The sequence below is a fragment of the Canis lupus genome, chromosome 5 (assembly GCF_048164855.1).
Source record: "Canis lupus baileyi chromosome 5, mCanLup2.hap1, whole genome shotgun sequence".
In the NCBI taxonomy this organism is placed as follows: Eukaryota; Metazoa; Chordata; class Mammalia; order Carnivora; family Canidae; genus Canis; species Canis lupus.
In genome coordinates, this window is record NC_132842.1 from 22,174,506 (window position 1) to 22,399,601 (window position 225,096).

Consider the following 225,096-nt stretch of genomic DNA (forward strand, 5'->3'; position numbering starts at 1 on the left):
GACACACATATCTAGTTGAAATGCTAGAGGAATGGGAAGGAACCGTGCCTAAGTTTTCGTCCCCCTAAGGTTCCAGAGTGCCGAGTTAGAGGTAGAGCATCCCCTCGGCTTACAGTCGCTCTATGATGACTGCTACATCCCACAGGCTGTGGAGCCAGTTTGCCTACTTGAAATCCTCACTTCAGCTCTGACTAGGGTGAACCCCTAAAGCAAGCTGTGTAGTGAAGTGATAAAAATAGTACCTGTTGTGCTTCTTAGGAGAGATCATCTATGTAAGAAGATTAGTGCAGTCCCTGGCATGCAGAAAGCACTTAGTAACTCCATCCTGAATTAGAGTTAATAAAAATTAGGGGCACTTGGGTGGCTTAGTGATTGAGCATCTGCCTTCGGCTCAGGTCGTGACCCTGAGGTCCTGGGATCAAGTCCTGCCACCAGCTCCCTGCAGGAAGCCTGCTTCTCCCTCTGCCTGTGTCTCTGCCTCTCTCTCTGTGTCTCTCATAAATAAATAAATAAAATCATTTTTAAAAAATAATAAAAATTAACAGCCTCTGTGATTTTAGTGCTTGTGTTTTATTTTGAGAATACTAATACAATTTCCGCAAGAATTTTGCTAAAATGAGTAACTACATTGTCAAAGGTGATTTCTCCCATTTAGATCACACAGACATTATAAGAAAAATGTGAAGACTCTTCCCACGACCCAGTGACTCAAAAATATTCTCTTTCAGCATTCCCTTCTAATTTGTTTCACATTTACTCATGTGTTTATATTGTGAAATAATACCACCAGTTAAATTTTGTGTTCTGATTTCCTTCTCATATAGCATTTTTGTATTTTTCTCATATAGTCTTCAAGTTATCAGATTAACTCTTATATATGTGGTGTATGTACATATGTGCATATAAATATAATGTTTAATGACAGCTGTTATTTTACTGTAAACCTCACTTTGGGTTTTGAATAATAAAGCTTTCTTTTTATATTAATTCTAGAATTGGACTGCTGTTAGATTTATATGCCTGTCATGATGTAAGAGTGGTTTAAAGGACTTGGTGATAAGTCATGTCATTAGAGGCAATGTATGTGTGAGGCTTTTCAAGCAGTGAAGCGACCTCTAAGCAAACAGCATGGTGGCAGTGCCACGCGTCTGTAGATAAAACCTGTAAGGAGAAAAAGAATCTAATTGGATTTAGACCACTTATCATACTTATAAGACAGTAAAAGCAAGACCAGCAGGATGTCAGTCCCCTGCATCCCTAGGCCCATAGGATAACATCCCTACTCCCAGAGATCAATAGCCATAGGTGTCATGAGTGATGGGTCACTCTGCATTGACAAACCAACTTTATACTTCAGCTGAGTAGTTTCATAGACTTACACAGAAGCCTGCAGCTGTAGCCTAAGGTGGTGAGGGATGGGGCAGGAAGGGGAGGAAAAGATGGAAATCATAAGTCCCGCTAAAACTAGAGAAATGGAAGAGAAACACCTTTGGGGGGGGTGTCTTCCACAAGATAGGGACCTAGGGGCGCCTAGGTGGCTCAGTTGGTTAAGTACCCAACTCTTGATTTCAGCTCAGGTCATGATCTCAGGATTGTGAGATTGAGCCCGGCTGCTTAAGATTCTCAGATTCTCTCTCTCCCACCAAAGGAAGGAAGGAAGGAAAGGAAGGAAGGAGAAAAGAAAAAATGATAGAGACCTTGCTCCAGGAAGAATCCCAGGCATTCCGCCAAGACTCAGACTGCAGTCAAGCCTTCCGTACATGGCTAGGTAGAGACAAGCAAGGCTGTCAGGGGCCTTGACAGAGAGCTGTTCTTCTATTAAAAAAGATTTGAAACTCCTGACATCAAATGCTCTCAAAGCTGTCTGAGATGTTTTCTTTTTTTTAAGTAGACTATTAGAGTTTTGTTTTATTTTTACAGACAGAAGCCTAGTGTGATGCTAGGCTTTAGATTTTCCATAGGTCCTAAAGAGCAACAGTAATTTTGGAAATGAAGTGTCTGGATATAAAATCAGCTGCAGGTAACTATTCAAAACATGCCATAGATAAACATAAACCTACAATTTTAGAATTATTTCAAGTACAGAAATTTACATCAACTAAATTATCACAGAATTCTTTCTGAAGCAATATGAGAACAAGTGATTGAGAAGCACTTGTAGAAAGTGCTTCTACACTTGTAGATAGTGTAGAAATGTGTACATATGTCTAAGTATGTATTAGGTGAAAAATATAAATAGCGTTTTACTTTGTTTACCAGTTTGTTTACTTTGCTTACTAGTTCTTATTGAGCATCTTGTATGTGTCAAGCAATATGCCAGATGCTGAATACGTAAGAATGTTTCCTTCCTTCCTTTTTTCAACAAATAACAGTATTTATTGAATTCTAAGTGTTAGGGATAAAGCAATGAACCAAAGTTCTAATAGAGGAGACAGACAATAAAAGAAAGTAAAATATATATTAGTTGATAAAAAGCATTGTGGGGAAAAAAAAAGATTCAGTGCAATCCCTATCAAAATCTCAATGGGTGTTTTTGTTGAGTTAGAAAAACCTATCCTAAAATTCATATTGGATTTCAAGGAACCCCTGAATAGCTAAAACAACCTGGGAAATGAACAAAATTGGAGGACTCACACATTTTTTTTTTGGACTCCTACTTTCTGATATTCAAAACATACTACAAAGCTACAGTAATCAAAACAGTGTGATATTGGCATGAAGACAGACCATGGAATAGACAGTCCAGAATTAAACTCTCAAATATATAACAATTAATTTTTGACAAGGGGGCCAAGACAATTTAATGGAGAAGGAGCTGTTTTCTCAACAAATGGTGCAGGGAAAACTGGATATCCACATGCATATGAGTGAAGTTGGATGCTTACCTATGCCCCATACAAAAATTAACACAAAGTAGGGCACCCGGGTGGCAGTCAGTGAAGCATCCAACTCTTAGTTTCAGCTCAAGTCATGATCTCAGGGTTGTGAGATTGAGCCCCACATTGGGCTCCATGCTCAGTGCAGAATCTGCTTGAGAGTCTCTCTCCCTCTCCCTCTGCCCCTCCCATTTATGCTCTCTCTCTCCAAAATAAATAAATAAATCTTTACAAAATTAACTCAAAGTGGATCAAAGATCTAAACTTAAGAGGTAAAACTACGAAACTCTTAAAACAGGGGAAAATCTTCATCACGTTGTATTTGGCAATGATAACCTGAATATGACAACAAAAGCATAGGTAGCAAAAGAAAAAAATAGATAAATAGGATCTTCACCAGAATTAAAACTTTTAGGGGTGCCTGGATGGCTCAGTCAGTTAAGCATCTGGCTCTTGATCTCAGCCCAAATCTTGATCCATTTCAGGGTGGTGAGTTCAAGCCTCATGTTGGGGCTCCATGTTGGGCATGGAGCCTACTTTAAAAAATTAATAAAATAAAATTCTTTGTCCATCGAAGGACACTATCAAGAGGGTGAGATGAAAAGCCACTGAATGGGAGAAGATTGCAAATCATATCTGATAAGAGATTCAGAATGTGTAAAAACTACAACTCAACAACAAAAAGCAAAAACTGAAAAATACAAAAATAAAAAAACAACCATGGGGCGCCTAGCTGGATCAGTCCATAGAGCATGCAACTCTTGATCTCAGGATTGTGAGTTTGAGTCCTCCAAAAAACCAATTCAAAAATGGGCAAAGGACTCAAAAAGACATTTTTCCAAGGAAGATACACAAATGTCCAATAAGCACATGAAAAGATGCTCCACATCCTTAATCATTAGGGAAACGCAAATCAAAACCATGATGAGATACCACTTCACATCCATGAGGATTGTTGTTTCGAAAGCAACAGATGGTTCAGTTGATTGAGTGTCCGACTCTTGATTCTGGCTCATGTGGTGATCCTAGGTGGTGTGAGATTGAGCCCCAGGTCAGGCTGTCTGCTCAGCAGGGAGTTTGCTTCTCTCCCACTTCCTTTCCCACAGCCCCCATGCTCGTGGGCATGCTCTCTCTCTCTCTCAAAATTTTTAAATCTTTAAAAAAAAAAATAAAACAATAACAAGTATCAGTGAGAGATACTGAGAAATCAGAACCCTCCTACGTTGCTGGTTAGAATGTGGAATGGTGCAGCTGCTGTGGAAAACAGTTTATCAATTCTTCTAAAAGTTAAAACAGAATTATGTTTGATATAACCCAGCAATTCCACTCCTACCCAAAAGAATTGAATGCAAGGACTCAACAGATACTCATATGCTAATATTCTTAGCTGCATTATCCACAACAGCCAAAAAGTAGAAACAATTTAGATGTCCATAATAAATAAGTAGATGTCATATTTACATACAATGGAATATTATTCAGCCATATAAAGGAATAAAGTACTGACATCTGCTACAACATAGGTGAACTTGAAAAACATTATGCTAAGTGAAACAAGCCAATCACAAAAGTACAAATATTATGCAATTACATTTTATTAAGTACATAGACTAGGTAAATTCATAGAGGCAGAAGGTAGAAGAGAAGTTAACAAGGCTGAAGGGAGAAGAGAAGATCTTTAATAGGTACCAGGTTTCTATTTAGGAGGATGAAAAAATTTTGGAAATAGTGGTGATGGTTACACAGCATTATGAATGTACTTAATGCCACTCAAAATACTATTTTTCGCTCATTTTTCTTTACTATTCCTTTTTTTCTTCTCATTTCCATTTTTTTCTCATTTCCCTTTCTAAACTTCTCACTTTTTAAATTTAGTTTGTTAGTCTTTGTTTTTATTAGTATGCTTGTCTGGCCTTGTGTTTAAAAAAAATTTTTTTTTAAATAAGTTCATAGGTGAACTCTGGAATTGATTTTTCTCTTGAGGTGATATGAGCCAACCTTCTCATCAGCTCTTCCCAATTTTAAGTTGATCCTGGGTTACCTTGACTCTAAGGTCAGCAGTAAGTCCAACATACTGCTGGGCCTCTCAGCCATCTCTGCTAAGGAGATCTGTATGGGAAGCCACCAGCATTCAAGACTGTCACCAAGGGTAAGTTGACCAAGCTTAGTAGATAGAACTCCTCCAAACTCCAGAGACTGTCCTGTGAAGTAAGAATCAGGAAGGCCTCGATCATCCCAAAACAATCACTTGAAGTGATCCAGACTGAGCAAACACTCTGCCTTTTCATGGAGTACTCTAGTGAAAGAGAGGTGTTTGCATTCCTAGTGGCTCATGGAGCTCTGCAAGAAAAAAGGCCGCAGACAAATTCTGTCACAGAAAATCTGTGGGTACAGTCCCTAGAAGTGCATTGTTCATAGAGTTAAAGGCAGGACACCTGCTCTCAGATACTGACATGATAATCAAGTTTAAGACTTGGCTCCAGTAACATTCACCTTTGGCAACAGCTGGGTACCTCCTTTGGCAGCCCCCTCCCCTTCCCTCAACTTATGCTGCCCTGAAACTCCTCCAAGGCCAAGATGGACCCAAAGTGGAGATGTGGAATCTGAGGGTCATCCTGGAGTCACTGGTCAGTGGACCCCTGCCTTCAAGGAGCTGCAGGGGTGGGTACTCCGTGAAATACACCATGTCCTCTCTTACATGTCCAGGGAGTGTGAAAAACTGCTCAAGACATTTCTCCTTCTCAGTCCCTACAAGAGAGCACTTCATAGCTCACCCATGGGTGCATACAGGTCATGGAGAAGAACTAACGCCTTATGTGGAACCACTCCTTGACTACAAGGAAGGCTGGCTGAGTTGACGGTGTCTGTGTGTCACACAGGGAAGAGATCCAGAACTCGCCGATGGGGCATAGGTGCAGAGTGGTGGCCACCTACCTGCTCCTGAGTTACAAGAGGGCCATCGTGGCCCTGAAACCCCAGGCTTCAGCTGATGTAGCCAACAGCAGCACGCTGTCCTCACCTTATCAGGTACTGTGTGGAGTCTCTGCTAACACAGCAGGGAGTATCAGGGAGCTGGCTGTTCCCACCTCTAATTCCTATTGGAAGAGCACTCTACGAAGCAACACAGAACAGAAGCCACCTGAGGATGACCAGCTGTCAGGGTAGAAGGTCCCCCAGTCCCCGACCTGGAGAGGAAGAGACCACCTCACCTTCAGAAGCAGTGGCCCCTCCACCAGCACAAATCAACTCATGAATTCCCTGCTCTTGGAGTAACCCAGGCTTGGCCAGGCCTCCACGCAGAAGGGCAAAGACAGCCTAACCCTGCCAGGGTCCGGTGCTGTCTTCCACACCCCCCACCGCACCCCAATACCCTAACAAGGCCTCACCTGCACAAGGGATCTGAGTGCCACTGCCCAACCAGGCCTCAGGGCTGCGCCCCCTAGAGGGGGCCTGTGAGGTGCCCCAGCCCAGCACAGACTCCTATGTACTGTGTCCCTCTGGCTGCTTCTTCCACCCACACATGAGGAGCAGTGACAAAGCCACAGAAGGAACCAAATCTCCCTCCACCACCTTGGCTTGTGCCCAAAGGAAACTCCCATCTTCCTGGGCAACGTCCCACAGATAAGCCACCCCAGCTCCTCCCTCTGACAAGCAGCCAGGGCCTCCAGGGGTCCACTGGGAACTTCCTCAGCAGGTTCAGGTTCAAGTTTATACTGAAACATCTGTGTTTCAGGTTCACCACAGGAACCCCAGAGCAGATGCAGATAGGACACACTCAAACCTCACAGAGGGGAGCAGGAACAGCTATAAAGAAAAAATGTGGGGAGGCCAACCCTGCTCCTTACACTTGATAAGGAGTATTAAAAGCATGAACTTCAGGGAGCCCAGTGAGAAGATGCAGGAGACCTGCCGGGGGCTGCAAGGAACCAGTGGCCAGTACGGGCTGAGCAAGGAATTTGCACTGCTGTGTGTGCAAGGGCATGTGAGCCAAGAGGATTTTGCGCCTCAGATGGAGGGGTCCAAATGGTCACAGCCGTCTCTCAACCGAGTTCCATTTAAGTGGAAAGCAGCACCTCTGCATCATTCAAAAACATTGCCGCCAAAATCACGGCAGCTTAACCTCTGAAAGGCTGCCAGGAGCCTCCAGGGAGACAAGAGGACGAGAGGCCACCATCCCCCTAACCTGGGCAAGACTGCAGAAGCTCCACAGCCCGGTGTGTGCTGCGGCCACCAAGGTTCTGCAGCACCTGGCCCAGGTTCTGGCATGTTCGTGCAGGAGGGTGGATGATGTTTCCAGAGGCAGTTTCGCAGCGTATCAGAGCCCTTAACAGGTTTTGGGGGGAAATCTCATGAGTGACTTTCACTGAGGGCTTCACTAGCATTGGAGCTACCTCTAATGCCAAAGATAGTTTGGAGTTTATGGTAAGAAAGCAGGGTGCCACTGACGTGTGCACGCTCAATGTGGCCCGTGTTGTAGGACACTCATCCTGACTATTGGATAATGGGTGGGGTAAGCAGTCAGGCTTCCCTTGGAAGCCTCAGGAGTTGGAAGTGAAGGAGGCAGCAAGAGGAAGATCAGCTTGAGTGTCACTGGCTGCTGTGCAGGGCCTCCTCTCATTTGTGATTTTCTCCATTCTACACAACTTATTCTGGAATACAGACACAGCAGGATGCTTTCCCAGCTTGTTTTATGTACTGCCATGATGCTGATACAGAAAAAAAAAAAAAAAAAAAAAGTCTGAGGAAGGAAAGTAAGTTACAAAATAAACAGGGATTAAAAAAAAAAAAAGCCTCTCAAAATATAGCCCACAGTCCAGTCATACATTTAAAAAGAGAGAAACATTTTATCAAGGTCAGGTTGAGCTTAATAAGGAATGCAAGGTTGGGGCATCCCTGGGTGGCTCAGCGGCTTAGCGCCTGCCTTTGGCCCAGGGCGGGATCCTGGAGTCCCAGGATCGAGTCCCACATCAGGCTCCCGGCATGGAGCCTGCTTCTCCTTCTGCCTGTGTCTCTGCCTCTCTCTCTCTCTCTCTCTCTCTCTGTCTATCATAAATAAATAAATAAATCTTAAAAAAAGAAAAAAGGAATGCAAGGTTGGCTTAACTATTGAAAATCAATAAATGTAAGCCATTTCTTTAAAAGATTACAGGAGAGGGGCCTCTGGGTGGCTCAGTCAGTTAAGCATCTGGCTTTGGCTCAGGTTATGATCCCAGCGTCCTGAGATCAAGTCCCACCTCAGGCTCCCTGCTCAGTGGGGAGTCTGCTTCTCCCAATCCTCCCTGCTTATGTTCTCTCTCACTATCTCTGTCTCTCTCTCAAATGTATAAAACCTTTTAAAAAAAAATGATCAAAGGAGAAACATACAATCATCCCAATAAATATGTTTTTAAAAAAGCTTTTTTAAAAAAAGATTTTATTTGTTCTTGAGAGACAGAGAGAGAATGAGAGAGAGAGAGAGAGAGAGGCAGAGACACAGGCAGAGGGAGAAGCAGGCTCCATGCAGGGATCCTGGGATGCCAGGATCATGCCCTGGGCTGACAGCAGGTGCTAAACCACTGAGCCACCCAGGCGTCCCTAAAAAAAATGTTTTTGATGAAATTCTACATCCATTCATGAAAACAGATTTTGCCATGCTACAAATAGGAAGAAACCTCCTTAACATACTAAACATCATATATATCCACTGAAATAAGCCAGCTGCAGTGAACATGTCACATTTTATGGGGAAACTCTGAAAGTAAATACTTTTAAGGAATCCTATGTTACTACTCCTATTCATTATTATACTCAGGTCCCTGATAGTGCAGAAAGGCAAGAAAAAGAAAGATCTGAGGGTTGGAAAGGACAAAATGAAACTATCGTTATTCATAGACTATTGTTTGCTAAATAGGGAACCCAAAATAATCTACTGAAAAATAATTAAAACTTAAAAAGGTTTATCAAAAAAAAAATGTTTATCAAAGCTGCTGGATAGAGTCAATGTACAAAAATCAATTCCCTTTCTCTGTACCAGTTACAAAAGGATCAACAATGAAATTTTTAAAAACATTTCATCTATAACATAATCAAAACTTATATATTTACTTAGAAATAAATCCACATAGGTGGTTCATAGGTGGCTCAGCCAGTTAAGCATCCAACTCTTGATTTCAGTTCAGGTCATGATCTCAAGCTCATGAGATGGAACCCCATGTTGGCTCCATGCTCAGCGGGGTGTCTGCTCAAGATTCTCTCTCCTGAACCCCCACCACAGGCACACACTCTCTCAGATAAGTAAATCTTAAAAAAAAAAAAAAAAAGGAAAGAAATCCACATAAGATGCGCAAGATCTTCAATGGAGAAAATTAGAAAACTATCTGAAAACACTAAATAAGGAAACTAATTGGAAAAGAATGAGTTATGAATAGTGAAACTGCGTTACAAAGATATCACCCTCAAAAAAAAAAAAAAAAGAAAAACAAAGATATCGCCCTCTCCACCCTCACTTGACTGATAGAGCTTTTCCATGCAATTCCAAGAAAAATTCAAGAATTTTCTTTTGTGTGGAACTTGACTCATGGATGTTAAAATTTATAGGGAAGAGCATAGTGCCAAAACAACCCTTAATGAGGATGAACAAAATATATAGGATTTAATGATTAAGACAATGTGACATAGGTGCAAGGATAAACAAAGGGAGATCCCAAAAAAACTTATATAATTGCACCTCGTGTTTTCTGAAACCCATTCTAATCAGCAGCCCCCCTCCCCAACACACCCATTGCACATAAACTTCTCCCAAGGTCATTGGTGATCTTGAGGATGACCAAGATCCAGTCGGTAATTCTTAGCCTTCATTTAACCTGACCTGTTTTCTCACTTGGTATGCTTTCTGGACCCCACATTCTCTTGGTTTTTCTCTTACTCAATGACTTCTTTCTTCCCTGTCTTCACTCATTCTTCCTCTTCTTATCAAGCTCTTTAACATTGCAATTTCCCATGGCTTAGTCTTCAGCCCTCTTCTCTTTCTTCTTCTTTATACATTAAGTTTCCAGGGTTCTGTGTGCCTTTCATGAATAAATAAATAAAACCTTTAAAAAAAAGATTTATTTATTTGAGAGATAGCAAGCAAACAAGTGAGCGAGCATGTGGCAGAGCAAGACAAGGAGAAAGTTTTAAACAGACTCTACACTGAGCACAGGTGTGGGCTCAATCCCACGACCTGAGCTGAAACCAAGAGTTGGACACTTAACTGAATATGCCACCCAGGGCCCCCAAGAGTGATCTTTTTAAAAAGTAAGCCCTATCAAGTCAGATCTCGCTCAAAACTCTTCAATGGTTCTGTTTCACTCCCACTTAACCCCAAATGTCTTTGTGTAAGACTCTATACAATCTGATATCCACCTTCTATTCTCTGACCTCTTCTTCCTATTCTGCTTTGGTCATGCTGGCTCCTTGATGTTCCTCACTTCTGCTGGGGAAGTTCATTCCTTAGGGCCTTTGTAGAGGATGCTGCCTGTGGAAGGGAATCTCTTAAGGGTCTTCCTCATTAGCTCTTTCACAATCCTTCAAGCTTTTACTCAAATGTCATCTTCTCAGAGACCTACCCTGATTACCCTGTTTACCACTGCCAGTCACCTCTTCCATCTCACATACCCAAGACTTCCCATCTCTTTTGCTTTGCTCCTTTCTAAAAATAGTACTTATTACCTAACACCTTTATAAAAAGATTTTATTTATTTATTCATGAGAGACACGGAGAGAGGCAAAGACATAGGCAGAGGGAGACGCAGGCTCCCTTTGGGGAGCCAGATGCGGGACTTGATCCCAGGATCCCGGGATCATGCCCTGAGCCAAAGGCAGACGTTCAACCACTGAGCCACCCAGGTGCCCCTATGTAACACTTTTTTAAAAACTACATAATTTGGTTATTATATGTGTTATTGTCCATAATCTTCTACCAGAATGTGATGCAAGGATGGGAATCTTGTTTGTTCTGTTGAATAATGTTTTTCAAGAACCTAGAACAGTGCCTTGTTCATATTAGGCACTCAATAACTGTTTGAATGAATGAAAGAATCAGTGAGGAAGATAGGATGGAATGGAATCAGGAGTGTCATAAAGGCAAAGATAATTTTCTGTTCCTTAAACTGGAGGTAAGTTAATAAATGTGCCCTTTATTTTTAAATTTTTACATAAAAATGGATATATGTATGTTGGTTTGCAGTCAGTATTTAATAAAATAGTAAAAGGAAAACAAAGGAACTTGATTGTCCAAATTGTCTCACTCCCTAAGCGCTCCAGAAAGCTGAGTTTTCACTACACCTAGTATATTATGATCACTGGACAGAAGACATCAGTATTTCCATTGTCTTTTCTTTCTTTTTGTTTCGTGGAACAAGACACCATGGCTTTAGCCTCTGTTCAGGGGAGGGCAACTCAAGAGGAGAATGTGCTTTGGAAAGAGTTCTTAGAAGAACATTCTAGACTTTGAGAATACGACAGAGCACAGTGAATCTTCCTTCTCCCCATTTCCTGATTTCTTACAATGACTATAATGCCCAAATGTCCCAGCTCCAGATACACACCGATCCTGGAGCTCATCCCCAGTGTTCCCCGACTGAAGCACTGTTAGGGCTTCCTAAGCGGAGAAAGCACTCACCATTCTGAAGCTGCGATTTGCCTTGACAACGGACAATGTATTTGCTGTCGCCTGCAAACTTAAAAACTAAAAAAAAAAAAAATTCTGGCCAATACGTTTTGCTAACGTTTACTTTTTATCTTTTACTTGGAAATTCATTGATTGCACCATGAAAATATTTGCGAGGAGAAAACTTAAAAACTTGAAAAGGTAAAGCAAAAATATTTTTAAATGTAATTTTATGCCAAAACAATCCAAAAAAAAGTTTGAGGCCTTTCTTCTCCATCAGTTGCATGGTTATAGGCTGTTGAATTGTTAGACGTTTCGGAGGAGTAACTTTCTAAACCCTAATTTGTCCCTTCTTGCCAGTCACTTCACTCCACCAAAGTTTCTTCTTAAGAGTCAGACATGAACTCCTCATATGACCAGGAACTGCTGTTCTAGTTCTTTGGAAACTTAATTAAATCTGAATCAGAACCCCATTGTGTGTGTCTGCAGACTTGCAGTGACATTGGGTTGGTTTCCCCTGGAGAATGGGGTCAACTTGAATAGGCGCCGGCTTCTGTGCCTTTACAATTACAACCGGTTAGGGTGGTTGCAGCACGTGTTCAGAATGTTTTTGCTTTTTAAAGAGAAGACGCCTGTCTCATTGCTAGTGAACTGTCTGTCCTAGAGATGGGAGAGGCGACGTGAGAGGTCTCGAAAAACTGCCATCCAGGTTTCTAGGAATCAGGAGAGGGCAGAGGGATGTAATATATACAAAAAGGAATCCCCATTGACGTCCGTGCCCTAAGGAGACCTCTCAGGATTTCCTGCAAACAACCCCCTGAGAAAGAATTTGGGGAGCGAGCCAAGAGCGGAGAGGAACTCATTTAAATTCTCTGCTCCTCGCCTTTCCAGTTGCAGCGGCGCGGGTTGCTAACCTGGCGCGCTGCAGGGGACGCGGGCGGGCGCGGGGGGGCGGGGCGGGTCAGGGCAGGTGCCGCTCACCGCTGGCCACGCCCCCTAGCGCCGGCGGCCAATGGGAGCCGGCCGGGCCCACAGCGCGGCCAATGGGAGCCGGCGGGCGGAGGCGCGCCGCCTCTTAAGAAGCCCCGGGGCGCGGGCGCCGGAGGAGGGCGCGTCCGGGGAGCGGCGGCGGCTGGTCTCGTCGCCATGTCCCTGCAGGTGAGTCGGAGGCCGCGGAGGCCGCGCGGGAGCCGGACGTGCGGCCTGCGCGAGGCCCCCGGGGGCGGGCGACTGGGACCTGGAGCTTGGGACGGCTGCTGCCCGCAGTCCTCGCGCCCCCGGCCCCCCGCGAGTTCCCCGGGGGACCCCGCCGCCCCCGGTCGCGAGCGCCCGCGCCGCCGTGGGGACCGCCGGGGGCCGCCTGCCGGCCGCGAGCCCGGGGATCGCTTGCACGGGGAGCAGGCGCCGGCCCCCGAGGGCGCACACCCGGCGGCCCCCGGAGGACCAGGCAGGTGGGAAACGACCAGCAAAGATAAGGGCGTCCTTGAACATGTAGCGGTTTTCCCCTTGTGTATGACTCCTAATTCCTATCAGGCTTCCCTCAAAGTAATCACATCTTTCAGTCTCAAAACTCGAGGTTTTGAGGATGCTCATCAAAATGATGCTCGAGGGCAGACTGCTTCTTCAAGAAGATGCACCTTTTTGAGTCTTGGGGATTCGTGATTTTTCCAACGTGCAAGTAACTAACCCCTTTCCCTCCATACATGTTTGTAGGAACCACGCGGTGTGAGAATTTATGATCTTCCTAATTCAGTCCCTCAGTGGGAGATGATTGCTCAGAAAGGCTTTGTTGGGGCCCCTGGGTGGCCCTGTCGGTTGAACGCCTGACTCTTGGTGTGGCTCCAGCCATGATCTCATGCTCACCACGGAATCTGCTTGAGATAGATTCCCTCTCCTCCACCCCACTCATGCTCTCTGTCTCAAATGAATAAATCTAAAAAAAAAAAAAAAAAAGGAGAGACTTTGTCAACCTTGTGTCGTGGGATGACCGTGTCCTTGGGCTTCAGAAACTAAAGCTAGATTAGGTGAGAGTCACCCTAACAGGCTATTTTCAGCTGTGGTGATTGGAAGGGAAGTTTACACAGAGGCTGGGGTGGTCAGTACTGCTAGGTGGTGAGAGGGTTCCAGCCCCAGGAAAGCAGGATGCACCCCCTCACCCCCTCCACCCCACTTCCCAGTGAGTCTTGGTAGTGACACTGGGGTCATTGCTGCACCACCGGGGTGTGGCCAGAGAGCCGTGTGAAAACATGAACAGGAGAGAGTCTGGGAAGAGGCCTCCAGGCAGGTTGTGTGGAAGACTCCAGCACAGTTAGAGGGGAGTGATGGACACATGCATTCAAGCAGGACACCGAGGACCCTGCGCTAGGACGATGAGCTCAACAGACGCTGAAACTCTTCACCAAAAGCAGTGAGCCCTTTGGCCCAGAATGCTTTGGAATTAAATGTAAACAACTGTACATTTAAAGCCATTTCTCATCTGTGATAGTTTTCAGACCCTCCTTCATTTATTCCCCAAGGGCTCAGCGGGGCTGGGACTGCCAACCCGTGCGCTCTGCAAGGCGCAGCTCTTGCTGCCACCACGAATCCTTCTGCCTGGCCTCCGTTAGGCACATGTGGGGAACAAATCCAGTCGCAGGCTGCTTTCCTGCTGAGCCCTGATACATGCTGTCCAGGCCACCTGGAACAGCCTTATGTGCCCCTGTCCATCCAGCAGGTGCCAGCGGATCCCTCAGGCTTAGCCAGGCACCGTCTCCTCCCATCTCCTCCCGAGGGCTTCCTCCACACCTGCTGACACTCCCTCCTCTGCATCCCCAGAGCACCCACAGCTCCTCCACTGGAGTGAGTGTCACATGATCATTGTTGACCTGCTCAGCTCCCACTGGAGCCTGAGCTCCCCGAGCGCCAGCTGCCCTGTACCTCCCTGTCGGCCTAGCAAAGGCCTGGTGCATTGTGGGGGTTCAGTACATCTGTTCGGTAGTATGATGCAAGCGATGAGCTCTGGGTGGGCAGAGTCAACAGAATGAAGTGGAGAATATACCCATTCTTACTGGTATTTCATCTTTTTTTTTAAGATTTTATTTTTTATTTATTCATGAGAGAGGCAGAGAGAGGGGCAGAGATGTAGGCAGAAGAAGAAGCAGGCTCCCTGTGGGGAACCTGATGTGGGACTCGATCCCAGGACCCCGAGATCATGACCCAAGCCAAAGGCAAACACTCAACCACTGGCCCACCCAGGTGCCCTGGTGTTTAATCTTAACACCTTCCCACTGAGATTGATAGTATCTTTTTTTTTTTTTTGGCTGAAACTGAGTCTCAGAGGAGCTTTGTTGTTTGCGTAAAATCCCATGGCATTTTTGTCTCAAGGCTAGAATTATTATTTTTTTAAGATTTTATTTATCCATGAGAGAGAGGCAGAGACACAGGCAGAGGGAGAAGTAGGCTCCATGCAGGGAGCCCGACGTGGGACTTGATCTCAGGTCTCCAGGATCACGCCCTGGACTGAAGGCGGCACTAAACCGCGGAGCCACCCGGGCTGCCCTCAAAACTAGAATTAAAATCCAAGATCCTGGGGATCCCTGGGTGGCTCCGTGGTTTAGCGCTGCCTTCGGCCCAGGGTGTGATCCTGGAGTCCTAGGATCAAGTCCCACATCGGGCTCCCTGCATGGAGCCTGCTTCTCCCTCTGCCTGTGTCTCTGCCTCTCTCTCTCTCTCTCTTTCTCTGACTCTCATGAATAAATAAATAAAATCTTAAAAAAAAATCCAAGATCCTGATGTGAGGCCTATGTTCTTTTACCTAAAGCTCATCGTGCTTGAACTGGGAGAAGCCACGAAGAGGAGGGTGTGTTGGAACCACGTTGTGAAGGCCTGACCTCTTGTGGAGAGGGTACACGACTTCCCTTAGGTTGTCATGTGGTTCTATGTTCCCCTGTATATGAGGATCAATTTGCCAGAAGTTCGTTCTGGAAGGCAAGGACCTGGTATGGTCGTTGAGAAGTCTTACAATTCTCCTCAAGGCATGGCTTGCCAAGAGGAATGGAGTTGCTGTCACTGGAAAAGGCCCCAAGACCTCACAGCAAGTGGAACACCCCAGACGCTAGTAAATCTGAAGGGGGAGATCCCTACGCCTCTCTGAACAGCCCTGCCCTGAGCAAGCCCTGGGCACTTACCAAGCATTTTCATTTTGTCCTTTTTATTAGGAGTACCTTTTTTTTTCCAGTTTTTTCTAGAATTATTTTTTTTTTCCCAAAGAGACTTAAAATAATAATGGTAACCTTATTAAACACTGTGTCCCAGGCACTATTTTAAATATTTTACATGTGTTTACCTATTTAATCTTCCTAACAACCTTGCAGATAGGTGGTATTCTTGTCCCATATTCTGGCCCAGAAAACAGTACAAGTTAAATAACTTGCCTGAGGATACACAGTTCTTAAGTGATGCAGTTTGGCTCTAGAGCCTGTGTACTTACATACTTATTTAGAAAAAATGTGCGTAGAGATCCCTGGGTGGCACAGCGGTTTAGCGCCTGCCTTTGGCCCAGGGCGGGATCCTGGAGACCCGGGATTGAATCCCATGTCGGGCTCCCGGTGCATGGAGCCTGCTTCTCCCCCTGCCTGTGTCTCTGCCTCTGTCTCTCTGTGTGACTATCATAAATTAAAAAAAAAAAAAATTTTTTTTAGAAAGAATGTGCGTGCAGAGAGAGGGGAGGGGCAGAGAGAGAGAGAATCTCAAGCTGACTTGGAGCCCAGTGCAGGCCTTGATCTCATGGCCCCTGGATCGTGACCTGAGCCAAAATTAATAATGGGATGCTTAACTGACTGAGCACACCCCCCCCCCCCAGAGTCTATGTTTTTAACCCTGACATTGTTTAAAGCAGTTGACAACTTCCTAGAAAGACACTCAGAAAGATGAGGCACACCTGGATGGCTCAGTAGTTGAGCTTCTACCCTCGGCTCAGGTATGATCCTGAGGTCCCAGGTCAAGTCCCACCTTGGGCTCCCCGCAGGGAGCCTGCTTCTCCCTCTGCCTATGTCTCTGCCTCTCTCTCTCTGTGTCTCTCGTGAATAAATAATAAAATCTTTAAAAAAAAAAAACTCAGAAAAAAGTCTCCATTAAAAAAAAAAAAAAAAATGAGGCAAAGTGACCCTTGCCACATGTACCCGTGCTTCTAAGACTCCTGCAGAGATTGATGAGGAGGCTGGACCATTTTCAAGATTATTTACATTGCAGAACCCAGTCTCTGATTTACAAGTGCTTTTTGTTCATCACAAAACAACTGGTCTCGTTGTGCTGTCTTGCCTTCATCTTGCCTTTGGCGCTGGATGGAAACTTGATCCAGCAACTCTGCTGAGGTCACTGGGGTTCTGACATTACAGTGGGGCTATCCACTTTCTCTACTAGGACTTGGGATCTTTGGATCAAAGGGAGCTATGCACTGGAGAGAGAAAATGGGGCTGAGGGTGGAATGCCTCCTTGAGCCTCTCTTACTTGATACCCAGGCTGGTGACATTGCCTGCTTATCCTTGATTTAAATAACACAAGGTAAAATACAGTGGATTTTTTTTAAAAAAAGAAAAATCCTATTAAGGATAATAATCACCAAAACCCTTTTTAGATGAACAAAGAGGTTAAAAGGGGACAGAGAAAGCTGGGAGAACATAGGGGGCACCTGGCTGGCTCAGTCAGTGGAGCATACAACTCTTGATCTCAGGGTCCTGAGTTCAAACCCCACATTGGAGGGAGAGATAATGAAAGAAATAAAAAATAAAACAAAATAAAATACTAATTTGTGGAATTTATGTGCTTTTAACTTATACAAAGAAATGTGTAGAGGTGCTGAGGGGGCTCAGTCATTTGAGTGTCTGACTCTTAGTTTCTGCTCAGGTCATGATCTCTGGGTATTTTCAAGACACAGGAACTTATTTACAGTAGTTCTGTGGTTCTGGGACCATATAAAGAATTCTGTCCAAAGCCTTTCTCTGTTTATTGCCTCGAATCTCTCAGATTTTGAGCTTCTAGCCTTGGAGCCAAGTGGCTTCTATTCTGACCCATAGACTGCACTTTCTGTACTTCTTTTTCAGCTTTCTTGGAATCACTTCCTTTTTCACATTCTTCGGTTTTTTTCTGCAAATCAGTTTCTTTCAACTTTTCTGATGATGTCTTTATGTTATAGTCTGTCCAGCTGTAGTTAACTTCTCCAGAATGTAATCTGGAAGGAGTTTTCTTTTTTTGGATGAACAGCTCATCTTCTTCAGTAGCACTTTATCCCCAGCCTACTGTTCCCCTTTGTGCTTCTCCTTGGGTGCTGGCCAGTCAGCTCCTTCCTGCCAGGCATTGCTGGGCTGCTTGACCAACGGGTGGTGTTCCAGCTTCTGCATACAAACCTCTGCCCCCACAACCCCACATGCCCCCCACCAGGCAAGGCCTCCTCCCCACCCCACCCCCCTACTCCACTCCCCTCTTCCTCCCCTGGCTTCCTGCACCTCCTGCCACCACAGGTGGTGCACCTCCTCCCTTCCCTAGGCCAAGCTCTGCACCCTCCTCCTCCTCCTCCTCCTCCCCCTCCTCCTCCTCCTCCTCCTCCTCCCCTTCACCCTCACAGGCATGCTGGCCCTCTTCCACCATCACTGATGCAGGAGTATGGGAGGTACAAGGCTGGAGCTGCACATGGCCCATGCAGCATCAGACCATCTCCATTTGTATGTCGTTGGAAAATGACGTTCATTTGCCCATTTTTTAATTGATTTTTTGCTATTGAGTGGTATAAGTTCTTTATATATTTTGGATATTATTCATTTTTTAAAGATACATGATTTGCAAATATTTTCTCCCATTCCATAGGTTGCCTTTTCATTTTGTTGTTGGTTTTCTTTACAGTGCAGAAGATTTCTGGTTTCATGGAGTCCCACATTTTTATTTTTGTTTTTGTTGCCTTTATTCTTTTGCAAGATTTTATTTATTTATTTGAGAGAAAGAGAGAGAGCAAGGACAAGCAGAGGAAGAAAGAGAGGGAGAAGCAGGCTCTCCATCTGAGCAAGGGGCTCAGTCCTCGGATCCCAGGATCATGACCTGAGCTGAAGGCAGAGGCTTAAGGGACTGAGCCACTCAGGCACCCCATTGTTGCCTTTGCTCTTGGTGTCAGATCCAAACAATCATTGCCAAGACCAGTGTCCAAGGAACTTACCCCCTCTGTTTTCTATAGAGGAGCTTTGTGGTCTTAGGTCTTGCATTCATGTAAGATCTAAACAAAAAATCTTACTTGACCTTACATTAAATCCATTTTGAGTTGATTTTTGTGCATAGTGTAAGATAGGGTCCAGTTTCAGCCTTTTGTATATGGCTGTCAGGTTGTCCCAGCGCACCATTTGTTGAAGAGACTCACCTTTCCCCATTCTACGTTCTCGGCTCCTTTGTAATAAGGAAATAAAAAGCATGCATATATGTAAAATACTAATTTTTAGAATTTATATGCTTTTAACTTATACATGCAAGACCAGTGTCCAAGGAGTTTACCCCCTCTGTTTATATGCATGCTTTTATTTTTGGGCTCTCTATTCTATTTCATTAATGTGTTTGTTTTTAGGCCAGTACCATACTGTTTTGATTACTATAGCTTTATTTGTAATACAGTTGGAAATCAGGCTGCGTGATGACTCCAGCTTTGTTATTCTTTCCCAAGATCACTTTGGCTGTAGGGTCTTTTGTGGTTCTATACAAACTTTAAGGTTGTTTCTTCTATTTCTGTAAAATATGCCATTGGAATGTTGTTAGGGATTGATTGCAATGAATCTGTAGATTGCTTTAGGTAGTATGGACATTTAAACAATATTACTTCTTTCAATTAGCATAGACTACCTTTCCATTTATTTGTTTCTTCAGTTTTTAAAATTTTTCAGTATTAAGAATCTTCAGTATTGGGGCACCTGGGTGGCTCAGTTGTTTAATCATCCAACTCTTGATCTTCAACTTCAGGTCTTGATCTTAGAGTTGTAGGTTCAAGCCCTATACCGGGTTCCATGCTGGGCATGGAGCCTACTATAAAAAAAGGAATTGTCACTAATAACAATTGTATGTGGTTCTCCATATCTTGTCTGAATATCAGGTAAATACCAGGACAAGTATCCATAAATTAAATAAATTAGGATAATTATGGTGGAACCAGACCAATAATAGTTCTGTGTGAAACCTTATTATTATTATTATTATTATTATTATTTGAGTTCCCACTGTTTGGTGGTAAATACCCTCAAAATAGATGGCCTGCTGAAAGTTAGTGAATGCACTATGTGCCTTTTTGCCCTTTTGTTGTAGGCTGATTTTAACAAAATTGCAGAAGATGTGAGGAAGCTGAAAGCAAGACCAGATGATGAAGAACTGAAAGAACTCTATGGGCTCTACAAACAATCCGTGGTTGGAGACATTAATATTGGTATTTTATATAATATATGTTAATAATATGTTTAAAATCATATATTTAAAAAATAATACATTTCATCTGAACATTTATAGAAGCATTGAGTAAAAAGTAAACTTGAAAATATATCTGTCCTTCTTTTGGCAGAGTGTCCAGGAATGTTAGATTTAAAAGGCAAAGCTAAATGGGAAGCATGGAACCTCCAAAAAGGTTGTTAATTCTTAAATAAGTGAAATAAACTTTCTTAATTTCCCAGGACATCAGTCAGTGAGATCATCTGTTTGTGTCCTTCTAGGGCTGTCGAAGGAAGATGCCATGAGTGCCTATATTCCTAAAGCAAAAGAGCTGATAGAAAAATATGGAATTTAAAATTCAGCTATGAGAAAGTTTTCCTTTTGAAGCCTTCATAATGGTATCATGACCTACCTAGGGAAGAAATGCACCGTTAACTCTTTACACATCATGAATATGTTTGCTGTTAACATGAATTGTAGTCCTTAATTAGAGGTATGCTGAAACTATAAATTTAATGGAATTTTACTTGCTAAAATCAGGTAATTTTAAAAGTTCTTTAAAAAAAAAACATTGATAGAGCACCTGGGTGGCTCAGTCAGTTAAGTGTCTGCCTTTGGCTCAGGTCGTGAACCCAGGGTCCTGGGATTAAGTCCTGCATGGGGCACCCTGCTCAGCGGGGAGTCTGCTTCTCCCTTTCCATCTGCTCCTCACCCTTGCTCATATTCTCTCTCTCTCTGTCTCAAATAAATAAATAAAATATTTTTAAAAAATTAAAAATAAAACAATTTAAAAAGTATTCTTCTGGTAGAATGCCACAAAAACATTAACAATTTTGGGGGGCTTATCTGTTTTTCTACAGTGAGTTAGTATTATTGGTATGTAATCAAAACAGTTTATTAAGAACCAATAACAAGGCTCTTCCTTTGTTGCACGGTGTAGCTTTGGGATTCTCACTGATGTGGGGCCTTGGTAATCATCATCATACTGGTTCTATAATTCTTTACTAGGTGACCTCAGACAAATTATTTAACCTTGCTAAGCCCCATCTAGAGTTGGGGGAAAAATCAGTCTCACAGGGTTGTAAGAATTGAATGATTCTTGAGATAATTGAGAATTGATCGTTGAGGTAACTCTACTTATCCTACCTTCAATTTAAAGCACACATTATATAAAACCTAACAATGAATAAGCTTCATTTAAAAAAAATAAACTTACAAGTCAGTGACTATTCAGAGAGAGGAAAAAGCCATCTATCAATTATTTTTCTTTGGATTTTTCCATTTAAGACCTCAAAATTAAATATAGTGTCCAGTGATAATAAAATGTACAACTACTGTGCCTCTTTTTTTTTTTTTTTTTTTTTTTTTTTTTTTTTTTTTTAATTTTTTTTTTTATTTATTTATGATAGTCACAGAGAGAGAGAGAGAGAGGCAGAGACACAGGCAGAGGGAGAAGCAGGCTCCATGCACCGGGAGCCTGATGTGGGATTCGATCCTGGGTCTCCAGGATCGCGCCCTGGGCCAAAGGCAGGCGCCAAACCGCTGCGCCACCCAGGGATCCCTACTGTGCCTCTTATATTGAGTTTTATCAGAGTGAAAATGCAGAGTCTGGAATATCACATTGGCCTCTTTCTTGCTACACACAGGTTCCCTGAAAGAAGATAGTCTTGTTTTAGTGCTTCTAAAATCTGTCTGAGATTACATAGGATAAATATCCCCCCCAAAAATACCTCTATTCCCTGGATAAAGGTTTGGGTTTGGTACACTATGACCAATGAGGGATAAGTTGATTTCATGTGACTTTATTTTTCTTAAAGATTATATTTATTTGTTACAGAGAGAGAGAGAGCACAAGGAGGGGGAGCATCAGAGGGAGTGGGAGAAGCAAGCTCCACCCTGAGCAAGGAGCTTGATGCAAGGCTCGATCCCAGGACTCTGGGATCATGACCTGAGCCAAAAGCAGATGCTTAACTGCCTAAGCCACCCAGGTGTCCCTTCATGTGACTTAAAAAAAAAAAGTCTAGACTGACTAGATGAATTTCCAGGGAATTATGCTGAGTGAAAAAAGCCAGTCCAAAATGTTATACAGTGTGTGATTCCATTTATGTAACTTTCTTGAAATGGCAAAATTACAGACATAGAGAACAGAATAATGATTACTATAGAGGACAGAATAGGGAGGTAGGTGTGGCTTTAAAAAGCAGCAGGAGGGACCCCGTTGGATGGAATGTTCTGTTCCTTGACTGTATCACTGTGAACATCTGGCTGTAACATTATACTGGGGTTTTGCACGTTTCCATTTGGGGAAACTGGGTAGCTCTGTATTATTCTCACAATAAAATGTGTATCTACTGTTATCTCAAAATAAAAAGTTTAATGAGAAATGAATCTAGCTTGATTCCTATTCTGGAAATTTTTGGAAAGAAAGATGGTTCGCATCTCTACTAAGTCTTCCTGAAGATTGTCAGGGGTCTACCGTCATGAAGTCAACGTCCAAATGAAAGAAGACGAAGCCATCGGCAATGATGGGGCTGCTCCTTCCAGTCAAAGCTTGGAAACTCTCAGAGCTATTCCCATGTGGGCTTCACAGCTGCCAGGTGGGGCGGCAGGTGAGAAGGCCCGTCCCCAAAGCCTGGGGTTGGCTACATCATGAGATTCCCATTATGGACCATAGTAACTAAAAACTATTGAAACAAATAATCACAAATCAAATTACTTTTGTGCCACTCCTTCCATAAGGGAGCCTTGGAAAAAATGTCACACCAAAGGGTAAAGCACAACAGGTACCAAATGTGTCATCATTTGCTTCAGCCTATTTTTAACCCAAGTTGGTTGCATGAATTCTAACTCCTCCCACAATGAATTTTTTTATATGATTTGCCCTTTGTTAGGAATGAAAACCTCTGAAAAACATGTTTTGTAGGCATTTTGCTCAATCTTCTTAAGATGTATGTAATTTAAAAAAATTTTTTAAAGATTTTATTTATTTATGACAGAGACAGAGGCAGATGGAGAAGCAGGCTCCCTGTGGGAAACCCCATTTGGGACTCAATCCCAGAACCCTGGGATCACAACCTGATCACCACTGAGCCACACAGGCACCCCGTGATTATGTGATCATAAACAAATGAATGCTTTAAAATTTAACATTAATATATATTGCTTTGTTAAGTACATTAAGCCTTAAGATAGAGACATCAGTGACACCAAGGAGTGGAGTTTATTGGGAAGATCCCCAGGACAGGAAATCAGCGTATCCAACTGAACAGCCAGGATTCCAAGAAACAAACACACTCTAGGACTTGCCAGAGATTGCAGGGCCCGTTCAGCTCCAAGGGTACCATGCCCCTTCATTACTGTCAGCCGGCAATTCTGAGCCCCGTTTGTAGTGCTTTGCATCATACAAACTTACCTTATTTTCCTTATTTCTGCTTTTTTCCCCCTTAGCACCTGTTTTCTCTAACTATTCTGCTTTCTCCTTACATCAACCTCAAACTGTCACCAAGCAAGGCTGAGGCATCCTGTCAGGCGTGGCATTTGTGTTTGGCCACTCTACACACCAGGGGCCAGATACCAGACTGGTTGTCCATGGAGGACCCACGTCGGCCCGAGGCAGTCACTGCCAGGCGCCAGCAGGACCCACAGAGCCAGCAGCCGCTCAGTGTAGAAAGGGCCGGGTAGGAGGGGGCCTGGGCTTGCTACTCAGTAGAGACAGCAGTGATGGCTCAGAAGTGTCGTATTTTAATAAAGCAATTAGGTTACATTTTCTTATTAAATGGATGACCCTACATTTCAAAAAGATTGGATCAAGCTTTAGACATCAACAGTGTGTTGATGGATAAATTTATTTCCGAGCACTTTCCCTATCATTTCCACTGTTAAAATAATGGAAGGGGAAGAAATGGATAATTAACCGAGCAGAAGTGTTGCTGACAAGCTTCCAACAGAGAAGACTGCAATGAGATTCTGATAGGAAGATACTCCCTGCAGAAGGAATCCGTACCCCTTTGCCTTCTGTCTCCAGATCATAAGCACTCTGTGAAGAAATACATTTATGGGTAACACATCTCCCCAGTAGTAGTTGGGTTGGGTAAGTTCCCAACCTCTGAATAAAACTAATGACCTACTTGAGAAAAACTAAGAAGAGTATCATATAATCACTTCAGACTCTTCAGACTCTTCAGAAAAATATCTAAAAATAGGCAAGTATCAATAGTTCTAGACACTTGGTTATGTAGTTCTTGATGAAAGTCTCACTGGGCCTTTCCATAAGATAAAAGTAATTTCCTGAAAGTGCGTGAATAACCAAACTCCCACCAGTTACACCTTTCCAGGCTAAAAATAAACAAAATTGTATTTAACAACGAACAATGCTTACCAACAACAGCAAGATTTACTTCCAGGTACAGCTTTTCTAAAAGCTGACACCGGTGGTAGGGTTACTTGTAAGGTCTCATGTTCTGGACACCCTGTATTTTTAATTTCTCTGAGACCCATCAGTGCACGGTGCTATTGCTGCACTCTCACTTCACACACCACGGGCACACATCTCACACACATCTCTCTCCATTTACGCTGAAGAAAAACCCAGGCCAAATTTCCACTTGCTGCAGTCAGTGTGCTAGTAAGTGCTAGTCGATGTTAGCTGAAAATCACCGGACAAATCTCTCAAAATACCCCAAGCCATCCAAACAATTTCACCTTCCATATCCTCCGCTATATTTTCGGATCCAACAAAATGTGTTAACTCGAACAGCAGTCCCAGGTGGTGTTACCAAAGCAGTAAACCTCAAAGAGCCTGGAGTGACTCCCCACGCCCCCCATCTCCGAGCCTCTCCCTGCTAAGCACTTGGCTTACATGAAACGTAGTACGTCCTCGCTGCCTTCCCTTTTGCTATTTCCAGCAATGCAAACATTTTGTACCTGTGGCACCTCCACCTGTCAGCACCTGAGACTCTTTGGGGGCCAGGCCCTTTGCTGAACAATGCAGGTGGCAGCACAGTGGGCTGCAGGGTGGCTCCAGGGCCAGGTCCTGCCAGTGTCAGGGGGGTCAGTGAGCCTGACAGGTAGAGGGTGGGGGGCACCAAGCACCATCTCCCTGGGGACCTGGAGCTGGCTCTGAGATCTGAAGGCCGAGGCAGCAGAGGAGGAGGGAACAGAGTCAGCACAGGTGCTGCCGCTCCAAGGGCAAAGGGGGAGCAAAGGGGGAGTGGGGACAAGCTGCAGTGGAGGGGAAGGCAGGGCCCAAGCCTCGGCATCCTAAGGGATACTGGCCGTCCCAAGAGCAACAGGAAGCCACCAACGGGATGGACGATGACAAGCTGTGTCCTGAGCAGACTTGACCTGTGACCTGGGTGGTGCGGGGACTGGGTGGAGGAGGCCAGAGCATCTCCCAGGGAATCCCTGGGTGGAGGAATGCTGCTCCATCCCGAACAGGGAGGGTAAAAGCCCGACAAACCCAACAGCTGGCTCCAGTGGGGAGCCTGGGGCCTGCTCTCCTAGGCACTAGAAAGACTGAGAAATTGAGAGAATTCTCCAGCAGCCTGGACTCCGTGCAAGGTGCACAGCAACACCAGGGGGCTTGGAAGCTGGTGTGGCCCCAAAAGACTCTTAGTAGCAGCCACCCCCAGTCTAGAGGGACCCAGCTCCCCACAGGGCCCTCAGGAGAGATGCATGCAAATCCAGATGTAGGGATCCCTGGGTGGCACAGCGGTTTGGAGCCTGCCTTTGGCCCAGGGCGCGATCCTGGAGACCCGGGATCGAGTCCCACGTCGGGCTCCCGGTGCATGGAGCCTGCTTCTCCCTCTGCCTGTGTCTCTGCCTCTGCCTCTCTCTCTCTCTCTCTGTGTGTGACTATCATAAATAAATAAAAAATTAAAAAAAAAAACAACAACAAATCCAGATGTAAAACTATTTGCTTCAATCTCTGGCTTATACAGGATACCTGCCTTTCAGATTTAAAAATTACCAGACCTACAAGAAAGCAGGAAGTAACTCCATGGTCGAGAGGCAAGGCAGTAAGCAGCATCGGACTCAGATGAGAGCCAAGTGCTGGAACTATCAGAGAGCAACTTTAAAATATCTCCGATTGGGGCACCTGGGTGGCTCAGCGGGTTAAGCTCTGCCTTCAGCTCAGGTCATGATCTTAGGGTCCTGGGATCTAGCCCTGCATTGGGCTCCCTGCTCAGCAGAGTCTGCTTCTCCCTCTCCCTCTGCTACTCCTTCTGCTTGTGCACCTGTCAAATAAATAAATAAAATCTTTACATACAATATCTCTGATTGAGGTGTCAAAGGGCTTAATGGAAACATGAGTGAATAAGCAGGGCAGATTTCTAGAGAGGGAAGACACCAAGGGCCAGATGGAAATTCTAGAAATAAGCGGCCCTAACAATGAGGAATCCCCTGAAGAGCAGTAGACCCAGGACAGCTGAAGACATATTCCATGAACCTGAAGATGCTCAATAGAAATGATCCAAACTGAAACCCAAAGAAGAAAAAAAAAGAATTAAAAAAAAAAAAAAAAAACATCCAAGAGCCAGGGGATACTGTCACAGGGCCTGATGTATGTGAACGGAGGGTCCGGGACAGGTGGGCCTGGCACCCGGACCAGCGGGCGGGAGAGGAGGCAGCTAGTGAGGGGGCGGGGGGCAGGCGGTGGCCTTTCCCAGCTGTAACCCATTTCTTTCTTTTTTTTTTTTTTTGTGACCCATTTCCATTCCTAGGTGGCCGGAGGGGAGGTTGGGAGGGGCTTTATCACCCTGATTGTATGCACCCTGAGACACACAGCTGAGAGCCTGCAGGGAGCCCCGAGGGGAAGGAGCCGGAGTGGAGGGAAGATCAGAACCCGAGGGGTTGGTGATTCTTGGTGATTTGCAGAGAGGTGAGCTAGAGTGACCTGATTCCCTGTGGAGACTGTTAAGAAGGTTGTTTATACTCTGTGGGTGGAACATCCCCGAGACTGATTTATCTTTTGTTTTTGGCTTCCAGGAGGTTTCTTTTGAGAAGTGTGGAGAGGTCAGCAAGCCTTGGCTTCCACTCTGTGGGGTCCGCAGCCTGCAGGCCCTGAGCACCTGCCCTGGACGAACAGGTGAAGGGAAGTCCCCCAAGACTCCCCCCAGCGGCCCTCGAGGCTCTCCGGCATCCCAGAGCCTTCCCCTTGGGCACCCCTCATGTGACCCCCACCCCACCCCACCCCGTGAAACTTACCAAAATCCCGCATTTTTGTTTGGATTGACCAACCAGGCCTTAGCCTGGGGCCACCAAAGGCACCCCGCACCCCTGAACATGGGCAAGTGCTATGGGTCCTGCCACTCATGGGAGGGTGGCCACCTGGCCTGGCCCCCCCCCCCCCCCGCATCCCCCCCCTGCCGGGCATGCTGTGGGCCTCCTCCTCCAGGACCCTAATAACCCTCTCCGGTGGGTCATCTGTTGTGGAACCGAGGCTCACCGCCCCCAGCTGGGGCTCTGCTTGAGAAAGGTTCATTTAGCAAACTCACAAGAGCCTTTGGTTATATATTTTTTAAAATTTGGTTGTGTGTGTGTGTGTTTTTTAAACTTGCTTGTGGTTTTGTGCCAAACTGTCAACTAAGCGTGACCTCATTTACTCCTCCCCATGACACCTGGGGTTACTCTTCTCCCTTCCCCGGTAGGTGAGACCCAGCTCCCAGCCTCACAGCTTGGAAAGCCCTGGGCAGAGGGTCTCCATCCTGCGAGGTGGAGTCTGCAGGTGGCGCGATCGAAGTTTGCAGCCAGGCTTAAGTATTACAGTCCTGCTCTGCATACAGTATTACATGACTGTGCACAGTCATTTGGTTTATTTTTCCATTTTTAGTGGGCGAGGTCAGACTGGGGTTTCCTTTGTTCTGACTCTGTGCTAAGCCAGCCATGTACACCGCCTACCGTGTGGGAGGAGGCGGCAGTGGGGTGGAAATGGAGGGAGAAGGGTGCTCCCAGGATCACCCAGGAGGTGGGTGGTGGGCTCTTCGGCAGATCGGAGGTGGGCAGTGAATGGAGGGACGTGAGGATGGGCGAGATTGGCTCTGTTCTCAAGGTACGGCAAGTCTGGGCCACTTTCTGTAGCTACTTGCTTAAACCTCTAGTCCCTAGCACTAGCCACGGTGGCCCTACACCCAGTTCCAGGCTTTGTGGAGAAAATAAAAGGAGCATCTGCCAAGCATTTGCCTTCTAGAAACTTACATGGAAGGAACGAAATGCAGGCAAAATAGGAGAAAAGCATGACAGCGTCCAGTGGTGACAACAGTCCAGATGCTGGTCCCTCAGTCACTGCCCTAGACAAGTTAGAACAGGAAAGGCATTGGTAGGGTTGGAATTGGGGGAGGCTTTGCAGAATGTTTGGACTCCGTCCTCTTGGAGGAATGAAGTGTCCCTATACACACGTCCTGAGGCAAAGGCATAGACCTGGCTGTGGAGCTGAATGATCTCTGGAACAAAATTCACAAGAAGCCAAACCACTTTTCTCTGTCTCCTGGTTCACCTCCACACTTAGTAAGTAGGGAGCTGCTTCTGCTGACCCCTCTAAGGAAGCTGAGAATGCTTGGCATGAATTTATTGAACAGATATTTGTTGGATGATGAAAAATGTATGTTGAACCACACGGATATATATTTTCCTGGCTTACAGTGGATCCTGGGCACAGACACTGTATCTATAAAGCTTGAATAGAGCATATTTTTATTTAAATATTTTGTAGATACAATTTTTGTGCCCAGGCTCCAATGCAAGCCAATAAAAATATCACAGATGGCCCCAAAGGAGGTGAAATCAAACTCTTCGAATGTCGTCTTCCTGTAGCAGCAGCCTCAGAGAACTGCCAATCTACATTTTTTTCTATACATAATTATATTTTTAAAAACCCCACTTGTCTCACATGTAATTACTAACAGTGGGTTTATGTGCCATCAATTTGGGACTATGTTGTTGAGAAAGTTGTCTTTGTCAGCAAAACCCTTTAGCAAAAACCTAAGGAGCCAGCCCTTTTGTTCTTGTCCAGAAATTGAAAATCTGGGGCACCCTGGTGGCTCAGTGGTTGAGCATCGGCCTTCGGCTCAGGTCGTAATCCTGGGGTCCTGGGATCAAGTCCAGCATCATGTTCCCCACAGGGAGCCTGCTTCTCCCTCTGCCTGTGTCTCTGCCTCTCTCTCTGTGTCTCTCATGAATAAATAAATAAAATCTTAAAAAAAAAAAACAACCTGAAAACCTGGCTATGGGAGGGAAAGAAAGTCTTTAAATCAAGGTTTGGCAGTGAATTTCTTTATGTACAAGTTTCATGGAGACCTACCTCATTGTAAAAGTGGGGAGGAAAAAGCTGACTAGTAACTCCAGTGTCATCAAGCCACCAAAGTGACACTCTGGGCTTGGATCTCCAGGCAGAGAGAGCCTCCGTCCTGGCCGGGAAGGAAGGAAGAGCAGAAGGCCAGGAACAGAAGAGGCTGCGCTTCTGAAGTGTTGATGTCATCGTCTCCTGCGGAGCCAGAGAAGAATCCTGCGGAGGCAGGATTCTTCTCTGGCTCTGATCCAGTTACTTTGCTGAAAGTTGATGGAGTTCCCAGCTGCCTCAGAATGAAAGTAAAAAGTGCTCATGGGCCATATGAGCTCGGAGACACTGGGGACATGGCAGGCACTGGCCAAGAGATGGTTGGAGCACATTTCAGAGTAAAGGAGAGATTCTATTGGCAGAGATTTGAAGGCCTTTTCATTGGCCAGTCCTCTCCCTGCTGTTGTCCTCACACTTGGCCAAAATTCACTGGCTAGGAAAGTAAGGACCTGATTCTTCCTTCCCTGGCTCGCCTCTCCACTGTCCTCCCTGCAAAGGAAACAAAATTACTCCCACAAGGAGTTGTCCCTGAGTTGAAGGAACACATTGGTTCTAGCTTACATTTTTCTCTTAGGGATCGTGCCATCAAAGAAGCAAGATGGGCTCCATGCCACATTTGGGGAAGAAAAACATGATTGCAACTGTTCAACAAAACCCGTGATAATCCTTTGAAAGTGGATAGAACAAATATCACATAGCAGTGACCGTGAAATAGTCAAAAGAGGGGCGCCTGGGTAGCTCAGGTGCTTAAGCATCTGCCTTTGGCTTAGGTCATGATCTGGGGTCCTGGGATGGAGCCCCACGTTGGGCTCCCTGCTCAGCGAACAGCCTGCTTCTCTACCCCCCTCCCTTTCTGCTGCTCCCCCTGCTTGTGCTCTCTCTCTCTCTCTCTGTCAAATAAATAAAATCTTAAAAAAAAAAGAAATAGTCAAAAGACATTATCAGTTGAATAATAACTAATTTATTTGTAAAGGTGTCTTTTTAATGACTTATATCACCATTAAAAAGTATTTTAAAACCTCCTAAATAATTCTGATGAAGATTTGATACTGACTTCCATAATATCTCAAAACTAATTCTTGTTTCTCCCTTAAAGATATAACATCTTTGATAGTACACTTATTAACAGTTCTCAAAGTATGGTCTGGGGAACCCCCAGGAATTCCTGAGACCTTTTCAGGTGGTTGAAGCTATTTTCAAGAAAAGACTAAAATGTTTGCCTTTTTAACTCATTCACCCACCTGGGCACAGTTGAGCTTTCCTTGAGGCTCCGTGGCCTGGAGCATTGTGACAGTTTGAATGCAGAAGCAGGAATGAGAACCCAGCTGCCTTCTGTTAAGACAGGCATTAGGCAGATTTGTAAAACTGTAAAACAATGCCATTCTTCTCACTACTTATTTTTTTGGGGGGAAATATAGTCTTTTTTTTAAAAAAAAAAGATTTTATTTATTCATCAGAGTCAGAAAATATAGTCTTTATTATTATTTTTTTATTTATGATAGGCACACAGTGAGAGAGAGAGAGGCAGAGACACAGGCAGAGGGAGAAGCAGGCTCCATGCACCGGGAGCCTGATGTGGGATTCGATCCCGGGTCTCCAGAACCACGCCCTGACTGTGAAGGCAGATACTCAACTGCTGAGCCACCCAGGTGTCCACAGTTAAGTATCTTTAAAATGTCTTAGTTTTAATATCTGTATTGGCAATATATCACATATGAACAGAAGCTCTTGGGCAGCCCGGGTGGCTCAGTGGTTTAGCGCCGCCTTCAGCCCAGGGCCTAATCCTAGGGACCCAGGATCGAGTCCCACGTCCGGCTCCCTGCATGGAGCCTGCTTTTCTCTCTGCCTCTCTCTGTGTCTCATGAATAAATAAAAAGAATTAAAAAAAAAAAAAAAGCTCTTGAGGTACTCAGTGCTTTTCAAAAGTATTAAACACTATTGGGGCACCTGAGTGGCTCAGTCGGTGAAGCATCTGCCTTCAGTTCAGGTCATGATCCCGGGGTCCTTGGATGGAGCCCCGCATCCGGCTCCCTGCTCAGTGGGGAGCCTGCTTTTCCCTCTCTCACTGCTGCTTCCTATCTCATGCTTGCTCTCTCTCTCTCAAATAAATAAATAAATAAATAAATAAATAAATAAATAAATAAAGTTTAAAAAAAGAAAAATATACTATTTATGTAATTTTTAATTTAAAAAATAGAATACAAATTGCTGTTAAGAGTCTTGGTTTCAAAAGTCTTGATTTTTTTTTTTTTTTTTTTTTTTTAGCCTAAAAGGAAAAAAGTTATAATTGCTGTACAATTGAAACAGTTGAAAGAGTTCTGAGGGTCATAGTTGCCCAACACGCTGGGACTGTTTTCTAAAAGAAAATGCCCAGAGGAGGCCTGGATTGATACACTCCTTAAAGAAAGAATCCAGTTAACCCCACCACCTGGCATTTCCGTCGTTATGGTCCCTCTCTGCACCATTTCTTGGGTCTGACTTGCTTGTCTGAGGACATGGTCACTCACCCCCTCCTGCAAGCACTGAGAAGTGGTGTAAGCAATAAAAAAAAAGGTAAGCACTCGACAGGACATGAAGAACAGCATTCTGCTTGGACTTGTGATTGAAGTCACTTCCCTAAATGTCTTTTCCAAGAGATTTTAAATACCTGTGGCCAAAAATAGAAATGGTTCATCCTGGAGCACCTGCAGCAGAGCATGAGCTATTTCTCCAACCAGGTGGTGGAAGGCAGGTGCAGGGGCTCGGGGAGTGGACCTCCTGTCTCAGCAAGCCCTTACGGAGTGCTGGGGGCGCGGAGAAACCCAGTTAAATCCTGCAGGCACTGCGTGAGACCCGGTGATGCTGGGGAAGGGCTTATACTGACACGATGTGGATGATCTCAAAGAAATGAGTAAGAATGGTGAAATCCAGTCAGATAAGATACTTAGAATTTGCTGATTAAAAAAAGCAAGGGCCTAGGGGCACCCGGGTGGCTCAGTGGGTTAAGCATCTGCTTTCAGCTCAGGTCATGATCTCAGGGTCCTGGGATCGAGTCCTGCATGGGGCTCCTTGCTTAGTAGGGAGCTTGCTTCTCCCTCTGCCTCTCTCTCCCGCCCCCACTCATGCTTTTTCTCTCTCTTAAATAAATAAAATCTTTTTTTAAAAAAGCAGTAGCATAAAATATAGCAGACTGAATATCTGAGGATGATAGAGGCATTGCTTCTTGCTGCTGGTCACAAAAAGCCAATACACTTCATCATAAACAGAAATAAACATAAGAAGAGGGACACAAAGAATATAAATCTAGCTTTTTCAGCTGGCAAAAATGCTTTTTAAAAAACACCAAGCATGATTGGGTGTTGTACTTTGTCAAATGCTTTTTCTGTATCTACTGAAAGGATCACATGGTTCTTAACCTTTCTTTTATTAATGTGGTGTAGTATCATGTTAATCGATTTGTGAATATTGAACCACACTTTCAGCCCAGGAATAAATCCCACTTGATTGTGGTGAATGATTATTTTAATATACTGTTGGATTCAGTTTGCTAGTATTTTATTTTATTATTATTTTAAAAAATATTTTATTTATTTATTCATGAGAGACACAGAAAGGCAGAGACACAGGCAGAGGAGGAAGCAGACTCCATGCAGGGAGCCCAATGCAGGACTCCATCCTGGGACTCCAGGATCACACCCTGGGCTGAAGGCGGCGCTAAACCGCTGAGCCACCCAGGCATCCCTATTTTATTTTATTTTAAAGATTTTATTTATTTATTCATGAGAGACACAGAGAGAGAGAGAGAGGCAGAGACATAGACAGAGAGAGAAGCAGGCTCCATGCAGGGAGCCCAATGTGGGACTGGATCCCGGGTCTCCAGGATCACGCCCTGAGCTGAAGGCAGGCGCTAAACTGCTGAGCCACCCAAGGATCACCGCTAGTATTTAATGAGAATTTTTCCATTCAGGTTCATCAGAGATACTGGCCTGAAGTTCTCTTTTTCAGTGGAGACTTTGGGTTAAAGGGAACATATCTCAACATAATAAAGGTCATATATGAAAAACCCACAGCTAATATCATCCTTAATGGGGAAGAACTGAGAGCTTTTCCCCTAAGGTCAGGAGCAAGACAGGAATGTCCACTCTCACCACTTTTATTCAACACAGCACTGGCAGCCTAGCCTCAGCAGTCAGACAAGAAGAAGAAATGGCATCCAAATCTGCAAGGAAGAAGTCAAACTTTCACTATTTGCAGATGACATTCTATATAGAAAACCAAAAAGACTCCACCCAAAAACTGCTAGAACTGATAAATGAATTCAGTAGGGTCACAGGGTACAAAACCAACGTACAGAAATCTTTTGCATTTCTACACACCAATAATGAAGTAGCAGAAGGAGAATTAAGAAAACATTCCTTTTTACAATTGCAAAAATAAAATACCTAGGAATGAACTTAACCAAGGAGGTGAAAGGCTTGTGGTCAGAAAACTATAGAACACTTAAGAAAGAAATTCAAGATGACACTTAAGAAATGGAAAAATATCCCATACTAAAGGAATGGAAGAACAAATGTTATTAGAGTGTCTAAACTACCCAAGGCAATCTACACATTTAGTGTAATCCCTATCAAAATAGCACCAGCATTTTTCACAGAGCTAGAACAAAAAGTTCTAAAATTTGTATGGAATCACGAAAGACCCTCAATAGCCAAAGCAATCTTGAAAAGAGAAAAACAAAGATGGAAGCATCACGATTCCAGACCTTAAGTTATATTACAAAGCTGTAGTCATCAAGACAGTATGGTATTGGCACCAAAACAGACATCTGGATCAATAGAATAGAAAACCCAGAAATGAACCCACAGCTATATAGTCAATCTTCAACAAAGAAGCTAAGAATATCTAAATGGAAAAAAGTCTCTTCAATAAATGGTGTTGGAAAGACTGGACCACTTTCTTATACCATACCGTAAAAATAAATTCGAAATGTATTAAAGACCTAAATGTGAGACCTGAAACCATTAAAATCCTAGAGGCAGTAACTTCTGACATCAGCCATAACAACTTCTCACTAGGTATGTCTCCTGAGGTGGCAGAAGGAAAAGCAAAAATAAACTTTTAGGACTTCATCAAAATAAAAAACTTCTGCACAGCCAAGGGAACAATCAACAAAACTAAAAGGCAGCCTATGGAATGCGAAAAGATATTTGCAAATGACATATCAGATAAAGGATTAGTATCCACAATCTAGAAAGAACTTATAAAACTCAACACCCAAAAAACAATCCAGTTAAAAAAATGGCTAGAAGGGGTGCCTGGGTGAAGGCAGACACACTTAAGTGTCTGCCTTCAGTCGAGGTCACGATCCTGGAGCCCCAGGGGTAAAAAATAAAATGTAAAAAAAAAAAAATCCCACAAAGCAGAGGAAACTTAATACAACACTCAAACATGAATTAAGTTTAATCAAATCATAGAAATACAAGAACACTGTAACTCACAAATTTAAAATTCTGAATAAAAATAGATTAAGCGGTTAGTTGAAAAAAGAAAAGCCAAGAGAATTCTGGAAAGAGATTGAATAAAAAGGGTCCCCTTTTCTCCACATCTTCACCAACACTTGTTATTTCTTTTCTTTTAGTAATAACCACTCTGACCTATGTAAGGTGATATCTTACTGTGGTTCTGATTTGCATTTCCTTGATGAGTGATGCTGAGCATCTTTTCATGTGTCTTTGGAAAAATGTCAGAGTTAAGAATACTTTATGTATATTTGAAAGTTGCTAAGAGAATAGATCTTAAAAATTGTCCCAGAAAAAAGTATAACTATGTGAGGTGATGGATAACTAAACTCACGTGGTAATCATTTTGCAACATATACATAAACCATTATGTTGTTCACTTTAAACTTACAATGTTACATGTCAATTACATCTCGGTAAAACTAGAAAATAATAAAATCAGAATAACTTCATGCACAGATTGGCAAAAAAAACATAAAAATTTGATAATATTGTCAAGAATATAGAGCAGTAAGATTTTTCATATATTGCTTTGGCAGTATAAATCTTTCCATTCCTTTGGAGAACAACTGGCAATAGTCTATATAGTTGAAGACATTCACACCCTACCATCCAGAAGTTTCACTCCTAGATATAGACTTTCTTGCACAAGTATATAAGAAGACATATATATATTGCTCATAGATGCATTAATTATAGCAAAACAACAAAAGAGACCTAAATGCCTATAAAAAGACAAATAGACACAAAAATTGTATGATAGTCACACAATGGAATACTCTATCATAGTTAAAAATCAATGAAGTAGAGACATGTATATCCACATGATGAATCTCAGAAAAGTAAATTGAGAAAAACAAGTTTTAGAGAAATGTTTACAATATGATACACATTTATAAAATTAGAAATATGTTAAATGATACTGCATCTTGCTTAGGTCAGTATTTGAAGAGGTCAAAAGAGTAGATACTGTTGAAGAAGGAGTGCCTGCAGACCTCACTTATAATGTCTTATTCCTCAAGGGAAGCAGTGGGCATGGTTAAGTTTGTGGTATTATTCTTTACACATTTGTATATATTAAATATTTTTCTTAAGATTTTATTTATTTATTTATTCATAGAGACACAGCTAGAGAGAGAGAGGCAGAGACACAGGCAGAGGGAGAAGCAGGCACCATGCAGGGAGCCTGATGTGGGACTCGATCCCGGGTCTCCAGGATCACACCCTGGGCTGCAGGCAGCGCTAAACCGCTGTGCCACCGGGGCTGCCCTAAATATTTTAAAATGTGTTTCAAAGGAGCAGCTTTTAATTATACTGAACCATCAGCTGTTGATGAAAAACCCCATATGAGAGTACTTCCAATAATTAAAAAATATTTATACATTAATGACAGGGCTCTCTTCCAATAAATGGATTTTGTTGTTGTTCTGGTGTCAGAGTCTCAGAGTCATAGCTGGTGAATAGAAAGAAGTGGTCTCAGAAAACGTGAGGGAGCAGAGTGGTGTAGTGTTGGGGAGGCAGCGTTTCCAGTGGAGGGAAAGGCCTCTTAGAAAGGGAACGTGTCTCTTGGAAGTCTGATGGCAAAAATAAAGAAGGAAGGGGCTGCAGATAAGCAACACGGTAAGAGCAAAGAGGCAGAAGAATACAGACTCCCCAACCATTCAAACAAGATGCCAGTTAATTATTAAAACTGCCCAGAAGAGGGCATTCTTGAACCAAGAAACAGAGGAAGCAACTACGCGTTAGTTGTGATAGGACAATCTGTCATCGCTGGTCAGGAAAAGTCAACACGCTGTCTCATAAACAGGAATAAACATAACAAACAGAACAAAGAGAGCATAAATCAAACTTTTCAGCAAATGTTATTTAAACTCACAAAGCAGGGGCGCTCGGGTGGCTCAAATCATGATCCCAGGGTCCAGGGATGGAATCCATCATTGGGCTCAACTGGGAGTACTCCCTCTGCCATTCCTACTTGTGCTCATACTCATTCTCTCTCTTTCTCTGTCAAATAAATGAATAAAATCTTTTAAAGAAATAGATAAGCTCACAGAGCAGAACTCACAAAACTCACAATAGTCCAACATGAATTAAGTTTAATCCAGCAGATTATAGAAATGCAAGAACACAGTACCCCACCAATGTAAAATTCTGAATAGGAATAGACAGTTGCAAAAAGAGCTAGAGGAATACTGGAAAGAAATTGGATCAAAAGGCAAAATTATTTCAAAAACGACTAAAAGAAAGTTGTCTATGAGGGACCCTGGATGGCTCAGCGGTTGAACCTCTGCCTTCAGCTTGGGGCCTGATCAGGGATCTGGGATAGATTCTTGCATCAGGCTCCCTGCAGGGAGCCTGCTTCTCCCCCTGCCTGTGTCTCTGCCTCTCTCTTTGTGTGTCTCATGAATAAATAAATAAAATCTTTAAAAAAAAAAAAAAGAAAGTTGTCTATGAGATAATAAATGCAAAGTAGTTAATGGGTACAAAGGATAGAAATGCAAGAGCTAAGAAAAAGAAAAGATTCCTAAAGAAAGATCCCTTTCAAGAAAGCTAAACAAAATAAAACACTCCAAAAGAACTACTATTTGAATTTATTATCTTTGTAAATTTCATTGAGATAAAACAAGAAACTATTGAAAGAATCTATCATATGGCACATAATATTAGAATTTGAAGATTGAAAACAATTTAAAACCCTCTGGGTCTGCAGACAAATTAACAAATCATTTATATGGGAAAGTAAATCAGGATGGTATTAGACTTACTGATAGCAAAATACAAAGCAAGAAAACAGTGAAGTAAAATTTTCAAGCAACTGGAATATAGATACAATAATTTATTTCCTGTATCAAAGCAGTCATACAGATGCAAGAAGTGACAAAATACTGTGATCATGAGCCTTGCCTAAGGAATATATTAATCAGGAGCAACAAACTATAGCCCACTGGTCAAACAGCTTCCACCTGTTTTTGTAAATAAAGTTTTTTGGAACACAGCCACCCTCAGCTTGCATGTATTGTCCGCCACAGCTTGTGTACAACTGCAGCAAAGTTGACTTGTTACAGCAAGGACTGTATGGCCCATAAAGCTGCAGGTGTTTACTTTCTGACCCTTCCAGAAGTTTGCCAGTTCCTGTACTAGAAGCTGAATTTCATCCAATCAAGAGACAATTGGGGAACACTTGGCAAAAAGCCTGATAGGGAGCTTAGAATGCTTGCAATTGGGGTGCCTGGGTGGCTCAGTGGTGGAGTGTCTGCTTTTGGCCCAGGGTGTGATCCCAGGGTCCTGGGATGGAGTCCCACATCGGGCTCCCCAAAGGGAGCCTGCTTCTCCCTCGGCCTATATCTCTGCCTCTCTCAGTGTGTCTCTCAAGAATAAATAAAATCTTTTTTAAAAAAAGAATATTTGTAATTGTAGTTCTAAGACTATAAAAAGGCAGGGAGGGGATGAGGGTGGAAGATCAATATCTAAATGAACGTTCTGGTAAAGTAGAAATAATACAATTTATTTTTAAATGGGAGAAGGAAGAAAAGGGAAAATAGAATAAGTTTACTGATTTTATACATATAATAGGTGTGTGCCTAAGGATATTAAACCTGACAAAGCGGGATCCCTGGGTGGCGCAGCGGTTTGGCGCCTGCCTTTGGCCCAGGGCACGATCCTGGAGACCCGGGATCGAATCCCATGTCGGGCTCCCGGTGCATGGAGCCTGCTTCTCCCTCGGCCTATGTCTCTGCCCCTCTCTCTCTCTCTCTCTGTGTGACTATCATAAATAAATAAAAATTAAAAAAAAAAAATAAACCTGACAAAGCAAAGAGTAGAAGCCTAATTAAGGAATACGAAGGCCAAGGAAATATATAAAGTATGAAGGTAACTGCAAAGTTATAAATATTATTACAAAATAAAATTACAAATATTCTTTAAAAATATAAAAAAGGTAAAGATAAAACAATTCTATCACAAAGTGAAAGACACAAGATAAATATGACAGAATGATGTGAATAATATGAACAATGAGCAGAGATAAAACATATTGTCTTAACAATAAATGTAAATGGGCTTAATTCACCCATTCAAAGAAAAAGATTTTTAGATTGCCATGCAAAGTGAAATGAAACTCCATAGGCTATATACAAGAGACAATAGCAAAAATTGGAAGGAGGAAATGGCAGCATGCATCCAGAGAATGTTTTTATCTAAACAATTTATGAGAGGACCTGGTTGGCTCAATCAGTTGAGTGACTGACTCTTGATTTTGGCTTGGGTTATGATCTCAGGTTGTGGGATCAAGCCCCATGTTGGGCTCTGTGCTCAGTGCAGTCTGCTTGTCCCTCTCCCTCTGCTCCTCCCCCCAACTCATGCGTGCTCTCTTTCTCTCTCTTAAACAAAAAACAAACAAACAAATAAATAAAATCTTAAAGAAATCGTTAAAATAGTTTATGGGCAGCTTCCATTTCAGTGTCTTTATGATCACTAGAGCCACTCACTATGCATGTCATCTGCAAGTTTTCTAGAGCACAGTTTTCACTCATTCTGACTGTTAGATAAATACAACTTTTCATCTGTACATATTGTTGTCATTGGAAAATTTCCCCCAACATCCAAGTATCCATTGTAGGAGTGCAGACAATACTGGCTCCAACTTTGGCCCTCCATCTTGCTCATGTTTGCTCAGTGACCTCTCTTAGGGCTATGTATTCCAGGCCCCTTAGAGATGAATACATACTTTAGAAATGCTCACCAAGGCTGGGGCTGGGGGAGGCTTGTTTTGGCTTTCCATGAGTCTTTCTCCTTCCTGATGCACAGGTGATGCCCAAGATCTAATTAAAGTTTACTGGCAATTAGGGGCAGGCAAGTCCTTGGAGGTGTGTGTGAACCCTTTGATCTCATGACAGTGCTCTTCTGCATGTCTCCTTGCTCTATAAAAATCTCTGGACTAAGGTCTGGATTTTGCAAAAAATAGCTGTGCAGCCGCCATGGATTATTACTGGATTCCCTGTCAGTAAATTACCCTGAATAAAATTCTGTGTAACCTGTATGGAGAGGATCTACTTCATTCTTTGGTCCTAAAGTGCCTTCTCAGTTTGGGACATACTTTATGGTCCCTCCTCCACTTCATCCATTCACCTAGTATTAGGATCCTTTATTTTTAAAAAACTCAACCTATATATTTAGATTTGTATTCTCCACAATTTAAACACTTCCTATGAGGTTTTCAAATTGATCATGAAGCTGTTTACAAAGATCTACAGTCTTTGCAAATGTGAGGCCATCAACCCGAGAGTAATGACTGTTTTTGCCTCTTTTTTTGCTTTCTTCTGTATTAGTTTTGTTGATTGCTCTTTATAAACAACCCAAACTATCACTAATTGAGAGCATTTTAGGGTAATATGTGTTCTCTAGAGAAGATTTTGTTTATTGTGATAAAATAATTGAGAGGACACTAATAAGATGCGAGACTTGAAATGACTGTAAGCACAAGTTAAAATCTTTTTCAGGGAAAGATAATTTTTGAAGAAAAGCTCCTTGCCTTATATTTGGGTACTATGTCAATAATTGCTCATTTAAAGAGTAAAAACAAAACGACTAATTTGTCTGTTGAAGAATGTTTGTACTGAGGCTTATTCCCACTAAGGAACCTCATTGTCAACAAATTCATTGACAATGGATCAGCCTTCCATGAGAGTTTCATGAGGATCAACCTTTTTCTTGGTAGAAAAACACTACTCTCATCTTTTAAGGAGTGCAAGAAACTTCAGTAGAGTGTACCACAGCTATGTATATATGCATAATAGAACTCTGAAACTTTAGAGTTGAGATTGATCAGAGAAATTATTTAATGCACTCTAACAACCTAGTAAGGCTAGCAATAAAAACAAAGGACAAATATTAAGAGCAACCAGGAAGGTGAAGAAGTGGGTGTGTACTATTGTCTTGGAAGGAACAGCACTCAGACCTAAGAAAGCTAGACCTCCTCAAGTGCCAGAAAAAAACCTGCCAGGTTAGAAACCTCAAGGCAGCTTTTTTTTTTTTTTTTAGTTTTGTGTTGTTTTTTAGATTTTTTAATATGTATTTAATTTTTTATTTTTTAAGTAAGTTCTCGATCCAGCATGGGGGCTTGAGCTCACGAACCCAAGATGACCAAGAAGGGGTCCTGCAGTACCTGCCAAGAGGGTCTTGGCTTCCTGCAGGATGGAAATCAAACATGAACCGAGAAGAAGTGAGAGCAGAGGTTATTGAGGATACAGACAAAGCGTCTAGGAGATGCCGAAAGGAAAGGAGAGAGAAACCGATCTTTGCTCCGGGTCTGGGGTTTTTATTGACGGTTGTGGTGTGGTGCATGTGTCCCCTCAGGCATCCAGCAACTGGTCAGAATAAAGACAGGGGCCTGGTGTCCATCGTAAGTCACTTATTCCTTGGCACCCGGGGTCTTGGCATCAAGACCTCTAGCGCCAGTGTCCTGGAACATGCCTGTGATGGCTTCACTTGGACATTCCTTAGCTGTTGTCTGTTGTGCTGGAAGAATCCACAGAAATCATTAACCCCTTGTCCCTTACAAGGAGGACATGCATTGCATGCATAAGATGGGGGCATGGGTCCCAGCAAGAATAAAAGCAGGAAAAAGAGAATAAAAAAACCCAACAGCAACAACAACAAAAATACCCAAGCAACTTTTTCCCCACAGGGTCCCTTCAGCTTCCCTGTCTCAGCCAGGGGCAGGTCAAGCAAAGAAGATCATGAGAATGCAGTGGCCGGAGGACAGGCAGAGAGGACAGCAGGCCCAGCGGTGGTCAAGGAGAAGAGGACGATTATGGCTGGAGGGCAGAGCATGGCCAGCAGGTGTAGAGGGAAGAAGCAAGGATGTAAGTCGGAGGCAGGTCATGAGTGGCTTGTCAGCCAGCATTTTTGGACTTGATCTTAAGAATGACAAGAGTTGGGGCACCCGGGTGGCTCAGCGGTTGAACATCTGCCTTCGGCCCAGGGCGTGATCCCGGGGTCCCGGGATCGAGTCCCATGTCGGCTCCCTGCATGGAGCCTGCTTCTCCCTCTGCCTGTGTCTCTGCCTCTCTTTGTGTGCCTCTCTTTTATTTATAAATAATTATATTATATATATTTATTTATAAATAAATAAAATCTTTAAAAAAAAAAAAAAAAGGAATGACGAGAGTCCACTGAGAGATGTGATGACCAGAACTGCCTTTCGGAATGAGGGCCCAGCCTACAGGGTTGGGGCAGAGGAAGCTAGGAGGCTGATCTAGGAGAGACAGAGGATGGGGACCCGGCTTAATCATCACATTAGCAAACACAGAGCCCCAGCTGCTCTGAGCAGTAATGTATCTGCTCTGAGCAGATTGCTCAGTATTGCTCTGAGCTTGTGATGTATCAAGTCTTCAAATTTTTAGTTATGTGGGCACGATTCACAAAAATGAGGAAAATATTACTATTACCTGCATTTTGGAGATGGAAAACATAAGGTACAGGGAAGTTAAATGTGTCTGCCAAGAAGACACATGTAGGTAGGGAGCAGACACACACAGTGTGGCTCCAGAAGCTGAGCTCTCAAGCTCTCTACTGGATCTGGAAAGGGGGGTCGGGGAGGAGGAAGCAGGATGACTCCCAGCTTTCTGGCTTGGGCAGCTGGGGATGAGGTGGTGTCTTTACTGAAATAGAAAACACAAGAGGAGGAGTGGATTTGGCGAATGGTGATGTGTTGAATTTTGGATTGTTAAGTTTAGGGGTACCTGCGAGGCCTCCCAGACAAGATTTCCAGCAAGTCTTTGGCCATCAGGATCTGGGTTTCAGGCGGGTGTCTGGGAGTAGTTGGGGGTGGTCTGAGTGGTGGGGTGGATGAAGCCAAGGGTGGAGTGAGGAGGGATTGCAGAGCAGAGAGCAGTGTTCTTCCCTGGGATGGTGGCAGAGTACAGGCCCAGAGGCTCCACCAGAATCATATGTGTATTGCGGCCCTTCTTTCTAGAAGGAATGCCCAGGCCCATTTGTTATATTGGCACTCAATGCTGTTTTATTTATTTATTTATTTATTTATTTATTTATTTATTTATTTATTTTTTTTTATTTGAGAGAGAGTGAGAGCACAAACCAGGCAGAGAGGCAGAGAGAGGGGAAGAAGCAGACTCCCTGCTGAGCAGAGAGCCCGTGGGGCTCAATCCCAGGACCCCGGGATCATGACCAGAGCCAACGACAGATGCTTCACCAACTGAGCCACCCAGGTGCTCCCCCCCCTGTGCTGTTTTAATGGGGTTATGGACCATCTCCCCTAAGCCTACCCAGGGACTCACTGAGAGTCAGTGGATCTCAGGTTCAAGGGCAGAAGGAAGTGGGCTTGGACCCAGCCCCGAGATCACTAGTATTTAAAGGGCAGGCTGGGATCCCCGGGTGGTGCAGCGGCTTATCGCCTGCCTTTGGCCCAGGGCACGATTCTAGAGACCCGGGATCGAATCCCGCGTCGGGCTCCCGGTGCATGGAGCCTGCTTCTCCCTCTGCCTGTGTCTCTGCCTCTCTCTCTCTCTGTGTGTGTGTGACTATCATAAAAAAATAAAGGGCAGGCAGGCAAAGAGAAGCTGCAGAGGGGACTTGGATGTGGAGGTCAGGAAAGTAGGAGGGTGAGCAAGTGGGCCCCAAAGGAGGGGGTCCCCTCCCAGCAGCATGCACCCCACATCCTGATGTCGAGAACAAGAATTCCTGTCCCCTCAAAGGTCCTTCCAGCCTGGCTAAGAATCAAATTGACATGAGACAGATTAACAGGAGAAGATGGAAGTTAATAGGGGTACATATGGGGAGTCCACACAGCCACGGGGGTTCCAGGCAGTCAGGCAAAACAAGGTCTACATGTCATTCCGAATAAGAAGGGGCACGGGGTCTGGCCTTCAGACGGAGGGAATCACTTCCAGGGAGGTAGGAGGAGCCGGTGTTTGGTAGATGTTTGCTCTACCGTGCAGACGGGGCACTCAGGTGTAATTTCTGTTGCTAATCCTTATTCTGGGAAAGACTCCCAGTTTCGATTCTTCTGTGTAATTAAGGGAGGAACAAAGTTCCTTGTGGGCCCACAGGGTCTCAAGTGCCTTTGGCTCAAAAGACTCCACATATCAAAGCAGCACGTGCTGTCCCAAAAGCCTTCACTGGATCCCAAATGTAAACATAAGCACAGTAGGTAGGAGGGTGTTGAATGGGTGTCTCACAAGCACCTCCAAATGCACCTTGCTAGGGAGACTTTATAAACTCCAGCTTTTCTGAGATTCCTTAATCAAGGTGCTGACTACGTTTGCCAGAGCTGAGTGGTGATGCCACGGACGCCAACGCTCTCAGCACCTGCACTGCCTCACTCCCTCTGCCCACCCTCCCCGAGACTTCTCTCACCCACCCCCCTTCTCCTGGCATCTCCCTAACACCGCTCAAATTGCCATGACTCCTATGTGCCTGCCACTGGCCCCGAGGGCTGGGGCGCAGCCTCTCCTGATCATCCTGGCTGCGCTCCTGGCTCCTGGCTTGTTGCTTGGGGGTACAGAAGGCAGCCCTCGGAAGTCTTGCTCTTGCCCCAAGTTGCTGCCAAGCACACAGAGCAGAGAACAGTGCTTATAACGACGAGGCCACCTAAGCTGAATGCCCCTCAGAGGCAGAGCATCTGGGCCAAGGGGTAAGTAGGATGTAGGATTCCCCATACGGTCCCTTTGCCCTGCTCAGGCACACCGTGGCCTGTGGACGGCTCAGAGGGGGTGGGTTGTGTGTTGTCTAAGGGGCTCTCAGGCTATCAGTTCGGGCCCAAATGGTTACACTGACAGCTAGTAATGTGTAGCTCTCACTGTCAGATATTCCTATAGTGGCTTTGACAGGAAGTAGCGATAGCCATAATTAAGCATGAGGACAGGAACATGACTTGAGTGTACAGTTCCCAGCCTCTGGACCAGGGCCTCTTGAGAGGTTCCTCTGCCCCTGTTCCTCAGTGGGCTTGTTACAGGTAGACAGCATGGTGGTGTGCAGAAGGAGTCTGGGCTAAGCCTAGGATCTCAGCCACGGTGAAGCCTCCAGCACCCCTCACACCTTTGTGGGCCTGGATTTCTGAAAACTGTTGGGCCACACGTCCTCTGAGGCGTGTTTTAGTTCTAACACCCTTTGATTTTGTGACTTTCCAAGTTGGAAAATGGTATACTCTGTGCCTTTCTCCCCATGCCCACCACAGGGTCAGTTCTACTCTGCACTTTCTCCTGGGGTCCCCATGCAGTATGGCAAAAAGAAAGTATGAAGTGCTTTTGATGGGAAGATGAGGTGGGACAAGGAAGGTGGTGGCGTTCTCATCATTCCCAGGATTTGGAATGTCACCATGCCAGCAGGTCATCCTCTCCCTGGTCTGTGGCTTCCTTTTCTGGTTTTGCTTCTCCGTGTTTCTGGAAGAATCCTCCCCCACTGAATTCTCTCCTAGCTCCCACTCGACTCTAGAGGTTCAGTGAATGACCCCAGCCTGTCAACTCTCAGTGCTTCACTTTGGAAAACTGACCGCACAAACTGAGACACCCTATGATTTCAGCAACGGCCACAGTGGTGCCCAGCATGGGTTCCCAAGATGGTAGCACATTAGTCCTTCATAGAACACACCTGCAGGACCAAGATGGTGGGGCCACAGTCTCCTTCCTGCCCCTGCACACTCCACCACCACTAATCTTGCTTTGCCACCATTCAACAGACTCCTCCTTCCCTCATCACTGTATTTCCTTTTGAGGTTTCTTGGTGTCCTTTCTAGCCCATCAGAGAAGTTCTAATAGTGTTGAACTTCAGAAAGGTTGGAGTCTTCCGTTTCCTCCTAGCAGGTTCCTTGGATCCTATTGAACTTTCTCTACCTCTTTCTCTACTAGTAGTTTTACATGCTAAGATTATTGGGAGAGGCAGCCTTCCTTGGATTATGAAAGGTCTATATTCTCCTTAAGGCCAAGGGTGTCTATCTGCCTCTGATCGACTTACCTGAGCGGGAGAGGCCATTATTCATGTGTTTCTTCAACAGCCAGCAGACTCTCATCCCCAGCAGCTTTTCCTAGAGCCCCATCACCCCTGTGTCTCTGTCTCTCCTTTCCTATCTATCCCTTCCCCGTCCCTTTCCCGCATCCTTCTCTCCCCGACTTTTCTCTTTTCTTCCTCCTCCTCCTCTTCTTTCCCCTCCCTCCCTCATTCTTTCTTTTCTTTTCTTTTAAATATTTCTTTTTTTAAGATTTTATTTATTTATTCATGAGAGACACACAGAGAGGCAGAGTCACAGGCAGAGGGAGAAGCAGGCTCCATGCAGGGATCCTGATTCAGGACTCGATTCTGGGACTCTGGGATCACGCCCTGAGCCAAAGGCGGACGCTCAACCGCTGAGCCACCCAGGGTCCCTTTATTCTTTTATTTTAGAGAGAGAGCACACAGGGGAGTAGGGGCAGAGGGAGAGGGAGAGAGAGAATCTCAAGCAGACTCCCTGCTGAGTATAGAGCCTGATTTGGGGCTCGATCTCAGGACCCTGAGATCATGACCTGAGCTGAAGTCAAGAGTCGTATGCTTAGCTGACAGAAGCACCCAGACCTCCCCTTCTTTCTTACTATATGCACCCTAATAACGGTAAAGAAAGGAGCAGTCATGCTAAGATGCTTAGATTTTAAATCATAAAAGGTTTTGATCTTCTCTGTCACCCATTATCTTGATGACATATGTTCAGAAATCTGAAATTGTGGACCAGAAAAGTTAGAGAACCAGTGATTTTTAGACATGATTCCTGATAAATATAAAATCCACAGTCAGTGAAATTGCTAAATGAGTTCAGTATGTTCCTGCCTTGATAAGCATCAGAATGAAGGAAGCTGTTTCTCATGAGAGAGAGGAATGTAGGGCTAGATTTGGTTCCCACTTCCCTGAATTTAAGAACATGTTGACTTTGATGTCTTCTGAAAAGAATTTCAGAAACCACTTCCTGTGCCAGAAATAACAAGAGTGAGAAGTCCAATACTTTGGGCAGGTTAAAAAATTCTCTGTGGGATAGTTTTCGATTTGCATAGTTCTGGTCAAGAGGTCTCACATGAAGACACTTTCAAACTGCCCGTTACCTGTAGGTCAATAAGGCCGTAGCTCAGACAAGCTAGGCAGTAGCCTACCCCGGAAATGGGTATCCAGATGGCCCTGTTGGTGCCTTTCATTAGCATAAACAGTTTTCATCATTGTTTTATAGATCACATGCAAAAGTGAGAGGCACTTGGGTCAACCACTGAAAATCATTCTGTAAAAGACCTACAATAGGAAAATAAATTGAGCATAACTGAAGTACGTTTTCTTCCAAAGCAGTGAGTCTAGGTAGCTATAGTTTAGGATGAACAAGAAAGGTGTGAGTGAGGGCTTTGAACCAAGATGCCTGGATCCAGATCCTGGCTCTCCTATTTAACCAGCTCTGTGACCTGGAGCCTGTTCCTGAATCTCTGTGCCATCCTGGGCTACTGTGAGGATTTGTGAGTCTGAGATATTAGCTATAGTCCTTTTGATCGAAAGAACACACCAAGATTGTAATATATTTTGTGTGTAAACGTGGATCCATAGGTGACTTTTGATTTTCCTACAGAAGGTAATTTCCTCAATGTTCTTTAATGAACATGCATTGCTTCCAAATGCAAAAAAGAAATGTATCCAGTGTTTCCCAGTTCATTCTGGTAACAAACGACTCCTTCCTTTATATCACAGGGCTCTCCTGAAGATTCAATAGTTGAATTCTATTTTGTTAGTCGTTAGTAGAACGTATTATTCATTCATTCGTCCCTCCACCCATCCCTTCTAGAACTACAGTGCTAAGAAATGCTGAGAGAGAGAGAGAGAAAGACATTGTAGGTTTCTTCCTCTGTGAGTTCACAGTCTTGCCCCAGAAGGGAGTGGGCAGGTAGGATCAGAAAACAGATTCTATAAGAGTGAGGGAAGTGCCTACACCGGAGGGCTGTGAGAACATGCCAGGGAAGGACAACTAACCCGGATTTGAGGGAGTTACAGAGGTGAGGAAGAGCTTCCTCTGAAGAGAGGCCATGGGCAGCAGAGCACGGAGAGAGCGAGCGAGCTAACCAGGACAAGCTTTGGGGTGGTTTGTGGGGGAAGTGGCGGCCAGCCGAGGAGAAAGCTGGCTGGCGAGAGGAAGGCTGGCTGCTGTAAGAATCTGAAAGAAAAGGTTAGTCTGGTGTGGAGGTTGGCGCTTCTCAGAGAAGAGGCCCAAGGAGTAAACAGTGACAAGGTCACGAAGGGCCCTGCGGGACATCGGGTGGCATTGAAACTTCATCTTTAGAATGATAGGGAACGTCAGAAGAGTTTTGTAAGCGGGTCAGAGTCCAGTCTGGCACTTCAGGGGGCTCTCTGGGGCTGCCGAGGAGTGGAGGCTGGCAGTGGCGTGAGGACTGTAGTGTCTGGAAGGGAGGAGAAGCAGCCTGGCCCGGGGTAGCAGCCGGGGGTGGAGACCGTGCAAGGCTGGGAGAGGGCTGAATCCAGATGGACCCTCAGACCCTCGGCTGAACGCTCCGCACAGGAAAGAGGAAACACACTCGAGGTAACACCCAAGTGATGTATCCACTGGTCTCTGAGGAGCCGCTCGGCCTAGAGCCAAAGAACGCAGCCTTGCTTTTGCTTCCTTGGCAAGTACGGCAACACGAGGAGGCTTTTCTGTGACTAAACTATAGGAAGACTCTCTGGGCTGCCCAAAGATCCTTCCAGTTTGTTTTTAAGATTGTTCTTGTGCCCTTGAGAGAGCTATGAGGTGATTTCATACCAGTGGCCCTGAGGGCTCCTTAGCAGGACACGGAAAGAGGCCGTAGGAGGAAGGGAGTGTGGTCTCCACACTGTGTTCAGCAGTGGCCTTGGGCGGGGCTGAGCTGCGTGGAAGTGCAAGACTCGGGGATGACACACGTACAGGTGGCCCGGGTGAGATGGTTGCCAGCACCATCTAAAAGCTATGGACAGGGATCCCTGGGTGGCTCAGCGGTTTAGCGCCTGCCTTTGGCCCAGGGCGCGATCCTGGAGCTCCAGGATCGAGTCCCACATCGGGCTCCCTGCACGGAGCCTGCTTCTCCCTCTTCCTGTGTCTCTGCCTCTCTCTCTCTCTATGTCTATCATGAATAAATAAATAAATAAATAAATCTTTAAAAAATAAAAATAAAAAAAAATAAAAGCTATGGACAGAGCTCCCGAACACTCAGGCTGGGGACAGAAGGAGGCAATAACACTTTCAGAAATTCGGTGGTGATCCTCTGCTCTCAAGTGTTACTATCCACAGCTGGGAGCCCACTGGAGCCGCCTTTCACCCAGAGAGCTGTCTCTCCATCAGTCTTAGATAATATCTCTGACACCAAGATGGTAGGGAAAGTACCATCTTTGAATTACCTACACAGTCCTTTGTCACTCTAAATTTATCCGTGGCATTTCTCAATATGGCAACTATGTCAATATCTTCATCCCTTAATTCATTCAACACACATTTCTTTTTTTTTTAAAGATTTTAAAAATTTATTTATTTATGAGAAACAGAGAGAAAGAGAGAGAGAGAGAGAGACAGGCAGAGACACAGGCAGAGACACAGGCAGGCTCCATGGAGGGAGCCCCACATGGGACTCGATCCCGGATCTCCAGGATCACACCCCAGGCTGAAGATGGCACTAAACTGCTTAGCCACTGGGGCTGCCCTCAACATACATTTTCTGAGCCATGTGTCAGGCACTGTCCTAGGCACTGGACGCAAACATGAATTAGATGTTATTGTTGCTCTGCAAGGGGCCACCCAACCCAATTGGAGATTTACTTGGTGAGACCCAGGAAGTTCAATGCCTGTGACTAGTTTCTGTTCTGCTCAGATTTGTCATTTATCCAAACTTTCCAAAAACCATTTGAAATGGTAGATTGAGTAAAACAGATTGTTCTCCCTAATGTGGGTGGTCCTAATTTCTCCAGTCTATAGAATTCATGTTTTTTAGATCCATGTTTTGATATCAAAGAACGGGCTGCTGGGCTATTATTACTCACTTCGTTGTGAGTTTGTTACCTTCTTAACTGCATTGTGGGTTCTGGGTGGGAAGGTTGTATTAGGCAGCATTCCCAGAGAAACAATCAGTGGGAGATAGGAGGAATTTGCTGTAAGGCATTGGCTCAGGTGTTTATGGAGGTTGACAGATCCCAAGATCTGCGGTCGGGCAAGCTATATACCCAAGAGAACCGACCGTGTAGTTCCAGCTCAAAGATAAGAAGAGGCCCAGGTGCCTGATGGAGCAGTCAAGCAGGAGGACTTTCCCCTTACTCACAGGGCAACGGGAGGCAGTGTCTTTTTGTCCTTTTCAGACCTTCAACTGATTGGATGAGGACCACCCACATTAGGGAGAGCAATCTGCTTTACTCAATCTACCATTTCAAATGTTTGGGTTTTTAAAAATTTTTTAAACATCTATTTTTGTTAAGGAATGAATTCAAGCCCAACATGGGGCTTGAACTCATGACCCCAGGATAAAGAGTTGCGTGCTCTCCTGACTGAGCCAGCCAAGCACCATACCATTTCATCCAAAACCATCATCACAGACACACCCAAAACAATGTTTGATCAACTAACTATCTGGGCACCTCATGGCCCAGGCAAGTTGACACATGAAATTAGCCATCACAAGGGTTTACCAGTGTTTCCTGTTGCTTTAGCAGCATCACCACCTCACATGCCAGTATCCAGTGTTGCTCTCATAAGCAGGCCTGTGCTCAGTCGTGGTGTCTTGGCAGCTGGAAATGTTCAGGAATTGGGCCAATCCCAGTCCTCAGAATGCAGTGCACGGAGCCGTGGGGCAATTAGAGAAGCAGTATCTTTTTTTTTTTTTAATTTTTATTTATTTATGATAGTCACAGAGAGAGAGAGAGAGAGGCAGAGACACAGGCAGAGGGGGAAGCAGGCTCCACGCACCGGGAGCCCGACGTGGAATTCGATCCCGGGTCTCCAGGATCGCGCCCTGGGCCAAAGGCAGGCGCCAAACCGCTGCGCCACCCAGGGATCCCGAGAAGCAGTATCTTGGGAGGAAAGGATGCTTCAAATTAAAGAACCAGACGCACAGTCCAAAAAAGTCATCGGTGCAGAGAGGAAGAATCTGTGTTCAAACCAGTAGCACAAAACTCAGACAAGAGGGAGACAATTCAAAGCAAAAAGTGGGAGCTGGGGGATCCCTGGGTGGCGCAGTGGTTTAGCGCCACCTTCAGCCCAGGGTGTGATCCTGGGAGACCCAGGATCGAGTCCCACATTGGTCTCTCCGCGTGGAGCCTGCTTCTCCCTCTGCCTATGTCTCTGCCTCTGTGTGTGTGTGTGTGTCTCTCATGAATAAATAAGTAAAATCTTAAAAAAAAAAAAGTGGGAGCTGGAATCAGGAGAAGCTCTCTGATCTGGGGAGTGTAGGAGATATTTCACCACCTGGCCTGAGTCAGGGTGGGAGGCCCTGAGAATGAGAAGCCTGAACCCAAGGCCTTCCTCCCCTGGCTTCAAACTCTTCCCTGTGACAAAGGGGCCTGAGGATCCCCAGGGCCTGTGGGGAGGTGGCACCGATAGTTTCTGACACACTTCGGGAGGAAGGAAGAGGTTTCTCACAACAACTCTTCTTGCTGAGAGTGTTTTGTGGGGACCGGGTTATGAAGAGGCCACAGCCCCTTTTCTGCCCTGTAGTCAGGCACTCCAGCGCAGGCTGATGGGGCTGTCTGGGGGCGCCAGACAGGGCATTGGGGGGCCTGAAGTAGAGAGGAGGACGTGTGTGGAGTGGGCCGTCAGTCCCCTCACTCGAGAAAAGTCTGTCGGGATCCTGACCATGTTCATCTACCTAATTTTTTGATTCCAGCAGTGTGCGAAACAAACGCCTTCTCAGAGACCTTACATTCCGGTGGGCAGTGGGATCAGATGGTAAGCCAAAAGTAGGGTGAGGGAGCGAGAAGATGGGGCTCGTATCGTGGTCAGAGGTGTCTCTGGAAAGCTGGCATTCACACAGCGAGGCACGTGAGCATCTGGAGGGGACACTGTAAGCCAGGAGGGAAGGCCTGGCGGGTTGGGAGACCAGCCAGAGGAGGCCCGTGTGTCCGGAGCAGAGGGAGCCGGGAAGGACAGCCCGCCAGGTCATGGAGAGCCCATTGCTTCCCCCTTAAATCTTTTCTCCTCTCTGCTGGCCTGTGAGCTCTCTGCAGCCAGCTGCTCAGGACACTGGGGACTTGTCAGGGATGGGGAGGGAGGGGTAGAGAGGGGCAGTAGGGAGAGGGTCTGGAGGTGGTGGTGTTGACGGGGCCCAGCATTCCCTCCGATTGGCCTGGGGTGGGATGTATGAGAATCTGGGCAGAAAGAGGCAGCAACACCCTGCTCCCAGGCCCCAAATGAAAGCAGAGTGCAGACGGATGCCCTCAAGCAATGGCTTTCAACATTTTTTTACTTGACACGTAGGTCAGGAAAACATTTCACATCAAGACTCGGTCCATGCACGCATTCTTTAATACCTAAATAGTTTTTTTTTCCTAAATAGTTTTTAAAAGCTTTTTATTTATTTAAGAGAGAGAGCACAGAGGGAGAGGGAGAAGCAGACTCTCCACTGAGCAGAGAACCTGACATGAGACTCGATCCCAGGACCGTGGAATCATGACCTGAGCCAAAGGCAGATGCTTAACCAGCTGACCATTCAGGCACCCATCTACCTAATTTTTTGAAAAAATGACAGTTGTGACTCAGCACATTGAGCCTATGAGCCACTGGCCGATGAACCATATGCCCTGGCCGCTGGTAAGAAGCACCTGCCGTGCCCTGCAGAATGCGGTGCCAGCATCACACCTGTAGGGGTTCTCAGCTGGAAAGTCTGGAGCAAGGCCTAGCATCCACATTTTAAAAAGCTACCAGATGATTCTCACGTGAAGCCAGGGATGAGACCCCTGGTGCTGATGGATGGTGACCCATGCTGTGAAAAACACTGCTGTGATGTGTCGAGATAATCTGCAACCATCAGGAGGGGAGGTTTTCCTATTCTCTGGCCCAGCATCCTACCCGGTGTGCAAGACATGGGGTGGGACGAAAAGTCAGGCAGTTGTCCCAGCATCTGCCAGGGTCATTGGACAGAGAAATGCTGCCGAGTGTTGTATAAACAGTTTCGGTGAGGTAAACCACTCTTATCAGGAGTTGTGGGCATTCCAACTGCCCTTGCAGGCAGGCTTTTCTAAGAATTGTAGGCCCAGCCCCATGACACTAAGTCTTCTCTGCATACTCTTCCTTATCTTTGTCCTGTCACCTTTGACCACCTACATCTGCTTCTGCCCCTTAGGGAGAAATACAACTTGGAGCCATATGACATCAAAATATATTCAAGTTTCCTTAGAACAGGCTTCCTGGGGAAACTCCCCAGAGAAGATGGTAGGGGGCCTCATTCATAAAGCCTTGTACCCCTGCCCCTGTATGTCTAGGTATTGCTGGAAGTAGTAGAGGTTTCCAATAATAAATTTGTTGATCCTTTGGTGATCTTCATAAAAGAAGAGCTTGACATTTTGCTTTGCAGAGACTGGCCAGAGAGCCGAGTGAGTCCTGTCTGCCTTAGCCAGAGGCACTAGAAGCACACAACTGGGGCAGTGTGATATTCTTCAAGATGAATTACACAACCACACAGGTGAGCAAAGCTTCTCCACAGCCATGCCTGAAAATATCTCTGTGTATGATAACAAGTATTGACTGGGATCCAGGCTCTATAATGGCAGTCAGGAGATGCTTGGACTTGGGGTCTGAATCTTAAAGCAAGAGCCAAGGGCAATGGTTTTTAACCTTGACTGCACAATAAAATCACCAGTGCAGTTTTTGGTTTTGCTTTAAAAAAAAAAACAAAAAACAAAAAAAACGATGCCTGTGTCCTATCCCTAGAGACACAGTTTAACTAGAAGAGGGTGGGGCTCAGGCATCAGTATTATTTAAAAAGTGCCTCGTGATATTATAAAATGCAACCTGGTTGGAGAGTCACTGTCCAGGACAAGTACACAGCTTGTGAAAATTTGCCACCTTCTTGACAAGTGTCACCATATGCATGCAATTCAATGGGAGCAATCTTATGGGTTTCAGAAACCCAGGCAATAGGGGTCCTTCTGCAGTGTGCACTGATAGTAGGATGCTGTGACAAAGCTTGACAGCCTGGCCATATTGCTGCTTTGGTCTGTAGTCTGACTGGCCACTGTGTGCTCCTGTTAGAACACCTTTTCCTGAAGCTGAGCATCAGCGTTAAGCATGGAAGAGGATGGGCAGTCCTCTTGAAGGGGAGGCTGTTGCTATCATGGACAGAGGCCTGTTGGCCAAGTCTCACCAGAAAAGCTGACACCGTACAAAGAGCAGCTGGCAATGGCTGCAGACGCCTCTTAGCGGCGTCACAGTGGTCAGCAGACACAAGCATCTTACACAAGTGGCAAAAAGAGGAGCCATCAAAAAAGGGGCTGATCCATTTTCTAAGAAAGATTTGCACAGTGGGAAAGCACAAGCTATTCTCACTGTAAGAGCCATTGTGAAAACCCTAGTCACATGGACTCAAGGAACCAAATTTGCATCTGATTGTTGGTTCCAAGGGCCATATGTCTGAAGAGAGTCTTGCTGCAGAAAGATGAAGCGACATTTAGAACATTTGAACTAATTAATGAGAATGTTCCAGGCAAAGTGTGCCTGGCCAACTTCCTTGGAATGGATATTATCTGTAACAAAATGTGTTCTCCGGTAAAAAATGGCACCATGATTGAAGTTCAGGTTGACTCCAAGGCTATGGATGGGTATTTGCTTCATCTCTTCTATGTAGGGCTGTGTTTCCTCTTGCTGATGTAAAAATTATCACAAACCAAGGGGTATAAAGTTTATTTTCTTATAGTTCTGGAGGCCAGAAGTCTGCAATAGGTCTTATTTGGTAAAACCAAGACATTGGTTGTATTCCTTCTGGAGACTCTAGAGAAGAAAATCCATTTCCTGTTTTTTTCCAGCTGCTAGAGACTTTATGCATTCATTGGCTTTTGACTCCTTCCTTGCATCCCTTAGACCTTCCATCACACCTCTTTCTCTAACTTTGACCAGCCTGCTGCCTTCTTTAAGGACCCTAGAAATTACATTGGGCCCACCCAGATATTCCAGGATAATTCCTGTCTCAAGATCTTTAATCACATCTGCAAAGTATCTTTTGCCATGTAAGGTATGGTATGTACAGTTTTTAGGGATAGGGGTGTATTTAGAGGCAATGTGGATGTCAGTGGATGTCTTTTATCAGAGTAGGTAAAAAAAAAAAAAAAAAAAAAAAAAAAAGGATTCTGAAAACCTCGTATGCTCAGCACTGAGGGATTGGCCAAATCTGGAAGACAATGATAAAAAGCATGAGCAGAGAGGTACAGATAAATGGCTTCAAAGCAGTAAGATGCCCCCAAGCAATGCCAGGAAAGGCATAAAAGAGGTTTGCCAATCTATTTATCCTTCCTGTGATGTGTTTGCTCAAAAAGAAAAAGAGCCGAAGAAGCACAACATTGATTTGGGGAAACTAATGGGGCTTCACAGTGCAGATAGTTCTGGAAAACGGGAGCTAGCTGAAGTTCAATGAATTGATGGCTATGAGCCTCACATCCAAAAATCTATTAAAGGTCAGGGCTTACAAATGGTGACAAATAAAATAACCTTAGTGAAACCACAGTTAAAATAGAAAGGGTGTCTTTCATTTATTTAATCTCAAAGCAACCAACTCAGGAATTTGGGGGGTTTTCTACATCTCACAGGTTATTATTTTTTAAGATTTTATTTATTCATGAGAGACAGAAAGAGAGAGGCCGAGTCATAGACAGAGGGAGAAGCAGGCTCCATGCAGGAAGCCCTATGTGGGACTCGATCCCAGGACTCCAGGATCACGCACTGAGCCAACGGCAGATGCTCAACCACTGAGCCACCCAGGCACCCCCATCTTACAGGTTAATTATTGCCTTGCTCTTTAGCACTCGGGCTGTTTCTGCAGTGATTCCAGTCAGCACTGGATCAGGAGTTGTGTAGATTGGGAACCCAGAAACCAACCCTGGGACAAGGCTCCATGTACAAAGAGCTGATTCAGGAGGAAAGGAACCCCTGGAGAGAGTGAGGGGGTGGCCAGGAAGGGAGACAGCCAATAGACTATGGGATCCGGTCAGACATGGCTGCAGGTGACTGAAGCTTCATCCTGCTGGGAAACTGGGCGCCAGTGTAAAGCACACACCTCAGATGGATCTCTCAGAACCAGGCAGCTGGGTCTTTTATACACCCCCCTCCCCATCAGTCACTGGGTCAGGGCTGCTCCCAGGGGCCAGCATTCCTTGGCATTTCCAGTCCACTCAGTAAAAGACAAGGGACTCCAGGGGCAAGAGGCAGCCCTCAGGCCATAAGAGACAGATCCAACAGTTCAAAACAATCGTCCTGGAAAGTGGTAAAGGCTGAGGGCTGGCGTAGGGGCTGTGGGTGCTAACCTAACATACCTAGCCTAACCACCGGAGTGTTTCAAACGGGGCTGTCTTGTTCTGTGCATAATGGTCACTCTACCCCAATTAAAATAGTCAGAAGAACAGGACCAAGATGGGTACGATTTTAATGCTTCTGCAATTATTTTTTTTGAACAGAACAGGATGATTGATACCAGGTTTCAAGGCTTTCATGTTTCATAACACTCAGTTGAGGTCTGCATTTTGAATTAGTTTGTAAAATGACATTTACATGATGTAGAATGAAGCAATTGAATTCTTAAAAAGTAATGATAAGTAACACAAAGAACAAAGGCTAGTAAGCATAAATTTTTACTTTGTGGACTTCCTTGTCGTCACACTCTCTCTGTTTGTTGTAGTAATAGAAAGTATTGTCCCTTCTCTGGAGTTTCTTCACGTATCCTGTCTCTGGCCAACGATCTACCTGCATATCAGAAACCAGAATACAAATGCTGTGATGCTGATTTTATTTTTACATAATAATTGACTACCAAAGAGTTAACAGGATAACTCACATCCAAAAATCAAAGCATAAAATTCAATCTAAAAATGCTTGAGCTCTCAAGAGAGTATTATACACCCCTCGAATGCATCCCAAGTTGTATCCATATACTGCAAAACAGTTCATTTGGTGCTTCTCTCTAGATCCCAATTTCTAGATTTAAATTTTTACTCAGTTGCCGAGATAGAGGAAACATTCAAAACACTCTAAACTTTATTTTTTCTCACATTTACAAACCATTTCAAACATTACTACTTCCTAACTTCTGAAAGTAATGCCTTAGATGGAAGTTAGGCTCAGGCCTCACTCTGAAAGCACTTGGGTGCTGAGCATTGACACCACAGCAGTAACAAATGGAAGCACCTAGATTCAAGATACCTAAAGGTGCATATGCAAGTCCATATCACAAGTTCATTTTGAAACCAAATTTTACAAAAGATTTTTATTTTTTAATAAATTGCTACACTCAACATGGGGGCCAAACTTACCAAGATCAAGAGTTGCATGATCCACCAACTGAGCCAGCCAGGCACCCCTTGAAATTGACTTTTTAATAGAAATTCGAGGTCATGAATTTTTAAAAAATATTTTATTTATTCATTCATGACAGAGAGAGGGAGAGAGGCAGAGACACAGGCAGAGGGAGAAGCAGGCTCCATGCAGGGAGCCCAATGTGGGACTCAATCCCCGGTCCCCAGGATCATGCCCTGGGCCAAAGGCGGCGCTAAACCGCTGAGCCACCTGGCTGCCCTGCTATTCTTTCTCATACGTTATATTGCTTACTTTAAATTTGGCTTGACCTAGTTTGAACATTTTTCTTTCCTTCCTCTCCAAATTCATGTTCTGTTTTCTTGTTCAGTTCAATATGTTTCTTCTGGATTCTGTGAGATCTACTCTATCATTGTCAAAACCTGATTATTCAGGTATCATGGTCTAGATAATTGAATGCTCTTCACCACTATCTCTATGGGCAGCTTGTCATTTCTCATATGCACCACCCATAAATCACAACTTTCCACTGGAATAGGAATACATCATGAATACAAAGGAATGCATGTTTTTTTTTTTTCTTACAGCACATTTTCATTTTCTTATGTTCTCTTGTTTATTTAAGAATTAGTGAATGGGCAGCCCGGGTGGCTCAGTGGTTTAGCACTGCCTTCAGCCCAGGGTGTGATCCTGGAGACCCCGGATAGAGTCCCACGTTGGGCTCCCTGCATGGAGCCTGCTTCTTCCTCTGCCAGTGTCCTGCCTCTCTCTCTCTCTCTCTGTGTCTCTCATGAATAAATAAATAAAATCTTAAAAAATAAATAATTAGTGAAAATAGGTAGCAGCATATCTGATAAACCTTGGAGGGCTGACATATACAGTGTAGAAAACAATCAATGCTTCCTATCATATAGGTCAAGCTTGCCTTTCATAGCTTCCATTGCCCGCAGTAGAGAAAGAAGGGTGTTCTTAAGACACCATTATAACTCTCTTCCTCTTGGGGCCAAGAGCAGGCTCTCATTTAGTAGAGTCCTAAAAAAGCATCTCATTCAGTGAAGAAATAGATACTGTATATGTGATGAGTCTCCAAGCATCTGTATTGGTTCTGTGCTCATCAACCCCTATTCATTTTATTTTATTTTATTTTTTAAAGGTTTTATGTATGTATTCATGAGAGACACACACAGAGAGAGGCAGAGACATAGGCAGAGGGAGAAGCAGGCTCCATGAAGGGAGCCCAATGTGGGACTCAATCTCAGGACTCCAGGATCATGCCCTGAGCCAAAAGCAGATGCTCAACCACTGAGCCACCCAGGCATCCCAACCCCTACTCATTTTAAATAACCTTTGTATTTTATAATTTTTCTTCTTGTCCTCTCACTTGATGACTCCCATTAAAATGAGGAAAGCTCCATTCCTTTAACTAGAACAGAGTGGAGTGGTAAAGTCCTCAAGACCAGTTAGGGAGGACAAGCTTACATGTCCCAAAAGGAAAGAGAACTTAGCTCTAACCCTTCATACCTCTGTACACTGGTAGACCCACTGATCAAGGTAAGCCTTCAGTTACTATCCTGGCCAATCTTTAAGGACCTCTGCAAATGTCTCCGGGGGCATGAAGCCACTCTGGAGGATTGTCCCTCAAAGAAAGCAATTTTGTCTTCTTCTAAATTCCTGGGCTTCCTTTTTAAAGGCACACATATTTTGACTTGTATAAGGTTTTACTGTTTGTGTCATTAATCTTCTACTTCAAGATATTAAGAATAATAAAAGCTATCATTCATTAAACACTTATCCTTCATTCACTCAATAAATTATTAAGCGCTGCAATGTTAGGCACTTGAAATACATGATTTCGTTTAATTCCTGTAACTGTTTTCTAAAACAGATATTGCCATCACCATTCTACTGTTGAGCTCAGCCACGTTAAGAACCTTGTCGAGGATTGCTCAACTAATGCAGATCCTGGCTAGATTCCAAATCTGGTTCTCTTCTTGCTGGCCCACTCAATTTCTTGAGGCCAGGTCCTCACTTATATTTTTATCTCCTAATGCACTTGGCACAGAAATTTGCACATGGTAGTGACGGAGTTGAGGGCATGCTGCCCCAGAATATGCCACTTTGCATACTGATGGTTTAAAGTTACTTGAGAAACCAGTGCATGAAGGACTCTGATCCTTCCTCTGAAAGCAGAAAATAAATCTCCCATGTGAAAGGCACCTTTTCATATCTGTAGGTAGACAGACATCTGTATCACCAGGGACAGAGAATTCAGGACCAAGAGGGGTGTGTAAATAAATTCTACTTATCTCCCTACTAATTAATACTCAAGCCTAAATTACTTTGTTAGTTCTTCACACATTTATCATTTCTTTTCTAAAAGGTATATAAATGGCTTACTTTGGTCACTTCTTGGGTCTTATATCTTTGGGGGCCCCATATTCATGAAATTAGGTGAAAATTGTTATCTGTCTTGGGTCAATTTAATTATTAGACTAGCCAAAAGAACAGAGAGAATCCAGGGGGAAATTTTCTCCTTCCTGACAATTTATACCCAATTAGTATAAACTGAAGTGAAATGCAAGACCTTTTCAAAATTGCCAAGTCATACAGTGAATAGGCTTGCTCTTCCCTACATCACACACCCCTCCCACTTTGTGAGGCTTCCCCTTCAAGGACGTTCTTTGTGTTCTCTTAAATCTAATTTTATCTCAATCACATTATTGGGCCTGGGGTGTAATGCATAACCAAAGTCAGGAGTTGCTCTCTAATAGTTTTCTGTCACTTACAATCTCCATAATAAACAGAATATAACCCCTTTATAATGTTATTTTTTAAAAAAGAAGAAACTGGGGATCCCTGGGTGGCGCAGCGGTTTGGCGCCTGCCTTTGGCCCAGGGCGCGATCCTGGAGACCCCGGATCGAATCCCACATCGGGCTCCCGGTGCATGGAGCCTGCTTCTCCCTCTGCCTATGTCTCTGCCTCTCTTTCTCTCTCTGTGACTATCATAAATAAATAAAAATTAAAAAAAATTTAAAAAAGAAGAAACTGGAAAGACATAGTAGTTATACAACAAACTGAATATCTGTTAATAGAATTACCTAAGGGAAAAAGACTCTGCTTTTGTGGTTACCATCAAAGATTTATCTGGCAGAGCATGGTTGTTCAGTAAAAGCTAGAAAGTTCTTAATGTTTCCATGCTAAAGGACCACCTCTCCCTCCATTCTACCTGAAAACCACTCCTGTGGGCCTGTCTCCTCATCAATAAAGGGAGAGAATTGGAGTAGAGCTTCCTTTTAGTTATTTTCTGGCTCTTTGTTTGAGTTTGGTACTTTTGACTGAATATTTTGAGTTCAGGTTTTTAGAGATATCTTACCATAGAAACTTGTTTCACTTGTTTATATTCAATTTCATCCCGATATCCTGCTTGCTGAAATCTGTACAGATTTTCTATCTCTTCTGACCATTTTTTGGCACGACTTATTGATTTTGGTTTCACGTCAGAACTAGCCATGGCTACAGAAGTCTTATTGCCAATTATTTCTGAAAGATGTTAAAACAACATTAAAAATAGCATAGTAGTGACAATTTTGAAAGTCCCTTTAAAAATGAACACAAGTGGATTTTTTAAAAATGAGAGTTGATAATCCCATTAGGTATATTAAAATTTAAACATTCAATTCCAAGATTGAGAAGGATTCAAGCTCTATGTTGAAAATAAAATAAACCCTGAAAGATGCATAGGGAACTGTTTATTTCTTAATCAAATAAAATTGCATTCAAAGCGTGATCTCCTAATTCTGGTGTTCTAGGCAATAGTTTACACATTTTTGAAGTCACACGCTTATTTTTAACTACTCAGTAGACTGTCAAAATATCTCACCACCATTCCATTTGATTATATTCAAAACTGCATCCCCCACTTATTTTTTTTCCTAAAAAGGGAATGTAAGATCAGTCTTCTCACTGTCTTCTTATTCTTCTTGTTGAGGAGCAATGGTTTCCTCTTTTTCCATATCTGAACTACTTGGAGGTATCCAATCACTGTGGTCCATTCACTCAGGTGGTCACTGTGACCCTGCTCCTGTGACAGCCCAATGTGAAAAGATAGACGAACACAAAGTCCATGAAAGCTGTATGACTGTCTGATACTGGGATCATTTTATTTATTTATTTATTTATTTATTTATTTATTTATTTATTTATTTTTAAGATTTTATTTATTTATTAATGATAGGCACAGAGAGAGAGAGAGAGACAGAGAGAGAGAGGCAGAGACACAGGTAGAGGGAGAAGCAGGCTCCATGCAGGGAGCCCGATGTGGGACTCGATCCCAGGACCCCGGGATCACAACCTGAGCCAAAGGCAGGCACTAAACTGCTGAGCCACCCAGGGATCCCCAGGATCATTGATTTTAAAACAATGTAAGCAGTCACCAGTAGCTTTTGAAGTTCAAAGATTCAACTCTTTGTACATGTACATGTAATTTGTCTGTTCACCAAACTTCTAGAGTCAGTTTTTCAAAGACCTATCTTGCAGTTGTTTTCTCAGTCATCTTATTTTGTTACTGAAATGTATCAGTTAACTGAAATAAAGTGCCCAGAATTTTTACCATGATTCCTTGAATCTATTCTTCTCTTAAAGTATGTTTCTATTGGCTGAAATACATTAGATTAGACCTCATAAAGTAGGTCCTATAAATGAATTCTTATTTATTGAATTTTTTTTTATCACAACCACAAATTCTTATTATAGTAGTCTCTCCTTACTTGTGGTCTCACTTTCTGTGGTCAACCACAGTCTGGAAGCAGATGGATCCTCATTCTGACCTAGTGTCAGAAAGTCCGTGGTGGCCTAACGCTACATCCTAATGCCTATGTCATTCACCTCACTTCATCTCATCAGACAAGCATTTTATCTTACATTATCACAGAAAGGTGAGTACAGGAATACATATTTTGACAGGCCACATTCGCATAAATTTTTCAAACATGTTGTTATAATTGTTCTATTTTATTATTGTTTACCTCTTACTGTGCCTAATTTATAAGTTAAACTTTATCATAGACATGTATGTTTAGGAAAAAACATAGGATATATAGGGTCTGTTACTATCCGCAGTTTCAGGCATCAACTGGGGAGTCTTGGAATGTATCTTCCATGGATAAGGGGAGGACTAGTATGTATTGAAAAGACCAGGAAATACATTAAAGTACAAAAAAAGGAAAAGTTGAAATAATCCTCACATCAATTAGAAGTATCTGTCCTTAACATTGGGTGAACATCATCTTGAACGTAAGATGAGTTAGAAGGACAGACTTTAAAAGTTTTATAAAATGGAGTCTTATAATAAATGCTTTCACAAGTATAACAAATTTAGCTCAGCCTGGATTTAACAGGGTAGGGAGTGGAGGGGGAGAGTAGGAAATGGAAATAAAATTGATGGAATTGCTGAATTTCAGATAAATATTTCTTTAGTGTGAAAGATGTGGCCTAAAATTTCCCTCATGGTTAATAAAAATAGATTGATGGAGACTGTTAGGAGGTTAAGAGCCATTTGTTTGAACTTTATGTATCTATCAGTCACACACAAGTACCAACTGGCTCTTCTATGAAAAATAAGGGAACTGGTCCTGTGCTTCCTCCTACCTCCTGTAGATTTTTGTCACATTCTGACTTAACATTCAATATTGCATTTACATTCCCTCCTGAAACCAAAATTCTCACAGTTGTTTGGGCTTAGCTCCAGATTTAAATGAAATAAAATGAAGTCATTTGAGTTACACAGTTCACTCTGATAAAAGTAGCAACTATCCAAATGGATGTATCATTAGTATTGTTTGCATTTTTTCCATCCTGCATAACAATATATATATTGACTAGACCAAAGAAAATTAAGCTATTGTTAATAGTTGACTTTTAAAAACTTTTGATCCTTATTAATTTAGGTTTAGGCTCATGTTGTATTTTACTTTATTACTTTTTAAGATTTTATTTATTTGAGAGAGACAGACAGAGATAGTGAGAGAGCATGAGCAGGGAAGAGAAAGAGAAGCAGGCTCCCCGCGGAACAGGGAGCCCAACTCAGGGATGGATTCTAGAACCCTGGGATCACAACCTGAGCTGAAGGCAGATGCTCAACTGACAGAGCCACCCAGGCAGGCACTCCCCTCATGTTGTAGTTTAAGGCAACATGTTGTCATGTTATTGTGTGAATGTGTGTAAATTTTGGAATACCCGACAAAACAATAAGTGAGTCATAATTCACCAAAACCCTTACCCTTCGTTTCCATTCATTTTAATGCTTTGTTGCTACACACTAAATAGAACCACCAGGGAGTTGGACACACATAGTACAGCCTGACAGGCCATTAACATCCATAACTATATATAAAACCTATTTTTTCGCAGAAAAATGACACTAAGAAACATGAAAGGAAAAAAAGGTGGGAATTCACTGTATAAAGGTACTTTCAGAATCATAGCCATGTTTGCTATGAGAATTTAGTGGCTGTATTATATTGCTTTTACAGATGAAGCACATTTCCTCAAAGCAGTGGCACAGTCATACTTTTTGTTTTACCCAAACCATTTTTGCTTTAGGCTTGGCTTTTTTATACATAAAATACTTTTATATACTCATATTCATTCAAAAAATATTTTCCTGAATGTCATCCGTGTTACCTCTTGCCAGTTTCAAACAAAACAATCATGTCAACTATAAATTAAAAATGCTTTCATGGTGCCTGGGTGGCTCAGTCATTTAAGCATCTGCCTTAGGCTCAGGTCATGATGTGGGGTGGGGGGGGGTCCTGGGATTGAGCAGCCCCTTCTACTGGATTCTTTGCTCAGCAAGGAGCCTGCTCCTCCTCCTTCCTCTGCCTGCCTCTCCCCTTGTTTGGGCTCTTTCTCTCTCAAATAAATAAAATCTTTTTTAAAATTAAAAACAAAACAAAAGAAACAAACAAAAAACCCGGCTTCAACAAGGGCACCTGGGTGGCTCAGTTGGTTGTGTCTGCCTTCTGCTCAGATCATGATCTCCTGGGTCCTGGGATCCTGCCCTATACGGGGGGTCCCTGCTTAGTTAGCAAGAAGTCTGCTTCGCCCTCTCCCTTTGCCCCTTCCCCTGCTTTTGCTCTGTCTCTCTCAAATAAATAAATAACATCTTAAATTTTTTTTTCTAAATGCTTTCAACAGAAAAGTTCTACAGAAGAGTAGAACTACTGGAGGAAAAAAAAACATTTTTTTCTTAGTAGAAATACATATCTCCTATACATATTAGGCATTTCAAAACTTTGTTGTTCCACAATAGCTAAAGGGAACATAAATGGGAATACCATAAATGGGAACACCATAATAGGAGCCCCTGTGGTTACTGTAACTATTCTATGTAGTGGTGATGTAAATCCCACCACCCTTTATGTCTCTCTTACTGATTTACTTTTTACTTCCTGAAAATAAAATGAAACTAAAATTGAGAAAGATCAACTTAATTTCTTGATTAAATATTTCAGTAATTCTGGGAGATTCAGGGCCAATATTAATTGCGCTGGTAACATTCAGCACTTTGAAATTTAGTGCTTTACTTAGAGTAGTGGCAAAAGATAATTACTCTAAAAATATGTCTTTGTGGTCCATGGTTGAGGTGTGCAAATCCGCATCTGTGCAGTGTAAAGCCACTCCACGCTCTCTCCAGTCTCTCAAACCTTTCTTCTCCAGAAATCCCCGATTTTGCACGTGAGGTAAAAGCTGCCATAGAAGGCTGAGAAAAGCAAAATGCTGGAGGAAGCATTTTGAAAACTGGGGGTCATAGGACTAGTCTCCAGGAGAACTCTGAAAGGAGACCCTCGGAATACCTCAAGCCGCAGGGCGCACGGCTCGGCCTGGAAGCTACCAGAAAATCGGAGTCTGAAACTCAAGGAGTAGCAAACACAGGCCACGGCTAAGCCACACACACACAAAAAAACATAGGCAAGTAACACCAATCTCAGAAATCATAAAGGCTCACCGGAGCGGAAGGGGCGGAGCCGAGGCTTCCGGGGCGGGGCCCGGGCGGGCGCAGGGGAGGGGGGCGGGCCGCTCGCGCCCCTCGGGGAGTGCCCACCCCCCCTCCCCCGCTCTCCCTGGGTCCTGCTCTCCGTTGTTACCCTCGTTGGCCGACCTGGAGAGGCCGAGGCACCCCGCCCGGGAGCTCGCAGAAGAGCGCGGCGGTGCTCGGGCAGCGAGAGGCCAACTGCCGCGCCGCGGCGACTCTCGCGTCTCCTAGCAACGCGTGACGCCCGGCCCCGGCCCCGGCCCCGCCCCCTGCGAGCGGGCCCTTGTGCGCAGGTGCGAGGGTGGGCGGGGCGGCGAGCCCAGTGTGGAGCCTCGCGGGGCGCTGAGCCCTAGGCTGGGGTAGCGAGCAGAGTGTGTGATTTGGTTCCCCGGGACCAAGCGGAATTCCGTTGGTGATTTTGGTTCCTGATAGATACCTCCTGTCTGTCCCACCTCACTTCTCATTTTGTTGAAATGAAATGGACAAACCATGGGGCGGAGTTTAGAGCCTGACAATTAGTAAACCTACAGTAAACAACATCCCTAGCTTACAGGATTTTTCTCTATCATTACGTTTACGCGTGTATTTAAAATACTTACATTTAGGGGATCCCTGGGTGGCTCAGCGGTTTAGCGTTGCCTTCAGCCCGGGGCGCGATCCTGGAGCCCCGGGATCGAGTCCCACGTCGGGCTCCCTGTATGGGGCCTGCTTCTCCCTCTGCCTGTGTCTCTGCCTCTCTCTCTCATGAATAAATAAATAAATAAAGTCTTTAAAAATATGTAATTCAGATTGTGTCACTTCTCTGCTCACAGTCTTGCAAGGGCTCCCTATCTTACAGAATAAAAACTAACAAAACCCTCCCTGAGTTGCATACAATCCCGCTTCCCTTGCTCTGGAGCCCTGGATCACGCCACTCCTGGTTATTCCTGGCCCAGCTTCCACATTGAGGCCTGGGTTAGAGATTGTTCCCTCTGCCTGCCACGGTCTTGCTCCCTCCATTCCCATGACCCCCGGGGCTGACTTCCTCATCTTGGTCTTTGTTAATGTCTCAATTGCCCGGCTCCATCCCACTAGCTCACTCCTCCCACCATGCTCTCTATCCCCCTTCTTACCTTCTAGTGTTTCTTTTGTCCCACAGCACTTATCACCACCTATTATACTGTTTAAATCGCTTATTTCTTAATTTTATTATTTATCTTCTGCGAGAATGTAATTTCCGTAAAGACAGTGATCTTGTTAACCAAATTTCTAGAATAGTACCTTGCGCACAGTAGGCACGAAAGCAATATGTTTCGATGACTATCTTTCGCCACCAAGGCCACTACGATGCTGGGGCCATCATGTCTAAAACATGACCTTGGATTTGGATCTGTTTTCTATCTAGTTGTCACATGACTTTGTACAAGCTACTGAACCTCAGTTTCCTTAACTGTAAAGTGAAGACAAAAAGTGTACCTATCTGATGGGGGTAGTTGTGAGGATGAAATAACAAATATAAAGCATTTAGGGCAGTACCTAGCACTATATAAATGAGACATGATTTCCACTAGAATGTACACTCCATTGCCACATAGGTTTTTCTCTGCTTACTTGTTGCTGTATCATTAATGTCTAGAATTGTGTGTGGCACATAGTAGATGGTCAGGGACTGTTGAGTGAATAAAGGAACACGCATTATCACATTTTGGGGAATATTGGGGCAGCTTCCTATCTAGATGTGCTGCCCCAGGCTACCTGAGTGCTCTTTCAAACTTAAATCCAGTGGCTTGCAAACTTAAGCATCAATCAGAGTGTCCTGGAGAGTGTGTTAAAACAGGGGACTGCTGGACAGTTCTGATTCAGTAGGTCTGGGCTGCGGTAGGGATTTTGCATTTATAACAGGGTCCCAAATACTGTTGGTGATGCTTTTCCAGGGCCCACACTTTGAGAAACACTGTTCTGATCTCACCTGTCACTGTCTTATTTCAAACCACCCAGCTTCTTGCTGTCACTCTGGTTAAAGTGTAAACTATTGGGTTGGTGAATAAGCCATCATGGTCTGGTCCCTTAGCTGGGTTAGCCTTGACTTCCCCTATTAAGTCCCTATTATTTCATCCCTTTTGACTTTGGCTAAAAGGAGCTCTTTGCAGGGTGCAGACTGAAAAAAGAGCTCATTCCAGGGACTTCAGCCGTTCCTGGGCCTGGAAGTTGAACTCAAATTCACCTTCTCTGCTATGTTTTGCCAATGGCCCCTTTCTCCTTGCAGAAGTGAGCTCTTCTGTTTGGTCTCTGCAATGCATTCTGAGCCCTGTGAAACTTCCTGCATTTATTTATTTCCCTGAGCTCCTACTTCTGCCAGATTGTAAGGTCTTGTGCCAAGGCTGATTCCTTTATGTACTTCATGGTTCTAGCACGATGCCTGGCACTTAGTGGATGCCCAGGAACTAATAATAAAAGCTAATATTTATTGAACACTTGCCATTTTCCAGGACTTTGGGTTGGCTTTAGTTTTCTTAGTTGTATAATACCATTTTTTCATCAGTCAGAGGGTTGAGGGTAGGAGGTATGAAGAAGAGATATTGGTGTTGGAGAGGTGTATGAAACTAATTGCAAAATAAACACTATGATTTTTCAAAGCCACCTTCTGTTATGGGAGTTAGCCATACAGTGTCTTCTTCACTCTTCCAGAGAAGGGATATCCTTGCCAATCTTGTTCACTTTGTCCACACTCTCCCATACACTCTCCAAGCATTTTGAAAACAAACCCATTGAGCTATAATTGAAATATAATAACTAGCACATATTTAACAGCCTATAATTTGATAAGTTTTGACATGTGCATACACCTGTGAAATCATCACCACAATCAAGATAATGAACTTGTTTCCTGGGTCCCCAACCAACTACTGATTTGCTTTTGTCACCTTAGACCAGTTCACACCTTCCATAATTTTATATAAGCGGAATCATACAATATGATCTCAGACTTCCAGCTTCCAGAACTATGAGACAACTAAATTTCTGTTGTATAAGTCACCCAGTCTTGTTACAGCAGCCCTAGCACACAGATACATACTTCAGAAAACATATATTATCTCATCATATACTTTCTAGTAGATACTTTATGTCCTTTATTCTAAAGGAATATAATACAGTAAATTTGTAACACATGTTTATTTAGATTGACAACAGTTTATGAGTGAAGAAAAAAATATATAGTTATTTCCCAACAGACTTATACCTACCTCAAGAACGAATTTTTTGGTATTTAGCATACACTTGGTAGTGGTTTGCAGTCCTGTGAGACAGAATATATCAGGGACTTAGAAGTCTGAAGAGCTTGGGGTTGCGGAAAGATTCCCAAATGCAGGATGAGGAAACAGCATAGTTGCTGTTGTTGGTTATATTTCAGTTTTCTTTACTAGCAGCCACAGGAGGAATTCTCTTGGGATTCAGTATCCAGAAAATTTGACTTCTGAAAAACCTGTTTTATTTGTGTCTTGAGGATGCATAAGGCTAGTAAGTCAATGTGGCTTCCTCTAGAAGAGCCAAATAATTGGCTCATGTGTTCCAACAATGTGTGTCTGTCTGTGGGCTATGCCTACCCAGCTTCACTATTTCCTGACCTATCTTTCCCCCTTTATCTTATTTCCCTTTACTCTTTCATACTGTATCCATTGTGGAAGGAAGAGAGGATAAATAAGTGGGTAGATAAGCATATGAATATTACCTTTATCTGCCTTGTCAGGAGTTCAAAATCCTGTCAGAGGTTGACTCACCAGATTCTCCAGATCCCAGGGGATCTGCAGAATTTGTTGTTGATATAGACAGCTTAGCCCTCCTTTATTCTAAGACAAACCATCTTATACCAAATCAAAGGTGTTGGCAATCTGTTGTCTTCAAACGGATTGAAAATATACCTGAAGGTACATCTTGGTCATGTATGTAACCACTGCAGGGCTTATTACAGTGTTATGCACAATGCAAGAACTCAAGAGTGTTTGAGTTATTTCTGATTATTAATATTGTGGTGTTTAAGGAGAATTATTGGGAAGAGGTCCAATAAATACCACTTGGTGAATCTTAATACTTTAACAAACCTTTTCATAAAGTTACTTTGGTGGTTAAAAAACCCCAGCCCTTGGGCCAGGTGGCTGGCTGAGTCAGTGGAGCATGTGATGCTTGATCTCTGGGTTGTGAGTTCAATACCAATGTTGGGCGTGGAGTCTGCTTAAGAGAAAAAAAAAAAAAATCCTCCACCTTTCCCCTAAAACGCTTTTTGCTTTTCACTTACCACTTTCTTTTTCTTTTATCCATCCTTCCAAACTTCCACAAATATAGTTCAAATATAGTTCCACAAATATAGTTCCCCTCATACAATCCTCTTGGTTACCCCCTAAGGTAGAAACCGGGAAGAGGAGGGGAGAAGGGAAACTGAGCTCGGCTTTCAGGCTCTCAGTTGACAAGCAGGAGGTGCAAGCGAAGGTTCGCATCGCCCTTCCTGGCGTCCTGGGGTGGAGCACCTGCTGCAGGTGTTCCGTGTCCCTTCGCCACGCGGCTCCTGCACAGAAACGGGCACTGCGCACCGGACGCCCCCCGCGGTTTCCAGGCGAGGCGTCGGGCAGGAGTCACGCCCGCCGCCCCCGAGGCCCCGCAGCCCCAGAGGCCCCGCAGCCCGCCGCTCGCACCGCCGAGCCACGCGGGTCTCCAGCCGCGGAGTCGCCCGCCCGCCCCTCGGCCCCGCCCTCGGCCCCGCCCTCGGCCCCGCCCTCGGCCCCGCCCCTCGGCCCCGCCCCTCCGCCGCACGGCTCTTCTGATTGGACGTGGCTGCGCCCGGTCGGCCAATGGCGCGGCGGCGGCAGGTTCCCGGAAGTGGCGGCGCGGCGCGGCGCGGCGCGGCGCGGGGCAGACCCGAGCTTCCGCAGGCGGGTGGGGAGCGGGCCGCGGCGGTCGGCCGGCGCTATGAGTTCCTTCAAGGGGCAGATGGCCGAGTACCCGGCCATCTCCATAGACCGCTTCGACAGGGAGAACCTGAAGGCCCGCGCCTACTTCCTGTCCCACTGCCACAAGGGTGAGTGGCCGCGGGGAAGCTGCGGGGGGCGGGGGGGCCGGGGCCCACACTAGCAGGTGCGCGTGTCCCGGCCTGGCTCTGCAGCCTCTTCGTCTGCGCGACGGCGCAGGACTGAACACTTAGGTTCTTCTGGTCGCTCTCCTAGCAGCGCAGCGTCGGGGGGCAGCGGGGAGCGCTCCGCCTCCACGTCTTCGCTTCCCTGTTTCGGGGGCACCTGGGTGGCCCAGTGGTTGGGCGTCTGCCTTTGGCTCAGGCCGTGATCCTGGGGTCCTGGGCGCCTGCTTCTCCCCCTGCCTACGTCTCTGCCCCTCTCTCAGTGCCTCTCATGAAAAAATAAAATGCCTTTAAAACAGGAGAAGAGGGCAGCCCAGGTGGCTCAGTGGTTTAGCGCCGCGGTCGGCCCAGGGCGTGACCCCAGGGTCCCGGGATCGAGTCCCGCGTCCGGCTCCCTGCGTGGAGCCTGCTTCTCCCTCTGCTTGTGTCTCTGCCTCTCTGTCTCCGTCTCTGTCTCTGTCTCTCTCTCTCTCTGTCTCATGAATAAATAAATAAAAATTTAAAAAAAGAAGAAAAAGGGGATCCCTGGGTGGCGCAGCGGTTTGGCGCCTGCCTTTGGCCCAGGGCGCGATCCTGGAGACCGGGGATCGAATCCCACGTCGGGCTCCCGGTGCATGGAGCCTGCTTCTCCCTCTGCCTGTCTCTGCCTCTCTCTCTCTCTCTGTGAATATCATAAATAAATAAAAATTTAAAAAAATAAAAAAAAGAAGAAAAAGACAAGTTTCAGATGCAATTATGCCCTTACCTACCCCCCCCCCCAATATTTATTATCAAGCAAGTGCATGGACACCAATTCAAGCATCCTCTCTGAAAGTTCTATGAAGCGCAAGCTCCCCCTCCTTGTTGATGTTCTGCCCACATCCAGTGTAAAAGTTTTGTTTAAGGCAGGGCAACCAGAAGACTAAGATTTAGCAGCTGCACACAGTTAGGGCTTAAGCCTGAGTGGCTCCCCCTGATGATAAGGGCTGGAGGGTCTCTTAGGACATAGTTTGGGCAGCCCGGGTGGCTCAGCGGTTTAGCGCCACCTTCAGCCCAGGGTATGATCCTGGGGACCCAGGCCTGCTTCTCCCTCTGCCTGCGTCTCCACCTCTCTCTCTCTCTCTCTCTCTCTCTCTCTCTCTCTGTGTGTGTGTCTCGTGAATAAAATCTTTAAAACAAAAAACATTGGGGATCCCTGGTGGCTCAGCGGTTTAGCACCTGCGTGGAGCCTGCTTCTCCCTCTGCCTGTGTCCCTGCCTCTCTCTGTCTCTCTCATGAATAAATAAATAAATAAAATCTTAAAAAAAAAAATTCTAGCCCATCTCCAGAGCCAGAGGAGCCTCATGTTGCAACTCTTGTCCGTGTTTAACCTCTAGGATGCTGAAGTTACTGCTTTTAGGAAGTGCCTCTGCTTTTTTGCTCTGAGCTACAAATTCTCTCTCATTAATGAACAAAGTCTGTACTTCCTCTCGATGTGCTAACTAGCACCGTGAGCCTCTTTGAGAGTCCGTTTTATTCTTCAGAATGTGGTTTTTGTTTTTGTTTTGTTTTTCATTGTGAGTCGAGTCTCCAGCTGGGCAAGGATACCTTTGTTTGACCTTTTGTCTTGAGCCTCAACTCGAAATGTGCTAGCCATCACTGAAGTGTGGCTTAGGGGCTTGCCCTTCGTGTTTAGGAGTAGGGAGTTTGGAGAAAGAATCCGCCTGCAGGAATCTGAAATCATGATCATGAATTTATGCTTAAGCAAGAAACTGACTCCCTATCATTGAGCAATTTGTAACTCTTCCTCTTCTTTCATTACATGTGTGTTCACTCAAGGAAGATGTAAACTTATCAAGGCAAGAACTCAACTGCTTTCAGAAATTTCCCACATTGCTTACTGGGAGTGTTTAACCCTTTTGAGAAACAGATTTCTTTGGATGTGCTGTGGGCTGAATTGTGACCCCCCACCCCCAATCACACTGAAGCTCTAAACTCCCTATGTGACTCTTTTTGGTGATGGGGCTCTTAGGAAGTAATTACACGAGCTTATAAGGGCAAGGTCCTAATTTGTTAGAATTGGTGGCCTTGTAAAAAGAGGAATAGAGATTCCTCTCCACACACACAACCTGAAGAAGGACTGTGTGAGCATGCAGTAAGTGGCTGTCCGCAGGCCAGGAGGAGTCCCACCAGAAGCCAACCCTGGCACCTTGATCTTGGAAGTTAGCTTCCAGAACTGTGAGAAATTTCTGTGGTTTAAGCCGCTCTGTCTACGATATTTTGTTACGTCAGGCTGAACAGACTAATACAGAATATCTGACAAAATCTGTGGACTCTTTTGGTAGAAAAAAAAATTACATAAATGAGATAGAACATCTCATCCCATGGCCCACTCAGTCCTGTTTAGGAACCATCTGGAACCCAGTGCTATGCTCAGGGCAGGCTTTGCTAAGCATCACAGCAAGGCCTGGGAGACAAGAGGGGACCTATGGCTTGAGGTAGCAGCCCAGGGGTGGAGAAGACCCCCTTAGAGGACAATTTACAGTGACTTAATCTGGTCTAGGAAAAGGAAAAAGCCCCTATAAAGGAGATGCTGTGTACAGTCCTCGCAGCACCAGGTAAATTGGCCCAAGTTCTCTTGGCTGGCAGTCAGGGGAGGGGGCTGGGGTGGTCCTGGGCCATCTTGATTACAGCAGCTACAGAGTGCTATCTGCTGATTTAGTTTGGGACTTGAGGCCAAGTCCTGATTGAGCCTCTTTTTGCCATGGCACAAATTCTTTGGAAAGTCCTGCCCTGGGATGCCCCCCATGGGCCCTGAAAGCCTGGACCAGGGGTGGTCTGAGGAGATTGACCCTCTGAGGGGACAGGTGCAGGTCTGGTCAAGGTCTGTGGTGGGGGGTGTGCCTTGTTTTCTCTGGAGTTAAGGATCACCAGAGGGAAGTTGAGGCTGTGTGTGTCCCTGTGTGTCTGTGTGTGTGTGTGTGTGCACGCGCGCGCGCACATGCACGTGTGTGGTGGTGGTGGTGGTAATTAGAATAATTAGGATTGGTTTAATTCAACTCAACTGAGGAGGTGTGGCCATTGCTGTCTAGTCCTTCCCATGCTGGAGATTCAGAATGTATTAGAATTTACTGTGTTTTTAAAGGCCATCTCTGTACCTGTTCATTTAGAGGGCTGTGAAGTGGGCCTGTGTGGATGGAAATATCATACCTTCTCATGCTGGCCTAGGCCTGAACAAATTCTTAGAGTCTGTGGAAGCTAGCTCGAGTCTCCAGATGGACTGACTTAAGTGACTGGAACTGAATGGGTCACATGGAGCGGGGCATGACAGAGGGTTGGATAGAAATGAAAGAAGAACATAAAGGAAAGTGCTGGAAGTAGTTCTGAAATGAGGGTCTAGTCACTCATTCTTCTGTGGCTCCTCAGAGTGATTTAGACTCTCCTAAGATGGAGGGGATCATTGTCCTTCTATTTTATTTTATTTTATTTTATTTTATTTTATTTTATTTTATTTTATTTTATTATTTTATTTTATTTCATTTTATTTCATTTTATTTCTTTTCTTTTCTTTATTTTATTATTTTATTTTTTGATCATTGTCCTTTTAAATGATGGCCAGAGATGGCCAGCTTTCAGTGGTTCCTGACCTGTTTTCAGATGCATCGTCACCTGCAGAAGAAAGAGCCAATAGTCCATAAGAATCTGTTCTCTTATAAAAGAGAACCTCTTGGGGCACCTGGGGTGCTCAGTTGGTTCAGTGTCCGACTCTTGGTTTCAGCTCAGATTTTGATCTCAGGGTCATGGGATCGAGCCCTGTGTTGGGCTCCCTGCTCAGTGGGGAGTCTGCTTCTCTCCTCCTCACCACCCTTGCACATGTGTGCACACACTCTCCTTCTCTCTAAAATAAATGAATTTTTAAAAAAGATTTTATTTATTTATTCATGAGAGACACAGAGAGGCAGAGACACAGGCAGAGGGAGAAGCAGGCTCCATGCAGGGAGCTGGATGTGGGACTTGATCCTGGGACTTTAGGACCACGCCATGGGCCAAAGTCAGGCTCCCAACCACTGAGCCACCCAGGTGTCCCTAAAATAAATAAATCTTTAAAAAAAATGAACCTCTCATCTGTTTTCTCGTAAAAGAACAGACAATTGTTTGCTTGGCCTAACGAATCCTCTCAAAAAAAAAAAAAGTGCTTATGAATTTTTATTCTTTTGTTTTTAGATCACATGAAAGGATTAAGAGCTCCTGCCTTGAAAAGAAGGCTGGAATGCAGGTAATTTATTTTGCTACTTATTTGTGTGGGTGTGTTTTTAAGTAAACATTTCTATTGGGGTATAACTTCTACGCAGGAAAGTACATACAATGTATAAGGGTACAGTTGGATGAGCTTTTATAGGTGAGCACATCTATAGAGCTTCCACGCAAATCAATAAATAGAATAGGACCAGTGTCCCAGAGCAGAGCCCCGTCCCTCCCCACAGTCAGTCCTCGTCTCCCAGAGGCAACCTGTACTTTAACTTGTTGTTGTTGTGGTTTAGCTTTGGCTATTTGTGAACTTTGTGTACGTAGAATCATACAGTCTATTCAGTATGATTCTACTTCTCTTTCACTTAACATTATAATTGTGGGATTCCTCATGCTGTTGGGTGTAGCAATAGTGTGTTCATTTTCAAGTGTATGTGTGGTTCTGTTGTGAAGAAAATCATGTTTTTGGATCTTAAAGCTAAACTACAGTATTCTTTTTTTTTTTAATTTTTATTTATTTATGATAGTCACACAGAGAGAGAGAGAGAGGCAGAGACATAGGCAGAGGGAGAAGCAGGCTCCATGCACCGGAGCCTGACGTGGGATTCGATCCCAGGTCTCCAGGATCGCGCCCTGGGCCAAAGGCAGGCGCTAAACCACTGCGCCACCCAGGGATCCCTAAACTACAGTATTCTTTTCCTACAGCCGTCCTTTGCCTCAGTGTCAATTCCAAATTCTCAAGATATATGTTGAATAGGACCCTGCTGACTCCTTCCCTTCCTTTCCCTTCCATTCCCTTCCCTTCCCTTCCCTTCCCTTCCCTTCCCTTTCTTTTCTTTTTTTTAAGATTTTATTTATTTGAGAGAGAAAAAGAGAATGAGCAGGGGGAGGGGCAGAGGGAGAGGGAGAAGCAGGCTCCCCACTGAGCAGGGAGTCTGATATGGGGCTCCATCCCAGGACCCTGTGATCATGACTTGAGCTGAAGACAGATGCTTAACCGACTGTGCCACCTAGGCGCCCCAACTTTTTTTTTCTTTTTAAAGATTTTATTTATTTGAGAGAGAGAGAGAGTTCACAGGTGGGGGTTGACTTTTTAACTTCTGAACCAATGGATGTCAGTGTTCTCTGCAAAGTGGTATCAGTAGTCCGTGTATCCTGGTAATGCTAGCTGTGGTTAATCGAGTACTTCTATATATATGCCAGGCACTATGTATTTATCAGTTCTGCAGTTTTTCTGAGTGCCTGTGATGAGTCAGGCACTGTCTTGGATGTTGAGGATATAATAGTAACAACACAGATGAAAATCCCTGTCTTCTTGGAGCCAACATCCTCATCAGAGCCTCTTGATAATTTTTTGAAAAGATACCATTATTATTTCTATTTTGCAGATGAGGAAACTGAGGAACCAGAGAGATTAAATTAGTTGCCCAAGGTCATGCAGCCAGTAAGTGGCAGGACCAGGATTTCAACCAGGTCTGTCTGATTTTCGAGCTGGGTATTAGTTATCTGTTGCTGCGTAACAAATTACGCCAAAACTTAGTGACTTAAATCAACTAATCTTATGTTCTCTTTCTCAGTTTCTGTGGGTCAGGAACTCTGACAGGGCGCAGTGGGAGTGGCTGGTTTCTGCCGGGCCCCATGGCATGCTGGGGCTGCCATTATCTGGAGGCTCATTCACTCAGTGTTTGACACTGAGGCTGAGAAGAATCAGGCAGTTGGGGCTTTCGAGCATCTCTGTTGCTGGAAAACTCTTCAGCATGGTGATTTCAAGGTAGCTGAACTTTTTAAATGGAGACTCAGGGTTTATAAAGTGTACGTCCCAAGGGAGAGCTAGCAGATAGCCATGTTGCCAGGAGACCTGGCCTCCAAAGTCCTGTGACCTTCCTTCATCACATTCTGTTGGTGGAGGCAGTTACAAAGACAGGCTGAAGGGGAGGTTAAAACAAACCCCGAGGGATTTCCATATCCATTTTGTAAACAGAGCATGTATGGTCAGGATATATATGAGTGTGGCCATCTTTGGAAGATATGGTCCACCACAGACTATATTCTTAACCTCTGAGCTTTGCTTTTGAATTTTTAAAGTTTATCATTAAATAAATTTTTGCTCACTAAAAAATAGAATAGGTGTAGATGAAGTAAAACACAGAAGTCTTCTGTTCCCCGCCCCTTTCTGTTCTGGAGAGGCAGCTTCGTACCTAATCATGTGCAAACATTTATGTATAAAAACTAAGAGTGATGGGGGACACTCTTTTGAGGAGGTCAGAGGGCCCAGTAGTTTCTCTCATCTGTTTCTTCCCCATTGTCCCTTTGCAGTCTTTTTTTTTTTTTTTTTTAAGATTTTAAAGTAATCTCCCCACTAAATGTGGGGCTTGAACTTACAACCCCGAGATCCAGAGTTGCACACTCCACTGACTGAGCTGGCCAGGCACCCCCCCCTCTTTGCGGTCTTGATGGGACCTAGATAGTCACAGGTGGTGGCATGTTGGGAACTGCTCTAACACTTTTTGGGCCAGCTGAGTGTCTGGATGACTTGAGATAACTGATAAATGATGAAACGTATTTTCTGGTCACCCAGATGGCTCCCTGTGGATTGTACTGACATAGTTTTTCTAAATTTCTTCCTTTCAGCTTGAAGGTTCGCTTATACTGTTCACCTGTTACTAAAGAGTTGTTGTTAACCAGCCCGAGGTACAGATTTTGGGAGAAACGAATCGTAAGTTTTATTTTTTGAATGACACTAACTCTTCTTCTCAAGGGGAAATATTTTTCGAGGTCGATTAAACAAAGCTTTCGAATTATTCAAAGCCCAGTTCCTCCTACACTACATTTATCCACATTAATTACAATATTGATGTTTAGTCTTTAGAATTCATCAGTTTAGAGGAGGCAGACATTTTATTGTTGCCGATTTGTTTTTCTTGTTCCTTAACAGTTTGATCTCAGGTCTTAGTTTTGCTGGTTTAATCTCATTCACTCTTGCTAAGTTGCATTTTAATGCTTTATAGTGTAAAATATTTAACACCGTTGATAAATCCTTTTATTTAGGTCACAATGTAGCCTGGGAAGAATGAACACATCTTATGGGTTATGATAAAGGGATAATAACCAGAATAAAAATAGAGTGGACAACTTTGAATCTGACAGATTCAAAATTGTCCAATGGAAAGTAGATAGCAAAGGGGAGAAACAAAAGAATGGTGTATGGAAAATGTAAAGATGCCAGGAAAGGTTCTGTTATAGCAGTAATTACTATAAAATGGCTTTAATTTAACTTTTGCTCAAACTGTAATTTTTTCAGTTTAGGTTAAAAAAAAAAGAAGAAAAGAAAGCTCCATCAGTCTTAGTCTACAAGAGGCTTAGATAAAACAGAAGGAGAAATGCAGGTTGAAATGGAAAGAATAATCCAAAAAGGGAAAAGATGTACTAAACAGTTAGAAGCCAGAAATGCCAGAGTGGCAATTTTTGTATCATACAAAATAGAATCGAAGGCAAAAAGAGATCTTTGTTTCAAAGAGGATGTTATTTACTGTCAGAAGGAACAGTGGATGGGGAAGATAAGAATTTTAACGTCCAATTGACATGGCCTCAAACTGGATAAAACAGTAACTGATACCCGGTGCTTGATCAGAGAGAGAGGACGGCTGTGGGGGAAATACAGTTAGGGTTCACTATACAGATTAAACTTTAAGTAATTGTGGGAGCTGCCAGAGAAGTCTGAACAAGTGTCAGAGTCTGATGTTTGTCTACTGACAGCTTTCAGCTCTCACATCCTCTTTCCACTAGTACCCCACATTTGGGCGGGCTAATAATAAAAAGCCTACCCCTCCCTTGGCACTGACATGAAGTTCAAACCTCAAGTCCAGACATACCCCCTAACCACAATAAAAACCCAGGGCTACTTGCTCCTACTGTCTTCTGGCCATGAGAGCCACTTCCTCCCAGCTGGAGCACTGCTCTCCTGTCTCTGTAAAGTCCCACAGCATGAGAAATACGGGGTTTTCATAGCCTGTCAGTGTACGTGTGCCATGTTCAGCCTCGACCTCTGACAGTAACTTGGTAGGATCCATCCCCACTCCGCACAGTGACCGTACACGCCAAGGCTGGAACCTCGGCCCAGTGTTACGCCTGACATTGGCTGTGGATCAGCCCAGCCTGCAGTCGGGAAGTGGAGCTGAGAAATGAAGAGCAGAGAAGAGCTGGGCTGGAGTCTACAAGGACAGACTGGAGCCCCTGTCTGTCTCTCACTCCTTCCAGCCTTGGTAGGTTCTGTGCTCCTTGCCCAGGCCTTCAAGAAGCCGAAGGAGGATATGCAGCCACAGGTGGGATTGCTGCAGTCCTGCCCTGTGTGTCTGTGAGCTGAGCCAGCAGATCCACATCCATGAACTGGTGGAGTTTCTGGAGCTCTTCAGAGCATTAAGAAATGGCTGCTGGTTCACTTTGGCCTTCCGCATCTCACACAGATGTTTCTAGCGGCTAGCTCCAACCTGGAGGTGTATGCCGAAGGGACCTGTAGGACAGTTCCAGCTCGAGGAGTGGTGCAGTCCAAGGCCCCCTCACAGTCTCAGGGAGACTAGGCTGCTTGACAGGAGTAGCTGGAGGACTTCCCACACTGCTCAGAAGCTGAAAGAGGAAGGAGGCAGGAAGTAAGCACAGAGACTTGAAGGGCATGACTAATAAAGGCGAACTCATGGCAGTCTGAGGCACCCAAAGAGAAAACCAGATCTTTGGTATACACAGAACATTTACAACAATTGACCACATACTGTGTCGCAGAAGAAGCAGGAAATCCTAGTGATCTGTCCTCTGCAGTGCAGTGATGCTGGAAGTCACAAATAAAAGGAGAGCTCAGATCATCCCACACCTATTGGAACTGAGTGCATCTAATAAGCGACCATTAGGTCAAAGAGGAAATTATAAAGAAAACCATGTAATACTTAGGACTGACGGACAGTGAGGACACACCATGTCAAAATGTGTGTAACATGGCTAAATTAGCACTTGAAGGGAAGTTGCCAGCATTAAGTACGTCTCTTAGGAAACAAAGACTAGAATTACATGGAATGAGTCTTTGACTCAATAAGAAGGAGAAGGAGCAACAAATGTGAAAGAAGGAGATAATAAAGGTAAAAGGACAAGTTAGCGATGCAGAGACCAATAGCTACCGCAGAAAATAAAAGGGAAGGTTGACAAAAGTCAAAGCTCATCTTTAGAGGAGTAGAACTAGATTTCTGCCAAGGTTTTTTTGTTTTTTTTTTTTTTCTGCCAAGGTTTAAAAAAGAAGATGCATATAAAAATACAGAATTATAAAAAGGAAAAGAACTATTAATAGCAGCAGTACATTTTTTTGAAAATGAATGATAGTAAAAAAAAAAAAGAAAATGAATGATAGTATATTTGATAATTTAGGCAAAGTGGATAAATCTCTGGATAAGTAGGAAAATACCAGACTGAGGCAAGAAAAGTGGAAACCTTGAATAAGTAAACATTGAGGAAATGAAAACAATGTGCAAAGATCTCTTCTTCAGTAAAGTCCCAGGTCCAGATGGTTTTATAGGTGCATTTTGCCAGATGTTCCAAGGACAAATACTCCCCACACTAGGTGTGCTTTTGTGGGATATAGTAAAGAGGTAAGTTGCTCATTCTTCTGGCAGATTTGATATTGACGGTTTCACATATGGCCGTGTGAACATCCTGATTAAGGTAGTAGCTCACTGAATCTCACAGTCGTGAGATCGCATTTATTTATCTGCAGATTAGGCCACCACCTCTTGCACTGATCCAGGCTGTTTTCTGCAACACAGAACCTAAGCTTGGAGAACACAGAGCCACGTGTGTTACAGAGACTCAGGTTCAGAGGGAGAGGGCAGTGGGAAGATGGGGATGGGGAGGTTAAGGGGAAAAGTTGAAACAGAATGGCCGTGTCAAAGGATATGTAGGTTTAGAAGGCATTTAACCCACGTTGCCACGGCCCCTCAAGAAAGGTACTACTTTAGCTCTATCATGTTTTCAGACTGGAAACGTTTTGTACCGTGAATCAGAAATTGTTACGCAGAGAGTTTTATAACTACATCTTAGTCCTTTTTTTGTGTGTTTGAGATGGCAAAGACCTATAAATCTATGAAAAACTGTAGAAACACTCAGTATGGTATACATATGATCTCTTATTTTAATAGATATCCATTGAAATTGAAACTCCTACCCAGATACCTTTAGTCGATGAAGCGTCAGGGGAGGTAAGTAAATGTTAAATTTAATTTTAAGAAAGTATTATTTAATAAGATGATTGACTTTCTCTGTGATTTTATTTTTTTTTCTTTTTTCTTTTTTTTTTCTCTGTGATTTTAAATGTGCATTTTACCATAAAAAAATTATAGTAATTGGGTGAGTTTGTAGGGGAAAAATATTTGTGTTCCATTTCTTTTCTACATGCAAAAGTTTGGACATAACTCCTGTCTTGAATTGATCCTTTTTGTATTACCTTCTAATGTTGAGAACTCCAGTTGTTATTACTCTGATGTCATTGTCAAATTTATTAAGCTTATTATAATATTCAGGATATAATACGGTGTTTAGTGCTTTTGTAGCAAATTTATGTATTTGTGATTTTCTTTTTTTCCTGAATCATTTCTTAAGAAAATCCACTTAAGTGTCCAAATGGATCCAATATATTTTTTGTCCTTAAATTTAGAAGCAGATACTTTTGTGTTGTGAATATATTTTTTTAATAATACGCAGGATTACGGACCTGCCTTTTATTTATTGTTTTAACTCAAATTCTTCCTAGGGCCAGGAAGTATTTTCCTATTTTATGGTAAATCTAGGTAAGATTAATTCCATGGCCTGGTTATAACCTGCTCTGTTGACATGTTGAACTCTGATGGGTGTCCACTCTCTGTGACCAGGCGGGGGCTGAATTTTCACATTTCCTCTCTGGGGACGATTAGGCGTGTGAAGCAGTCCTCTTCGATTTGTTATCCAAGTGAGGACTGCAGGGCCAGTTGAGGGTGGGTTAAAAAGGAGGTAAAAGGGGTGGCCTGAAGGTTGCTCAATGCTGTCCTGGACTCAGTTAGCTAACACTAGACTCCTCTGATCACCTCACTGCCTTGCCACTTATGTTGGTGACAGGCTTTGTCAAATCTGGGCACCAGACAGCAGGCAGCTCCCATTGACCAGAGTCTTGCTGTTCCACTCTGGTCCTTTGTTCTCATGTGCTGTGGCTTTGTGTGTTGTGTCGCCAGCACTTACCCTGGGACCTTGCTCTAAAGGGGCTGTTGGAACGAATGATGTTAGACTTCAGAAGGAATTGCCACTATCAGGGAGCGAGCCAGGGTGTCCAGAGCTCTGCCTATTAGCTCTGCCCAGGACAGAATGGTGACTTGGGGCCAGGCTATGTCAGGCTTTTTATTTTTATTTTTTTTTTAGTTTAATAATAGCTTTATTGACTTATAATTCATATATCATACGGCTCACCCCATTTGAAATGTACAGTTAGTGGCTTTTAGTATATTCACAGAGTTGTGTATTCATCATTACAGTCGTTTTTCAAGTATGTTCATCACCGAAAAAAGAAACCCTGTACCCATTAGCAGTAATTCCCTGTCTCTCCTTCCCTCAGCCCATGGCAACCACTACTCTAAGTCTATAGGATTCACCTATTCTGGACATTTCATATAAATGGAATTGAAAAAAAAAATAAATGGAATCGAACAGTATGTGGTCTTTTGTGACTTACTACTTTTATTTTGCATCATGGTTTCAAGATTTATCCATGTTGTGATATGTCAGTATTTTGTCTCTTTTTTGTGGCCCAAATAATATTCCATTGTATGGATGTACCACATTTTGTGAAATTGCTCATCAGCTGATCGACATTCAGGGTCTTTCTACTCATTAGCTAGTGTGAATGCTGCTGCTGTGAACATTCGTGCACCGGTTTTCATGCATGAATGGATGTAAGTTTTCATTTCTCTCGCGTGTATCTAAGAGCGGAATTGCTGGGTTATACTAGTCACTATGCTTAACCATCGTTTTGTGGGCAAGGATTCTACTTGTTTCCAGGATATGTTGCATGAGGAAATGAGAAAAGGCGTACCGTATTCTTGAGAAGTACTTGAATCTATTCTACCAAGGAGCACTTTTTTAGGCAAGGTCCTAACGATAATTTATATCATTGTTATTTTTTCTTTATTTTCTTTTTAGAAGGAAGATATTGTTGTGACTCTCTTACCAGCTGGTCACTGTCCAGGATCAGTTATGTAAGGGAGCCCATCTATTTTGCTATTTTATTATACATGTATTTGTAGAAATAAATCTTCAGGGTCTAGAAAATAATAACGTGTACGGAGATTACTTCTCTAATATGTAGGTGGCAATTTCTTTAATCTTTGTTTTAAAATTGAACTTGGGGGATTGAGGTGAAATCAAGTTTGACCTGTGTGGCTGTCTTTTAACAGAAGTGTTCCATGACCATTTCTCTGTTGGCTTTGCATTTTCCCATCCCATGGATTTTTCTCTCCATGAGTAGGAGTGATCTCACATAGTTGGGAGAGCCAACACATTTCAGGGGATGTCTGTTGCAAATGCGGAAGTATATTCTATTGTGTTATTCCCCCCAGGAAAGGTGGCAGCTGAGTGGCTGGTATAGTTTAGAGCTTATATTAAAATCCCATTAATACTATATCGTAGGTGGCTCTGTTCGCCAGGAAACATTTGCTGTGGATTTAGTGTATATTTGCTTCGTTAGGATGTTGTATGAGACTTAAAAGTCACCAAGACAAATTTCCTTCTCAGGTTTTTATTTCAGGGCAATAACGGAACAGTCTTGTACACAGGAGACTTCAGAATGGCAAAGGGAGAAGCTGCTAGAATGGAGCTTCTGCACTCCGGGGGCAGGTATTAGACTTTGTCTGGTTTTTGTTTTGTTTTGTTTTGTTTTGTTTTTTTGAGAGCTTGCAGAAGCAGGGGGAGGGTTAGGGACAGAGGGAGAGAGAATCCCAAGCCGACTCCACAGGCAGCACGGAGCCTGACGCGGGCTCCATCTCTAGACCCTGAGATCATGATCTGAGCTGAAATCAAGTCAGCTGCTTAACTGACTGAGCCACCCAGGTACCCCCAGACTTCATGTAATTCTTGACTGGAGGGCTGAATCATCTAAGAAGTTTTACTGCTCCCTTCCCCCCAAGTACAAGCCTATGTTTCAGTTAGAAAATGAAGTTTATTATACTATTTGTGATAGTAAAACAAATTTTTCTCCTTGCAATGGGGTGATGGTAACATTCTTTCTGTAAATTGATTGGGGCAGTAGTTACGTGAATTGTCAAAATTCACCGAGCTGCATTTACAAAATCTTTGTATTTTATTGTGTGGAAATCATTTCCTAACAAAGTTGATTTCACAAAAAAATTCCAAATGGAATGGAGCACCTTCTAAAATCACTGAGAATTTGGGGATCCCTGGGTGGCTCAGCAGTTTAGAGCCTGCCTTCGGCCCGGGGGGATTGAGTCCCAAGTCGGGCTCCCTACATGGAGCCTGCTTCTCCCTCTGCCTGTGTCTCTGCTTCTCTCTCTCTCTGTCTCTTGTGAATAAATAAATAAAATCATAAAAAAAAAATTCTTAAGGGGATTCCTAGTTGGCTTAGCAGTTTAGCGCCTGCCTTCGGCCCAGGGTGTGATCCCGGGGTCCTGGGATCGAGTCCCACATTGGGCTCCCTGCATGGAGCCTGCTTCTCTCTCTGCCTGTGTCTGTGCCTCTCTCTCTCTCTGTCTCTCATGAATAAGTAAATAAAATCTTTAAAAAAAAAAATAAAATCACTGAGAATTTAAATTTCACATTTATTTTATTTCATGGTAGGTGGTTAACACTAATTGTTTTTTTTTTAAACCCTAATTGTTGTTGTTCTTGTGTTGTTTTTTTTCCAGAGTGAAAGACATCCAAAGTGTGTACTTAGATACTACTTTCTGTGATCCGAAATTTTATCAAATTCCTAGTCGAGTAAGTCTCCCCAGAGAGGCAGGGTAGTAACTGGGGTGTGGCTGTATTTCTAGTGGGGGGTTTCTAGAATAACAGGTCAGATCATAATCGTCCCATTATTAATTGGCATTAATACCTGTGACTGTTGGGAGTAGAAGGGGTGAGTGATGTTCTTAAAAGCATTAAATGCCTTTTAAACCTCTTGACCAGGAGGAGTGTCTGAGGGGAATATCGGAGCTGGTTCGAAGCTGGATCACTCGCAGTCCCTACCATGTCGTGTGGCTGAACTGCAAAGCAGCTTACGGGTATGAGTATCTATTCACCAACCTTAGTGAAGAGTTTGGAGTCCAGGTACGGTGATGGCTTTCTTTTCTGTTGCTCCTTCCATCCTTCCAGGTTCTCCTTTCCTCCCCCTCCCAACCCCTCAACAACCAGCCGCAGTAGCAGAGGGAAGCAGCCTATCAAAGACAGCGTGTTGGGGGCCCGGGTGGCTCAGTCAAACAAACCTCTGCCTTCTGCTCAGGTCATGATCTCCCGGTCCTGGGATCGAGCCCCAGGTCAGGCTCCCTGGTCAGTGGGGAGCCTGCTTCTCCCTTTGCTTCTCCCTCCGCTGCTCCCCCTGCTTGTGTGTGTGCATGCAGGTGCTCTCTCTCTCTTTTTCTGTCAAATAAAATCTTAAACCAAAACAAAGGCATGTGTGGCGCAGGTTGGCAGCCCTGTGGAGTGAGAGGTCATCTCTGTTTATTCGTGTCCTCACAGGAAGAGCCCACTGCAGCCCCGGTGGCTGGGAAGAGCCCTTTGGTGAAATGTCCTGTAGAGCAAATATTTTTTTCAAAACTGTGGGTGGTGAAATAAACGTAGCCATCTGAGTGTATTGCTTACAGTCAGAGTAATTGTCATTTTGTGACAGTTTACTTAGGGAATCAGACACATGCATGTACGCGTGTGTGCAGTGGTGCCCTGGGAAACCCATTTCTTACTGTGGGTCCTGGTCAAGGTGTGTGAAAACCACTGTCCTCGAGCACCGAACCCTTTGGATGGATCCATCTGCCCCCGATCAGGCTGGGAGGGTGTTCTGTTGCACCTTCCCTTCCATGTGCTTTGGTGCTGGGCTCTCAGGCTGACCGCGGAGCCTGGGGCGTGAGTGTGGCTGCGAGCATGTGGCTTCTGCTTGTCCCTGAGAGAAATGACCCTGAATAAAACAAAGTGCTGGAGCTAGTTGGACATTCAAGTTCCATTCCATTTTGTGCCTTGTAACATAGATCTCCGCCCCCCCACCCCTCCCTGCCCTCCAGCCAACAGATTTGTGCCAAAAATTCAGTCATACACAGTGTCGTTCAGTAAAATAAAAAAGATCTAGTTTTTCTGCATTGGACATTTTATAAATTCCTCCCTCCTTTCCTTCGTAAGTTGTGACTCCTTTGGTCCTTCTTTCCTTCTGTCAAAATATATTGGTATAAAGTTGTAAATTCTCCGTTTTGAGGGTTTGCTTTCATTCTGAGATTGTTGTTCCTGTAATTTGGGTGTTAAAATGGCCTTTTAAATTAAAATCAGGGGATCCCTGGGTGGCTCAGTGGTTTAGCGCCTGCCTTTGGCCCAGGGTGTGATCCTGGAGTCCTGGGATCGAGTCCTGCGTCAGGCTCCCGGCATGGGGCCTGCTTCTCCCTCTGCCTGTGTCTCTGCCTCTCTCTCTCTCTCCCTATGTCTATCATGAATGAATGAATGAATCAATCAATCTTAAAAAAATTAGTTAAAATCGCAGTGAGGATAGGTTGTGTGCACGCACGCATACATACACACACGCTGATCTCTGTTCTCCATTGTTTTTTCCCTCCTGGCCTCTCTTAGTGAAATAGGAAGGTGACAGCCACTTAGCAGGTGCCAAATTTGGGTTGTAAATTTTTGCGTGTGTGAAGTCCGGAAAGGGTTGAAGCTCCTGCTCTTGCAGGCTCTGAAGGAAGAAACCATGGGCTGAGGAGCCTGCGGATAGGGGAGAGCAGCCTTGGGGGTGGCCCGGTGACCTTGGGGGTGGCCTGGTGACCTCTGGAGGGAGCCCTCTCTTCTGCCCCTTAATCCCTCTGCAGGGGTTAGAAACAGTTTCAGATCAGGAATTTCAAAAGGGACCACAGGGAGGTGTTTGACTAAGGAACCTCAGAGATGGTCTGTGGCAACTTTTTCAGGCTTCTTTATTTTTGTTGAGGACAAAAGTTTCTGTATCTCTGTACACTTCAGAACTCACCCCTTTTCATCTCTGTACAGAGTCCAGAAAAGCAAATTTGTTGCTGCTTCTTGTTAGTCGTTAGTAAACAGGGAGTGAGTGGAATAGGCCGCAGGCTAAGTAAGCAATGACACTTGGATCCTTTTCACGCGTGTCTGGTATTAATTACCACAGCGTTTGACTGTATTCCAATCTGTTGTCAGTCAGATTTCAAAATGAGACTAGTTCTTTTTTTTTTTTTTTTTTTTTTTTTTTGAGACTAGTTCTTACTGTGCCACTTCATAGTCCTACCACCCGCTTAGGTACACGTCATTTAAAGAAGAGAATCCTTTAAAACTGACACATTGTGACGCCGGGGTGGCTCAGCAGTTTAGCGCCTGCCTTCGGCCCAGGGCGTGATCCTGGAGTCCTGGGATCGAGTCCCACGTCGGGCTCCCTGCATGGAGCCTGCTTCTCTCTCTGTCAGTGTCTCTGCCTCTCTCTGTGTCTCTCTCATGAATAAATAAATAAAATATTTTTTAAAAAACTGACACATTGGCTTAACAATTTAAAATGTATTCACCTTAAAATTCCACAGGTGGCTAAGGTTGTTTGGTTTTTTTCCCCCTCCATCTGCCTTCCTCCTCCTTTTACTCCTGCAAAGGGATGTGTGTTAAGGGGGGATCTGGGCCTCTGCTTCCTGCTCCAGTGGTGTTCCCTCTAAAACTGCCCTTACTTACGCGGCACGTTGGAGATGTGTCTTCCCAAGTCAGTGATTGTTGGGTGTTTGTGTGTCTGTGTGTTCACAGTATTTAGTGAACAGTATTTAGAATAAGACTTGGCAGGTAGTAGGTGCACAGTAAATAGGCATTGAATGACTCTTGATGAAGGACAGCAGAATTGACCCTCCAACAGTGCGGGTTTGAACTGCATGGGTCCACGTATACGTGGATCTTCTTTGACAGATGTGCTATCATATCCTATGTGGTAACGTATGGTGGCTGCACTGGCGGTGAGCACAGCATGACAGAGAGTTCTAGTGTCCTTCTCCTCCTTCAATCGCTGTGCCTCCCCCTGAAACTAATGTAACACTGCGTAAGCTGTACTTCAACCCATAAAAGTACAGTGCAGTACTCAGTGCATTTTCTCTTCCTTATGATTTTCTGAATAACATTTTGTTAGCTTACTTTATTGTAATACAGTATGTGATCCATCTACGAAATCTGTGTTAATTGGCTGTTTATGTTATTGGCAAGGCTTCTGGTCAACAGTAGGCTACTAGAGTAGTTAAGTTTTGGGGGAGTAGAAAGTGATGGGGATTTTTTTTTTTTTTTTGACTATGGGGCATTGGGGCACCACAGTCGTTCGAGGCCAGCGGTATTAGCATGGTTCAGTGAAAGCCACCAGCCGAATCCCCAGCATGTTTTATTACCACCGATAGGCACTAATGCTGACCGGTGGGGATATGATCTTTGTCCTTCGCTGTTGACTGCCAGCAGATTACTGGTGTGGACGGAAATAGCCAAAAACTAGGGGTGTATTTTGTTTTAAAGGTGTTATTTATTTGGAGAGGGACAAGCAGACTCGCTGCTAAGCAGGGAGCCCAACACGGGGCTTGATCCCAGGTGCCGCTGCCAAAAACTTAAGTTTTAAGAAAGAAGAAAGAGTTCACTAACTGGATGATTTGCCCTGCATAATTACCCTTGAACAATTTCTTTATAGGAAATACAATTCAAATAATACGCTTATATGTGCTATTTTACTCAGATTCACGTGGACAAACTAGACATGTTTAGAAACATGCCGGACATTCTCCATCATCTCACAACAGACCGTAACACTCAGATCCATGCCTGTCGTCATCCAAAGGTACGGAGTCCATTGTTTTTCTCACTGTTGGCGTGATGAATGGGAAAACAGAATTGTTGGTCCAGAAAGAAGCTGTGAAATCCCATTTTCTAGGCCCCTCAGTTTACAAATGTGAAGATAGGCTGAGATACCCCAGGCCATGCAGCTAGACGTTACTATGTTCCATAAACTGCATGGTAGTCAACAGACACAGACCCTCTTGGTTGTTTAATGAAATAAATCCATACACATTTGATACATGTTTATTTGTAATGAATTAGGTAATGAGTAATGTATTTATAATGGAAATAGTAATATGTTAGAGCTTCTAACTTAAAACATTTATAAACTATTTTTCTTCTACTTATTTGAGATAAATACTTAGGTATAACCTTGCTTCGGACTTAGAAATGGTGTTACGGATTGCTGGGCCAGTTTCAAATGACCATTTTTAGTGTCTTTGCCCCTCATTTGTAATTCATTTTCGAATGCCACCATAGAACTCTCATCACTTATTAAATGTCCTGTTGTTAAATGTCAGGTATTAAATTTTGCATTTGCCCTTAACATTTTTTTCCCTTTCAATTTATATAGCCATAATCATGATCTTCAGAAGTGGGATTGCATGATCATCATATCCCTCTAAATTTTAAAATATCTGAGCATTCAATTGCTGAGTAATTTTCATTTTAGTAAATGCTGCATTTATATATTTAGATACTCACTGTGGTAATAATATTGGCTCCATTGCCAAAAACCTAAAGTAAACTTGCTCAGCCCTAAAGTAAAGCATAGTTTAAAAAAAAAAAAGAATTCTTATCTACAGCCTGGCCTATTCTACTTGAGACCACTCTAGGGTAACTACAAGGTGAGAAATTATTTTGATGATTGGTAAGCTGCATATTAAAACTCAAATACGAATTTATTTCATCTTTTTGTTTTCGTGCACAGAGACACACACCTACTCACTGAATTCACGGATGGAGCAAAGTCCGATAGATACAGAATAGCAACTGTTTTGTCCCTTTTCTTTCTATTTAAAAAAAAAAATGTCTTTGAGAGAGAGTGAGAGAGCACAAGCAGGAGGAGCAGCAGGCAGAGGGAGAAGCAGACTCCCTGCTGACCAGGGCACCCGATTCAGGGACTTGATCCTAGGACCCCAGGATCATTCCCGGAGCCAAAGGCAAAACACTCAACCGGCTGAGCCCCCAGTCCCTGACTTGTAGCCTTTGTCCTCACAAGCCCAGTAAATCTCTTAATTGGCAGATTTGTCTCTGCTCTGAGTTTTCTTACGTCCCACAAGTAGCTGAATTTGTAACTGTCACTTCTGTCACTTCCCACAAGGCTGCCTGCCTCGAAACCCTCCTCTAACTGCTTGGTCTTGGTCCCCCGGCCTCAGGGGTACAGCTCGCAGAGCCCTGGCATACCCCTCCGCCTCATCAGGCTCCAGAGGCCTCCCGAGACATCGGATTTGGATGGAGCGCTAATGGTTTTGCAGGACCCCTCTCCAAACGTGATGTCCTTGGGAAAACAGTTTCATTGCTTTTTAGCCCTTTAAAAGCATTTTTGTTACTTTTCCCTCGAACTGTATTTTGAAAAAGTTGGACGTGTAGCCCGTATCCATGCTTCCCTGTTGTGTAGTGGTGTCCTTTTTAGCATGTGGCGCGGGGGAGCAGGGCGCCCCGAGCTACGATCAGGTGTGTGTTGCGGCCCCTGTGCCCTCTTCTATCTCTCGATGGAGATCAGGTCTCCAGCTTTTGGCTTTTCTTTCAGGACACTGATATTTTCAGAGTCCAGGCCAGTCGTTTTGCAGAATGTTCCTAAATTTGGGATTATCTGATTGTCTCCTTACATCTACTTTTTTGTCATGTCTGTAAACTTAGAAACATTTGTTTTTGAGACCTTGCCTACAGACAGATTTGTTGAAAATGTTGAACTGCTTTTCCTTCTTCGCAATCTTTTTTAGGCAGAGGAATATTTTCACTGGAATAAGTTACCTTGTGGAGCTATTTCCAAAAACAGAATCCCGCTCCACACAATCAGCATTAAGCCATCCACTATGTGGTTTGGAGAAAGAACCAGAAAAACAAATGTAATTGTGAGGTAAGAAAGCAACCTCTCTTTTGAGAGAAACCTTGCTTTTGAGGTAACTTCTCTGATTTAGTTTAAATGCAATTGAGCCTAACCCAGGGAGGAGGATGCACTATAATTATGGAGAATAACTTCTGAAATTTAAACACTATTTAAAAAGGTTCTGCTTCCCAACCTGTCTGATGGCCAGTGTCTTTAGCCAGTATTTGCTGAGGGCTACTCTGGTTGGGTGGCTGGAGACTGAGGGCATCCTGCTTGTCAGGGAGTGGGGGGGTGACGCTGCAGGGGATAGAAGCCCTCAGTGGAGCAGAGGAGAACCATAGCGATCATCCCATTTTGGCAACACTTCTTTAATATTGGGTATTCAGAATGTCTACAAATACTTATATTTCTGGAAAGAGTTCCCTCTTGTCCAAGGAGAAACCTTTGATTGTAGGGTGATTGCATATTGGAGTAGACTAAATGAGAAGGCAGGAAATGTAGAACTTAGCTTGGTTTTGTCAAAAGAACTTTTAATTTTTGTGTTTTCATTTCCCTTTAGGACTGGAGAGAGTTCATACAGAGCTTGTTTTTCTTTTCATTCTTCCTACAGTGAGGTAAGAGGATCCCACGGACCCAGACCCCTGTTGCCACCTGCTTCGGCAGCCATCGTGGTTGACAGTAGTGCCTCTGACTACCAGAGGCATCTCTCTTCTTACTGCTTAAGATTTGTTTTGGCTTTTCCTAAAGAAGTTTAGGGAAAACATATCAGTAGATGAGCCATGTTTGCTGAGTACAGAGGAAATTGGCTATTATCACCTACTTTCAGCCTAAACATTGAAAAATGTGGATGATTAAGGTTTTCTTCCCATCTTACTTCCTGCATATATTTTAACTTCCCCACTTTGGTTGTTCTGTCCAGCTGTCATTAGCTGCTTGTAACTTACATGAAGGAGTACTACAGATAAATCTCCTATGGGCGGCCCGAAGGTGCCATCCAGATTTTTGCCCCCTTCCAAAATTTGATTGTGCTGAAAAACTATTTAAAAAATAGTCCTGAATATTCAGCAGTGGGGAAGAACAAAGGCTACTGAGGTAAAGACCTTGTTTCTTTTCTTTTTTCTTTTTTAAAAATATTTTTATTTATTCATTCATGACAGAGAGAGGGAGAGAGGCAGAGACACAGGCAGAGGGAGAAGCAGGCTCCATGCAGGGAGCCCGACGTGGGACTCGATCCCGGGTCTCCAGGAACACGCCCTGGGCTGAAGGTGGCGCCAAACCACTGAGCCATCCAGGCTGCCCAAGACCTTTTTCCTTAAGAAGGATGTAGCATATTGGGATTACTCAGTTTAAGGCTTATTAAATAGTTTTGTTAGGATTCTTTTTACTTTTCTTTTTTTTTTTTTAATTAGTCAACATATAGATAAAACATTATTAGCTTCGTTATTAGCTTCAGATGTAGAGCTCAGTAGTTATCAGTTTTGCATTGTCAGGATCCTTTTCATGTAGGAAATTGACCTGCTAGAGTGGGAACTTGGTATGTGTACTTTATTTGCAAACTCCTCATGCATTTCCAGAGTAAATGCCAGCATCTCATAAGTGCTGAGTTTTAGTAATCTCATGTACATATTAGGAGAAAAAGGTGCATAAAATCAGACTTTGTATGACACTTTTAGTTTGACCATTTCTGCACTTAAACATTGATTTCCCGGGTAACTATCATTTTTGTATTTGGGATACACGGATGCGGCACTGCAGCAGTGAGCCGTGAGCCGTGGGCGTGTTAATGATTCGAACAATTGGATTCTTCAGAGCGCAAGTCAGCCGTAGTGTTGTAAATGACTCTTCATCATATTATCGAAATACCACAGTGTATTTAAATACTATTTAAATACTATTAAATAACTGACCTTAACTTTCAGGTACAAATCGGTTATCTGAGAGCAGCTTGGAAGGGATTCATTGTGATGGCATAATTGAGCTAATGTGTTTTCCTCATTTTATCCTGAAATCTCAGATTGTTGTCAAAGCCCCCTCCTGGGGATTTGTCTTCTGTTTGGTATCTGGCTCAGGATCAAGGCCCCTTCCTTTGATCCCTTAGGGCTGGGGATTCTTTCTGTCTCAGCCACTGGGAAGGCATCTAATGAGGGAATGGGTTTGGCCTTACTTTTTCATTTAGGACTACATCTGGCCTGTTTCCCTCCTTCAGTGTAGTTAGCAGCCGGGTTGGAAAGCATAAGCCTTCCTGGGATTTTATGCAGTTACCCCTTAGGAGGTCTTTTTGGTGCTTGAGCAGAGAGATGAAACAGATGACCCCCCTGCCCTGCCATCATCCCCCACACTCCCTCTGGATTAGCACTATTGATCGCACACATGGAGAGTCACCATGAGCTCCACTTGGTCATCTCTCAGGGTGGTGAGGAGACAGGCTTTCCTGAAAACTCTAATAGGCCTATCCTAAGTATAGATCACGTTGAAATATATTTAAAAACATAAGTAGTAGATTTTTCAAAAATTATTTTAGAGCATATACTCGAATGGGAGGGAGAGGCAGAGAGAATCTCGAGTGTAGAGCTCAACTTCATGACCCTGAGACCATGACCTGAGCTGAAACCAAGTGAGCCGCTCAACCAACTGAGCCACCCAGGTGCCTCCCATAAATAGGAGGCTTAAATATCATTTCCTGTCAGTTTTTCTGACTACAGCTGATCCTCCTTACTCATGGATTCCTTATTTACAAAAGTCTGCTTGCTCATCAAAATTTATGACCCCCCAAATTAATAGTTGCAGCGCTGCAAGGTTGTTTGCAGTCAGGCCCAGGGAGTCAGCAGACACGCATATTCCCGGCTGAGGCTGAACAGGGTGGTGCTCTGCCCTCGCCACTGAGCTCCAGGGTAAACAGGTGTCCTTTTGCAGGCAGGTCAGTGCTGCATTTACACATTTCTGTGCTTTTTGTTGGGGGTTTCACTGTTTAAAACGGCCCCCAGGTGCAGTGCTGGGGAGCTGTGCATGTTCCTAAGCACAGAGGCTGGGCTGTGCCCTCATGGAAGAAATACATGTGTTTGATAAGCTTTGTTCAGGCAGGAGTTATGGTGCTGTTGGCCGTGAATTCAGTGGTAATGAGTCAACAGTGCACGTGGAATAGGTGTCAGAAGCGCATAGAAAACAAGGTGATAAAAAAAAAAAAAAAAAAAAAGAAAACAAGGTGATGCGTTGGTAGGCTGACAGAAACAGTGACCAGAGGTTCACAGGAACCTGGTCTTCCTGGTAGGAGCCCTGGTTCATTGTTTGCCGACTCACCGTGCCCAGTGACTTCAATGAACATAACGAGGATAAGAATAGACGGTCTTCGTGAATGGTCTTAAGGCAGACATCTGATGCAAGGACATCAGCTTGTACAAGGGACAGAGGGTGCCTCTCTAGTGGGTGTCTCTTGCCTCCTGTGGCCACTTCATTTCTAAGTAAAAGTGAATGATTTCTGGTATAGGTAAACCTTACTTTCTTTATCCCTCTTCCCTTGAAAAGCCTCAGAACAAATTATGCAAATCATATAGGTTGTGGCCAGGTAAGTAATAGTTTCTGCTCTGAAAGTAAAAAAAAAAAGAGTTTATGGAAAATACCTGAAGAATGAATGGGTCGTCTTGCTTTTTCTCCTGTTTTAAATAAGGTAGCCACTTTATTTTAATATGGAGTTATTGATAATTCCTGGGTTCCTACTTTTTTTGATTTGGTAAAGTTGGGTTCTAATAATTACTCAGATCTCAGTTTCCCCACTTGCAGAAGGGAATAAAAACCTTTGTGTGTTGTCATTATCATGTGTGTGATGGATAATTTCACTGAATGTTAAACATATGCCAGGCCAAACTCTTCACATGCATTATCTCATTAAGACTTTTAGCTGAAGAATCGAATGCAGACTCCAGGTAACCTGACCAAGATCACATGTTCACCAAGATCTAACAAGTGACAAAACTGAAACTTGTCTGGATTGTAGAGATGTTTTGAGGAATATTGACAGAGTTCCTCTTTTATAGCATTCAGAACTTTGCAGAAAATCAAGGTATTCATGAAATTTTTGCCTTCAGTTTTCCTCTAGGTTAGAATAAACTGTTAGAACAAATCAAGCATCCTGGAAGAAGTCCATGAATCCGTGATTCCTAGTCCTTACTGTGGAACAGAATCACCTGAAGAACACTTAAATATTCAGATTTCCAGGCCCCACTGTAACTCAGTAACAAAAGGATTTTGGGGGTGGGCCTGAATGTTGATTCATTTTTCCTGGGAGGCCCCCAGGTGGTCCCCATGTGCAGCTAGCATTGAGGACCACACAAGAAATTCCTGCTGCTCTTTCTCCTGGCCTCATTTGTTGCTTCTCTGACACCCAGATTTTTCAGCATAGAGATAATTGACCTATTTTATTTTCCTTCTAGATTAAAGATTTCTTGAACTACATCTGTCCTGTGAATGTGTATCCAAATGTCATTCCAATAGGCACAACTTTGGATAAGGTTGTAGAAATGTGAGTAGTTGCTACTTGTGAAACTTCTATTGTTGAACAGATGGATGCAGAGACTAGTTTTGGGCCTAAGAATTGGAGGCAAGGGTGTAAGATGGAATGGCTATAAATACGTTTCTTGCTGGGAACACGATGGCTTTATACATAACACGATATGTTATGTATAATCCTAAAGGCTGCTGGGAATCTGGCCCAAGGAACCATTTGGCAGTGAGGCCCTCCTCAAGTCTTTTTCTGTGCCCTTTTGTATTTTATCATCACCGTGCCTTAGCTTTCAGCCTGTAGAGAGATAAGATTCGTGAGATTCTTCGAAGAGATCAGGAAGCCTCATTAAACAGGGACCAGTAAGCAGCCAGCTAGATGTATTCTCTGAAAGCCAGAAGGTGTCACTGTCTTACTTAATAGTCTTGTAGAATAGGACCTGCTTTTCTGCAGTGCAAGAGCAAATACAGGAGTTTTGCCTTCCTCCATCCTACGACTAGATAGCTGTATAACAGGTTGTATTCTGTTTACCACTTTATTACAGTGAAGTGGTTTTTTAATTATTAGACATGGCTTTTCAGTTTTTAAAAGTAGTTATTTATGATTTTTCCCATGGCTAAGTTTTTATAATCTCTGTAAATGATGATTATATTCCAGTAGCTTTCCCCACAGGAAAAATATAATTATCATATTCGTTTCAGCTTAAAGCCTTTATGCCGATCTTCCCAAAGTACTGAGCCAAAGTATAAACCACTTGGAAAATTGAAGAGAACTAGAAAAACTCACCTAGACTCAGGTAAGAAAATGACCCTGGGCTCAGGGTTTCCACAAGCAAGGCTGTTTTCCAGGCTACTCTGGTCCGGTGAAAGCTGCATTGGGCAGAGGTGGGCCTGGAACGGACTGTCACTCAGACCTGTCATCATTCTCTCAAAGTGCTTTGCCTTCCTTTCTTCAGCCTGTAGAATCAGGAGTCCGATTTCCTTCACAAGCTTAGAACAAGCGACTGGGAGAACTGTGCCTCTATTGAATGGTAGGGCCTGTAAGGAGAGGCTGTGCTGTTAGTCTTGGCCATTTCCTTCAAGATACTAGTAAATGCTGATAATGGGAACTTTTGTCACTTTTTCATTATTCTTTTAGTTTTTCAGCAAAGAGCAGCAGTAACCTCTGAGGAAGAAATCAGAGCTTCAGACTCCAAACAAAGCTCTGCTCCTTTATAGCAGCCACATTTTGTGGTTAGGATTCTGAATTTCAGTTGCTTTATAGTGGGGAGCCAGTTACTGTACCAGGTAGCTAATACATGACCAAAAGAGAGTAAATAATGATAGTATTTCTTGAACACCTGCTGTATATGGCAGGTATTGTGCAAGGTCCTTTACGTATGTTACAGTTAAACCTCAAACCTCCAAGGGGTAGGATCCCAATTTCACTAACAAGAAAAATGAAGTTTAGAGAGTGAAGTAAATCCCCCCAGGTCCAGCCAGAAGTGAGTGATGGGGTTGGGATTCTAATCCAGGCCTGTCCTTCTCTTCTCCATTTCTGCATTTCCTCTCATTTAAAATCAAATAGAAAACCATTAAGATGCAAATTCCAGGACTGATTCTAGAAAAACAGTTGCATTTTCAGATGTTACCGCTATCATGTACTGCATCTTCTAATCCTTTATATATACAAACTTAGTTGTAAGTTTAAAAAAAAAAAAACTTTATTTTTTTTTAAAAGATTTTATTTATTTATTCATGAAAGACACAGAGAAAGAGAAAGAGAGAGAGAAGCAGAGACACAGGGAGAGGGAGCAGCAGTCTCCATGCAGGGAGCCCGATGTGGGACTTGGTCCCTTATCCTGGGATCACGAACTAAGCCGAAGGCAGCTGCCTGCTGAGCCAGCCAGGTGTCCCTAGTGTCCAGTTGATGCATGTTTACATATTCACGTACTGGAGAAGCTATCACCCTAATTAAGATAATGAAAATATCCATTACCTCCAAGTCCCCCTGTGCCACTTTGTAATTCCTCCCAACTACCCTTCTTGCTCCCCGCTGTCCTGATCCATGCCAAGGCAGCCACTGATCTGCTATCACTGTAGATTAGTTACCATTTTCTAAAGTAATCACATACAAGTATATGTCTGGCTTGTTTCACTCAGCATATTTTGAAACTTACTGATATTGTTGCATGTATCAAAGTTCATTCTTTTTTATTGATGAATAGTATTTATTGCATGGATGTACCACAATTTACTAATCCATTCACCTGTTGTACATTTGGGTTCCCAGTTTTTGGTTAGTACAAATAGAGCTGTAAACATTCATATACACATCTTTGTATGAATGTATGCTTTCATACTCGGAGTGGGTCGTATGGTATCTGTGTCCTTAAAAAACTGCCATATTGTTTTAGAGTGGTTGGACCACTTTGTATTCTCGCCAGTTCTCTTGCTCTACTTTGTTGTCATTATTTGGTCTGGGTAGACTTTGTACTTTTAGGTATCCTAATGTGTATGAAATGGTATCTCATGGTTTTATTTTGCATTTTTCTAAGATCTAGTGAGGTTGAGCATCTTTGGTTATAGGCTATCCATGTATTTTCATTGGGGAAGTGTCTGTTAAATCTTTACCCATTTTATTTTTTTATAATTATTTTCTTTCTTTTAAAGATTTTATCCAATTATTCATGAGACACACACACACACACACACACAGAGAGAGAGAGAGGCAGAGACACAGGCAGAGGGAAAAGCAGGCTCCATGGCTTCATGCAGGGAGCCCGACGTGGGACTCAATCCCGGGTCTCCAGGATCAGGCCCTGGGCTGAAGGCAGGCGCTAAACCGCTGAGCCACCCGGGCTGCCCCTCTTTACCCATTTTAAAAATTACTTTTTCACTTTATTATTGTTCTGAGTGTTTCTGGATATAAATTTATCAGTTACATGCTTTGCAAAACCTTCCTCCTGGTTTGTGGCTCATCTTTGCAGTCTCTTGAAGAGCAGAAATTTTAAATTTTGATGCTCAATTTATTAGTGTTTATTTGTAGCATAGCTAAGAATTCTGCCTGACTGAAGGTCACAAAGGTTTCTTCTTGTTTTCTGATAGTTTTAGGTTTTACATTTAGGTCTATGATCCATTTTTCTAGTTATTTCTAGTTTGTATGGTACAAACTAGAGGTCCAAGGTCTTTGTTTTTTTTTTTTTTTTCCTCCTGCATATGAACATCTAGACACTGGAACCATTTCCTGAAAAGTTGTCTTTTTCCTACTGAATCGTCTTTGCACTTTTGTTGAAAATCAGTTGACAATATATGTGGGAGTCTGCTTCTGGACTTTTTATGTTCCATGATCTCTGTCTTAACATCAGTACTGCCCTGTCTTGATTATTGTACCTTTATGAATTTTGAAATGATACAAGTTCTTGAACTTTTTTGTTACTTTTCAAAGTTGTTTTGGCTATTCCAGGTCTTTTGCATTTCCATCTGAATTTTAGAATCATCTTGCCATTTGTACAAATGTCCATGGGAGGGAGTCTGGGATTTGTTAGTAAATTTGTTGATCTGGGAAGAATTGAGAGATTACATTTAATCTTTATTTGGTTTATTGGCTGTAACTTTTTATTATTTTTTAAAGATTTTATTCATTTATTCATGGGAGACACAGAGAGAGAGAAGCAGGCTTCATGCAGGGAACCTGACGTGGGACTCGATCCAGGGTGTCCAGGAACAGGCCCTGGGCTGAAGGAGCGACCACCTGGGCTGCCCCTGTAACTTTTTATTTTAGTGGCTTAAGTATACATCTTTAACTTAGCAGAGTGAAAAGATATGTATTATTGTAGTAATAGCATAGTATGGTATAAGAAACTTAATGGCAGTTATTTCCCCCCTCACAGTCTGCAATTTTACTCATACGTTTTACTTGTTATAAACCCCACAATATTTGCTTTATGCTGTCAGGTTTTTAAAGCTTTATTGCAGTGTAATTTAGATACCATAAATTTCACCCTTTTTAGGCACACACTACCAGACATGCAGACGTTTGCACCTAATTTTAGAACATTTCTGTTCTTCCAAACTATGCCCATTTCAAGTCCCTCCCCACTAGCACCTCCAGTTTTAGGTAACCACTAAATCTACAGGTTTGTCTCTTCTGGACATTTCATGTAAGTGGAACTGTACAACATTTGGTCTTGTGTGCCTGGCTTCCTAAGCATACTCTTTTTTAGTGCCACATTTTATTTATCCATTCACTAGTTGAGGGACATTTGAGTTGTTTCTACCTTTTATTTTTTTATTTATTTTTTTGTTTCTACCTTTTAGTTATAAGTTATGCTGCTTTGCATATTCGCATACTGGTCTTTGTGTGGACACAGGATTTATTTATTTGGGATAAGTAACATAGGAGTAGCATTTCTAGATGATGGTGGGGGTGGTGATGCGATCTTAGCCTGAGCTGCTATAACAAAATACCAGACTGGGTGGCTTAATAACAGACGGGTCTCATAACTCAGGAGGCTGGAAGTCCACAAGGTGCTGGCCGTTTCATTCTGAGGCTTCTTCTCTTGGCTTGTAGGCAGCTGTCATATTGTGGTGCTGAAAGGCCCCTTCCCGGGGCATGTGCTGGGGCTCTCTGATGTCTAAGGACACCAATCCTATTTCATCAGGGTGCTGTCCTAACTTAAATTATTTCCTTTGAGGCTCCATTTCCAAATACAGCCACACTGGGGGTTAGATGGCTTCAACATGTCAATTTAGGGGGAGGTACATTTATTCCATAATATACACACAGTAAACCTATGTTTTAACATTTTAACAAACTGAGAAGCTATCTTTCAAACTGAACACAATTTTATTCCCACTAGCTAAGGATTCCAATTTCCCCACATTGCAGCTCACACTTTGTCTTTTTGATTATAGCTCTTCTAGTGGGTATAAAGAGGTGTCTCATTATAGTTTTGATTTGCATTTCACTATTTGAGCTTAAGTATTTATGTTCTTTGCTGAAATGTCTACTTCAATCTCTTGCCCATTTTATTTTTTAAATATTTTATTTATTCACGAGAGACACACACACACAGAGAGAGAGGCAGAGACACAGGCAGAGGGAGAAGCAGGCTCCATGCACCGGGAGCCCGATGTGGGACTCAATCCCGGGACTCCAGGACCACGCCCTGGGCCAAAGGCAGGCGCTAAACCGCTGAGCCACCAAGGGATCCTCTCTTGCCCATTTTATTTTTTTCTTGCCCATTTAAAATTTGGATTATCTTCTTGCATTATAAGAGGGGTTTAAATATATATATATATATATATATATATATATATATATATATAAAATTTTATCTGAGAGTGTGCAGATGAGCAGGAAGGGCAGAGGGAGGAGCAAACTCACCACTGAACAGGGAGCCCCAGTCGGGACTCCATCCCAGAACCCTGGGATCATGACCTGAGCCAAAAGCAGCAGCTTCACCAACTGAGCCACCCAGGAGCCCCTGTAAGAATTTTTAAAGGACTTCTACCCAGTGTCCATAATTAGGATTTGCAAATATTTTCTTCCAGTCTATACAGCTTGTCTTTTTACCTTACTGATGGTGTCTTTTGAAGTTTAAAATTTAAGTCCAATTTATCTGATTTTTGTTTTACTGCTTGTGCTTTTGGGGTCCTAATCAACTATGGCTTAATCCAAGATCATGAAGATATTCTCCCATGTATTTTTGATCATTTCAGTTTACCTGAAGTTTACTGTGTTAGGTTCTGCAATAATTTTGGATTTCTAAGAGTATTCATGCATTTTGTTCAGGCATATGGTTAAATGGCTCGGATAGTGTGATTCTTTTGTGTCTAGAGCTCACTCTCCCCACTACTAACACAAGGCCCCTTTTAGTACCCCTACAGATGCCCTGTGAATTATAAGGGGTTCCACACTGACTGTTGGGAACAGGCACTGTTCCTAGCACTGTGTGCATTCTGGTCACTTTTAGTTTTTTGGAGTAAGTGTTCCCTGGCCTCAGGTAGTTATCTCACACACAAGTGTGCACTGGCCAGGGTGCTGAACACCAGAGGGGGCCCTCGCTCTAAGCCTCTGCTCTATAGATCCAGCCACACCTCAACTACTGGATGCCCAGGGGCTCTTCCTGCTTGGAAAGGTCACAAAGTGAACTGGGGCAGTCTTAGGGCTCGGAGCCCCTTCATTTGCTTCTCCTGTCTCAGGTGTCTTTGTCCTTCAGTGCCTGATAACGAAGGCTCTCAAGAAATTTGAATTTTATCTGGTTTTAGTGGTTTCATGTGGGAAGTTCAATTTAGTCCCTGTTACTCTTGGCTGGAAGCAGAAATCTTTAACATTTTGTCCTTTTATATATCTATTTTTTATATCTATATTTTATATATATCTATATCTACCCAGAGGACTCTGGTTTTTTTTGGTTTGTGGGCCACTAGTTCTAAGTTTTCAAATTGGTGTTTCTTTTTCCCTCATTTTTGCTTTTTTTTTTTTGTTAGCTTTGATTTTGTTCCTTGACTCCCTAGTGTTATTATTATTATAGTGATTTTTATAGCTTTTATTTGTATAGGTATAGATCTTTAGCAATCTCTGGTGTCAGTCTGATGTTTTTAGATGTATTTTGTAAGCCATAGGGATGTTTGCTTTAATTCATATCGTTGACCTTAGTCCTGTGCGTGTGCTGCAAGGTCTATGGTAATTTTGGAGTAGTTTTTAGTTTCTTTAGTCTGTTAAATGTTCTGTTGATGCAAGTCAATGGTTAACAAATGTTAACCATGCAGTGTTTAACAAATCTTAGAGCAACGGATTTTTTTGTGTGTCAGCATTTGAAGGGCAAGTTGAGCATTCTTTTCTCAGTCAGTAAAGCTCTTTGTGCTCTGATTTTTTGTTATTATAGCTTATTGAGAATATAGGATTCCACCACTCTATTTTGAATAGCATTTTAATGTATTTCCTTCTCCCCATTTATGTAAATACCTAGAACTCACAGGACATTAAAAATGTTTACTGTGTAGGCACCAGTAAGAACAGAACAGGGTCCTAAGGTTCTGTAGTTGTGTGAGGCTCGTTGGGACTGTGGAGAGGTGGACAACAGGACATAAGCAGGGACCAGGGCAGTGAAAAGGAAGGAAAAACACTTGGGGACTTAGCTGTACAGTGTGTAGAGGCTGAAAAGCAGTTAACCTTTCTGTGGGGAAATTAAACTTCACTTTTACAAATAATTTTGTGATGAACAACACTGTACCTAAGTCTGTTTCACACTTCTCATTATTGGGTTAAATTGTAGAAATTATTTTGTCCAGTATGGCTTACCAAGTTACAAAGTATCTATGAATTATGATGTTTGTCCTTTTTAAAGTTGGGTTTAGATGTGCTTATCAGCCTGGGTAAATGCTATTAAGGATTTTAAAACTTATTTTCTTAGTGTTATATGCCTTTCCATTTTCATGGAGAAATTAGAATCATCTTGGTTTAGTAAAGAAACTTTCTTAGATACAGATTAATATGAAAAATGTTTTGATAGGTTTTACAGTTGAAACATACTGTGATTCTAGTATAGTCACTAATCTAGAAGAATATGAAACTGCTTAACCTTAAATACAAACAATAGAAATATTTCGTAAAATGTAACTGTGGCAAAAACAAATTTATACTCCGTGTTTTGAAAGAAAAGCCGTATCTTGGAGATGAGGAGGATTCCAAATATAGTCGCTAGACATCTTAGTCGCCTTAAGTCCTTAAGAATTAGGCAGAGCAAGGAATCAAACTGATCTGGTTTTGACCTAGAGTCTCGTCACACCACTTCTCTCGACTGGTCTCCTCACTGGTAAAATGCAAGGATGATGATCTCTGGCCCATTTTTTTTTAAAAGCAGCTTTTATATATGTAAGTGTTTAGCTACATCCATGTTACCTTTTTAAGTTGCCAGGACAGCAGTCTCACGAGCATTTAATTTTCCTCTTATGTAATGTTTCATTAGAGGGCAGGAAAGAATGTTTTCCCTCCAATTACATGCTTACTCAATTTATGATAATTTCATTCTCCAAGTAGGGTTTCCTCCTTTTAAGAATTTAAGGGGACTGGCTCATTATATTGCTAGTGCAACATGCTTTAAAAAGAAGATCACACACACAAAAAAAACAAAAACAACAAAGAAAAATCATACACACAAAAGAAAAAAGAAAATCAGTAAATTAAATTCGTGGTTTTCATTTTGGGCCACTAAATGTGGCTTATTCAAAGTAAGCCCCATCTGGCACATTTGTTCCCCCCCAGTGTCTATCACAGCCTTGTGCACTTAGCTGGCTCAGGTTGCTATCACAAATACTAGAGACTGGGTTACTTAGCAATAGACATTTATTTCTCACAGTTCTAGAGGCTGGGCTGTCCAAGGTCCAGGTACCAACAGATTTGGTTCTTGGAGAGGGTCCATTTCCTGGTTGTAGACAACCTCCTCCTCAGCACGTGCTCACCTGCCTTTCTACACACTGTCCGTGCATAAAGAAGGAAAGTGAGTCTTCCTACAAAGACACTAATCCCGTCTTAGGGCTCCCACGTCCAAATACCATGACACTAGGGCTTCAAATTTAGGAACTTTTGAGGACACAGACATTTTGGCCCATAACATCTGCAAAGTAGGTATCAAAATGTTCAAAGAAATAATAGAAAAGTGTTTTATTTAGCCAATTCACTGAGTATCCACTATTTGCCAGGCACGTACAGTTTGCAAACCTGGCTGTTGAACAAGTCACTACTAAACTATAAATCAAATTATTGGGTCCTACCTTCAGCATTTCAGTAGTCTGGAATGAGATACAGAAAGCTGTTTTTTAAAAAGGGTTTCCAGGGGTGCCTGGCTGGCTCAGTCAGAAGAATATGCAACTCTTGATCTCAGGGTCACGAGTCTGAGCCCCATGTTGGGTGTAGAGATTACTTAAATGAGTGAATAAATGGGGGGGAAAAAAGTAAAAAGCTTTGCAGAAAAGGCTAATGAACAGCCAGGTTTAAGAACCACTGACTGTGGCCTATTTGGAGAACACAGATCTGTATTAAATGGGTTAAATTGTTCAAAATATCTAAGGGACCTTTTTTTTTTAAATAATAAATTTATTTTTTATTGGTGTTCAATTTGCCAACATACAGAATAACACCCGTCAAGTGCCCCCCTCAGTGCCCGTCACCCATTCACCCCCCACCCCCTGCCCTCTTCCCCTTCCACCACCCCTAGTTTGTTTCCCAGAGTTAGGAGTCTTCTTGTTCTGTCTCCCTTTCTGATATTTCCTACCCATTTCTTCTCCCTTCCCTTCTATTCCCTTTCACTATTAAGGGGCCTTTTTCTTAGAAGAAAAGTGAACTATTACTTGCAGTTCCACCAACTGAAATCATAGTTAAATGCTACAAATTGGATTTTAAGTTAAAAGCACCAATTAGCCTCTTTGCGTTCTGTTTCCCATGTATCTCTTGTGTTTTTCCACAGAGGAGGAAGATGACCTCTTTGATGATCCTGTGCCATTACCGTTAAGGCACAAGGCTCCATACCAGCTAACTCTCCACCCTGAGGTATTTGTAATGACTGCAACATCACAAAACCAGCCTGAACAATGGAGACAAAGCACAGGGTACCTCAAAGCAGAGAGCATGCAAACCGTTCCTTGGGCAAACTTTGTAGATTGTGAAGAATCTAACAGTGAAAGTGAAGAAGAATTACAAACCCCAGCTTCATCTCAAGAAGACTTGGGTGCTGTCACACAGCAGCAGCAAAAGGCTGATGTAGAAGTACCACAGTGGGAAATATTCTTTAAAAGAAATGATGAAATCACAGATGACAGTTTGGAAAACCTCCCTTCTTCTACAGAGGCAGGAGGTTCTCAATCACCTAAGCTCTTAAGTGACTCTGATGGGGAATCAACTCATATTTCTTCCCAGAATTCTTCTCAGTCAACACACATATCTGAACAGGGGAGTCAAGGCTGGGACAGCCAATCTGATACTGTTTTGTTATCATCCCAAGAGAGAAACAGTGGGGATATTACCTCCTTAAACAAAAGTAGCTACAGACCAAAAATCAAGGAGAATATCCCTGCTTCTCAGATGGAACAAAATGTACTTTGTCCAAGGAATACTTCCTCTGACTTGAAACACAGAGATCAAAATGTAAAGGTAGTTCCCAGTGTTGGAGAACCGACTGCCCTAAGCAGTGGGAAACACATACCTCAGGAGAAAAGGATGCTAAATCTTAGCACCAATGCAGATTCCCCAAGCTCCTCAGATTTCGAAATTCCCTCAACACCAGAGGCTGAGCTACCTAAAGGAGAGCATTTGCAGTATTTGTATGAGAAGCTGGCAACAGGTGAGAATATAGTCCTTGAAAAGAGAAAAAGCTCATTCTTGGATACTTAAAAATTTTAAAGCTTGCATTCTCAAGCAACCACTAAAAAAACCTACACTAAAGAGGTAATAGTCCAAATCATACCAGACATATCAGAGTGGAGTAAAAACGCTCCTGTAACCTAAAACAGGGCAGTAAAGGGGAAGCAGAGAACAAAAAATGGGACAGATACGGTAGAACTAAATCCATACCTCAATAATTACATTAAGTGAAAATGGTCAAAACGCACCATGAAAACATAGGGGAAAAACAGTCCTCCTATATATAGTGAATGATGCAGGTAGGTTAACAGCAAAGAATGGAAAAAGATCCCTAAATACTACTTAAAAGAAAGCCGGAATGACCATATTAGCATCAGGCAAATTTCTAATGATAAAAGATCTACACACAACGCTGTATGTATATGTACCTAAAAACAGCTTCCAAATACAAAGAGCTAAAACCAAGGAGAAAGACAAACTAATGCACAATTCTAGCTAGGGACTTGCCCATTCCTCTGTCAATAACAGAATCAGCATACAGGAAGTGAGGAAAGATACAGAATGAATAGCACCACTGACCAACTGGATCTAACTGACGTAGAACACTCCACCCAACAACGTAAGTGCCCATGGCACACTGACCACGATAGACAACCGTATCCTGCAGGTCATAAAATGCTTCAAAAATCAGCCCCTTATTTATCTCAAAAGCTGTATCACTTACAAATGCTGGTATGAATACAATGACAAAATTTAAAGCAGAAAAATTAGAACCTAAAATAATTAAATGGCAAAAGCATTAATGTGTTCTGAGTTGTTTTCCTTCAAGTCCATCAATGGGTTATGTCATCAACACTTTGGGGTATGCTGACATTTTATACATTACGGAAGCAAAAAGATTTCACTTACAATGATTTAAGTAGAGAATCTAAAACAATCTGCAGATTAAATGGAATGATATGCATTATCATGCGTATCACTGACCCCTTTTTTCTACCTCAGCAGCTACTCCTCAGCTTTTGATGAAATATATTCCACAGACTCCATATGACTCGGGTAGAAATACATTCACCCCATTTTACCCCTCTCTCCTATGAGTACTATTACTAAATGCAAAGTGAATATAAAATTATTAAGGAAACCAGCAGAAATTGCAGATCATTGGTTGAGTATCAAGTCATAACTACAACAGGCCTAATAAAACCCAGAGACTTGACTTTTTATTTACAGCTCTAAAAATTAGTTACACTTAATTATTACAAATCATGTAATCAGGGCAGCCCTGGTGGCACAGCGGGTTGGCGCCGCCTGCAGCCCAGGGCATGATCCTGGAGATCCTGGATCAAGTCCCACGTCAGGCTCTCTGCATGGAGCCTGCTTCTCCCTCTGCCTGTGTCTCTGCTACTCTCTCTCTCTGCATCTCTATGAATGAATAAATAAATAAAATCTTAAAAAAAAATCAGGTTATCAAATGTAACTATATATTCACTGACACTGAAGACCTCACCTTTAACAGTCTAGCTTATAACCCAAAACATGCCTGTAAACATTCTGAATTTTTTAGCACTTTATAATCACACTATCAATTTAATATTACATACTGCCATGTTCTTATTGTTCTATAGGTGAATCTGGCATAATAAATGCCAGCTGAATGAATATAAGGGCTAGGAGCACTAGAACAAACTTAAGAAGAAAAAAAAAAACTTGTAGCCATCACTGAAGATTACAGTACAGAAGAACTGTAGCAAATACTTACATATGGTGCTTACTCTATGATGATGATTCATTCTTTTACACACTGGATATCAACTCCATTAATTCTTACCACCACCCTTTGAGGTAGAGAAATTATTCTCCCCATTCAAAAATGAGGCTAAGGCACAGAGAGGTTAGTTCACACAGCCGGGAGGGGGTAAAGCCAGGAATGAAAATGCTGGCAACTCAAGCTCCAGAGTCCATGCTCTTAGCCACCATGCAATAATGCCTCTCAAAAAGAGCACAGGAGGAAGCAGGATTAATTATAGTGACTACTTGATTTTTACTTTAAGAACTGTAAAGTATAAAAGAATAAGTGAAAAAAAGTTTCAAAATGCCAAGATACAGCCCAGATGCTAGCCACATTTGCCTTAGGAATCCAAGAGTTACATGTTTGTTGAAACTAAAAGTATAAAATTGAGTGCATTATAGTCAGGTGTTACTGGCCCCAAGCTGGGTGATCTATGGGTGTGTTAATCTTATCTACCCGTCTAGACCCTTTCCTTTGCTGTGCTATAGGGCCAAGAGCACCAGACTCACAGGCTTAGGAGAAGCACAAGAGCACATATAAAGAGCCTAAGACTTGCTCAAAGAATGGAAGCTTTATGTTAAATTTCCTGGTGACTAATAATACTCAAAAAATTTTACAAGTATCTATCCATATCCATTTTATGCTATGTAAAATTCTACTCTAATATTTAAATGGATCAACCATGACTGACAAACTTCTTAAAAGGCAAATAACATTTAAGGGAATAGTATAAAAACCTCTGGTTAATTTCAAAAGAAGTAGGCAGGAATATACTGGTGTTTTTGGCCCTTTTGTAGCCTTACTGGAAAAGACAGTAAAATATTCAGAAACAAAGCTAACCTACAATAAATAGAAAATCAAATGCCAAACTAAATTTATTTGGCTAAAGAAAAGTGAACTGTAAGAAAAATAAGTGCAGTCTAGATTTTGCACATAGAGGGAAAAGACCCTGAGATTACCAATTGTGTATCGCGATCCTTATATAGATACTGAAAACAACGGTATTAGTAAAACTCAGACTGGATTAATTTACAGTTTAAACTTGATCTAAATATTACCCTTGAATTTTGGCTATACTTATACTGAAGGGACAAATTCTGACAAGAAACTAAAGAAGCTAAATGTTGACAAAATAGTTAAAAGCTTCTAACAGTTTCATGTAGAGGGTTTCTAGTTTACTAAGTCCAACTTTTTAATAAAGTAAGGGTAACAGGTCATTAAAATCTCAAAGATCCATTAAATTTCTAGTAATAAAGACAAAATGAAACAAATTTACTGAAAATAGCCATTTTCCCTTTGCCCTCCTGTTTTACATTTTTTTTAACCACAAAAAGTAGACAAGATTAACTGGATAGTACAACTGACTTTTTAAGAAGAATATTAAAATTATATCTTTAAACCTGTTGAAGAATTATAATTCAAAGTAAGCTTGGCCATTGGAGCATTATAAATCTGTGATGTTCTCACCACTGAAACCATGTGACTAATTTCTCATTAAAAAAACACTAAGAAATGGCACTAAAAAAAAAAATGTATTTTTCCTTGACACCTTCTGCAGATTTTGGTTAACACACTGAGACTCCAAACATGTAAAAAAAATTTACCGTATATTATAAAAGAGCAAAATCATGTGGTAGCTATAAAAATATAATGCATAAAGAAACACAGCTTCTCCCAAAAAAGAGGTTAAGAATTTAGAAGATATTGGAAGTGCTGCATTTGAGGTCCATTCAATTTTACCCACTTATTTTAGGGTCATTAAAGCAACAGGGCAATGAGCTTAGGTATAATTTAATTAGGAATACTGAAAGCCAGATTTACTTGCTGCGTTTACCTTCATGCTGGACACCATGATTACAAATCCCACAATCACAGAAATGAAAACACATTTTTTCCTGATTGATGTTTTACTATGCAGGAAAACAAAACAAAAACCAAACAAGGAATATATTCCATTTCAGTCTTCATGGTTCAAGTAAAAAAAGTTCTCATAACTCAGGTACACACTTTGTCCAACCCAAGTTTTAGCTTTATCATATTTTAAAAATTCATGTATAAAAAATAAGTATCAGTTCAAAATATAGATTATTTTAAGAGACTGCAGAAAATATAAAAATAATTAAGTTTGGTGGAAATGTTAAAACTGCCTGAAATTCAGAAGATGTATCATATGAAACATTATTGTTAGGTACAACTGCACTCAGGGCTATCTTGTTTTATTATTTATGTTTAGACCAGAAGTACTCAACATGGATCTCTTAATTTACGTTACTAAGAGGGGCCCTTAAAGTGCTCCATTTCCTCTGCCTGGCACTCCCCAAAACTCTCCTGGTCCCACTGCCCCCATCCTTCAAAGCAGCATAATGGGCAGCCATTCTAGAATTTTAGAGCTTTTTTTGGAAATTATTCCTTTAAGGGATTAAAAATCTTTAAGAATTACTGGTTCAGATATACATGCCTCAGAACAGTCTAGATTGTTTCAAAATATGAAATCAAACTGTATTTAAACTTTTATATTTAATTTAGACCTTAAATTTATCATTAAAATCCAGTATTTTGATGAAAGTAGGAAAATAGAATAATTCAGTATCACCTGTTTGTCTCAAATACAAGTACAGTGAGTAATAATGGGAATGACAACATAACAGAAATAGCACTTGTATATATTTGCCCAAATTGAATTAACTCTCTAAATTCAAGGTGTATGGCAGGTTGAATATTTGATCTTAGTGACTTACACTACTAGTTTGCTTAAACACTGAAGGAGGCATTTTTCTCTAGTCTTTTTATGTATGCATATGCTCATCTATAAATAGTTTTCCCTTCATGTTTAGTATCTAATCACTAAATATGTATATCTCAAATTAGTCTATGTGACCCTGTGTTCTTCTCTTCAGAAGCATCACTAATACATTTGGCCAATAGTTTGAAACATGAACTGTAATTAACATAGCATATAATCTTGACAATCTGAAAAGAGTCCCAAATACTTTTTTGAAATGTTAACATTAAAAAAAAACAAAACTACAATTGTCAGCTCTATTTCCTGAAAATTCAGTTGAGGTAACCTCTGCAAGTCACAGCTCCACACTTGCACACAGTTCTGACCCTCTTTTTGGCTGGGCTGTGGTCAACAGAATCTGAAGATATATCTCCAGAACCTGATCACATAGAAAAAGAAATACAGAAGAGTTAAGACAATTCAGAAGGAAGTTCAAATTTTCTATCAGTTTTAAGTAAATGTGAATATTCAGAGACAAATCATTATGAATTATCTTTTGAAAGGATGGTGTGAGCTAGTAAGAGATAAACACATATGCTATTAGCCCATATTAATAAGACTAGCTTGGAAATGATGGAACTTACTGGGAAAAATCCAATACATAATCACTCAATTTCACACTCTATTAAAGGCCATAAAGCTAGGCTAAATAGTAACAAGCTGTACTTAACACTTAGAAAAAACAGAAAAAAAACAGTCACAATGAAGCAAATAAAAGTACCATTAAAAAAAAAAAAAGCCAAATCCGAGTAGGATTGAACTAAGTTAACATATGATTTAAATCAGATTTTCAGCCTTTTGAATATACATCTCTTGGTAAATATTCAGGAATGTATGCCTTACAATTTAAAAATACAAGTAATACTGAGAAAAGATGTATAATAAGCTTTCATAATGGGAATTAAGAAAAAAGCAGGTGGCAATGTGGTATAGAGAAAAGAACATTACTCAGCTCAAGGTCATACAGACCTGGATTCTAGTTTTACCTGTGTCAGATTAGCTTATGACCTTGAGTAAAATGACAAATTTAGCCTCATTTTTTTCTCCTTTTTAATATCTGCTTGGTTCAGATCTTTTGGTTCAGGTTTTTTTTTTGATTAGATTCTTTGTACCGAAACAACTGAACACCAATCAAACTACTTGAAAACCATACCTTTCATTTGATAATCAAAAGTGAGCTCTTCTCCAGCATTTATAGTTCTTGTGGAAAATAATGCTATTCGGGGAAGACGGGTATCAAGGTTGTCAATGAAAACATTGAACACCTGAAGATTTGGGTCACACTAAAAAGGAACATTAGAACCCATTTAAGTAAAAAAGACATGAACCTTCTCTTCTACATGCCATATAAAATACTTAATTTCCCAGACTTGTATTTTTTAAAGTTCTATTAGGAATTACATTGTTTATTGTTTAGAGGTCTTTGAGGCATGCAAATTAAAAAATACTGTTTTCACTTACAGAAAATCTTAAACACACTAGCAAAAATGATAAATCCACATATATTCACCTGCAGCTACAACAATTACTAACATTTTTACCAATCCTGTTTCATTTAGTCTCAACCTTTTAACTTTTCTGTCATGATAACATTATCATTTAGCCTGTATGTAGTTCAGTAAGGCATAAAGAAATAGAAATAGAATAAGTCAGCACTATACAACTCAGATTCCATACTGTATGGGGTTTCATTGCTTTAACTTCTGTTTGGAATTCTACATGAAGTTCTGGACAATGCAGGAAGAAACATCTAGTGAATCATACTAAGAAATCAAAATAAGTGTTTACTTGTCCTTGAATAGACTATTTCCAGAGTATCTCAAACTTCCCATTAAGAAAAAAAATTAAAGCAAAATAAGTAAATAAAAAAACTAACAATGAAGGAATCAGAAGGTCTGACATTTCACTACTAAACATAAACTAGTTTCTTGGTATAAAAATCCATCAAAAGTTTAGCATGGTCTACCTTCCTTATATGGCAGCTACATAACTTACATTTATCTGCTGGCACTTAGTAGGTACCCAGTAACTATTCACCTCTTATTTTTAGAAATAGTTTATAGAAGTTAAAATTCTACAGTTAAGGTTCTAGCTGTAGTCTAAGATCTTTTCAAACATGAATTGAAAATACTAACTTGTAATTTAGAAAAATGGCCCTAAAAACTTATTCTACAAATTCTGAAATTTTATTTTTTATTTTTTTTATTTATTTATGATAGTCACACAGAGAGAGAGAGAGAGAGAGGCAGAGACACAGGCAGAGAGAGAAGCAGGCTCCATGCACCAGGAGCCCGACGTGGGATTCGATCCCGAGTCTCCAGGATCGCGCCCTGGGCCAAAGGCAGGCGCCAAACCGCTGTGCCACCCAGGGATCCCCAAATTCTGAAATTTTATAAACAGCTTAACATGTTTACATTTTAAGAAAATACAGCTATCTTTAGTTGCAATCCTAAAATTCAGCTGTTAACTTCTGTAAGAAACTTCTACAGTTGCATGTGATTCTTCACCTTTCCACCTCTTAATTCCTCCACTCCCTTCTTCCTCTATATGAAGAGAAAACCTTACAAAGTTTTGAAAAGATTAGATGAAATACATAAAATCTCTTGCAAAATGCCTGGTATTTGGTAGTCACATCAATGAATTTTCCAAATACAGCAATAATACCACAACCTAACTGAAGAGTTCTTTGTATTAAAATGCTTTGGAGGGACGCCTGGGTGCTCAGCGGTTGAGCATCTTGCCTTCCGCTCAGGGCATGATCCCAGAGTTCCAGGATCGAATCCCACATCAGGCTCCCTGCATGGAGCCTGCTTTTCCCTCTGTCTGTGTCACTGCACCGCCCCCCCCCCCCCCATCTCTCATGAATAAACAAAATCTTAAAAAAAATGCTTTGGAAATATTAAAAGGGTAAGTAACTTAAATACTCCTCAACTATGGACAAATCGTTAAAAACAGTACTAAGTTGATTAGTCCTGTCTATTCTTTAAGTATCACTTACACTGTGATTAACAAAATGAGAGACATTTCCATATCGGGCTGCATCCACTGTGAATTCATCAGATTCATAATCCAGATCAAAGAGATATGTGATTCCCTTGTTGTCATATAATTGTCCCCGTCTTTCAGCTTCTTCGCTTGTGATTACCTAAAAAGAAGAAACTATAGTATATTATATAGCTATTGTTGAATTGAACACTCACCCATAAATCTATTATTAATTTATTAATGCCTTAACAACAAAGGTTTAGAAAGTAAGAAATTGAGGTGTCTTTAAAACAAATATTCAGGGATGCCTGGGTGGTTCAGATGGTTGGGCATCCACCTTTGGCTCAAGTCATGATCTCTAGATCCTGGGATAGAGCCCCATGTTGGGGTCCCAGCTCAGTTGGGAGTCTGCTTCTCCCTCTGTCTCTCTTCCTGCTTGTGCGCGCTCTCTCTCTCTCTTGCTTTCAAATGAATAAAAAAAATGTTAAAAAAAATAAAACATATTTACACAAGAGCTACAAGAGCTCTCTACAAGAGCTGAATGGAAAGATGTGGCAAACTAAGGGCAGAAATGACTGCAAAAGAATCAAGGCTGTTTAGACAGGCATTGGGACAACCCACAATTAACAAATTAAGACAGTATTACTTTCATTCTTATTTATTCAGATGTTCAAAAAGCTACCCAAGTATAGCTTTCTGTAGGATATAATGGAATATAAAGGGATAAATTTACAAGTAAAGATAGTCTTAAAAACCTTATTTTTCCTGTAATTAATCTGTGCAGTTATAAATGGAAATTTGTTACAAATACAGAATTTGCAGCCAACTGTATGGGAAGTTTAGTTTCGTAAAGTAGGCTCTTTTCATGTAATTCTGTAGCTCAAAACTCTCGTGTACAGTTCTGTTCTAAGAACATAGCTTTACCAGATGCCTGAGTTAAACCAAAAACATCTAAAGTGATTGTCGGTGTCAACCAGATTTACAAATCTGATTATACAAGATCTAGTATCCCTAATAGAGATTTACAATAATCTGCCCTTGTCTCAATACTGAAGGCTTGAAATACTTCCAATCTCAGAATTCTAGATGAATACAGATAATTATATGTGACCTAATTCCACATAACTTTAAAATGTCATATGTGACAAACTGAGATACACAGTCACACTTTTATTTTCCAGTCAGCGTAATCCTTCACTCAGTTTGAGGAAGTGTAGCATAGGGGAAAAGTGCACTCATTTTGGAGCCTTGGTTTTGAATCCTGGCTCCTCTTCACTTCAACGTGACCTTGCTCAAGTTAAATTCTCTATGCCTGTTTCCTCATCTATAGTAATGGAGATAATACTACTACCCCAGAGTTATTGAGACGATTAATGAGTTAAAACAAAAGGTACTTAGAATAGTATGTGGTACATGCTAAATACTACTTTTTCATATATTCAAATTATATGTATAAAAATAAATTAGCTCAGTCTTTGGTAATTTAGAGAATAGTCTCTGAGCTACAAAGAATTTGGATTTTCTTGTGGATGCAATAAATGCTCTTAGGTATATTTTACATTTGTACGGAAAACATTTGTCTACAGTATCTCTCATGTTGATACAATACTGAATTTGGCCAACTACACTTAACCATATTTAGTCAAATGGATGGATTATAATCTAAACGTTTCTAAAGTTAGCATGTGTGTAGATCTGATTTTTTTCTTAGGACTTTTGTGTAAAATAGTTGCCATATTTTACAATTTCAATGACTATGTGTGGGTTTTTTGGTTTTGTTTTTTTTTTGGAATGGGTGCTTTTGAAAGAGGACTGTTTGTCATTATATCTATTTTTGTTCATATACAAGTCTGTATTTCTAATTATGCCAGTGAACCCTTCTCTCAAACCCGAGATTTTTACACACTTGCAAATAGTAATATAAAATTGTACCAATATTTGTTACTAAGGTAAAAAAAAAAAAGCATAAACCTCCCACACCCATTATTTAAGTTGAACATACCTCTCCAACATATTCCATGACAAAACTCATTCTTTTAATCTTCACAAGGGTTTTTACACCCCAGCCACAGCCATTACTAGTTCGAAAGATGCAAAGTGAATACTGGGTGCCTTTTTGTACAATCCTATTGGGACAATCGGGTCCACATTGACACCTCGAGTTGCATTCATAAATGGGGGTACCAGGTGGGATTTTAATTTGCTGGTTTTTATTATAAGCCAAAAGAACTCCAGCTTCAGCAGGACAACATTTCTCAAAGAAGCAATCTGTACATGAACAACCAAAGGTAGCTTCATTGACTAAGCTGATTCCAGGAGCTGGTTTGTATTCATTAATATAGTAGAAGTCTGAAGGTGGGCCCTCTAAGTCAACAGTATTTTCAACAAAAATCATTCCTTTATGATTCTTTCTTCTGTTGAGTTCATCTTGCCATCTCTGCAGAGCTATCCTCTGTTTAGCCTTCTTTACAATGTATTCAGCAATGGCAGGTTTCAGAGCTTTGTTATTGTCTTTTAGAGATATTGCTTTGCCTTTCTTTACCTGAGATAAATAATTATGCTTGTCATTAGAGAACTGCTGAAGTAGTAATGGGCACTTGAGATTTTGCAAAGGTTCCCAAGTATTTGTAGAATCTGGCCATCCTTTCCATTTTACAAGATAATATTCCATATCCTTAAAATATAAAAGAAAATTGCAATCAGATTATGACAGTCCTAATTACTTAAAATAATATCTTGAAGGGTAAGGTAGCCATTATCATTCTCCTTAATAAAGTTCAGAATACACTGAGTCAGAGGTTTTCTTTATACTACATAAAATATGTACAGAATTTAGTTTAGTATGTTTGAACACAGGTAAAGAATTGCACCTCGGAGATAAGAGTACTGAAATTCAATGGTATTTATCTTGATCATGGAAACAGGTAGTCTCAAAACTAACAATTTATGACCTACGTTAGTACTTGACATGACCAGCACAGATGTAGGCATCCTCTAAGTAGGGAATTTTAATATTTTACATTGGATATAAGGCAAGTTCTACTTCTCTATATCATGGGGCACACAGCCCTTAGATGTTCTAGAAACACAATGTTCAATACAAACATTCCTAGCTGCCATGTAGCTACTGAGCACCTTAAATCTGGCTAGTCGAAATTGAGATGTGCTTTAAGTACAATATACATTGAGTTCAAACAATAAACAAAAAAATAACATATTCAACATTTGAAAAGTACTGATTACTGAAATATTTTGCTTTTATTGGGTGAAATATCTTTTTTTTTTTTAATTTAAAATCATCTCTATGAGCAATGTGGGGCTCAAACTCACAATCCCAAGATTAAGAGTCACATACTCTACCGACTGAGCCAGCCAGGTGCCCCTGATTAAAAATATTACTGAAAGCAATCTCACTGGTTTCATTTCACTTGTTTAATGTGATTACTAGAAAATTTAAAATTACATATATGTAGCTTATATTGTTTCTATTGGACATAACTATTCCAGAGAATTCTTACTTTAGACTCACGCATGAATGGATTAGGTAGCAGCTACCAAAGAGCAAACATTTTGATTTATCCCTCTGACTGCTGTTGTGGCCACCATGGTAACTAGAATTTTGCCTTCCTACCCCAGTGAGTCACTGAGGTTCTCCTCCCTTAAAATCAGGGAATTCCATGTTAAGTAAGTTTCTCTTTAAAAATGTAGTCAAGTGTGTAATAAAATAAAAAAATTCTAAAGCCCTTCAATTTTTTCTTTGTCGTCTGGAATAACATATATCCACATTCTAAAATATAAAAGTGATTAAACTGTATTCTACAGTTTTTAGTTATTTTAAATCAGATATAGATTAAAACCTTAACTGGGATACATTTGCTTTTCCCTAAAATTTTTAACAAAGTTTTTATTATAAAGTAAGGATGAGCATCACACTTGTTCTACTATTCATAATTTATTAATGCCAAATAACCTGGAAGACTTGAGAAATGTTGCTGAGGCACAAATTAGGGGGAGGTACCCTGAGGCAGCTTTGCTGAAGTCACTTAGCCAGTAAGTTTTATTTTCTCTCCACCGATGAATCTCAATGTTTCAGTATAGTCTACTCAATAAGCAATACTGCTTGTGAATTAAAAGAACTATTCTTTATCAAAAACAGTCAAAATATGCATTACCTATTAAAAAATATGGTTAAATTAAGGTGTGAAGATATGCACAAAAATTGTACTTTTGTGGAAATACATATTGTGATTTCAGTGGAAAAAAAGGAAAAGCTTAGTCACATATTTAAGTGTTAAACTGGCTGACTAAAGTAACACAGATTTCTTCCTCCTGTCCGGTTACTACAATTTAGGATTTACATTAGTAGATATCTGGCTCAACAATAATGTGATCCAAGTGGCAGTATCTAACATATCTATTCTACTTCTTAGCTAAGGAAGTTTTTAATTTTTCTGACTTGGGAATAAAGCAATTCAACTCTAGTCCTCTTTTTTGTCTACAACAGTTTTTCCTATCATAACCCTGGATTATGCCAAAAGTTGTCAGCAAATAATGAAAGAAACAATAACACTGGCTTCAAATCAAATGATTAAGCTAAATTATCATTCAGCAGAACTAGTAACACCAGGCCTCTGAAGTCAGCTTCCAAAGTAGTATGTATTGTTTAATTATGAGCCAGCTGCATTATTAGTGACTAAATTTTGTATGTTAATCCCATTGGTATCTACTTAATTTATGGCTAGTAAAGATGTTTATAAAACATGAGTGCCTTTGGCAAGATAGTATAGAAATACTAGTAATATCTCTACTTGATAGACTTATTTTAGTAAATGTATTTTACTTTTAAATCCAAAACTATTCCCATTTTGAAAAGTTGATAATTTTACACAGAAAAATTAGTTTGGCTTAACAGACTTAGTTAATTCATTATGTTAAAAATCTCAAATAAAAGCCCAAAAGTTCCTAAGCCTCATAGATGTCAGTATCTTCTGATATGCAATCAACTCTTGATTACCCATAGAAATGGAGTATGATTGTAAAAATAATCCATCAATCACTCCTGTATAATTTAGAATGCATCATAAGATTTTTTTCTTAAAGACATTTTCCCCCACTATGCATGGCTTAGGTTAAAATTCATTCAAATATTTTAGTATTTAAAATAAGTACATGTAAGTTCAGCCACTAGGGGGTGTGAAGAGATATAAGGTAGGGCTAACCTTTAGGAGTTAAAAAAAATCTCACTGGGAAAAGAGGCAATAATATGTACAGTAAGCAGCAATGCAAAGCGGTACAATTTTAAATGGCAAAACAAGACAATAAATACCTAGAATATAAAGAGGGAAATTAATATAGTCAGAAAGGAGTACAGAGAAAGCAGAACAAACTAAACTGTGAAAAGCCGATAGGGTTTGTTGGGTAGGGAACAAACAGGGCAGGCAGGATGAAAAACACCAGCAAAAGCTTGGAGCTAAGATTTGTATGAAGTATCCAGAAAACAGTGAAGAGATGGATCTGGCTAGCTTTAAAGTTCAGAATATTGAAGCAAGAAATTCAACTGTAATGGCAAGGCAAGAGCAAATTTCAGCTTTGAACACTCAACAGAGGCATTTGAACTTTTTTGTAGGCCAATGGTTCTTACAATTCTCAGAAACCATGGTGTTTCTGCAGGAAGCTTCATTACATACACATACATTTAATTCCACCTTGTTCATTAGGAACAATTTACCAGTCTTCTAATTGCCAAGCCAACGACTCTTCTTCAGTCCTCCTGCTACTTCACTTAGGCTTTGATACCACCTTTTTCTCTTCACTATTGTTCCTTTTCTGCCTTCTTTGGTGAGACTACTTATACTATATCGCTGCCCATCACTTAATGCAGATACTCGGGGCTCTGTTCTTGCCCCTTTTCACAACAAATGTTTATCCCTTTTGAGAATCTAAAGAAAACTATGGACCTTCCCCTAACAAAAGTCACATATGTCGTGTTTTGGATAATGGAGACTGTTTGGATTCCAGAAGTTAATTCTTGCTCTCTGGGCAATCTTATCACTCTAGTGGTGTTAACATATGCTAATGACTTCCAAAACTTCATCCCTATATAACTTCAATGCCCCACCCCATATATCCAATAGCTTACTGGATGTCCAATAGGTTCTTAAATCCACCTATCTCCATGGAACTTCCTAGATGGATTTTTGTTTCCCATGGTAATCTTACCATCTACCCAGTCACAGAGTCACAAACTAGGAGCTCAATCTAGATTCTTCTCAACCCATCAGGTTTCTTCAGATACTTGTTCCTGTCCATCTCTATTACCATAGCCCTAGTTACTTCAGGCCTTCAATTCTTCCTGGGATTATTACATTAACCTCCTAACTGGTTTCCCTGCCTCTAGTCTGACAATACCCCACTTTATCTTTACTAAAGTTTTCTTATAAAAATAAGAAATCCACAATACCAATCATTCTATTACTTTCTTGCTTAAAAATTTTAATGGCTCCCCCATAACCTAAAGAATGAAGTTCAAACTTCCTATTATAAAAAGATCATTCTTGGGACGCCTGGGTGGCTCAGTGGTTGAGCGTCTGCCTTTGGCTCAGGGCCTAATCCCGGATTCTCAGGATGGACTCGTCTCACATCGGACTCCTTGCATGGAGCCTGCTTCTCCTCCCTCTGCCTGTGTCTGGCCTCTCTTTCTGTGTCTCTCATGAATAAATACATAAAAGCTTTAAAAAATAATAAAAAGATCATTCTTGATTGGGTCCCTGATGCCTCTCTGGCACAGTCTTCCATTATGGCCCCATTCATACACCACCCTCTAGCAATACTGAACTGTGGCTGCTAGTACTTGAACATGCCAGGCCTTTTCACTCCTTTCTGCTTTGTTCACAAAGTTCTAATTACAATGACCTCTTCCATTTCCATAATGAACTTATTTTGGTCTCATCTTTTATTTGTGAAAAAAAAGCTACTCATCTTTATAAGTCAGCTCAAATGTCACCTACCCTGTGAAGTCTTTCTTGCTTCTCTTATCCAAGGAGAGCTGATCACTGCCAACCCCTGTGTTCCCACTTCCAAACTTAACCAGAGACCGAGGGGGATGAAATCTTATTCTTCATAGCCCCCAAACCAAGCACAATGGGCTACTTTATCTTTGGCTTTGACTACATGTTTCTGAATGCCAAAACAAAAAATAGGACTATCAACATGCATGCAATATAAAAAAAAAAAAAAAAAATCACAAATAATAGTAACTTTATGGATCTTTAAAAGAAACACAAGCTGTTAAATTTAATCTGGATAGTAATTCATGTTTTTTTCAATATTTGTTCTGTCATCTGCTGTCTACAGCCACTAAGTGGTAGCAAGCACAAAAACTTAAAGAAATATATATAGTTAATTTTTCCTCCAAGTTTTAAAAACATATTTAGTACTGGTGGTAAAACAGCCTGCATTTAATTATGAAAACACTAGTGTCTGTGGAAGGTCACTGGATTTTCAGGCCAGTAACTGACCAAGTAGCAATTCTCAGACCTGGGCTAGTGGTCCAAGATAGACACAACTGAGCAACATGACCCTGGAAAAGCCCTTTCTTGGAGTTCTGTTTCCTTCATCTCTAAAATACAGATTTTAGTCAAGTGATTTCCATGTTACCCCAGTTCTTAACAAATCATTCTAAGTGCAATCAGTCTTTTAGGAATAGTAATCTACTGTTTGATGTGGATGATTCTATCAGATGTGCCATGCACTGCAGTGGCAGTTCTAGAGACACAGAACTACCTGGAAACTTTATGAAGCCAAACTGTGGTAAGATTTCTTTCTTAATATTTGCTTACTAAGGGAGAAGCCTTACCATGTGCATGGGGGGTTCTGGTTCTTTTCAGTTTTGTCACAAGTTTTCCTGTATGAAAGTTCAACATGACAAGAACGTGGTGCAGAAGAATCCTACAGCACTGACACTATTACAGTTTGTTCAAATGGACCCGAACGTGAACTCAGGACAGTAAGAGTCTTGTTGTTCTTCCAGTGAGCATTTGTTCCACTTCCCACGCTGGCTGTTTCAGAACTCTCCCACTTTGTTCAAGGGCACTATCCCGCTACCTCCCCCATTGTTTTCAGTAGCACTAGACCTCTGTTCCTAATACAGAGAGAAAAAAGAAGCTCCCTTAATTTTTACCCTTCCGTGAACATATAACTAGAGAAAAAGTGGAGCAGATACAAGAGATGTACTTCCTCCATCAATTGTCCCACCTCTCCTATCTCTCAGGTTCTCCCTATTTGTTCTCACTAGCATTTAAACGTCCTTCATTTTTTTAAACGCAAAATCAGACCAAACCTTCTTTGAGATATAAATGCTGGACTATGTAAGGAATTTCAAAAAGATATGATAAATTACTAAAAGTTGAGAGATGGGAGACTAAGGTCATGGCGGGGGTGGGGTAAGATTTCTTTTCAGTATAAGAACATTCAACTTTTCTAACCTTCAATTTTTAAAATAACAGGCATATACTACCTATTCAGATTTGTTAATAAAGTATAAAATTATAAACGCCTTTTAAACCTACATAGCCATTTCTCCCTTTCTTCAAACATAGAATTCTTCAAAGCATTGTCCACACTACTTGACTCTACCTTCTCACTTCTAATTTGTTCAATTTATTCTACTTTGGCTTCTTCTACCCATGCACAGACACTGCATCAATGACCCTTCCATTGTTCAATCCAATGGGTCCTTTCTGGTTCTTCTCTGATCTATTGGCCTCTTCTTTATTTTGCTGACATTATTTCTCCCTCAGGCTTCATGACTCATTTTTCCAGGGTTTCATCCCACCTTTGGCCAGTTTGTCTGTTTCTTTGATAGTTCTTCGCGTGAGAACTCCCTACCCCATTTCCCATACCACTCATCAGTCCTTGTTCTCTTCTTACATTTCTTTTGCTTGAATTACTGCAATAACCTTTATCACTTTCGAACCATTCATGGCACAATAGCCAGAATACCATCTTCAAGACATTCACCTCATTATGTCATTCCTCTGCTCAAAACTACTAGGTGTTTCCCTACTGCCCTTAAGATAAAGTCCAAATTCTTTTCCTGTACTGTAGGGAACTGTACTTTCTGGTCCTCTACATCCTTCTAGTCTCCTTTCAATCCCTCTTGCTATGTTCCACTCACATTTTCTATTCTTTGAAGAAGTCAGGCTCTCTTCTGCCTCAGGACCCTTCCCTACTTCTCTTCCCATCCTTTAGGACTGAGTTTAAACACCATTTCTCACAAACGGCTGCCTAGTTTCTCCAGAAGTTACATCGTTCTGTTACATTAGTCCTTACCTAAACTGTAAGGTTTTCTACCCTCACTGAAGGATCCACTCTATGTATCAGTGGATAAAATGACCTCTGTGTCATTCAATGCTGAGATCCCTAGTGTTTAGGATATAATCCTAGAGATGGGAGATGGCAATAAAAGCTGCTGAGTTCATTAAGGGGTGACCGTATTCACTCCCAGAACTTTAATTGCTATATTTTCTGTGTTTCCAGTTTTCAACTGTCTCCTGGTCATCTTACAGTTAAATGTTCTCAACCTTCTGCAAACCCAACCTGGTCCTCCTATCCTAATCCTCCTATATTGCTGGATCTTGGGGAGCAGTATTATCTTTACTGCTGCAAGTCAGAAACCCATGTTTTCAAAGATGTGGATCCCTCACTGCTGGATCCCTCCCCAATCCCAACCACTAAACCATACACTTGTACATTTAATAACCATGATAATTAAAAAAAAATCACCTATTTCTTTTCACCTCCTTTGCTACTTTAGTTTAAGCACTATCATTTCTTGCCCAGATTACTGCAACAGTCTTTCAGAATGTTTAAATTGTGTATCACTCCCCTCCCCGTCAATCCACCTTCCTCACTGCAGAAAGAAAATTCTGAACTAAATATCTGATTGTATCATTTTCTGAAACCTTTTAAATGATCCCCGTTTGCTGTAGAATGATGTGGAAGTTTCTTCATTCCTCTCTCATTCTTTCCCACTCCCATATTCTAGCACTCCATTCTCTTAAAACCATGAGTTACAGTGTACCTGTCTTTTTCAGGCCTCAGTGGGACCTCCCCTCCTCTGAGCAGCTTTCTGCGACTTGGCCCAGTGCACCTCCCACAGATATATAATCAAGTCTGCCAGTGCACTTATTATACTATACAATGAATGGTTTATCTGTCAATCTTTCCAGCAGGCTGATTAATCTTTATTTTTCCCAGAGCATAACACAATACCTGACACACAGAAGAAACTCATATGTTCACTGAGACTAGAGAAACATGACACGGGAGCTATTAGTCAACAGATTGCTGCTGTACCCTAAGTATGAAGCTAAAAAGGTCTAGTCTACTGGTGACTGTGTGAGGATTAGAAAAAATCACTGATGCAAAAGCCAATTAAATTAATTAACCACTAACTAAATACCCATTATGTACTAGATAGAGACTACAGTAATACATAGTCTGGCCCTAAATGGCTGACAATTTAGCAGAGGAGGTATGAAACCAAGCTATAAAAGATGTCAAAGTTCTAGAATAACAACAAAAACAGTGCTTTTTAAGTCCTGACTATAAATTAATTTTAGGGACATGGGGGAGGGGAAGAAGGCTCAAAAATAGTGGTAGCCTTTCAGCTAACTTTCCAGACCAAAGAGAATTCTGTCAAGGAGAGAAGGGAAACAACAGTATTCCAAAGAAGGAACTGGATGAGAACAGCAAAAGGGCACAGAGGTGCATAATATGTTTAAGGAATTAGAATATAAGCTTTATCTGTATTTAAACTATGTTCTCAATGCTTAGAAGACTGCCCAGCTCATAGCAGGTGCTCATTAAATCTTAGCTAAATGAAAGAATTTACAAGTATTTCCGTGTGCATAAAAAATAGGATATGTGACCAGTGATAAAGCTGGGAAGGTAGTTGGTTCCCAGATAATAAAGAACCTCAGCACAAAGGATCTCAGCTTAGATTGGTAGACAAGCCATTGAGAGGTCTAGAGCAAGGCCCTAATGCAACCAGAAGTGTGTTTTAGAAACTTCTATCATGGCTTTGAAGAATATGGTATTGCAACAGTCTCTTATGAGCTAAGTGGAGGGGTACACACGAGAAAAGGACACAGATCTCTATCCTGCCCTGAACATGAGAGGGCAGAGAGAGAAAAGATAGAGATACGTTGGAATAATACTGGGCTATAGATTAAATAACCTGCGCTAGAAATGAGAAGAAAGGAGGGATACAAGTGGTATATTGAGGATCTAAGTGCGCAAGTAGGGGTGCTTATTCCAAAACAAGAAACCAAAAGGATTGATGAGAAGGACCAAGGGGAAACCAAGGAGCAAAAGCTATCTAAAACCTAACTACAATACTCAGAATCCTGCATAAGAATAATGGTAGCTCCTTCAATGTAAGCACAGATCCCGAGGTAACTAACTCTGTGAGAGTACAGCAAGAATGAACAGGAAAACACAATAGAGAGAGATAATATAATCTGACAACCTATTAGAGGATAGGTAGGAAGGAAGAATTAAAAATGTATGAACTTGGGATGCCTGGGTGGCTCAGTGGTTGAGCGTCTACCTTTGGCTCAGGGTGTGATCCCCGTCTAGGGATCGAGTCCTACATCAGGCTCCCTGTGAGGAACCTGCTTCTCCCTCTGCCTATGTCTCTGCCTCTCTCTCTCTCTCTCCCTCTGCCTATGTCTCTGCCTCTCTCTCTCTCTCTCTCTCTCTGCGTGTCTCTCATGAGTAAATAAAATCTTAAAAAAAAAAAAAAGTATGAACTTATAAGGTTAGGTATCTGGAGGTATTATGTTTAGCTTAGATAGGGAACACCAGACCAGGAAGCAGATTTGAGGGAGGAAAGCAGGTACAGTTTTGAATATGGTGAATTTGGGAACCTGTAGTGTTCAGTTCAAAATGAATCCATAAAGAGATCAATGCCTCACAAAGACTTGGCAGTCATGAGTCAAACAGACAGAAGTAGAAACCACTGGGAAAGAGGTCATCTACAGAGCCACTTTAAATGAGTAGAGGGTCAAGGATAGAGTTGTGAAGGTTACCTACATTTCAGAGGAAGGACAGATAAGAGACAACAAAGGCGATTCAGAAAGAGTGGTAGGAAAAGCGGAAAAAGGAAGGGATATAGAGATGAATAACAATGTCAGAAAACACTTCTACAATATCAGAGATCAGTTTCTGTTGTAAGCATTTATCTTTATCAATGCATTTAATGTTAATCATAACCCTATGAGATGGGTACTATGACTATCCTCATTCTATATTTGAATAAATGGGAAGACTGAGAGGCTAAGTAATTTGCTAAAAGTCACTCAACTAATAAAGAGTAGAGACGGAGTATGAACATAGGCACTCTTCATAGACAAGAATATTTCAAAGAAGAGAGAGAGGCCAACAGTATCAGATATTGCTAAGAAGGGAATGGAAGGGCAGCCTGGGTGGCTCAGCAGTTTAGCACCTGCCTTCAGCCCTGGGCGTGATCCTGGAATCCTGGGATTGAGTCCCACATTGGGCTCCCTGCATGGAGCCTGCTGCTCCTCCCTCTGCCTCTGCCTCTCTCTCTCTCTCTAAAGAATAAATAAATAAAATCTTAAAAAAAAAAAAGAAGGGGATAGAAGTAGGTCACTGATAGGGGCATGGATCAGAATAAAGTGGGTTAAAAAGTTAATGAGAAATGAAGAGACAACCCCCAGGAGAAAATTTTTACAAATGTAAAATAATACAAATGTATCTCATGAGGGACTATCTAGCATATATAAAGAACTATTACAATTCAATAATTAAAAAACAATCTAAAAAATGGGCAAAGCCTCAGAATGAACAGTTCTCCAAAGATACACAAAAAGCACATGAAAAGATGCTCAGCATCATTAGCCATCAGAGAAATGCAAATCAAAACCTTAAGGAGGTACTACTCCATAGCCACTAGGACAGCGGTAATCAGAGTCAGGTAGCAACATGTGTTGGTAAGGAGGTAAAAAAAAAAAACAGAAACACTAGTAACACTGCTAGTGGGAATGTCCCTTTGGAAAAATCTGGCAGTTCCTCCAATGGTTAAACAAAGAGAAATTATATGACTCAGCAATTCAACTCCTAGGTATACATCCAAACATGTCCACACAAAAACCTCTGATGAACGTTCATAACATTTATAATATCCCCCAAACAGAAAAACCCAAATGTCCAAGTGACAAATAAATTAAGTAAATGTGCTAAATGTCCCTATAATGGAATAGTTGTCAATAAAAAGGAATGATGCAACACTGACAAACCTTGGAAACACCATGCTAAGTGAAAGAAACCAATCACAAAGAACCACATACATATTATACGGTTCTATTTATGAATCCAAATAGGCAATCTACAGAGACAAAGAGTAGATTAGTGGTTAGCTAGCGCTAGTGGGGGAAGGAGATTGGGGAGGTTTGGGGAGTGATGGCTGGGTGGTAAGGACTTTCTTCCTGGCATAATGAAAACATGCAATCATCACCACAGTCAACTTTAGAATAATTCTGAGAACATGCTAAGAGCTCTGAATTGTACACTTTAAATTAGTGAACTGTACGGTATGTGAATTACATCGTGACAAAGCTGTTTTAAAAACTTAATGGGAATGAAGTAGAAGACCGGAAATGCTTGAGTGGGGAGGCAAGGTCAAAGAAAGACTGGGGAAGCTGTGAGTAGGTTTTACTGCCTGAGACAAGTCAGTGGAAAAAGAAAGCTAAAAAATAAATAAGTAAATAAATAAATAAAGTACCACAGATTAAACAAAGTCCTACCAGGGATGGACAGGAAGAAAAAGGAAAAACAGTAACAGCAAAGATACATAACTGGTGTAAAGGTAAGTTGAAAGTTCATACTTGAAAGATCCTATCTGCCACTGAAGAGATCTGTGGCTGAATATGAAGGTGAAGGATAGCGTGAGAAGTCCAGAAAAGTAGTAAGTCGGAAAAACTGCTGACAAGAAAGGGAAAAGTAACAGATAAAAACCTCATGTAGAACTGAACGGAACGAGACTAGAAATAAGCTTCAATGGTGTCAATACGTGTGATTATAGGATATTATTGGCTAGTTTGGTGAGGCCACAGTTTATACACTGAGATGGCAGATGACTGGGCTGTTTTGTGGTTGAAGGCTGTTGAAGAGTGCAGGTGAAATGCCTGATCATAAAATCCCATTGAGTGAGGAAGGCAGTTATATGAAAAGATGATGGATGTTTCAAAGGAAGAGTTGGATTTAATGACTGAATCGATATGGAAGATGAAGGAGGAGGATTCCTAATTCATTTGTCTGGAAGAACTGACAAATAAATGACCAAAAAAGAATTCTTGGAGAGGTTTGGAGAGGCAGCAGGCTACAGAAAGATGAATCACTCAAAAATATATCATAAGGTTTAGAATGAAGAAGGTTCTTAGGAAAACAACCCTGTCATTTTAAAGAGAAATAGGAATCAAGTGAGGCTCAGAGAAGTTACAGGACTTTGATGAAAGCTACAAAGTATCAATCGAAGATTAGAAATGACTCTGAACTCCAGGCCATTCTATTACACCACTGAACCTCACTAATATTGGAGTTTGACATGATGCAGGACATACAAATGTTGATGCTTCCTGAGGAGATCCAATAGCACTAAAACTGGGTTTGAATTTCTAGGTTTATTTCAGGTGATAGTGGGGAAATATGATACAGGAACAAAATGAATGACAGGAGAAGCCAATATGAGATAAAACATTTGCTCTGGTAATCCACATGGAGATAATCAAGAGTTGGATGTAGAATGATGTAAGCACCTTAAAATAATATAAGAACATTTAATGCTTCAAAATCCTCTCAATGTTACTTGGCAATATAGATGATAGGACATATAAATTTATTATGGCTTAGAATTTTTAACATTAAGAAGAACTTTGCTTACTTTTAAGGTTCTTTTAATGTTACAGAAATATGAAATACTGAGTTGAAGTCTGATTAGGTCTCTTTTAAGGAGCTAGATATTTGCCTTACCTTTACTACCTTGTAGTCACACAAGTATTCCACCTCATAATTGTTTAGATTCCTTTTGGTGATTCCAATCGATTTACATGTGAGTTTTTCTTTTCTACATAATTCCTGAAGAGTATCAAGTGAAACTAGGCAAGGCACACACCAAGCTACAATAAGAAAATAGAATTCTTTACTAATGAAGTAGCTACTCAATTAAAACAAAAAAGGAAAAACTTAAGACCTCTATATCCCCACCCTTCAACTGGCAAATTTACAGGACTGAAAATTCATATGACAAGAAACCATTTATGTGTCTTCAAGAAAAAATTAAGCATTAAAGAACCATTTTGGTAAATCGGTCTTCTTGGATTTTCTCATGGGTCTCTATCCTACTACGCTTAACTAGTATCAATTAATTTCTACTGAGCCACCTGAATGAAAAGTTTCATGTTTGTAAGCTTTCTTAAAATTACATATAGATGCAAAGGTCAACAAAGATAATGTTTTTACCTTTTCCATTATATCCTACATAGAATATAACTGCTGTTTTAATAAAATGTAGAGCTCTAAGAGAAACTTATACATCAATTACACACACCCTACTTTTCCCATTCTGGAATCCTGCATGAAATTTTAACTCCATTTATTATGTTGCCTATGCTGTACTGTATTGTTAAAGATAAATAAGCCCAGGAGTTATAATAAATAATGGAGAATTTATTTTCATAACTCATTTCCTATATTGTTTTTAAAGCCAAGATTTACAAAACAGAGTACTTAATTTACATAATCCACATACCACACTTAAAACCAGACACACTCGTAATTAACCTTACAGGCGCCACTAACTAAATGTGCTGCCAAAGATTTTATTCTCAAAATTCTGGAAACAGTATGCTACCATATGGCACGTAAAATATGTTAACACAAACTGGTGTTTAGCGATATGTAATAAACTTGGTTTTATGGCTAGTGTTATGGTAATAAGCACTCCAGAGAATCAAGGGTCCTCTGCCTCAGCCTTTGCTAGGGTACCCAGCGACATGACTTCAGGGAGATTTCAATCTACGGATTTCAGGTTCAGTGGGGGGGGAAAAAAAAAAAGTGAGGGTGGATGCAGAGTGCAATTAAACAAACAAAATCTATCGGTAAACTCCAGCTTTGCTTGGTAGCTCTCCCAGGTAATTGTGGTAACCTTTTGTTTTGCGGTGATTTCCAAGGAAGAGAGAACACAGCTGCTCTTACCACATCCTTCCCTCACTCTCCCCAGCTCTCACAGGGGCTTCATTGTCAGAAACCTTGAGGCACGATTTCCATCACCCCCGCTTCCCACAAAAGACTCATAATGCCAGACCAAGAAAATGAAAGGTATTTTCTCCCACCCACCCCCAAAAAATCTTGAGAGACTGCTTACTCTGAAGTGGTGGTTTGAGGATAGGAAAGCGCTAGAACAGAGATGACCACTTCAGTGTCTTCCACTTAAAAACAAAAACAAGAACTTCAGGATGTTTTGTGTAGAGTGACCCTCCTCATGGCGATCGCGTGCAAGGGAGCTTCCTCTTGGGTATCGACCCAAGGTGTGCAAGTCTGTCGTCCCTACCGTTCTGATCTAGTTTATGTAACTTGACGTTCAAGACAACCCTCGACGGAAATGCCATTTTTTTTTTTTTTCTTGAGAAGAAAAGGGGGGGAAAAAAAAAAAAGGAACACAAAATTCCGCAGACCCTTTGGTAACCATTCCAGTGATCTACTGGAATGTAGAAAAATACTTCATTTGCAAGATTAAACATTTCATTACCAATGCAAAAAAAAAAAAAAAAAAAACCACAAAAAACACCACCTTACGCTAGGTTCACACAAAGCCCTCGTGGAAGGTAAGTTTGGGGATAAGTGAGTTCCTAATCTAGGGAGTGGTGCCAGCAAACGCCTTTGAATTCTAGAACGCCTTGAAAATTCCAGTTTTCCCGAGAGTGCGCGCGACGGACACACACCCCCCCACACCCCCCCACCTAATTCTCCGGCGTCCACAGAGATACCACGCGGGGTCCCGGGGGTACGGAAATGACCGTAAGCCCGAGGCTACGTCTTCCAACACCCGCGAACTGGGCTCTACTCTGCGACGGGGACGCGACCGTCGCTCGCAGCGCGTCGGAACCGGGGAGCGCGCCCGCTCGTCTGTTTAGCGTCCGAGCTTCAGCCTCCGTCCCGGCCTCCCCTCAGGCCCCGAGGTCACACTCACACACCACCGGGTACTTCCTGCTTCCCAGTCCAAAAGGCAGCCCCGACACGGCACGGCCCGCCCAAACCACCACAAAGGAGCAAACCGCGCGCGCGCCCGCAGCCCCCCCCCCACTTCCGGGGATTACCGGGAGCCGCGGCGGCCGCCCGAATACCTCCACACCGCGGCGGCCAGGCGCGGGGCGGCCCCGGGCCCAACGGGCAGCGGGGGCCGGGCCACGGGGTCCACGGAGCCCGCGGGATCTCCGCCGAGCGGGAGGCAGCCGACCTCGGGGCAGGGCGCGAGGGCCGTGCCCGGCGGGAGCGGGGCGCAGGAGGAAACTGCGGGGAGCGGGCGGGCCGGGCCTCGAGAAGGGTCAGGGGCCGGGGGACGGGGGACGCCCGCGGGGCGCCTCTGGGGCCCGAGGTGTCAGCGGGGCAGGAGGCGGCGTCTCGCCGTGTCGCGCTCTGGCGGGCCTGCGGGTCCCGGCCCCGCTTCCCGGGCCTCGGGAGTTTGCCTGGAGAACGAGGGACAGTGAGGGGAGCCCCTCTCCAGCCCTCACCTCGTCGCGCCTCGGCCCCGGCCGCCGCCATCTTAAGGAGCTTGCATTCAAACTGGCGCGGTCACACGGGATAGCTCAGCTGGCCCGACGCCCCGCCCCCGCCCCCGCCCGGCCGGCCGGCGCGGGAGTCTGGGGGCCCGGGCTGGGGGGCTGGAACCCGCGACGCGCTCTGACGTCACTGGAGGCCGGCCCCGGCCGCGGCCGCGGCGGCCAGCGCGCAGGCGCCGCACGTCCCATCCCGACGCGCGGGAGGGCGCGGGAGGGCGCGGGAGCCGCGAGGCGTGGAGGCGGGAGGGGCCCCGGCCGGCATCCCTGATTGGCGCGCGCACCAGGCCTTCCCACGCTTTTGCGTTGCTCCACGTCAGCGCTGCTTGTATGTTGTGCAAAATCCACGACGCAGAGCGGAGCCATATGGTGCGGAGTAGTTCTACCTCCCTGTTCCCGGGCCTGGGCCTCAGCTACCGGAGCCCAGCTAACCATGGTTTTCCTTCCACGCTACACCCTTAGATCAAAGGTTCTCAAAATGGGCTGCAAGCTGGGATCACGTGGAAAGCTTTTGCGTTGTGGTCCCGCTCCCTGAGATGCATTGCATTGGTAAGGGGCGTGACCTGAGCGTTGGAATTTTTTTTTTTAATTTTTATTTATTTATGATAGTCATCACAGAGAGAGAGAGAGAGGCAGAGACACAGGCAGAGGGAGAAGCAGGCTCCATGCACCGGGAGCCCGACGTGGGACTCGATCCCGGGTCTCCAGGATCGCGCCCTGGGCCAAAGGCAGGCGATAAACCGCTGCACCACCCAGGGATCCCGAATTTTTTAAGAGCTCCCCCAGGTGATTGCAGTGTGCCGCCTGCCGCCGCTTGAAACCACCAGTCTCCATCGGTGCTGCTCGCGCTTGAGTGGCTATGGGAATCATCTGGGGGATCTCGTTACAGTAAATGCAGATTCAAATTAGGTAGGTCTGGGCTGGGACCTGAGGTTCTGCCTGTTTTTTTGTTTAAGATTTATTTATTCATGAGAGAGGGAGAAGCAGGCTCCTTGCGGGGAGACTGACGCGGGACTGGATCACCAGGACCTGGGATGACGGCCCGCCCTGGGCCGGAGGCAGACGCTCAGCCACTGAGCCACCCAGGTGCCCAGGTTCTCCACCTGATGCTTCTGGGCGGCGTCGAGGGGAAGGGTGCGCACAGAACACTAAAGAAATCAGTGTGTTAGGTCTCATTATTAAATACTGTCTAGCCACTTAGGAAGACGTTTATGAGACCTTTATTATCATGGAGGAAGTGTTTAATAGAAACAAAACAACAAAAAACTAAAAGGTTTCTTTTTTTTTTCGAATTTCTTTCTTTTTTTTTTTTAGGATTTATTTATTTATTTATTTATTTATTTATTTATTTATTTATTTATTTATTTATTTATTTATTTATTAGAGACACACAGAGAGAGATAGAGAGAGGCAGAGACACAGGCAGAGGGAGAAGCAGGCTCCATGCAGGGAGCCCGACGTGGGACTCGATCAAGGGACTCCAGGATCACACCCCGGACTGCAGGCAGCGCTAAACCGCTGCGCTACCGGGGCTGCCCTAAAAGGTTTCAACTACATAAAAATGTAGAGGAAGATAAATGTAAAATCTCCGGGGAGTGGTTTCCTTTTTGACTTCTCCTTTTTACATATTTAACCATGTTCTATAATGAACATCTTATTACCTTGATAGTAAGGAATTAAAGGTCCTATCCAACCCTGTCGTATAGAAGCCCCTTTGTAACCTGGTGTTTCCTGTCCACTTGTCAAGCCTTACTGCTCATCCATCACTTTGTTTTTGAAAAATAAAGGATTCATCCATCATTCTCTCCTATTCTAGTTTATGACTTCCTTGAATATTCCTGCTCCCTGTCCCCAGGGACTTCTTCAGTTCTGCCCTTGCTGATAGAAAATGCCTACTTTCCCCCATCTTTGCTAGGATTACTAGAGATTTTTTTTTTTTTTTAAGATTTTATATTTATTCGTGAGAGACAGAGACTCCGACACAGACAGAAGGAGAAGCAGGCTCCATGCAGGGAGCCTGACCAAGTCTCCAGGATCCTGCCCTGGGCTAAAGGCGGCGCTAAACCGCTGAGCCACCTGGGCTGCCCTAGAGATCCTTTAAGACTTCGATACAGCCTCGCCCGCCTTCCCTCCCCAAGTGTATTTTTTGTCTGTCCTCTATGTTCTTAGAACACCCCAGGAGCATCTGTCTTAATTCAATGTCTTTCTTGGTTTTTCTTCTACCTCACTTACCTCTACCTTACTGACCTCTCTTAACTACCCTTTTGGGCTCCCTTTATCGAGCCTAAATGCTAGGGTTCCTCAGGGCTTGTCTCCAAGACATCTCTCTTAGGCTCCCTCCCTAAGTGACTGCCTCCATTCCCATGGGTTTATAGACTGTCTTTATACTTAAGATTTCCAACTTTTTGTCTCCAGCCTTAATCTTTCCCCTGAATTCCAGATTTGAATATTCATAGCACCTAGCTGACATATCCTCTTAGGTGTGCACAAACATCTCAAATCAAACACACTCCTAAGAGTGCCCTTGATTTTTGCCTCCAAGCCTGGGCCTCTCCACTGCCATACCCCCAGACTTTCTCATCTTAATACACTGGCACTACCATCTATTCAGGGGCCCAAGAAGGAAATCTAGGTGTCATCTTGATTTACTCTCCTCATTCTGTAATTTCGTTAGCAAGTTGTGTCAATGCTATGTCTAAAATACACCTTGATTCTATCTCTTTTCTCCATTGCTGCTGCTATGACCTTAGTACAGGCCATTTCTCACCCTCAGTCCTGTAAAAGCCTACCTGGTTTCACTTCCACTATTGCTTCCCCTCCAATCCCTTTTCCATCCAACTGAAAAAGTGACCTTAAACATAAAGTGGGACATGTCCTTCTGCTTTAAATACTTCCTGGAGTACCTACAATAAAATTCAAATCTTTTTTAAAAGGTATGTGTTTGAGAGAGAGCAAGAGCAATGAGAGGTCACAGAAAGAGAAAGAGAGAAGCAGACTCCCCGCTGATCAGGGAGCCTGATGGGGGCTCCATCCCAGGACCCTGGATCATGACCTGAGCTGGAGGATGCTTAACCGACTCAGCCATGCAGGGGCCCCAAATCTAAACCTTTGGATAGTTGCTAGGCCTTAAGTGATTGGAACCCTGTCACCCTGACCTTACTTTGCCACTCTCCCCTTGTGCTCACTGTTCTCTAGGATGTTTTCCATCCATTCAGAAATCTTTTATGGTACATCTCCTATGTGTCAGGCACTGTATGAGGTGCTAAAACAGGAAAGAAAAAGACTGTTTCTGCCTAGACCTTATATCCTAGTGGGAGGAGCAGATAATAAACAAATAAATACCTTAAGGCAACTCTATAATTACTTCCTAATTGTAGGAAGTAATTGTAGGAAGAATTGTCTTCCTAGAAGACAAGCTCCTCTCCACCTGGCTACCTTCTTATTGTTTGGGTCTCAGCTGCTTCCATTTCCTCAGAGGCGTCTCCTGGTCACTCTAACTAAAAGTAGGTACCTACCCTCTTCCATTCTCTCTTCTTTGCACCAAATGCACTTCCCAACATTTGTAGTCATCTTGTCTGTTTCTTTAGGTCTTGTTCAGTATCAGTAAAAATTTACAGAATGGATTAGACTCTTTTGTAAATTAGTTGTTTTTCATGTCCAACCCCACTAATTCCAGGAGACAGATGAGACCTGGTCTCTTCAACAGGCACCACTGTGTCTACTATCTAAAACTGCAACTCCCAAACTATGGGACAGGGACCATGAAGCCCTTCAGGGGGCTCATAAGTTCAAAACTTTTCATAATAATACCAAGATATTATCTGCCTTTTTTCCTCTCACAAGTATAGAGTGAGGTTTTTCAGAGAAAAACAACTTGGACATTGCAACAGAGTTAATGAAGAAACAGAACAGAGCTATCTTCTCAAGGCAGACATTAAAGAGATTTGAAAAAGCATAAATGATATACTTACCCACTAAATCTTTTTTGAAAAGTTACTTTTCATAAAAATGTTACTTAACATCTAATTTTTAAATTTAAAAGTGAAGGATTAAAAAAAATCTCTTGGTTTTAACACCTATGGTAAATAACTATTACCATAAAGTCAATATAAATAAAAGCTCTTTAGGTTCTCAATAACTTTTTTTTTTTTTTTAAAGATTTTATTTACTTGAGAGAACATAAGCAGGGGGAGGCTCAGAGGGAGCAGACTCCCTGCTGAGCAGGGAGCCCAGTGCAGGGCTCAATCCCAGGACCTGGAGACCATGACTTGAGTTGAAGGCAGACGCTTAACCAATGGAGCCACCCAGGCACCCCTGTTCTCGATAATTGTTAAGAGTGTAAATGAGTCCTAAGACTAAAACTTTTGAGGATCTTGGTAAATCCTGGCTATAAATAGAAAGGGAAATCAAACTTGAGAGGAATATATCAATGTCCTCAAGGGAAACAAAGAATTATGCCTCTACTCCCCAGTTTTTTTCATAAAAACCATTGCAAACATGATTTCTGGAGACCCATGGAATGTCTCCTCTTTCATGTGAATGTTCTTGAAAGGCAGGGAACAGTAGAATGGACAGTGTAAATTTAAATGAAATGCACATAAAGTGCTTATAATAGTAAGCAAGAAAAACTTCACAAAAAAAGCATGAGTATTAGTTCAAATTTTCACATTTACTGTCAGTTCTTGAATAAATTAATTCCTCTGAATCTATTTCTACATGTAGAACACAAAAGAGGCTAGATTACACTCTATTGCAACTACTCAGGCAGTTAGAGTGAGGTCATAATTAAAAAATGAGATAAAGAATTAAAGCAAACTGGTATTGTTATAAATGTTACATGGTCACTCAGTTATTTTAGAAATCTCAACATTTTCCCACAGAATTTGTTTTGTGCTGATACATTTCTTTTAATCTTTAAAAGTTCTTATACATATAAAAAGCTTTGTTTGTGATGCCAGATATGTTGTCCTCCCAGGATTTTCACACTATTATATGTAGGCATTTATTTCTAGCTGCATATTTGGCTCTGTCCTTTAGACAGTATCAGATATGTAGATAGGCAAAATTATAGTTTGACGTAACCTCTTGCTTTACTAGCAAAAGTGCTCATGTTTTTAAATGTATGTGATGCTGCAAAGATAATTGGTAAGTGCATGAAAAGATTATCAAGATGTTCATCAAAAACGTCTTAACAGGGATCCCTGGGTGGCGCAGCGGTTTAGTGCCTGCCTTTGGCCCAGGGCGCGATCCTGGAGAACTGGGATCGAATCCCATGTCGGGCTCCCGGTGCATGGAGCCTGCTTCTACCTCTGCCTATGTCTCTGCCTCTCTCTCTCTCTCACTCTCTGTGACTATCATAAATAAATAAAAATTAAAAAAAAAAAAAAAACAAAAAAAAAAAACGTCTTAACAGTTGTTACTCAACACGGTAGGAATACGTTTTAGATTTTCTTCCTTTGCAATTTTACTTCTTTTAACATTTAAAAAAAGATTTATTTACTACAGAGAGAATTTGCATGTGCATGTGTGAACAGAAGAGGAGCAGAGGAAGAGGAAGAAAGAGAATCTCAAGCAGACTCCTGCTGAGCTTGGAGCCTGACACTGGACCTCACAACTCTTTTGAGATTATGACCTGCGCTGAAATCAAGAGTCAAGAGCTTAACCTACTGAGCCACCCAGGTGCCCCTTTCTTGTGAAATTTTAATTTTAATGAACATGTATCATTTTATAATTAGAAGAATGTTAAAGCTATTTTTATCTTGAAAAAGTAAAACACAAGAAAGAAAAGTTAGTTTAAGGCAAAACTTCCCCAAGAAAAATAACTTGTCATATGAGGATGCAAAAAAAATTGGATTACATTTTACTAGGCAATAGAGCACCTTCGGTGACAATTTCAAATTTGGTATGTCTGAGGAAAAAATCATGCAAAGCTGACTAATGAAGCCAGAAGTAGTGGTATTCCTTTCCTTCTTTATTATTTCTAAAGAAATCATAAGATATGCAAAAGATGTACTTACTGGTGACCATTGTCCTGTAGAATAAAAAGAGGACTTATTTTTTTCTTCCATGTAATGCACTTACTTGATAGACACTGACTGAACACCTATGTTCAGGTATTATTCTAGGGCCTGGGACATAATGGTGACTAAGAGTGTCTCTGTTCTCACAATACTTACTGCTCTAGTGGAGAAAGCAGTCAAATAAATAAATAATTAATGGACATGGAAGGAAAGAAAACTTTTGGATAAATCCTTATGATATTTTATTCTATAAATTTCATTAATCTACTTTAGGGGTTGACAAACATTTTCTATAAAGAGCCAGACAGTAAGTATTTTAAAGTTTGTGGGCCACAGTCTCTGTTGCAACTACTCACTGCCATTACAGTGTGAGAACAGCCACAAACAATACATATACCATTGAGCCTGGCTATGTTCTAGTAAGATTTTATTTACAAATATAGGAATGGTGAAGAACTGACACACTGGCTATAGTTGGCCAGGGCCTGAAATGTTTAAAGAGCTATCAATAACTACAAAATAAAATCCTAAAGCACTTTCCAAAGCATAACGGAAAGGAGTTCAACTAGTTTGGATGCTATTTTCCTATTTTTTGAAAACATTTAATTTACATTTATTTACTTGATTCCAAAGTTTTTATAACTTTGGAAAAGATCCTAAAAAATAGCTAAGTATTTAGCCTTAATCCAAAAGATATATCTTTGAGTCTGCTTCTTTGTGGAGTCAAAATCTTATCTGAATTCTTCTTGATTCTGTCAATAATTTGACACAGAATAATCAGGAAAAAATGTTTGGTTTCTGTATCTTTAGAAACAGAATATTACTGCAACCTAGCTCCAAAAAAATAAACTATAATGAATAAAGCACATCCACAAGGCCTGAACAAGATAAAAACAGCACTGTTTTTTAATTTTACCACTGGGTAAAGGTATTTCCTCTTCTCAAGTCTTCTGGGAACCAAGGAGAGAAATGAATGGAAAATCCTCTCTTGATAATAGAGTCTGATGTACACTGCTTACCTTCCAGCTCTTTTTTCAATATACACAGATTAGTTGTCTTGTTTTAGTTAGTGAATAAGCTTTTCATTAGTAATCCACTGAGTATCTCAGTGTACTAGTTACTGTTCTCTGATAAATGGAATGTGGCTAGCCCTCTCTTCAAAATAGAAAAATCTTTTAATTTCAAGAGATAAATATGTTAGAAAAATCACACTAAATAAAACTGTAAAAAGGAAAGGTGAAAGTGGCACCCTATAATATTTCTGTCCACAAAAAGGCCACTGTTATGAGTTTGGTGGGCAGCCTTCTAGATTTTTGTTTCCTATGCTTGTTGCATACATATGTGTATACAACAGTTGGGTTATGAATTTACTTTTTTCTTTTAAGCAAAAATGGTATTTTACTTTGCACATGGCTCTCCAATTTCTTCATTTAATATCAAAGATATTCAAATTGTTTTTAGTTTATTGTCTAATAAGAATTAGTAAGAATTCTTCAAATTTGAAGTTATAGAAACAAAATTTTTTTAAAAAGACACTGTTAAATTTCTTGTAAAATTTCCTTCCATCCAATTAAATAATTCTAAATAGCTTCATGATAGAAAAAGCTCCTTATGTCTCCCACTACTAAAGGACTTTATATTTCCCATCATGGAAAACAAAAAAAGGTTGCAACACTTACCAATATATTGTATTTTAATAGAAACATATACAATTCATTCAAAAAGTATTTTAATATAAACATCACTTGTAAACAAAACCAAATAATATTCTAGTTCTAAAAAATTTCTGGTTTCTTTAGAACATTAGGATGCCACTTCAATAGTGATGGCTTCACATTTTCCAGTCTCTTGATCTGTGCACGTCACATGTAAAGATCCATCCCTAAACAAACAAAAAATAACATTTTATAAGCTCATGTCATAAGAGCAGAAAGTTCTAAAGAAATTATTTGAGGACTTTGAGTAAACAGATAATTTTAATTTCTGAAAGAAGAGTATTAAGATTAAGAAGAAACACAATATCAGTGTCTAAATGTCTAAAATTAATGTCATATGCTATAATTAGGTAGCTGTTCTTAAAAATCTCTTCCTAGACCCGTGATACAGAAGTTGGTATTCCTTGAAAACCATGATACAATGATAAAAATCTCAACTTTAAGACTTCATACACATTGAAGATGCACCCTGCCATTTTTATTATTATTACTATTGTTGTTATTATTCGTGAGAGACACAGAGAAAGAGAGGCAGAGACACAGGCAGAGGAAGAAGCAGGCTCCATGCAGGGAGCCCGACGTGGGACTGATCCCAGGTCTCTAGGATCATGCCCTGGGCTGAAGGCGGTGCTAAACCGCTAAGCCACCGGGGTTGCCCCAACCTGCCATTTTTAAGCCCAGGCAGGCCAAGGTAAACCTACTCTAATGAATTTGACATTCTTGCTAAGTATGGTTATGGGATGAATTGTCCTCAGGGTTAATTTGGAAATGATTTACTTGCCAGACATAGTCTTATGCATGGCTGGTTGTTAGTGGAGTGGTTAATATCTGGATTTATCTAAGAATTTACTTCCTAGAGATCTTCTGTAGCAATATTGAAATAAACTTATCCTTTCATAGGACAAATAATATTAATTATGTAAACCTTAGAGAACTATATTTAAAATTGATAAAAATTATACTTCAAACTTCATGGACCAGTTTTTTAGGCTGACCACACCAAAATAAGAGTTCATAAAAAAATTCAGAATGCAAATGATTTGAGATACAGTTTTCTTTGTAAGAGACAGCAATTTTGCATGGCAGAAAATATAATTTGTTGGTAAAATCTTTGTCAGATTTAAAATATGATTTTCCTAGAATGGCAATGTGTGAAGAACCAACAAACTAAGAAAAAAAGGTCAAGCCTCACAGTGAATTTTCTCAACATCAGAAGTAGTTTAATTTTGTACCTTTTCATAGTAAGAACAGCTAATATATCACGTAATCCATTTTCTTTTTTATCTAGATCCTGGAGTACAACCTGTTTGTGCAAAAATAATACAAAGATCATTTAGTACACCGAAGTATTATTATATCAAGTCAAAATATTAATGCATCAGTTATTCCAATGGATCAAATCTTACTTATTACTGAAACAAACCTTTAAAAATAGGGCAGTTTTCGGTTTTCCTACCATTTACCAAAATCAGAATAGGACTAAGCTTTCTTAAGTGGAAATGTCTCCTCTGTAAGGAGAGCATATAACTAATAGATTTGTTCCTCTTAAATGTGATGTCCTAGATTAAAATGATTGCTTCTGTATGAAGTATTCTGTGTCTCAGAAAATAAACACTTCTTTGCTTTTTGGTTATTAAGTCAGTACCAGTAACATGTAAATTATATTTTGACATATACTTCCATATAAACTTTTAAAATTTCCAATATTTTAAATACACTTGGAAAACCAATTTATTCTTTTTTTTTTTTAAGATTTTATTTATTTATTCATGAGAGACACAGGCAGAGGGAGAAGCAGGCTCCCTGCAGGGAGCCCAATGTGGGACTCAATCCCAGGACCCTGGGATCACAACCTGAGCCAAAGGCAAACGCTCAACCACTGAGCCACACAGGTACCCCTAATAAACCAATTTAAAGAAATACTTGACAAATTCTTTTGTACAACTATGATTGCATTTGTATGTAAGAGATACTAATGAAGTTATCAAAAAATTCTTTAGCTTCCTAACGAAAGGTATACCAATAAACTAAGTTTGGAAGTGACTTTGCCAATAGCAAGTCTTATGACCTTAGGCAAGCACTAAGTACCTTGATTTACTCTTTTGTAAAACACAGAGGCTAGAACTGATGGGATTTTTAAACGAGTATCTTCCAAATTCAGTATTAGGTGACTAACCATTCTCCTTCTGGCATCTGTAAGTTAGGATATGGTGACAGTAGCTGCAGTCTTAGAGTAGTGTGTGAGGAAAAAAGGTAATGTACAATAGAGAGAAGCTAAGGGGTTACTAAGACAGCCAACTGAGTTTAGAAATATAGTACACAGGAAAGGGCTTATATTATAGTAATCTACAACAGAAACATCTGGAGGAGTTTTTGAAGAAGCCCTAGATTTTAAGATGTCTGAGGTGGAGCCCAGATATGTTTTGTATGTGTGTTTTCATTATTCTTTTGTTGAAATTAGAAAATAGATATAAAGCTTAAAGTACTATACATTCTCTTTGGTTACCATATTTGTTTTATTTTCATTATAAAAATATTTCATGCTCATGTCCTGTGCTGTTGATTAAAAATTCAGGACAAAGTGTTACAAAGTAAAAAAACAAAACAAAACAAAAAACCCCTCTTGATACCTTCAAATCTACCCACTGTTAAGTTTCCTAAATATAGTTCAAATACCTATAGATATTTTCTGTATCTATGCATGGATATTTATATACACACACCTACCCAAACACCATTTCCCTCACCCACACTCATGCTCTCAAACTTTTTATTTAGACACAAATGACATCAGACTATAAATATGGCTCTGCAGTCCTTGTATATGTGTTTTAGTGTAATTATATTTCTTGGCCATGTTTCTAAGCAAATAATGTGGCTCCACTTCATTCCTTTTAAAGGACGCAGAAGACTCGACAGTGTGAAATATGAATGTGGTATTTTGGAAAAGCAAAGGTATCCCATATCAGAGGCAGTACGGTATATTGGCAAGAGGAAGGGGCCAGGAGCCAAACAAACTAAGGATAAATCTTAGCCCAATCAGGAAAATAACAAGGTATTTACTGCCATGAACCTGTTTCTCAATCATCTATGAAATGAACAAAGTTATTATCTCATGGCATTTTGAGATTATATATGTAAGTTGCCTGGTATAGCACCTGGCATATGGCAAACCAAAAAATGTCATTTTCCCCTGCCACTTACATTTTACCAAGGAGGGCTGAGAACACAAAGGCAAACAGAAAAAATACATATTGTATGTTGTTCTTATTTTCCTGTAACTCTTTCAGATTAAAATTGCTTCTTTCTTTTAAAAGAAGTAATCCATTCATAAAAATGTGTTAGATGTCTTATATACATTTTATATTGATATTAAACGGAGTCTAATGAAGAAGGAAAAGCTAAACAGTTTCACATGACTAATTCATTGTTCAAATTTGTCTTCACCTGTGCGAACTTGTCTTCCTCTTTTGCAGAGTTTTTCCCCTCAGACTCATAGAGTTCAAGGCATACTGAAGATATACTTCCTGGGGCTTGTAATGTGTGTTGTCTTCGAGCTGGCAAAGGAGTCCCCGATGGGAAGAGTACTGTGAAGCTATTGGCTCCTGATTCATCGACTCCCTAATAAACAGAAAAATAATATGTATATCCTTTGATATTTATCATTACAATAGTAAAGTCACTCCCATTATAAATATACTACTTATTCCTTGTTGATAATTTGGAAACTACAGATAGGCAAAGAAAAGAAATTAGAAATGATCCTTAATCTCAACCTACTTTATTTAAAAATAAATTGAAACAGGTTCTGGATTTGAAGCTTATGATTAAAAATATAAGAAATTAACATGTTAGGGGCATCTGGATGGCTCAGTCAGTTAAGCATCTATCTGCCTTCAGCTTAGGTCATGATCTTGGGGTCCTTGGATGGAGCCCCACATGGGATTCACTGCTCAGTGGGGAGTCTGTTTCTCTCTCTCCCTCTTCTCCTCCACCTGCTCTTATTTTTTCTCTCTCTCTCAAATAAATAAAATCTTAAAAAAAATTAATATGTTAAACACCACCTGAAAGAACATGAGAAACTCATTAAATGTAAAATTATAAATCTAAATTTAAACTTTTTAACAATATACAAAGTTCCACTTAAAACCATGATATGTATAAAAACTTATGGCAATAAGTTGATACTACTTTTATGGAAAAGTAAAGAAAAGTTAAACATACCTTAACTAAAATATCTTTCGCTGAACACTCTATCTTAAGGGAGTCTTCCACTAAAAGGTTTTCTTTCCCAATAAGAATCCCTGCTTCTATAGCTGCACCAATAGGGATGACCTCATCAGGAGGGATAGAATTCAGAAGTTCAACAGATGGGAAAAGATCTTTAATCAGTTGCTGTAGCCTTGGAATTCGAGAAGAGCCTCCACAAAGGACAACCTGGAAAATAAAAATAATTTTCAGTTTTTTACTTTTAAACAATAGCTATTTCTCAAAATTAAGCGTTTAAGTTCAGCCATCTTTTTTTTTCTTTTAAAGATTTTATTTATTTATTCATGAGAGACACAGGGAGAGAGGCAGAGACACAGGCTCCATGCAGGGAGCCTGACGCGGAACTCAATCCCGGGTCTCCAGGATCACACCCTGGGCTGAAGGCAGCACTAAACCACTGAGCCACCTGGGCTGCCCAGGTTCAGCCATCTTTACTACATGTAATAATAAAATATAAGAAGCCCTATTTTAACATTATTTTATGTTGTACTTACCATATGTATATAAATATATATCTAACACATTTAAATATTTAATATATTTTTTACTCATAAAAGCAAAATTTAAAATGAGATCTCACAAAGGTTTGAGAAGCAACCAGGAGCCTGGGCTGGGCTGACTGACAAAGTTCATTTGCTATGTGTTAAGACTAGAACGTGGCAGTTACATGTAATGCACAGAAACCAACATGGATAGTCAATACATGTATTCCAAATGAAATAACAAAATAAATCTTCAAAAAATAATCTTAATGAAACAAAGATAAGAGATTTTCCCAATACAGTTCCAAGTAATAGTAATAAAGCTGCTTGCTGAAGTCAGGAGAGTAATGACACGCAAAGCAAAGGCAACGAAACTAAAAATAAGTAACTTCAAACTAAAAAGCTTCTGAACAACAAAGGAAACCAACAACAAAATGAAAAGACAACCTATAAAAATGGGAAAAATTTTTGCAAACCACATATCTGAAAAGGGGTTAATATGCAAAATATAAAAGAAAGTCATAAACTCAAAAGCAAAAAACCAAACCACCCAATTAAAAAATGGGTAAAGGATTTGAACAGACATTTTTCTGAAGATATACAGGTGGCTAACAGACACATGAAAAGATGGTTAACATCACTAATCATAAGGCAAATACAAATCAAAACCACAATGAGATATCACCTCACAAATGTTAGGGTGGTTCTCATCAAAAACATGAGAGATAACATGTATTGGCAAAAATACAGACAAAAGGGAACCCTTGTACACTGTTGGGAATGTAAAATGATAAAGCCACTATGGAAAGCAGTATGGAAATTCCTCAAGAAACTAAAAACAGAATTATCGTATGACCCAGCAATCCCACTTCTGAGTATATATTGAAAGGAAATGAAGTCACTATCTCAGAGGTATTTGTACTCTCATGTTCATTATAGCATTATTCACAATTGCTAATATATGGAAGTATCCTAAGCGTCTGTTGATAGGTAAACGGATAAAGATGTGGCATATATACAAACACAGTGAGGTATTCAGTTTTTAAAAAGGAAGAGACTCTGTCATTTGCAACAATATGAATGAATCTGAAGGCATTATGAGAGGTCAAATAAGCTAAACAGAGAAAGACAAATACTGTGTGGTGTTGCTTATATGTGGAATCTAAAAAAAGAAAAAAAATGTCAAGCTCATAGAAACAGAAGATGGAAAAGTGGTTGGAGCTAAGTGATGGGGGAAATAGGAAGAGGCTAGTAAAGGGTACAAAATTTCAGTTGTAAGTGAGTAAGGTCTGAGAATCTGATGTATAACATGGTGATTATGGTTGATAACATAGTACCGTGTGATTGAGGTTTACTAAGAAAGCAAACTTATGTGTTTTCACCCCTGACCTAAAAAAAGTAAAAATATGAGGTGACTAATGTGCTAATGGACTCTGTGGTGGGAATCCTATCACAATGTATACATATTATCAAATCTCACCTGTATGCTATAAATAGCTTACAATTATTTGTCAATTACACCTCATTAAAGCTGAATAAAATTGCTCCTTTATAAAGACCTTAATTTCCTCAGTTATTCATACACTTAACACTTACATCTCCATAGGCACACAGGATATTAAATAGCCTAAGAAGGGAAATCATCAATAATTACTTCTTGGGAGGAGGGGCAAGATGGCTGAAGAGTAGGGTCCCCAAATCACGGGTCCCCACCAAATTACCTAGATAACCTTCAAATCATCCTGAAAATCTACGAATTCGGCCTGAGATTTAAAGAGCGAACAGCTGGAATGCTACAGTGAGAAGAGTTCGTGCTTCTATCAAGGTAGGACGATGGGGAAAAAGAAATGAAACAAAAGGCATCCAAGGGGGAGGGGGCCCCACGAGGAGCCGGGCTGAGGCCGGGGCGAGTGTCCCCAGGACAGGAGAGCCCGGTCCGGGAGAAGCAGGAACTGCACCACCTTCCCGGGAGGAAAGGCGCCCGCAGGGAGTTAGAGCAGGACCCCCGGAGGGCGGGGATGCCCTCAGGCTCCCTGGGACACTAACAGACACCTGCGCGCCCAGGAGAGTGCGCCATACCCCGCAGCCGAGCTCCCTAAGGGCCGCAGCGCTCACGGCTGGACCCGGAGCAGCTCAGAGGGGCTCAGGCGGCGGCTCTGCGTGGAGGGGGCTGCGCGGCTGGGAGCGCGAATCCAACAGCGCAGGCCCCGGAGCACAGGGCGCTGGGGAGACAGCCCAGGATCCGGCCTCCCCCCTGGAGAGGCAGAGGCCGGGAGGGCCCAGGACAGCAAGGACGCTCCTGCCCCAGCTGAGCAGATCAGCGGCCCCGCCCCGGAGCCTCCAGGCCCTGCAGAGAGCTCCGTAGTTCCTGCCGTAGCTGAATCCAGGGCTCGAGAGCTGGCTCCGCCACTGCAGTTGTTCCTCCTGGGGCCTCACGGGGTAAACAACCCCCCACTGAGCCCTGCACCAGGCAGGGGGCAGAGCAGCTCCCCCAAGTGCTAACACCTGAAATTCAGCACAACAGGCCCCTCCCCCAGAAGACCAGCTAGACGGACAAGTTCCAGGGGAAGTCAAGGGACTTAAAGTATACAGAATCAGAAGATACTCCCCGTGGTTTCTTTTTTTTTCTTTTTTTTTTTGCTTTTTGATTTGTTTGCTTCCACCACCCTTTTTTTCCTTTCTTTTTCTTTCTTTCTCTTTTTTTCTTCCTTTTTTCTTTTTCTCTTTTCTTTCCTTCTTCCTCTCCTCTCTTTTTCTCCTTTTCCCAATACAACTTGCTTTTGGCCACTCTGCACTGAGCAAAATGACTAGAAGGAAAACCTCACCTCAAAAGAAAGAATCAGAAACAGTCCTCTCTCCCACAGAGTTACAAAATCTGGATTACAATTCAATGTCAGAAAGCCAATTCAGAAGCACTATTATACAGCAGCTACTGGTGGCTCTAGAAAAAAGTATAAAGGACTCAAGAGACTTCATGACTGCAGAATTTAGATCCAATCAGGCAGAAATCAAAAATCAATTGAATGAGATGCAATCCAAACTAGGAGTCCTAACGACGAGGGTTAACGAGGTGGAAGAACGAGTGAGTGACATAGAAGACAAGTTGATAGCAAAGAGGGAAACTGAGGAAAAAAGAGACAAACAATTAAAAGACCATGAAGATAGATTAAGGGAAATAAACGACAGCCTGAGAAAGAAAAACCTACGTTTAATTGGGGTTCCCGAGGGCGCCGAAAGGGACAGAGGGCCAGAATATGTATTTGAACAAATTCTAGCTGAAAACCTTCCTAATCTGGGAAGGGAAACAGGCATTCAGATCCAGGAAATAGAGAGATCCCCCCCTAAAATCAATAAAAACCGTTCAACACCTCGACATTTAATAGTGAAGCTTGCAAATTCCAAAGATAAAGAGAAGATCCTTAAAGCAGCAAGAGACAAGAAATCCCTGACTTTTATGGGGAGGAGACCTGCACCCTGATGTTTATAGCAGCAATGTCCACAATAGCCAAACTGTGGAAGGAGCCTCGGTGTCCATCGAAAGATGAATGGATAAAGAAGATGTGGTTTATGTATACAGTGGAATACTACTCAGCTGTTAGAAACGACAAATACCCACCATTTGCTTCAACGTGGATGGAAGTGGAGGGTATTATGCTGAGTGAAGTAAGTCAATCAGAGAAGGACAAACAGTGTATGTTCTCATTCATTTGGGGAATATAAATAATAGTGAAAGGGAATTTAAGGGGAGGGAGAAGAAATGTGTGGGAAATATCAGAAAGGGAGACAGAACATAAAGACTCCTAACTCTGGGAAACGAACTAGGTGTGATGGAAGGGGAGGAAGGCGGGGGGTGGGGGTGAATGGGTGACGGGCACTGAGGGGGGCACTTGACGGGGATGAGCACTGGGTGTTATTCTGTATGTTGGTAAATTGAACACCAATAAAAAATAAATTTATTATTAAAAAAATAATAATTACTTATTTTGGAGTCTTTTCATGGATGTTCTCAAAGCTCAATGTGTCAGAGGAAAGGATCAACTGATGAAAACTAGGCCTCTTTAACATTAGGTGTGAAATGAGGAGTAATACCATACTGATCTTCAGGGGAGGGCATGAGGAGTATCAGTTGAGTGAAACAAAGAAAAAAAGAAAAGCCTTGTAGTTGAGCAAAGTTCCCTAAGACTTCCTTAAAAAGTCTGTTTTGGAGGCAAGAAAAATAAGTCTTCTCTAAAATTTTATGATCACAGGCAAATACCATGAGAATAAAAATGTAGAATATGTATGCTCTTTTGAATTTCTCATATTCATCATCAAAAAGCTTTATTAAGAAGCAATTCGGGTGGATCCCTGGGTGGCGCAGCGGTTTAGCGCCTGCCTTTGGCCCAGGGCGCGATCCTGGAGTCCCAGGATTGAATCCCATGTCGGGCTTCCGGTGCATGGAGCCTGCTTCTCCCTCTGCCTGTGTCTCTGCCTCTCTCTCTCTCTCTCTGTGACTATCATAAATAAATAAAAAAATTAAAAAAAAAAAAAAAGAAGCAATTCGGGCTCCTGCGTCGGGCTCCCTGTGTGGAGCCTGCTTCTCCCTCTGCCTGTGTCCCTGCCCCGCCCTCTCTGTTTTTCATCAATAAATAAATAAATAAAATCTTGAAGAAAAAAAAAAAAAGGAATCAATTTGGGGATATTCGGGTGACTCGGCGGTTTGGTGCCTGCCTTCGGCCCAGGGCGTGATCCTGGAATCCCGGGATCCAGTCCCACGTCCCTGCATGGAGCCTGCTTCTCCCTCTGCCTGTGTCTCTGCCTCTTTCTCTCTCTGTCTCTCATGAATAAGTAAATAAATAATCTTAAAAAAAAAAAAAAAAAAGAGAAGCAAATAAGTGATGCTATGCAAAAAAAAACAAACTAGAAAATCTTAGCTTTTGGAATTTTCATTGAAAAAGTAAAAAATATTAAGAATGTGTTACCATTAATGCTGACAGTAACCAGCAAATTCTAATTTAAATAACTTGTTTAAACATCTAGTTTGTAGCATGAGATTTCTTTTGCGACTTAAATTTTATTTTTTAAAGATTTTACTTATTTATTCATGAGAGACTGAGAAAGGCAGAGACATAGGCAGACGGAGAAGCAGGCTCCCTGTGGAGAGCCCGATGTGGGACCTGATCCCAGGACCCTGGGATCATGACCTGAGCCAAATGCAAACGCTCAACCACTGAGTCACCTTGGTGTTCCTGACACTTAAATTTTAATAGAATATACATATTTTGAACATAAATAACTTCTCTTACTAAAGGCTTTTCAAATAAGACTGTTAAAAAATCAAAGCTATTAAAAAAATCAAACCATCTTAATTACTTGGGTATTAAAAACATGAATCTTGGGATGCCTGGGTGGCTCAGCAGTTGAGCGTCTGTTTGCCTTCGGCTCAGGGCGTGATCCCAGAGTCCCAGGATCAAGTCCCACATTAGGCTCCCTGCATGGAGCTTGCTTTTCCCTCTACCTGTGTCTCTGCCTCTCTCTCCTCTCTCTCTCTGTGTGTCTCTCATGAATAAATAAAATCTTAAAAAAAAAAACAAACATGAATCTAAACAACAAAAATTTTTTAAAAAGTCAGATTATCCTAAAAATAAAGAAAATAAAATCTGTCAAAACTTGTGGAATAAAACCAAAATTATTAAGAAGTGAGATTGTGGGGATCCCTGGGTGGCGCAGCGGTTTGGCGCCTGCCTTTGGCCCAGGGTGCGATCCTGGAGACCCGGGATCGAGTCCCACATCGGGCTTCCGGTGCATGGAGCCTGCTTCTCCCTCTGCCTGTGTCTCTGCCTCTCTCTCTCTCTGTGACTATCATAAATAAATAAAAATTAAAAAAAAAAAAAAAGAAGTGAGATTGTAGGGCAGCCCCGGTGGCGCAGCGGTTTAGCACCGCCTGCAGCCCAGGGCATGATCCTGGAGTCCCGGGATCGAGTCCCACGTCAGGCTCTCTACATGGAGCCTGCTTCTCCCTCTGCCTGTGTCTCTGCCTCTCTCTCTCTCTCTCTCTGAATAAATAAATAAAATCTTAAAAAATAAAAAAAAATAATAAAAATGTTCTATTACTTTAAAAAAAAAAGAAGTGAGATTGTAGTTAAATTTTTTATTAGGGGAAAAAACAACGGAAGGAATAAATTGCAGTGTAAGAATAATGAAAGTGTATGGAAAGACTGAAAGAAATAAAGAGAAAATCAGACATAAACCAACCTAGAAAAGAAAAAAACATGACCTAAAGTTTTTTTTGGGGTAGTAGTGGCAGGAGTTGGAGAAAAAATAAATATGTCAAATCTAGGAAAGCAAAAAACAGAAAAACTCAAGGAAAAAATAGAGAAATTGTCCAGATTTCAAAAATTTCTCTGTACTTTAAAATCTTGGTATCAAAAGATACACAAAAATTAAAAATTATGATTATACAAAGTCAAATGTTAAAAATTTAAGAAATCATCCTGAAATAGGTCTACAAAATTCTTCAATTCAAAATTAAAGAAGTAAAGAGAAATGATGAAAGTTTCTTTGGAATGTGTGAGGAACAGAGAATATCCATGGAATACTTCAGAAGATGAAAAGATATAAAATTCATCTTATGAGCATCTGATAACCCAAGAACAAAACCATAAAAACAAATACCAATAAAACAAAACTCTCTGAAATGGAGGGTGCAATGTAGCAACTTGCACCTTTTATCATACAAGATGTTTTACCTCTTTACAGAGTATTTTTAAAAGTTCTGAATTAGTTACTAATATTTAAGCAGATTTAAAAAAAAAAAAGAAAAAAATCAAAACACTACTTGTAAAAATATCTCCAGAAGGGCTCACAAAAAATCAGTAATATTAGTTACCTCCAGGGAGGGAAAGAGACTGAGTGGTTGGGGAGACGGGGGGAAGCCTCTGCACTTTGAATTGTGCAAATATAAAACCAATTCAAAATAAACAGTAAAATTTATTTAAAATCCCTATTTCAGAGTCTCTCAGAAAGTCAAAGGCTTTAGTAGCACTAGCCTGCATCCCTGAAAGGCAGTAATCAGTAGGTGGCCAGGAACTTTTGGACTAGGACAGCTCTGTCTTATGTAGCAGGCCAACCACTACCTCCTGTGGCCCTCACACCAGCTTAGTGGTCACTTGCCATTTATAATCACATTTTTGCTCTTGTGTCTGTGACAATAAAGAGTTTAGTATATATGTGCTGCCAAAGCGAGCACTATGACAATAAAGAGTTTAATGTGAAACTCCTCAAACTCTTTAAACCCATCTCTTAATCCAGTAGGAAAAGAGAGACCAAGAGGATTGTTGTGTGTTTGAAGAAAAATGGTGGGGAATATATTTCTTTTTTGAAGAATGGTATGGTACATTCAACCCGCTGTCCTACCTGGCTGCTACACAGCTTAACTGTGGTGGAGTACTTAAAGATATTCATATAGTTTATGTGCAGAAAGAAATCGATCTTTTTTTCATATCTGTGGGGAAAATCTTAGCCCTGGTGCATCAGGTATGAGGGACCAAACGTTATCTTTCTGACTGACATTACATTTTGCATAAGAACTACCAATACTTCTGTCCCTGTAAAAGATATGATTTCCTCACTCCTAGAGAAATGAAATGAATACTGTGGAAACCTACTTGGCAAGGGATCTGCATACTTTCTTATGTTGAACTTAGCTTACAGATATGAAAGTGACAACCTAAAATCATATTCCCACATTATGTGGTTAAAGATTCATTTTAGAATCCTACATGTATCTTTAGTTATGTTAAATATATATTTTAAAAAACCAGTGTACAAACATTCTGTCCTTGTTTAGAGAAACCTATTATTTTAAGATTTAGAGAGAGAGCGCACGCACAAGTGGGGGGTGGGGCAAAGAGAGATGGACAGAGATAAACAGCCTCCCTGATGAGCATGGAGGCAACGCAGGCCTTACTCCCAGGACCTTGAGGTCATGATCTGAGCCCAAGTCAGACACTTAATGGACTGAGCCACCCAGGTATCCCGAAAGAAATCTATTTTGTGAACAGGTATTTCTTATGATAAAAATGAAAAAAATGAAATATTACTTCTAGTTAAAGGATTTAAGGCTGAATTTTATGCCAAACATAACAAAAATGTAAGATCTGACACTGACATTGTGGAACAGAAGCAAAAGGGTGTCAGGTTCCAAATCTAGAGAAATTAGGTAAAAGAACATTAATTATTAAATATTTCTATTTGTCGATCTATTTTTTTTTTCAAGGTGGAATTTAAAATGTTACCTCTACTATAGGATATTTGTATTTTTATACTGAGTTCAGATTGATATTTTCTGGCAGTTGTGTTTTTCTATACCTGACAACTTTACTCATGTTCATGACTGGCCCCTACAACTCCTAGAGCGTGTAACCTCTCCCACACAGTGCTTAAGGCTATGAAGAAAAGGAAGGTAATATTAGCCTCTTTCCTGAAGAACACTGTGTATGATTATATTATCTGGAATAAAGTAAAGTACTGGAAGTTTTGGTTTAGAAGGTATTATTCTGAGTAAATGAATCAGATATATTGTGGTATTTTGTCAAAGTTCAAGCAATTGAGCCAAAAAGGGTTAATGCCCTTATTTCTTTGAACATGTCTCAGGATGTTTTGTTGTTGTTTTTAAAGAGAGAGAGAGAAAACTTAATTTCCTCTGCTTATAAAGTTACAACTTGGACATGGTAGACCATTAAAAGGAAGGAGCAGAAAAAAAAAAATAAAAAATAAAAAAAAAAATAAAAGGAAGGAGCAGGTCATATTGTGTAGATAGAAGAAGGGAAGTAAGGGCAGGAAAAGATGAGAGAAGGATGAGAGAAGGACCAAGCTGTGCCTCCAGCTTACAATATGCTTCTTATTTGAACAATGCTTGAGACTCACCCATATGCCTCTCACTGTCCCTAAATAGAAACCCTGGGGCCTTACTGAGAAGCAATAGTTCAGGAGAAACCATGGAAAACTCATCATGCAGGGATGAGAGTATGAGTTGGAGGCCAGTAGCTAAGGCACTTCTTAGACCAATGACATAAAAAAGCAGGACCATTCCTCTTTTAAGTATCTGATGTTAAAAGGGGTTACTTTGTTCAGACAATATGGTTAAGGTAGGGAAACCTGAAATACACCATCTGTTCCTTCCTGCTAACCCACATAAAATAAGGTGAAAATAATAAATAAATAATCACAGAAAATTAAGCAACATATAAAAGAACATTTCTTCATAACCACATGAGGTCTATCTCAGGAATACAGTTCCACATTAGGAAATTATCAATATATTATCATCTAACTCTAAGACAAATATAAAGAAAACCATAAGATTGCCTTGCAGGTATCCAGAAAATATATTTGTGAAGACTCACCACCTATTTCATAATAAAACCCCTTTAAAAATAGGAAAAAAGAAATGCTTAATATGAGAATCTATTTCAACCCAAGTACCAGTAATCACATTTTTTGTTAAAAGACTAATAATAATATTCTCCTAAAAAAGAGAATAAAAGAAGGAAGTTCTGACCAAGGCAACCAAGTATATATAAAAAAGCGAGAGATACATATTTGAGAAAATATCACCACTAATGTATAACCCTCTTCCAGAACTCACAGCCCACCTCAACTACCATGGCATTTTCCTGCTGCCCTTATAGAAAAACTTCTCAAGAGAGTTCTCTTTACTCGTGGTATCCATGATCCTACCATCTATTCTTTATTTAACTCACTCCAGTAACATGTTTCTCTTTATAACTCCACTAAAACTGCTATTACCAGGCACTTGCACATTGTCAAGCCCAGTGGTCAATTCTCGAGCTTCACCTATTGGACTTCCAATAGCACAGGACAAGTGACCTTTCCTTCCCTAACCCAGACAGTGTTACTTGTCTCTTGGTTCTCGTGTTTCCTCACCGGCTAGTCCTAAATCCTCTGTGCTATTTCCCCTTTTGGCTTGTAAATGTCCAGAGCCTTGGTCCCCATCCTGAGGTCTCATCGTTGTTGTGGCTCTATTTCATCCAGTTATGGCTCTAAGTGGCACACAGGCACTGATGAATGTGATGAATGTAGATCTCCAGCTCAAAACTCTCCTAAAACCCAGACTCACATGTCTAACCACACTGTACTCCTGTTCCTACAGCTAGAGACATCCATGCTGTTCTGATCTGGTCCTTAGCTCCCTTACTACCATCTCTCCCTGGTCCACTCAGCTACACCTACTACCCTCACTGCTCCTCTTTAAACACAGCAAGCTCCTCTCACGTCACTGTTCCCAAGGCCTAGGAACTGGCAGATATGCACATAGCTAGTTCCTCCACTTCATTCAGGTCTCTGATCAAAAGCCACTCCTTATATGGAACTCTTAAATGAAAAATCACCCTTTGTCACTAGCTATGCCCTTATCTTGCTTTATTTTTCTTCCTAACAGTTATCATAACTGGGCATTATTTTCCTTATATGTTTTATACATTATCTGAATATTCCTACTAGAAGTTCTATGAAGGCAAAGACTTCATTACACTTAGTGCTATATCCAAAGTGCCTAGAACCTGCTTGCACAGAATAGGTGTGCTCAATAATTAGTTGTGGATTAATCAGTAAATTAATTTAAATGCATGCCTAGGAATTTCTAGAAAACTTAATACCAAGGGTTCATGAATTGGCAAAATATAGGGGTGCCTGAGTGGTTCAGACAGTTAAGTGTCTGCCTTTGGCTCAGGTCATGATCCCAGAGTCCTGGGATGGAGCCCCACATTGGGAGTCTGGTTTTCCTTCTCTCTCTGCCCCTCACCCTGCTCTGGCTTGTTCTCTCTCATATAAATAAAATCTTTAAAAAAAAGAATGGCAAAATGTAAGATACAAATAAGCAAAATCCAGTAAATATTCCACTTATCAGTGAAAACAAATTAGAAAACAAAAGTATAAATGACAACTCATTCACAATAACCAGAAATCTGACAGCACATATAGCACTCCACTAAAACTGCTATTAAATTGCATTAATTTAATGCAAATGCTAAGAAAACACAAAACTTAAAGTATTAAAGATCTAAACAGAGACATATCAACTTCATAGTTAGGAAAACGAAATACTGTAAAGTTACTACACCATCCCAAATTTTTCATTTTTTTAAAGATTTAATTAATTAATTCATTGGAGAGAGACATACACAAAGCAAACGGGAGAGAGAGCACAAGTGACTCTCACAGTCTTAATGAAACTAACAAAATTACAATGGGATTTTATGTAGGAAGTTGAAAAAATAATTCTAATGTCCTCTAGAAAAAGAAGTATGAATAAAGAGAATTTTTAAAAATTGCTATGTTAATAATGAAGGTTTACAACTGCTTGGAAAGTAAATTGCTTTCAGGTGAGCAATTTGGTGGTAAATACTAAAAGCTTTAAAATTTGGGATTTACTCCTAGATTTTATCCTAAGGAAATTAAGGATGTTCACAAAGCCACAAGACTGCTGTTTATAAAACCAAAATCACCTATCCAACCAAAACAAAGAATTGGTTTTATAAATTGTGGTATGTCAATACCATAATACCAATCAAATACCATGCAGCTAAAGTTGCAGCTGTAGAGTATGGGAGCTAGATTAAAATGGAGGGATTAAAATCACATCAATTTATTTATGTGTTCTTCCAAAAAGCCCATTAAACTGACAGTAAATAAATTTAAGATATAAGTGCACAATGCTAAAACAAATGGGAATAAGATCTTGAGTTTGAAATTTCAACAAATTCTGGAAGCTGGAAAACAGAGGGATTTGTCTTAAAGTAGATTAAGTTTAAGGGGACCAAGGAGACGACAAGGTGGTTTCACGTGCACAGAATCCCAGTGTGGCTTAGGTCTTGGAAGCACCAAGCACCACAGGAAGGGAGGGTGAAGCACAGATGTGAAAGCAGGATGACTGGCAGAGAGGATACACACAGAGTGACTGGACTCTCCAAAGCCCTCCCCTAATTCAGACAGGGGGCCGAGAGCACCTTCTCCCACATGCAGGGATGGAGGTTTGGACAAGGTATGGGATGTGGGTACAAGCATACAGCATGGGGCAGGAGTGGGCATGGTGCTGAAAACAGGCAGAACATGCGAAGTGTGCAGATTAAGGAACAGGAACCCTGAGGCTCCTGTTTTCAGCAGGCCAGAAACCAGACATGTCCTTCTCAAGCAAGAGATCAGAGGATTTCTTCTGAAAAAAAAAACAAAAAAACAAAAAAAAAACAAATCCTGCTAAGATGAGACTTTCTGACCCTAAGATGAGAAAGGCAATGGGCATAGCCATGAGTGAAGAAAGATCTTCGATTATGGAGGCAGACTGCCTGGGCTCCAGTCCCACCTCCACCACTTATGTGCTTCACCTGTTTGGAAACCTCTTGGTTTTCTCACCTGAAAATGGAGATCACGGTGCCTACCTCATGTTGCTGTTCTGTGGATTAAATGTTTTAGGGCAAGTAGAAGTCCAATTATTCCCTCCTCCTTCCCACTAAGAGGATTACATATCCCCACCCATTACCACTGCCCCAACTCTGCCTCTCTGCAGGCGGAGCAGATTCCCCTGCCCCATTGTCAGGCCCAGCCCTGTGTCTAGTTTTGGCCGACCGCAGGTGAAGCATACTGTATCTAAGTAGAAGTTTTTTTAAAGCCATGCATCTTTTTGCAAACTCTATCCTTCCTTCCCTTGTGCCATGAAAAATGTATGTCCCAGAGAGCCAGCTGCCCCCTTTAGCCCGGGTCACAGAATGGGAAGCACACAGAAGAGAGCCATAGCAACAGACCTATAGCCACCTTCAGCAGCTCACATGAGAAGTGAGAAAAAATTGTTTACTGTAGAAAACCACTGAGATTTGGGGCTTGTTACTGTAAGAAGGTCAACAAACTAAAAAGAAAACTCTGTTTTTAAGTTCTTAAAAGTCTTTATTTTAGAAATATCTGGGAGTGATCTTTAACAACACTCTTAATCCTAAGAATATATTCGACCTGAATTCCAGCAATTGAGAACTATACCATTTGTGATATTTAAATGTCAGAGCTGTATGAATGAATGAAGAGAACTTACATTAATTACTTACTTACAATATATTACACATGATATTTTTCTTAACTCTCTTGTAACAACCCTGTAGAATAAGTTATAATACTAATCACTTGTAAGTATTATCACCCCCTCATAAGAAGAGAGAAAGCTCAGGAAATTAAGTGATTTGGAAATTAAGCCCACTCCGGAACTATTAGAACCATGAAACTTCCAGTTCAGGCGGGTCTGTCTCCAAACCTACTCATTTCCATTGCTGCCTTGCTATCAATATACCATGTCTTATTCTCCATGATCCAGCCCAAGGCCCCAAGCACTAGCACAATGTCTGGCATATTATAAGTGTTCAAAACAAAACAAAACAAAACAAAACAAAACAAAACAAAACAAAACAAAACCTTCTTGAACTAAATTGCAAAGAAAACCACCCAAAGAACAACAACAAAAAAAATCCAATCTGCACTATACAATGTATACCACAATAGTTACAATATAAAAACTTTCAAACTATAGACAAATTAAAGGAAAACAATATTAAATGTTTGTCATACATCTGAACAGAGATGGAATTTATAAACCTGGAAGCACCTGAAAAAACGAGACCAACAGATTTAAATAAATAAATGAGGGTGCCTGGATGGTTCAATGGTTAAGTGTCTGGCTCAGGCCATGATCCCGGGGTCCTGGGATCGAGTTCCACAGGGGGCCCACTTCTCCCCCTGCCTATGTCTCTGCCTCTCTCTCTCTCTCATGAATAAATATGTAAAGTATTTGACAAAATAAAAATAAAATAAATGAAACTTTTATATGTCAAATATCCACTTTCCTTCAGTTGGCCAAAATTAAGCAGTAAAGTACATGGTTCAAAAGAAGACTGCAGTAAATTAGTTAATATTTTGATATGTAAAGCATTTGTGCAAATACATTTTTTAAAACCCTAAGATTTAAATCATTAAGTAGGTAAAAAATATGAAGTACACAGAAGGAAATATAAAATTAAACATTTAAGAGTCCTCTAAATGTCAATAAAATAAGAAGACCTATCTTTTTTCAACAATTCAATGGAAAATTTATCTTTAAATAATAAGACTCAGGGACACCTGGGTGGCTCAGCAGTTGAGCATCTGCTTTTGGCTCAGGGCGTGATCCTGGAGTCCTGGGATCAAGTCCCACATTGGGCTCCCTGCATGAAGCCTGCTTCTCCCTCTGCCTGTGTCTGTCTCTCTCTCTTTGGTCTCTCATGAATAAATAAATAAAATCTTAAAAAAAAAAAAAAAAAGACTCAGAGTTGGCAAGGTAAAATGCACATCTTTAGGTATTGCTGACATGAGTATTAATTAGTGCAACTCTTAGAAATTAATTGAAGGTAAAAATAGTCTTATGCTATTTATGCTCAACTCAGTAATTTTACAATGGGAATCCACCCCAATTATGGTAAAAGCTGATGTTCAAAGATGGGCATCACTGCTTAGAAGACAGGGAGACCCAACCTAGTGTCCACAATAGAACACAATAGAATGGAATAATCTATTATATCTTTCCTTTCCTAGAATGGTACGAATCTATTTAAAATTGTGTTTATGCATGAGAGACTCTTAACTATAGGAAATGAACTGAGGGTTGTTGGAAGGGAGGTGGGTGATGGGGTAACTGGGTGATGGGCATTAAGGAGCATGTGATGTGATGAGCACTGAGTGTTATACGCAACTAATGAATTACTGAACTCTACATCCGAAACTAATGATGTACACTATGTGTTGGCTAATTGAATTTAAATTAAAAATGTGTTTATGAACTTATACAGTAATATGGGGAAAGGAACTGGTCATAATATATTAAAAAAATAAAATCCAAATTGTACATAAAGATTGGATTAGTTAGAAATGTTCCAAAATACAACAGTGGTAGTTGCCTTTTGGTACTTCTAGAATTTTTTTTATGAATACTTACTATTTTAATACTGAAAATGAAAAAAAAACTTATATACACTTTAAAGGAGCAGAAATAATCTTGGGGTGAAAAAAGAAAACACTAACAATTTGAATATCTTTGAAAGTACCAAAATATTTTCAAGCAAGCAGAGAGAAGCGGTACAGTTGTACTGGTTAAGAACAGACACAGGGGATGCCTGGGTGGCCCAGTGGTGGAGCATCTGCCTTTGGCTCAGGCCATGATCCTGGAGTCCCGGGATCGAGTTCCGCATCAGGCTTCCTGCATGGAACCCGCTTCTCCCTCTGCCTATGTCTCTGCCGCTCTCTGTGTGTATCTCATGAATAAATAAATAAAATCTTTTAAAAAACTAAAAAACCAAAAAATACAGACTCAGGAACTACAGGGAGTTAAATCCTGGCTCTACCGCTAACCACAGGATTGCCAGGAAATTATTCATTTTTCTGTACCTTGGGGTGTTCACTCATACAATGGGGATAAATAAAAGCACCTGCCTTGTAAAGCTGGTAAGTATTCAAGGAGTTAATCCATGTAAAATACTTAGAGCGTTTTGCACATAGTAAACATGCAAATATCCATCAGCTTTTGCTTACATATTAAAAGATATACTGGAAAGGAATTATTCTTTTTTTGCTAGGAAATTCATAAATACATATCATTGGAGCCAGTAATAAAAAATTCAATTTTCCTTATTCATTAACACAAGCTCAGAAAATATTTAAATTAATAAAAATATTATTTCAGTACCAAGGGGCTATTCCCTAAATTTTAAGTCTGATACTACTCCAAAAATAAATAAGAAAAATATAAAAGTATTACCTTATTGATATCATCGGCTGTAAATCCACTTTGTTCTAAGAGTCCTCTGATTGCTTCTATACATTTATTAAAAAGTGGAGAACAGAGAAGTTCAAATCTTGCTCTGCACACACACACACACACCACACATAGGAAAAGACACAGAGAAAAGGCTTAATACAATTAAACATGACAATTTTTCTTATGATGAGTAAAGCCAAAACCAAATGTGATGATTTTCTTAAAAATAGGTTTATGAGGAGATCCTTGGGTGACTCAGCACTGTAGTGCCTGCCTTCAGCCCAGGGACTGATCCTGGAGTCCCGGGATCGAGGCCTGCATCGGGCTCTCTGCGTGGAGCCTGGTTCTCCTTCTGCCTGTGTCTCTGCCTCTCTCTCTCATGAATAACTAAATAAAACCTTAAAAAAAAAAAAAAGGTTTATGACCAGAACAAGATATTTAACATCCAACAGTGTAATACCATGGTGTGTGTGTTGGGGGGGAGACATCGAAATTATTCACCTACAAATGTATGAAGACATTCAATGTCAAATTGACAAGATTCTTACCTATGGCTGCTTTAAAAAAACCTACAAGTAAATGTTCAGTGTATGGCATTCCTAAGAAAGCCACAGATGCAAACCAAATCATCATTTGGAAGCTTTTGCTATTTTTATGTTAAAAGTTTAAAAAACTATTTCTCATTATTTTTTCTTTGTAACCTGAGACTATGCTTATGCTGTACATAAGTTGAAATTTTTGTGATAAAGGCAAAATTTCCTTGATGAAAAATTACAAATTCTATTTCATTCCTAGTAACTAAGCCATAATTAGCAAGCATATACTGAGTACTTGGACAAAGTCAGCACTAAGTTAGGAATCCTAGAAATAGAAAAAATATACAACACTTTGCCTACAAAGAGATTTCAGTTTAATTTAACACCTTTCAATCTTCTGGGTTGTAGTTTGAAATCTCTCTTAAAAGAATTAGTGCAGGGCAGCCCCAGTGGCACAGCAGTTTGGTGCCGTCTGCAGCCCGAGTTGTGATCCTGGAGATCCAGGATCGAGTCCCATGTTGAGTTCCCTGTGTGGAGCCTGCTTCTCCCTCTGCCTGTGTCTCTGCCTCTCTCTCTCTCTCTGTCTCCATAAATAAATACAATCTTTAAAAAAGAAAAAAAAAGAACTAGTGCAGTGCTAATAGAATTTTCTGTGAGCCATTAGCCACATGAAACTATTGAGTGCTTGAATTAAATTTTTTATGTTACTTATTTCTAATTAATTATAATTTAAATAGCCACAGGTTGCTAGTGGCTATTGTATTGGGCACACAGATCTAGATTTGCAGGAAAGCCTAGGGAAGTGAGGAAGCTAAAGTACAAGGGCCAGATGAAGAGTGAATTTAACTAAATACATTCAGGAGAATCCTAAAAATAATACTGTAATTCTGGAAATTTTTACTGCTTCCAAGTCACCTGTTAGGTTGCTGAGAGGTTTAAACAGTGAACCACTAGTGGCTATTATTACTGTCAATAATAAGCAAAGGAAAATGGGAGGGCAATGTCCTCCCTTTGGATTCTCTGGGTAAAGGTGCCAATTACTCGTAACCAATGTTTTGGATTATGTAAAAGATAGGTAATTTTAAACAATTTTATGCACATTAAACTTGTGTTTACTAAATAAACCATATCAAAATTTAAAATGTTGACAATGGATGACAACCAACAAAACCAAGACAGGTATGAATCTTTGGTAAGATGTGATAGAAAGTATGAACTCTGGAGTGAAACTTGCTGGGTCTGAACCCCTGGTCCACTGCTAATTTACAACATTTATTGTCTAACCTTGGGCAAGAATGAAACTTCTCTATTTCAGCTTCCTCATGTATAAAATAAGGAAAATACTACTACTCTCCTCACTAGGTTGTTATGGGGATTTGATGAATTAATGTAATGACTACTTAGATTACAGCCTGCCACACAATGTTAACTAGTTAGTTAGGATAAGTATAACTGAAACATGCCCCACATCAAACTTAATCAACAGCAAGCCTCTCTCTCCAAGATCTAGGATGCATTTTTTCACACATTGCTCTTTGGAGCTTTTAGTAACAGGGCAGGCAATCACAACTGAGGTCAGTACTCTGGAAGCTGTTCCATAGTCTGACAAGAATAGGACCTCAGAGGTAAAGACAGTGATTGAGCAGTTCCGTTAATAATTCTGTTGGAGATCTTTTCACCCCCATATGCCAGTGTGCAGTTAGGCCGATGTACACTTGGTTGTGCTGGGAGAAGCTGTGGATAAATGATGAACACTTGCATGGAGGGGAGGGTGGAAGGAAGGTAATGTTGGCCTCTCCCTCTTGATTATCCTCTCCAGCCTCCCCTGCTGCGCTGCCACCTGACTTATGGGAACAAACTAACTCTGTAAAAGAGAGTTTCATGGGGAATTTTCATTCCAAGGAAGGAGTTTTTATGTGTTGCAGTTCAGCTGTCCCCTCCCACTTTGTTGTAAACATAGCAAAAACAAAGGTCTTAGAGGTTTAGAAGTGAACTGTTTTTGTGAAGTTTTTCTTTTTGTGTGATTCTCTTACTTTACTATGCCAGTTTTTATGTTTTATTAACACGTCACAAACATCTCTGATGATTTAGTGCTGCAATTTAGTGCAAGCTCTCCTTTTATTGACGGCTAATAAGTTTCAAAAGAACAAACAAAAAGCCCTAAGTGAGAAAATTACACCTAAAAATATAAATGTATTTGGAATTTTTCAAAGTTTTTTGAACTTCAGTTTTACCTGGACACATTGCAGTCAAAATCTTGACCTTCATATAATGAATCAAGGAAACAATTGGCACTTCCCAAGGTTGACAAAGAATGCTTTGCAATGTCAGCACTGTTCATCAACTTCATCATGGCTCGGGCGTTCCCTCTCACGTCATGTTTGAAGGCTCTAAATCAAAAATATCTTTGGAGTTTAAAAATTACTAGGCCATGTAGAATTTATAAAACTCAAATCTGGATAATGCCTATTAGAATAATAACAAGCTCATAAATTCATATTAATATTAGATTTCAGTAACTGGCTTCAAACCCTCCAAAAAAAATTTTTTTTTAAAGATTTTATTTATTTATTCATGAGAGAGAGAGAGAGAGAGAGAAGCAGAGACACAGGCAGAGGGAGATGCAGGCTCCACGCCTGGAGCCTGACGTGGGACTCGATCCGGGGTCTCCAGGATCAGGCCCTGGGCTAAAGGTGGCACTAAACCACTGAGCCATCAGGACTGCCCTCCCTCCCAAATTTCTGAAGAAATTCTTTGCAATTAAAAGAAGGGTCTCCTGGGGCGCCTGGTGGCTCAGTACATTAAGCATCGGACTCCTGATTTTAGCTCAGGTCATGATCTCAGGGCGATGGGATTGAGCTCTGTCAGGCCCTTGGCTCAGTGGGGAGTCTGCTGGAGACTGCCCTTCTTCTTCCTCTGCCCCTCCCTCCCGCTCATGTGTGCGAGCTCTCTCTCAAATAAATAAATAAATCTTTAAAAAAGGAAAGGAAAGGTCTCCTCAAGAAAAGTGAATAACAAGTATTCTTGATACTTAGAATTGCTAAATTCTGTGTGACCATAATAACAGACTGTCCTTTGAAGAAAGCAAAGGACATCTTTGACACCTTTTTTGCAGATGTGACAAAAAGAGGGTGAAGGAGATCTGTTTAACCAAGTCAAGTCTCCTATCTCCCCCTTACAACTACAGCACAATCACTGTTTAATAGTAAAAAATCATTGTCCAGCACTAAAAAAAAAATAAAAAAGAGTTCTTCCAAGAAATTTGACATGTATCAAATATATAAAATTCTCATTCTTCTATCTCCAAGACAAGTTAATTGTTAAAATTGCTTGGCTCTGTTTCTAAACATGTCTAATAACTGGAACTGGAGTCAAATTAACAATGCCCTACCTTGAGCTGGAGCACCTGCATAACAAAAAGCAGCACAGGTCTTCGAAACAAGTGAGAACTTACCTCTTTTTCAAGACTTTTTTACCCAGTCGGTTTAGTCAAGCTGATGAAAATACTGTTTGAGCTCCAATTTTTTTTTTTTTTTAAGAGTGGCAATGTCCAAAACATAACTTTTATCTATTTGACTTGTGATTTTGAATGGAATAATTGCACCTAGTAACAAAACCGAAATACTCCTTGTGACAGCAGATTAGTAATTAAATAAACATGCCAAAGGCACTAATTCACTAGTATGTGACTATAATATAATGTAATTTTCATCACATCTAAACTTTCAAAAGCCATTTAGAAGGTAGAAAGCCCTCAGAGCCTGTACCTTCCTTTATCTAGACATAACAGCTGCAGCACCTGAGGAATTACGAATTTGAACTTGAGACTCAAGTTCATGCAGTTCAACATCTGGTGGGCCCTCACAGTATGTGAAAAATCTGAGCACACTGCACTGTGCAACCAAATCTCTGCTTCCCTGAAAGTGCCTAGAAAGGACATTATAACTCCAGACATGAAAACATCCAGGGCACTGGAACTAAAAACAAAAACACACATCCTCCTTTGAAGCAGGGCAATTTAAAATAAGAAAAACAAACAAATCCAAAACTCTGAAAAGAAACTTAAAGTATATCATCAAAATACTCACCTCTGAAACTCTGAAGCTAGATACTGTGCTAAGGTTTCTGTGAAATGTGTACCTCCGATGTTATCATCAGTGTTTGTTGAAAGAACACGGTATATTCCACTGTTCACTTCCATGACACTGACAGATAAGGATGTTCCTCCAAGTTTAAATACCAAAATATTGCTTAAAATAAAGATAACATGAACAAGTTAAGAGAGAACCACAATATTTTAAAAGTAGGTTGGACATTAGAAATAACTTACTTAAACCCCTAATCACAATAAGGAAACTGAGAATCTGACACAAGTCAAATTAACTGTCCATGGTCATCACCTAGTGCTGAATAAGCCTAGAACCACACCTTCTGATTCAAAGTCAAAATTTGTTTTTACTTAGATGTACCAGTAAAACTGGATTCTTCTGAGTAATGGAATTCAAAACACAAACTTTTCTAATTCTAGTATAATTGACATATAGTGCAAGACACTAACCTTTCCAAGTAGAGATTTGTGATTATAGTGAATTGTAAGAAAATTAAGTATAGAAATTCTTTGTGCTAATATTATCCAAGTAACCACTACAATAACATGTTCTATAAAAATCAAACATATGCAAAACTAGAAGCTAATTTCTGATATTCTACATTTATCTAGTTTACCTAAAACTGATTTCCTACTGATTCATACATATTAGTTTCTTTGTGAAATATGAATGAAGTGAAACAATTAGGGAAAATTAACATATCTGAATTAATCTTCCTAAAGGTACCTGTGTCAGCTCTTGTAAGACAGATTTTCACAACTAAATTAGGAGTAGGTCTTACTATTTCACTATGAAAAGACATCTTAAATCCTATGTTGCATTTTCCCATCTCCTGCCAAGAGAAAAATGTATATACAAGTACTCACTATTTCTAAACATGTTTAATAACTGAAATCGGTAGAATTAACAGTGCCCTAGCTTGAGCTAGAATCTGGCTGGGCTTGTAAATTTCAAATCTTCCTTCAATGAAGAAATATAACATAAGTAATAAGAGAAGAGCAGGAAAGCTGAATGTTCCCTCTTGTTATGTCCTTTTTCTGCTCTCCTAGGACATTTTTCTCACCTATCTGAAGAACTCCAGGTGAGAGTTTCAGCTTTTCATTCATAAAGGCTTTATATAACAATTCATATTGATATAAGTGCTGTAATCTAAAATGTTTTCTGCACTGAAAAACTTAAAGCTGCAAATATGGTTTTTACCTTTTTCCAGTGGGGTAGTCTTGTCCAATTCCATAAGCCAGAAGAGCTGCAGATGGTTCGTGGATTAACCGCAAAACATTAAACCCAGCAGCTCTGGCTGCTTCCCTGTGGACGATTTGCTTTCAATGAATTTAATATCACAACTGCTCAAGTATTTTCTTGACAAAGAAAATAATGTGTGCATATACTGAGTACAGAAAAGGAAAGCTCGCAAGACTGCCTGTGTTTATAAACTTTAGAAAGAGATTAAAACAAATTTACAATACGTTTTGGAACTTTCCAGTTTCTATAACTTAGGGTCAGAGTTCTTAGCATCCTACAAGTGAATAAGCAATTATCTGTCCCAGAAGCAACTCGGATGCTTGCTAAATAAAGTCCCATATGAAACTCTATCCTTAAGGCAAAAATATGCATGCTTGCCACTTACATTTGCATAATGACACATAAAAACTACACCCAATTTTTGGCTTAGATGTGAAGATCTAAGGTGAAAAAGTCATTGCAAATATTTTCTAAATTGTATTATTTTTATATAATTCCTACATAAACCTTGATTGCATGGAACGAAGGTAAAGCAATTTATAAACATCAACCTAACTTGGTATTAAAAACATTTCCTGGGCAGCCCGGGTGGCTCAGCGGTTTAGCGCCGCCTTCAGCCAGGGGCCTGATCCTGAAAACCTTTAAGCAAATAAGATAAACTTACCCAAGAGCATTTTTTTGCTTTTCTCCAAAATCAAATGGAACAGTAATAACTACATCGTTTGCATCTGAGCCCAATACAGAATGTGCTGTTTCTGTATATGAAAAAACATACAAATAAATTCCAATGACAAAAAAAGTCATGATACTTTGCAGCTTTTTTTTATTTTTTAAGTGGCTTATTAATTTGTGCCAATGATCTTCTCATTGTAAAGACTTTCCAATTCACCTGATTCCCCACCCACCCCACTCATTTGCTTCTCTGGATCTCTTAAAATGTGCAGAACTTTTCGTGGTTTTGGGTTTGTGGTCATGGGAACCAGGTACTTTCCAAAAAGCCTGGTTCTTAGGCTTCAGAAATTTCAACCACCTCCCAAATTAGACTGGTTCTATTAAGAATGAGCTTCTAAAGCGTCAGTGTGAAGACAAGCGGCATGTTAGTTCAACATATTAAAAGGCTGCCCACAAATTCCTAACACAATTCCAGAACTGAAGTGAGCCTGATAAATAATCTACTCCAGAATTTCCCAAGTTGCTCCACAGCATACCACTCAGCTTGGTGCCTTCATAGGAAGTGGTAATAAGCCAGACTGACTTAAACTGCCTAAGTAAGTGTTCAAAGAGCACTTCACCAAGCTTATTCAGCCACTTCAGCTTAAGAAGGTGTGAAAATGCTAACCTGGCCCAACCCATTAACGTTACTTCTAAGGAAACCAAAGTCAGGGAAGGTAGTCAATTAACCAAGGTCACAGGGCCAGGTAGTGGCACAGTCAGGTCTAGCATTAGGTCACCTGCATCTGCTCAATCACCCCACTTCTCTCCACATCAAGAAACACCCCTAACTTTTTCTTAAGGTCAACTTTTAAAAGATCTCTTTGGCTCAATACCTTTCATCTTACTAAAGATCAGTCTGGCAACATCTTCTGGATTAACAAACTTTGTTTCTTCACCAGTATCTACTTCGTATCTTAACTTTCCATTTTTTTCAATGACCTATAAAGGAAATTGCGTGTTAAATAAGGAATAATTTTAATAAAAACACAAAGTTTCAAAATAATATAATAAGTTATAACCTTGGTAATTACTTTGTGTAAAAGAATAATAGAATCATACTCACTAAACATTTACTCTCCGTGATGTATTTCTGAGCCTGGGGATCATCAGAGCTGTCCATAAAGATAAAGATAGTCAAATATTAAAATAAGTATTGTTGATCTGTAATATGTAAAGATTATGTATTTCAATACTACTAAACAAATATCAAAATACAAAATTATTAAGTTGCTTAATATTAAAAAATCATGATATAGACAATAGATCAAATGGATACAATATTTACAATGGTTATAGTAATTCTATTAGAGTATTAACCTTCACATTTGAAAGTAAATAGCTCTTATTTGTTCTGATCTTATTATGAACAGATGCTATACAACTGAGGGTAATTTTCCATAATATCAATGACTTTATGTCATATACTCTTTCACCTATGATCTTGAAGACCCAATCACTAAGATGAAAAAGATAAAATCTATAATGTCCTATACAAAGTGGGCATTAAATGTGTATAGCAATGAAAAAATTACAATAGGTGTTATGTTGCTCAAAATAGCAATTTATGCAGACTACAAAATGTTCTCACATGTATTACCTCACTTGATCTTCACAACTCTTAAGTGGGGTTAATTTGGCAGGTATTATTTTAGAGATAATAGGTTCATAGAGAGTCAACGACTTATAAGCTAATAAGGGGCTGAATCAGGATCCAATCTTCTCAGGCAGGCTCATGGTGTTTACACTTTACCAGCTGCTCCCAGTAAGAAGGTAAATGACTGAAGTACTTCTGCCCCTTTGAGCAGTGACAGGAGTCTTTGATCCTTGGCTTAACTTCATCTAGAAATTAATGTAAGCCCTTTCACTTAACCCTTCTTCCAACAGGGCTATAGCTGTTCTATTCAGAGACTAGTTTTAAGAGGAGTTGGAAAGTAATAGTGACTACCGGTTGCAGAGTTATTGAACATCTGAGGACTCTAACCCATGTAAGAGGAAGACAAAGGGGTTTACAGCTCAGAAATCTCTCAGAACACTTGCAGATTCTTCATACTTCTTCTCTATTACCCAAAAACTGATAGAGAGGGAAATAGGTAAGGAGCTTGCCCAAAGTCACATGGTTAATTCATGGCAGAATGGATTGGAATCCGGATCTTTAATACAAAGTTTAGTATTCTTGTCACCAAGCCTACACTTTCTCCCTTTTTAAAAATCCAGTATTTAGACTATATCCTGGACAAATTATTTTCAGAGTAAGAAAAAAAAGATGAAGTATGTCCATACTAATTTTTTTGCACCAATATGATTCCAGCGTGACACTTACCAGTTTTCGTCAGAACAGAATTTTAGTCAACCAGGACAATTTACGTTGTTCTCTGCAAACTATCTGTAAGCTATCTAAGACAATTTCCAAGGAAAGCCTTTATTATGGAATTTAAAGAACTTTTAGAAATGGGAAATTACTTCTCCACTGCCCTGTAAAGAGGGCCCTACTCTTGTGAGGACAGGAAGCACACAAAGCTCTAAGGGCCATATACACGCAAGACCCTGGAGATTTGCTAGTAAAGAAACAGAAAGCAGAGAGTGGAGGTGACGACAAATGGTCATGGATATCACCAGAAAGTAGCGGACTGACCCACAAGCACATACAAGTAATAACTTTATTTGTCCATACCAGGATTTAATCACTTAACAGAAACACAAAGGATGGTGGGAAGTTGGCATACACAGCACCTCATTTACATCATCATCTTCAGGAGGCAGAGTGTTAATCCCACCACTGTATCACCTCTACAAGCAACGCCACTTTCTGTTCCTCATCCTTCCTTAAATGTCTCTTGCATCATCAGCAGGCTGTTGGACCTGGCACACATCAGCACTAACTTGCCACAGGGTCTTCTTCCCCGTTACTGTCATAAAACAGTGCCTTCCACATCTGAAAGCATTTTTATTTTTACATTCATCTGTTCATTTGGCCCTCACAACACTCCTGTGAGGTAGGTAGGAGTTATTCGTTTTTCCCTCTGTAGGTGAGGAACCTGAGTCACAGAATGGTAAAATGACCTGCCAAAGGACGGGCAGGTAGGAATGGCTGGGCCTAGAGCTTAGGCAGGATTTTAGGACATGTTCTCATTCATATGACCCCCTCCTAATCTTTTGCCTCTTTTTCTGTTTATCTCATGAAGAACTTTCCCTTTAATTTTATTCTCACATTAAGGTTATTTCACCCAAAAGATATTCACAATCCTACCCCCAAGTTTAACTCCACTTTTGTTTTTTAGCACTTCTCTTATCGCAAATTAATCCCTGCATATTTACTTTGCTACCATTAAGAGATTAATATTGTACAGATCTACTCTCCTTCAAGTATTTCCCTGTTTTTCCAGAAAGTCTACATATCTACGTTAGTGTTATCCAGTCGTAACTGACACACATCCCTCCACATAAAGGCCTAAAACAACTGAGAAAATGCACATACACACACACACATATCCATTTCACTGTCTTAATATATGGTTCTTTAAAGCAAGGAACGGATGTATGGTGTGGTGCTTATTTAAGATGAGTATATTGATAAATATTAATACCACAGGATGCTTCCTTAAAATACAATTGTTACCAGGATTTCAAACATACAACATGTGGCTATGAACTGAAGACACTGCAATTAAAATTTCACTTTGTCCTTTATAACATTTATAGAATTTTTTTAGAACTGGAAGGTACTAGAAAAGCCATCTAGTACAAACCTCTCATTTTAAAGAAACTGAGGCACAAGAAGGGCACGTCATCTGCCCCATATAACAAATTGTGACAGGGTTATTAGAACCCAGTTCTGAGTCCAGTGTGTTGTATCACACCAGCTGCCTTCTACATTCATCATCTGTTCATCAGAACGGCTTGCTTGCTTGCCATCCATTCATGGTTCCAGGTGCATTCCCACTGTTGTTCTATTTATCTATCTATCTGTATTGCCAGCTTTTAGGTAAGCACCCAAGCCTACAAAATATAAACAAAACCTCTTCAAACATGCCTGCATTTGTCTTTGTTTTAGCCTGTAGACTGGAGGAAAAGCCTTTTAAATTCCAACGCTCCTATCTGTATTTCCTGAAAGTACTAAGTAAATTACTTAAAAGCTTTAGTTAGTTAATTTAATAATGGCCAGTAATGGCATTCCTTCTAAAGTAAGTTGGAAGTATAGCTCAACACCTTCCTATCTCCTAAAGGAAGTGTGTGTGTTTTGGGCAGGGAGAGAGGTGTGTTTGTTGAGGGCTTTGTGCTTAAAAGGAGTTATCTATTGCAGGCAGTCTTTATCCGCATCATTCTCAACTGTTGCCAAAGCTATCCTCTTCCACCATATGCCATTAACAAGGTGAACTTTTGTCTACATCATATGAAAAAAAATGACTTTGGAAAGTTCCCTAGAAGAAAGTTTCCTGGTGTTCCCTTTCTGTAACATACTAGACAGAAAAAAGGCTAGGGAAAAAGAATGAAATTAGCTAGAAGAAATTGGAAAACAGATTCTAAATTGTTTCCACATGTTGTTCAAATGACAACCTAAAGATATGTAATTATGCACACAGAGGGACCCAAATGATATGGAATGCAAAGAATTTACTTACATTTAATATTTTATAGAACACCCAATACCTCATTATATTGAAGATTATCAATATGAATCATAACACACAACTGTGGCTCCCTGTCCGTTCTGAATTATACCCTTATAGTGATAAGTCATTAAGAACTAGTAAAATGGGAGGGCATGATGGTTTGATCATTGAGTGCTTACCAGTAGGTATGTCACAGACACAGCAGTGAAAATATGAGATAAAGGTACAAACACATGTATCTATATTAGTCTAATGAGTTATAGAGAAATTTTAAAAAATGAAGATCTTACAAGAAGCAGTCAAGTTAAACTAGTAAAGATTCAAGCAATGAGGTCATGGTATACACCATAATTCTGTATCTTGTCAGCTAATGTGCTTCACCCGAGCCTTACCTCGGCCAAGGTCATATGTATCAATAACTTACATGTATATAGTGTGTAGTGCTTTTAAACTTTTAAACCCTTTCACATCTATTAGCCATTTGATCCTCACAACAACCCTGTGAGGTAGGCAGGTCAGGAGTTATTACCTAGCCCCCATTTTACAGATGAGGAAACTGGTGTAGAGGTAAACTAAACTGCCTCACGTCAGTAGCAAAGCCACAGCTGACCAGCTCTCTGGCCTTGGCTCCATCTGTTTTCTATGAGACCACTCCTCATATATCCAAGAGGTCTTTTGATTAGAGAAGCCTGGGAAAAGCAACTAGCACAGATCTTCCTGCTACTCTGCATATTAAATGGTTCATCCACTCTTTTTTTCCAAAGGACCTGTGGAAGGAGCCAGGGGACCAAAAGGCAGGTGTTGGAACTGGGCTTCTCCCAGTTTAGGAAATAGACTCTTCTGTAACGAGTTCCTAACTTTTGGTATTTGAAATTAATCTTTGAAGCAATTTTTCAAGCCCTAGCTGAAAAGCACCGGTGGCCTCTTCCACTGCTGTTGCCAAGCGTCTGACTGCGATCACAGCATCCCTGCGGAGCTCGTTGGCAGTGTCTTGCTGAGCACTGGCCTCCTCACCAATAGCAATCAGCCTGTCCAATTTTTCTTCCTCACGCTTTGAAAGTTCTCGTGCCAACCTCCTGTTTTCTGCCAACTCAGCCGCAATAGTCCTGGCCACTGACCGCCTTCTTCGCCTTGCCCACCTTGGAGGGGGCTCACTGGTCAAGGGCCTATCCCCACCAGAAACAAAAGGAACTCTGGAGGAAGAGGCCGGAGGCCGCTGTGTGGAGGCCACCCCAGGAGTGTTTCGGCTGGTACTGGCGCAGGGACTGGGCTCACCGGACACACCCAGTCTGGTCATGGGGCTGCTCTGACAGGGAGCAACTGCACCTCTGAAAAGGTGGTGGGAACTGCTGTAGCTGGGGGTCCCTTGAGAGCACCCTGAAAAACAAAGCAACAATGTTGCAAAGAGGACATTCCTGCTAAGGGAATGCTTGGAGCCAGCAGCGGAGCTGAGAGACAATTATAAAACTCTGGTAGTTTCTGAAAATGGCTCTTTCCACAAGGGTCTGGGAAGATTTCAATTCCTTGATTTGGACACTTTGGCCTACCGTCTTACCTCCAAAACCTCCCCTCTGCCTTCCCTGAACCCCTTTCCAGGTAGCCAGACAACCCAATCTCTGGTCACAAATTTCTAAGTACCCACTATAAATAATACCAAATCGTTTGGTTCTAAAGAATACTTCTTCCATGTTGAAAAAGCTCCAATATCTTGTATACCTAGAATCATTGCTTTTGAAAACCTGGAGCCCTTTATCTTACCAGAAGGCTTAAAAAACAGAGGGCATGGGGCAGAAATAGAGACAATGCTGAAGAGAACACCATCCAAACATATACTGCTGTTTAGAACCAAGTGACTCTGGCACCCCAATCCTTCACATGCTTGGGAGTTACCTGCACCCGAGGATTCATCCCAGGAGTCCTCAAGGTCACTGGTTTCTCGCATCTGGTCACTGATTCTCAGTTGACAATCCTCATCTGATTCCTTAACTGTTTTCAAGATAGGCTGATGGTCTGCTGCCTGAGTCCTTTTTGCTCTGAGAATGCTGGCTCCCTCTTCCCCTGGGGTGTCAGAGGCCACTAAGTTCTGATCACAGTGCTTGGCCCAAGCAGTATCCTCCATTAAGTTGTCTGGGTCAGTCACTATCTGATTTCGGAGAAGCTGATCCAACGTATCATAAAATGGACAGTGTGGTGGCTCACCCATACTTGTGGCATGGGCAACATACGCCTTTAAATATAATGCCTTCAGAACTTTAAACTTGGAGCGGCACTGACGTTCGGTGCGGCGGAAGCCTTCCTGCTGCATTCGCTTAGACACAGCCTGATAGACATCTGCATTGTGATGCACAGTCTGGAGGCGCTGGATATACTCTGCCTCGCCTAGTATGGAGAGAAGAGTTCGTGTCTCCTGTCTGGACCACCGGATGCCCGCACTGCTATTGGAACTGGCCATAGTGGACTGGGAAGGAAGGCTAGCTGCAGGAAGGTCCTGGGCAGCAAGGTCAAGTCTGAAGGTGTGGGGAAGCTCTGTGTGCTCTCAATGTACTTCCAGGAGCCAGCCGATTCTTCCCTCTCAGGGCTAATTGTTGAGAAGCCAGGTCCAAGGACCGCATTTCTGGCTGGAAGGCCACAGGGGAATGAGAGTTACAGGGAGGGTGTAAGGATAACTGTGGCAGCAAGTTAAATGGTGCTACCTGTAAGTAGGGTGCAAACAGGCTGGATGCCAAGACTAAGAGAGCCCAACTGTGAGTTCGCCTGGGATAGGTACTGGACCAAAGGCTGAGACGGGCCTTACTGGCTTGGTAAAAGGGGACCGGCTCCTCCACAAAAGAGAGGGTGCTTCTAAGGCCGAGACTGGATACAACTGTATATCCGTAAAAATCACATTGTCTTTTAAGTAGATGGAGAGAGGAATATCTGGACTGTGAGGCAGCTCACTTTAGAGAAGTGCTAGCAGGACCATGGTTGAACAGCAGGTCTGAAGGGCGCTCATACTTTGCCAGCCTTGGCCTAAGCAGCATGCTTTGGCTACATATTACCATCTGACTGTCACCATTGCACTTTGTTAAAAGATAACTTTTAGAGTCAGAAAAGCAAACTTAAATTGTTCCTGATAATACAAAGATTTTACATAATATGGCAGAAAACAATTGTATCATTACTCCAATCATCTGCCCTATAACATAAAACAGGGCTACCAGGAGATAGATCTATGGAAATATGCTGCATTTTGATTGCACCAACATCAGTATCCGCGTTGTGATACTATAGTTTTGCAAGATGTTACCAATGAGAGAAAGTGGTAAATCTAGTAATATATTGGATCTTTTTGTATTATTTCTTATAACGGTAAGCAAATCTACAATGATTTCAAAATAAAAAGTTTAATTGCAAAAAATCCTCTATTGCTGGCTGCTTATAGTGAGTACAGCTTCAAAGCCCATTTAGAGCTCCCTGCTTTTTTAGGGTTTTATAACTTGAAATTTTTGACACCAGCTAATTTGTTTTCAATATGCTCAATACTCAGTTTTATCAACACATAAATGGATAGAGAAGTATATTTATCATCAGAAAAATTTAAATTCTCTCCAAAGTATTATTGTTTTTGACTTAGTACATAAATACCCTAAGAAAAAAAATAAATATCAAGTTCAATTTAACTAAGTACAGATAAAGGATAATAAAAATATCTATATGTATAAAAGAAATAAATATTACATTTAACCCATAACCCCCAAATCCTAAGATCAACACGGGACATTTATACTTAAATTCTCAACTGAACAAAAAAGAAAGGAAAAAACCTGGGGCTAAGGATTAGAAGTCCTGACCTGCAGTCCTTTCTAGCTCACTCCCCACCCGCCCCGCAAGTGAGCAATAGCATAACTCCTGTGCCTTGATTTTCTCCTCTACAAATGGGGAGGAATAAAACCTGCCCTACCAATCTTCTAGGGATTTGAGAGGATTAAATAATAGATGTGAAAGCACTTTGAAAATTTAAAAACACTGTACCAAGTATTACTACTCCAGTGAAAATGAAAACCTCTAATTATTATGGTAATCTATAATTTGAGGAGACAGAAGTCTGGAGAAGGAAGCCTCTTTAATCTTTTAATTAAAGTTACAACAGATGATTAACCTGATTCTTAAGATGTTAATTAAGCTGTTTCTCTAATGATTAAATTTGTAAGCCAACTGGAAAAGTTAGTTCCCAGAAAGTGTCACAAAAGGACCCGAGGAAGAGAATCAATAGCTTCTATACAAACTATGACCAATTGTTACATATTTTGCAAAATTCAACAGTGCAGAAAAATCATCAAATTCCCACAAAAATCTTTTAAGTTCCCCCAGTAATGTAAAAAGGTGAAAAATCCAAATTACTATTTCTAAGTGAAACATATTACCATCTATACAAATGTTGGCATTTATCAATAAAAAGAGACCTCTCAGCAAAAAACAAATTCCTGAATGAATCCCATCCTCAAGAAGATACAACACTAATTATTAAATGAAAGAGCTTACTGGGATAATCTCTGAAAATGACTTAATCATAAAAAAGCAACAACAACAACAAAAAACCACAATGGTGTTTCTGGTTTCATTTCACATTATGCTTAGAATGCATAAACATTCTTAATTTCCATATATAAAAGTATTATTTTATTCCATACCTTCTGCCAAGGATCTGCTTTACTTTCATTACTGTATTTGAAATATTTCTTATTCTACTTTGTTTTGCTGCCAATCCAACAACCTGAAAAAGAGTACCATATTACAATGATGTAATCTTAACTTATTTTAAAGTAAAAAAATAAGGGGAATAGTACCTCTTCATTTTCTGTGTAAGCAACAACAGCTGGAGTAACTCTGTCACCTGCATCATTTGCAACCACATCAGCCCGGCCATCCTGGAAAAAAAAAAGCACAAGGATATCAGGTCTTTTGAAACACACACACACACACACACACACACACACAGTCTCATCAGGCATATGTGGGCCAGTGTTATCTTGCCACATCTGTAGAAAGAAAACTGATGTTATCAATATTTTAAACTTGTGGATTTAACTGCCATTATTAATTTCCTGGATTTTATATAAGATCAACATTCCATTAAGAACTGCCTCAGTTTTTCAACCTGCTCTGCGTAGCCAATCATTGGGACAAACATATACAATAATAAGATGCCTTATTACATCACCCTTCCTAGTTTTCTTCCTTCCCTGACAAACATTATCTTTCTTCCTTTTCCTACGTATGACTAAGTAGCACTAAATCCCTTTGGTTTTTCCAAGTCACTTGACATTTGAATGCAAGACTAACATCAGGGGAGTTCATTATTATTGTTCCTTCCGCCTCCCCACCGATGAGAGGAAGGCTACAATTTTTCGTTAAGCTCTCTCGTTCAAGAAAGGTCAAGTCAGTAAAGCATGACCACCAACTGGCAGGATTAACAACCCCAGTTCCAGACCTCCACCACGCAGGCCTTTCCTGACATTCAAAAAACCTCCCGGCTGGGACGTTCAGGCCCCCCTCCGGGCCTCCAGGGGCCCTGACGTCCCCGGGACCGCCCCCGCTCCCGGCGTCCACGAGGTCCTCGAGACCCCTCCCGGCCTCCCGCCGCCCCGCCGCCCCCGGGGCTGCCCGACTCGGAGCCCCAGTGCCCACGACGTCCCCGAGACCCCTGCGGCCTCCCGCGGCGCTGCCGTCCCCGGGCCCGTCCCTCTGGCGGCCTCCCGCGGCCCTGACGTCCCCAGGCCTTCTTCTGTCCTGATGTCCCCGGAACGGCCCCCCTCTGCCGGCCTCCCGCGGCCCTGACGCCCGGGGCTGCCCGACTCGGAGCCCCAGTGCCCACGACGGCCCCGAGACCCCTCCGGGCCTGCAGAGGCCCTGGCGTCCCCGGGCCCGGCCCCTCCCCCGCAGGCTCCCCGCAGGCTCCCCGCAGGCTCCCCGCGGCCCGGACGTGCGCGGACGTTCCCGGACCCCGGGCCCCGGCGCCGTCACGACCCTTTCCGCAGGGGCTGCGGGGGACCAGGCCGGGTGCGCCCGCCCTCCGCCTCCAAACTTCCCCGCGCGACCTTCCTAGGCCGGCGACACGCTGCTCGCAGCCCCGTAGACCGGAGGGCTCGGCCCCGCGGCCGGAGAACGGGGCGGCCGGCAGCGCAGACCCCAGCTCCCCCAGTCCCTCACCTTATAGACGGCCACACAGGCTGAGGTGCAGCCAAGGTGAACCCCGATGGCCGCCATGAGGCGGCAGAGAAGGCGGCAGCAGTAGCGAGGGGTCCCCCTGTGGCACCAGCTTCGGGCCTCGGAGCAGCCCCATCAGGCACCGCGGAAACTTCACGTTCCCGCCCGCCCACTGCGTCCGGTCCACCCGCCGCGGCCCCCCGCGCCGCCACCAATCAGCGCGAAGGTTTCGCCTTTCCTCCCGGACTGTCGGCGAATAGCTTTCCTGGGCCCTCCCAGCCCCGCCCTGCCGGGTCCGCAGCGCGTGTGCGGCGGTGCGCACGCGCCGGTCGGGAGGGCCTGGAAGGGATCTCTTCGCTCCGCCCCCTGCGGAGGCCAATGGGAACTCAGGATTGAATTGCGTCATTCGCCCTAGCAACTCCCGGCAGATTTTTTTTTCCCCCGGGACACTCGCCCGCCTCCAACGCGTCCCGGAGCGGCTCCGGGCTACATCGCAGCGTGGCTGTTGGTGGGCGCAGGTGGCGAGGCGTCCTGCGCGGCTGGCTCAGCATGTGGTGCACGGGCCCGGCCGCAGTGGTGGCCTTTTGTGCCGGGCTTTGGGTCTCTAACCCGGGGCTGGCGCTGGGCCACGAGGCCGGGGAGAGGCCAGGGGCCGACTGTGAAGGTGAGCGGTGTGAGCCCTGCTTGCGTGACAGTGGCACCGCGCTGCAGCGCAGCTGTCGTCGGCTTTGGCTTCTCCTGGCCCTGGCTATAAATAACATTAGATTCAGGAAATGCAGGTCCGCTTCCCTGGCTTCCCATCGCCGTCTTCCAGTCCTGGGCAAAAGTTCGAGCCGGGCCCAGTGACGCCTTGAGGCCGCGTTCTGGTCTATTAAACTGCTGCGGTCAAAACTGGAGAGTTTGGATTTGGATTAGATGTTGTGCAGACGCTACTAGCTTCTGAAGACCCTGGCGCTCCGTCAATGATGCTGTTGCTGGCGAATCCGGGCGGGCGAATCCGGCCTCTCCCTGCCCAGGAGATGTCTTTCAAATTTAAATTTGTTTGACTCCCAAAAGAAAAATAAAACAAGCTGTCTGTAATTGAGTTGAGGTGCCATAAACAGAATAGAACTAACGTTTGTTAGAACTTTACAGAGTCAAGTTGCTTTACAAAGCAGTACGTTGATTCAAGAGGAATACCCAGCAATGATTTCTTTCCAGTTCGCAGAACCTCAGCTGTGCGTTTGCAATCAGAACACTTGGGTTTAGGTTCCACCAACTCTTCTGGCTCTGAGCCCCCAAACCTCTTGATTGCAAAATCAGCGTGATTATACCTACCTCAGAGGGTTGTTAACAAGGTCAAAGAAGATAGTTAGCTATGCTAGCCCCTTCCTCCTGGACTGCTGTAATAATCATATCTCATTCACCAAAACAATTTACATAAGTGTATATCCTCCTCACCCTTGTGTGATCTTGGGACTCTATCCCTACTTAACCAGAAACTGTAGGTTCACAGTATACATTGAATAACTGGATGAGTGAAGTTTGTATAATAACTTAATGAAGTGCTAAGAATTGGAGTCCAGTTTTCTACCAGCCCTACAATACTTAAACTTTTTTTTTTCCTCTCCAGAAATTTGAAATACCCACACGATGTCATTTTTAAACTTTCTTTAGATATATTTATTCAGCTAAGTTATAATTTTGTTTAAAGAATCTTATAACTGCATGCTATACATTTAAAGCAGAATTTGTGAGACATAAACAATTGATCTGATTACTCACTAGTAGCAATTTCTCCAGCTACTACCTAAAAACATTTCAGAAAAGCCAGAGCATCTCGATGTGAAGCTTATGCCATCTTTCCTAGATTTATTACAGTATATTGTGATTATTGCATGTTTGACTAGACCTCATTGTCTACTGTCCTCCCTCCTCTTGCTCACTCTGCTTCTACCACCCTGGTGCCCTATCTTTGGACCCACCAAGGACTTCCTGCATTAGAGCCTTTGCACTTCTCCCCTCTGCTGGGAGAGTTCTACCCCAAGTAGTCCACTCGTGGTTTTCACTCCCATTCTTAAGGTTTCTGCACAAGTACCACTTTATCCACTTTTTCCTTAACTACCCCTTTTAGGGTAACACTATTTATCTTGTCACTTTCTACCCCCATTATGTTGCTTTTTCTTCACAGCCAGGAGATTCTTCTATTTATTCCCTGGAATGTAATCCTTGAGGGTATGGACTTTCTTTTTCAACAACCTAGAACACCGTCTGGTACCTACTAATTGCTCAATGAATGTTAAAAACACAAATGACAGGCTGTTGTATTTAATGTTCTGTTCCTATTAATAGCATTAGGAATGAATAGGACTTTGAGCTCCAAAAGACATGACTGATCCTCTAGCTGAAAACAGCTATAAGCACTGAATAAAATAAAAAAATGTAAAAAAAAATATTTTTAAGGTTTATTTATTTTTGAGAGACAAGGAGAGAGACTGTGAGCGGGAGGGGGGCAGAGGGAGAGACAGACCAGAAAACATTCCCCTGAGGAGCTCTATCCCTTGACCCTCCGAGATCAGAACCTGAACCACAATCAAGAGTCAGACGTTCAACCAACTTAGCTACCCAGGCACTCCTAAAAATAATTTTAAGAGTAAGTTAGTAAGGCATAACGTTACCAAGGCCAAAAATAAAGGTAAAAGTGGAAACTCAAAGAGGTAAAAGCTGGTAGATGGCTTTTGCCTTGAGGGCATTTGTTATCCAGGCGATCTGAATTTAGGTTTTCCTGGCTTTGGTAAAATCAAGAATAAAGATAAAGCCCAGGACCTTCCCAAGTTAGGAGTATAATACTAGGTTTTCCCCCAATTAATTTGAAACCCCAAAGAGCTCACCTCCATTATAAAATGTGACCTGGAAATAACCACAGCTCTACCCTCATCTTTAGAGAGTAAAATTAAGTGTGGTACTTGAACTTTGTACCAAAAGGGAAAACAAAAATGTCTCCAGATAACTCCTAATCACAAGATAACCCACATAGGCATTGAGGCCCAAAGGCACACAACTTGAAGGGTCCAGAACATCTCAAACTGAAGTTTTAGTTTAAAGGGATTTTAAGCAGACATCAGCAAATATTGTTCTTACCTGTAAGAATCCACCTTTAACCCAGTCTACAAATAATTCTCACAGCTAGAGTCTAAGAAATAAAGCTCACATTCAGAAAGTTCTGGCACTCACAGGAAAGAAGGGCACCATAAGTGACAGCCAGTTGAACTAGTGGCAGGGACCAGAGAAAAGGCTTCAGGTACTGGAATTATCAGACACAGAATAGAAAATACATTTATTATGTTTAAAGAGATGAAGGAAGGGATTGAAAAATATGAAAATGGGGCAAAAGACTCTTAAAAATGTCCAATCATATTTGGAAAAGAACCAGATTAAATGGCTACAAACAAATTAATAGTATTAACAGCAGATTACATACAGCTGATAAAAGAATTAGGAAGAAGATTGAAGAAGTTGTCAAGAATGAATCACTAGAGAGAAAGAAGAAGAAAAAATTAGAAAACCTTAAATGCAGCCAGAAGAAAAATTCTGATGACCTTCAAGTTAGACTGTCAGATGATTCAATAGTGAAAGGCCCAAAGTCACACAGCTAGTAATCAGTAAAATCAGGATTTGGATGCAGGGAGTCTGGTTTCAGAATCCAAGCACTGAATTATCACCTATATTGCTTTCTCAGTATAGTGTTAGGAACTAAATCATTTAAGGAAATATTAAAAATAAAATCAGAAAAATTAAGTGGTATACAAATTATTCAAGATCTGACTATTCTTAAACTCCTAAACTCCTTATAACAACATGTGTTATGTTCTTAGGTAGCAATTCTCCTCTAGTCCTGGTGTCCAAGATTAATCTGTTGTCTTTTATTTTTCCTCTAAAATCAAACATAATGTGGGACTGATTTTGGTGTGAGAAGATGTGGATGGAACTGTTGAAAATAATATTTCTAGCTCACTTCCAGTTTAATTATTCCACTAACCTGACTTTAAACGTTTATCATTATCTTTTTGAATAACTTGTAGCTCTTTTCCTGCAGGTGGCATTATTATATTTTCCAAATCCTATTTTCTCCTTTTGGGCTCTGGCTAATAATTGCTTAATTGATGTGTGATTTCACTTTAACATTTTAAATTCAATTTCATTAATATTACCAAATATTTTATTGAGCATACTGGGGATTTCTGTGATGGTCGAAGATACTGTGGTGAGTTTTTAACATCAATTAGGAAATACTTCAAACATACAGGAACATTTTTTATGACATATACCTAGCATCTAGATTAACTGTTAATATTTTGCCACATTTGCTACTATTCTCTTTCTTTAAAAAATAAAATAAAACATTTGAGCCACTGTTTTCTCTCCATTTCCAGGACAAATGTCTGTTCTAAAGTTAATGTGTGCTGCTTTTCCATTTTTTGAAGAACTTTTACTATAAATGTGTGTATCCACAAATTATGTAATTTTTTGGATCTTAGATGTATATAATTGTACATTGTACATATTCACTTGCAACTTTTTTCATTCAACATTATATTGGGGCATTTATATACATTGAGAACTATAGATGTAGTTCATTCTTTTTAACTTGCCTATACAATTCCACTTTCTGAGTGAAATGCAACTGTTCTCTCTTGGAGGTATGGTTAGGTTCTTCCCACTTTTACATAATTTGAAACAATGGTGCTCTGAATATTCTTATACATGTCTCCTAGAGCACATATATGATGATTTTTCTAGGTCATAGAAGAAGAATTTCTGGGTGAGATGTTATATGCATTTTCAACCTAACTCTTCCCTTTTGGACTGTGGGATTATTTTTTATAGATATACAGGAGCTCTTTTATTCAGCCAAAAAATATATATTTCACACCCAGTCTAGGTACGTTGTTGAGGACAGAGCAATGTGGCTTAAGTGGGAGAGGTGACAGAAGCTGAGGTGTGAGAAGCTGTGAGAAGTCAGGTCATCAGAGACCATGGGACAATCTAAAGACTGGATCAGACTCTGGCTGATACAGAAAGGAAAAAAAAAAAAAACCACAGGAGGGTTTTGAGCAGGTGAAGTAGCATAATCTGACTTTCATTTTTAAATAATCTGATTAGACTGTTGGGAATTTAGTGGGTCAGATTGTTGTAATCTGACCAAGATACCCTAATGCTGCAGGAGAAAATATGAAAACATCATAAAGGAACCAAGAGCTGACAAGACAAAGATTTACTAGGGCAAAATTGAAGGGGAAGAAGTAATCCCAAATGGCAAACTGAGTTTACACTCATTTTCCCCGGGTGACACTGGCCAAAGTAAAGACGATGTTTGGTGTGAATGAGATGGAAGGCAAAGCCTAAGACTTGTTTCAAGTGGGGAGTCCACTAGGACACTCTTCTCTGTTAACCTGGAATTCCCAAAGGGTTACTCCCTCAGAGTAAGGTTGAATGAGCCATAAACCTAACCCATCCCTGCCCACAGGGGTCTCTAAGGAAAATTTCCTTGACAGTGAGCAGAATAAAAAGAATAAATACATTTCTGAGATTATAACCACAAGATGTCCTCACTTGGATTTACAGCTAAAATTCACAAAAAAAATATCAAGCTGTCAGTTTCATTTAAACTAGTCCCTGGCTAGTAACTCCTAAGCCTGAAAAAATACAGACATAAATCCTTTATGGAAATAAAGCATCTTCAATTTAGGCCTTAATGATCTCCACGAATACATTTCAAGTGACTGTAAGTATCATGCAGGACAAAATAAGCAAGCAGACAAAAAATTTCAAATAACCAGGTAACAAAGGGAAGCAAAGGACTCTGTTTTTCACAACAAATCTTTTATAACTCACTGACTTTAAACTAGGTGTGGGGGAGTGAGGGAGAGGAAGAGAAAAGAGACTTGGAAACCGCAGCATAAAGAATTTTTGAGTCTTTTTCTTAAAGAGGAGTGGGGAAATGGGGTGGTATTTGATGGTGGCGGGTGGGGAGATGGGGAAGATGTGGTGTTGAGAGAGCTTTCTATTGTTTCTGAGATGTGAGAAGTAACAGTACGTTGTGGGCTAATGGGGAACAAGACGGGAGGGAGAGGGCACAAGTGTAGGAGCAGGGGTTTGATAGGATCTCCTTAGCAAGTGGAAGGGTTGTCAGTCATCATATGCCGTGGTAAGTTGTCTTTGTACTATTTACTGACTAGTAAATTTTTATCCTCTATTGATTTTTAGCATCACTTCCATCCTTTACCAACCTCTTCGAGATTTGTGCATTTGTTTCTAGCCTAGTTCTCCTGGTCTATTTCTGTGGCATTTCCACACTGTTTTCAATGCCATCACTCTAGAACTAAATCTTGATATCTGATAGTGTCCACTCCTCAGACTCCTTTTTATTTTCTTCTTCAAACATTCCTTAGCTTTCATTTGCTCTTGTTTCTTCATGTGTATTTTTTAAAAATATTTTATTCATTCATGAGAGACAGAGAGAGAGAGGCAGAGACACAGGCAGAAGAAGAAGCAGGGTACTCACAGGGAGCCCGATGTGGGACTCGATCCTGGAACTCCAGCGTCACGCCCTGACCCAAAGGCAGATGGTCAACCGCTGAGCCATCCAGGCGTCCTTTATGTGTGTATTTTTGGACCAGGTTGTAAAATCTATAAACGTTCTATTGGGGTTTTTAAAAATATTTTATTTATTCATGAGAGAGAGAGAGAGAAAGATTGGCAGAGACACAGGCAGAGGGAGAAGCAGGCTCCATGCAGGGAGCCCGCTGATGCAGGACTTATCCAGGAACTCAATCACTACCTGAGCCAAAGGCAGATGCTCAACTGCTGACTCACTCAGGTGTCCCTGTCTGACACATATCTTTATTAATCTAAATAAACTGCTTATAATTCTTTTTCAGTTTTGCATTTTTATTATCTTTGGAAAATGAAGTTTTAGATTTTTTTTTATTTTTTATTTTTTTATTTTTCATTTTTTTTTAAGTTTTAGATTTATTACACCCACCCACATCTGTCTTCTGCACACACATTCCCCCATTTTACATGCATTTATATCACTATTTGGGTTAAAAATAAACTTCAGGATTTATATTGTTGGGCCCATGTCAATATTATTCAGAAGTGAGTTACCTAGTGCACCAGGATTTCATCTTTCATGTACATCTTTCTCCCCTTGAATTAAAACTTGCCAGGGGATCCCTGGGTGGCTCAGCGGTTTAGTTCCTGCCTTTGGCCCAGGGTGTGATCCTGAAGTCTGGGATCAAGCCCTGCATCAGGCTCCCTGCATGAAGCCTGCTTCGCCCTCTGCCTGTGTCTCTGCCTCTCTCTCTCCTCTATGTCTATTGTGAATAAATACATAAAATCTTAAAAAAAAACAAAACAAAAACTTGCCTTAATTTTTCTCTGGTTTTGTTCCAATCATTAATTGATCATATCATATATGTATGTCATATATACATATACATATATACACAGCTGAAAATCATCTCTGAACATGTTAGCCACATCAGGTAGTCTATTAGTTTGATTTTCTGCTTGGTAACATAATTCCTGGGACTCTCTGTGTCCTGTTCTAACCTGGACAGGCATCTTTCCAGCCTGCTATGTGGCTGGCTTCCTATGGTTCACTCCCCTCCCCTCCAGGGAATTTCCTTGGCCTCTTTGTTGTGTTTGAGCCTTTGTTTCCTGGAACCCAAGGCATTCCTTTGATTGCTTCATTCTTCCAGTTTGGTGAAGCCTACTGTCCTGAAAAACAGTGCATGATAATATAATTTTGAGATCTTGAATGTTGGAAATGACTTTATTTACTTTTACATTAAAATAGCTTACCTGCTTATAGAATTCTTGGTCAAAAATATGTTTTCTGAAAAAAAAATATTTTTTCTGTAGAATTTTGATGATATTAAGTCATTTTCTTATAGTTTCCAGTGTTAGCAAATCTATTTCATAACTCTGTTTCACTCTATTTTATACTGTTATTAGAGCTTTTTTAGATTTCAGAATTATAGAATCTTTTCTTTTTTACAGGTGTTCCAAAGTTTCTTGATTTTTGTGTTTTGGTATAGATCTTTTTCAATTTTGTGGGTCTACCAATCCAGATATTCATGTCTTCTGCTAATGAGAATATTTCCTATTTTGGTTCTTTGGCAATTGCCTCTTCTATCTTTCTGAAGCTTGTATTATTTAGGTATTTGTCTTCCTGAATTTCTCAAATTTTATTAATCATTTTCAACCTGTTTGTTTTGTGGTCTACTTCCTGGTGATTCCCCGCCCCTGCCCCTGCCCCAACTTGATCTCCGCAATAAATCTGATGACTTTTCTCTTTAATTCAGCAATATTTTTAATTACCAAAAGTTCTTACTTGTTATTTGGTTGTCTGAATATTATTTGATTTATCACTTAAATTTTTTTCCTTGCTAAGAACTTATCTTTATTAGTTTCATTTTATCTTTACTTTTTTGTACTTAGTTTGTATGGTTTTATTATCTAACAATTTCTATATTCTTTTGGTTTATATAGTTATATTTTTAAAACAACTTGAATGCTTTCTCATTAATTTTCTATTTTTTTCTTTTGAAAGATACATACTTATTTATGAATTTCTTTGTAAGTACTGCTTAACTGAAGTCCTTTAGTTTTATATATAGCATTTTTACTGGAATTAAGTACTAAAAATTGCATTTCTGTTACTACTTTTTCTGTGACCCATGGGTTACTTAGAAGTGCGTTATTTTAAACATATCCGGGCGTAAGGAGGGCAGACAGTGAGTTGGATCATATTAGCTTTGTTACTGATTTCTAATTATGTTCAGGGAATGTGGCCTGCTTAGTACAGGTTTTTTTGTGCTTGTTGAGAACTGCTTTTTGACCCACTACCTGGCAAATAAATGTAAATATTCCATATTTTCTTGAAAAGAATGTGGATTCTCTAACTTGGGGGAGAGGAGTTCGTATGTTACAAGGTCAAACTTGTGAATAGTGCTTAAATGTTTAATGTCGTTATCAACTTTTGGTTGAGTTGATCAAATAACTGCTGTGAAAGTGTTCAACCATCTATTGTTATTGTGAATTTGTCAATTTCTCCTTATAGTTCTATCAGAAGTTTTTATATTATTAGGCTATGTTATTGGCTGTCCATTAGTTTGGAACATTTCTTTTTGATATTTCTGGTAAATGGTTCAGATTGATTGGTAGTGACTGTTGTTATGCTCAAAAATGCTTTACAGAACTAAAGCAGATTTTGGTTAGCATTTTCCAGGCATATCTTTTTATTTTTAAAATCTCCCTAATGTTGTTTTTTGTTTTTTCAACCTTTTGCTATATTCTCACTCTTTATATGACTCTTATAAATAGCATATAATTGAACATTTAATAGTTCTACTCTGAAAAATACTGTTATATAACTGCAAGCTTAATACATTCATACTTATTGTAATTAATGATATAGTTGGGTTTATTTTTCCCACTTAATTTTGTAGTTTAAAAAACACTTATTGTGCTTTTTTTTCTTTCTTTTTCTAATCTTTTCTGCCTTCTAATGAACTGATAATGTTTTAACAATCCCTCCCCAGGCCCTGCACAAATACCCATCTCAAAGTAATGTTTATATTTTTTAGTTATTACCCTGTCATTGTTAACATGGTTAATTGGCTAAAAATTATTATGACTTAACAGTAATGTTTCTCCACCCTCTTCTGGATGATAAGGGATCTCAGAAGTTTCATGTGAATTCTCCTTTATTTCCCATCTTATGTGTTTGGATTGTCCTGTATTTGGGTTTTACCTTATGCTTATATCCCTACATGTTTATTATTATTGTTTACACAGTTGATCTTGATTTAGATTTTTCTCCCACTTGCCATTTTCTCTTCTCACATTACTTCTTGCAACCTGATTCTCCTTTCTGGATCTTGCCTCCTACTTCCTGAAGTTTATCTTTTAGTAGTGCTTCCAAAAGTGCTTTATACAGAGGAAGTGCTCAATAAATGTTTATAAAAAAATTAATTTAATCAAATGAACATAATTTAAACTACAGTAGGTGTCTAGTTTGTGTACTAGGGTGATCAGAAGTCTTGTCTCATTTATCAGACAGACAAATAAGACACTTGAATATTGGGGATGGAGGAGAGAGCCCATTATCTGGTTTTAGTTAATACCATGAATCAAGAATAGGGACAGAAGCAAGGGCCTGAGCACTCTCCACTCTTCCTTAGAATGTTTCTCTAGAATTCTCTCTCCAATACTAGGGCCACTGTTTTCCAGCATAAGCTTCTAGGCCGCCATATCCTCTGCTTGCTAGGGCCAGATGCTTGCCCCATCTGGGAAAGCAACATGGGAAAGCATCCTCCTCCTACTTCAGAAGTACCTAATGGATACGTGTGTAGGGCCAGGGTCAGATGACCTGGGATCTAATTTCCTCCCTAGCACTTATTAGGCAAGTTAACTGGCCTCTCTTTGACTCAGTTACCTCATCTGTAAAATAAGGATAGTAATGCATCTACGTCATAGCTTTGTTCTGAGACTTGAATGAGTTAATAACATACATTAGAACAGTGCCAGCACCTGTAAGCACCCAACAAATGCTAACTATGGTTATTGCCTGCACTTCTTAGTTAGTTCCCTCCACCTCTTCACTGGCTCTGGATGCTGGGATTGAATATGGTTGTTCAAATTGGAGTTTTACTTAGGTTTGTGATGATAGAACATAGAGACATAGGCAGACTTCCAAGGGGTTTCATTTAAGATATGTATTCAGGTTTTTCTCTGTGCTTTAAACAAAGTTGTCCCAAGCATCATATCCTATATAAAGCTACATTCTCTCTTAAGGTTAATTTTGTGGGAAAATTCTCATTTTTAGATTCAACTTGGTTCCAAAGATCATTTGATTGATTGATTTGATAAGTTCATATTATTCAAGACCCAATACTAAGCTAATAGCTGTAGACCCCAAACCATTCTAACTTATAATTTGAATCCATTGTCACAATGTGTTGAATCATATTTAACTTTTCATTTGATGAGTGGGGGATACACATAAGTGTATTGTATGTATTGTATGAGTGTATGATTATATTGTATGTAACTACATAATTTCTTTGATCCTTCTAGTATGTAAAGAATTCTTGAACCGATTCTATAACTCCTTAATAGCCAGAGGAGTCAACTTTTCCCTAGACACCATAGAAAATGAATTGGTCAGCTTTTGCTTGGATGTCAAAGGAAAAGAAAACCGCCTGGTATGGTAAATTTTCATCTTTCATTTTTCCCTTATGCTTGAAGAAAACTGTTAATAGTTGCATTTTTCATCTTAGTCTTAATGTTCTCCTGCTTAGATGCTTGCCTCAAGCATGTTCATTGTAGATAGCACGCAGAAATTGATCTTCCAGTGAAATGTAGTCCTATGTATTTTCATCTAGAATATATCCGGTTTCATTTTGTTTTCTGAATAAACCATAGACAAGAAATTCCATGTTTTACGCAAATTCCTTTTTTTTTATGCAAATTCCTAATGAGAATTTTTCTGTCCTGGTTTAAGAGTGGTAGATTTTCTATTTATTACTAAGACCATTTATTACCAAGACTATTATTACCAAACCTGTCAAAATATTTCTTTTTTTAAAAATTTTATTTATTTATTCATGAGAGAGGAAGAGAGAGAGAGAGGCAGAGACACAGGCAGAAGGAGAAGTAGGCTCCATGCAGGGAGCCTGATGTGGGACTCGATCTGGGGTCTCCAGGATCACACCCTGGGCTGAAGGCAGCACTAAACCACTGAACCACCTGGGCGGCCCCAAAATATTTCTATAACGTGATTTATATATAACTAATGAGGTATTTATATTATCTTATAATGTGTTACCTGGATTTACACAGATGACTTATTTCAATAGTGTTTTACTTTACTACAGATAATTGCAGGCCAATTCATTTTGCCTAAAATTTTCATGTTCAATTTGTCAGTTAAATCTGCATTGTTGACTGTTCACCACTGACACATTGTAAAACTCTCAATATTTATTTGTGGCATTAAGTTTCATATTTTTAAATGTAAATTGCTTCAGTTAGGCAGCTACCTGAAAGGCAAGCCTAACATGAGGGAGAAGGATATGGACTCTAGAGCCAAAATCCTAGGTTTCTAAATTCTCTCTCTTCTGCTTACCAACTAGTGACCTTCAGTTGACTTGGGTGTAAAATGAGGATAATTATAGTACTTACTTCACAGGATTGTTGTGAGAATTCAATAAGTTAAGACCTTTAAAGCCCTGAGAGCAGCACCTCACACAGAGAAAACACTTAGCAAGTGTTGGCTCTTATTAGTCTTTTGAGCATCATGTGAATTGTAGGGCGCTTCTAATTAACATGATCACGGGGATGGAATAATTTGTTTTCTGGTGTCTTAGTCAGCAGGGGTTAAAATTTAATAGCTGGGTCAAGAAAACTAGGTTAACCTCTTTCTCACTTCTCCAAAACTATACTAACTACATTTTTTCATCACCCAGGACACTAACTTCTCTTTGTACCCTTCAGTGCTATTACCTAGGAGCAACGAAGGATGCAGCCACAAAGATCCTCAGTGAGGTTGCTCGCCCAATGAGTGTGCATATGCCTGCAATAAAGATTTGTGAGAAGCTCAAGAAGATGGACAGCCAGATATGTGAGCTGAAATATGGTATAATGAAGTCAAATGTATTTTTCCAATATGTCCAGGGGATTGCCAATTCCCTAAATCAAGGTCCCTGTTTCTAAAAAGTCAGTGTGAGAAGGGAAGGCAATCTCCACTTGCCAGTAGGTGGCTGGGCTGCTGAATGGTGCCTAGTGCCATCTGAGCTCCTTTGGGGAAAGAGAAATGAATCCTGGCACAATCAGCTTTCGGTAAAATTGCCAACCCAGATAGCAAAGTTTAAACTCTTAAATCACCAAGGCAATGTCAACTATGTATGTCAAGGAAAAATTCAAAATGCAAAGGGAGCAGCTATTCATGGTGATTTGGCTCTTGGTAACCTATTAAAACAAAAAGTTGCATCTATTCAAATGTGATGTTGGAACTTTGAAATTTTAAAAATGACTGTATCTTTTTCCCCTAGATTTGTCTACCATCCTGCCAGTTTTAAATGTTAGAAAATAGGTTATTCACATCAAGTCAGGTTTTGCTTGATGAAGTAAGCTTATCAAGGGTGCCTAAAATAAACAGTGAGGAAAGGAAGGAGATGTCCTATTTAAAACATTATCCTTGGCCTTAGGAATTTCACAGATATAGATCTATTCTTATACAGTACTGAAGACTTGTATCTGGACCAGCCTTTTGGGTAGACTGAATAGGTGTGTTAAAAGCCTGGGGAGCCCTCCCTTTGCCAATCCTTAATACCTGAGATTTTACCAGGAAAGACACATTTTTTTTTCTTAAGTCATTGTTTTGTGTTACAGATCCACTGTAGTACTACAAACTAGGTCATTAACACCGACTCTGAATAATTTTAGTCTTATTTTCCAACATAGCTGTGTAATATGCCTATGCACCATAGCAACAAAGCTGGCTTTAAATAGGTTTAAGGTCAGAAGATACCAAAGACAACCTATTTCTCAATTTGCCAAGGGCAGGCCCCAATCTCCAAGGTAGTGATTATGGGGAAGGCATCTGTTTTTATTGGCTTCCAACTAATGAAATAGAGGCAGAAATCATTGAATACATATGAACAATATTCACAAAAGGGACCAACCTGTCCTGATTCTTTCATTTGATAAATGTATTTGGAATAACATCTGGTATATACAAGGGATCCTACTTGGGTCCTTGAATTACAAAAAATATTCATATATTATTGAGAAGAAATGCATATTTACTAATGTTTTGGCAATGCTGGCCACTAGAGGCCCTTGGGGAGCCATGAACTAGTTTTAATTTTGGGATCAACATTTTCCTTATAGGTTTAGGGTTACAGGGTTTTTCCTCTTTTAAAATTAATGCCAGAGGCCAAGTTTTCTAGAAAAACTCAAAAACTCTAATGACACTTGCAAGAAAGTATTTTTTTTTCCTTCAGTCATTTGAAGGATGTTCTAAATTCTCCTTCTCATCTTATTGTTGGCAGGAAAGTTAAGATTGAACAGGGCGTTTGAATGGTGGGATATTAATAATTTAAGCTATAAAAGCATCTATGTTTAAAGGTATTTTGCTAAGTCAGTCATGAAATTAACAAACAAGGTAAGTGAATAGGACTTGTATCTGGACCAGCCTTTTGGGTAGGCTGAGATTGGGTAGAAGAGATTATGTTTTGTTTTTTTTTAAGATTTTTATTTATTTATTCATGAGAGACACAGAGTGGGGGCGGGGGTGCAAAGACACAGGGAGAAGCAGGCTCCATGCAGGGAGCCCAATGTGGGACTTGATCCCCGGTCTCCAGGATCAGGCCCTGGACTGAAGGCGGAGCTAAACTGAGCCACCCAGGCTGCCTGGATTATGTTTTTAATTAGGAAGGTGTCATTTGGTTTTTGACCTGAAAGTATGTTTTCACTAGATCTATTTTTTTTTTTAAAGGATAGGTATCACTATAAAAATCGAAGGGTTCTCTGGAACACAGGGTGTAGCTGACCCTCCAAATAAAAAAAGCCTTAAAATTTAACTTTTACCTATTTTTTTCCAGATTTATTAAGATATAATTAACATAAAACTTTGTGTAGGTTTAAGGTGTATAACATGTTGACTTGATACACTTATATATTGCAATATTAGCACCATTACATAAGCTAACACCTCCATTGTGTCTTATAAATACCGTATCATTTTGTGATAACATTTAAGATCTACTCTCTTAGCAACTTTCAAGTATATAATACAGTATTAGCCATAAATACCATGGCATACATTAGATCTTGTCTACCAGAACTTGTCTTATCACTGGAAGTTTGTACCCTTTGCCAAAATCTCCTTAATTTCTCCACCCTGCAGCCCCTGGTAACCACCATTCTACTTTCTGTTTCTATTAGTTTGGCTTTTTTAGATTCTACTGGTAAGTGATATACAGCATTTATCTTTCTCTGTCTGACTTATTTTACTTAGTATAATGTCCTCAAAGTCCATTCATGTTGTGGCAAGTGGCAAGATTTCCTTTCTCATGGCAGAATAGCACTCCATTGTGTGTGTATACCTGCGTCTCTCTCTCTCTCTCACACACACACACATCTCCTTTATCCATTCATCTGTTGACAGATACTTAGCTTGTTTACATATCTTGCCTATTATGAATAATGCTGCAATAAACATGGAAGTGCAGATAGTTCTTTGATAACCTATTTTCATTTTGATATATACCCAGAAGTGGATGCTAGGTCATTTGATAGTTTATTTATTTATTTAAAGATTTTATTTATCTGTTCATGAGAGAGACACAGAGAGAGAGAGAGAGAGAGAGAGATACAGAGATACATAGGCAGAGGGAGAACCAGGCTCCATGCAGGGAGCCCGATGTGGAACTCAATCCCCGGACTCCAGGATCGTGCCCTGGGCTGAGGCGGGCACTAAGCTGCTGAGCCACCTAGGCATCCCAGTCTTTTAATTTTTAAAGGAACTTCCATACTGTTTTCCATAGTGGCTGTACAAACTTATGCTGCCAGGGACAGTGATTTTTTTCCAAATTGTTTTCAACATTTGCTATATCTTGTTTTTTTTTTTTTTTTTTTTTTAAGATTTTATTTATTCATGAGAGACACAAGAGAGGGAGGGAGAGAGAGAGAGAGAGAGAGAGAGAGAGAGGCAGAGACACAGGCAGAGGGAGAAGCAGGCTCCATGCAGGAAGCCTGACGTGGGACTTGATACCGATCCGGGTCTCCAGGATCATGCCCCAGGCTGAAGGCGGCGCTAAACTGCTGAGCCACCCAGGCTGCCCTATCTTAGGTTTTTGATGACAGCCATTCTAACAAATATGAAGTGATACCTCATTGTAGTGCCGTTTTGCATTTCCCTTATGATTAGTGATGTTGAATACCTTATCATGTATCTGTTGGCCATGTATATGTCTTCTTTGGGAGAATATCAATTCAGTCCCTCTGCCTATTTTTTTAGTCAGATGGTTTGGGATTTTTTTGCTATTGAGTTGCGTGAGTTCTTTATATATTTTAGACATTAACCCATATCAGATATATGATTTTCAAATAATTTCTCCTATCCCATAACTTGCCATTGATTTTGTTGATGGCTTCTTTTCTGGGCAGAAACTTTTTAGTTTATTTTGTACCACTTACTGATTTTTGCTTTGGTGTTGTGCTTTGGTGTCATATCCAAAAAATCGTTGCCAAGACCAATGTCAAGGAGACTTTCCCCATGTTTTCTTCCTAGTTATTTATGGTTTGGGGTCTTATATTTAACTTGTTAATCCATTTCAAGTTAATTTTCCCAAGTGATATAAGATAGGAGTCCTGTTTCATTTTTCTGCATGTGGTTATCCCGTTTTCCAAACACCATTTACTGAAGAGACTGTTCTTTCTGCATTGAATATTCTTGGCTCCTTTGTCAAATACTGTTGACCTTATATGCAAGGGTTAATTTCTGGGCTTTTGATTCTACTCCATTGGTGTATGTGTCTGTTTTTATGCCAGTACCACACTGTTTTATTATAGCTTTGCAGTATCGTTTGACATCAGGATGCTTCCAGCTTTGTTCTTTCTGAGGGTTGCTTTGGCTATTCAGGATCTTTAGTGGTTCCATACAAATTGGGGTTGTTTTTCCTATTTCTTGTGAAAAGTGCCACTGGAATTTTGATGGGGATTGCATTAAATCTGTAGATGGCTTTGGGTAGAAAGGGCATTTTAGCAATATTAATCTTCCAATCCACAAACAGGATGTTTTTCCATTTGTGTTTTCTTCAATTTATTTCATCAAAGTCTGGTAGTTTTCAGTGTATAGATCTTTCACCTCCTTGATTAAATTTATTCCTAAGTATAAAATCCAACTTTTAAATTTGAGCAGTTACTGGAAATTTTTGATAAGTCACTTGACAACTATGTTAGGTTGTTGAAAGACTTAAATGCTGTGTTGCCTTATGCAGGGAAAAAAAAGGAAAGGGCTCCTCAAGAGAAGTCAAGCTGCAAAGGTTCTGAGCTGCCACTTATTGTGGCAACATTAATGTTGCATCCATGTTCAAACACACAGCTGGTCATGGGGGAGGGGGAAGGAAAAGAATTTCCCCTTTCTGACGGGGATTATAATCATAAGTATGTTATAGATGAGCTTTGTTTGTTTGTATTTCCTATCTTTGGGTTTTGCATTAGAGAAGTAGCTGAGTTCTTGACATTGTCTATAGATAGTAAATGGGAGCAGTAGTCTTTCTAGAGGAGTTGGATGTTCATGACAAGTGTTATTGGCAAGAAGGTTAGGAGCCAGATCGGCTGGCACCAAAGAGCCTGCATTAGAGACGTGGGCATATCCCAAAGGACTATAAATGAATGCTGTGATGATTCTGTAATCCCAGTAGGGACAGAGGATCAGGTGAGTTCAAGCAGAGATTCCCAAACAATTAAGGCTCAGTGAAAATGCTCTTAATTTTATTCATGTGTTTTGGTTTCTTTATATTTGTATTTAAAAACTCAATAGTGCTTTGTAATAGGTATGTCCATCTGTTTTAGTGCAGACATGTCTTCAGTATAGAAGGTGAACTATCACTTTCTAATTAATTACAATTATTTATTTATTTATTTATTTTTTCTTTAATTAATTACAGTTAAGGGCTTTCAGTTGGCCACACTCAAGGCCATTTCAAGGCACCGTCATTTATCAGTTCCCTTCTTTGTATTTTAGGAGCAGCAATTAGAATGCTGTGCAGTCATGGTTTAATAATTATGGTCTTGAGAAGTCACAAAATACTGCAAATCTACCCGGTCCCCTGTTTTGAAGCAAGTATAATTCCATGGAAAACAAGTTTAATAGAACACTAATGATCCCAATAGCTTTGTACATAACACATTTTCCTTAGGTATGTCTTGGTTTCCATAGAAATTGGAACTGATCCCCACTTTGAAACATAGGGTAGTCAGCACCAAGATAAGTAACACCACTGGCTTTTCTAAGTGTTTCACAGTTGTTTTTTTTTTTTTTTTTTTTTTTAAAACTGCTTTTCCTTTTTGTCATTTAGAAAAGAAACTGGACTTGGCATCAGTGGACCTGTCAAAGATGAGAGTAGCAGAGCTGAAACAGATACTGCACAGCTGGGGAGAGGAGTGCATAGCCTGTGCGGAAAAAACTGACTATGTGAATCTGATCACTGAACTGGCACCCAAGTATGCAGCAGCCCATCCCAAAACAGAGCTCTGATCCTCGGATGTTGGTACACCATTAATGACAGATACAGTGACTCTCCAGGATATGGACTTGTTGGTTAAGAGTAACCAGGAGTTGTGCTGTATGTGGTCTCACATTTTTTGTTTTGGTTAACACAACCAGCCAAGAATTGGTTACTTGGAATTACAGTGAAAACTGTTAATATTCGTGGTGTCTTATATTTCCAGTGTACCCAACCTAACAGTGCCTTTCTCATAATTTTTATAAGGATTATATATCTTTCTTTGCCTGTTTCCTTAAAATTGGGAAAGATGAACTACTGAAAAATGGATGGAATAAGTCAATTCGAAAAAAGAAGACAGTGCTCAGAGGCCCCTCTCTGTGCACTGATTTTTAATTAAATATATTGGTTTAAGACAAAAGAAACAGTGTTTAGCCTACCTAACACCCACCGTCAATCCAACACAATCACATGACATAATCAAAGGTTTTAAAAAATAAACTTTGTACTTTCAACTGCAAATCATTTTATGTTCTGGCTCTTTTTGGTATCAAATATGGGAGGGCAGGAAGCACTACTTGAAATTAGGGTTTCCCAATAGAAGGAATACCTATTTAAAATTCACTTACACCTACTTAAAGAAAATAGATCAAGAATCCACTCAAGTATAGTCAATGTTTTAACAAATCATATCAACACTCATATTGATTGAACCAAGTTCAAGGTATTCTGTATTCCTTTCTACCACATATTAGACAAGCTTTTGATAGAGAATTAAAGCATGGTAACAGCATCTGCAGGCAACATAGAGCTCTATGGTTCCTAATGCTATTTTATTAGCTTTATTTTTTTAAATATTTTATTTATTTATGAGAGAGAGAGAGAGAGAGAGGCAGAGAGAGAGAGAGAGGCAGAGACACAGGCAGAGGGAGAAGCAGGCTCCACACAGGGACTGGATCCCAGGTCTCCAGGATCACATCCTGGGCTGAAGGCGGCGCTAAACCGCTGAGCCATCCGGGCTGCCCTATTTTATTAGCTTTAGATTGTAAAATCATTCTTGGCTCTATTTTCTGGTCACATCAGAGTAAGAACTCCCCTGTACAAGTGGCTCCCTCTGGGTGGAAGGCAGAGGTGGGGAAGGCCGGCAAAGGGAACTTTCTGGGGGGATGGGAAAGTTGTATATCTTGACTAGGGTGGTGGTTACATGGTTGGATATGATTATGCAACTCATCCAGTAGTATAATTAAGATCTGGGCATTTTATTGTATATATGTTTTATCTGAAATATAGAAAATTTATTTTAAAGTTAACTGAACTTAGTTCATTCAAATCATCTTGTTCATGTAAAGAATTGCATTTACTGACTGGGAGTGCTTTTGGGGAGTGGAGGAGAAATTTTCCAGAATGAACATGTACACTGAAAGTATAATTTTCACGTTTAAATGCTGCGCAGGTAAGCAAATTTTCAATTTGTCAGTTGGGATATAACTGAACCTGTCAGAGAATTGGTGGTTAGTAACTTAAAAATGAGAATAAAAAGCTTTGGTGTAGTAAGTGACCAAAAGGGTTATTGTTTCTGGATTTTGGCAGCTTGATCATTATGTGGAAAGCACTCTACTTTATTATGAATTATATCTTCAAAAAGTCCATATTTAGGGCTTTTTTTTGGTATTTGTTTTCCTTTAGTGCATTTTGAACCAATTGAGAAACTTATCATTTGAAAATAGCATGTTTGATGTCTGATCTCAAAACAGATCATATTTTCTTACTGTCCTACCCCCTCCCCCCCACCCCAGGATATAAATCTAGGTAATAAGAATACTGCCCAGCAGGTTCATTCAGATCCATGATGTTTGGTCTGGCTTGTCAAAGAGCATTTACTCAGTGAATGCCACTGAAACTTTTCAAACTGCATACATAAGTCACCTGGGGATCTTGTTTAAATTTGGATTTTGATTCAGAAGGCCTGAGTGGGGCCCGAGACTCTGCTTTTCTAATAAGCTCCTAAGTGATGCCCATGCTGCTCTTGCAGGGATCACATGCTTGGAGCGGCAAAGGCCTGAGTCATGGACCCCCCAGCTGATTTATTTTCTCCAGCTGCCAATTCTCTGTTAGTTTTTTGATAGAGCCGACTATAACAACAACAACAACAAAAACAATAAACACACGAGTTGTTTCTCTCCTATAAAAGAAGTCCAGAGGTAGTCAGTCCAGAGTAAATATGGCAACTCCACTGAGTTACTTGGGATCGAGTTCTTATCTTTTTGCTTTACGTTAGGTGCGTGTTCCATTCTTAACCCATGGTCCAAGCTCAGTCTGGAGCTCCTTACTCCAGAAGGGAGAAGGCATGGAAAGAATAGTCTTTAAGCCAAGCCAGCCTCTTTAGGGCAGCCTTCCCCCCCTTCCCTTCCTGTTACCCCTCCTCAACATCCCCCCTCGGGTCCATCTCCCACTTAACACTCTGCCACAGATCATTGATCAGAGCTTAATCACATGCCAAACCTAGGTGCAAGGGAGTTTGGGAAATAATATCTTTTAGTTGAGTTCATAGCTGCCCTAATAAAATCGAGGCTTTTGTTTGTTTTTAATGAGGAAGAAGGGAGAAATAGTTTGTGGCCACAAGCCGTCTCTGTCACACAGCATAAATTTTTCATTCCCATGAATTTTAGTTATAATTCCTGGTTATCATACCCTAAATAACTCTTCTTCCTTCTTACTATTTGCTTCTTTTGTAAATGTAGGCAATTATATCTTTCTTTTTTTGGTTTGACAAGAAGTAGCTCCTGTTTTTCTATTTTCATTTTAAATTGCTTCCTCTCTCATTGTGTGTGTGTGTGTATACAATTTGTGTTGTATTTTTACCCCAAGTCCATAAGCACACAAGATTTACAAATCAGACTTTCTGACAAGTGTGGCAGAACTCTGAGCTGAGAACTTTCATCTAAACAGCAGCGGTTTGGGACAGATGTTATTCCCAATCTATTTTACATTTCAGAAAGTTCAAGTAGATGATCCTTTAATTTGGTGCCCAAATACATCTGGGAGATTAAGTATAACATTTAAAAGTTGTAGTTCCTTGAGTATGGATATTCGTCATTTACATTCCACTAGAGTATTACATTTAGAACAAAAGAGCTTGGCATATACAAGAAAATATTTGATGATCAGATCCTTAAAAACAAGCAGGGCACTTTGTGATCCCAGAGGCTCCACCTATGGGTTTGAGCAGCTCTTGATTAAGTGTTTCTTCTTGGCAGATAGCTGAGTTTTTGCCTTCCAGACTCATCTAAGGGAAATGATTGTCAAGGACCTGTTCTTTCACAGTGTGTTTGAATCAAGGACCTGTTCTTTCACAGTGTGTTTGAAATAAAACAATTCCACCACCTATGAAATGGAAAAAGGATGAACAGTATATATTAAATTTTTGGTTTGTTTGGGGGTTTGCTTTTCACTGATACACATTTTCAGAATTTGGGATTGTGCAGGTAGACCTGGTGCTGAATTTCTTTCTTTTTTCTTTTCTTTTTTTTTTTTTTTTGGTGCTGAATTTCTAAAGCTCACCAGGATTTAAATGAAAAATTTGATGTGTGAGACAGATAAATTAAAAATGTAAATGTGATAGTTAACAGAGGTAAAGTTGTTAGCTGTCACTGAAATGGATCAGTTTTAGAAAAGGCAGTATTTTTTAAGGCTTCTCATGTGATTTCTCTGGAAGGCTGTCGATAAGTACTCTACATAGAATACTAGAAGTTCCTCCAAGCCGTCATAGTTTTTTGATGTGGGAAGCTCACCCTGTGCAGTTGGGCCCTTCCAAAGTTTTGGTGGCTGACCTTGCAAGATAAGATACCTGGTCTGGCAAACTGCATTTTCTGGGAACATATGGCTGCTTATTAAGATGCTATGGATTAGTTACTTGTACTGTGTGAGACATGAATTAACCTACATTTAGAACAAAAGAAGAAAGAAAAAAGAACACATAAAGATATATAATACAGGTCTGCAATCCATTACCAAAATACCTGGAGCTAGGTATTCTTGGAATTCATAATTTTTCTGATTTTGGAAAGACAGTATGGTACATATACTAAGTATTTCATAATCACCTAGGGGTTTGAAGCAGCACCCCATAATACTCATAAATCCAGGTCGGGGGTGGGGGTGCCTGGATGGTTGAGTCAGTTAAGCATCTGTCTTCAGCTGGGGTCATGATTGTGGGGTCCTGGGATCAAGCCCCAACTCAGGTTCCTCGCTCAGTGAGGAGTCTGCTTCTCTCTCTCCCTCTGCCTGCCATTCTCCCTGCTTGTGCTCTCTCTCTCCATCAAATAAATAAATAAAATCTTTTTAAAACAATCAATCAATCAATCAACCAACCAATCCAGGCCAGGTTTGGTCACCAGAAGAAGCTGGATCAGGTCTTGCTTGTCACATGAGTTACAAAAAAAGAATCTTTTATTTTCACAGCCTTTTGGATTTCTGAATCTTAGATGAGAGACTGTGCACTGTCATTCTGTGTTGACTCCAATCTAGCTGTTATCAATCATTAATTAAGACTCTGGGCCTTCTTTGATAAAACCTCTCCCGCCCATAGACTAGTCTCCCATGGACAGAACTTCCTTCTCCTAGAAAGGAGTTGAAAAGCACCCGAGAGTCTCAGAAAATTAGGACTCCAGGTGCCTCACATCTTTCTTTTGGCCACATGCCTTCCAGAAGTATGTATGGTACAGGGTCAGTACTAAATACTTATCAGGTAAATTCGCTCACCGTGTTGTCTTCCTTCTAAACAGGTGGGTCAGCTGTGGTTTCTCCTTCTCAGGTCCTGAGAGCCAAGGAGCAGAAAGGAGGCTGCTCCTCCTTTCTGCAACCCCCACCCTCAAGACTTCTCTCTCTCCAGACTGAAAGTCTGTTCACACTTTGCAAGCAACAGTCTGCTCTTCTCTTTGGTGGCAATGTTTACAATCGGCCCCAGAGGATGTTGTTTACAGGGCTCTTACCTTTTTCCTTTTGAATTTTTTAAGACCTATTTTGGAAAGAACAGATCAAATGTTGGCGCCTTAGTGACGGAGCGTCTATAAATACATTCCAAGGGATCTTGGGCTGTGCAGTTTCTAGCGGGCAGTAAACTTGCTCACCTCCTGGATGTTTTCTAAGAATGCCTATCCCAGAAATTCAGGTGTTTCCCCTGGTCAGATATTTGCTGCTCATATATTTCTATTCTTCCTCAGTCCTAAATTAATAAATTCCTGGTTTCTTTCTGAAAAGAGTCTGGACTTTTCTCCTTTTCAGATTATATTTATACGCATATATATTTGTCTCCTCAGAAAGTTCAGTGTCACAGCTCCTTGACCTTGGGATGTATATGCTCAGGACTCTGGTTCAGACCCAAATTTTACAAATTATCTTTGCAGTTTTCTTTGCTTTCTCTAATAGATTATTGGTGGTTCCTAAACATTTCATTCTACTGGAAAATCTTAGTACTGTAATAGCATCTTGACTATACAAAGATAGAAGTAGAAATAATAAGAGGGAAAGAGCACCAGAATGAAATTTGAATCCTGTATTTGGCCAGTTGTGCTGAGAAAAGTAATTCACCTTTTTTGGCTCTCAGTTTTTTGTCTTAGGTATAGCTAATAACTGGGCTATTTCATTAAATGGAAAAATATAAGTAAAATATGTAACAGAGTGTCCAGCTCAGGATAGACACCTCAATAGATGTGAGTTGAATCTGCATGGCACTTTATTTTAAACAATTCATTTATTGTCACAATGTTATATATGAAGGTATGATGAGCAGTGGCCCATTTTATTGATGAGGAAGTAAGGCAAAGGAAACATTTAGTGACTTGCCCACTGAGGCGAGGAAATGAATTCAGGTCATTTGACTTCTGGATTGGATGTAAACTTTTAGGCTGAGAAATTCAGGGGTGAGAGAGTTTGATGATTTGGAATTTAGGACTTTTAAGTGATCTTTGGGAAGTAGGCACATTCACATTACACATTTTGGGGTGTGAAAAACATCACAAGAAATGGTCAAATAGAAATGACCTGAAGTGATTGGTATTTGATAAGTCATGACCATAACATGTTCTAGAACAACACATGTGGTCAATAGTGGGCTATGTCTTTTATGTGGGGTGACTCAATATTTCTGGAGCATCCTATAATTCTACACACCTCCATGATGCTATTGCTTCATGTGAAATATAGAAGAAATTAGGCCAACTGTAACTGTCTTGTCCAGCAACAAAAAAGCATGAGTATGTTCCTGGATCTTTTTATTGCAACCGCATATACCAGTTGTCCGGAGACGCCTGAGAAATGTACTCATCAGCATCTTTCTGAAATGCCTTTTAAAACTCTTGAAAGTCAGCAATCTCAGATGAAGCACTTTTGTATTATGCTTTATTTGAACTAGTTTGACTATTAAGAACTTTCCTGATGGTCTTCCCTTTTCTATTAGACAAAAAGGTAATACACTATCATGTGATATTTTGTTGTTCTGTTTTGAAGAATTGCTTCTCACTTGTTTCAACTGTTAGAAAACATAAAGTTGATTTTTCTTTTCCTATCTTTATAGTAGTATCAATTATTTTCATCTAACCTATGCTTATCAGAACACACTCCAACTTACGTAACTCTTTTCTGGAGGTGGCGGCAATGGGTAAATATAATGTTTGGGAAAATCAATGACTATAAATGTGCTTTGGGTATAAATCTATTTGTGCCTTAATTTTAAACCTAGATCTTCATTAGTAAATACTATATATAAAAGACAAAAGGACACTTAAATGTTTCTACTAATCATTGTATTTAACTTGAATGGAATTCCAACCCCCCCAGCTGTAAGAATGATGATGACTTGAAAATTTAATATTTTTAAAGTGACTATCATGTGTGGTTTAGGTGGAATGGAAAGGGTGATTGTGGCAGTAAAATTTTCACTCTTAAGATCTTTTTTTTTTTTAAATTTTATTTATTTATGATAGTCACAGAGAGAGAAAGAGAGAGAGGCAGAGACATAGGCAGAGGGAGAAGCAGGCTCCATGCACCGGGAGCCTGATGTGGGATTCGATCCCGGGTCTCCAGGATCGCACCCTGGGCCAAAGGCAGGCGCCAAACCGCTGCGCCACCCAGGGATCCCTTAAGATCTTGAGTCTTTGATGATCATGTCACTTCCTAGTAAGTTGGAAGCAAACAGGAGGGACTCCTGGGATACCTTTTCTCTTAGCTTCACTGGCTCCATTGAACAAAATCAAAGCCTCACAAAAATAACCATGAACAAGCTTATTTTCTGTTCATGCACAGAAATTCTACCTTGAATATCTAGCAATTTCCCAGTGTCTTGGGGGTCAGTTTTGCAAGAGAAATGTCCAAGGCTTTGAATGCTCATCCTGCGACTACCTCTGCTTCTACTATACTTAATGTCCACCCCCGCTCCTTCCTGGACGTTGGCAGGGTGGTAGTGCTGTAGATACCTCTGACCTAGCCCCATCTTGCTTTGCGAAGCTTACATTCTTTCATGGATGGCCCCTCCCACCTCCCTCTTCTAATTACAGAATAATGACATGTATGCAGAAGCTCTGCCATCCCCAATGAGTACCTCAAGGGAGGATGATTCTTTAGCAATAAACACAGAGGACGAAATGGTTTCCTCTGATTGTGTTTTTGCTATCAGTAGGTCTGAATAATTTCACATGTGCGTGCATTCTAGAAAATGCTTATAGCTGTAGGATAAGGGAAGAAATTGCAATGCCCATTCCTAAGTAGACTGACAAACAGGCCTCCTAAGTCAAAATGAAAGAGTTTTAATAGCAAGTAGACTATTGGAAAAAGTTAAATCCTTGAAAATTTGCCAGTTGCACTAATAGACATTGGGCATACGAGAAATTTAGGCCCGATTGAAGGGTCTTATTGATTTGTCCATTGGCACTAGCCTTGCCTTGAATTTATCATTACTTTTGAATATTTGTGTGACCCAGGTCTGAGTAGTTCACATGCTGACTTTAAGTATATGATCTTGATTTGGTAGTAAAAGTGTAAAATGAAAACAAATGTTTTAGAGGGTATTATGCTGAGTGAAATAAGTCAATCGGAGAAGGACAAAGATTATATGGTCTCATTCATTTGGAGAATATAAATAATAGTGAAAGGGAATAGAGGGGAAGGGAGAAGAAATGGGTAGGAAATATCAGAAAGGGAGACAGAACATGAAGACTCCTAACTCTGGGAAACAACTAGGGGTAGTGGAAGGGGAGGAGGGCGGGGGAGGGGGGGTGGGGGTGACTAGGTGGCCGGCACTGAGGGGGGCACTTGATGGGATGAGCACTGGGTATTATTCTGTATGTTGACAAATTGAACACCAATAAAAAATAATTTTATTATTACAAAAATAAAGGATTTTAGGTAGCAACTTAAATACTTTCTGATGGGAAATTGGTTTAAAAATGATGGACTGGGGGTAGGGGGCAGCCCGGGTGGCTTAGCAGTTTAGCGCTACCTTCGGTCCAGGGTGTGATCCTGGGGACCCAGAATCGAGTCCCATGTCGGGCTTCCTGCATGGAGCCTGCTTCTCCGTCTGCCTGTGTCTCTGCCTCTCTCTCTCTCTCTCTCTCTCTCTCTCTCTGTGTGTCTCTCAGTAATAAGTAAATAAAATCTTAAAAAAAATAAATGATGGACTGGGGCAACCCTGGTGGCTCAGCGGGTTAGCGCTGCCTGCAGCCCGGGGTGTGATCCTGGAGACCCGAGATCGAGTCTCACGTCGGACTCCCTGCTTGGAGCCTGCTTCTCCCTCTGCCTGTGTCTCTGCCTCTCTCTGTGTGTGTGTGTGTCTCTATGAATGAATAAATAAGATATTTTTAAAAAATGATGGACTGGCAATATAAGGCAATTCTATGTAGTAATTTAAAAAGACTGAGGTAGATTTATCTTACTGATCTGGAAAGATTGCTAAGTAATATTTTTAAGTAAAAAAAGTGAGTTGTGTTTATACCGTATTATCCTATTTTTAAAAACTGCTACAAAGCTATGTATGTACATAAATATAGAAAAATGTCTCAGATAATGACTTTTTCTCCCTTCCCCCATCTCTGTCTGTCTCTCAGTAGTATATCTTGCTCTTTCTCTCTCTCTAGATATGTATTATTTGTTGCTTTGCTAAACTAAAAGTTGGTATTGAATTTTATCATATACTTTTTGGGGGGAACTTTTTCTTTGAAATAAATTTAAACCTATAGAAAAAAATTTAATTTCAAGAACAGAACACAGAAGTCCTTCCCCAGATCCACCAATTATTGATAATCTACCATATTTTTCATCTCTCTCTCTATACACATATTTTTCTCAACCATTTGAAATTATGTTTCAGGGGCACCTGGTTGGCTCAGGTGGCACCTGGTTGTTTAAACATCTGCCTTTGGCTCAGGTCATGACCCTGGGGTCCTGGGATTGAGTCCCCATTGCTCCCTGCTCAGCAGGGAGACTGCTTCTCCTTCTCCTTTTGCCCCTCTCCCTGCTCATTCTCTCTCTCAAATAAATAAAATATTTTAAAAAATGAAATTATGTTGCAAATGGTGCAATGTTCCATTACCTCTGAATGCTTCAGTGCACATTTCTTTAAAATAAGAACATTCCCCATGTAGCCACAGGATACCCATCAAAATCAGGAAATTGAAACTGATAATGTACTGTCTTCTACTTTGCAGATCCCTGCTCAAATTTCCCTGATTGTTCCAGTGTTTATACTTCCAGAATCATGCACTGCATGTAGTTAGCATGTCTCTTTAGTTGTCTTTAACCTGGAACAAGCTAGTTAGTCTTATCTTTTTTGAAGTGTCCCAGTAAGTTACTTTGAAGAATGTCCCTCAATTTGGAGTTGTCTCATCCTTTGCCATGATTAGATTCAGGTATATCTTGACACTAGCATAGAAATGAGCAGATATTTTTCTCAGTGCATATTATCAGCAGGTACATGATGTTGATTTAACTTATTACTGGTGATGTTGACTTTTATCATTTGGTTAAAATGCTGTCTGTCAGGTTTCTCCACAGTACAGATAATTAATGAGTACTTTGTGGTGGGGTATTAGTAAGTATTGATAAGTATTCATTAAGATGTTAATAAGTATTTTGTGGGGAGATACCTCAAGTCTGTATAAATACCTGGTTCCTTATTAAAACTTTACCCATTATTTGTGGCATCCAGAGATGCTATTCCTCACCCAAGTATTATTAACATGGTGGATAAGTAATTATATAATGCTACTATTTCTTCTATACATATTTGCTGGCATAAGGGAGAGCTTCCTCTTCTTATTTATTTGTATCAGTGTGGATCCATGATTCCTGTTTTATTGAATGATTTATAATACACTACTAGCATTATTTACTGTGATGCTCAAGCTAGCCCAGATTTAGGCAGTGAGAGACTTTTCAAGCTCCTAGGACTTTTGACGGTTACAAAGATTCTTGGAGAACTTCCTTATTTCTGCCATGAGAGATTCCATGCTCATCTGGTACTTTCCTTATCCTAGCCCTGGAGTCAACTATATCTTCAAGGAGCCCTGGTTCCTTTTAATTGAGAATGTTATTTAGATATCAGGATTTAGGCATTAAAAGTGCTTAGTGCTACCAGAGCGTCATTGATTCTGGGTCCTCTCAGTGGGTAGAGCTATAAGCACACATGTACATTTGGTAACTACATCTGTAGCTATATCTCTATATTTTAGAAACCCTGTGTTCATGCCAATGTGCCTGATTACAATCCAAGATCACGAGTCTTGCCTTTTCCATGTTTGTGCCTCTCTTCTTCAACAATGAGAAGATTGGCTTCCATGATCCTTAATGTATGGGATTATTTCTTTTGGATGTGACCAATCTCCCATTCATGCTGTCTTACCTCCCGTGCTTCTGATGCAAATTGGCCAGGTCAAGAGCAAAGAGATCCCCCCAGCTCTGGTGGTATGCCAGCTGAGAGTTTAACATCTATATTGTTTTGAATGAATCTTGACTATTTTATTGAGGGGCTATAATCTAGTGATTAAGTGTGAGGTCTCTACAGTCAGATTGTTAGATCTACGTAGTAGCTATGCCACTTGCTAGCTGTGCGGCCTTGGACAAACTAGTTAGCCTCTTCAAGTCTCTAAGATTCCTTTCTTCAGAGGGAAGCCATAAACAAGAGAAAGCAAGCCACCCTGCTACTTCTTGCTCATTGGGTATAGATCCCGAGTCTCAGAATAAAGGGTGCTGCCTTCTCTGGTTAAGTAGCCATTGATTGAAGAATGAGCAGCAACCTTCGGCAGGCCACAGGGGTGGAGTGGAGAGCATGAGAGGGCTTCAGGGTAGTGGGTGGCTTTATCAGCCATCCAAAAAGGGGTTTGCTTGCCTGTGACATCAGCTTGCTTGGGGTAAGTATAACCCAGTGAAGAATGATGAAGTTCAGGCCTCAGTTTTTTTATTTGCAAACTAATGATGGTGATGTGGGTTTCCATACCTTAAAGTATTGTGGAAGGGTCCGCTGAGCTAATGTTCTCCAGTGTGTGAAGTGGGAGATGTCTAGAGAACATTTCCCACCTCCTTCCCTCTTTTAAAAATAATACATATTCACTGTAGAAAATTTAGAAAACCAACCTAAGCAAAAATAAAGTAATTGCTATCACTAGTAATTACAACTGGCAAAGATAACAACTCTTTACATTGGGGGATGGGTCCCCCAGTCTTAATTCTAGGCGCATCAGGTGTAAGTCACTAGCATGGCGTTCTCCCTCTCTTCTCTTCTCTCTGTGGGAGACCAAGACCAGATTCTCTCTAGGTACCACACTGGACTCAGCAGTACAGTACTCCATAAAGCAGTCAGCAAGCAGGCCAGGTCCACGCACCGTGCACTCCTCCTGGTGGGCACTTGTGCCTAAGGCGGCATCCTCAGATGAAGTTCTTCTTCCTTCCCAGGTGCAGAAGGCCAAACAACAGGTTCCCTCACTCTTTGAACATAAGGACTTGTCCACTGCGGAAGCTGGCTGCCGTCCAGATTCTGGGGGAAACAGCAGGCAAACATTTTCCATTCAAATGCTACTGCTTTGCAGGCCCTCCAGGCTGAGGTGTTTGGGAGAGCAAATGTGGCTCTAGCATAGACTGAGAGGATGTAGGGATCATCTCGCCAGGAGATGTGCACACACTGACTCATAACCTTCCCACCCCTCCTGTCCTTCCTTTGATGTTGGTGTCAGCTTATCTGGCCGGTCCACTGGCCATATGCTTGGCCACTTTGTAAACATTTCCTCAAACATTACGTAACACTATGTTTGTGTCTAGGGATAAATGGGAGGAAGAAGAAATGTAAAGGTTAGCTTTTTTTCCCCCCCTCAGAATTTTTGTCACATAACCAATGAAAGGATACTAGTCCAAGTTCAAGTTGGCTCTGTGGAACTTTCGAGTACTTCTAAGGACTCACTGATTTTCCCATCAATTATGTCCACCAACACTCACCAGTCTGGGGTGCTGTTCTGGCACTGCTGTCTTAAATTTTTTTTAAAAAAGATTTTATTTATTCATGAGACACACACACACACACACACACACACACACACACACACACACAGAGGCAGAGACATAGGCAGAGGGAGAAGCTCCCTGCAGGGGAGGGACTTGATCCCAGGATCCCAGGATCACGCCCTGAGCCAAAGACAGATGCTCAACCACTGAGCCACCCAGGTGTTCCTTAATATTTTCTGTCATTTAATACACAGACTAATATGTGCTAGGTATTGGGCCCAAACTTTGTTCCTCACTTCCTATCAGTGGTTTAGAATTTCACCCTTAGAGATTTTAGTCCTTTGTGTCTGGAAGATTTTATTCCCCAAAATGAAAGTCATTTAAAACATAAATAATCCCAGAGCTGTTTCAGTGAATGCACTGCTGTGTGTTAGTTGATACAAGTTCTGTAAGGGAAGGAGTAAAGAAACATACCAGGAAGTTGGTAACAAGGGACCTAGGAGGTCCTAAAGCCAAGTATCACATTAGCATATTTGAGGAGTTTGCTAGTTTCATCATTTAGCAAGCATCTAGATGTAGCTCATTTCTTTTTTTCTTTTTTCTTTTTTGACTCTTAGAGGAATGAGCTCAATCATGACATTTCATATTAACAGGATTCACTGTATCTGTTAAAGGAATAGTTCTGGGAGGAAGGGCACATTTTGGGAATCTGGTGACAGTTGATGGTAATTTCTGAGCAAATGGATAGGACTCTGATCCAGGGAATGAATGTGAAAAAGGCTCTCAAGGGTCTTTGGCTTTTATGCTATGTAAGCAAAGACTCTAAGACATACATTCTTGGATCTGCCTTCACACCCTCATAGAAGCCAGCTCCCAGAGCCATGGGAAACCTTGAGAAGATAATAGCAGGAACTATTCCTGATAGAATGAAATTTTGTGAAACCATCTACAGAAGGATTAAATTCAAGAAGTTGTATGATTGATACTATTTTTTAAAAAAGATTTTATTTATTTATTCATGAGAGACACGGGGGCGGGGGCAGAGACACAGGCAGAGGGAGAAGCAAGCTCCGTGCAGGGAGCCCGATGTGGGACTCTGACCCCGGGTTCCCAGGATCAGGCCCTGAGCTGAAGGCAGCGCTAAACTGCTGAGCCACCTGGGCTTCCCTGTTTGATACTTTTTGATGACAAGCAAAATTATTTCTTATTAAAGGGTTACAAATGGAACCAAAATACTTAGTATGGAACTGGAAAAGAAGACAGATATTGCTCATAAAAAATCACTCATGTTAAGTAGATAATAATTCTATTTTGCTGAATGAAGACATAAATATATGCTGACGGTACCTTTGTATATGTAAATCTAGACTGATGATACATACTATATTTTAAAATATACAATTATTGCAAAGCACATCACTTTAGAAGCAGCGAGTCATTGAAGAAATGTGAAGGGATAAGGAAAATGTAAACTGGAGGTTATACAAGTGAAGATTGTGCATAGGCTTGTATTTTGAAAAAATTAAATCACAAAAATATTATCTGTTGAAATACACCTTTTCTACATCTCTTTATTTTTTATTCTCTATATCTTACCATCATGTTGGAATTTACTTGCCCGTCTCACTTCTCATAAGCTACCTTTCACATTATATTTCTCTTTATTTCTCTGTAGAGAGTTCTGGATAACTTTGTATAGCTCTGTCTTTCAGTACATTCTTTCTCCAGCTATATCTAATCTTCCTATTATGCTCCCTATTATGTTCAATTCATCAATTATGATTTAAAATTATAAATAACTACATATGTATTTAACACCCTTATTGAGATATAATTCACATCTCATGAAATGTAACCTGTTAAAGTATACAATTTGGTGGTTTTAGCATACCATGGGATTAGATAACCATTACCACTACCTCATTTTAAAGCATTTTTTTTAACCCCCAAAAGAAACCCTGTACTCACATTAGTAGTCATTTCCCTTTTCTCTTGACCACCAACCCTAGCAAATACTAGTTTCATCCCTGTCTCTGTGGATTGCCTATTCTGGACATTTCATACAAATGGAATCATACCATACATGGTCTTTGGTATGGCTTCTGTCATTTGGCATACTGTTTTCAAGGTTTATTTATGTTTTTTTTTTAAGATTTTATTTATTTATTCATGAGAGGCAGAGAGAGAGAGAGAGAGAGAGAGAGAGAGAGAGAGAGAGAGAGAGAGAGAAGCAGGCTCCATGCACCAGGAGCCCGATGTGGGATTTGATCCCGGGTCTCCAGGATCGCGCCCTGGGCCAAAGGCAGGCGCTAAACCGCTGTGCCACCCAGGGATCCCTCAACCACAAAATCTGATATCACTGTTATCACTGTTACTTGAAAAAAAAATTTGCTTGGCTTTTCCATTCTAAATGGAATTCAAGGATCTCCTCATTAAGGTCCATGAAAGAAAGCAATTGGAAGTTCTACTTGAATTGTGGTAAATTTATAGATTAATGTGGGAAGAATTATGTTGCTGTTGATTTTTATATAGTTACCGTTACAGTTCTCCATTTGTTTAGGTCTTCTTTTATGTCATTTAATAGTTTGTTAATTTTCTGCCTAAATGTTCATAGCTTTTTTTAAAATTTAATTTTAATTTATTATTTTTTTTCATAGCTTTTGCTAGATTAATTCCTATGGCTTTATCCTTTATAATTTTTGAAACCATTTTATTTTCAAATTTATTTATTTATTCTGGAGGTTTAGACCTGTCAATATCCTGTGCCTATTTTGCCCATCCCTCTCAGTGTTCCCTCTAGTAGGCACCAGTTTTTTTCTCTTGTATTTAGGAGTCTGTTTCTGTTTTGTTTTGTTTTGTTTTTAGATTCCACACATAAGTGAAATCATATGAGTTCTCTATAATTGGGGTATAAGTACCTTATCAGATATATGATTTGCAAAATATTTTCTCTCATCTAGTAAATTGTCTTTTCATTCTGTTGATACTTTCCTTTTCTGTGAAGAAGCATTTTAGTATGATAGAGTTCATTTATTTATTTTTGCTTTTTGTTACTTTTGCTTTTGGTGTCAGATTAAAAATGTAATCACTAAGACCTATGTCAAGGAGCTTACTGCCTATGTTTTCTGTTAGGAGTTTCAGGTCTTACTTCAAGTATTTAATCCGTTTTTAGTTCATTTTTGTGTATAGTGTAGGAAAGAGGTTGAGTTTCATTCTTTTGCAGGTGGATGTCCAGTTTTCTCAGCACTATTTATTGAAGAGACTAGCCTTTCCCCACCGCATATTCCTGGGTCCTTTGTTGTAAATTAATTAACCAGACATGTGTGGGTTTATTTCTAGTCTCTCAATTCTGTTCCACTGATCTATGTGTCTTCTTATGCCAATACTATAGTGTTTTAGTTCCTATAGCTTTGTAATATAGTTTGAAATCAGGGAGCACTATGCCTCTGGATTTCTTCTTTCTTAAGATTACTTTGGCAATTTGGATTGTGTCTGTGTGTGTGTGTGTCTGTATATCCATACAAATTTTAGGATTATTTGTTCTATTTCTTTGAAAAATGCCATGAGAATTTAGATAGGGATTGCATTGAATCTGTAGACTGATTTGATAGTATGGTCATTTTAACAATCTTGACTCTTCTAATCTATGAGCATAGAATATGTTTCTATTTATTTGTGCCTTCTTCAATTTTTTTCATTACTAAGCTGAAAAATGGTGCAGAGAGTAGGCATCTTTGTCTAGTTCCTGATTTTGAAGAAAATACTTTCAGCTTTCACATTTGAGTATGATGTTTGCTGTGGGCTTGACACATATATGGCCTTTATTATGTTGAGGTATGTTCCCTCTACACCCAGTTTGTTGAGTCTTTATTATAAATGGATGTTGAATTTTTTTTAAAGATTTTATTTATTTATTCATGAGACACACACACACACACACACACACACACACACACACACACACACAGAGGCAGAGACACAGGCAGAGAGAGCAGCAGGCTCCATGCAGGGAGCCCGACGTGGGACTTGATCCTGGGTATCCAGGATCAGGCCCTGGGCTAAAGGCGGCACTAAACCACTGAGCCACCTGGGCTACCCTGGATGTTGAATTTTGTCAAATGCTTTTTCTGCATCTATTGAGATGTTCATATAATGTTTATCTTTCATTTGGTTCATATGATATATCATATTGGCTGACTTGCACATTTTTGCATTTCTGGGATAAATCTCACTTAATCATAGTGTATGATTATTTTGCCAATTATTTTTGCATCTACATTTATCAGGGATACTGGCATGCATATTTTTTTCTTCTGGCACTCTTATCTGGTTTTGATATAAGGCTAATAATGTTGGCTTCATGAAATGACTTTGGAAGAGTTCCCCCTTGATTGAGAAGGATTGGTATTAATTTTTCTTTGAATGTTCGGTAGAATTTACCAGTGAAGCCATCTGATCCTGGACTTTTTTGTTGTTGTTGGGAGGTTTTTGATTACACATCCAATTTCCTTATTAGTAATTGGTATGACTAATTTATCTATTTTCTATTTTATCTTAATCCATTCTTTGTAGGTTGTAGGTTTCTAGGAACTTATCTATTTCTTCTGTGTTGTCCATTTTGTTGGCATATGATTGTTCATATTGTCTTTTGTGATCCTTTGTATTTCTATGGTATCAGTTGCAACATTGCCTCTTTTGCTTCTGATTTTATTTATAATGAGTCTCATTTTTTCTTGATGAGTCTAGCTAAACGCTTATCAATTTTATTTTTTCAAGGAACTAGATCTCAGTGATCTTCTGTACCATTCTTTTAGTATCTATTTCATTTATTTCTCCTCTAACTTTATTTCCTTCCTTCAACTAACTTTGGGCTTTGCTGTCTCTTCTTTTTCTATTCCTTTAGATTTATTTTTATTTTTTTAAATGTTGTTTCAAGATTTTATTGATTTATTCATGAGAGACACACAGAGAGAGGCAGATAGACGTAGGCAGAGGGAGAAGCAGGCTACCCGCTGAGCAGGGAGCCTGATTCGGGACTTGATCCCAGGACCCCAGGATCACGACTTGAGCTAAAGGCAGACGCTCAACCACTGAGCCACCTAGGCATCCCAATTCCTTTAGGTTTAAAGTTAGGTTGTTTATTTGAGACTTTTCTTGTTTTCTGAAGTAGGCATTTACCCCTATGAACTTCCCTCTTAGAACTTCTTTCGCTGATCCCACAAATTGTGGTATGTTATATATCCATTTATGGTTTTTTTTGGCATATTCTTTTATTGGAGTTCGATTTGCCAACATATAGGATAATACCCAGTGCTCATCCTATCAAGTGCCCCCTCAGTGCCTGTCACCCAGTCACCCCAACCCCCTGCCCACCTCCCCTTCCACTACCCCTTGATCATTTCCCAGAATTAGGAGTCTCTCATGTTCTGTCACCCTCACTGATATTTCCCGCTCATTTTCTCTCCTTTCCCCTTTATTCCCTTTCACTATTTTTTATATTCCCCATATGAATGAGACCATATAATGTTTGTCTTCTCCAATTGACTTACTTCACTCAGCATTATACCCTCCAGTTCCATCCACGTTGAAGCAAATGGTGGGTATTCGTCATTTCTGATGGCTGAGTAATATTCCATTGTATACATAGACCACATCTTCTTTATCCATTCATCTTTCGATGGACACTGAGGCTCCTTCCACAGTTTGGCTATTGTGGACATTGCTGCTATAAACATTGGGGTGCAGATGTCTTGGTTTTTCACTGCATCTGTATCTTTGGGGTAAATCCCCAGCAGTGCAATTGCTGGGTCGTAGGGTAGCTCTATTTTTAACTTTTTGAGGAACCTCCACACAGTTTTCCAGAGTGGCTGTTATCAGTTCACAATCCCACCAACAGTGCAAGAGGGTTCCCCTTTCTTCGCATCCTCTCCAACATTTGTTGTTTCCTGTCTTGTTAATTTTCACCATTCTCACTGGGGTGAGGTGGTATCTCATTGTGGTTTTGATTTGTATTTCCCTGATGGCAAGTGATGCGGAGCATTTTCTCATGTGCTTGTTTGCCATGTCTATGTCTTCTTTGGTGAAATTTCTGTTCATGTCTCTTGCCCATTTCAGGATTGGATTGTTTATTTTTCTGCTGTTGAGTTTAATAAGTTCTTTATAGATCTTGGATACTAGCCCTTTATCTGATACGTCATTTGCAAATATCTTCTCCCATTCTGTAGGTTGTCATTTAGTTTTGTTGACTGCTTCCTTTGCTGCGCAGAAGCTTTTTATCTTGAAGTTCCAAGAGTTCATTTTTGCTTTTGTTTCCCTTGCCTTCACAGATGTATCTTGCAAGAAGTTGCTGTGGCCAAGTTCAAAAAGGGTATTGCCTGTGTTCTCCTCTAGGATTTTGATGGATTCTCGTCTCATGTTTAGATCTTTCATCCATTTTGAGTTTATCTTTGTGTATGGTAGAGGAGAATGGTCTAGCTTCATTCTTCTGCACGTGGCTGTCCAATTTCATTTATGTTTTTCTTAAGGTATTTTCATATTTTCTCTTTTGATTTCTTCTTTAACCCATTGGTTGTTCAGTAGTATATTGTTTAATTTCCACATATTTGTTAATTTTCCAGTTTGCTTCAAGTATTAATTTCTACTTTCATACATTTGTGTTGGAAAAGATAATATGATTTCAATCCTCTTAAATTCATTAAGACTTGTTTTGGGCCTAATATGTGACATATTCTGGAAAATATTCCATATGCATTTGAGAAGAATGTGTATTCTGTTGCTTTTGGATGGAATGCTTTGTATATTCCTGTTAATTAAGTCCATCTGATCTAATGTGTTACTTAAGGCCAATGTTTCCTTATTGATTTTCTGTCTGGATCAACTATCAATTGATGTAAGAGGGATACAAAGTACCTTATTATTATTGTAGTGCTGTTTATTTCTTCCTTTAGGTATGTTAACATTTGTTTTACATATTAGGTAAGCCCATGTTGTGTGCATAAATCTTTACAAATTTTATATCCTCTTGTTGGATTAATCCTCTTATCATTATGTAATGCCTGTCTTTGTTTTAAAGTCTGTTTTGTCTAACACAAGTATAGCTATGGCAGCTTTCTTTTGGTTTCTATTGCATAAAATATCTTTTTCCTTCACTTTCAATCTGTGTGTGTCCTTATCTAAAGTGAGTCTTGGGGATGCCTGGGTGGCTCAGTGATTGAGTGTCTGCTTTTGGCTCAGGGTGTGATCCGGAGTCCTGGGATAGAGTCGCACATCAGGCTCCCGGCAGGCAGCCTGCTTCTCTTTCTGTCTGTCTCTGCCCATTTCTCTGTGTCTCTCATAAATAAATTTAAAAATCTTAAAAAAAGATAGGGGAGCTGGGGTGGCTGGGGTGCCTGTGTGGCTCAGTGGTTGAGCATCAGCCTTTTGCTCAGGTTGTGATCCTGGGGTCCTGGGATGGAGTCCTGCATCTGGCTCCCGGTGAGAAGCCTGCTTCTCCCTCTGCCTAGGTCTCTGCCTCTCTCTTGGTGTCTCTCATGAATAAATAAATAAATAAAATCTTAAAAAAAAAATAAAAAACAAAGTGATTCTTGTTGGCAGCATAAGGAAGCATCTTGTTTTTTTAATCCATTCAGCAACTCTATGTCTTTTGATTGGAGAATTTAGTCCATTTACATTTAAATTAAGTATTGGTATGTATGTACTTTTTGTTATTTTGTTAATTGTTTCCTGGCTGCTTTCACAGTTCCTTTGTTTCTTCTCTTGCTCTCTTTTTTTTGTGGTTTGATGATTTTCTTCAGCGGTTTAATTATATACTTTCCTTTTTATCTTTTGTGTATTTGCTATAGATTTTTGTTTGGTGGTTACCTAGAGGCTTACATAAAACAACTTATACTTGTAACAGTCTATTTTAAGTTGATAACAATTTAAGTTTGATCCCATTCTAAAACTCAGCATTTTTACCCCCGCAACCACATTTTATATTTTTGATGTCACATTTTACATATTTTTATCTTGTGTATCACAGGTATCCCTTACCTAATTATAGTAATCACAGTTATTTTTACCATGTTTTCTTTTACTTTCATATTAGCTTTATAGGTGATTAATTCACTACTTTTGCTATATATTTACATTTTTAGTGACATTTATTCTTTCATATATTTTTTTTAAGATTTCATTTATTTATTCATGAGAGACACAGAGAAAGAGAGGCAGAGACACAGGAAGAGGGAGAAGCAGGCTCCATGCAGGGAGCCCAACATGGGACTCGATCCTGGGACTCCAGGATCATGCCCTGGGCCAAAGGCAGATGCTCAACCACTGAGCCACCCGGGTGTCCCGCATATGTTTTCTCATTACTAATTGGTACCTTTTCTTTTCAGCTTTAAAGAAGTCTTTTTAATATTTCTTATAAGATCATCTTGGTGGTGATAAACTCCTTGAGCTTTTGTTTGCCTGGAAAACTCTTTATCTCTTCTTCAATTCTGAATGATAACTTTGCCAGGTAGAGTAGTCTTGGTTGGAATTTTTCTCTTTTTCTTTTCTTTTCCTTCCCTTTCTTTTTTCTTCTTTTTCTCTCTTCTCTTTTCTTTTTTGGTCAGCACTTTGAATATATCATGCCACTCCCTTGTGTCCTGCAAAATTTGTGCTGAAAAATCTGCTGATAGTTTTATGGGCATTCCCTGTATGCAATAAGTTGTTTTTCCCTTGCTGCTTTTAATATTCTTTCCTTGTCTTTAGCTTCTGACATTTAATTATAGTGTGTCCTGGTGGGATCTCTTTGGGTTCTTCTTATTTGGAATCCTCCCTGGGATTCTTTGATCCAGATGTTTATCTTCTTCCCCAAGTTAATAAAATTTTTAGCCATTATGTCTTCAAAGATTTCTGCCCTGTTCTCTTGCTCTTCTTCTGGAATGTTTATAATACGAGCGTTAGTCCATTTGATGTTGTCCCATAGGCCTCTTATGCTATCTTCATTTTTTTTTCATTCTTTTTTCTTTTTGCCACTCTGATTGGGTGAATTCTACTGCCTTACCTTTGAGTAGACTGATCCTTTCTTATGTTTCATCTAGTCTGCTATCGAACCTGTCTAGTGTATTTTTCAAGTTAGTTATTGTATTCTGTAGCTCTGCGACCTTGATTTAGTACTTTCTTATATTTTCCATCTCTTTGTTGAAGTTCTCACTGTGTTCATCCATTCTGCTCCTCAATTTGCTGAGCATCTGTATAGCCATTACTTAGAACTTCTTATCAGGTATGATTAAAGTTTTTTTTCTCTTGAAGTTTTATCTTATTCTTTTAATCGGAACGTATTTCTCTGATTCTTCATTTTGCTTAGCTCTCTGTTTTGGTTTTTATACATCAGATGAAGCAATCACCTCTCCCAGTCTTGAAAGTGTGGTCTTGTGTAGAAGGTGAACCTTGTTGCTTAACCTTGTATCAGTTTTTTGTTGTCTCTCAAACCTCTGTGTTTCTCCAAAGAGCCTATTATATATATTATATATATATGAGAGAGGGAGGGACAGAGGGAGAAAGAGAATCCTCAAGCAGACTACTCACTGAGTATGGAGCCTGACAGTGGCTCAATCCCAGAACTCCAAGATCATGACCAGAGCTGCAATCAAGAGCCAGCCACTCAACTGACTGAGCACCCAGGTGATGCCCAGCCTATTATATTTTTAATAGCTCCCAGTATTGAGGATGTGTCAAGAACTATCAGTGTTCCTAGTTGAAGGATCTCAGCACCTAGCTTCAGGCTGTTTTGAAATCAGGCCCTCAGGCAGCAGCTTTCAAAAGTATGCAAATATAGGGGTGCCTGGGTGGCTCAGTTGATTAAATGTCTGCCTTTGGCTCAGGTCATGATCCTGGAGTCCTAGGATTGAGCCCAGTGTCTGGCTCCCTGCTCACTGGAGAGTCTGCTTCTCCCTCTCCCTGAGCTCCTCCCCTGCTCATGATTGCGTGCGCGCTCTCTCTCTCTCTTTCTCTTGCTTACTCTCTCAAATAAATAAATAAAATATATTTTTTAAAAGTATGCAACTATATAAAGTCCTGTATAGGGACTACAAGTATAAGCTCTGCTGGCCAGGTGATCTGAAAGTATTGCCTGGTGATAGTTGCAAAAATTGAGTCTTCAGATGAATGTATAAGCTCTTCTGTAGGTGATACTGGCAAATTGGAGTAAGGCAGAGAGAGAGAAAACCAAAATGGCATCTGCAGCCTATATTCTTTGAGAGCAGTTCTAGAGGCTACTAAATGTGTGTCAAAACTGAAACCTGTCCCTAAGGCCAAATCTTCAGAACAAGCAAAGAGGCCCCTTTTACAGAAAGACTGGGGATGGTGCCTCAGTCTGTTATCTGTTCAGTGCCCTAGCGGTGGTAGCCTGCCAAGAACCATCTCTCTGATTGCCACTACTGTGCATGCCCTTCTGGTCATTAGAGCCAGGTGATCAAGGGGTGTTCCCTGGATGCAAAACTTGAGGCACTAGACATAAAAACCAGGTCACTAGCTACATGTTAACACTCCGCTCCAGGAGACATTGGTGCTCTGGAGGATGGCAGAGGGGAACTACAAGGATAGCACCCATGCTGTGAAGTCTCTGGAAAGGATTATTATCAGCCCTTACATGCATGTTTAATTAAAAGCCTGACCCTTAGCCTTGATGATTAGCTAATAGGTTTCCTTCACAGAAAGACTGAGCTCCTAGGTTTCTGGCCTCTTCTGTGCCCTGAGGGTGGTGGCTGTTTAGGAACCTTTTCTCTGTTAATTAAAGTCCTCTGGGACCCATGAGCATAAGCTCCACTGGCCATCAGAGCCAGGAAATGCAGAGGTGTTTCCTGGCAGCAGCCTTTTAATTAGGATACCAAGACAAGGGTATGAGCTTCTTTCTAGATGATAATAATTATTACAGTTCACAGGACCAGGAATGTAAACTCCTCTGGCCTGTAGAGTCATAGTCAAGAGGTGTCCCCTGGGTTTATTTCTTTACTTAAAGTTATCACCCCTACCCCATGATCTTCCTTCTTTTCTCACCAAGCTTTGCAATGTTATAATCATAAACAATGTTTTGCATATATCCTCAACTCCTTTGATCTCTGCCCAGTACTCTCCTGGCAAAACCTGATTAAATCTATTTCTGGCCATCTCTGTCTCTGCATCTGAGCTACTAAGTGTGGCTAGAGGCCCCCGACCATGAGGGCTGTCTCACATCAACCGCATGGCTGTCAACCAGCATCGCACCTGGCAGTCCTATCTCATTGCCCTGCTGAATTAACTCTTCTATTTACAAAGAAGACCAATTCACATCTTCTGTCGTTTCATGAAATTTCAGCATCTGTCCTACCCTCCCTCTCAGCTCATGACCTTGATTCCAATCAGGAAGATAAGCACAATCGTGAGAAGACATCCTTGACTATCTCCACCAAATATGCCAACTTTCTTGCTTTTGGACCTAGACACTTTGCCTTCTCTTTCGTTACAAGTGATAAACAGTCCATGCTCATCCTATCTCACCTATTCCAGGACTTTGCTCCGTGCCCTTCTTTTTCCTGTATCCCTGGATTCCTCCCCACTTTTGCATCATTTTCATTAACACAAAAATAAACTGGCTTAAAAATATATTTTAGTTGTGATGAAACACACATAACATAAAATTTGTCATTTTCTTTTGGGCTGAATTTTGTTCTCCCAAGTCTATATGTTGAAGCCCTAACCCCCAAAGCCTCAGAATGTGACTGTATTTGAAGACAGGTTTTAAAGAGGTGATTAAATTAAAATGGGGTCATCAGGGTGGGCCCTAATCCAATCTGACTGGTGTCCTTATGAGAAGAAGATATCAAGACACAGATACACACACAGAGAGAAGATGATGTGATATAACACTCAGTGTTCATTACATTATGTGCCCTCCTCAATGTCCATCATCCAGTTACTCCCATCCCTCCACCCTTCTCCCCTCCAGTGACTCTGTTTGTTTCCTATGCTTAAGAGTCTCTTATGAAAAAAAAAAAAAGAGTCTCTTATGGTTTGTCTCTCTCTGATTTCATCTTGTTTTATTTTTTCCTCCCTTTCCCTATGATCCTCTGTTTTATTTCTTAAGTTCCACATATGAAGGAGATAATTGTCTTTCTCTGTTGACTTATTCATTTAGTGTAGTATCCTGTAGTTCCATCCACATCATTGCAAATGGCAAGATTTCATTCTTTTTGATGGCTGAATAATATATATATATATATATGCCACATCTTCTTTATCTATTCATCTGTCAATGGACATCTGAGCTCTTTCCATAGTTTGGTTATTGTGGACATTGCTATGAACATTGGGGTGCAGGTGCCCCTTCAGATCACTATACTTGTATCTTTAGGGTAAATACCCAGTAGTGCAATTGCTAGGCTGTAGAGTAGCTCTATTTTTAACTTCTTGAGGAATCTCCAGTGTTTTCCAGAGTGGCTGCACCAGCTTGCATTCCCACCAACAATGTACAAGGGCTCCTCTTTCTCCTTATTCTTGCCAACATCTGTCATTTCCTGACTTGTTCATTTTAGCCATTCTGACTGGTGTGAGGTGGTATCTCATTGTGGTTTAGATTTGTATTTCCCTGATACTGAGTGATGTGGAGGATTTTTTCACAGGTCTATTGGTCATTTGTATGTCTTCTTTGGAGAAATGTCAGTTCATGTCTTCTGCCCATTTCTTGATTGGCTCATTTGTTCTTTGGGTATTGAGTTTGATAAGTTCTTTATAGATTTTGGATACTAGCCCTTTATGATACATCATCTGCAAATATCTTCTCCCATTCTATAGGCTGTCTTTTGGTTTTGTCGACTGTTTCCTTTTCTGTGCAAAAGCTTCTTACTTGATTAAGTCCATAGTTCATTTTTGCCTTTGTTTCCCTTCCCTTGAAGACATGTCTAGCACGAAGTTGCTGTGGCTGAGGTTACAAGGGTTACTGCCAGTGTTGTCTTCTAGGATTTTGATGGATTCCTTTATCATCTTTAGGTCCTTCATCCATTTTGAGTCTATTTTTGTGTATGGTGTGAGGAAATTGTTCAGTTTCATTCTGCTACATGTGGCTGTCCAGTTTTCCCAACACCATTTCTTGAAGTGACTGTCTTTTTTCCATGGGATCTTCTTTCCTGCTTTGTCAAAGATTAGTTGACCATAGAGTTGAGGATCCATTTCTGGATTCTCTATTCTGTTCCACTGATCTATGTGTTTTTGTACTAGTACTATACTGTATTGATGATTACAGCTTTGTAATGGAGCTTGAAGTCCAGAATTGTGATGCTACCAGCTTTGGTTTTCTTTTGCGACATTCCTTTGGCTATTCGGGGTCTTTTTTTTTTTTATAGAAACTTTTTTTTTTAAGATTTATTTATTTATTCATGATAGACATAGAGAGAGAGAGAGAGAAGCAGGCTCCATGCCAGGAACCTGACGTGCGACTTGATCCCGGGTCTCCAGGATCGTGCTCTGGGCCAAAGGCAGGCACTAAACCACTGAGCCACCCAGGGATCCCTATTCGGGGTCTTTTCTGGTTCCATAACAATATTTGTTCTTCCAATCCATAAGCATGGAATGTTTTTCCATTTCTTCATGTCTTCCTCAATTTCTGTCTTGAGTGGTCTATAGTTTTCAGAGTACCGATATTCTGCCTCTTTGGTTAGGTTTATTCTTTGGTATCTTATTGTTTTGGGTACAATTGTAAATAGGATTGACCCCTTAATTTCTCTTTCTTCTGTTTTTTTTTTTTTTTTGTTACTGTATCGAAATGTAACTAATTTCTGTGCATGGATTTTATATCCTGCTACTTTGGTGAATTCCTGTATGAGTTCTAGCAATTTTGGGCGGGAGGAGTCTTTTGGGTTTTCCATATAGAGTATCATGTTATCTGCAAAGAGTGAGAATTTGACTTCTTTGCCACTTCAGATGCCTTTTATTTCTTTTTGTTGTCTGATTGCTGAGGCTAGAACTTCTAGTACTATGTTGAACAGCAGTGGTGATAGAAGACATCCCTGCCATATTCCTGACCTTAGGGAAGAAGCTCTCAGTTTTTCCTCATTGAGAATGATATTCGCTGTGGACTTTTTGTAGATGGTTTTTATGGTATTGAGATATATTCCCTCTATCTCTACACTATGAAGGTTTCAATCAGGAAAGGGTGCTGTAGTTTGTCAAATGCTTTTTCTGCATCTAGTGAGAGGATCATATGGTGCTTATCCTTTCTCCTATTAATGTAGTGTATCACATTGATTGATTTTGGATGTCAAACCACCTTTGCAGCCTAGGAATAATTATTATCCCACTTGGTTGTGGTGAATAATCAGTTTAATGTACTGTCGGATCCTACTGGCTAGTATCTTGGTGAGAATTTTTTCATCAATATTCATCAGGGATATTGGCCGGTAATTCTTTTTTGTGGGGTCTTTGGTTTTGGGATCAAGGTAATGCTGGCCTCATAGGATGAGTCTGGAAGTTTTCCTTCCATTTCTATTTTTTTAAATAGTTTCAGAAGAATAGGTATTAATTCCTCTTTAAATGTTTGGTAGACTTCCCCTGGGAAGCCATCTGGCCCTGGGCTCTTGTTTATGGGGGGATTTCCAATTTCTGCTTCAATTTCCTTGCTGGTTATGGGTCTGTTCAGGTTTTCTATCTCTTCCTGTTTCATGTTTGGTAGTTTTTATGTTTCTAGGAATCCAGCCATTTTTTTCCAGATTGCCTAATTTGTTGGCATATAGTAATTCAAAATATGTTCTTATAATTGTTCGTATTTCCTTGGTATTGGTTGTGATATCTCCTCTTTCATTCATGATTTTATTTGGTTTCCTTCTCTTTTCTTTTTGATAAATCTGGCCAGAGGTTTATCAATCTTATTAATTCTTTCAAAGAATCAGCTCTTAGTTTCTTTGATCTGTTCTACTGTTCTTTTGGTTTCTATTACATTGATTTCTGCTCTAATCTTTATTATTTCTCTTTTCCTGCTGAGTTTAGGCTTTATTTGCTGTTCTTTCTCCAGCAACTTTAGGTGTAAGGTTAGATTGTGTATGTGAGACCTTTCTTGTTTCCTGAGAAAGGCTTGCATTACTATATACTTCCCTCCTAGGACCACCTTTGGTGCATTACAAGTGTTTTGAACAGCTGTGTTTTCATTTTCATTTGTTTTTAAATTCTTCTTGGATTTCTTGGTTGACCTATTCATTCTTTAGTAGGGTGCTCTGTAGCCTCCATGTAGTTGAGTTCTTTCCAAATTTCCAAATTTCCTCTTGTGGTTGAGTTCCACTTTCAAAGCATTGTGGTCTGAAAATACGCAGGGAATGATCCCAATCATTTGGTACCAGTTGAGATCCGATTTGTGACCCAGTATGTGATCTATTCTGGAGAATGTTCCATATGTACTTGAGAAGAATGTGTATTCTGTTGCTTTAGGATAGAATGTTCTGAATATATGTGTGAGGTCCATTTGGTCCTGTGTCTCTTTCAAAAACCCTTGTTTCCTTGTTGATCTTCTGCTTGGATTATCTGTCCATTGCAGTGAGTGGGATGGTAAAGTCTCCTACTATTATTTTATTATTATTATCAATGTGTTTCTTTAATTTTGTTATCAATTGGCTTATATAATTGGTTATTCTCATATTAGGGGCAATGATCTTAATAATTTTTCAGTGTTTGGTTCCATGGTATTAGGTCCATTCACATAGTTGTGCAACCACCACCACCTTCCATCTCCAGAAGCCTTTTCACTTTGCAAAATTAAACTCTGTACCCATTGAACAATAACCACCCCATTTCTCCTTTTTCACTATGGTTTCAAATTCTTCCTTTTGCCCCAGAGAGATGATACATTTAATATTTTGAACTAAAATTTGAGCTGTAAATAGCTCTGGGAAGAAGGATTGAAAGGATTGAAGCATTGATCTGGCATGTTTTGTTCTATGAACTTTGCATTTTCTAACTGTAACTGCATACACTTATTACTTTTATTAAAATATGCTAACCAGAGTAATCCAAGCAGATAAATTGTGGCCTAATTTTGCTTCCCATTTTTCCTTTTTATCTCTCTGAATTTCAAAGAAACCTAATGCATGTTTTATTATCTTTAATAAAATAAACGTATTTTCAAAACCTATCATTTGAGTCACATTTTTTTTAAAAGTTCAATTATTCACTAGCAAAACCTGTATTGCAACCTTTTGCTTATTGCATCTTTCTTAGCCAGGGAGTCCTGTGACTACTATTCAGAAGAAATAAAATGGACTCTTTCAGGAGAAGATGTAACAAATTTCAAGAACCATGAAAATATTTATATTATTTGTGCTACTCTCTTGGTAGGATAATCTAAAATACAGAGAAAAGGCTGTATTCATGAAAATTCTCCCAGAATGCTTATTATACTGAGAAACAGAAAGTAGCCATACAACATAGAACAGACAGCTACTAGAAATAATGATGTGAAGACCTGGTGGCAGTATGAAATACTTATGCTGTAAGTGAAGAAAATAGGATTATTAAATTGCATTTAGTCTATCATGTAGGAAAACATATTTAAATAAAAAGACTAGATATTATATTAGTCTTAGGAAAGTGAAGTTATAAAAGTTTTCAATATTTATTTTCCTAGGCTGTGTAACATTAAATACATAATCAATAATTTAAAATTTAATTTGAGTGGGTCCTGTTAACATTTTAGGCAGAATCATGTTACAAAGGAAAAGGAACAATTTAAGGGAACTTTAGTAACCTATGTCTGATGTGTTTTGGTTCTAAGTATTTCAGAATATTCTCTATATTTGCATGTAAAATATAAACATATATTTAAAACTTAAATAGTAAATTTAAGTTTACATGTAAAATATATGTACTTACAATAAGAATATGTAAGTATATTTTAAATTAGGTTAGTGTGATGGGGACACCTGGGTGGCTCAGTGGTTGAGCGTCTGCCTTTGGCTCAGGTCCTGATCCCATGGGATCAAGAGCCCCAAGTCAGGTTCCTAATTTAGTGGGGAGCCTGCTTCTCCCTCTGCTCCTCCCTCCACTTGTCCTCTCTCTCCCTCTCTCAAATAAATAAATAAATCTTTAAAATAATTATGTTAGTGTTTCAGGATCAGAGAACAGAGTGCTGCTTCTTCACATTAACTGCTAAAGAGTTTAAGAATTTTTTTTTTTTTTTTTTTTTTTTTTTTGTATTTTGAGCAGTTTCTTAGCATGGATGAGAATTAGGTGAGGAGTTGCCAGCTTTCCTTTGACTTTACTATGATTTCCCTTCTTAAATAGTAGTTTTTAAGTACATGGAATTACTTATGATCTTGGTTACCATAGGTAATATCTGAAATTAGGTCTGTTAATGTGTGAGCAAATATAAATTACTGGAAACTAACTGAGATAATGACTGAGATCTAAAAAGACTAAACCAATGGAACACTCTATGAGTAAGTTTTAGACACAAAGCTAATATATTTAAATCCTGGATACCCAAGAGAGATTTAGAAGGTGCATTGCCACTAAGTACCCAAAAGGGTAAGATTTTGAGTTCATTCACTTATGGGAATGCCTTGAGATTTTTTTTTTTTTAAAGCAGGCTCCATGCTAAACATGGAGCCCAATGTGGGGCTTAAACTCACAACCCTGAGATCAAGACCTGAGCTGACATCAAGAGTCAGATGCTTAACTGATGGAGCCACCCAAGCACCCAACTT

At 40.9% G+C, this 225,096-nt stretch overlaps 7 protein-coding genes and 1 long non-coding RNA gene across 30 annotated transcripts; 4 read left to right on the forward strand and 4 right to left on the reverse strand.

The window, feature by feature from the left end:
• Positions 1 to 12,585: 12,585 nt before the first annotated feature.
• Positions 12,586 to 21,109, forward strand: ACBD7 (acyl-CoA binding domain containing 7). Its single transcript, XM_072825701.1, has 4 exons — positions 12,586 to 12,663; positions 19,816 to 19,933; positions 20,066 to 20,128; positions 20,214 to 21,109. Exons 1-4 carry the CDS (start codon positions 12,652 to 12,654, stop codon positions 20,285 to 20,287), a joined length of 267 nt encoding a protein of 88 aa, XP_072681802.1. The 5' UTR covers positions 12,586 to 12,651; the 3' UTR covers positions 20,288 to 21,109.
• A 35,231-nt stretch (positions 21,110 to 56,340) lies between these two features.
• On the reverse strand, positions 56,341 to 65,377 carry MEIG1 (meiosis/spermiogenesis associated 1). Of its 2 annotated transcripts, none has more exons than XM_072825702.1 (3): positions 65,248 to 65,377; positions 60,616 to 60,782; positions 56,341 to 56,674 (listed from the first exon to the last, which is right to left on the reverse strand). In XM_072825702.1, the coding sequence occupies exons 2-3, from the start codon at positions 60,751 to 60,753 to the stop codon at positions 56,546 to 56,548; spliced, it is 267 nt and encodes an 88-aa protein (XP_072681803.1). In that variant the 5' UTR covers positions 60,754 to 60,782; positions 65,248 to 65,377; the 3' UTR covers positions 56,341 to 56,545. The 2 variants fall into 2 exon arrangements, with proteins under 2 accessions (XP_072681803.1, XP_072681804.1); XM_072825703.1 differs by lacking the exon at positions 65,248 to 65,377 and adding an exon at positions 61,123 to 61,279.
• Positions 65,378 to 70,143: 4,766 nt separating this feature from the next.
• On the forward strand, positions 70,144 to 106,316 carry DCLRE1C (DNA cross-link repair 1C). 8 transcript variants are annotated; one of them, XM_072825706.1, is made up of 16 exons: positions 70,157 to 70,324; positions 74,561 to 74,612; positions 75,973 to 76,057; positions 76,162 to 76,355; positions 77,216 to 77,300; positions 80,761 to 80,820; positions 82,787 to 82,842; positions 83,378 to 83,479; positions 84,505 to 84,577; positions 84,767 to 84,907; positions 88,521 to 88,622; positions 90,568 to 90,704; positions 91,234 to 91,288; positions 95,102 to 95,190; positions 95,871 to 95,965; positions 104,621 to 106,316. In XM_072825706.1, the coding sequence occupies exons 4-16, from the start codon at positions 76,228 to 76,230 to the stop codon at positions 105,541 to 105,543; spliced, it is 2,046 nt and encodes a 681-aa protein (XP_072681807.1). In that variant the 5' UTR covers positions 70,157 to 70,324; positions 74,561 to 74,612; positions 75,973 to 76,057; positions 76,162 to 76,227; the 3' UTR covers positions 105,544 to 106,316. The 8 variants fall into 8 exon arrangements, with proteins under 8 accessions (XP_072681806.1, XP_072681807.1, XP_072681808.1 ...); XM_072825707.1 differs by lacking the exon at positions 76,162 to 76,355 and having other exon boundaries at positions 70,161 to 70,324; XM_072825704.1 differs by lacking the exon at positions 75,973 to 76,057 and having other exon boundaries at positions 70,245 to 70,324.
• Positions 78,089 to 131,035, reverse strand: SUV39H2 (SUV39H2 histone lysine methyltransferase). 13 transcript variants are annotated; one of them, XM_072825720.1, is made up of 8 exons: positions 130,342 to 130,400; positions 129,517 to 129,580; positions 128,124 to 128,269; positions 120,077 to 120,245; positions 115,072 to 115,743; positions 113,083 to 113,229; positions 95,956 to 96,206; positions 88,033 to 95,466 (listed from the first exon to the last, which is right to left on the reverse strand). In XM_072825720.1, the coding sequence occupies exons 5-8, from the start codon at positions 115,738 to 115,740 to the stop codon at positions 95,445 to 95,447; spliced, it is 1,089 nt and encodes a 362-aa protein (XP_072681821.1). In that variant the 5' UTR covers positions 115,741 to 115,743; positions 120,077 to 120,245; positions 128,124 to 128,269; positions 129,517 to 129,580; positions 130,342 to 130,400; the 3' UTR covers positions 88,033 to 95,444. The 13 variants fall into 13 exon arrangements, with proteins under 13 accessions (XP_072681815.1, XP_072681821.1, XP_072681818.1 ...); XM_072825717.1 differs by lacking the exon at positions 120,077 to 120,245 and having other exon boundaries at positions 130,342 to 130,398; XM_072825714.1 differs by lacking the exons at positions 88,033 to 95,466; positions 120,077 to 120,245; positions 129,517 to 129,580; positions 130,342 to 130,400 and adding exons at positions 78,089 to 79,207; positions 130,883 to 131,033.
• A 116-nt stretch (positions 131,036 to 131,151) lies between these two features.
• On the forward strand, positions 131,152 to 144,972 carry LOC140633348 (uncharacterized). 2 transcript variants are annotated; one of them, XR_012030964.1, is made up of 7 exons: positions 131,152 to 131,476; positions 132,312 to 132,471; positions 136,433 to 136,606; positions 139,041 to 139,353; positions 140,415 to 140,554; positions 141,563 to 141,717; positions 142,139 to 144,972. It is a non-coding gene; the product is annotated as an uncharacterized lncRNA (long non-coding RNA). The 2 variants fall into 2 exon arrangements; XR_012030963.1 differs by lacking the exon at positions 139,041 to 139,353.
• On the reverse strand, positions 138,623 to 176,781 carry HSPA14 (heat shock protein family A (Hsp70) member 14). Its single transcript, XM_072825712.1, has 14 exons — positions 176,640 to 176,781; positions 175,277 to 175,357; positions 175,121 to 175,203; positions 166,904 to 166,952; positions 166,674 to 166,779; positions 165,791 to 165,881; positions 165,085 to 165,189; positions 163,864 to 164,025; positions 162,010 to 162,165; positions 159,240 to 159,342; positions 142,887 to 143,099; positions 142,110 to 142,283; positions 139,895 to 139,965; positions 138,623 to 138,829 (listed from the first exon to the last, which is right to left on the reverse strand). The coding sequence occupies exons 1-14, from the start codon at positions 176,694 to 176,696 to the stop codon at positions 138,751 to 138,753; spliced, it is 1,530 nt and encodes a 509-aa protein (XP_072681813.1). The 5' UTR covers positions 176,697 to 176,781; the 3' UTR covers positions 138,623 to 138,750.
• Positions 168,484 to 175,333, reverse strand: MSANTD7 (Myb/SANT DNA binding domain containing 7). 2 transcript variants are annotated; one of them, XM_072825726.1, is made up of 4 exons: positions 175,277 to 175,333; positions 175,121 to 175,203; positions 172,341 to 173,068; positions 168,484 to 171,827 (listed from the first exon to the last, which is right to left on the reverse strand). In XM_072825726.1, the coding sequence occupies exons 3-4, from the start codon at positions 172,900 to 172,902 to the stop codon at positions 171,304 to 171,306; spliced, it is 1,086 nt and encodes a 361-aa protein (XP_072681827.1). In that variant the 5' UTR covers positions 172,903 to 173,068; positions 175,121 to 175,203; positions 175,277 to 175,333; the 3' UTR covers positions 168,484 to 171,303. The 2 variants fall into 2 exon arrangements, with proteins under 2 accessions (XP_072681827.1, XP_072681828.1); XM_072825727.1 differs by lacking the exons at positions 172,341 to 173,068; positions 175,277 to 175,333.
• Positions 176,782 to 177,058: 277 nt separating the features above from the next.
• Positions 177,059 to 195,445, forward strand: CDNF (cerebral dopamine neurotrophic factor). The gene is made up of 4 exons (XM_072825728.1): positions 177,059 to 177,300; positions 187,764 to 187,891; positions 189,183 to 189,324; positions 194,777 to 195,445. Exons 1-4 carry the CDS (start codon positions 177,186 to 177,188, stop codon positions 194,953 to 194,955), a joined length of 564 nt encoding a protein of 187 aa, XP_072681829.1. The 5' UTR covers positions 177,059 to 177,185; the 3' UTR covers positions 194,956 to 195,445.
• The last annotated feature ends 29,651 nt before the right edge of the window (positions 195,446 to 225,096 follow it).

Coding starts and splice junctions, on each gene's coding strand:
- SUV39H2 (XM_072825713.1), bottom strand. CDS start 130,913: ATGGCGGCGGCCGGGGCCGAGGCGCGACGAG. Junction 115,744..128,123: donor GTGACTACAAGGTAGTAAAG/GTAAGGCAAATA, acceptor TTATATTTTAAG/GATATGGAATATTATCTTGT. Junction 95,467..95,955: donor ATTTTCTTACCTGAGTCTAG/GTGAGTTTTTCT, acceptor ATCTCTCTACAG/GCTGAAAGCTAAGGCACGGT.
- HSPA14 (XM_072825712.1), bottom strand. CDS start 176,696: ATGGCGGCCATCGGGGTTCACCTTGGCTGCACCTCAGCCTGTGTGGCC. Junction 175,358..176,639: donor CCTGTGTGGCCGTCTATAAG/GTGAGGGACTGG, acceptor TTTTTTTTCCAG/GATGGCCGGGCTGATGTGGT. Junction 164,026..165,084: donor GACTACCCCACTGGAAAAAG/GTAAAAACCATA, acceptor CTTTATTTTAAG/CAATATTTTGGTATTTAAAC.
- MEIG1 (XM_072825702.1), bottom strand. CDS start 60,753: ATGGCTAGTTCTGACGTGAAACCAAAATCAATAAGTCGTGCCAAAAAA. Junction 56,675..60,615: donor AAGTGAAACAAGTTTCTATG/GTAAGATATCTC, acceptor TCTGATATGCAG/GTAGATCGTTGGCCAGAGAC.
- CDNF (XM_072825728.1), top strand. CDS start 177,186: ATGTGGTGCACGGGCCCGGCCGCAGTGGTGGCCTTTTGTGCCGGGCTT. Junction 177,301..187,763: donor GCCAGGGGCCGACTGTGAAG/GTGAGCGGTGTG, acceptor TGATCCTTCTAG/TATGTAAAGAATTCTTGAAC. Junction 189,325..194,776: donor GATATGTGAGCTGAAATATG/GTATAATGAAGT, acceptor TTTGTCATTTAG/AAAAGAAACTGGACTTGGCA.
- MSANTD7 (XM_072825726.1), bottom strand. CDS start 172,902: ATGGCCAGTTCCAATAGCAGTGCGGGCATCCGGTGGTCCAGACAGGAG. Junction 171,828..172,340: donor GGATGAATCCTCGGGTGCAG/GTAACTCCCAAG, acceptor TTTGTTTTTCAG/GGTGCTCTCAAGGGACCCCC.
- DCLRE1C (XM_072825704.1), top strand. Junction 95,191..95,870: donor TTGGATAAGGTTGTAGAAAT/GTGAGTAGTTGC, acceptor TATTCGTTTCAG/CTTAAAGCCTTTATGCCGAT. Junction 95,966..104,620: donor AAAAACTCACCTAGACTCAG/GTAAGAAAATGA, acceptor GTTTTTCCACAG/AGGAGGAAGATGACCTCTTT.
- ACBD7 (XM_072825701.1), top strand. Junction 19,934..20,065: donor GGTTGGAGACATTAATATTG/GTATTTTATATA, acceptor TTCTTTTGGCAG/AGTGTCCAGGAATGTTAGAT. Junction 20,129..20,213: donor AGCATGGAACCTCCAAAAAG/GTTGTTAATTCT, acceptor GTGTCCTTCTAG/GGCTGTCGAAGGAAGATGCC.